Here is a 277,302-nt window from a genome sequence, read left to right as displayed (position 1 = left end):
AAGCCCTTCTTGTTGTGCTTGACATCCCTAGCCAGCTTTAATCCCACACGGGCCTTGGCCTTCCCCGTCGCAGCCCTGCACACTCTGGCAACGTCCCTGTATTCCTCCCAAGTGGCCTGCCCCTGCTTCCACCTCCTGTACACCCCCTGCTTACCGTGGAGTTTTGTCAGGACGTCCTTGTCCGTCCGTGCAGGTCTCCTGCCCCTTTTGCTCGACTTCTTGCTCAGAGGGATGCCCCGTTCTTGAGCCTGGAGGAAGTGATGCTTGAATACTGACCAGCTCTCCTGGACCCCTCTTCCTTCTAGAGCCCTAACCCATGGCATGCTTCCAGGAAGGTCCCTGAAGAGGCCAACGTTGCCTCTCTTTGAGGCAAGTCTGTCCTCTAGAAGTCTTTGTGGATAGGAAGGAAATTACACACCCGCTATCGTCCCCAGGCCTTGGGACAGGAAGAAAGGAAGAACAGGCCCTTGGAAGAGAAATTAGCAGAAATCTGTGTACCCAGAGGGCTAAAAGGGCCAGAAGCCCAAAACTTACCTCCATGGGATATTTGGAGTATTCCAAAAGAGCCCATAGGCTTAACAGGGGCAGACATTCTTGCTGGGAGACCTCTAACTGCACTGGGAACCTGTATGCCCACCAAGACCAGCCTATTGGATGGAGGGGAGCGGTTGGCTCAGTATGTACTAGCTGTGCAAGAAAGATTTGAAACCTTTAGCAAACAAGCCTGATGGTACCAACCCACTCCACCAACACTATGGGGGCATGATATATTGCCTGGAGAGGAGGTTTTGATTAGAGTGTTTTCACAAAAGTCTGAATTAGAACCAAAGCAGGAGGGACCATACACTGCTTCAAGATGTTTGTTCTTTGCTGTTAAGGTTTCAGGGAAGAAAACAGGATACACCATTGGCACGTCAAGCGGGTTGTGAGCAACCATCCACCAGAGAAGTAAGCCATCGCATGGGATGGCTGGGCCTACTGCTTACGTGCTCATGATGTTTTTTGCCTCAACCCATTACAGAGAATCCACACATTTTTACTTATGACCCTCGCAGTAATGAGGCCACGGCTTTTGTCCTAACGACATGCAATGCTTCCGTATTTATTATATACCCTATCCTTGCGCTGGGATGGAATCACAATGGAACTATGCTGGACCCAACAGAACACGGAGCGCGGGCCCTAAATAATGGAGACAAATGGCAAACGGCCGATGTTAGCGCGTGTGTCGTGCGAGAGCAACGGGGATTTATCTGTGAGAGTAATACTATCAAGGCCCAGGACAGTTGTCTTGATGCTGAACAAAATGTCTGTCATTTTGAAATACATCCTGATGAAACTCCTGAAACTGCCCGTGTGTATCTCACACAACAAGGATGTGTCTGCATGGGAACCCGCTGTGATTTTATATCTGTAGGCAATGTTAATATAAGTGCAAGTAATCACTGGAATATTTGTCTCTGTAACTTTACTGAAATCCTGGGATGTGACTTGAACTAGGTCACGTAGCCATGAACCAATCAGAGGGAAAGAGTCCACCGACTCCGGAAAGAAGATTGGAAGAGACTTTCACTGGCAGGCGGGGAAATGAGACTGTAAGAAGTACAACTCCTTGGAAACCTAGGGTCCAAGTGATTCCAGCGCACTGAAGCCCAGCACTGCAGTCCTGCTTCTTGCCCTGCTTCCTCCTCGCAGCATCCTCAACTCCACCATCTCGTGGTCACTGTAGGCAAGACTGCCCCCAAGCTTCCCCTCTCCAACCAGTCCTTCCCTGGAGCCATCCATGACAGCATTCCAGGCATGCGCGCTATCCCACCATGTCTCTGTAATTGCAATGAGATCAGAGCCCTGCAACTGCACACAGGTCTTTCACTCTTCCTCTTTATTCCCCAGGCTGCGTACACTGGTGTACAGGCACTTGAGAGAGGTACTGGAGCACGCCGGTTTCTCAGGAGGGGGTGCAAGAGGATCTGTGGGATCACAGCTAACCTCACCGCTGCTCAGTCAGTTGCTTGCTTGCTTTCATGCTGCAGCTTGGGACTTGGGGGAAGTCACACTTGGGACTTGGGCACCTGGGAGCAAGTACAACCGTCCCGCTCTGAAGCGGGGCCCCAGGCATAACCAGGGGACGCCTTCTGCAACGGGATTTGGATCCCTCCCCCTCCTCAGACGCACTCATGACTAGCAGCGGGCCAGAGGATGGGGCAGGGGACCCAAGGCGAGTGTGACTGCCAGCACTACAACAGCACTCTGCTCAGGGCTTTTCCTCGCCCTTCGGGAGGAAGCTCTGCTCTCAACCCCAGCACGCCTGAAGGCTCAACACTGCTCAGGGCTGGAGGTGCCCCACGTTAGGGACGGAGCCAAGGCCTTGAAGAACAGCACTCATTGCAGCGTGTGCTCTTCCGAGAGCGTTGCAGGGTGTGCAGGGAGGCCCAGCATGCGCGCCCTGGATAGTGGCAATGGCAAGAAGCATTGCTGGGGAGGTGAATTTTGGGAAGGTCAGGGGGCGGGGGGGCAGGGGGTGGGGTGGTTCTTCTAATGAAGAACTCGGCAGCTGGTCTGGGAAAGGCACGTGTGCCAGGCTGCCTCTAGGGACAGCACAACGTGCCTTTGGGAAGGAATTCAGGATCTCGAGTGCAGTGGCCCTACCCGCTTCTCCCACTTCCGTTTCAGATGGGGGCTTCGGCTCAGCAGCTGTTGCCCAGCAATGGTTTCCCGGCTCTTGGCATCCTCGTGCCGTCCACGAATAGAGAGAACAGCTCCAGCGCAGGGAGCATTTGGGAGTCAGACTTGCAACGCTTGGACCCTTCCTTGCCTTCCCACTGCACCCAGTGGGTCACAGAGCTCTGCCAGGGCAGGGCAGCTGCACCACTCCTCTTGCCCTGGCTCCTGAAAAAGCATTCCAGACTCTCAAGAAAGGCTGCAGATTGGCTACAGGTTTGCATCCCTCGCCCTGAGCAGCAGCCTTGTCCTTGTCCCTCTATTTGATGGATAACTTCACTTTCCCGGACAGCATCATGAACAAGCTGTGAAGCTCACAGGAGTTTGCGTTCTGCTTGCAAGGAGAGGCAAAGAAAAGCAGCAAGAGCAGAATACAACAGGGCTCCTTTCCCCAACCAACTCCATAGCACAGCCCGAGCCACCCCCAAAGACACAGTGTGTGTGTGTGTGGGGGGGAGGGCAGCCTGACCCCCAAGCTCTCCCCTGTGCCCTGCTCCTGCCAGGAACAGCAGTCCTGTGCTGGAAAGGTAGCTATGGAGCCACGGCAGGAGGGATCAGCTGCCTAAGAGCAGACAGAGAGCTGGAGCTATTTAACAAGTCTGCCAAGGAGTCCCTGGAGGGCCACGAAGCAGGAGAGAGATGCAAGTCCCAGTTGTCCCCACAGTGGGCTTAGAGACACACACCACAGCGGAACCCTTCCTTCCCTTGCCCTGCCCCACCGCGCACTGTTGCCCAGCATGCTTGCAGAGGGGCTTGCAGGGGTCACTCCAACAGAGCCACCAGAGCCAGGACCGATGCAAACTCAGGCATGCTTGGTAGCAGAGGAAACGGCACCCTGACCTTCCCCTAGTTCAGGGCTGGTCCTGGAGCCTACAGAAAGGAAACCAAGGGGGAGGCTGTGGCCACAGCACCTGAACTAGCTCCCACTCTTGGCAGGGTGAGGGTGGCATCTCATGTCCTCCTCCCTCCCTCCCTCCCCCACCCCACCTACCAGGCCCCCCTCCACCTTGTGAGCTGTGTGCTTGGGGCTTGGCCTCACCCCCACCTCCTAGGCCCATGCCTAGGCGACAGTGCCCAGGAGACCCAGGAAGGTTTCTTCTAGGCTACTGTCACTCACACCTTCTGGAGTCCACAGCATATGCTGGAGCCCGGTCCCTGTTTGCGCGGGTCAATTACAGCCTTGCACCATGACTACAGGCCCCTCCACCAGGACCACCAGGGCACAGCAGGAGGCTCTTCCAGCTCCTTTTCATCTCATTCCTTCACAGCCTAAGGCCTTATTGAGCACCTCCCAGCCCTGCCGCGCACTTTTCTTTGCCCTGCCCAGCACACTGTACACATACAACCCACGTATTGCAAGACAGGGAACACAAGTACTTCACGCGGTCTCCCAAGGAGCTTGGCTGTGCCCTGGCCAGGCTGGCTGGTGTCTGCCATTTGTGGCCCTCGTTGGGCACAAAGGTGGAAGGGAGAACAAGTTCAGGAGAGGCGTCCACCAGGGATAACTTCTCTTTGCAAACTCACACAACAAGCGAGCCAACGTGAAACGTGGCTGGGTGCCTGGGAGGGCTAGTGTTGGCCCTTTGGCTCAGTTCAGGGCGCAGCAGGTGCACTTCACCCGTGAGAACTGATGGGCCACTGACCTGATCAGCCTCCTCTCCTGAGAGGTGTCTCATCTCCAGCACAGCTTCACTAAAGCAGGAGTTGTCTGGGGCAGGCAAGCCACGATCCCTGCCCAAGCACGAGCACGGACTTGCCCACTCTGCTCACACGGCTAGCTTCTCCATCTGCCAGCAGGCACTGCCCATCGCTATAGCCCAAGGGATATCACAAGTGAAAGCTGAAGAAACCCCCTCCCCCACCCCCCAAAAAATCCCCAATGCACGGGAATCCTAACACAATGACACAGGGAAAGAATGAGAAGCTACAGATCAAGAAAAAGCAGGCGGAGCATCAAGACGAACCTCTCTGGCATCAAAGCCCCAAACGCTCAGCACAGTCAGTTCTGCAGCCTGAGACAAACCTCACATCAGTCCTGACCAGCACGGGGAGGAATTGGCATACAGGCTTGGGGAGGCTTACACCTCACCTGGCAGCCTACAGGGCTCTGCAGTTGCTTGCAGCAGGCAAAAACATTCCTCTCACTGACAGGCATGGCAATAGCCCCACGAGAACCAGTGACGTGTCCAGGGAGCAAAGGGCTCTACCTGAAGGCGTCTCACAAAGCAGTTTTGTTGGTGGGTTTTCCTTCTCTTGGGGTCCATGAGAGAAGGCTGCACCTCTCCCACCCACACACTGCTTGCTCCATTTACACAAAGCCCCTGTCCCACCCAGACCAGCAGGCTTGTTTCCCCCCGGGAGACGTGCTTCACAGGGGTCATGGTTTTATTTCAGCTCCAGGAAAGCAAGGCTGATTCAGAAGGCTGACTTCTGTTCTCCCCTCCCCACCCACCCCACCCCACCACCCCCCTTCAGGGAAGCTGGAGAGGAGCCTGAGAAACCCAGCCCCAGAGCTCAGCTGAGGGCCATGAAGGGCAGGGACACAGGGGCCTCCACCAGTAACTCTGAGCAGAGGCAGGGACCAAGGTCCAACAACATGCATGTCAAGCAGCTACTGGCATGCACGAGCAGTTCAGACAGACCCAAGCGTTAGCCATGCCAGCTCCTCTGGAGGGCAGCTTGCGCAGCCCCTTCCTTCAGCATGGCCACAGTGAAGGCCCTTGGGAGAGCTGTCAGAGGGATCGCCCACCATGCACAGCACCAAGAGCTCCCAGGTGCCTAGGGGAGCATCACGAGGGCAAGAGGCAGCAGGAGCAGGGCAGGCCACGGCAGAGCCCGTGCCGCTTTGCCAGGCTCGGCGGGAGTCGCGTTCGTCCTCCAAGCAGGAGACGCTCTCCTCTTCCAAGCATAGTATTTTGCCACAAGCACGTTGGGGTTTCCCTGGGCAGGGTCAAACCACATCTGGATGCAGCGCCCACTGCCCCGGTGCTCGGTGGTGTATTTGTAGGAGTTGGACCAGATCTTCTCACACAGGTCTGCTGGGCGGGGGAAGACTCGGGAGAAGGGCCTGCACACGGAGCCCCAAGGACAGCGGTTTGTTCCTGCAGACAGACAGCCCCAGAGAGACCCTCCTGAGGGAGCACGCTGCAGTTCCTTCCTTCCTTCCTTCTTCCCTTCCACCCAGAGGAGCGGGCCACCAGGGGACAGCCCACCCACAGCCCACCGCGGCATTCCAGCTGGTGGAGGGTGGCTGGGCCACCACCTAGCCTGCAGCCCCCAAGCCAGCTGCGAGCAACCCAGCGTCTTGGCTTGGGCCACTGGGCAGGCAGCACTCACCCCTCCAGGGCCATTTTGTTGGCCAGCATGAGGCAAGGCTTGCTCCATGGAGCCCACTAACCTGTGGCCCAGTTCCAGCCCTTGTGCCAGTTCTCTTTGCAGGTGACATAGTCTTTGCAGTCCTCCCACCACTCCTCACAGTCCTCTCTGCAGAGCGGCACGTGCAGAATCCTCTCCCGACGCCAGCTGCTGTCAGCCTCCCAGAGGAGACAACCACACCCATTGGTGGTGGCCCTCCACACCTAAGCCACCTGCCACACCCCAGAGGTCCATCTCAATCCCCTTCCAGCTCTTTCCCCTGGCCTCCAGGGCTGACCCCCCTCCTCCTCCTCCTCCACCCCCACCCCCAAGGAGTTCCAGTCCCAGCAGACATACCTGCAACAAGAGCCACCTGTGTGCCTAAGCAGAGGCTAGCAAAAGCCTGTGGAAGTCTACCTTCCAGGTGGAAAGGCTCAGCATGCCTGGAGAGCACCCATGCCAGCCCACAGCCAGGTGGGCCACAGCATAGCAGCCAGGGCACCAGCTGAGAACACAGCATGGCAGCAGCACAGGGCCCCTTGCCTTCCTCCGGGCCAGGGCAGAGCCCTACCTTGTCAATCCAGGGCCCCAGGTTGGGTGAGCACTCATACAAGCACGTGTCCTGGATGAAGTGGCGCTTGCACTTGGGTGGCATCACCCCACAATGGTTCCAGTTGAAGTTGTAGAGGTAGGACTGGTCCTTGTGTGCTTCCGAGCTGGTGTTGGCTGTGCAGCAGGCATTGTCCTTCCAGGGGGAACACTGCAACGGAGCAGGAGACAGGCCCATCAGGAAGGCCAGGCAGCAGCTCCAGACAGTCACAGGCTCCCTCCACTGCCTCCAGCAAGAGCCCGTGAGCAGCAACAGCACGGGCCCTTCAGACTGCGGGGTTTAGGGCTGCAGCAAGGCGGAGTTTGAGGGAGAGCAGGAGGGGCACCAGGAAGGCCAGATGCTAGCCTGCATCACACACCCCCAGTCAGTACCAGGGAGCTGCAACAAGAGCTCCCTCCTGCTGGGCCCTGGCTTGCTGTTAGCCCTGTCCCCACCCAGGCCAGGGGAAGAGAGCTCTCAAGGAGCAAGAGGGAGCTCTAACACAGAGAGGGAGCAGAAGAGACAGCCTTGTCTTGCCCCCATTTCTCTCACTGGGATCTCAGGTAGCCCAGCTTTGGGCAAAGGGGGCTTCCTTGCTGCAGGGGTGCAGGGTGGAAATTGAGCTAGCACCGGAAATCCTCCCCCCACCACCACCCCCCCCACCCCCCCCCCGGGGCAGGAGTGACCCACAGCCCATCTGCAGTAGCCTTTTGCTGGAAGAAAGGGGCAAATCGGGCAGCCTCCTACACAGCACAGGCCACCTTCCCCAGGCAAGAGGTGGCTAAGCCCAGAGCTCCACACCAGCCTCTCTGGTGCGGGAAGGTGGGCAGAGGGGACCTAGACAATGCCACCTGGCATCTCCTAGAGTGCAGGGGTGATGGCTGGGCAGGAACAATCACGAGCACAGCAGCACCCTACCTGGCCATGCAGCAGCCCCTCTGGGCCAGGCTTGGTTTTGTGGTGTTTGGCATCCATGCAGCTATTCAGCAGCGGGTCCTTGGTGGCAGTTGCTACAGAGGCGGCCAGCAGCACCAGCAGCACCTGCCCCGCTGCCATCTCCACAGGGCCAGGAGAAGAGCAAAGCTGCACAGGCAAGGCCACAGCCGAGGACAGGCTTCAGCAAGAGCAGCAGGAGCAGAGGGGCTGAGCAGGCAAGGCAGCCAGCAGCATACCAGCAGGTTGCTAGTGCCTCACAGCCCCCAGGACACACAGAGCACTGCTCCAGGGAAAGGCTGCCAGGCCAGCCAGGTGTTACCCCTGGACAACCTGGCACCATCTCCTCAGTCACTGCTGGGGCTGCTTGCTAGTCAGCCTCCGAGATCCCACAAGGCCCCGTGATCAGCGAGACTGGGCTGCGTTAGAGCCATCCAAGTTGCACTCCTGCCGGCATTAAGCCACCCCACTGCTTACGGGCAGAGCTCTCAGATCCCCAGCTCCATGCAAGCTGGGCATCACTCCCTGGGGAGGGTCTTTAGCTGGGGGTTCAGAAGAGGCCCTGAGAAGCACTAGCACACTGAGCCCTTGCCTGCACCACCAGCTGCAAGAGGCCCACCTTGTTTTCAGTGAGGGCTCAAAAGAAAGAGGCCTTTGCTCCACTGCCTCAGCATCTCAGAGCCATTGCAGGGCCAGAACTACGGCCTTCCAAGGAGGAGGGACTAGAGCAACAAGAGACCACTTCACGTTCAAGTGTCTCAGCCTCTCCTTCCTACCCAGAGGCCCATAGGTCTTTCATGCTCCTCCAGGAAGAGGAGGCTACTCCCTCCCTGTCCTTGGCAAGGCAGGGTAAGGCTCCAGAACCACCACTTGTAAGACATGTTTTGGGAAGCACAGGAAGCAGACAAACTGCCTGCAGCATTAAAAGCAGTGGGAAGGCACAGAGGACAACAGAGCAAGCATTAAACTGAAGAAACATGTGCAGAAACCCCCCAGGGCAAGGAAGCTTACTAATCCCCCTCATAACTAGACAGACAGAAGCAAGCAACTTACCAAGAGCCCCCAAGAGCTCTGAGAGACCTTAGAAGCACTCAGGAGAGGAGCTTCCTGGGGTCAGTTTAATAGGAGAGCCTTCCCATGCAGGTGCTGGCACTTGGAAGTCCTTGGGTGAGATGCTTAACGAGGTTTACCTCCTGGCAGCACTGCTCCTCAGCTGAGGAGCAGTGGTTTAGCGACAAGCAGCTGTGCCCGCCCAGCTCCTCTGGCAAGCCACCCCCTCTGGCCTGGGGAGACAATCCAGTAGTTTCTTTGGAAAGACACGGCCCTGATCAGCCTTGGCCATTCGTAGCAAGCCCTCTTTCCTCCACTCTCCACCTGAAAGCGACGTCTGATCACAAGAGCCGTGTGGGGAGCCCCTAGCCCATTGCAGCTGACAGGCAGAACCTTCCCTCTGAAACCACACAGGTTCTGCAATCCCAGCCCTGGTTTTTGGTGATGAACCCACTTGCCTGAGGAGCTCATCTTTCTAGGTGGCACTCATGAACGCTTTCAGCTCCACAAGACCCTGTCTTCGTGATTTCCACCGTCTCATTACCTGGTGCGTGAAGATCGGCCTCGAGATGGTCGCTCTGAAGCAGCCGGGAGCTGTTTCCGTTTCTCATGCTTCTCGCTCTCGCGTTGGAAGCAACAGTGAGCAATTATTCCCCACTCATCTTCTCTGGGCCTTTGTCACCCCTATCGCATCTCCCCTCAGCTGCCTCTTTCCCATGCTGGAGAGTCTCGGTCTGCTCGTGTCTTGTGGCACGTTGTTTGCCTTCCGCGAAGGAGACTCAACTGCAGCAGTATCCCAGACCCATAACGCCCTTCTTGCCCTGTCGTCTACTCCTTTCCAAGGAATTTCTAATATCTGGCTTGTGTGTGGACACTGCTGGTCACTGCAACGATGCTGTCATGAAACTGCCGGAACTCGGGAGGCTTGTTCCTGGGAGATAATTGTTAGCCACAAGCCCAGCATTTCCTATCGAAAGTGTTCCGTTCTTTTTTTTCCCCTCCTCCACTGCATCACTTCATGCAAGTTGTCTGTGGGGTTTGGGATTGAGCGTGTCCTGGGGACCTCCCACCCCCAGGTGAGCTGTGGTGAGCCGGCTGCCCTGGGGCGGACGACAGGGACGTTTCTCGCTGTCCCGGCACATCCCGTCAGGGACACCTAACCTCGTGCTCCGGGTGCTCCTTCCCGGGGGGAAGACTCAACCCAGTGACTGTGGGGCAGTGACTTTGGGGTGTGCCGAACCCCCCTGCCCGATGATGTCCCACCCGGCTTCAAAACGCTGTGAGCATCATGACACTCAAAGTCTTGCTTGCGGGCAGAAAGGACACACCTCATATAGAAAGCCAAGAAGTTATTGTCAGTGCAACTGAGATCTTAACAGTCCAACAAAGCAATCCCGAGTAGTCCAGATCTAATTATTACTGCAAAAAGAAAGAAAACAGAAAGAAACGAACAAATAGTTCTCCACAGCAAAAAAAGGTCTCAATCATAACAACAACAACAACAACAATAATAATGCAGTTAAAATTGTTATGCGTACACTTCCTCGTTTCTTCCCCTTCTGCTGGGGTTTTACGCATGCCTTCACTGCTGCTCTGGGTCCTCCTGTTGGGGCTGAAATTCAGTGTGGTGGGGGGTGGGATGTTACAGCAAACTTGCTGAGGAGGCCTTCTGTCTCTTCATCCAAGTCACTGATGAAGAAGTTAAATAATCCTGGACCCAGTACTGACCCCTGGCGGACACCGCTAGCTACAGCCTCCAACTAGACCCTGTGCCACTGATGACAACCCGCTGAGCTCGGCCATCCAGCCAGTTCTCAGTCCACCTCACCGTCCACTCCGCCAGCCCGCACTTCCTGAGCTTGCCTATGAGCGGAGACAGTGTGAAAAGCCTTGCTGAAGTCGAGGGAGACAACAGCCGCTGCTGGCCACTTGTCCCATCAGGGAAGGCTATCAGGTTGGTCAAGCATAGTTTTCCCCGTGGGGAATCCATGCTGGCTGCTCCCGATCACCGTCTTGTCCTCCACATGCTTAGAGATGGCCTCCAGGACGAGCTGTTCCATCAGCTTTCCCGGGATGGAGGTGAGGCTGACTGGCTCCTCCTTCTTGCCCTTTCTGAGGACTGGGCTGACGTTTGCTTTCTCCCCGGCCTCCGGCACCCCTCCTGATTGCCATGACCTTCCAAAGACGATGGAGAGTGGCCCAGCAATGACGTCCGCCAGCTCCCTCAGCACTCGTGGGTGCATCTCAGCAGGGCCCATGGTTTTGTGGGTGTCAAGTTTGCCTAAGTCATCTCTAACCCGATCCTCCTCCACCAAGGGAAAGTCTTCCTTTGTCCACCCTTTCTCCCTGGGCTCCTGGGTCCGGCATTGCCTTGGGCTGCCCTTAGCACTGAAGACTGAAGCACAGAAGGCATGCAGTATCTCCGCCTTCGCTGGGCCCTCTGTCGCCAGGCAGGCTCCCTGCCCCAGTCAGGAGCAGGCCCACTTTTCCCCTAGTCTTCCTTTTGTTAATGATGTCTTAGAAGAAGCCCTTCTTGTTGTGCTTGACATCCCTAGCCAGCTTTAATCCCACACGGGCCTTGGCCTTCCCCGTCGCAGCCCTGCACACTCTGGCAACGTCCCTGTATTCCTCCCAAGTGGCCTGCCCCTGCTTCCACCTCCTGTACACCCCCTGCTTACCGTGGAGTTTTGTCAGGACGTCCTTGTCCGTCCGTGCAGGTCTCCTGCCCCTTTTGCTCGACTTCTTGCTCGGAGGGATGCCCCGTTCTTGAGCCTGGAGGAAGTGATGCTTGAATACTGACCAGCTCTCCTGGACCCCTCTTCCTTCTAGAGCCCTAACCCATGGCATGCTTCCAGGAAGGTCCCTGAAGAGGCCAACGTTGCCTCTCTTTGAGGCAAGTCTGTCCTCTAGAAGTCTTTGTGGATAGGAAGGAAATTACACACCCGCTATCGTCCCCAGGCCTTGGGACAGGAAGAAAGGAAGAACAGGCCCTTGGAAGAGAAATTAGCAGAAATCTGTGTACCCAGAGGGCTAAAAGGGCCAGAAGCCCGAAACTTACCTCCATGGGATATTTGGAGTATTCCAAAAGAGCCCATAGGCTTAACAGGGGCAGACATTCTTGCTGGGAGACCTCTAACTGCACTGGGAACCTGTATGCCCACCAAGACCAGCCTATTGGATGGAGGGGAGCGGTTGGCTCAGTATGTACTAGCTGTGCAAGAAAGATTTGAAACCTTTAGCAAACAAGCCTGATGGTACCAACCCACTCCACCAACACTATGGGGGCATGATATATTGCCTGGAGAGGAGGTTTTGATTAGAGTGTTTTCACAAAAGTCTGAATTAGAACCAAAGCAGGAGGGACCATACACTGCTTCAAGATGTTTGTTCTTTGCTGTTAAGGTTTCAGGGAAGAAAACAGGATACACCATTGGCACGTCAAGCGGGTTGTGAGCAACCATCCACCAGAGAAGTAAGCCATCGCATGGGATGGCTGGGCCTACTGCTTACGTGCTCATGATGTTTTTTGCCTCAACCCATTACAGAGAATCCACACATTTTTACTTATGACCCTCGCAGTAATGAGGCCACGGCTTTTGTCCTAACGACATGCAATGCTTCCGTATTTATTATATACCCTATCCTTGCGCTGGGATGGAATCACAATGGAACTATGCTGGACCCAACAGAACACGGAGCGCGGGCCCTAAATAATGGAGACAAATGGCAAACGGCCGATGTTAGCGCGTGTGTCGTGCGAGAGCAACGGGGATTTATCTGTGAGAGTAATACTATCAAGGCCCAGGACAGTTGTCTTGATGCTGAACAAAATGTCTGTCATTTTGAAATACATCCTGATGAAACTCCTGAAACTGCCCGTGTGTATCTCACACAACAAGGATGTGTCTGCATGGGAACCCGCTGTGATTTTATATCTGTAGGTAATGTTAATATAAGTGCAAGTAATCACTGGAATATTTGTCTCTGTAACTTTACTGAAATCCTGGGATGTGACTTGAACTAGGTCACGTAGCCATGAACCAATCAGAGGGAAAGAGTCCACCGACTCCGGAAAGAAGATTGGAAGAGACTTTCACTGGCAGGCGGGGAAATGAGACTGTAAGAAGTACAACTCCTTGGAAACCTAGGGTCCAAGTGATTCCAGCGCACTGAAGCCCAGCACTGCAGTCCTGCTTCTTGCCCTGCTTCCTCCTCGCAGCATCCTCAACTCCACCATCTCGTGGTCACTGTAGGCAAGACTGCCCCCAAGCTTCCCCTCTCCAACCAGTCCTTCCCTGGAGCCATCCATGACAGCATTCCAGGCATGCGCGCTATCCCACCATGTCTCTGTAATTGCAATGAGATCAGAGCCCTGCAACTGCACACAGGTCTTTCACTCTTCCTCTTTATTCCCCAGGCTGCGTACACTGGTGTACAGGCACTTGAGAGAGGTATTGGAGCACGCCGGTTTCTCAGGAGGGGGTGCAAGAGGATCTGTGGGATCACAGCTAACCTCACCGCTGCTCAGTCAGTTGCTTGCTTGCTTTCATGCTGCAGCTTGGGACTTGGGGGAAGTCACACTTGGGACTTGGGCACCTGGGAGCAAGTACAACCGTCCCGCTCTGAAGCGGGGCCCCAGGCATAACCAGGGGACGCCTTCTGCAACGGGATTTGGATCCCTCCCCCTCCTCAGACGTACTCATGACTAGCAGCGGGCCAGAGGATGGGGCAGGGGACCCAAGGCGAGTGTGACTGCCAGCACTACAACAGCACTCTGCTCAGGGCTTTTCCTCGCCCTTCGGGAGGAAGCTCTGCTCTCAACCCCAGCACGCCTGAAGGCTCAACACTGCTCAGGGCTGGAGGTGCCCCACGTTAGGGACGGAGCCAAGGCCTTGAAGAACAGCACTCATTGCAGCGTGTGCTCTTCCGAGAGCGTTGCAGGGTGTGCAGGGAGGCCCAGCATGCGCGCCCTGGATAGTGGCAATGGCAAGAAGCATTGCTGGGGAGGTGAATTTTGGGAAGGTCAGGGGGCGGGGGGTGGGAGGGTGGGGGGTGGTTCTTCTAATGAAGAACTCGGCAGCTGGTCTGGGAAAGGCACGTGTGCCAGGCTGCCTCTAGGGACAGCACAACGTGCCTTTGGGAAGGAATTCAGGATCTCGAGTGCAGTGGCCCTACCCGCTTCTCCCACTTCCGTTTCAGATGGGGGCTTCGGCTCAGCAGCTGTTGCCCAGCAATGGTTTCCCGGCTCTTGGCATCCTCGTGCCGTCCACGAATAGAGAGAACAGCTCCAGCGCAGGGAGCATTTGGGAGTCAGACTTGCAACGCTTGGACCCTTCCTTGCCTTCCCACTGCACCCAGTGGGTCACAGAGCTCTGCCAGGGCAGGGCAGCTGCACCACTCCTCTTGCCCTGGCTCCTGAAAAAGCATTCCAGACTCTCAAGAAAGGCTGCAGATTGGCTACAGGTTTGCATCCCTCGCCCTGAGCAGCAGCCTTGTCCTTGTCCCTCTATTTGATGGATAACTTCACTTTCCCGGACAGCATCATGAACAAGCTGTGAAGCTCACAGGAGTTTGCGTTCTGCTTGCAAGGAGAGGCAAAGAAAAGCAGCAAGAGCAGAATACAACAGGGCTCCTTTCCCCAACCAACTCCATAGCACAGCCCGAGCCACCCCCAAAGACACAGTGTGTGTGTGTGAGGGGGGGGGGAGGGCAGCCTGACCCCCAAGCTCTCCCCTGTGCCCTGCTCCTGCCAGGAACAGCAGTCCTGTGCTGGAAAGGTAGCTATGGAGCCACGGCAGGAGGGATCAGCTGCCTAAGAGCAGACAGAGAGCTGGAGCTATTTAACAAGTCTGCCAAGGAGTCCCTGGAGGGCCACGAAGCAGGAGAGAGATGCAAGTCCCAGTTGTCCCCACAGTGGGCTTAGAGACACACACCACAGCGGAACCCTTCCTTCCCTTGCCCTGCCCCACCGCGCACTGTTGCCCAGCATGCTTGCAGAGGGGCTTGCAGGGGTCACTCCAACAGAGCCACCAGAGCCAGGACCGATGCAAACTCAGGCATGCTTGGTAGCAGAGGAAACGGCACCCTGACCTTCCCCTAGTTCAGGGCTGGTCCTGGAGCCTACAGAAAGGAAACCAAGGGGGAGGCTGTGGCCACAGCACCTGAACTAGCTCCCATTCTTGGCAGGGTGAGGGTGGCATCTCATGTCCTCCTCCCTCCCTCCCCCACCCCACCTACCAGGCCCCCCTCCACCTTGTGAGCTGTGTGCTTGGGGCTTGGCCTCACCCCCACCTCCTAGGCCCATGCCTAGGCGACAGTGCCCAGGAGACCCAGGAAGGTTTCTTCTAGGCTACTGTCACTCACACCTTCTGGAGTCCACAGCATATGCTGGAGCCCGGTCCCTGTTTGCGCGGGTCAATTACAGCCTTGCACCATGACTACAGGCCCCTCCACCAGGACCACCAGGGCACAGCAGGAGGCTCTTCCAGCTCCTTTTCATCTCATTCCTTCACAGCCTAAGGCCTTATTGAGCACCTCCCAGCCCTGCCGCGCACTTTTCTTTGCCCTGCCCAGCACACTGTACACATACAACCCACGTATTGCAAGACAGGGAACACAAGTACTTCACGCGGTCTCCCAAGGAGCTTGGCTGTGCCCTGGCCAGGCTGGCTGGTGTCTGCCATTTGTGGCCCTCGTTGGGCACAAAGGTGGAAGGGAGAACAAGTTCAGGAGAGGCGTCCACCAGGGATAACTTCTCTTTGCAAACTCACACAACAAGTGAGCCAACGTGAAACGTGGCTGGGTGCCTGGGAGGGCTAGTGTTGGCCCTTTGGCTCAGTTCAGGGCGCAGCAGGTGCACTTCACCCGTGAGAACTGATGGGCCACTGACCTGATCAGCCTCCTCTCCTGAGAGGTGTCTCATCTCCAGCACAGCTTCACTAAAGCAGGAGTTGTCTGGGGCAGGCAAGCCACGATCCCTGCCCAAGCACGAGCACGGACTTGCCCACTCTGCTCACACGGCTAGCTTCTCCATCTGTCAGCAGGCACTGCCCATCGCTATAGCCCAAGGGATATCACAAGTGAAAGCTGAAGAAACCCCCTCCCCCACCCCCCAAAAAATCCCCAATGCACGGGAATCCTAACACAATGACACAGGGAAAGAATGAGAAGCTACAGATCAAGAAAAAGCAGGCGGAGCATCAAGACGAACCTCTCTGGCATCAAAGCCCCAAACGCTCAGCACAGTCAGTTCTGCAGCCTGAGACAAACCTCACATCAGTCCTGACCAGCACGGGGAGGAATTGGCATACAGGCTTGGGGAGGCTTACACCTCACCTGGCAGCCTACAGGGCTCTGCAGTTGCTTGCAGCAGGCAAAAACATTCCTCTCACTGACAGGCATGGCAATAGCCCCACGAGAACCAGTGACGTGTCCAGGGAGCAAAGGGCTCTACCTGAAGGCGTCTCACAAAGCAGTTTTGTTGGTGGGTTTTCCTTCTCTTGGGGTCCATGAGAGAAGGCTGCACCTCTCCCACCCACACACTGCTTGCTCCATTTACACAAAGCCCCTGTCCCACCCAGACCAGCAGGCTTGTTTCCCCCCGGGAGACGTGCTTCACAGGGGTCATGGTTTTATTTCAGCTCCAGGAAAGCAAGGCTGATTCAGAAGGCTGACTTCTGTTCTCCCCTCCCCACCCACCCCACCCCACCACCCCCCTTCAGGGAAGCTGGAGAGGAGCCTGAGAAACCCAGCCCCAGAGCTCAGCTGAGGGCCATGAAGGGCAGGGACACAGGGGCCTCCACCAGTAACTCTGAGCAGAGGCAGGGACCAAGGTCCAACAACATGCACGTCAAGCAGTTACTGGCATGCACGAGCAGTTCAGACAGACCCAAGCGTTAGCCATGCCAGCTCCTCTGGAGGGCAGCTTGCGCAGCCCCTTCCTTCAGCATGGCCACAGTGAAGGCCCTTGGGAGAGCTGTCAGAGGGATCGCCCACCATGCACAGCACCAAGAGCTCCCAGGTGCCTAGGGGAGCATCACGAGGGCAAGAGGCAGCAGGAGCAGGGCAGGCCACGGCAGAGCCCGTGCCGCTTTGCCAGGCTCGGCGGGAGTCGCGTTCGTCCTCCAAGCAGGAGACGCTCTCCTCTTCCAAGCATAGTATTTTGCCACAAGCACGTTGGGGTTTCCCTGGGCAGGGTCAAACCACATCTGGATGCAGCGCCCACTGCCCCGGCGCTCGGTGGTGTATTTGTAGGAGTTGGACCAGATCTTCTCACACAGGTCTGCTGGGCGGGGGAAGACTCGGGAGAAGGGCCTGCACACGGAGCCCCAAGGACAGCGGTTTGTTCCTGCAGACAGACAGCCCCAGAGAGACCCTCCTGAGGGAGCACGCTGCAGTTCCTTCCTTCCTTCCTTCTTCCCTTCCACCCAGAGGAGCGGGCCACCAGGGGACAGCCCACCCACAGCCCACTGCGGCATTCCAGCTGGTGGAGGGTGGCTGGGCCACCACCTAGCCTGCAGCCCCCAAGCCAGCTGCGAGCAACCCAGCGTCTTGGCTTGGGCCACTGGGCAGGCAGCACTCACCCCTCCAGGGCCATTTTGTTGGCCAGCATGAGGCAAGGCTTGCTCCATGGAGCCCACTAACCTGTGGCCCAGTTCCAGCCCTTGTGCCAGTTCTCTTTGCAGGTGACATAGTCTTTGCAGTCCTCCCACCACTCCTCACAGTCCTCTCTGCAGAGCGGCACGTGCAGAATCCTCTCCCGACGCCAGCTGCTGTCAGCCTCCCAGAGGAGACAACCACACCCATTGGTGGTGGCCCTCCACACCTAAGCCACCTGCCACACCCCAGAGGTCCATCTCAATCCCCTTCCAGCTCTTTCCCCTGGCCTCCAGGGCTGACCCCCCTCCTCCTCCTCCTCCACCCCCACCCCCAAGGAGTTCCAGTCCCAGCAGACATACCTGCAACAAGAGCCACCTGTGTGCCTAAGCAGAGGCTAGCAAAAGCCTGTGGAAGTCTACCTTCCAGGTGGAAAGGCTCAGCATGCCTGGAGAGCACCCATGCCAGCCCACAGCCAGGTGGGCCACAGCATAGCAGCCAGGGCACCAGCTGAGAACACAGCATGGCAGCAGCACAGGGCCCCTTGCCTTCCTCCGGGCCAGGGCAGAGCCCTACCTTGTCAATCCAGGGCCCCAGGTTGGGTGAGCACTCATACAAGCACGTGTCCTGGATGAAGTGGCGCTTGCACTTGGGTGGCATCACCCCACAATGGTTCCAGTTGAAGTTGTAGAGGTAGGACTGGTCCTTGTGCACTTCCGAGCTGGTGTTGGCTGTGCAGCAGGCATTGTCCTTCCAGGGGGAACACTGCAACGGAGCAGGAGACAGGCCCATCAGGAAGGCCAGGCAGCAGCTCCAGACAGTCACAGGCTCCCTCCACTGCCTCCAGCAAGAGCCCGTGAGCAGCGACAGCACGGGCCCTTCAGACTGCGGGGTTTAGGGCTGCAGCAAGGCGGAGTTTGAGGGAGAGCAGGAGGGGCACCAGGAAGGCCAGATGCTAGCCTGCATCACACACCCCCAGTCAGTACCAGGGAGCTGCAACAAGAGCTCCCTCCTGCTGGGCCCTGGCTTGCTGTTAGCCCTGTCCCCACCCAGGCCAGGGGAAGAGAGCTCTCAAGGAGCAAGAGGGAGCTCTAACACAGAGAGGGAGCAGAAGAGACAGCCTTGTCTTGCCCCCATTTCTCTCACTGGGATCTCAGGTAGCCCAGCTTTGGGCAAAGGGGGCTTCCTTGCTGCAGGGGTGCAGGGTGGAAATTGAGCTAGCACCGGAAATCCTCCCCCCACCACCCCCCCCCCACCCCCCCCCGGGGCAGGAGTGACCCACAGCCCATCTGCAGTAGCCTTTTGCTGGAAGAAAGGGGCAAATCGGGCAGCCTCCTACACAGCACAGGCCACCTTCCCCAGGCAAGAGGTGGCTAAGCCCAGAGCTCCACACCAGCCTCTCTGGTGCGGGAAGGTGGGCAGAGGGGACCTAGACAATGCCACCTGGCATCTCCTAGAGTGCAGGGGTGATGGCTGGGCAGGAACAATCACGAGCACAGCAGCACCCTACCTGGCCATGCAGCAGCCCCTCTGGGCCAGGCTTGGTTTTGTGGTGTTTGGCATCCATGCAGCTATTCAGCAGCGGGTCCTTGGTGGCAGTTGCTACAGAGGCGGCCAGCAGCACCAGCAGCACCTGCCCCGCTGCCATCTCCACAGGGCCAGGAGAAGAGCAAAGCTGCACAGGCAAGGCCACAGCCGAGGACAGGCTTCAGCAAGAGCAGCAGGAGCAGAGGGGCTGAGCAGGCAAGGCAGCCAGCAGCATACCAGCAGGTTGCTAGTGCCTCACAGCCCCCAGGACACACAGAGCACTGCTCCAGGGAAAGGCTGCCAGGCCAGCCAGGTGTTACCCCTGGACAACCTGGCACCATCTCCTCAGTCACTGCTGGGGCTGCTTGCTAGTCAGCCTCCGAGATCCCACAAGGCCCCGTGATCAGCGAGACTGGGCTGCGTTAGAGCCGTCCAAGTTGCACTCCTGCCGGCATTAAGCCACCCCACTGCTTACGGGCAGAGCTCTCAGATCCCCAGCTCCATGCAAGCTGGGCATCACTCCCTGGGGAGGGTCTTTAGCTGGGGGTTCAGAAGAGGCCCTGAGAAGCACTAGCACACTGAGCCCTTGCCTGCACCACCAGCTGCAAGAGGCCCACCTTGTTTTCAGTGAGGGCTCAAAAGAAAGAGGCCTTTGCTCCACTGCCTCAGCATCTCAGAGCCATTGCAGGGCCAGAACTACGGCCTTCCAAGGAGGAGGGACTAGAGCAACAAGAGACCACTTCACGTTCAAGTGTCTCAGCCTCTCCTTCCTACCCAGAGGCCCATAGGTCTTTCATGCTCCTCCAGGAAGAGGAGGCTACTCCCTCCCTGTCCTTGGCAAGGCAGGGTAAGGCTCCAGAACCACCACTTGTAAGACATGTTTTGGGAAGCACAGGAAGCAGACAAACTGCCTGCAGCATTAAAAGCAGTGGGAAGGCACAGAGGACAACAGAGCAAGCATTAAACTGAAGAAACATGTGCAGAAACCCCCCAGGGCAAGGAAGCTTACTAATCCCCCTCATAACTAGACAGACAGAAGCAAGCAACTTACCAAGAGCCCCCAAGAGCTCTGAGAGACCTTAGAAGCACTCAGGAGAGGAGCTTCCTGGGGTCAGTTTAATAGGAGAGCCTTCCCATGCAGGTGCTGGCACTTGGAAGTCCTTGGGTGAGATGCTTAACGAGGTTTACCTCCTGGCAGCACTGCTCCTCAGCTGAGGAGCAGTGGTTTAGCGACAAGCAGCTGTGCCCGCCCAGCTCCTCTGGCAAGCCACCCCCTCTGGCCTGGGGAGACAATCTAGTAGTTTCTTTGGAAAGACACGGCCCTGATCAGCCTTGGCCATTCGTAGCAAGCCCTCTTTCCTCCACTCTCCACCTGAAAGCGACGTCTGATCACAAGAGCCGTGTGGGGAGCCCCTAGCCCATTGCAGCTGACAGGCAGAACCTTCCCTCTGAAACCACACAGGTTCTGCAATCCCAGCCCTGGTTTTTGGTGATGAACCCACTTGCCTGAGGAGCTCATCTTTCTAGGTGGCACTCATGAACGCTTTCAGCTCCACAAGACCCTGTCTTCGTGATTTCCACCGTCTCATTACCTGGTGCGTGAAGATCGGCCTCGAGATGGTCGCTCTGAAGCAGCCGGGAGCTGTTTCCGTTTCTCATGCTTCTCGCTCTCGCGTTGGAAGCAACAGTGAGCAATTATTCCCCACTCATCTTCTCTGGGCCTTTGTCACCCCTATCGCATCTCCCCTCAGCTGCCTCTTTCCCATGCTGGAGAGTCTCGGTCTGCTCGTGTCTTGTGGCACGTTGTTTGCCTTCCGCGAAGGAGACTCAACTGCAGCAGTATCCCAGACCCATGACGCCCTTCTTGCCCTGTCGTCTACTCCTTTCCAAGGAATTTCTAATATCTGGCTTGTGTGTGGACACTGCTGGTCACTGCAACGATGCTGTCATGAAACTGCCGGAACTCGGGAGGCTTGTTCCTGGGAGATAATTGTTAGCCACAAGCCCAGCATTTCCTATCGAAAGTGTTCCGTTCTTTTTTTTCCCCTCCTCCACTGCATCACTTCATGCAAGTTGTCTGTGGGGTTTGGGATTGAGCGTGTCCTGGGGACCTCCCACCCCCAGGTGAGCTGTGGTGAGCCGGCTGCCCTGGGGCGGACGACAGGGACGTTTCTCGCTGTCCCGGCACATCCCGTCAGGGACACCTAACCTCGTGCTCCGGGTGCTCCTTCCCGGGGGGAAGACTCAGCCCAGCGACTGTGGGGCAGTGACTTTGGGGTGTGCCGAACCCCCCTGCCCGATGATGTCCCACCCGGCTTCAAAACGCTGTGAGCATCATGACACTCAAAGTCTTGCTTGCGGGCAGAAAGGACACACCTCATATAGAAAGCCAAGAAGTTATTGTCAGTGCAACTGAGATCTTAACAGTCCAACAAAGCAATCCCGAGTAGTCCAGATCTAATTATTACTGCAAAAAGAAAGAAAACAGAAAGAAACGAACAAATAGTTCTCCACAGCAAAAAAAGGTCTCAATCATAACAACAACAACAACAATAATAATGCAGTTAAAATTGTTATGCGTACACTTCCTCGTTTCTTCCCCTTCTGCTGGGGTTTTACGCATGCCTTCACTGCTGCTCTGGGTCCTCCTGTTGGGGCTGAAATTCAGTGTGGTGGGGGGTGGGATGTTACAGCAAACTTGCTGAGGAGGCCTTCTGTCGCTTCATCCAAGTCACTGATGAAGAAGTTAAATAATCCTGGACCCAGTACTGACCCCTGGGGGACACCGCTAGCTACAGCCTCCAACGAGACCCTGTGCCACTGATCACAACCCTCTGAGCTCGGCCATCCAGCCAGTTCTCAGTCCACCTCACCGCCCACTCCGCCAGCCCGCACTTCCTGAGCTTGCCTATGAGGATGGGATGGGAGACAGTGTGAAAAGCCTTGCTGAAGTCGAGGGAGACAACAGCCGCTGCTGGCCACTTGTCCCATCAGGGAAGGCTATCATGTTGGTCAAGCATAGTTTTCCCCGTGGGGAATCCATGCTGGCTGCTCCCGATCACCGTCTTGTCCTCCACATGCTTAGAGATGGCCTCCAGGACGAGCTGTTCCATCAGCTTTCCCGGGATGGAGGTGAGGCTGACTGGCTCCTCCTTCTTGCCCTTTCTGAGGACTGGGCTGACGTTTGCTTTCTCCCCGGCCTCCGGCACCCCTCCTGATTGCCATGACCTTCCAAAGACGATGGAGAGTGGCCCAGCAATGACGTCCGCCAGCTCCCTCAGCACTCGTGGGTGCATCTCAGCAGGGCCCATGGTTTTGTGGGTGTCAAGTTTGCCTAAGTCATCTCTAACCCGATCCTCCTCCACCAAGGGAAAGTCTTCCTTTGTCCACCCTTTCTCCCTGGGCTCCTGGGTCCGGCATTGCCTTGGGCTGCCCTTAGCACTGAAGACTGAAGCACAGAAGGCATGCAGTATCTCCGCCTTCGCTGGGCCCTCTGTCGCCAGGCAGGCTCCCTGCCCCAGTCAGGAGCAGGCCCACTTTTCCCCTAGTCTTCCTTTTGTTAATGATGTCTTAGAAGAAGCCCTTCTTGTTGTGCTTGACATCCCTAGCCAGCTTTAATCCCACACGGGCCTTGGCCTTCCCCGTCGCAGCCCTGCACACTCTGGCAACGTCCCTGTATTCCTCCCAAGTGGCCTGCCCCTGCTTCCACCTCCTGTACACCCCCTGCTTACCGTGGAGTTTTGTCAGGACGTCCTTGTCCGTCCGTGCAGGTCTCCTGCCCCTTTTGCTCGACTTCTTGCTCGGAGGGATGCCCCGTTCTTGAGCCTGGAGGAAGTGATGCTTGAATACTGACCAGCTCTCCTGGACCCCTCTTCCTTCTAGAGCCCTAACCCATGGCATGCTTCCAGGAAGGTCCCTGAAGAGGCCAACGTTGCCTCTCTTTGAGGCAAGTCTGTCCTCTAGAAGTCTTTGTGGATAGGAAGGAAATTACACACCCGCTATCGTCCCCAGGCCTTGGGACAGGAAGAAAGGAAGAACAGGCCCTTGGAAGAGAAATTAGCAGAAATCTGTGTACCCAGAGGGCTAAAAGGGCCAGAAGCCCAAAACTTACCTCCATGGGATATTTGGAGTATTCCAAAAGAGCCCATAGGCTTAACAGGGGCAGACATTCTTGCTGGGAGACCTCTAACTGCACTGGGAACCTGTATGCCCACCAAGACCAGCCTATTGGATGGAGGGGAGCGGTTGGCTCAGTATGTACTAGCTGTGCAAGAAAGATTTGAAACCTTTAGCAAACAAGCCTGATGGTACCAACCCACTCCACCAACACTATGGGGGCATGATATATTGCCTGGAGAGGAGGTTTTGATTAGAGTGTTTTCACAAAAGTCTGAATTAGAACCAAAGCAGGAGGGACCATACACTGCTTCAAGATGTTTGTTCTTTGCTGTTAAGGTTTCAGGGAAGAAAACAGGATACACCATTGGCACGTCAAGCGGGTTGTGAGCAACCATCCACCAGAGAAGTAAGCCATCGCATGGGATGGCTGGGCCTACTGCTTACGTGCTCATGATGTTTTTTGCCTCAACCCATTACAGAGAATCCACACATTTTTACTTATGACCCTCGCAGTAATGAGGCCACGGCTTTTGTCCTAACGACATGCAATGCTTCCGTATTTATTATATACCCTATCCTTGCGCTGGGATGGAATCACAATGGAACTATGCTGGACCCAACAGAACACGGAGCGCGGGCCCTAAATAATGGAGACAAATGGCAAACGGCCGATGTTAGCGCGTGTGTCGTGCGAGAGCAACGGGGATTTATCTGTGAGAGTAATACTATCAAGGCCCAGGACAGTTGTCTTGATGCTGAACAAAATGTCTGTCATTTTGAAATACATCCTGATGAAACTCCTGAAACTGCCCGTGTGTATCTCACACAACAAGGATGTGTCTGCATGGGAACCCGCTGTGATTTTATATCTGTAGGTAATGTTAATATAAGTGCAAGTAATCACTGGAATATTTGTCTCTGTAACTTTACTGAAATCCTGGGATGTGACTTGAACTAGGTCACGTAGCCATGAACCAATCAGAGGGAAAGAGTCCACCGACTCCGGAAAGAAGATTGGAAGAGACTTTCACTGGCAGGCGGGGAAATGAGACTGTAAGAAGTACAACTCCTTGGAAACCTAGGGTCCAAGTGATTCCAGCGCACTGAAGCCCAGCACTGCAGTCCTGCTTCTTGCCCTGCTTCCTCCTCGCAGCATCCTCAACTCCACCATCTCGTGGTCACTGTAGGCAAGACTGCCCCCAAGCTTCCCCTCTCCAACCAGTCCTTCCCTGGAGCCATCCATGACAGCATTCCAGGCACGCGCGCTATCCCACCATGTCTCTGTAATTGCAATGAGATCAGAGCCCTGCAACTGCACACAGGTCTTTCACTCTTCCTCTTTATTCCCCAGGCTGCGTACACTGGTGTACAGGCACTTGAGAGAGGTACTGGAGCACGCCGGTTTCTCAGGAGGGGGTGCAAGAGGATCTGTGGGATCACAGCTAACCTCACCGCTGCTCAGTCAGTTGCTTGCTTGCTTTCATGCTGCAGCTTGGGACTTGGGGGAAGTCACACTTGGGACTTGGGCACCTGGGAGCAAGTACAACCGTCCCGCTCTGAAGCGGGGCCCCAGGCATAACCAGGGGACGCCTTCTGCAACGGGATTTGGATCCCTCCCCCTCCTCAGACGTACTCATGACTAGCAGCGGGCCAGAGGATGGGGCAGGGGACCCAAGGCGAGTGTGACTGCCAGCACTACAACAGCACTCTGCTCAGGGCTTTTCCTCGCCCTTCGGGAGGAAGCTCTGCTCTCAACCCCAGCACGCCTGAAGGCTCAACACTGCTCAGGGCTGGAGGTGCCCCACGTTAGGGACGGAGCCAAGGCCTTGAAGAACAGCACTCATTGCAGTGTGTGCTCTTCCGAGAGCGTTGCAGGGTGTGCAGGGAGGCCCAGCATGCGCGCCCTGGATAGTGGCAATGGCAAGAAGCATTGCTGGGGAGGTGAATTTTGGGAAGGTCAGGGGGCGGGGGGTGGGAGGGTGGGGGGTGGTTCTTCTAATGAAGAACTCGGCAGCTGGTCTGGGAAAGGCACGTGTGCCAGGCTGCCTCTAGGGACAGCACAACGTGCCTTTGGGAAGGAATTCAGGATCTCGAGTGCAGTGGCCCTACCCGCTTCTCCCACTTCCGTTTCAGATGGGGGCTTAGGCTCAGCAGCTGTTGCCCAGCAATGGTTTCCCGGCTCTTGGCATCCTCGTGCCGTCCACGAATAGAGAGAACAGCTCCAGCGCAGGGAGCATTTGGGAGTCAGACTTGCAACGCTTGGACCCTTCCTTGCCTTCCCACTGCACCCAGTGGGTCACAGAGCTCTGCCAGGGCAGGGCAGCTGCACCACTCCTCTTGCCCTGGCTCCTGAAAAAGCATTCCAGACTCTCAAGAAAGGCTGCAGATTGGCTACAGGTTTGCATCCCTCGCCCTGAGCAGCAGCCTTGTCCTTGTCCCTCTATTTGATGGATAACTTCACTTTCCCGGACAGCATCATGAACAAGCTGTGAAGCTCACAGGAGTTTGCGTTCTGCTTGCAAGGAGAGGCAAAGAAAAGCAGCAAGAGCAGAATACAACAGGGCTCCTTTCCCCAACCAACTCCATAGCACAGCCCGAGCCACCCCCAAAGACACAGTGTGTGTGTGTGAGGGGGGGGGGAGGGCAGCCTGACCCCCAAGCTCTCCCCTGTGCCCTGCTCCTGCCAGGAACAGCAGTCCTGTGCTGGAAAGGTAGCTATGGAGCCACGGCAGGAGGGATCAGCTGCCTAAGAGCAGACAGAGAGCTGGAGCTATTTAACAAGTCTGCCAAGGAGTCCCTGGAGGGCCACGAAGCAGGAGAGAGATGCAAGTCCCAGTTGTCCCCACAGTGGGCTTAGAGACACACACCACAGCTGAACCCTTCCTTCCCTTGCCCTGCCCCACCGCGCACTGTTGCCCAGCATGCTTGCAGAGGGGCTTGCAGGGGTCACTCCAACAGAGCCACCAGAGCCAGGACCGATGCAAACTCAGGCATGCTTGGTAGCAGAGGAAACGGCACCCTGACCTTCCCCTAGTTCAGGGCTGGTCCTGGAGCCTACAGAAAGGAAACCAAGGGGGAGGCTGTGGCCACAGCACCTGAACTAGCTCCCACTCTTGGCAGGGTGAGGGTGGCATCTCATGTCCTCCTCCCTCCCTCCCTCCCCCACCCCACCTACCAGGCCCCCCTCCACCTTGTGAGCTGTGTGCTTGGGGCTTGGCCTCACCCCCACCTCCTAGGCCCATGCCTAGGCGACAGTGCCCAGGAGACCCAGGAAGGTTTCTTCTAGGCTACTGTCACTCACACCTTCTGGAGTCCACAGCATATGCTGGAGCCCGGTCCCTGTTTGCGCGGGTCAATTACAGCCTTGCACCATGACTACAGGCCCCTCCACCAGGACCACCAGGGCACAGCAGGAGGCTCTTCCAGCTCCTTTTCATCTCATTCCTTCACAGCCTAAGGCCTTATTGAGCACCTCCCAGCCCTGCCGCGCACTTTTCTTTGCCCTGCCCAGCACACTGTACACATACAACCCACGTATTGCAAGACAGGGAACACAAGTACTTCACGCGGTCTCCCAAGGAGCTTGGCTGTGCCCTGGCCAGGCTGGCTGGTGTCTGCCATTTGTGGCCCTCGTTGGGCACAAAGGTGGAAGGGAGAACAAGTTCAGGAGAGGCGTCCACCAGGGATAACTTCTCTTTGCAAACTCACACAACAAGCGAGCCAACGTGAAACGTGGCTGGGTGCCTGGGAGGGCTAGTGTTGGCCCTTTGGCTCAGTTCAGGGCGCAGCAGGTGCACTTCACCCGTGAGAACTGATGGGCCACTGACCTGATCAGCCTCCTCTCCTGAGAGGTGTCTCATCTCCAGCACAGCTTCACTAAAGCAGGAGTTGTCTGGGGCAGGCAAGCCACGATCCCTGCCCAAGCACGAGCACGGACTTGCCCACTCTGCTCACACGGCTAGCTTCTCCATCTGTCAGCAGGCACTGCCCATCGCTATAGCCCAAGGGATATCACAAGTGAAAGCTGAAGAAACCCCCTCCCCCACCCCCCAAAAAATCCCCAATGCACGGGAATCCTAACACAATGACACAGGGAAAGAATGAGAAGCTACAGATCAAGAAAAAGCAGGCGGAGCATCAAGACGAACCTCTCTGGCATCAAAGCCCCAAACGCTCAGCACAGTCAGTTCTGCAGCCTGAGACAAACCTCACATCAGTCCTGACCAGCACGGGGAGGAATTGGCATACAGGCTTGGGGAGGCTTACACCTCACCTGGCAGCCTACAGGGCTCTGCAGTTGCTTGCAGCAGGCAAAAACATTCCTCTCACTGACAGGCATGGCAATAGCCCCACGAGAACCAGTGACGTGTCCAGGGAGCAAAGGGCTCTACCTGAAGGCGTCTCACAAAGCAGTTTTGTTGGTGGGTTTTCCTTCTCTTGGGGTCCATGAGAGAAGGCTGCACCTCTCCCACCCACACACTGCTTGCTCCATTTACACAAAGCCCCTGTCCCACCCAGACCAGCAGGCTTGTTTCCCCCGGGAGACGTGCTTCACAGGGGTCATGGTTTTATTTCAGCTCCAGGAAAGCAAGGCTGATTCAGAAGGCTGACTTCTGTTCTCCCCTCCCCACCCACCCCACCCCACCACCCCCCTTCAGGGAAGCTGGAGAGGAGCCTGAGAAACCCAGCCCCAGAGCTCAGCTGAGGGCCATGAAGGGCAGGGACACAGGGGCCTCCACCAGTAACTCTGAGCAGAGGCAGGGACCAAGGTCCAACAACATGCACGTCAAGCAGTTACTGGCATGCACGAGCAGTTCAGACAGACCCAAGCGTTAGCCATGCCAGCTCCTCTGGAGGGCAGCTTGCGCAGCCCCTTCCTTCAGCATGGCCACAGTGAAGGCCCTTGGGAGAGCTGTCAGAGGGATCGCCCACCATGCACAGCACCAAGAGCTCCCCGGTGCCTAGGGGAGCATCACGAGGGCAAGAGGCAGCAGGAGCAGGGCAGGCCACGGCAGAGCCCGTGCCGCTTTGCCAGGCTCGGCGGGAGTCACGTTCGTCCTCCAAGCAGGAGACGCTCTCCTCTTCCAAGCATAGTATTTTGCCACAAGCACGTTGGGGTTTCCCTGGGCAGGGTCAAACCACATCTGGATGCAGCGCCCACTGCCCCGGCGCTCGGTGGTGTATTTGTAGGAGTTGGACCAGATCTTCTCACACAGGTCTGCTGGGCGGGGGAAGACTCGGGAGAAGGGCCTGCACACGGAGCCCCAAGGACAGCGGTTTGTTCCTGCAGACAGACAGCCCCAGAGAGACCCTCCTGAGGGAGCACGCTGCAGTTCCTTCCTTCCTTCCTTCTTCCCTTCCACCCAGAGGAGCGGGCCACCAGGGGACAGCCCACCCACAGCCCACCGCGGCATTCCAGCTGGTGGAGGGTGGCTGGGCCACCACCTAGCCTGCAGCCCCCAAGCCAGCTGCGAGCAACCCAGCGTCTTGGCTTGGGCCACTGGGCAGGCAGCACTCACCCCTCCAGGGCCATTTTGTTGGCCAGCATGAGGCAAGGCTTGCTCCATGGAGCCCACTAACCTGTGGCCCAGTTCCAGCCCTTGTGCCAGTTCTCTTTGCAGGTGACATAGTCTTTGCAGTCCTCCCACCACTCCTCACAGTCCTCTCTGCAGAGCGGCACGTGCAGAATCCTCTCCCGACGCCAGCTGCTGTCAGCCTCCCAGAGGAGACAACCACACCCATTGGTGGTGGCCCTCCACACCTAAGCCACCTGCCACACCCCAGAGGTCCATCTCAATCCCCTTCCAGCCCTTTCCCCTGGCCTCCAGGGCTGACCCCCCTCCTCCTCCCCCAAGGAGTTCCAGTCCCAGCAGACATACCTGCAACAAGAGCCACCTGTGTGCCTAAGCAGAGGCTAGCAAAAGCCTGTGGAAGTCTACCTTCCAGGTGGAAAGGCTCAGCATGCCTGGAGAGCACCCATGCCAGCCCACAGCCAGGTGGGCCACAGCATAGCAGCCAGGGCACCAGCTGAGAACGCAGCATGGCAGCAGCACAGGGCCCCTTGCCTTCCTCCGGGCCAGGGCAGAGCCCTACCTTGTCAATCCAGGGCCCCAGGTTGGGTGAGCACTCATACAAGCACGTGTCCTGGATGAAGTGGTGCTTGCACTTGGGTGGCATCACCCCACAATGGTTCCAGTTGAAGTTGTAGAGGTAGGACTGGTCCTTGTGCGCTTCCGAGCTGGTGTTGGCTGTGCAGCAGGCATTGTCCTTCCAGGGGGAACACTGCAACGGAGCAGGAGACAGGCCCATCAGGAAGGCCAGGCAGCAGCTCCAGACAGTCACAGGCTCCCTCCACTGCCTCCAGCAAGAGCCCGTGAGCAGCCACAGCATGGGCCCTTCAGACTGCGGGGTTTAGGGCTGCAGCAAGGCGGAGTTTGAGGGAGAGCAGGAGGGGCACCAGGAAGGCCAGATGCTAGCCTGCATCACACACCCCCAGTCAGTACCAGGGAGCTGCAACAAGAGCTCCCTCCTGCTGGGCCCTGGCTTGCTGTTAGCCCTGTCCCCACCCAGGCCAGGGGAAGAGAGCTCTCAAGGAGCAAGAGGGAGCTCTAACACAGAGAGGGAGCAGAAGAGACAGCCTTGTCTTGCCCCCATTTCTCTCACTGGGATCTCAGGTAGCCCAGCTTTGGGCAAAGGGGGCTTCCTTGCTGCAGGGGTGCAGGGTGGAAATTGAGCTAGCACCGGAAATCCTCCCCCCACCACCACCCCCCCCACCCCACCCGGGGCAGGAGTGACCCACAGCCCATCTGCAGTAGCCTTTTGCTGGAAGAAAGGGGCAAATCAGGCAGCCTCCTACACAGCACAGGCCACCTTCCCCAGGCAAGAGGTGGCTAAGCCCAGAGCTCCACACCAGCCTCTCTGGTGCGGGAAGGTGGGCAGAGGGGACCTAGACAATGCCACCTGGCATCTCCTAGAGTGCAGGGGTGATGGCTGGGCAGGAACAATCACGAGCACAGCAGCACCCTACCTGGCCATGCAGCAGCCCCTCTGGGCCAGGCTTGGTTTTGTGGTGTTTGGCATCCATGCAGCTATTCAGCAGCGGGTCCTTGGTGGCAGTCGCTACAGAGGCGGCCAGCAGCACAAGCAGCACCTGCCCCGCTGCCATCTCCACAGGGCCAGGAGAAGAGCAAGGCTGCACAGGCAAGGCCACAGCCGAGGACAGGCTTCAGCAAGAGCAGCAGGAGCAGAGGGGCTGAGCAGGCAAGGCAGCCAGCAGCATACCAGCAGGTTGCTAGTGCCTCACAGCCCCCAGGACACACAGAGCACTGCTCCAGGGAAAGGCTGCCAGGCCAGCCAGGTGTTACCCCTGGACAACCTGGCACCATCTCCTCAGTCACTGCTGGGGCTGCTTGCTAGTCAGCCTCCGAGATCCCACAAGGCCCCGTGATCAGCGAGACTGGGCTGCGTTAGAGCCGTCCAAGTTGCACTCCTGCCGGCATTAAGCCACCCCACTGCTTACGGGCAGAGCTCTCAGATCCCCAGCTCCACACAAGCTGGGCATCACTCCCTGGGGAGGGTCTTTAGCTGGGGGTTCAGAAGAGGCCCTGAGAAGCACTAGCACACTGAGCCCTTGCCTGCACCACCAGCTGCAAGAGGCCCACCTTGTTTTCAGTGAGGGCTCAAAAGAAAGAGGCCTTTGCTCCACTGCCTCAGCATCTCAGAGCCATTGCAGGGCCAGAACTACGGCCTTCCAAGGAGGAGGGACTAGAGCAACAAGAGACCACTTCACGTTCAAGTGTCTCAGCCTCTCCTTCCTACCCAGAGGCCCATAGGTCTTTCATGCTCCTCCAGGAAGAGGAGGCTACTCCCTCCCTGTCCTTGGCAAGGCAGGGTAAGGCTCCAGAACCACCACTTGTAAGACATGTTTTGGGAAGCACAGGAAGCAGACAAACTGCCTGCAGCATTAAAAGCAGTGGGAAGGCACAGAGGACAACAGAGCAAGCATTAAACTGAAGAAACATGCGCAGAAACCCCCCAGGGCAAGGAAGCTTACTAATCCCCCTCATAACTAGACAGACAGAAGCAAGCAACTTACCAAGAGCCCCCAAGAGCTCTGAGAGACCTTAGAAGCACTCAGGAGAGGAGCTTCCTGGGGTCAGTTTAATAGGAGAGCCTTCCCATGCAGGTGCTGGCACTTGGAAGTCCTTGGGTGAGATGCTTAACGAGGTTTACCTCCTGGCAGCACTGCTCCTCAGCTGAGGAGCAGTGGTTTAGCGACAAGCAGCTGTGCCCGCCCAGCTCCTCTGGCAAGCCACCCGCTCTGGCCTGGGGAGACAATCTAGTAGTTTCTTTGGAAAGACACGGCCCTGATCAGCCTTGGCCATTCGTAGCAAGCCCTCTTTCCTCCACTCTCCACCTGAAAGCGACGTCTGATCACAAGAGCCGTGTGGGGAGCCCCTAGCCCATTGCAGCTGACAGGCAGAACCTTCCCTCTGAAACCACACAGGTTCTGCAATCCCAGCCCTGGTTTTTGGTGATGAACCCACTTGCCTGAGGAGCTCATCTTTCTAGGTGGCACTCATGAACGCTTTCAGCTCCACAAGACCCTGTCTTCGTGATTTCCACCGTCTCATTACCTGGTGCGTGAAGATCGGCCTCGAGATGGTCGCTCTGAAGCAGCCGGGAGCTGTTTCCGTTTCTCATGCTTCTCGCTCTCGCGTTGGAAGCAACAGTGAGCAATTATTCCCCACTCATCTTCTCTGGGCCTTTGTCACCCCTATCGCATCTCCCCTCAGCTGCCTCTTTCCCATGCTGGAGAGTCTCGGTCTGCTCGTGTCTTGTGGCACGTTGTTTGCCTTCCGCGAAGGAGACTCAACTGCAGCAGTATCCCAGACCCATGACGCCCTTCTTGCCCTGTCGTCTACTCCTTTCCAAGGAATTTCTAATATCTGGCTTGTGTGTGGACACTGCTGGTCACTGCAACGATGCTGTCATGAAACTGTCGGAACTCGGGAGGCTTGTTCCTGGGAGATAATTGTTAGCCACAAGCCCAGCATTTCCTATGAAATGGGGGGTAGGATGTTACAGCAAATCATCAACAACTGGAGTCCTTCATAGAGAGGAATATGATAGTGATGCTGATGGTTTCTTCTTGCTCTTTCCGGGATCCAGATGGGGTCATTTTTCTCTTTGCTCGCGTGTTTTCACACCTCATTCTTTCTCGAGTAGTCTGCAAGTCCACGATACATGCATATCACATCCAGACGGGTTTTGAATATCTCCAGCGAAGGAGACTCCACCACCTCTCTGGGCAACCTGTTCCAATGCTCTGTCACCCTCACAGTGAAGAAGTTTTTTCTCAGGTTCAGGTGGAACTTCCTGTGGTTCAGTTTCTGCCCATTGCCTCTTGTCCCGTTGCTGGGCACCACGGAGAAGAGGCTGGCCTCATCCTCTTGACACTCCCCCTTCAGATACTTGTACACGTTGATGAGATCCCCTCTCAATCTTCTCTTCTCCAGGCTGAACAGGCCCAGCTCTTGCAGTCTTTCTTCAGAGGAGAGATGCTCCAGCCCTCTAATCATCTTGGTAGCCCTCCGCTGGACTCTCTCCAGGAGTGCCATGTCTCTCTTGTGCTGGGGAGCCCAGAACTGGACACAGTACTCCAGGGGAGGCCTCCCCAGGGCTGAGGAGAGGGGCAGGATCACCTCCCTCCACCTGCTGGCAACACTCTGCCTAATGCACCCCAGGAGACCATTGGCCTTCTTGGCCACAAGGGCACACTGCTGCCTCATGTTTAACTTGTTGTCCACCAGCACTCCCAGGTCCTTCTCGGCAGAGCTACTTTCCAGTAGGTCAACCCCCAGCCTGTCCTGGTGCATGGGATTATTCCTGCCTAGGTGCAGGACCTTGCACTTGCCTTTGTTGAACTTCATGAGGTTCCTCTCCGCCCACCTCTCCAGCCTGTCCAGGTCCCTCGGAATGGCAGCACAGTCTTCTGGTGTGTTAGCCTCTCCTCCCAGTTTAGTATCATCAGCCAACTTGCTGAGGGTGCACTCTGTCCCTTCCTCCAGGTCATGGATGAATACCTTGAACAAGACTGGACCCAGGACTGACCCCTGCGGGACACCACTAGCCACAGGCCTCCAACTTGACTCTGCGCCATTCACCACAACCCTCTGAGCTCGGCCATCCAGCCAGTTCTCAATCCACCTCACCGTCCGCTCATCTAGCCCACACTTCCTGAGCTTACCTCGGAGGATGGGATGGGAGACAGTGTCAAAAGCCTTGCTGAAGTCCAGAAAGACAACATCCACTGCTCTCCCCTCATCTACCCAGCCAGTCATTCCATCAGAGAAGGCTATCAGATTGGTCAAGCATGATTTCCCTTTGGTGAATCCATGCTGACTACTCCTGATCACCTTCTTGTCCTCCAGATGCTTAGTGATGACCTCCAGGAGGAGCTGTTCCATCACCTTTCTAGGGATGGAGGTGAGGCTGACAGGCCTGTAGTTTCCTGGCTCCTCCTTCTTACCCTTTTTGAAGAGTGGTGTGACATTGGCTTTCTTCCAGTCCTCAGGCACCTCTCCTGATCTCCAGGACCTTTCAAAGAGGATGGAGAGTGGCCTAGCGATAACATCCCCCAACATCTAATCTTTTGTTCTTTTCTGCAAAAATTACATGATACACTTTAAGATAGAGTACAAAGCAGGAGATTTCCTCGATGCAGATAAAAGGAAAGGGATAAAGCAAAGATATATTTTATCTTGGGCAGATGCTATCGCTTCAGAGTTTTCCCTTAAAATACTTAATTGTTCCATCCATCAATATTCTTGTTTAAAAAATTGAGGAGGATTTTGAAGGTGGTTGTTAAGACTGAAATCAGTGATTACATGACGAAACTTTTGGATTGCTCTTGGCTTCCTGCTCTGGTGACAGCACTAAAGAGTTTTCTGGGCCCCTGTCTTCCCCTCCTCTGCCCAGCAGGGTAGCTCAGCAGCTTGCCCAGCTCAGGGCACATTGCTGGCCTTTACCGAAAAGGAGCAAGAGGCACCATGGTGCGGACCAGTCCAGCTGGATAGATCAGATGAGAAGGAGACACCTTTGCCACTCAAAAGGATGCTGGGCACACAGGGACCTTGGAGTGAGCAGGTAACAATGGAGAGATGGGCAGATACCACTAGGAGGACCGCAAGGGCTCGTTTGGCTTCTTGTTGCTCTGCAGAGACACCCCCAGGACCCAGCCTGTGGAGCAGACCCAGCAGATTTGTGAGCTATTTATATATAAATATACCCCTATGCTTGACACCTGAGGACTGTGAACAGAAGCTGGTTTTGTATGTTGCTGCTCTCTGCTGATGGAAATATAGGAAGCCCAATATGTGTGTTGAATCTTTAACAAAACCTCTTTATTTATTTTCCTAGGGAACACATGCACATGTTCTACCTGCTTGAAGCTCAGCAAGAGAAATTGCTTCTGTTTGATGAAGCACTTTAATATCCCTGAATGGAAGAGGCTATACATATAGAAGTTACGTGTTAACCAAGAAAGAACTTGAGCATATTCATATAATGAGCAAAGTAAGTAAGGACTGAAAGGAAAAAATGGAAAATGATAAACAGTGAGATATGTGCATGAAGACAAATAGATCCACAGAGAGAGTGATCTTTGTTAAAAATTGAAGTCCCCTTCTCACAATGAAATATCTCAATAACCTCAGGGTGTTTCCATAAAGGGTATAAGACTTTCTCAGATCTGTGGTAAGGACAGAATCTCACTGGGAACTATGAAACAAGACCCATACTGACCTCTGAATAAACAGACTCTCTTGCGCACCCTGGTCTTGAGGATCACCTTCTGCAGCCCCCCAAGGATGCCCTGACCAAGGCTCTCGGCACCTGTGGGTCCCACCTGTGTGTCACAGCAGTCTGTGACCTACTGGCCGCTGCCTTCTTTCTATCTCTTCAGTGTGGGAACAGCGTTCCTCACTCTATCCACATTTTCCTTGTCAAGCTGTACATGCTGGTTGCACCCATACTATATGTACCTCATCATTTATGGGATGAAAACCACTCAGTTCTGGGAGAAACTTCTGAAAATACTCAACATTAAGGTGAGTGTTTCCCTGAAGATTCTCCTTGAACAACGTCCTCTCTGATAGGGACTCCATGCATTGACTCAGCTTTTGAGCTAAACTCTGTTGGGTGAGAGCCATTGCGCTGCAGCACTGCATGCAGACACGATCAGTTTGGTTTCAATATATGCCTACATCTTAAGGCTGGAAAGGGCCATTATATATGTATTCTGAGCATTTTTACCCTTACCATTGAATTTTATATAATACCTCTTCAGTGCATAGTGACTCCCATGCTTTGCTGTTTTCCTTTTGTGCTTCTGTGTCCTGTGCAGGGAAGCGCTACATTTTCTGTGCTCAGAAAATGGCTGAAATCAAATGAATCAAGAAAAACTCTGTCCCCAACCCAGGGAAGGGAGCACAGCTCATAAAGAAGAGTGAGTGGAGGGAAACCCAGATTTCTGCTACACTGCAGGTAGGATGCAGACTTGCTGCTCAACTTCAATACTAGAAGAAGTGCCATGTATTTGGATTTGCAGCATGATGCTGATCTGGATAGAGACTGATAGTGAATGATGGGGGGGTATCCTAATGCCTTGGCCCAACATTTGCTCTGTGCATCATATAAAACTCCCCTACAGGGAATGTGCTCACTGTGAAGGAATATTTGCTAACACTGAAGTGAGATTAAATTGGGCCAGTGAGTTTTTTTTGTCCCTCAAGACTCCCTCAAGGTCAGTACAAAGCAAATGACTTGTCATTTTGTGTCTCTGAGTATCTCAGACTGTTGGGCTACCTCACTCCATGTTTGTCAGTGTCTACAGGACACATGTTTTAGGGAGGTTACATAAGCCTGGACAATTTCTGCAGTCCATTCCCCTCATACTGTCCCAGCTTCCACTACTGTTGTATCTATTACTGGTACTAGCAGTCATCCCTGACTATTCCCTAGAATATCTGTTTATGGACCTGTTGCCTCTTAATTTGTCTAATCCTCTTTTAAACTCCCTGATACTGTCCTCCTTCATAACCTATTGTGACAGTAAGCTCCAGAAGCTCACTATGTTCTCTATAAAATAACTTTTCTCTGTTTCTCTGTTTTAAATTCATTTCCTACTGGTTTCGAGTGCCCTGGAGTTCTGGTATTGGTGGGTGACTGCTGTGCATTCAGCTTATCTGCTGCCTTCATGAGTAGAGCTACCTGCTTGAGCTGACCTTGCTTGAGCAGGGGAGTTGGACCAGATGATCTCCAGAAGTCTCTTCCTACCCTAACTGTTCTGTAATTCTTGTGAAACTTGGTCATGCCCCTCCCACCACCTTCTCCAAACCAGAGATTCCCAGCCTTTCTAGTATCTCCTCCACAGGCAGCTGCCCCTCCTTGATCACTTTAGTTCTAACTCCATGTTTTCTATTTCTGCCACGTCCTTCTTCAGATGTGGGCACCAGCCCTGCACCCACTACTCCAGAGGCTGGCACAACAAGGTTTTATATACTGGTCTCATAGGTCCTCTGACAATGCCAGGTTGGTAGCAGTCTTTCACTGGCGACATATGCAGAAAAAGTGATCTTTTGCCAGACAAACTGGTGTGTCTCCTGCCGCAAAGCAGTCACAACAAGGGGAGAACTGTGCCGTTTGTACAGCGCTGTACAGAGATGGGAATCTATATTTGTTGCATATATTTCATTTGATAAACGCTGTGTCAAAATTTTAGCAGAGACATCAGTTAAGTTCATCAGTAGAACAAACTAAGTAAGTATTGAAAATACCTAGTTGTGGCACAGGCTGGTAGTCCAATTCCCCTGATGCATCATCCATCCCATGCTGAGTTTGTGTTATTGTGGGAACACTATCACCAGTAGCCAGGGTAGTATTAATGCAAAGCTACTTTATGAATGATTGTAATATACTGCAGTTTTGAGAATGTGCAAAAATGGAGATACATGAAGACTTCTTGGACATCCTTCCACCGGTGCAAGAACATTATTTGTACAGATATGTAATTTTCAGTTACTGATTCAGACTTTTTCCTCTCTGCCATGTACAGTCTGAAGACATCTGAGTTCAACTGATGTCTACGTGTTGATAGAAAAGATCCAGAGGTGTTTACAGCTCATATAGCCGAGCATGTTTAGAAGAGTTTCATTCTGGGTGTCTAGTTGAGGAAAACTGTTCCAGGTCTCTGATTGCTTCTGATGCCCTCCCTGAACTTTCCTCATTTCATGTACCCTTTTTGAGACGAAGGAAGCAGAACTGCACAAGATCAGGGTGAACATTAGGTTTATACAGCCATATAAGGCTATTCTCTGTTGTTTATTATTGTCCTAACCATTATTTGCATTCAGTTTGTTTGTTTGTTTTTTCTCTAAATGCTTCCGAGCACTTTAACCCCACTAAGAGACAGAGGGCTGGAGCCTTGTGTTACTAACAGGCACAGCATGAGGAAAAGGAGCCGTGGAGGATTGCAACAGAGCTTTTGCACCAGCACCTCCGCCAGCAGGTAACGTCATTGGCAGGATATCATTTATCAAAGGTCAATAAAGCATTTCCCAGGTTTCACTCTGATGTTGGGTGTTTAGGACCCATTTGGCTCAAAGGAAGCAGCATTTGCAGGGTTTTTTTTCTTTCTACTCCTTTCCATCTTCCCCTGCATTAACGTTTCTTTCACATCTGCAGAGGCTGTGTGGCCAGTGAGGACAGTGAGCGGGGACTGTGTGGTTTGTGTCCCCTACCCAGTAGGGAGTTGAAGGCACAGTAAATCCCTTAGTTCCTATTCCCTTTGGCTTGTCTGCAGCTCTTCACAGCAACACTTCACTTCCCAGGGACACTCTCATTCTGCCTGTGGATTGCTCATAAAATGCTCATTCTCAGCAGGAAAATATTATAAATAGCTCTGTGTGGGCAGCAGAGGGAGGGAGCACCTAGGCCTTGTTTCTTCACCTCTTTCAGAAGCTTTCATCCTTGACAGGACTAAACTTTTCAATGCAGTGAGAAGGAAAGACTAATATGATCTTTAACTCCCCATGATCACAGCACCACGAAGATGTGGGAGCAAAATGAAGCTGAAATGCAGGTATTGTTTGTAAGTTTCCATTCAGATTTCTACCTTGATATTTGCTTCTTCCTGTTGCTCCTTGCTCATTTTTCCACAGGTCATAGATTTTACGGCTGGAAGGGACCAGTGAGGTCACTTGGTCTTTATTCTACAATTCAAGAATAAAGCAGACCAACCAAAGAAAGGTTAGAGGTGTGCCTCAAGAATGAAGCATGACCTGGAAAACTTAAAGGAGCTTGGACTGTGTAGCTTAGAGAACAAAAGAGCAAAGATAACTGTCTTTTAGTATGTAAAGCAGAGCCATGGAGAAGACAATAAATTCTTCTTTGTGACCTCTGTGGGCACTGCCAGGAAGGATGGGTTTAGCCTGCAGGGAAGGAGAGTCACCGTGAGAGAGGGGTGAAGGCAGTGAAACACTGGATTAGATTGCCTAGGGAGAGGGCCAGTTTGCCATCACTGGCACTTTTAAAACCAGACTGAGCAGGTGTCTGTCAGGAATGGCATGGCATAGGCAGATCCTGCCTTCGGACAGGCAATGGACTAGTGAACTGTCCTTCTGTGGCTCATTGACGATTTCTGGCGGTTCATCAGAAATGGGAGAGTGGTCTCCTGAGGGCCCTTTCGGGCATATTTCCTATCAATTCTATGATGACCCAGGTGATCACATTTTACTAGCATTAAATCAGGGAGCTCACTTTGAAATGAAATTTCCTCCAGTTGCGCTTTGAAGACTTCACAGAATCACAGAATCACAGAATGGTTTAGGTTGGAAGGGACCTCTGGAGATCATCTAGTCCAACCTCTAGAGCACATTGCCCAGGATTGCGTCCAGACGGGTTTTGAATATCTCCAGCGAAGGAGACTCCACTACCTCGCTGGGCAACCTGTTCCAATGCTCTGTCACCCTCACAGTCAAGAAGTTTTTTCTCAGGTTCAGGTGGAACTTCCTGTGGTTCAGTTTCTGCCCATTGCCTCTTGTCCCGTTGCTGGGCACCACGGAGAAGAGGCTGGCCTCATCCTCCCTGACACTCCCCCTTCAGATACTTGTACACGTTGATGAGATCCCCTCTCAGTCTTCTCTTCTCCAGGCTCTACAGGCCCAGCTCTTGCAGTCTTTCTTCATAGGAGAGGTGCTCCAGCCCTCTAATCATCTTGGTAGCCCTCCACTGGACTCTCTCCAGGAGTGCCATGTCTCTCTTGTGCTGGGGAGCCCAGAACTGGACACAGTACTCCAGGGGAGGCCTCCCCAGGGCTGAGGAGAGGGGCAGGATCACCTCCCTCCACCTGCCCGCGACACTCTGCCTAATGCACCCCAGGAGACCATTGGCCTTCTTGGCCACAAGGGCACACTGCTGCCTCATGTTTAACTTGTTGTCCACCAGCACTCCCAGGTCCTTCTCTTTAGAGCTGCTTTCCAGCGGGTCAACCCCCAGTCTGTACTGCTGCAGGGGATTATTTCAGGCAGAAGAGAATCCGTAGTTTCTAAGGTTGGTTGTTCCCACTGGATAATGTTAAATTACTGCTAAAAAGTGCTCCTAGCTTTAATTTAGCTGCCAAACCCTTTCGCTTTCAAGAGATAAAACTTCTTCTGCCTTCTCTGCCATATCAAAGGGCGTTCTGTTTTCAGAAATCTCTTTCTCTTGAAGGTACTGGTAGGCAGTAATCAACTTGCTTCCTAACCACAATGGCAAATCGATTATATTTTAATTCAGTTTTACCAGCTTAGCATAAAATCAGAACTTAATGCCTGGTATGACTTTTTCAGATTTATGCTGCTATGACTTGTTATGCTTTATTGCTGTTTAAAAGATGTTTGGATTAGAAATCTTGTGTACCTGCCAGGTACTCACAAAATTTTCCATGGATAAAATAAACATGCAGAATTTATGGTGTCTCAGTTTGTATTTACGAAAACAATATATTTCTCCTTTCAGCTGTTTCTCCAAGAATCTGCTCTAAACCATGGGCAATCAACATAGAGACTTGGAGGACATTCCCTGGCTGCGTTTAGCTGGGTGAGAAGTGTGTGATCAACAGCTCTCAGAGCTTCAGTTTCTCAGTCATTCGAGGCTCCTTGAAGCCAAGGTATCAAAGTGTATGTCATGTGGGAAGAGGGAGGAGAGGACGGACGACAACTGGCATGAAACTATATCTCATTCCGCAGTGGGACTGGGAAGCCATCCGGACACAATCTAAAAAATTGACAGCACTTCTAAATTCAGTGTTTAAAGAGAACTTCTTATTTCTGGAGTGAAAAACCGTGTCAGTGATGCAAGAGTCTCCTGACTCTGTTAAGTGAAATGCGAAATTCGCAGGGGAAATTAACATTAAATATCTTTGCTTCACCTAGTATATTTGATTACTTGGTATTAATCTGTGGGACAATTACAAACTTTTCTCCCTCTTCCTAAAATAATAATGTTGATAATAACAGTAATATTGCATATTGACATTTACAATAGTAATAGGTAAATGAAGAAATCAGGCTCCTGGGCTATATGGTATTTATTCTTGTCATAGCAGAGTACAATGATTATATCTTTTTGCACTATGTTTCTGTACCATTATGCTTTCAAGTACATAATGATTTGTACTGCAGCACTTTGAAATTGCCAGTGCATGTAACATAAATCTATTTGCTTAGATTTTGCTGATTTATGATTTTGGGTTGTTTCTAGGTTACATATTTTTCTTTGGTTCACTGATTACAGGTTTATCTTGCCTTTTTGTGCTCTAGTTCGTCATGTTGTGTTGCAGTAGGACCAACTCCTCTCAGCTGACATTCATCCTGATGGGCATCCCGGGGCTGGAGGCTGCCCACGTCTGGCTCTCCATCCCTTTCACTTGCATTTACATTGCGGCACTGGCAGGGAGCTGCACAATCCTCTTTGTCATCAGGACTGATCCGAGCCTCCACGAGCCCATGTACCAATTCCTCTCCATGCTGGCCACCACAGACTTGGGGTTGTCTCTGTCTACAATGCCAACCGTGATGGGCATTTGCTGGTTTAATGCCAGAGAAATTGGTTTTGCTGCTTGTTTTGCTCAATTCTTTTTTATTCGTTCATTCTCTTTCATGGAGTCCTCGGTGCTTCTGGCCATGGCCTTTGATCGCTATGTGGCCATCTGCTACCCACTGAGATGCTCCTCCAGCCTCACCGGCACCAGGCTAGCCAAGATCGGGCTGGCTGCCCTGTGCAGATGTCTCTTAGGAGTGCTCCCGTCACTCTTCCTGCTGAGAAGGTTGCCCTTCTGCCGGTCCCATGTGCTCTCCCACTCCTACTGCCTGCACCAGGACTTGATCAAGCTGGTATGTGCAGACATCACGTTCAGCAGTCTGTATAGTTTAGCAGTGGTCATTCTTGTGGTAGTATTAGATCCATTGCTCATTGTTTTGTCATATATTATGATTTGTAAGACAGTCATGAGCATTGCATCCCCAAGTGAGCGTCTCCAGCTTTTAAACAACTGCTTGTCCCATGTCCTGGCAGTCCTAGTACTGTACATCCCCATGGTTGGCTTGTCCATGGTGCACCGTTTTGGCAAACGTGCTTCCCCTCTCGTTCACACCCTCATGGCCACCATCCACCTGCTGGTCCCCCCTGTGCTGAACCCCATCATCTACAGCATTAAAATGAAACAGATCCACAGGGGCGTCCTCAGGCTCCTCCTGCCAAGGAGCGTGTTCTCCTCGTGGCATCATGGGACTTGAGAGATGTCCTTGACAGAGGTCACTGCTCTGGGAGGCATCAACTTAATATAATGATCCAGATTTCAGTTCATCATTTGGAAAATGCATTTGCTTTCCCTCATACAGGGCACACACTCAATGCAGTTATTAACTGTTATTCCCATACATGCATTAATAATTATTCATCAGAAATCCCAGTGCATGAAGTGAGTCAGACCTGTGACTGAGTCGCTCCCTTTGCTTGTGATGAGCAGTGTCCATCCCAGGTCCATCCCTGTGACAGCCACGGGCTTTTGCAGATTCAAAGATTGTAAGCAACCATTAGAGCATTTTATAGCCCATAATTTCCTGTAGTTAATCCTGTCCTGTGACTCCTTTAAATGCTTTTCATTCTAAGTACCTGAATAATGCTAACTGTTCCATTTAAAGACTGTACAACCAGTCATAAGCCAATATTAGCGTTAGTGCAATAGTCATGCATGAGTACTTGGTATTTGTCTTATTTGTTTACTGCATTAGAAATTTGATTTTTCCGGATGATTTTGATAATAGGCTTTACACGAAAATTGAAATTTAAGTCATTGTACATCTTAACAAATTCTCTACCCACTCCACTTTCCAGCTCATTCTGCTCGTGAAATTCATATTTTGTAATATATCCTCTAGTTTGCCAGATGTCACTCAGTGTGTGGCTCCTTTTCATGACGACCCGTGGTGTTTCATGTTCTTGTTCTCCTCTCATTTCTTTCTCCTGTCCTGTCCTTTGATTCAAAGCTCTCAGTAGCAGGGATGGTGTTTTCATTCTACACCTTAAATATCATATTAAATTCTCTGACCAGTACTTCAACCTATGGCGAAAGTACAAATAATAATGCCACTAATAATAATTGCTTCTGTTCCGGGGCAGAGACGATTTTCCAAAAAAAAAGTGCTAAATGACAAAGAAAAAAATCAAACTTTCAATCATAGAGTTTTCAGATATATAGATATCAGTATTGGACTTCTGTGCCACTTTGATGGTGTGCCTCTAATTTTTTATATATGGATCAGTCATGTGGCTATCCATAGATAAGGAATTAAAGGATTATTTAATGGCTGTGATTCAAAGATAGGGCTGTTAGTTGGGAAAATCCAGTTCTTAATTCTTTAGCCAGGTGAGAAGCCTGCGAAGAGAGGCGAGTGCTAGCAAGCAAAGGAACCGGATACACCAAGAGGAAAGGTTTCTATTTATACAAATTGACGTGTCCTGAATTAATGGCATAGACTTCGGGTTAAAAAAAAGCTTGTAGTGGGCTTGGGCTGGTTGGTAGAAATCTCTTTGGAGAGACAAGTGATGGGAAAAACAGGAAGGAAAAAGTTGAGGAGCACGAAAAATAAGTGAAGACAACATTGAGAATATTGTGGAGCATACTGACAGTAGTCATTGAGGGCCAGCCGTTATGTGTACTTTCTGAGTACGTTTCAGAGAAATTGATTCAATGCCTTTTTTCTCAGAGTTAGTTTGTTCATTCACTCTCCTTCATGGAGTCCTCGGTGCTTCTGGCGGTGGTGGTCCCAGGAAGGAAAGACAGACAAAAGATGTGGAAGGAGAAGGGATATTGTTCAAAAAACAGCAACCTGATAGAATATTTTGTTCTTTTGTTTGTTTCACAGCAGGGATTCAAGTGCTTCTTCCATTGATAAGTGTATTTCTGGTAATACATTGCATGCCAAAATGATCTGTACTTATGGGCTTCTGTTTGCATAAATAAAAATAAGAAGGAAGGGCTTGTAAAACTGTTGAATCACTCAGTAAAGAGTCTATATTTATATGCTATCATATGATACATATGATTTATCATCATATACATTTCATAGCTGCGGAGGACACACTTTGTCGGTTGGGTGCAGCCAACTATAAAACACTGCTGATATCTCTAAGATTCAGTGCTGGTAGTCAGGGAACATTTCCTATCAATAATGCGTATCTGTGGAGATTCAAAAGACTGATTCTTCCAAGTTTAGGAGAACCCTGCACCCTGCACGGCTGCAGGGAATGCGGGCGAAGGCCGGGGTTTGCAGGGCACGTGGCACGGAGTTTTGCAGCCGGACAGTTGCCACGGGATGTCCTCCACCAGAGCCAGCCAATGGGCCCAGCCAGAAACGGAGGAAGCAGAATTAAATGCAGAAGCATTTTTGAGCAATTTTGCCTATTTCTGTTCCTTTAATCCAGAATTAGATAAGGTTTTTCTTTCTGACTCAGAGGACCGCAGCTTTTAAAGACGGCTGAGACTATGGGTCTGATGTCATCCATTACTTTGACTCTAAAGTTTCTCCCAAACGTTCTGAACTCCACATAAATAATTTCAGTGGTGTGGAGAGCTTTCAGAAAGAGTCGAGTACTGGGTGAAATGCTTTTAGAGACAGAGAGTTCACCACCCTCTGCAGTCACTTGTTCCAGTGGTTAATTATAGTCTCAGTTAAAGACTACACTTTGTTTTACCTTAAACCTGTTGTTCTTTTCTTCCAACACACAGTGTTAAGCTTTTCCTGCTGCATTAACCAGCCCCCTTTCTTTCAGAAATCCCTGACACATATGCAGACTTTAAATAATGATCAAGCTCATTGCTTTGAGCTAGGGGTGAAAGGACCTAATTTAAACCCCTGTGCAGTGCACGTGGCGGTTCCTCTTGGCCTGTTTGCAGCAATGGTTGGTCTCTAAATACAGGAGAAAGTAACTGTGCTAGTCTGCTGGGTCAGTCAGTGGGTGCTAATGCAGAGGATCCCATCTGAAGGAAGCGGGACGCGAAGTTGCTAGAGCCATTTAATGTGCAAGATAGATTAAATGCTAGATTCTCCAAGGAATATCAAGCTGAATCCTCCAGCAGTTTTTTAGGCTCAAGTATCTTTTGAAGGGAAGCCCCATGATGCTGCAGTTTCTAAACCTGTTTCTGTCTTTCACTGAAATCTTTAATGAAGTTTTGGTTGAATGACGCTCATGCTAAATTTTTTTGGCTCTGCTCAAAGTTTTCGTTCATTTCAAAGAAAAATAAATGTTTTGAGGAGCCACCTTGCGCTTTCCTGAGAAACATAAATAATGCTTCATGTTCCAACAGCAGTAATAATAATTATAAAAAGCTCACACATATGTGGATAAAAAGTATAACTCCCATGTTCTTAAAAGGTAAAATGTTCATGAGCTAGATTATTTCAGATATGAGGTTTATGGTATTAACCACAAAACTGCACTGAAAGCTTGTGAGTTCAGAGGTAAGGAATTTATAACTGTATTTTTCACTAGAATGTGCATTTTTTCCTTCAGTTTTTGAACCACAATCAGTTTTCCACCTTAACCGAATAAAATGTCTTCCAAAACTGACAGTTTCCATCTATGCATGTTCACCCTGGCAGGTGAACCTCCCATGGTTGGAAGCTGCCCACAGCTGGCTCTCCCATCGCTGCACCTCTCGACCCTGGCAAACGGCACGGTCCTATCTGTCATTGGGAGCGGGCCAACCCCCACGAGCCCATGTGCCACGACCTCTCTGCTGTCACTGTCACTGGTTTGGGGTTGTCTCTGTCTACAGTGCCAGCCGTTATGTGTACTTTCTGAGTAAGTTTCAGAGAAATTGATTCCATGCCTTTTTTCTCAGAGTTAGTTTGTTCATTCACTCTCCTTCATGGAGTCCTCGGTGCTTCTGGCAGTGGCCTTTGATCACTACCTGGCCATGTCCCAATAGGCAACATTAAAATGTCATCTTACAAGTAAACAGATACCAGGCCTTGCATGCAAAAAATTAACAAAATTAACTTGCTCCGTTTAATGCACAAAGGTTTGAAGCAGAATGACAACCTGTGTTTTAAACCATATTCCTGAGTTTGTGAAGCTCAAGCAGCTTGACTCTGTCCTAGAGCTCATGCCTGGTGCTGGCTCTGCCTTTGTGGACCTGGGCGGTTTGCTCTATTTCTCCATTCTGCCTCTCCCGTGGGGTTGGGGATTTGGAGCCACGTAAAGCACCTTCTGGCCACCGGGAAAAGCCTGGCTCATCCCTGTGTGTTGCTGTTCATTTTGGAGGGAATTGCAGGTTTAAGGCTGCCTTGATTTTTTTGTGCAATCCCTAAATCCGTGATTAAATTTCATTGCTCCTGTGTCTGATCCATGGGAAAAGCCAAAGAAGTAGCAGGCTGACAGAAGCTCACCAGAGAGTTCACTCGCTCACTCAGCCAGGCGTAAATAGCAGATTTGTGTTTTTCCTTTCCTCGAGGAAAAACTCCCTGGTGGCTTTGAAACCCTGATGGGATTCTGAGGATCTCCCATTTTCCCAGCCTGGACTCTTTCATACAAACCGGAGGTGGAGACTCCTGTTCCTCGTTGGGCCGTGAGCGCAGCAGACGAGGTCAGAGCACTGGTCTTCTGCAGTGTGGGGTGCTCCAGCTCACACGACGTTGCAGAGCTCCACTCGAGAGGGAGAGATGCCTGACTGCTATACCTTGCTCACTTGTTAAAATCGCACTGAAATGGCAGGACAACACCTTGAATGAAGTAAAGATTTTTCATGATGTTTTATTGCAACACTATTCAGACAAGCAAAATTATAAGATGCAAAGCACTACTGCCTGCTGGAAATGCTTTTAGTGTCCCATGTGCCCCGATTGCAACCCCCAGGTCTTATGATTCAGCCATAATGCCCTTCTCCTACCCATTTTTGGGAATAGTTATAACTCGTTATGTTAGGGTTTTTTTTAGCCATTTTAGAAAACACATGCACCAAGAAGAGCCTTTAGGCTGATTGCCTGTATTTTTCAGCACAGAATTTTAAAGCAGAATGAGGTCCCTGCATCTCAGGATGCAGCTGAAAACTGATTTCAAACCTCATCTTCTTAAGGTGCTGTTTACACTTCTGCTCAGTTCACCATTCCTATTTTACAGAGGGCCATGTATCCTAAGCTGGAAGGAATCTGTGAAACGAAAGACACACACACACCCTCGCTCCCTAGCAGCTGTACCAGGCAAACTGCAGAACATCCAAGGGCAGAGTTAGCAGAGGTAGCATTCGCTGTAGCTATACAAATATAATTATAAATATCTAGCAACTGTGACTATGTAGCTACAGATATGCTAGACAAAAATGGCTTGTGGCAAGAGGTGCTATCTTTTAATAAATGAACTTAGTCAGATAAACCATAAAACAGCTTTTGAACTCACAAGCTGAGAGGTAGCAATCTTCAAAGCTAAATATAGCTCGAGAAGAACAGCCCTGAGATTTATGGCACATCTCACATCTCAATTTAATTCATCCTTTCAGCATCCAGTGGAATTATGAATTTACACTCTCAGGCTTGTTTTCATGGTGTTTTTGTCAGTTGCCTTGAAGATCAGCCCAGAGAGGTCAGAGGTGGAGTGAATTCTCCTGTGCTCCACCACATCTGCATGGGTTCGCTCAGGACCATAGGACTGTTTAGTCCTACCTTACTCATTTCCTTGAGAGCGCTTGGAAAGGGCTCAAATGATAACCCAGTTTCAAAGCCAGGGAAGCCACAAACCAGTCTGTAGCTCGGCGTGACCAGATTAGGGCAGGTAGGGCTGGCTGGAGGGGCTCCTCCTGGAGACACAGGACACCAACCTGTGTTTGGGCAGACGAGTGCCCATCCCTGGGAGCTGGTGGCAGCAGCTGGGCTGTTTGTCCATGCACTGCAGCCAGCACACCCATGTGACTGGCTCGGGAGGATGTAGCTGCCCTGCGGTCCCCAGCCACGTCCCAGGGTCTGGCCAATGAGCCCTCCTAGGGTGCCACACCGCACCATCCCCACCGCGGCTGGCATCGGTACCCTGGCTGTGCTCCCTGTGGGTCCCATGCAGTAAGGCTTTCTCTGTTCACCTTTGGCGGTGTGAGGAGCCTGTGGTGGAGACCAGCACTGGGCTCATAGCTTTGGGGGACTGGTGCACATTGCCAGTGCATGGGGATACTATATCTTTAATAATAATTATTCCAAAGCCAGGAGCAGTAGGAAAGATCTTCAGTGCAGCAGCTACCTAAACCAGAAACCTCCCACGCTCTGAGCCTAGCTCCAAGCGAGCGGCACAGGCAGCAGGACACGATCACACAGCCCTTTGGTGTCCGCACCTCCTGCGTGGCCTGGCTCCCTCTCCACCCTGGGTTCATCGGCTTTTCAGGCACTGGCACGGTCATGGTGTCGTGCACAGAAGCACTGCAGGGGACCTTCCTGCCTCCCAGTCACTGGGACAACAGCTAGAGCTGGGGCGTTTCCATTTATGTCAAATGCAAAGCGGTTACTTGCTGAAAGAGCAGTTGCAGAAACATTCTCCCCCTGAACAGCTCCTGCCTGGTCTCCTCTCCTCAGTCCAACGCGCACAGAAGAGGAGCATGCCCACCTGTCCTCACTCTGCCCTGAATATAGTGAAGGAAGGCAGGGATGGTCAGGGGCTGGGGAAGTCTCCTGTGCTACAAGATGCAACCACTACCGCTAGGATCACCTGTAGCAGGAAGTTCTCCACACATTGTCCTCTCAGTGCAGGCTCAAACAGACAAGCAGACATTGGAGATGACTGTGGTCAGACTGGTGCTGCACACAGTGCAGAGCTGTTAGCACACCATGGCACGGGCAAGTGTCAAACCAGCGGAGCAAGAGGTGAAGAGAGGTGATAAGGACAATCGCTCCTGTGGAACACCCTCCACGTCCTTCCCAGGTCACCCAGAGGAGCTCCCAGGGCCATGCTGGGGTTCCTCTAGCAGAGGAGCTGCGGGGACCAGCACTCTCTTGGCTGATGTGGATCCAGCCTCCTGCACAGGACACCTGCCCTGAGTGTTGCCCAGAAAAGTCACCAGCATCTCTTCCAGCTAAGCTTATTCCCCTTGTCCTGCTCGCTTCTCTCCCGGACATGCACAGTGGTGACAGTCCTCCTGGATGGGGGCACAACCCCATAATCCCAGGCTGGTTTCAACTGAATTGAATTGAAACCCAGGTGGGTTTAAATCTCAGCCCCCAGGAAAGCAGCCCCGACACTCAGGGCTGTTACCTGCACACCCAGGAATCTGGGAGGGGACCTTGGCTTTTATGAGGAAGACATGTGAGCGTATAATCATGTACATTATTCTGTTGAAATGAGACCAGGAGCTGGCTGGCCTTGCTGCAGGGCTCTGGTTCAGCTGGAACATGTTTGTACACCTACCTGACAGTCTTTGTCTTAGATTCATCCATTTCTGCCTTTTGCAGTCAGTGAGATTAAAAAAAAAGGAAAAAAAATTAAACATAGAACTTTAAACAGGGTGAAATCATTCTAAATTGAAATAATACACAGGAGTTTTTCACTGCTTATGCTCTATTAAAGGTGATTTGCTGTTTAAAGCAATAAATATTAGCTGAGATTCCCAGCAGACTAGGTCACTACAGGGACTGCAGGGCTTTATTATAAATCCTCTCTCAGGGGTGCATACACCTCCCATGCAAAATACATTTAAGGGATTTTTGGCATTATCTAGAGAGCATGGCAAGCAGAAGGCTTTGATTCTGTCGCACTGGCCACAGCAGAGGCTCTGTGATTCAGGTAAGAAAGCATCTTTGTCTAAACATCCGTCTCTCCAGTGTTTGCTTACAAATCAGTGTTCTGGTCCTTCAGATTCTTCACTTAGTTCTTAGTCATTGATGGGAAGCTAAACAAGATGTTGCTCTTGAAACTTTTTCCAGTTTCTCTATGACTTACAGTGTTTGCACCATACTCTGGTCATCTGAGCGTGGTGGAACCTGAGGTGGCATATATAGCCTGTCCTCCTTTTTTAGGATTTAGCACCTGATATTTTTCAGTGAAACTGGTGTGAATCTGCAGAAATTCTATTCAAGGCAATGGCCTTATTTCAATTTCACTGTAATGTACTGATCTCATCTCAGGTATTACTACAGAAAGTAGTTTTACCACTTTGCTGCCATTCAGCTACTATGGGGCGGGAGGGAGGAAATACCAGAAGAACCGGAAGAAGGCAGAAAAAAAAACTTTTTAATTGGAAAAAAAAAAAAAAGAGGTCCAGAAACTACAGAGAGGGAAGAGTCCTCTAGGCCACATGCAAACTTTCAGTAAGCGGAGTATCTGAACTGTAATAGCAGCCAGCACCGTTGCTCCAAGAAAGCAGAAGAGCGGAGCCGGTGCAGACAGAGCCCATGGTAGCAAACAATCTAGTGCGAGGGCTAAGTGCTGGCCATCACAGCCGATAAATTTTTAGGCCTGTCCGTGGCACGGTCTTGGCCTGGACCAGCAAACTGCTGCAGGCAGCCCCCAGGTGGAGCTGGGCTGAGCCCGCACCAGGGCGGACCCGCATTTGGCGCTGGTTACCTTCTTCTGGGGTCTTGTACAATTTAACGGTGTGGTCGAGGCTGGGCTGTGCCAGTCAGCCCAGGGCTAGACCGTAGGCCCTCATACTGCTTATTTTGATTATATAGCTTGTCATACATTAGCTAAATAACCTCCCAGCTTCTAGCAATCTGTGGTTTAGGAACTTCCCGAGATATCCATATTCCTAAGTTTAAATTTTTGGCTAAAGTTTAGTCGCAGTCCATGGAAAACTATGCATAAACAAATGATCAAATAGTACTCTTAGGTAAATAAAGGAGAAGCAGAAACTTTTATGGACTTGTCAAATACAAGTCATATTAAACAGATCATTTCCCTTCTATGGAAAGGTAACAAAGTTGTACATAGGGGGAAAAGAAACCTGTCTTAATACTTGCTGTGAATTCTTGACAATATTTTCATAAACAAGTCAGAGAACATTACTAAGCTTGAACTGTTATAGGAAAGATTCAAAACCAGCTTCTTATGTACTGCACTACTGGAATGACAGATCAAGTGGGAGTCGGAAAGGAGCATCCTGGGTCTGATACTAGTGATACTCTGGAACAGAGTAAAGAAAATACTTATTAAACTGACAGCTTCTTTGAAAGCACGGAGAAAAGCAAAATTAGTGCCAGAGTAATTTTGACAAATTGGAGAACGATCTGAAAAAAAATAAATAGAATGAAATTTACGTTCAGACTGCGAAACAACCAGGTGAACAGCAGGAAAGACTGGTGAGATGACGATGACATGTATAAACTGAGCATAAGTCACCAGCATGTTGTTACAGAGAAGAAGGTGGACATCACTGGGGAGTGCACCCATAGCAATATTACCTTGTGATATTTGCAATTATTCTTTTACTCTGTCCAGGTTTGGTAAAGTCTCACCTGGGGTTTATCACTGCTATGGAAGATATAATCTCATCACTGGTTTAGAAGGAAGATTGATCTGGCCTCCTGAGCCTTTTCATTTTTGCCTCTTCGTGGATTCCAAGTTACAGCTGAACCCAAAGCATCCAGAGTTCAATTTCACTTTTGGTGAAAACTGTACAATTAGACGAAAAACACAGAAGCTCACTGTATTCATCTTGTGAGTACTACCATAAATGCCAGGTGTTTTATGAATGCTCACCTATGTATCTATCTCTATGGAAAGGGTGGGTATCGTGCCTTCAACAGAAAAGCATTCAAACTGACAGTAAATGAGACAATCGAACCTGGCAGGAAACTGCATTTTTAGTTCCATGGGAAATTCCAAAAAAGAAAAAAAAATCACTCTTGCTGTAGGAAAGAGGGACTCCAAACTGAACTGAGGGATATATCTCCAAAAGAAGATTGTTAGCTGTGACTCAGGGTGATCTCAGCTCCTGAAGAAGAGGCTGTAAGTGGGAATAAAAACTATTTGGAAGAACTGAGGCAACAGCATAAGCTGGAGCAGGGGACATTCCTATTAGATATAATGAAAAAGAAATCCACATGCAGGTGGTCAAACACTGGCAGGGGGGCTCAGAAACATTGTTTTATCTCTGGTTTGGAGATATTCGAAAATCAGCTGGATACAGGCCTGAGCAACCTGCAGTAACTTTGAGGTTGGCCTTGCTCTGAGGCGGCAGTTGGACCGGAAACCTCCAGAGGTCCCTTCTCGCCTAAATTACTCCATGATTCTCCATGTTACTCCATGATTCTATATGATAATGTTTTAATGAATTTAGGGCAATGGTTTTCAGCCTTTTCAGTCTATGGCTCCCTAAATATTTTTCCAGATCATCACTGAAATTAGAAATTTCAGATAATTAGATAGACTTCATAGTTATACTTGGTAACTTCTCTGTAGCCCTTGGACCACAAGGCTTCCATCACCGGTTGAAAAACTCTGGTTTAGGACTTCCTTTTCCCTGTCATTGACTGTTCCAGTGCTATTTTATCACGGGGACATTAACTTCAAAATTAATAGGAATACGCATGGATACTATATCTACAACCAACGATTCAGTTCTCACTTCTCCTGTCTTTCTTCTGACCGGGTTGCCTGGTCTGGAGCATATCCACGTGTGGATTTCTATCCCAATTTGTTCCATGTATCTCACAGCCTTTGTGGGAAACTGCATAATTCTCTTCATTATCAGAACAGAGCAGACACTCCATGAGCCCATGTACTATTTTCTCTCCATGCTGGCGCTCTCCGATCTGGGTCTTTCTTCCACCACCTTGCCAACAATGCTGAGTGTGTTCTGGTTCAATTACCGAGCCATCCACTTTGATGTGTGCCTCGTCCAGATGTACTTCATCCACACCTTCTCCATTGTCGAATCTGCCGTGCTCTTGGCCATGGCTTTTGACCGCTTTGTCGCCATCCGTGAGCCTCTGAGGTATGCATCCATCCTGACAAACTCAGTGGTCACCAAGATCGGTATGGGGCTGACCATCCGGGCAGTACTTTTGGTGTTCCCAGCTTCCTTTCTCCTGAAGAGGCTGCAATATCATGCAGTAAACATTCTTTCCTACTCTTTTTGTCTACACCAGGATATCATCAGGGTGGCCCTGTCAGACAGGAGAGTCAGTAGCATTTATGGCTTATTGGTTGTTCTTTCCTCAATGGCCCTGGACTCACTGTTACTTGTTCTGTCTTACATTATGATCCTTAAAACTGTCCTGAGTATCACATCCAAGGAGCAGCGTTCTAAGGCCTTGAACACCTGCATTTCCCATATCTGCGCTGTCCTAATTTTCTACATCCCCATGATTGGTCTGTCCATGATTCACAGGTTTGCAAAAAATGCTTCTCCCATTGCTCATATCCTCATGGCCAACATTTACTTGCTGGTCCCACCACTGATGAACCCCATTGTGTACAGTGTGAAAACCAAACAGATACGTAGGCAGATCATCAGAAAGCTGCACAAGAAGCCAGATGTGACTACATAGCCGTGGTGTCAGCTGTATTGGCACTGAAGGGTCTGACTGTGACCACACAGGTTGTGGTGAACTCACAACAGCTCAAAAAGGAGGTGAGAATTAGGTTAAATGTTTAAAGGTAAGCTCATCACCTGGTGTTGACTTGAGTAACCCTGCTAAGGGTTTGAAAGGTGTGCCATTTTAATGATCAGATGTGACTTCTTGTATTGCACACAGTAAGATGTTATTAATTAAAAGAAATGCATGTGACCCTGAATGATCTAGCTGCATAAATATTTTAAGCAAATGTTACTTGTTGTATTGATTTTTCTTATGACAATGTGTAATGGAAAACCTTGTTCCGTCTGCTTTCCCTGAGAAATAAATAAATGAATAAATACGTCAATAAAGTTTAAAACATAAAGGACAGAGTACTGGATACATTGAGCTGGAAATAGTAGCAATTTGCAGCAGTTATTTGGAGAACACAGTAATCACAAAGCCAGAAAGGAATAAGCAATAAGAACAGTTATTCTCAGTAGGTAAAACAGAGTTAAAGATGAAATAGAGTAAAAGGAAACGTAGGCTATCAAGTAATAAGCATTTTTTAAGAACCAGGTCTGTGGTTCTGCAGGGGAGCTGGTGAGGGGATTCCTTGAGGTTGAATTCCCTCTGAATAAATCATCTCAAACTGACTGGATAGGCTGTGAGACACACTATTGGGATGGGCTGGCCGTAGTCCTACCCATGGTTTCACGAGCAAGAGCAAAAGCAAAAGTGTATGTATGTGCTACGAGTCCAGTGTTTCCAGGGCATGCCAAACCAGCTGTCCATGCACAGGATGGACTGTCAGCCCATAAACGGATAAAACTGGGGGTCTTCCTGCCTTATTAATTTATCCATTATTAATCCATGAATTTATTGTGTACTATTTCCATGTAAGCAAATGGACAAGATTTGGAGCATGGACAAATTAATACTGCTGCCTAGGACACCATGATTTTATACCCATCATAATATCTTATGAGCTAATGAAGTTTTTGCTCTGGATACCTTTCTGAGGAAAGGCTCTGCATCTACCATACTTCTGGTCTGTATTATGAGAATATTGAACCCATGTCCACAAGTCCTGGAAGGATGAGTTGATGCACAGCTTTATGGGATAGAGAAATTAATAAGGACAAGACATACATGGTCAAGGACCAATCCTTGAAGAGGATTAGTGGCCCAAACTTTATGCAGTAGCTCTTCAGTAGCGCCGGGACCAAAGCCACGGGCAGGCAGAAGGAAGTGAAGAAGGGCTCACCAAGAATAGAGCAGAGATGAGGAAAATGTGTTGTCCAGATCAGGAGTCTGGGGAAAAAGAAGCAGGGGCCCAGAGTTGTGAGGGAGAGGAAGAACAGGAGAAACAACTAAGCTGCTGCTTCTGGATCCCTTACTGCCTTGTGGAGCACCTTGAGTTTTACACCTTCAAGGGGAAGGAGGAACTCCTCTGGCTCTGGCTGCCTCGGTGAACTTTCCTTTATTTGGCCATGCTGAACACTGAAGGCAGACATGGATTAACACACAGGGGTCTCTGGGCAATTTATGAAGGTTCAACCTTCCAGACCAAAATGGTGTGCAGCCCCCTCCCTGCAGAGCATCTGAAATGTCTCTGTAACATCTGGACTGCCCAGGGAGGCTTGCCAGGGATAGTCCAGGGGTGAGCTTCCCACCTTCCTCTCCCAGCTGCTCCTGCTGCTTCTCCTGGGCCCTGTGACCTGTTGCTTCACTTTCCCCTTTCTGCCTGCCCCAGTCCCAGTCTTCAACACCTCCAGCAAACTGCAGAGCTGTCCCCGTTCCTCAGACACCCTCCACCACCTGCAGACACAGGGCTGGGCCAAATGACTCTCAGTAGCTTTCATACCTTCTCTTGCCCCTCTTGCACCCTTCCTGACACAAGACTTCCTATGGCTTTTCTGGATCTGGAAGTGGAAAGAGAATGGGATGAAAGCAAGAAGCAAGCATGACTGGCTGGGAGAAGAGGAGGCGGGAGGTCTTAAACATCTGCCCCTCCTGCCATGCTCTAATACTCTGATCTGATGACCCAGGTGGATGGGGGCTAAGATCCTGTCTTTGCCTCTCACAACGTCAAGTATCCCAGCTCCTTGCCCTGCCCTTATTTCTCCCCTTCCCTTAACTCCTCCGCATGGGGGGCCAGGGAATTTTCTCAGAGCTCTGCAAAGACTTTCAGCCTGGTCACTGGGGCAATGGCTCTCTCTTAAAAGGGTACTGGAGAGAAGAGCACAGAAAATACGTGGTTTGTCTCTGCCTCTTTCATGGAGTCATTTCTGATGACTTTGGCTAAATCACTGTAATTCTCTGCCCCAGCTCCCACCCCACATATTGCAGGAATTTGCACTGTTCTGTTTGCCCCCTCTGGTTGGACAATGTCTGGCCTCAGCAATACTGCAATCAAATTGGAAACCAACAGGGAGCACAAAATGAGACCTGCTGAGCAGAAAAGAAAATGTCCTTTCTGGCACAAGCCTGCACACAGTCAGGTGTGAGCAATCCCTTGTGCCAGGACAACATGTGTATAAGTTTCTGAAGGGAGGATGTAAAGAGCATGGGGCCAGACTGTCCTCAGTGGTGCCCACTGAGGATGAGAGGCCACGGACACAAACTGAAACACAGGAAGGTCTGGCTGAACATGAGGAAAAACTTCTTTGCTGTGAGGGTGACTGAGCCTTGGAAGTGGTTGCCCAGAGAGGCTGTGGAGTCTCCATCCTTGGAGATATTCCAAAAGGCACCTGGACAATGGTCCTGGGCAATGTGCTCTAGATGACTCTGATTGAGCAGGGGTGTTGGACTAAATGATCTCCAGAGGTCCCTTCCAACCTCTACCATTTTATGATTCTGTGAACATCGGGGTCTTCTATGTCCTTGGGTTCAGGGCTTAGTTTGGGACAGGTAATGGGCATGTCCTGCTGCAAAGCCACCATACTGGCTCTGGCAAAGGAGCAGTGGTGTTGGTGTGAGGTCATCATGCGAGTGGAAATGAGCTTCCAGCTCTTTTAAAACTCACATGCCAATCACCTGGAGCTGCAGATTTCAGACATGTCCTGTAGTTACAGTTTTAGTATCTTTTGAGATGGATGGAGAGAGAGTATTTGATAAATATGAGAAGCATAAAGCTTTAGCATCTGGCTTTTTCCTCAATCAGAAAGATTTACGGAATGCTTGTACCTTGACTGACAGTTTCAATTAGTCAGAGACTAATTTCTTAATTTTTTTTTCAGTTATTTCTTTAAAAACTCTTTCTTAAAGTCCCTCATTCTCTTGGTCATGAATTTTTCTGTTTTGTTTTGTGTCCTGTATGAATTTCCAACAGTTTCTATATTATTGTTTATGTTAATCCCGATCAACTTTACCTTTCTTCGAGTTTTTGTACTGTCTATGGCTGATTCACCTTCCTGCATAAATCATAGAAAGAAAAGCTTCTATGTCTGTGTCAGTCTGTCATTTTCCACATAAGCTCTTAATTTGCTGGTTGTTTTCTACCAAGTCTGACAGAGTAGGATTAATCATAGAGACCACAGGAACCTGTTGATTTCATGAAAAGAGTCAGGGGTCCAGAGAAGGGGGATCCTGCCCTTACTTATCATCAGGAATTACCTGGGATGCAGAGCAATGGAAAGACAGCCCTCATGGCTCCAGTTGCTCAGGAAACAACACCCCAACCCACATGGCCTTGACATGGCTCTTGGGAAGACACATGTTAGTGTCGTGAATAATTTACTCTATTTATTATTATTTAGATGTGTTTTTTTGTTTTTTGTTCCTGAAAAAGTCCTCATTTGGGGCCAGATTTCCAACTGTTAGCAAAAAGTCAATGGCATAAAGGGAGCAGTACTAATTTTTGGTAGTAGGAAGGGCCAGTAAAGTTGAAAGGATTGATAAGTTTGTCTAGCTTGCACTGAAGAGGTCAGAGAAACCTGACCAGTAATTCCCGCACTTAGTCCAAAACCAAGCGTTTTCCCCAGCTTACACTTGGGAGAAAGTTTACGATATTATCTGAAAACTTTGAGATACAAGATATAGAAATACACACCCAACAGGGAGCTGAACATGGTAGAGTCCTCATGGAAAATGTACATTTCATATACATACAGGTCAAACTCAAACCCATCAAAAAAGCTCTGATGGTAATGTGATAACATAAGTTTGCATCAGCCAAAATTCAGGTCCGTGGTTCCCTACTAATTCCTCATTTTTTTCTTAGTGATGTGATTTGCTTTGAGGAAACATCCAATGGGATATTTGATCAGTAATGATATCAAGCAGAGTTCAAAAGGAGGAGGAAACCACATTATTTCACATGCATACATCCTGCTTCTGCGGTGCTGGAAATGTCTATGTACTTTCCTCTTAAGGGAATGACATTCCTGTCAACTCAATTGCCCAGTTTTAAAGAATATTCGGGACACTTTTTCTCGAATTAGTTTGTTTTTCACTGTGTAGACAATGGGGTTTAGCATGGGTGGTAGGAGCAAATAGAGGTTTGCCAAGAGGATATGAACGTGGTGGGGGATGTTGTGGCCAAACCGATGATTGAAAAACGAGAAAAATGCTGGTGTGTAGAACATGAATATAACACAGGCATGAGAGCTGCAGGTGCCAACTGCTTTGAGCTGGGCATCCTTGGATGAAAGCCTGAAGACAGCCCTGAGGATGAGGACGTATGACACCCCAATGAGCACGATGTCCACTCCTGGTGACAGAAGGGTGGTGGCAAAGCCATACCAGATGTTAACAGAGATGTCGGCACAAGCCAGCCGGGCGATGCCCATGTGCTCGCAGTAGGTGTGTGGCATGACGTGTCCACAGTACGGCAGCCTCCGAAGGAGGAATATTGTTGGGAACATCATACAAAAGCTCCTGGCTACGGCAGCCAGCCCAATCTTTGCTATCACTGAGTGTGTGAACACTGTGGCGTATCGCAGTGGGTTGCAGATGGCAACGTACCGGTCAAATGCCATGGCCAGCAGGATGGTTGACTCTGCAATGAAGCTTAAGTGTGCAAAGAACATCTGGGTAAGGCAGGCGTGGAAAGATATCTCCTTGGAAAGGGACCAGAATATGCTCAGGGCTTTGGGCACCGTGGAGGAGGATAATACAAGATCTGCCACAGCTAACATGGCCAGGAAAAGGTACATTGGCTCATGGAGGCTTCGCTCCATCACAATGACAAATAAGAGGATGAAGTTACCAAAGACCGCAGCAATATACATTAGGCAGAATGGGACGGAAAGCCAGATGTGCAGGTCCTCTAGGCCTGGGATGCCGATCAGAAGGAAGGAAGAAGGCTGCAAGCTGGTGTGATTGACAGCTGCCATCATGGGATGAGATCTGAATTATTTTGAGCTATCTTCCCTGCGAGCAAAAAATAGAAGGGGGGAGGGGTCACAGTTCATCATAAATCACAGAAATATACCTGGGAGGCCTGAGAGCACTTTCCTTCTGTGGATCTTGATGTGATTTAGAGAAATCACTCCCCTGCCCAAGCTGGGGAAGTGTGCTTGAGACCTTGGCTCCACATCAAGTGATAAGTGAAATTAAAAACTCAATTTTATAGATTCAGAAAGGAAATCCAGAGAAGGGATTTACCAAAGCTCACAAGTCAGTACCAGAGCCTGGGAAAGGAACCCATCCCCTCTAGCTCTAACTGCAGTCATTGATTACACTTTTGTTTTGTAGTGCCCAAAAGCATACGAGGCAGGTGATGAGTTGGGACTGATGGGCTCTGATTTTATACAACATGCTAATTTTTTCAGTACCTACCTCACCTCTCTCCACCCTCTGCTTACTTGTTCATTCCCATCACATTTTGCTGGTCAGCAGATTATGATCCCTGCAAGGCAGAGACTGCTCACGCAGCATCCCGTGCAACAAAGCTGTTTACTGATGGCAGCAGTACATCTCTATGAAAGGATAATCCAGGAGTCTGTGCAAAACAAAACAGAGCAGAAGATCAGCACCCACAGAGCATGTGATCTCAGGGAATGACTGTATGCAGGGGAGACTGAATAGCTGCTGAATTTTAAGGCAAGTTCAGAAGCAAAAGTCTAAGGCAGAGTAAGGCTGTTGGGACATAGGTAAGCTTGCACAATTTTGGCACAGAGTTTACACAAGGGAATTCAGGATTCTCACCATTTTCCCATGTCAGAAATCAAGGATTGCCCCCTGCATGAAAACCTGGGTGGCCACTGGCACTGCAGCTGGGTGAAACACAGCTCCCTAAACCGGGGCAGCGTTGCCTAGAGCAGTGTCCCCTGCACTGCATCACACCTGCCTGGGCTGGCCCTCAGCTGGCCACACCTGCAGCCCAGTGTGCAACAAACAAGGCCAAATCCTCTCGTGACCCAGTGTGCATGGGATTTGCATACGTGGAGTCCTCTGTATGCACGCCAGTGGCCAGAGAAAGGAGCTGTTGCACTTTTTCTATCTGATGCTACCTTAGGACTCTCCTCACCCCAACCCAGAAGGCGATCTGCAGTATTTCCAAAAAAATGACAAAGCTGACAGTGAGGGCAGCATCAAGCAAATCATGAAGGGGAACCATGAACTCTCTACAGACAATGGACAAACAGGGCTATATCCCAGGCTCTCCTACCCTAGTTGGTAATCGCCTGTCTGGTGACCTTAACACAAGCCTTTGCCGATATTCTTCTGCTTCTTTGAATGCACATCCCAGTCCCCTTACTGGGAGGTATGTATGAGAGGAGGCTGGAGACCATCAGGCAGGCTATCAGTTTTTCAGAGCCAGGCTGTGATTTTCTGCATGCCAAGCTGATTCAGGTTGAGCCTGGAGAGCAATACTGCAGGCAGCCCCTGCAGGTGGATCACCTTTCTGGTCTGAATGACCATGGAGCCAAAGTAGCAGCACTGACATGACAAACATTGCCTGGACACACGCATTTCTCCATCTCAGAGCCTAAAGCTGCAGCATGGAGTGGGCCAGGGGAATTTCTCCTGGCTGCAGAATTTTACCTTCTTACTCAAATCAGGTAAACTTGCTAAATAACAGCTAATGCAAGCTACTCACCAGCTCCCATGACAGCCACGAATGAGGGAGATCTGCCTCTGAACCAGACAAGTCACCTTCAGAGAGAGGCGGGTAGGTGGCGATATTTATACAGTCCTCATGAGTCCCAAGGGGGCTCACACGCAACCAGGAGCTGCAGAGCTCTGGTCTGCGCTGAGTGGACAGAAGTGGTAAAAAGTATACAAAATTAAAGTGTTTTTTATTGGAACTCCTTTAATGTGACCTTCCATGGTTTCCTCAGGTTATGGCACGGGGGAGAGTGCACAGAGTCATCAGAGCGCTGTATCATCACCTTCTTCATGGAGGGATGAAGATGACATGGGATGGCTTAAGACACATGGATGAGTGATGCTGATCTCTTCCAGTTAATGCTACAGGGATGATAAAGGATCTGCCATGATCATTATCTCTAGCTTCCCTTGCCTCCCTGCAAATGCTGCTGCTTCTAGCATCACTGTGATTAATACAGTAATTGTGTCTGCTCTCTGCAACTTGCTTTCATTGCCATTCTCGGTCTCAATATTCAGAATTGACTTGTACTCTATGAGGACTCTCTTTGGAGACATAAAAAGAAAATCCAATATTAACAGAGAGTGGGAATGGAGAATAGGTGGGTGAGCAGGAAGAGTTTGTGTGGAAATGGAAGCTAATAAAAGTACGAGGAAAGTCAAACTTGGGTGCCTTAAATTAAGCACTAAATCTAGATTTATTTGCTGAAATAAAAGCACATAGATTGCCTTTAGCTAGATATTTTCTTCTACCTTTCTTTGAATCAGGAAAATTGTGACTTAACAGCTTAAGAATCCATATTTTCAAATTAGATTTTCAAGCTCTCAAAACTGGGATATTTGCAAAGCTTCATTGTCATCAGCTGTCAGCATGTGCATGCCTTATGGCTATCCAGCCCCAGCGCAGACACTGTAATAGATAACTCCCGGCTCAGACTGACTCTAGTGTAAAAATTCATGGTTTTAATTAAATAAGGTCCCCAATCCTCAGTTACCCACTTGATATATATGGTGGTATAGACAGACTGGCACTCTGCAAGCAAGAGCTCCTCCTCTCCCGGTTGGAGCTGGCCCATATGCACTGCAGGTTTCCTCTGTGTGGTACCTCTGGGTTTCTGCATCGAAACGAAGGACTGAGCAGAGGCAAGGCAAGATATGCAGATATAAGAAGGGGGGCATGGAGCCTTCCCCAAACCTGTGCAGCATGAGGAGTCTTCACAGGAGTGCATAAAGCAACAGCACATGCCACGTGTTGAGATGTGAAGACACTTCTGGGGAGGGAATGCTCAGCATAGTCTTGGAATGGAGAAACGGAAAGAGAAGAATAAATGCAGCATTCAGTGGAAGTGGAAAGGAGCGCAGAGCAGTAGTTAATTTATGCCTGTATCCATGTGGACCGGCATAAGTCTTCAGGGCTTACATCCAGACATGCCTTGGGAAATATTAGTTGACTCAGGGTGGTCAGACATTTACCGCAGTAGCTCATCCAGCCCTTTATACAGAAAACACCCCCTTTAAAATTTGTTTGTCCTTAATGGCTAGTCCACACAGACTACTTGCCCTCACTGTGACATCTCTTTCCTTGTGTTCGCACACAGATGAATCCCATGCAAAAAGATCCCGTGCTGCAACTGGGGAATGTTTTAGCTCTGTGCCAAATTGCTTTCCAGCGCGTGAAAATCAATTTCACTTTGGTAAAACTGGCATTATGCATGGCCCGCTCCTAACGTGGGTATCCCTCTCTGCAGGTGAGTCAGTGGTATATAGGTCTTGCAGACTGTCAGGGTGGGGGACTGATTTCATCTCATTTCTCTCTCCCCTGCTACCCACAGTGGCCCAGTCCCAGAGCAGTCCCAAACACAGCAGTTTTCAGCATTGCCCAGCAGCTTCCAGGGGCTCTTCTTTCCTGTCCCATGCTGGTGGCGACCTACAGCTCAGGCCTGAAAAGGGGTTTGAAGTTTCTCAGCTTTTGTGTTCTCAACCTCAAACTCTCAAAATCAAGGCACAGGCGCTGTTTGCAAGCAGCACCTGTATTCACAGCTGTGTGTGTGCAGGACTCTGCGCACAGGCATCCTTTACCTGACAGTGAAATGTCTTCACTAAGGCACTCAGGCAAGGACCCTCCTTATTTCTAGACTTTCTCATTGCTTCAGAAAAAGGAGGAAAGTGGGAAAGGGGATAAGAAGAGAAGAACCAACCTTTCAGTGAAGGTCACACAGAAACTGTGGGGTAGACTGTGACAGGGCAAGCTGTGGGGCAGCGTGTCTCATTTCCCCACTCATAGAAAGGGAGATGATAACCCCACCATGCCAAGCTTATATGACGGGCTGCGTGCGACAAGCGGTTCTGCTCCCAACCACGAGCTAATGGAAACGGGTCTTGGACACTATACGAACGTGGACAGCAACCTCCCAGCCCACCCCACAGGCCAGCAGGGTCATGGTACCCAGAGCCTGGGCTGCACCCAGCAGAGGGGGGCAATGAGCCGCACACAGCCCCACCGCAGAAACCACGGGGGTAATTCATCATGAATTATCAGACTTTCCCCTGGGGAAATGGGAGTACGAGCTTGCAGCAGGCTCCGCGGGCAGGGCTGGCGTCAGACACAAGGTGAGCCAGGGAGATGCGGGTGCCGAGCTGGGAGGTGGGTCCTGGCTTCACGCATCCTCCGTGCTGCAAGAAACGCTGATAGTGAGACGGCGGTTGGCTTGCAGCCGAGCTGCCGCCTCTGGGCTCCCAGGTCATAATGGAGAACTCGTTCCAGGGCAGAGGAGAACTCAGCTCCATCTGCAGCAGATGCGAGAAAGGCTGCAAGGAGCTAGACCAAGGTCTGTCTAACCCAACAGCCGTGCCTCTAGCAGATGCCTAAGGAAGAAATTAAGAGCAAGGCTCCTCCTGTATGCTCATGCGAGGAGTGAGGGCACAGGGGCCTCCTCAGCCAGAGATGCTATTCTGGTATCAAAGGATTTTTCTCCTGTGAATTTGTCCTGCTGCTTTTTGAGCCTGTGGAAGCCTTTCCCATCTGCAACATGCTGCAGAGAGCTCTTCCTAGTGGAAGAGGGACTGAGGACAGCTCTGAGGCTGAGAACAGCAGGTCCCACCCGTGAGTGAGGCTCTACCAAGCAGTTCACGGGGGCAAATGTCATCTGGTCAAAGCTCTCACCACAATAAATCAAAACTTTAATACACAGAGGGGGCGTTTTCTGTATATTCTGTTAATACTTGTGGAACTGCTCCTTTCTCAGGTCTTTACCTGGGGCTTGTCGTTTCATTACACACAGGCCTGTCTTCACGGGTTATATGGATGTGTGCCAGGGGGTCTGAGCCTGGAAAAGCTGAAAGAATCCACTAGACTATATTTTAAGTATTCATCACTTCCCAGTGACAGTGTTTCCTGAGAACAGGCTGAATTTACCTGCCACAGGACTGTGTGCACAATCTATGAGAAACATTGGCTGAAAACAGTTCTTTGTTTTGTAAATGGTTTAAAATGCCCTTCCAGGTGGAGCCAGTTTATATAGTGCCTGCACCTCTGGGTCAGCTGGAAGAGAATAGCTGCTCTTCCATCAGTGCTGCCCCATTAGCTCAAGTGGCAAGAAATCCATTTTACTGGTCTAAACAAGCCTGTCAGAGGAAGGCATCGTGCTGCAGTGCCTTATGGAAACCCAGCACACCAATTAGTCATGCTGATCCAGGAAAGAAATAGCCATGCCAAGAAATCTAGTGCTGCAGCCCAACCCAGGCAAAATGCACAAAGTGAAACAAATAAAAACCTAATGGGGAAAGCCTCTGGGTTTTAAAGAAAAGGTAATACTTTTGCTTACTCTTTGAGAGTCCATTCTTTTATATAAAGCATTCCCCTTGTAGAGGGAAATGACTTCTGTAGACCTGGAGGACTGCTATGACCAGCCAGCTACTTGGGACAGGCCAGTCCAGCGTGTTTGTAGAGGTGCTAGACCCAGCAGACCTTGGCAGACCTGACCCCTCTGCACATACTCACCCTCATCCTCCACCTTATACACAAGGGCAAAAGCGTGAATAGCTGGTGACCAGCTTGGCCTCCCAAGGGGCCAGGAGATCTGCCCTGTGGGTCATGTGTGACCCAGCTCAGTCCAGAGAATTGCACACCTTGTAGTCCAGTATTGCTGGTGCTGACCAGCCATGCTGCAGGGCAAGTTCCATCATGGACAAGGATTTTAAAGCATCATATTCATGTGTAAGCATGCGGCGTTTCTCCAGTTACGCAAGATTGAAAGTTCACCTGCAGGTAGTACCTGCTGACAATTAAAGGAAGGCATACCCAGGGCACTTTAAGATTCAGGAATTTCTCCTTTTCAGTCTCTCTTCTGCTATTCGAGTTTGTAGGTCCAGTCAGTAGCAAGACCAAGCATGCATTCCCACTGGGCACACCCACACAGACACACACACTCATTGCACATGTGGCTGGCTGAAAGGACTGTCGCAGAGAGCTGTGTCTTTCCTGGTACCACATAAACACCAGCAGCAGCCACGCAGACATGAATGACACAGCCCAGGCATGTTCTTCTGCTCCAGTGGATCAGGACAGGACACACACCCTCACTCTCTGGGTCTGCAGCTACTCTTGGATCCATGGGTCCATCCAACCCTGGACCAGACCATAGGTCTGTCCAGACTCCATGACCATATCCTAGCCCATTTACCCAGTCTCCAGCTCCACTCTTGCATCTTTACAGATTCTGGTCTCCTCCTGCTCACCAGTTAGTCCAGCTTGAAGTTTGCCAGCAAATCCCACACATATCCCCACACTCACAGAGATTAGAGAGTAAGGTCACTCAGGGAATAGCTAGAAATGGAGTTTAATAGGAAGCCAGGACAGCCAGCAGTGATCAGGCACAGGCGTGGCCAGACAAGCATACTGACCAGCAACTTGTTTATACTTGTCTGGCCCCTTTTACCCTCCCCCTTCCATTTTCCCATGCTTGTTCCTCCCCAATCCACCTTGATCCCTCCTTTTGCCTGCCTTTGGTCCTTCTCCTAAACATCTCATAATACATTTCACACCTTCACACAACCCCTTAAAACGTCCCATATAAGGTTTTATGCAATCCCACAAGCCCCCTCAAATATCCCATAAGTTGGCTCTTTCCCATGTGACCCGCGATAATCTTCTCTCCTTCTTGGCAGCTACAGAGATCTGGCTGAACCTCGTCTCTCCCGGTTCCTTCAGTGGCCCCTCAACCAGTGACCTGATAGTTGTGGTCTTTGGTATCGTCTCTGTTACCTCCTTACTTTAGGGTCTGTGTATCTAGACGTAGTTTGTTACTTTTCCTATCTCTTATCTCTGTTTATATGCCGAAGAGCTGGCAACCAGACATCCTTACAAAGCATATGTTCTTACATTGCAGGTAGCTACATGGTCTTTACCTTCTGTTTATATTTTACCTTACATATATCCTTACTTTCCACATCTCCACACACCAAAAAAAATATCTGATATGTTCCCCTCTCCTGGCTGGTCTTCTCAGGGGCTGAACCTTGCTGTAAGACTGTTAGCCATGACCATCATGTTGGCTTTACCGGCAAATGGCAGACCTAGAGTTGCAGACCTCTCTTTGACAGAACATCCTCAGTATCCGTCTCCGGATCACTTTGGTTTTCACACTGTAAACGATGGGGTTCAAGATGGGTGGGGCAAGGAAATGGAGGTTGGCTGTGAAAGTGTAGACCTGGGGGGACACGTGTTTCCCAAACCGGTGTATCATGGACAGGCAGATCATGGGGATAAAGAATACTAGGACAGCACAGACATGGGAGATGCAGGTGTTGAGGGCTTTGAGACGCTCCCTCCAAGTTGCAATGTTCAGGACAGTCTTAAGGATCAGAATATAGGACAGGAGGACAAAAAGCAAGTCCAACCCCAGTGTGGAGAGTAACACGAACAGTCCATAGGCACTGTTAATCCTCGTGTCTGAGCCTGTGTGTTTGATGACGTCTGGGTGCAAACAGTAGGGATGGGAGAGCTTGCTGGCCCTGGTGAAACACAACCGGGTCAGCAGGAGTGGGAGTGGGAACTGGACAAGGACAGTCCTCATAATGATTGCCACACATATCTTGATGGTCACTGAGTTGGTGAGGATGGAGGAATACTGTAGGGGGTGGCAGATGGCCACGTAGCGATCAAAGGCCATAGCCAGAATGACAGCAGATTCAATATCTGTAAAGGTGTGAATGAAGAACATCTGGACAAGGCAGATGCCAAAACTGATCTCTCTGGCCTCCAGCCACAGTATCATCAGCATGCTTGGGAATGTGGACGTGGACAAGCCCAGGTCAGCCACAGCCAGCATAGCAAGGAGTAGATACATGGGTGCATGCAAAGTCTGCTCTACCTTAATGATGGAAAGGACGGTGCAGTTCCCCAGCAGTGCCAGGAGGTACGTAGAGCAGAGAAGTAGAGCAGACCATGTCTGAGCAGTTCCCCATGCTGGAAAGCCACCCAAAAAGAATGATGGTGTCATGGTCTGACTGCTGTTGGTCCCGGGTGGGGTGAAACAAGGATGCTCCATCTCATCTCCGAATATCTGCCCTGAAAAGAAAGCCAGCAGGGTCACAAACCACATAGAGGCAGTGAGAAGCAGAGATAGTTTGGCAGTCCTCCAGTCTGAAGTCTTGGCTCAGAGGCATTGCCATGACCAACTCTGCGCCACAGCAGAACTTACCAGGAGCTATACTGGAACAATCTGAGCATATCTGCTTCTCCTCTACATTCCTACGCTACTGAAACCATGCACAGAAGGAGAGAATGACCAGCAATCAAGTAAGGAAATTTTGGGTGGGGTTGGCATGAGAAGGATCTGGGGTGATGCAAACAGAAGTGACCTTGTAATCAATAAAACAGAACTGACGTGAGGTCGCCCTGAAGGTATGCACGTAAATAAAGGAAGCACCAGTGGGGCAGCATTATGGGGAAATCTCTCATACCCTTTCGGGAAATTAGCACAAATGAGTGCCTCTCTGAAGTGCCTGAACAGTAATGCGTGCAGCATGGGGAACAAACAAGAGGAACTGGAAGTATGAGTGCGATTAAAGGGCTATGATCTCACTGGGATCACTGAGACACGGTCCATCATCCTTGAAAGATCGTGGCAATCAGGGAAAGCTCCTGAGGACTAGAAGAAAACAAATGTCACTCCAGTCTTCAAAAAGGGCAACAAAGAGGATCCGGGAAACTACAGGCTGGTCAGCCTCACCTCAGTCCCTGGGAAGGTGATGGAGCAAATAATCCTGGATGCCATTTCCAGACACACGAAGGACAAGAAGGCTACTGGGACGAGCTGGCAGGGATTTCCGGAAGGGATATCATGCTTACTCAGCGTGATAGCCCTCTACAATGAGAGTGCTAGCTGGGTGGATGAGGGGAGAGCGCTGAATGTTGTTTATCTCAACTCTAGTCCGCCTTAGGTTTCTAACACATTCCAGCGAGCTCACTCCCCTGCTCTGCTGATAAAGATGTCCCGTGGAAAGCAATACAGAAGTAGGCTGTGGGAATGAAAGAGTGTATAAAAGAGTTTTTAGGAAACTTCTCTAGAAACGCCTGGCTCTGACAGGTAAGGTTCCTGGGCAGATCTATTATGGAGGATTATGGCACCTTATCTGGAGTATCCACATGCAAATATACAAAAGTATTTAAAATAACTTAAATAAATGTAAAAAACATTGCATTTAAGAATACTGAAATCTATCTAACTGTTTAGATAGTTGCAGAAATATTACCATCCTCTGCTGAAATCCATAAAGTTTCTATTCCATAGCATGTCTCTTTGCCCTTCCCTTTCTCAATTTCCAGATTTATGACCCGGCCCCACACCCATGGGTAAGGGCACTGACAGAATAAGTTCTATGGAGTGACCCCTGCTTGCATGAAACTGGAGACCTTAATGTACAGGAGTTTTCTCTAGTCCTTAACAGATGTTTATTAAAGAACTTGCCCCACATTACATGGAGGGGAAGGAGGAACAGTTAAGGAGGAAAGCTATCTTCAGATACAAATGTCTCAAGGGAAATAGTAGGGGTGAACCCTGAAGGTTGCTTGTCTAAGCAACGACTCACTGTAATCTTAAGAATTGATGGAGTCCAGAAAATGACAAATTCAAGCAAATTTGCCCCAGCGTTTCACCGAGACCAAGTGTCCTCCTGAAGCTGTGAGCGGAAAAGGGACTGCACCCTGCTCTGCTGTAAACAGTGATTTTTCTGAACAGGGGCAGGGCTGCCTAGTCCCTTTCACAGGCAGTGAAACATGAAAGCTTGGGGTCTTTGGGAGCTCTCCCCTCTCAGTGCTAGCCCTCTGGAAAGGGGACAGAGCACAGCTCTTTGGAGCAGAGCACATCTCAGGGTGCTGAAGCTGGCACAAGCTGCTCTATAGGAGGGTGATGGGGTGTCTGCGGATGCAAGCATCAGAAAATCTGTCCATATCTGCACCGAGTCGGGGACCCAGGGAGGTTCAGACCTTCTCCTGTCCAGAGGAGCTGCTGCAGCACAATGCAACCTTTAACAACAGAGCAAAGAGCCCACTAACCTGGTTCGCTCAAGACCAGCCTGAGCTTCCCTCCCAGAGCCTCTGCTGACGCAGCAGCCTGTTCCTGAACGTCAGGGCTCACAGCAGGGGAGAATTTATAAAACCCCTGAAGCGATCCCCTCTGTGGGGAGGTCTGGCCTGGGAGCAGGCAGGCTGTTTCTCAGAGCTCAGAGCAGATGCATTAACCCCCAAAGCACCAGGCCCACCCTGGCATACAGTGCAGCTGAAGGATTTTTGAGCTCTGGCATCACTGCCTGCACTCTGCGCTGCATCATCAGTCCTTGCTGATGATGGCAGGGGATATGCCTTGGAGCCCAGCTCCAGAGATGTCTTTCTTCTGGACTCCCCCTCCCTGGAGATTCAGGCCAGTTTTTCTGCCAGGTGCAGTTTAGGTAGAGGAGCTCCTGCTTTGTGGCAGGATGATGGATAGATGAATTCTGAGGGTTGTCTCCAGCCCCACTGTAATTCTGTGGAAGTGGAACAAGGCCCTCCACCCAGTCTAATCCCTTAGATCCAGGACCCTGGCCAGGAGAAGATGCTGTTCACCATGATTTAAATCAGTGCAAAGGGAGTGCAAGGCATGAAGCACAGTGCGGTCAGGACAGGAGCTCTGCAGGCCATTTGAAAGAGGCCTTATGTCTTTGCTACCTCTGCCTCCTGCATCTTGGTCTACTGTGCCAAAGAGTAGCTGTCCTGGAACAGAGCAGAGGTATCTGGCCTTGCACCATGCCCCCAAAAGTGGCCTTAAGTAGATGCCAAAAGTAGTATGTGAGAAGAGGTTAAGTGTGCTTAATATTTCCCTAAGCACTTTCCCAGCCTCCAGTAGTTTGTGGTCTAGCGGACTTCTGAGCCAGAATTGGTCCATATGCATTTAATAGCCCTGAAGGGATTTTTTGTTCCATTAAAACTTCATTTGAATTTGAATTTTGGCACCTGCAATCTGCAATGGCAAGAAGCTCCGCAGCTTCAAGATATGTTTTGTGAAGAGCCACCACCATATGCTTGTTCTGAACACATCAGGTGCGTCTTCGGAGGGCTCCTAATTTGTGTATTGGAAGAGACAGTGTGCATTTGATCTGTGCTGAACCCCTTAATGTCATTCAAAGCTGGCTTGTGGTGACATAGCCAAAAAAAGTGTCCATGTGTTGACAGCTGCCTTCCTAATCACAGTTTTGCATGCCATCTTTAACATGATGCCATAGGTCCTGATTCTCAGGAACGGGCTGAGATGCCCCTCCAGGAATACTGCCATCAAGTTCCTTGGTCCCTGGAGGGCCTACATCTTCAGGGTCCACACCTGCATCTTTGCCCTCTTTCACCTGCCAGCTTTCTTCTTCTCCATCCACTGCTCCAGGACCAACGTTCATCACCGCATCCACGTCCTGCTGGCCAGTGTGTAACCACCTGGAGCCACTGACCATGAACCCCACTGGGCACGGGGTGAAGGCTGAGGAGATGCAGGTGTGGGTGTTGGCTTGTGCTGTGACCCACAGAGCAGCCAAGCATCTGGCGCTGTGGCTCACCTCTGATCTCCCTACAACCCCTCCCAGACCACCCCACTCCCCTACGGCTGCTCCTCCACCACTCTGAGCTTCTGCTTTACCTCACCGTAGCTTTTAGCCCACTATTTTGGGGTAGGAGTAGTGAAACTAAAACGTGATTCAAGGGAGCACTGCACAACAGTCCTCTGGGGCCAGGGGACGAGCACATCGTCTGCGTGATGCCGCAAATTCTGCTGGACCAGAAGAGATGCTCTGGGCCATCCACCTCCATCTCCATCAGCTCTTCGAGGCTTTTCCCCACACAAACCTCTCGCTGTATTCTTATTATCTGACCGCAGAAAACCTTGCAATGTTGCATTTATACTTCAGTTCAGAAAGTCAGCAACATGTCAACAAGGTCAGCAAGCATGGTCAGCAAGCATGATTTACATCTCCTCTAAGCCCTCAAAAAGGTTCTTGTGAGAGGCAGAAGGTTCATGGGGTGTTGCTCAATCTTGGAATAGATTTTACTGCCAGGCTTAGTGCACTGATAGATGAAGCATTTTGAAAACAACATAATAATAAAATAAATGCCCTGGGATGAGTTCATATCACTAAGGGAAGTGAAGAGAACAAAATGCATTAATGGACATTGTTGGTGAGGGGGAGAAATGGAATATTTATTATTAAATATTACATCTCAAGAGCCTCAGGGTAGATGGAAACGGTCAGATTTCACTATCAAAAGCTATATTTATTATTGTATTTTTTGAGGTCTGTCTTCCCCCACCTGTGAAACACTAATGAAGAAATATGGTGCTCAAGGATATGGCGAATGTATTTTTATCGCAAGGAGGACCTCATTAGGGAAATGTTAAAGATCTAAGCCATTTGCTCTTGTGCAGTCATTTTGATGGAGGTTTATGATAGCAGCCATCGCAACCCTCCCTGCTGACTGCAGGGGCACAGACGGAGCTGGAGCTGGGAGCTAGAGCAGCTCTGCCGCCGAACGCAGGCTCTGAGCTCTCCGAGATGGGGCACCTTTCTTGGCTGTGCTGCAGAGACCGTGACACCGATGTCTCTGCATTTCCCTCCCCTGGCCAAGGAGTGGTGTTCGGTGCCTTTTTTTCACAGCCAACTGAGATATCCCATCCTGGAGACGTGGGTGTAAATTCACACATCTACACGGAAGGAGTGTAATTAATATGGGCTGTTAAGAGGGAAGTTTGCTAGGAGTTAGCCCAGGCATGAATTCATTGCACGCAAACGCTGACTACCAGTGCGGTCGCTCTCCACGCACAGTGAGAGAAAGGGGAGCAGCTTGCAGCCCTTTCCCTCTGCTCTCAGCCAGCAAAAGCAGAGCCCGCTCGCTGCACACTGTTAACCCAGGTGGCAGCTTTCTGCAGGGGGCAGATCTCACCCCAGCGCTCAGACCTTGCTCCCGGTCCCTGGTTGTCAGCCCAGGCACCCAGGGGTGATGTAGGAGCCTTCCCAGCCAAGACCAGCTCCAAAGGGATCTGCCGTAGCTGCACCCAGTCATGTAATAATAAAGTATCAGCCCCCACAAATGCTTGTGCTGATGGCTAATTCCCACTGAAAAGAGCTGAATGCAAATGTCCCTTGGTGCTAATACATGGTCAGGGCAAAGGAAGAAACAGGGACAGAGGTGAGAAAAGGAGAAACTAGGAAATTCACCTGCAAGGATAAGCACGTCCTTCCTTGCTCCTCTCCTTTCACTCAAAGGGCTGTGGAAAGGGACTTGGTCCCAGCCTATCTCCCAGAAAAACCCGAAAGCGTAGCGGCTGGATGGAGACCAGGGCAGTCCTTCCTTCCGGGAAGCAGCTGCTGGGAGGCAGAGAGGGGCTTTTCTAGCAGCCGTTTATTAAACCAGGGATGGGAAGAGCAGGTTTCGTTAGAGCAGGGCAGCTCAGGGCTGCACCGGCAGCAGAGCAGAGCCAGGCGTCTGCCGGGACAGGGCTCAGCCAAGGGCCCTGCACACCTGCACCATGCTGGACTCAAAGTTCCACTTTTCACCGCTAAGGTCAGCCCAGGAGCAAACTTCACCTCCAATCCGGACGGTCTGTGGGGAAAGGGAGCAGCAAGGCCTTTGCAGCAACTGATGATTAAACAGGGATTGGCACCAAACTCGGCCCCCGACTGGCACGTCGGCACTGGAGCTGGGGAAGGGATTTGGGCGTCTGAATCCCAGCACCTCCTCTGTAGACCCCAGGCCCCCCCACCCCACATGTCTCCACATCTGCTTGTGCCCTGGTGTGGTGCCTCAGTTTCCCCTCTCGCCCGGTCTCCCCGGTGCCTGGGGGGGGGGGGGTCTGCCCGCGCGCTCCCCTTGGCTCTCGGGTCCGGCTGCCGCCGCGGCTGCCTGACCCACCGGCCGTGGGGATGCTCCGGCTGCAGGGATGCTCCGGCTGCGGGGATGCTCCGGCCGTGGGGATGCTCCGGCCGTGGGGATGCTCCAGCCGTGGGGATGCTCTGGCTGCGGGGATGCTCCGGCCGCGGGGATGCTCCGGCCGCAGCCGGGCACTTGGCTGGCTGGGCTCAGCCTCGGCTGCCGCTGGGCTTTTCGCTGACACTAGAGGGAGCCCCCACTGTGGCAGGAGGGCCGCGGGGAGGGTTTGCAGCTCCAAAATTGCCCCAGCTTCCCCAGAGAAACGCAGCAGTCCTCTCCAGGTTTGCACGGGGCGCTGGGCTCGTCCTGGCACTGCTGCCGTGCCGGGCTGGAGCACCTGCGAGCGCAAACGCAGACCTGGCTGGAGTAGCTGCAAATGCAAAGGTAGTGCCACATACACAACTAACGGCTTTGCAGGCGGCAGGTTGTGCGGAAAAACAGGAACAAGCCAGGCCTGCCCCAGGGATGCTTGCAGCCTCGGCCAGGCTTTTCTTTTTTTCACCACCGCTGTTTTTCTTAAATCCATGCCTCAGTTTCACTGCCTGTAAAAACAGGGCTTGCTTCAAAATGCTGCATGCATGAACCAGTGCAGGGCATTACCCTCGAGCACGGCTCCCCGCAGTGACCCCCCGGCGTGACGCTGACGGAGGCTGCCGCGTTCACAGTCCCCCAGGGCTGCAAGGTGCCACCAGCACGACGAACGCGGGTGCAGAGGGCCGGCTGCGCCGCCGGGCATCGCGGGCTGCAGCGCAGCCCCCAGCAGCCCCGCGCCGGCTCAGGCCGTTCCCGATAGCCCCGGGGATTTCAAGGGGAGGAGAGACTTTCCCAGACCTCAGCCTGCAGCTAAACAAATGCAAATGGCATTTGCAAGACGTGCAAACATGTTGCATGAAAACATGCATTTTCAACATGAAGAAAAAGCAGTCTGGAAGACTCTTCCCAAGGCAGGGAAAGTGCCTAAAAATCCCGACTGTAAAACACCGGCTCGCAGGATGGCAGGAGCTCCTTGGTGATTTCCATGGCTCGTGATACAGGGGGGCTCAGGATGGACACTTTAATGCTTCTGTATGTGAAAGTTCTCCCTCTGCGAATGACCCTAACCTCTACTTACACCCAAAGTTCCCAAATCCCAGTGAAAGAGGCCAGCTTTAAGGCAAATGCAAAGGCACAGAGCTTGCAAAGAGCGGGGCAGACTCGCAGCCTGCCTGCAGAAACCTAACCATCAGCGTGTCTGGTGCGGTCGGAAGAGCATCACGCTGACACAAAACAGGCCTGACATCAATTTCCAGCCTGCATGCGAACCACAGCCTGCTCTAGGAGGCCTGTATCTTGCTGTATTGCCAGTGTAGGAGAAGGGCATAGGACTGCAAAGGTCAGACAGCCTGGGCTCCCTTTCTCCAGCCTGCCCTGAGGGTTTGGTGGCACCTGGAGTGAGCAGCCGCCCTTCTTGGTGCCTCAGTTTCCCACTGTCCAGCCCCGACCACCGGTCCATCTTCTGCTAGGGCCCCACTGCCAAGCAGCTCTGCACGCCTGCCAGCGCGGGGGAAAGCAGGGAGCACCCTGATTTTCTGTGGGAGGTAGAGCAAGGCTTTGTGCTTTGTCCTTCTGTGCAAAAAAGGCAAAGGTGGCAAAAGCAGCTCACAACCTTCCCCCCCCCCCCCCCCCCCGGCATTGTAAGAGAATAAGAGGGCAGAAAAAGAGGTGGCTGGTATCAGGACTCCCCTTGGGGATGCGAATCGCCTCGGCATGCCACAGCCTTTGCACCCCGAAAACCCCCTGCCGCAGGGGCAAGGAGCCAGCAATCGCCCGGGGTCGCACTCTGCCTCCAGGCTCTGCTAAGGGAAAAAAGAAGAAAAAAAAAACCCCACGCTAGGTATTTTTCAGCTGATTACCGCGCTGTCTCAGCAGAATTGTTTTCTGCTGTGTCACAAGTCTGACTCAGCAGAAAGCAGGAACTCCTCCGCGTCCGAGGGCTGCCCTTATCGCTGCCCAGTCGGGCGCCTGTTTGCACCGTCTGGATTATCACCGCGCCGCAGCCCCGGCGCTGGCAGCCCGGCGCTGGCAGCCCGGCGCTGGGAGCGGCTGGCATGACTCAGCAGAGACCGGCCCGACTGCAAACTCATGACACACTCGATTTACGACTGGGGACCTGCCACAGCGGTATGGCAGGAACAGCTGAAGTATCCTGCTGCAGAAAGCAGGCTTGAGTCCTCAGCATATTAAAGGGACCCATCTGACTCCGCCAGGCAAGAGATGCTGATTTTGAGGTTGCTTTTCCAACCGATGCCTGAGGAGGTCCCAGGAAAAAGTGGCCTCTGGAGAGTGGCAGGGTCCACGGGTCATTCCTGATGTTGGAGGAAGGGGATCCGCCGGGTGCTGTGGGGAGGTGGGCTTCATCAGTATTGAGCTTCAGGCCCTGCTTTGCCCCAAAGTCTGGGGACCGCAGCGATGCTGGGACGAGCCCCCAAGCCCCAGGGCCTCTGCAGGTGCAAGTAACGGAGGATGCACCGGGAACCCCCCGAAACGCAGAGTATCTGAGCGTCAGGCAGGTCAGCCGGGCCGCTCTGCCCCGTGAGCCCCGGGAGTCGCCGGGAGAGGTGCGCTTTGCAGGCAGCTCTCAGCCGGCTGCTCAGGGGGCTGCGGAGACAGGGGGTTGGCCCAGGTGCCGTGCCATCAGATCCACTCGTACCGCTTGCATAAGCAGTTGATCCAGGGCTAGAATCAACTCCTCTTTTCTCCCTTCCAAAAACCAAGTCCCAACATGCAAACAGGTCGGTGAGGACATCCTGCAGGAGGAGTGAAGGTGGTTGGCAGGTAGGACCAGTTGAGGACAGCCAGTCCATCACTTGCCCTGGCAGAAGCCAGCATTAACTGCTTCAAAGGCATCAGGGGAACATACAGAAAGTGCATTTTTGGCCCGGCTGGGCCTGTGCCACACATAGGAGCAAGCAAGTCCCTGCGTGAGCTCGGCAATGCCCCTTGCAGACCCTACACATGTATCTCTGCCCCTCCCGGCTCCGGGGGTGGACTGGAAGGTGCTGCCCAGCTCGGTTACAACCCAGCATCTTCCAGGAGGTACTGGTTCCTCTGCTCTCCCTGCAGCAAGGCCCATCCCAGTTTGTCCAAGGAGTCCCTGGATCCCTTAGTGATGTAAGTAAGGAAAAATGGGGAGGGGGGAGGAGAGCAGCCTTACTGGCGAGACACGTGCATGGGACAAGGCAGGTGGCGGATGCACAACCAAACGCCATGAGCAGCATTGCAAAGGAGGACACAGCTGTGTCTCCACGTGGCCTGTTATTGAGACCGGGACCCATGTTTGCCCTTGGAGCACTGCAAGCACTCAGGGACTTTTAGACCGGGAGGTTTCATGGCTCCCATCTAAGGCCTGGAAGGTGCTTGGTGAGTAGTGTTCCTCCTCCCGGCCTGTCCCACGGGCGTGCAAGCTCAGATCCCTCTGCTCTGTGGGCTGACCCTGAGCCACCAGTGCCCTTTCTGCTCTCCTGAACTTATGCCTGCAAGTTTCAGCCCCTGCATCCACCTCCTTTGCAAAAAGGAGGCCAACAGACGTTCCCTGCTGACCTGCCGACAGTTGGATGAAACACGAGGCTGCGGGCACCAGGATGGCCTCCTAGCTCCATGCACTGTCTGTGCCTGGCTGTACAGAGGGGATATACTGCAAACTGCTAAGGGACAAGAACCATAGTTCAGCTGGGTTACCAGCCAGAAACAGGAGTGTGCTTGCACTGAAGGGTTTTAGTATCTGAGCACAGGGACACAAGACCACAGAAAGGACTGTGTCAGGTTCCCAAACCAGGGCACTAATCTTCAGTCCAGGACTCATGGCATTGTGTTATTTTGCAGTATAATAATCATTTACTTTTTCTGCATGGGCAGAAGACCCCTAAGGGAATCTTTTCTGTAGGTCTAATTTTCCAAGCTTTTCGGTCCTTTGTGGTCACTTCTTGCTCCGGCAGTGCAGAAAGGCCCCAAAGTACATATCTTTAAGGATGCCCACACTACTAGAGAAGCAGAAAGGAGTGCTAGGGTAACTGAGAATCAATTCCTGTCCTCCTGATCAGCCATGCTTTGTACTCACTTTGTACTGGTATAAAGCTGCCTTTGGGCTGTGATGGAAAAGATCCTGGAAAATCTGTCCAGTAACACTTCTCACCTGCCCAAATAGGAAAAAAGATAATGATAGGTAAACTCCGTTTCCCCCATAGATACCATAGCTGCACACTGGAATGACTCCAGCTGAGGATGCAAGCTGATGGATGGATGCATGCACATACGTGATGTCTGCCTGCATGCAACACAGCAGAGCCAAACCCGAGCAGTGTGTCAGTGCTAATGTTGCAGCTAATATTGCTAATATTTCTGCTAAATCCAGAGGGGTGGGAAACAGGCTGTGACACCTCGAAGGTGGCCAGGCGCTGGCTCTTATCTCTGGTTGCAGCGAGGGTGGCGAGAGGTCTATCTGGAGCCGGGCTGGGAGGGTGTGGGCAGCCAGGAGCTGCTGGTGGGTGATAGAGGGCAGTTCAGAGGAGGAGCCGAGCGTGGCCGTGGCTGCGGGGTGTGAACCGCGGCTCCCTCGAGCTGATAGTTCATTGTCACGCTCCGGGCACCGGCGATGCTCCAGCCGCGGGATGCTGCACTCGCTGGACTGCGGCAAAGCGAGGCAGAGCCCTGCCCTGGGAGAGACGGGCACTGTCCTGCCAGCTGCAGCCAAGCTTCGTGGGGGGAAAGCAGCGTGGTCCGACGACAAAACGTGCACTGTGCCGTAGGGAGACTCTTCACGCACCTTGCCACAGCAGGAAAAACCCAGCCCTTAGTCTTGCTGTTCTTCCCCGCCGCCTCCGACCCTTACACTGCGACCCCCAGGCCAACCGTCCCCTTCAGTGTCCCCTCCAGCCCCCGAGCCGAAGCAGGTTTGCTTTACTGGGTGAAAACCCCAGCAAGGCTGAGGGGTAAGAACAAGCCATCAACAGGGCTATCGGCAGGAATAGTCATAAGACTATCATGGAGACACCTCATCGTGAATTTAAAAAACTACTTTTGCCTGTGTCTGTAATGGTTTTGCCTGAAGTTCTTCTGTTCTGGGATAACTCAGAAGCAGCTTAATTAAAGTATTAGCTCTTCCTAAGAGTATCCTGGCTTTCATGCCTGACCTTGTGCCTCTTATCCCACCACCTCACTCAGCTCTGAACCCTCATAGCCTATGGCACTGAACTGGATTTAGGGCTGAGTATGGCCTGGGGGATCCTTTTGGAGGGACACGGGTAGGGATATAAGAACAGGGTCAGTGCTCTGGACTTCCATGCGGTTCTGCTGGAAACAGCCCCCCAACTGCAGATTCATCTGAGATCAGCAAGCTTCAGATCCAGGAGGAATTTCCTATGATATTAAAGCAATACAGTAAAAGGCTGTAAGCCTGCTAACATTCCAAGGCCCATGCCTGTATGATAGGTAAGTCATTATGTAGCATGAAATTCAGGCCTTGAGCGTCTCACAGTGGAGCAGCTGAGTTGCCTGAGCTTGCACAGCAAGGAGTGCTCCACACCTCTCGAAATCAGGCCTGAAAGCTGCAAAGGGCTAAACATGGATACCTGAAGTTACAGATCCAAATTAGAGGATGAGTGGCTCTCTCTGACTCCTGAATGGATATCACTGGACACCTTGCACAAACATGAGGTGGGCAGATGGGACCTGTGCTTTTCTGTCTTTTCATCCATTGCTGCTGCCAGCAGTTTATTAACACTCTGAGATGCAGAAATTTCATGTTCCTGACCTCTGCAGCTGGAAAGGAAAAAGACAGCTAATAAGATGTATGAAGTCACAGCATGAATAATGTCCACAGCACCTCAGGAGCAACAGTCTGGGCACAGCTCAACTTTCTCACAGACAACGGCCAGTGCCAGGGGACAGGTTACGCCGTTTGCTGGGAGAATCCAGGCTCACTTACATGGGAAGAAAGCAGGCACTGTTTTTTTTCAGTGAGCCCTTTTTTCCCCTTGTTTAGCCACATGCAAAGTCTGTGTCTGCATTTGGCTATGACTAGAGGCTGAATTTGGTGCAGAGCAGTATTTATTTAACCTGCAGCTACGTTTTCCCTTAGTTTATTGTCATGATACAGCAGCATTTTGAAATGCCTTGAGTTGAAAGCAGAGTGCCTGGGGCAATGGGCCAAAGCTAAATTAGATAATTCTCCTTGCATTAATAACCTAAAGCTCTCTGCTTACTTGCCGTAATGCTAATCTAGTCTTCTCTGTGGTGCTCCCATATCTCTTCTATTTGTGATCTTTGCCCTTTCAGTACCCTCCCAAGGAAAGAAATTGTGCCTGCAGAAATTCTCCTTGGCTTCCATGTTAAAAGCTACTAGCCAAACAGAAGCCCCAACAAGTGCAAAATTGTGTAAATTGTGGTGATTCAGCCCAGCCTGTTTCTGCTCTGCACGTTCCTGAATTGGTCACTGACCTTGTCCCAAGTGGGTCCTCAGCAGGAGCTCTGCTGGTTTCCTTAAGGTCTGCAGTCGTCTCGTAAGGCTCTGTGCTGATCCCTAATTGGGGGTTCATCTGGACAGTAGTCTGCAGCCCAACTTTTTGCTCCAAGTAATGTTTCCTGGAGCAACTCTTTTCATAGTATCTATAGATAAGCATTGCAGTAGGTGTAAATTAGCTCTGGCATTCAAGTTAAAACGAGGCAACAGTGCTAAACAGGACACAGTCAAAGAGACCCCTGGGTAGAAGTGGGCAGCAGCTCATATATGACTTCACACCACAGGATGGCTGTAAAGGTCGTTGCCGTTGTGGACTCTCCTCATCCAGAGGCATATGCAAGGCTCCGATATGACCCTAACCTGATTAGCTGGCTGATTCACCTGCCATTATTCCTTTCCTTTGAGTGCCTTTAAATCCAGGATTTAAAGAGTTTAAAGAATTACTGTGTGTAACACACAAGCCATTAAAATGAGTCTATACAGGCGAGCAGCACCAAATGAGCTTGCCTCACTGAAATAGCTGGGATGACTTCAGACTCTCTTTCTCCTCTGCCTTCTCCCTTTCCCTTCCCTTGGCTGTCCCTGACCATCACTCAACCCATCCTGCCAAGAAGTGGCTCTGCTCCTGCAGCTGCAGACTGAAAACAGGCCCTGAATGGCTCCGAGCACAGGGTCAGATCCCAAGGAGTCTCAGGACAAGCAGGATCTCTGTCTGCTTTTCTGTGGAGTCTGGAAAATCAGCCTTTATTAACTGCAGATTCCTATTAATAGCAGTAGTAGAGTTAATGCTTTTCTCCAAGCCTCTGTGTCTGTTGTTGTGCTGCTCAGCCCAGCTTTGCATTCCTCTGTGCTGTCACTCCTCCCTGAGTTTTTTCATGCTGCTGATTCAAATGCAGCAGAAAAGCATCATTATCTTTTCTCTTTTAAAAAGTTCGGCTTTGCAGAGCTGAAAATAAAGGTCCCTGACACAGATGAGGCAATGCATTCTTAATAATAGACTCAAATGTAGCTTGGATGTCATCTTCAGTGTGGGTCTGCCAGCAAATATAGGACGAGAGAAGTAATAAATGAAAAAGCCATATTAGGTCATTTATTGTTATCTCCCAGCTGGGCACACAGCTGTTCTTGTCAGCTCTTTGCTCAATGGTGTAGGCTGGCTGACTCGCATGATGTGAGTATCTGTGTGTGAATTTAGGATTGCACATATTTGATTTTAGTCTTTTAGTCCTGTCTTATTAAATAATTCGGACTTCTGAAGTCTTCAGGTCTCCTTAAGGACTGAGGCTGTGTGACTCTATGTTTGTCCTTTAGGTGAGAAGCTAAGGCAAGCACTGGCCACCTGCATGATACATTTATCTCCACTGAGCAGCCTCCTCTCCACACTGTGTTATCACACCACTTTGGTGAGTGAACTTTCTGCTGAAAGGGGCCTGTGGGCCTTGCCTAGGATTCAGAAATTTAAAAATAAAATGATAATAATTCCTCCTAGGACCCTGCAGCAAGGAGCTGAAATGTGACTGCATCAATGAACCACCCCAACCGGACATTTCTGTGAGGCAGGATCACAACACTGCTGAGCATGGCTCCATTGAGATCAATGGACCAGTACTGATTTGTGACTGGAATGGGCCACAGGTCTGGATGAAACCTCCTAAACTGCCTACAGACAAATCCAAATGCCAAGGTCTTGTCTGGATGCCATACACCTCATGCATCCGGGCTTTGCATTTCTGTACGTGGGAGCAGAATTTCACCTGAAATTAACATGTACTTCAGGTCAGGAAAACACCAATGTGCTTCAATGGGAAAGTGAGATTCAGAGTCAACACAAATGCCTTTGGTCAATCCCTGAACCTGTGGAAGTGGGTGTCGCTGGTCTGACTGTAATATGGCTGGTCCTGTTATCCTTGTCTTTAATCTTCCAGAAGAGAGACGGCCACGTCTGCCTTGTTCATACTGTTTAAACGTTAAAAAAGCAGGGGAGCCTGCCCCAAGGACAAGAATGTCCCATCCACAGCCCGCCTTGGCACTAGCATCCCATATAGCTCTCCCCCAAAACCCTGGTGCACAGGGAAGCTCTGCCTGAGCATCCTGGGGTGGACAAGGTGTAGGTTTTCTGCTTTGTTAAAACAAAGCAAAGTCAAACATCCTTGGACCTGTGGCATCCAGTTCAGGTGTTGATGGACTGGATTAACGGGCTGATGTTTTCCACACTTTCACCTGAAGAAATGAGCCTGCTTAGATAGAAGAGCAGGGGTATGTGTGTGGGTCTATGTGCCTAGAACTGCAGAGCTCCTGTCCAAGGCAATAGCACCCAGCATCCCTGGGAACCTGCTCCTGTGCAGAGGGGCCTGTGAATCACTGAAGTTCATGCATCTCGTCACCTGCCACCTGAGAGAAATCTGCCTGGAGTTCAGAGAACCTGCCCATCTTACAGAGGACGCAAAGGCTTGGGGGGATGCATGCATGAAGCCATTGCAAAACACCTTGCATGAGGGTAAATGCCTTCTGCAGGCATCAGGGCATGGGGTAGCATGAGTGCCGGGTGAGCACTCATACTCAAGGAGGGAAGGAGAGGGAGATAACGGGGTATTGTGTTCTGACCGTGCCTGTTAAGCTTACTGCAGGACTTTTTCCCTGAAGACCACACCTCAGTGCATACTGACCATACAGCGGGCAGGCCAATCTCCCACCGTACAGACCCCCCACGCTGGCCCCAGCCAATGACCCCACAGCACAGGACAGGGAGGAGCAGCCGGCAGCAGATAAAAGCCTCTGGGGGTCTGTGGTGCAGCTACAGGGTCTGTGTCCGCCTGCAGCTCTGAGCAAAGCCGCCCCGCCACCATGGTGCACTGGACAGCCGAGGAGAAGCAGCTCATCGCCAGCGTCTGGAACAAGGTCAACGTGGAGGAATGCGGTGCCGAGGCCTTGGCCAGGTAGGTCGATCTCCTGGTTCCCGGCTCTGCAGCCACCTTGCATGGAGAAACGGTGCAGTTGCAGGCAGGGAGCGTTAACGGTGTCCGTGTTTCTGCTTGTGTCCTCCCCCCATCCCTCTCTCCCCAGGCTGCTGATTGTCTACCCCTGGACCCAGAGGTTCTTTGATTCCTTCGGCAACCTCTCCAGCCCCACCGCCATCATTGGCAACCCCAAGGTCCGTGCCCATGGCAGGAAAGTGCTCACCTCCTTCGGGGAGGCTGTGAAGAACCTGGAAAATCTCAAGACGACCTACTCCAAGCTGTCCGAGCTGCACTGCGACAAGCTGCACGTGGACCCCGAGAACTTCAGGGTGAGCAATGCTCAGGACTTCTCCTCCTCTCCCTCCTCCCTCCACCCCTCAGAACAGCTCAGTGCCTGGAGCATTTTAAAGGAGCATAAATAGCATTGATTTCAGGAAACACAACAGAAAGGGACTGGCTTGGGTGGGAAATGTATTTTTAAGAGGGAGACGGGGAGAGTTTGGGAGTTTGATAGTGCCAGGGAAAAGGATCCAGGCTGTGACAGATTTGGGGACAAGGATAGGGAGGTGCTCTGAAAGCCTGCAGTCTGGTGCAGGCATGGCTTGAAAAAAACAGGAAAGGACTGGAAAGAACAGAGCTGGGCTGGAGATGGAGAGGAGGGTGGGGAGGGCCTGCGGACCATTTCCACTCTGTCCCATGTCACCTCCTGACCCCAGGGGTGGGAAGGACTTCAGCTTCCCTTTTTATAAGGCTGGCCAGCCATGTGAGGAGAGAAAAAAGCAAGTGTGGGGTCAGCAGGGACCAGGCACCAATGGGAGCAGAGGCCCTAGGGATGCAGACTGGGATTAGAGACAGGGAGGACAGATTGCACGAGGGGACCACAGCCAGCAGATGAGGGAGGGGGACAGGAGAGGGATCAAAGCGAAGGAGATGGAGGTGCAGGGGAGTGAGAAGCCACAGTGAGTGAAGACAGGGAGCAGTTCAGGAAGCGGTTGAGGGAGCTGGATGTGCTGTGGCTGGAAGCCTCTGTTTCAGCCTCTGTTTAAGCCGTATTTTGGGGAGGTAACAGGGAGGCCTTGCACTGACCTCATCCTCTGCTCAAGAAGCCCTGGGGTTTCATAGTGGACAAAAGAAAAAAAAAGTCAGAAAAGTGTGAAAATAAAGACTGGAGCCTGGAAAAAGCAGGTGTGAGAAGAGGACAGAGCAGGTAGATACCAGTGCATGTGGTCAGGAGACAATTCTTTTCCTGCGCAGAGAATTCAGCTAAAAAAGCTCCTCTGGGTCCCACCTTCAGGATCCAGGTGCCTCTCTGTCCTTGCCAAAACAACTGGGCTTTTTCTTCAGCCCCTGGTCACTGGGTCCTGAGCGTGGTGAAGGGAAGTGCTCAGCATGGTGCTGACCTGATTTTTCTTCCTTCCCCTCTCCAGCTCCTGGGAGACATCCTCATCATCGTGCTGGCCGCACACTTCTCCAAGGACTTCACCCCGGCCTGTCAGGCCACTTGGCAGAAGCTGGTTGGCGTGGTGGCCCACGCTCTGGCCTACAAGTACCATTAGACCCTCTGGTGGGACACGTGGCTCTAACAGACAATAAAAAACATTGGCTCAACTTCTTAATGATCTCCTCCTTCTCTGTGGCTGCTTTGGGGGCTAGGGGAGGACAGGCCCGGGGGCACTGAGGGGGAAAGAAGCAATTCAGGGCTGGTGGAACCATGCTCTGGGAATGCATCCAGGCTTGTCACAATGTAGAGGCTACTTTCAGTGGCTATTTGGGCACTCTTCTGAAGGTTTCTGCCTTCTCTCTAAAGCTCTTTCTTATCCTCCCAGAGCCTCTGAGACCTCAGCACACAACTAGTGTGTGCTGCCCCACACATAAGCACACATGTCTGTAAAGGGGATCCAGTGGGACATCTGGGGATGTTAACTTTTAAATCAGAGATGGACACTTTTGTAAAGAGCACGTTCCACTTCAGCTAGTGCTTCTAAGCCTGCTGAAACTGCTGGGGAAGGATTTCTGGCCCATCCTGAGCAGAAGGCCAGGCTGTGGGCAAGCAAGGGCCCCCTGGCCCTAGAACATCTCAACCTGTGACGCATGTGAGGGTTTAAATTCATACAGATTCACTGAAGCCAGCTGAGGCTGACAGAAATTTGACCCCTCATGTTTTAGTACTGCTGTCAAGAAGTCAACAAAAAACATTTTTTGAAGCTGCAGTAAAAACATTCTTCACATTACAGTCATCTTGGTCAGAATAGGACAGCTAAAGGAAATGTGCATGATCGGGGTGGGGGGGGGCTGAGGGCATTTTTTACAAAGAACTGATCAGAACATCTTTTACAGATTAGATTGATGGTGCAATGGGTTTTTCACTGGAATGAAAGGATTCTGCATAAGTGCATCACTTTCAGGACTAACTTAAAAAGCATCGAGGACAGGTATGCCTGAACATTTCAGAATGATGAAATCCATGTTCTGTATGATTTAGGAATAAATTTTCTGCCTTCCTCCAAGTAGAGCAGGGATTTGCACTTATAATCCCGCTATCCTACATGAACAGCCAGCCTGACAGGCTGAGGATCCAGCCCTGCTGGCCATGCCTAGAACATCCTGTACTGGAAAAAAAGAGAAAAAAGAAAGAAAAAAAGGAAAAGGAAAAGGAAGAGGAAAAGGAAAAGGAAAAGGAAAAGGAAATGAAAATGAAAATGAAAAAGGAAAAGGAAAAGGAAAAGGAAAAGAAAAAGAAAAAGGAAAAGAAAATGAAAAAGGAAAAGGAAAAGGAAAAGGAAAAGAAAAAGGAAAAGAAAATGAAAAAGGAAAAGGAAGAGGAAAAGGAAAAGGAAAAGGAAAAGGAAAAGGAAAAGGAAAAGGAAAAGGAAAAGGAAGGAAAAAGAAAAAGAAAAAGGAAAAGGAAAAGAAAAAGAAAAAGAAAAAAAAAGAAAAAGAAAAAGAAAAAGAAAAAGAAAAAGAAAAAGAAAAAGAAAAAGAAAAAGAAAAAGAAAAAGAAAAAAAAGAAAAAGAAAAGGAAAAAGAAAAGAAAAAGGAAACAGGTCCAGATTTCCTACAACCCATCAATCTCATTTTGATTAGCAAGTGGGCATTTCAGCATAATTCTAGGAGTAAGACTGTTCTAAATGTCTTAGGTTTGTTCAAGTTAGCACAAAGGGCATTTCAAAACCTTAGCAGTTGCCACCGCAAAAGAAAAGGCCTCCTCTTCTGTTTGTCACCTGCTCGAGGCACAGGTGGGTATAACTAACAAAATGCCTATAGATGCATTAGACTGGGTGCAGGCCAACCCCATATAGGTTGTCTATTTGCCTGTGCCTTTGTACCTTGAATCTCAGCCTTGCAAATATTTTCTCGCAGAGTTACCATGAGCCTCGGCAGCATGTTTCAGTCTCAGGATCTGTGAATGTCAGACTCACTGCGATCCTCCTCTTCCATCCTGTGCCATGGAGACATCCCACTAGTGGTCATTGCCCTCAGCATGCCCAAAACTGTGATGGGAAACAACTAGGGTCAAAGCTTATGCTGCATGTTTCAGCTGAGGATTACAGGGACTGGAAAGGCTTTCCCTGCTTCACCATTAGCTAGGTGTATGCTGGTCTATTGGTCTCTTCATTTGGGATCAGAAATAATTTTTCGTATGAGTGAGGTTTGGCAGGGATGCTAATGGATTCCTCTTCCTTTGGGACCTCAGTCCACTGCTGGTCTCAGGTAGGACTCTCTCGCTCAGGCACTTTCCCCTTGTGAGGGGTTTCGGGCATTGGCAGTCCTCATGTGTGTCCTGCTCCATGACCATGGCACTCTTCTGTCTAGTCTTCAGACAACCGAGGAGCTTCACTTTAATCTCACCTGCTGTGCTCAAATACTGGCCTATGTCGACTGCGTCAAACAGGAGGTCCAGACAGCTCCCAATGGTCCCATCTGGCTTTGAAGTTCTGGGAAAATGATTTCTGTGGAGGCTGAAGGTTAACTGTATGCCTCCGATTCCTCCCAAACAAGAGTACTTGCTAAAAGAGACTCATTGACCTTATTCTGCAATTAAAGGTGCAGGCAAGGGGTAGGATGTGGTGTTGGTGTTGCAGATCCAGAAAAGGGGTTTTCACGTTCCCGGCTTTCCAAGCAAGCATCGCTCCTCTCTTGCGTGAAGCCAGAGCAGTCATGAACACCAGCAGCCCCAAAGAGAGGGGATAGGGGTGAGTCCTGGACATCAGGCTGGATGAACACAGCGGAGGTCTGCTGTCAAAATGACGCTACCTCATCCTAGCAGTGTTTTCATCAGCAGCTCTGAAAGCTCTTTGCGGAGGGAAGGACTTCAGTGGTACATCTGTCCTTTGTAGCCAGGGAATGGAGGCATCAGCAGGGGAAGTGGCTCTCCCAAAGTCACTCCACCAAAGCTGGGATCATAAGTGCATTCCCAAGCCAGCTCACTGTGCAGACCATGTCCCCTCTGGGAGCAGAGCCCAGGCATGGGGCAAAGGCAGTGCTAGCGTTTCATTGCAATGGTCACTGGGGCACACATGACCTTTTGGAGCCCAGAGTCCTTTCTAAGTGGGTCCAGCCCTCCACAGTCTGGCTGGGGGGCTGATGAGCAAGGCAGAACTGGCTGCTGCAGGACGGTTTTATGACCTCTGTACGTGCACATTTGCATTTTGCTGTCTGCTGCATCCACCCTGGGGGAATGAGTGAGCTCCTGCTCAAGGTTAAGAGACCGCAAGATGTTGTCAGAGAGTTGAATGATGCCACCCAGGGCTCTTCAGCTGAGGAACGAAGAACACAGCAAATAAAGCAGGAGCAAGGACACCAGCAAAACAGCCTGGCTTAACAGAGAGGAAATTGCGTGTTCTGGAGGAGAGGGAAGAGAGGCTGGCGTGGATCCAGAGAAGCAGAGGCTGGGTATATCTGCCACTCCTGCTGATAAGGGCTCTGGTAAAGCTTGGCGCGGGACACTGCCTGCTGCAATCAGAGTGACCAGTAAATTCTGCTTGTTTCATTTAAAGGTCATCACTTTAATTGCCATTCACTGCCAGCTGGATGATTTCCCTATAAAAAGGGGAAGGTTCCTGTCCCTGGCAATGGGAATGGCCCAGTGTGGGGCCACAAAGTCAAGGTAGGACCTTGAGGTCTGTCCCACCCATACGATGAGGAGATAGACAACTGCAAGGATGCTCAAGACAAGAGTCCTGAGGGTAGCAAAATCCACTCCATGTGGACAGCAGACAACAGGGCCCTTATTCCTCCTTCTGGAGCTTGGCTGGGGACATGGATACTGCCAGGTGTTGCTGTGGGTGTGCTGGGAGGAGAGGTGATCTCCCTTTGGCTTTGTGAACTGGACAGAAACTACAGAAATTAACTCAGTTTGGCACAGCATGACAAACACTTCCCTCTCATCCTGTGAGAGGCTTCCTTAAAACATCTTTGTGTCCAGGTGGTCTCACTTAGATTCAAAGTCAAGGAAGATTGTGTCTGGCTTACACTCCTCATATCAGCAGGGCCAGGAGTGATGCAGTGCCTTGAGGACCCATAATTTGGAGTTGTACCTTCAAGATGGGTTCCCTTTCTCTGACCACAAGGAATAGAGATGGGCTCTAGCAGAGCTTAGAGTCAGAACAGCATGGACTACAACTCTGAAGCTTTATGTTAGGACAGACAAGAAAGGAAGCTCTTATGTTTAAAGTACAGGGCCTAGATTTGGGGATGCTCATTCAGTTCTTCTTCCCCAGCAAGCCTCTGCTCCTTAGAGCTGAGTTTAATGATCTTTAGAGCTGTTCAGGATGAATTCCTATGGAGTTCAGGGTACCTATACACTATCAAGGGTCTAAAAACAAGGCCGAGGTGAAGTCTGCAATCTATGACCACCACTGCTTGTCCCTTTGGGTCTGCACTGCGTATGCATTCCCCGTCCGCAATACTGGAAATCAATAGCCATGGAAGAGTCGTGCCGGCAGCTCCACCTGCATTCAGGGCTGCGACTGTAAGCGCATGGATGTGAGATGCTGCTTGTCCACTCAAAGGCAGAAGGGGGGAAAGGGCCTCTTTTCCCCTTGGACAGCATCCAAAATTGCTATCTTTCCTTGTACAGCCCAGCTCCCACCCCAGCCCCAACCAATGGCCACGTCAACTGAGATTAGGACAAGCTGTTCTTAGTATATAAAAATCCCTGGGGCAGGCTTCAGCTCTACTTCCTTGTCATTGTTCAGGGAAGCCCCAAGCAAACCCGCTTGCTCGACAAAATGGTGCACTGGACAGCTGAAGAGAAGCAACTCATTACCAGCATCTGGGGCAAGGTCAATGTGGCCGACTGTGGTGCTGAGGCCCTGGCCAGGTAAGTCTGGCTCTGAGGCATCTGCTCAGTGGCCACCCTGGATGCAGAAAATGCTGCAGTTGCAGCAGGGAGTATTAACAATGCCTATGTGTCTGCTTGTGTCCCCCCATCCCTCTCTCCCCAGGCTACTGATTGTCTACCCCTGGACCCAGAGGTTCTTCTCCTCCTTCGGCAACCTCTCCAGCCCCACCGCCATCCTCGGCAACCCCATGGTGCGCGCCCATGGCAAGAAAGTGCTCACCTCCTTCGGAGAAGCCGTGAAGAACCTGGACAACATCAAGAAATCTTTTGCTCAGCTGAGCAAACTCCACTGCGACAAGCTGCACGTGGACCCCGAGAACTTCAGGGTGAGCAATGCTCAGATGCCAGTCTTAACTGAATAAAGATTTCTGTTCTCTGGAGAGGGCTCTGGGGGCTTCTGGTGAGCATCACAGTCACTAGAGATCCAGGAATAAAAATCTCAGAGGGTGCCTGAGCCTGGAAATCAGCTGTGATCAGGGAGAAGGGGAGGAGGAGTGAATAGGTGTATTCAAAGAGAACCAGCAGGAGTTATGGATTTGAGATCTGTGAGGCAAGGGACCCATGCAGGTGAGATGAGTGCGAGTGAAACGCCGAGTAGCATATGTGCAACCTGCAGAGCAAGTGGGGGGGGAAGCAATGTTGGCTTGGAGCAGCTAGAGACCAGAAGGGAAGAAGCGGAGGCAGGATTTGAAGCAAAGAGCTGATCTTGGGTATGGGGGAACGGTTAAATCAAGGGAGAAAATAAACACTGCCATTTCTGCAGAAGGGAGGGATCTGAGCCAAGGAAAAGAGTGGGGAGGTGGGGGAACGAAAGGAGAGGACAACCCCAACTGAAGCAGAGAGAGGACACTGGCACAGAACAGAAAAGGAGGGTGTTTGGGGAGGACGATCCAGCACATTCAGGCACCCTGGTGAGTGCCAGAGACTCAAATTGTGCAGGAAATTTGGTGCTCTGCCCTGGGTGGTGATAAATCCGTTCCTTGCTTTGCAACTAATCCTCCAAAATCTCAAGTTGGGCTGTGATCCCAGGCGGGCAGTGATGTTGGTCTGTTGGTGTGCCCCCGTGCAGACCAGAGCAGTGTGACTCAGGGCAAAAGGTGGTGTTGGACTAATGGCTTTCTCCTCCCTTCATCCCTGCAGCTCCTGGGTGACATCCTCATTATTGTCCTGGCTGCCCACTTTGGCAAGGAGTTCACCCCCGCCTGCCAGTCCGCCTGGCAGAAGATGGTCCGTGTTGTGGCCCATGCGCTGGCCCATGAGTACCACTGAGCCACCTGGCCCCTGCACGAAATGGGGTGATCCTCCCACTTCTGGGTGCAGCTCTGCGCCAAGAAATGTCCTTCAGGTCTCCTGGGCCCGAATTGCCAAATAAACACCAACTGCTTCACTCTCAAACAGGTGTCCGCCTCTGTGTGGGAATGGGGTTGCAGGGAAGACCCAGCAGTGCTAGGGCAACAGGGATGCCTAGATGTAAGGGATAATGTAAGCCGTCTCTGGCTTGTATGCATTCATGCAAGGGAGACCTGTCTAAGTGGGAAAATCTAGGGGAACATTCAAGGCCATAACAAATAAACACACAAAAAATGCAAATTAAAATACTCTGGTGGTTTATTGGGGGACCAGGCAACATCACTTTGTTTAATATTTTAAGCCTTTTGCAGATTAAGTGAAGCAGTTCTTTCCCTACGAATGCGCAGTGGGACAAGTGTCAGTGAGATTAGGTCCATTGTTTGTAACTTCTTTTAGGGAAGGAAAAAGGTTCTTTTGCTCTTTGTCTAAACTGTTATCATTCTCACATTATTAAAGGCAGAATGTAATAGACACAAGTATCTTTTAAGGCCAAGGATGCTAATTTCAGGTACATGAAGGACAGAATATCTACTTTCCCTGGCCCCTACATGCAACCTTTCACAGCAGAGCTAGGTTCACTTAACAGTCCCCATGCCATGCAAGAGGCCAGGACGTTCCCCAGTGTCCTGCCTCCTTTCAAACCAGTCGTAAGACTTGCGACACCCTCTACCACCCAGAGAGCTGCCCTGGGGACACGCTCAGGGTGTCCGTGTGGTGGGTTCCTCTCCCCTGCGCACTCATGCCCTGTTATGGGGGAGAAAGCGGAGGGAATGGGTTCTAAAGCAGGTTTTCAGTAAACTCTGCAGCTTCCTCCATGGAGAACTGGGGATGCCAGCGCTGCTGGAGCAGCGAGACCCCCCCCGTGCACACCTGGCCTGAGGGTCCTTTGCTGCACCCCTGTCACAGAGAGAGCAGATAAACGAGAACCGGTGCCACCGTCAGAAACAGCTGCAGCCTGGGGCCACTTTGTGCCACCACACAAATGCGTTACACTCTGGCCTTCCCGATGCTGTTGGACCCCAGACACCTAATATTACTTTATGCTGTCTTGCTCTGCCCCTACAAGGCCTCGCTGGGATACAGCTGCCCCAAAGACTCCATCCCACCCCACCACCTCCAACCAGCTCCGCTCCCTGGCAGGAGACCCAGCTCCCTGCCCCACCTCTTACTCTTGTTCCTCCTTCATCTGCCAAGTCACCAGGACAGGCACTGTCTCCTGCCATATATAGTCCCTGGTATAGCCGGTCTTCCCCACCTCCCTTGGAGCCTCTGCAAGCTGAGATCATCCAGGTAATGAGTGTGCCCCTTGCTATAATGCTTCCCTTCCAGTATGCTCTTCTTGCCTCTTGCTGAGGCAGGAGCTCTCTCTAACTGCAGTAGACATTACCTACATTTTTCTTAGTGCTACCTTGCAGTTAGCAAACTGTCAAATAATAAAAGAGAAAGAGGCAAACCCAAGGCTGACAGGCTCTAAAAGAAGAAGAAGAGGGAGAAACCACTTGCACATATTGGTACTTTCAGAGGAACAGATCCAACACCACCAGGTCCTGGTCTTTTGCCTCACAGTAATGCAGTCCGCCATGGCTTTGAACCATCTGAGGGGCACCACTGTAGCCCAAGCCTTGCACGCACCTTCCTCCAAGGGCTTTTGTGAGGCTTGGCGCCACGCTCAGCCTTTGCATGGAGGTAAATGCCCCAGAGATGGCAATGGGGGGCAGCGGGGAGAGCGGCCCGCAAGCCCGCAGTGGCAGCGGCTGCTCTGGGCACTTTGCCCCGGGCCCCACCCTGACGCCACGTCCCCTCCCTTGGGGTGCCAGGGTGGCTGGGCCCCCAGGCGTAGCCAATGGAGGGGTGCGCGGGGAAGAGGAGGGGCCCAGCAGAGCATATAAAAGTGGGGACGGGGAGAGCCGCTGGCCACAGGGCAATCCCCTTGGGAGCGAGAGCCGAGACTTCCTCCGTACCTCCCTGCAGCTACACGCTACCTTCCATCCGACACCATGGTGCAGTGGTCAGCCGAGGAGAAGCAGCTCATCAGTGGCCTCTGGGGCAAGGTCAATGTGGCCGACTGTGGTGCTGAGGCCCTGGCCAGGTAGGTTGGGCTCCTGGGCACCAGGACGGAGATGAGCCCATCCTTGGAGATGTAGTTAACTACATCTGTCTCTGCTTGTGTCCCCCCATCCCTCTCTCCCCAGGCTGCTGATCGTCTACCCCTGGACCCAGAGGTTCTTCGCCTCCTTCGGCAACCTCTCCAGCCCCACCGCCATCCTCGGCAACCCCATGGTGCGCGCCCATGGCAAGAAAGTGCTCACCTCCTTCGGGGATGCCGTGAAGAACCTGGACAACATCAAGAACACCTTCGCCCAGCTGTCCGAGCTGCACTGCGACAAGCTGCACGTGGACCCCGAGAACTTCAGGGTGAGTGACGGTCCCAGCCGGGGACCCCCTGCCTGCCCTGGCGTCAGCCTCTGCCCACGAGCGTCTCCCCGTGCTTTCGGCCGCGCTGCGGTGCCCACGTGTGGGGGTTTGCACTGCTCGGGGGGTGCAGACGTGGCGTTCCAGGCAGGAGAGGGGTTCCCTGGAGGCTGGAGGACAAGGTGAGGGGCAGGAGAGGAGGGAAGGGGCCGTGCTGCAGCGTGGGAAAGCACCAAGGGCTGAGTGGTTGCGGTTACGGACGAGCCATCTGGAGGGTGAAAGCAAGGATGGAAAGGAGAAGGAAAGGCGATGAGGAGGTGGTTTAAGCACGGAAAGGGAGGGGGAGAGAAAAGTGAAAGCAGTTGTTGGAGCAGGAAGAGGTTTGAGACAAGGGAAAGCAAAGAAGCAAGAGCGAAACCTGGCACGAAGGAGAGCAGCGAGCATCAAGCGGCAGCAGCTAGATGCCAAAAGCAAAAGGGGAGCAGGACTTATAGGGAGAGGAAACTTGGGCTCCCACATCTCTGCACCTGAGAATTTCCTAATGGGAAAATAACCCCGGCATCGGCTGTCGAGGGTTTCCCCCAGGTCAGCAGGAGCTCTGCTGCTAATGCCGGGGTGCTTCGTGCTGCACCGTGCGCCAGTTTCCTGCCACTCGGCACAGGTACCCCGCTGCATCTTCTGCTTGGGAGAAACCCTCAAACAAAGCCAGAAGGAAGAAAGGAAAAAAATTAATCAACAACATCTCTAGAGAATTTTGGGTTACTCTTCCCATAGTAGCACCAGAAGGAGGAAAGCTGGCTTGGGGTCAAAGGGGGAGCTGCAAAGGAGGTTTAGACTCGGTGGCCCAGACTAGACAGGGGCTGGTGCTTTTTGAACTGCAGTGCATTTAAAGTGCGGCTTGCTCTTCAGACAGAACAAAAGGATTAATCACTTTTTAAAAGCTGAATCTTTAGAGAGCAAGTTTAAGGAACATCTTAAAAAGGATCACAGGATCCAGGAAGATTTTTAAGCCTACAGAATGCCTGAAGGTTTCCCCAGGGCTGGTGCGAGTGCTTGCCAGGGGATCTGAAGGCTCCCAAGCACTGCTAACCTGGGGGGGGGTTTCTGTCCCTCCAGCTCCTGGGTGACATCCTGATCATCGTCCTGGCTGCCCACTTCACCAAGGAGTTCACTCCCGAGTGCCAGGCTGCCTGGCAGAAGCTGGTCCGCGTGGTGGCCCACGCTCTGGCCCGCAAGTACCACTAAAGCGTTGGCAGGAAAACCTTGGGAAGCGTTTTCCAGCCACGTTTCCGTGCACCGGCTGAAATGCTGTTCTGGAGCCGACAGCTTGTAACAACCAAATAAAATTCATCCCGTGAAGTCTCCACTGCGTGTCTGTGTTTCTGGATGGGGCGGAGGGGTTGGAGGGCCTGGGGCATCCGCGGGGTGAGCTCCAGGAGCGCGGACATCTCCCTCCCAGGGAACAACCAGCTCCTTTTGTTCTCGCTTGTCTTTTAAGGGATTATGTGAGGTTTGCCTGTGCTCTGAGATCGTGCCCATGCACCAGGAGCTTTGGGCAGATAGCCCTGCTGCCTCTACACACATACCCCTTCCCCCAGGAAAGTTTGCATTATGGAACTAGCCTGTGTTTTACTGTAAAATACGGGTATTCTTTGGCAGTCATGGGGGGCTCAGAGGATTCATATTTTTTGAGGAAGATAAACAAAGTGAAGACTTTAATCCACCCCAGCTCATTTCTGGCATAAAGCCCATAAGAAATGAGCTGACTCATACTGGCCTAGCTGGGTGGGGGCAGGCTATAGATAAACATTTTGCATGTTGCTATCAAGACCTGTCCAGACCTTGTTTATGCACTTCTTCTTCACCCATCACCACCCATTCCGCCACTTTTTAGGGGCCCAATCTTGCTAATAGTGGTGAATACTAATAATTTTCTGGATGTATCAATGGATGCTCTGTGTGCGCAAAGTTGTTTGGGTGTCTGCAGAGCAAGACTGCTTAGAGGAGTTTGTTCTTGGCGTGGGAGGCACCTTGGTTGTGCCTGAACCGAGCATGATTCAGTAAAAGCAATTGTTAGCTGAAAGGACGTGCTTGCATTTAAAGGGAAAAAAGGAGGGCATAGCTATACATCCCAATATCTCGGCCACCCTGTCTATGCTCTGTGCTAGCCCTACTTCATCTGCATTCATCAGCGTCCCCCCTCCCGCCCCACTGAAAGGTGTCGGATGCCCCCTGCAACCCTTAAATCCTCCTTCTTGCACCCACGGCTCTGGGGAAGGGGGACTTTGTTTCTGGTGTCAAGGCAGACATGGAGAACATAAGAATATAATTTATGAACTGCTATTATTACTACTATTATTATTATTATTATTATTATCATCATCATCATCATCATCATTAAGTGCTTTCCTCGCTACAGAGTGGCTGGGCAGGCACGGAGTACACTGTTTTTTCCAGGTGTTTGGGGCCACAAAAATTAGCCAGATTCTTCCATGAAATTGTTCATAGATTTCAGGCAGAAATGACTAAATTCGTTGAACAAATAGGTCTCCCCCAGACACATCAGGATTTGTCTGGCAAACACGGCATCTGGGGCCAGAAATGAACCAACCGGACCTGTCATGTTGGACTTTACAGGTGAGCAAATGGGGAAAGGATGAGCTGCTCCCCCTTCCCTGCTATTGGGGCTCCACTTTGGGTACCCCCCCCAGGAGCAGGGGTTTCCATCCACCAGGACCTGGTGGCCACCGCAGCATGGGGTGATGCCCCATGGACGCTGCTGGCACCAGTGGTTTCTCTCCTGCTCCTCAGCCCAGCTGGGGGATGATACCCCTGCTCCTATCTCCAACAAGCAGATCCACCTGGATGCATCAGGTGCCCCTGGATGCATCTTCACCCGATGCTCGTTTTGCCTGCTGTGCAATAGCAGCCTGGCCCACAGCAGCACCCCACTGCGGGCAGCCAGCAGCCCCATGGACAGCTAAAAGCAACGTCTTAAGGAGCTGGAGCTGGCACACTCCGGTCGGGTCCTGGTGCGGCCGATAAGATGGTGCGTGGTGTCTGCCCTCCCCAGCGCGGCGCTGCCACTTCCAGCGAGGCTGCATTTTTCCTTGCTCTTTTGCTTCTCCCCCCCTGCCCATGCACACAGCAAGGCAGGGTTCGTCTCGATTTATTGTCATGCTCTAGCACACCAGCCCACATGCACTAAATTTTCTTGGCAAAAGACAGATGTTAGCTACTCTAATGAAGATTTTTCAGTCCTCCCTCTATGAAAAAAAAAAAGTTCTACAACTTAAGGGGAAAAGAAATATTATTAGACTGAAAAATCTAGCTCAATGTTTTCCTTCTTTCAATTGATTTTCCTCCCCTTTCTGTATTTTCAGCAAAAGGCCAAGCAGTCTCTTAGCAGGACATGGTCCACAGAGGAAGGCAAGCCCAGCTCTATGGACAGGAGCTTGGCCAGCTCTTTAGCCTGCTGTGACATGGCCATGCAAACACACTCCTCTTACACTGCCACTGGTCATCCTACCTGCTGGGACAAGAAGACCTGCACCTCTTACTTACCCCAATCCAAATCCCAGGAAAACGAGCAGGAAGCCAGCTGTTTACCCTAGTTGTGCTGGGATCAGGCTCATACGCCCTGTGTTTTCTGCAAAGACTCTGGTTCTCGGGGTTTTATTTAAAAAACGAAACAGGAGAGCCCTGCCTGCAGGGACATTGCTGCTGGGGGGGGTGCATCGCCCCCAGTGTGCTCAGGGGTTGCACAGGAGGAGCAGTTCACCTGGGGTGCAAATGCCTCCTCCTGCCAAAAGAGGCTGGACACAGCCTGGCTGAACTTGGAGGAAGTGTAAAATGCACCAGCCTTGTCGGGGGAAAGCAGCCTGGGCTCCACCAGGGAAAGGACAGCTCTGAACTGACTTTTTGCTGCTTTTTGTGCCCCCAGCAGGTCCTGCAGTGGCAAAGCTTGTGCTAAAAGGCTGTTTTACCTGCCCTTTTTGGAAGCAGGTTAAAGCACAACTGGGCTGAGAAGGGTGATCCTGTTTCACATTTGCAGCTTGGTCCCGTTGGTCGTGATCTTGTTGGTCGTGCTGTAGCTGGGGGGAAAACATCTGGGGGCGTTTCCACCTATTCCGAAAGGAAAACACCGTGGTGAATTTCTGTTAGAGGAAGAGGAAGAATGATTAATGCAGAACTTAGCCACAAAGCCTAAGCACCCTTTATGCTCCCTGAGCGATCACAACATTCCTCATGCTTCCTGGTGGTGCAAGGTGACTGCGGTCCTGAAGCACATTTGTGTGTAGCAGAGTGGTTTGCTTGTGGCTGCCCACCAGGTTGCTTTGCCACTGGCTACAATTTCATGGGGGAATTCATCATTTTGCTAATAGAGGTTAAGGCAGGGCAGAGTCCACCACTTGGAAGAGTCAAGGCACAAGGCTCCATGCTCTGCTGAATCCCATGCATGTGGTTTAAATTGCAGTTGGCTACTGCACAGTGACTTGTGCAGCCCTCTCTTTGCAAAGCGGTCTACCTTCGGTAGCTGGAAAGGAGACCTGCCTGCACAGCAAGGAAGGGATAAAGCTCTTGAACTCAGGATAACCAGAGGCCTCTTCTCAGCCTGCCACACCCTGGCCATCCCCTCTATGCTCTCCCGCCACGTGGACCCCCACGCTGGCCCCAGCCAATGACCCCACAGCACAGGACAGGGAGGAGCAGCCGGCAGCAGATAAAAGCCTCTGGGGGTCTGTGGTGCGGCTACAGGGTCTGTGTCCTCCTGCAGCTCTGAGCAAAGCCGCCCCGCCACCATGGTGCACTGGACAGCCGAGGAGAAGCAGCTCATCGCCAGCGTCTGGAACAAGGTCAACGTGGAGGAATGCGGTGCCGAGGCCTTGGCCAGGTAGGTCGATCTCCTGGTTCCCGGCTCTGCAGCCACCTTGCATGGAGAAACGGTGCAGTTGCAGGCAGGGAGCATTAACGGTGTCTGTGTTTCTGCTTGTGTCCTCCCCCCATCCCTCTCTCCCCAGGCTGCTGATTGTCTACCCCTGGACCCAGAGGTTCTTCTCCTCCTTCGGCAACCTCTCCAGCCCCACCGCCATCCTCGGCAACCCCAAGGTCCGTGCCCATGGCAGGAAAGTGCTCACCTCCTTCGGGGAGGCTGTGAAGAACCTGGACAACATTAAGACGACCTATTCCAAGCTGTCCGAGCTGCACTGTGAGAAGCTGCACGTGGACCCCGAGAACTTCAGGGTGAGCAATGCTGGTATCCTCACCCCTTCCCTGCAAAGTGTTGGGATCACCAGGTTTTGCTTTGAACCTGGAGGGCCTGTCCACAGCAAAGCTGTCCAGGGGTACTTCCTGTGGTCTGGTGAAGGCAGAGCCCCTGTGTAACACCCAAAAGAGACAACAGCTGTGGCAGGACTGTTTGCAGGAGAGCGAATGACTTTCACAGGGCCCCTCTAGTAGCAGCAATACAGCTCTGGGGAGGAGAAGGTATCGGGAGGTTCTTGGTTTGGAGACAGAAAAAGCAAATTCAGAGAAGGTGCAGGAGGGAAGCCAAGCAGATCATTTAAGAAAATTATAGGTCCTACAGCAAGATGAGCAGCTAACCTGCTCCAAAACAAGAGATCAGATCTCTCTCTTGTCCCATATGGGACATATGGGACAAGATATATGGGACCTGTTTGACTGGGAAATTCCTTCTTTCCCTAACACTTAAGAAAAATTTTTTTGGACAATTTTTTCATTTACCTCCAAAGAAAAAAAAACATATGAAGCATTTTGCAGAGGGGCTTAGGCCAAATCGCTTTAGGATCCCAAGAGTGGGGGAAAATAGTTCACTTTTTTCAAAGGGCTTTTTGTTTTTGTTTTTGTTTTTTTAAGAGCAAAGCACAGACTGCTTTCTCAAAATCCAGAGCTTTCTATGGAAAGACTGAGGATTTTGTCTTAGTAGTCCCAGGGACTGAGGAGTGAGTCCATTCCTGTAGACAGACTGCAGCACATGGGCAGGAGGGCTGGGAAGGGACGGGAAGGTGTGTAGCATGCAAGAGCCCTTTCAGGAGGGGAATACAGCCTCAGGGGGAAGTCCGGAGAAGGAAAACGCAGCCCTGCAGGTTAGAGGGTGGTGTTTGGGGATGGACAAGAGAGGATGGCAGGAGGAGCCACGCACAGGCTGCAAGGGAGAAGGGCAGAGCAGAAAGGAAATAGGTTTGCAGCAGGAAAATCTGGGAGACAAACCTTGCACAAAGGAAAAAGCTGTTCAGAACCAAAGAGAAATGGCAAAAACGGGTGGGAGTTGGTGGAGTCATGTGAAGCCAGGGAGCGAGCAAAGCCCTCCTTGCGGGAAGCCAGCAGGCAATGCCTCCCAGCCCCACCACTGCCATCAGCCCGTGCAGCACTGCCCCAGGGGTGCCTGGTCCCTGCTCCTTCGTCTACAGAGGCACAATGGTCCACGCAGCACTAACTCTGCCTGTGCTTCCTTCTTTCTCCTCCAGCTCCTCGGAGACATCCTAATCATCGTCCTGGCTTCCCACTTTGCCAGGGATTTCACCCCTGCTTGCCAGTTTGCCTGGCAAAAACTGGTCGGTGTCGTGGCTCACGCTCTGGCCCGCAAGTACCACTGAGCTTCCCGGGACCAGCTGGGTGATGAAGAGTCCCTGCTCCACCACATGCGCCTCCGGGCACGGGGAAATGCTCTTTGGATGCTGACAGGCTGCAACTGTCAAATAAATGTCTCCTGAGGCCATATCTGCAGAGTGTTCCTGTCTCTGTGTGCTGGGGAGCGGCGGGGGGCAAGGGGAGGACGTGCTTTGATGCAATGGCATGCATGCATGGGTGGACTGCTCGTTGTTGAGGGTTGTTGCAGATGGAGTTTCCTCAACTCCGGAGTGCACTCTCACGTGTGCACCATGTGAGTGCACAGGCACAGGTCTGGGAAGAGAAAACTCATGCAGCGCATCTGCAGCAGAGAGCAACATGCTGGTAAAGGGCCCTGATGCCCAAGAGCGTTTCAGAGTGGGTGCTAGGAGTAATTAGGCATTACAATTAGGCATCCGCAGCTGTTCTCCCAGCTCTACATTCACGGGAAATAAGGTGAAGCCCACACTTTCCAAAGCACGCACTTCCCAGTCAACCCATCGCTCTCTGCCTTCCTATCGCCATTCAGCACCTGCTCTCCCTTTTGGCCCTTCGGAAACTGGCACCTGCCTTACTCTCTTCTACGTTTGCAGGAGATGCACTGTCTCTTTTTAGAGCAATTGGTGCATTTGAGAAAGGGGAAAACCTTTGCACTCTTTTTCCGGGGAGGTCCAGAAGCTTTTCACCTTTTCCAGCTATGTCAGCTGTCCTAAGAAAAGGGGCTGCTTTCCCAAGGGTGATTGATCATACTAAGCCACACAGCAGACATTAATCTCCAGGGACCCTCACTCCCCCCAAAGTATCCCCCCTTTCCAGGCTGAGGGTATTCGCTTGCCAGCTTCACTCCGCGGACAAAACCTCTTACATTAGTTGGTATATGGGCTTTGGTCTGTCTGCCCTCCTTCCACCATCTGATGGGCCTTCACGGCGCATGGAGCTAGCTGTGGGTTGCAACAGGCCAGGCTTGGATGTTCATTCACTGGGACAAGGGTGACAAGTTCCATTTCATTAGTTATCTTATTAAACAAAATAGGGGAAAAAACCCATAAAAATGACCAAGACCTGAAAACAACAGAAGAATTAGTGAGCTAGCTTCTGGGTCCCAGCAGCCACAGCATCTAGCGCACTAACTGATGTGCATCAGGCCAGTGCAGACAGGCAGGACTGGGCTTACAGCACAAGCTAAAGCCTGAGATCCTTAACTCCAGTTAAGGAGTTCTCATGCTTTTTGGGTCAGCAAGGCCTCGCTTCCAGCTCCATGGTGCAGCAAAACAGCAAGCATCCCACGTGCAGTCCAGTGTGCGCTGAGCAGGTTGATGGGGCTGGACCAGCATCTGTCAACACCACGTGACTCCTGACAACTGGACTGGCTGAGCCATGAGTGCCATTACCTAGTCTGTTTGTCTCACTCTTGCACCTTGTCTTAAACCAAGACTGGAAACTCCTTGAATTAGGGAGCTGACTTAACCAGTGGTTTTTGCAGCACACGGCACAGCAGAGCCCTGGTTTGTGATAGAGGTTCCTGGACTTCCCGGGGAGGATACGGCGGGCTTTGGCTGTGATTTTCCAAAGGCATGTCCTCACCTCCCATGGACTCAGCAGGCTTTCGCTCCACAGCCAATGTGCAGTTTTTTATGCAGAGAATAGAGTGGTTCCTGGAAGTACTCTTCAGCAAGCAACAGCACAGCCTGTATGCTGCCCTGGTCTGACCCCAGAGCTGACCCTGCTTTGAGCACATTGTCAGATAGAGACCTCCTGAGCTCCCCTCCCACCTGAATTAACCTGCACTTCCTGACTTTGAGTTTTCAGGACACTCGCTTGCCTTTCCTCACACACAGCTTATTTTGAAGGGCTCTGTAAACAAATCAGTCTGAGGATGCCTTTATAAATTTGCTTTGTTTTGATACCATAAATGTCAGGATTTAAGGGAGGTGAGAGGAGGATACAGATGTTGCCCATCACAGTGTGGAAGACAAGGGGTGCCTCTTTCCCAGATCTGTGCAGGATGGACAAGCCAAGTGCTGGGAGGTAGAGACCAGGACCAAGATAGACAGGGGGAGCACATGTGTTCGAAGCTTTGAGGCATTCTTTTTTGGAGACAGTGATGAGAAAAATCAGGAGGATCGTGATGTGGGACAAGAACAGGAAATCTGAACATATGGAGAAGAAAACAATGGCTAGGGCGTAGATACTGTTGAATCCCTGCAACTACCTCTGCAAGTCAGCCAGATCACAATCTGATAGCGCCAGCAGAGATGGCACTGGGGACTGCATTGCAATAGAGCAGCCAGAGGAGACAGAGGACTGGGGTAATGATCAAGACTGTGCTCCTCAGCAGGCATGCCAGCCCTATCCTGGCTGCTCCCATGCTTATTAGCATGGTCCATGTGCGCTCCCAGCATGGTGGAGAGACACAGCCCAAAGACAGTCAGATCCAGCATGGAAAGGATGTGATATGCGGGCTGGTGGAGACTTTGGTCTGCTTATATAGCACACACAACAACATAAGTTTGTTCCAGTGCTGGCAGTGCCATAACTGGGATTGAAGTCCAGGAGAAAGCTGCTTCCCACCTGGGTAAGCTGGTCAGCAGGAAGGCTTGACCATGAGGTTAATCATCTGAACTCCCCCATGATATGCTCTTGTGAGGTGCTCGTGTTGCTTATGGGATGCAAGTTGCGCAGCTCCGATTTGGAGCAAATGTTATTTTAAAATGATGAAGAAACTCTGAATCGCTATGAGTTACACCACGGAGCCTTGAAATGAGGGGAACCTCTCTTCATCCTTAATAGCAGGCTGGTGGATTGTTCTCCTCTTTCACACTAGCTATCTCCAAACCCGAGACAATACCGAAAACCTTTGGCAAATGAGCACACTGTGCTTCTGTGGAGAGACATTCAGGAAATTTCCCTTGACAGCACAAATAATAAGTGAATGGATTACCTGAGAGAGGAGGAGAGGATTATCCTCTGTAAAAATTGGTTGGAAAAAATAGTACTAAATTATATAAGTCAGGAAAGAGTCTGTTTGTTGTGAAGAATGGTAGGTTAATGACACGTCAGTCACGTGCATGTTTTGATGGATGACTGCAATTGTCAAGTTTTCTTGCCAATAATGAAGAGCAGAACCTGAACAGAGGGAGGCTGTGAGATCAGCCGCTGGGAGCTGTGGGCGCTCTCTCTGTCCTTCCTTGACGATCAGGACACATCACCAGTCTTCACAGAGCCTGCTCTCCTGCAGATATACTGCAAAGGCCGTGGGCTGATGGAGAGCTGTGAAAATGGAGTCACCCAGGTTTGCAAAATATTCTGAAATGGTCAGGCGGAAGATAAAACTTATACTGCTCATAGCAGATATTGTATGCAGTTTTTAGACGTGTTAAGAAAAAATAATTAGTCAAACACCAGTGATAGGGTAATTAATGGAGTCTATACTATGAAAAATATTAGGGGTATGAGTTTTATGCTTATCAGAGAAGAATACTTGTTTTCTCTACCCTGAAATGCTCCTGTTAACAGTTGTAGCACAGTGCCAGTCTATTGGGAATGAAACTTTAAAGACTCCTACTGAAAGATCTAATGGATTAATAGAACCTCAGAGCCTTTGCAGGAATTATTACTCAATTTTTAATGTCAATCGAAGGAGCACGCTAGCTAAAAGACTCTCAAATATAATTTCCTGATATCTGTTCTGATTCCCACAGTCACTAGAATTACAGAAGCAGAAAAAACATTTCTCTTCACTTCTCAAGACAGCAAAGCCAAAATAGTCCTTAACTGACTCTGTGCTGCCCTTGCTAGGGTTATAAATATATAGTGCAAGGCGTGATCATGTGTCTCTGCAGGGAAATCTTCCCTGTCAGAAATGTCAGCATAACAGAGCATTTCTAAAGGCAGGTCTTGCAGCTAGTGAGATTTGAATATATTCATAGCAACATGCAGACGTGCCTATGACATGTTTGTTGTGTTTTTGCTCACAGCTTGAAATGAGGATAAGCTGTAATGTACTTACTTTGATTTTGTAAAATATGCTTTATTGATTTTGAGATGTAAATAGTGGCATTGCTTCCTCCAAGATACAGCGTGGAGATACCCAGGCTAGCTAACAGCGCTGTGCTTCTGCAGCAGCCGTTTCCGGCACATTTGTTACTTACACTGCCCTGTAGGCTGCAGAGATGCTTGGACAGAAAATAGGTCTGTCAGCAAAACAAGGGGGATCTGTGCATGAATAGTTTCATTTTTCCCCCTGTGTAAATAACTGCTTGGTTGAAATGTGCTTATCGGATGACATTTCCAAAGGATGCCTCTTGCAAGATAACTGCCCATTCGTATGTACAAAACCCTTATCACCAAGGACAGCCAGACCTTAGCACCTCCCCAGCTCGCTTGCACATGTCCGAGCAGGTTTGCACGTGCTCTGCCCGGCAGAGGGGCAGCCCCCTTGCTAAAGGGGCTTCTTGCACCAGGGCTTTGATGAGTCAGTGCTCAGAAAGCCTCTGCTGGCCCCCCTTCACCTCCCGCAGTGAGCCCACCCGTGTCTGTGCCTCATGCACCCAGGTCCCCCCCCAGTCCCCTCTCCACAACCCCACTGTCCTCAGCAGGTGCAGAGACCTGGATTTTAGAGCTGTGTTTTAGGAAAGGATTGCAAGGACTGGCTGGGGACAGGGCCTCGATTTTTTTCCGGTGTCACTAGCAAAATCTGATGTCATGGCAACTGCAACACTGCTGCAAAAGCTTTGAGAAATATCGTTTGGGTATTAAGAGATTTGTGATCCCTCTTGGTAACCTTTATTCACTATGCAGTAACAAATGGAAAGAGATCCCATTTAAGGTAACTAGGCAAAAATAAGAACTGAGTGTGAATGTCTCCTGCAAATCTCACGTTCCCCAGGATGATATCTCTGAAGGAGATGCAAGCACATGCCTGTGGCCACAGCAGCACTTCTGTGGCCAATGGCTGTGGGGGGTCCTCTGGGTTGCATCTGGGGAATGGACGTGGGACAAGTCCCTGAGATGTGCCCAGGGTGGCTCCAAAACAATCCTGTCACTGCTGCAGCAGTGCTCAAGCTGCACAGACTACCACCCTACTAAATACTGGAAAGCATCTGCTTAGATCCAGGAGACTTTTCCACAGGTGCAAATTTCTAAAGGTGTACCTGCTGGTGCCAAGGTGGTGGCAGATGGAGATGCAATAGAGGTGCCATTGCACCCCTGGAGTGTGCAATCAGTTTGCCTCAGCCCCTTGAAAAGGTCCCAGGTGACCCTAATTGGTGCTGAGATTCCACATGGACATTATAAAAACAGACAGTTTCCTCCACATGTGAAACACAAGGGTGTTGCTCTGTCCTGCTGCTTTGTCTGCTGGAGGACTTCAGCAGCGCAGAGGTGAGGACATCTGAAGGGGCAGCACCTTTCTGTAGGTAAGCCTCGGCTCATCTTGGTGTTTTAATTTTGAAAGTGTCATTTTCCATTCCGATTTTATAAGGATAGTTCTGGTTTGCAATCAGCTTGCTTACCTATTAATGTGTATTCCTGCAGCTGTTTCGTGCTCTCCATCACCTAGCCACTCAGGTAGCTATCACCAGCACACCCCTTGTGTGTTTATCTATCTTTCCACATACATTTTGATCAACTATTTGCATCTCTTTCCAACACAGTCTGTTGTCTGCTCCTGACATGTTCCCTGGCCACCTCGCAGAGACACTGCAGGAATGCAGTGTAAGATATCCACTGAAAGAAGGGCTGGGCATCTCTATAGAGAACAACAGCTGGTGCTATAACAACATATTTCAGACAGGATTTAAAGCTCTGAAGTCAGTCTCTAAGAGCTGTGCTTCTTCATGGGTTCTTTCACAAAATATTCCCCGTCTGCTGATGGGATGGTGTCTTGCCCCCATCTCTGGAGCTGAGCACGCCTAGAGATGACAATGCAGCAGGCAAACTCTGGCCTCACTTGCGGCGAGCCTGGCAGATGGTGCTGCAAAGCACAACCAAGCAAGGATATCTGAAGCCTCGGTGTTCAGCCTCAGCATGAGCCGACCATCCACTGGAGCCAGAAGAAAACGCACTCTTCCCCTACAGTGCCATAACATGCCGTACTATGTAAATTCACCATGTCACCGTGTGCAGATGCATTGCTCATGTGTTGCACCAAGGACAAAAATAAAAAGCTGAGAGGATAAGAGAAGCAGAAGAGGAATATTCCTTCCTCAGGCTTCACCGCAGAGGAAAGACATGCCGCGTCGGGGCAGTATGCATACGTGTGTGGCATGGCCCCATGGTAGTGTGGGCCACCGCGAAGAGACGTGGGCAGGACCAGCCCTCCCTCCTCCCCATCCCAAGCCCAGTGTGGTAGCTGGAAAAGTGACGCTAGTCTTTTCCCAGTTTAATGGACAGTCACTCCATTCAGAACAGCTGACGATGCACAGAGTGAACAACATACATAAAACTTTATTTTTGCAGGACGTCCAAAGCACATTTAGAGATGATGAAGCTGAGGTATGAGTTCAAGACTGTACACCCAGATTCAGGTACCTAAACCTATTCATGCTTACGATAATCAGAGCACTGTGGAAAGCTGTCTGCTAATTTAGCTTACCAAGCTAATTATTTAGCTGGCTAAGTAGGGACCAGAGGCACAGATGTCTGAAGCTTTGTCTGAGGTGTGGGGCAGTTGGAAATAGACTAATTCCATTTTTCATGACACGTTAATGAGTTCAGCCACATGCCCCCACATTAAGCAATGCCACGTCTCCTGTTTGCATAGGCAGATGGAGCATGAAATCCTGGAATGCTGAGGGCTGGAGAAGTTTGACTTGTTCCATATGAACGACTGTAGCCCTGAAAAGAACAACAGATGAGCCCAACAAATGCTTGCTGCTTCTTGAGCAGTACATTCCATGTGTGTGTTTTACACCTTTTTTTTAATCTGCAACCCCCAGAGACGCAGACCATGTGTACAAAACGTAATCCCTTTGACAATCGCGTTGCTTTTATTAGTTGTATTTCACATACCCTTCTTTCTCCCTGAGGCATCTGTGGGCCATTGCTGTGGGCCATTGCTTAGAAGCCCTTTGTGAATGGTTCAGTAGACGAAATGAGAGCTGGGTTTGTGTACATATTGCTTAATTTTACCCATAATTATTAGCTGTAATAACATCACTGCTAAGAGTTATGGTTGCTATATATACTGCTAACACGCACGTCTACTGAAATACCTGTCACTTATCCTAGTTTGATATGCTATCAATAAAAACTGTAGCAATGGCAACAACAATTAGAATAATAAATAGCCCCTAAACTAAATGATAATGTTCTAAATTTGCTGATGTCTTATGAAAGTTAGTGTGAAAGTTATGAATCTCAGTAATTGCTTCTTTTTCCATAATTCCTGGGAGCCCTTGTTCTTGAGCACATCTCCATTGTGCCAGGCACTGCACAAACACAGGAAAAGAGTGCAGGCTCTTCCCCTTCATCTTCGGTATAAGGATAGGTTGAGGAATAGCAAGTGGGAGCAGGTGGAGGACAAGCAAGAGTGTAAATGACAGCAATCAAGCCATGGTCAAAAGTTAGCAGCTAGGTAGAAGGAAGCAGAGGTGGTTTGCGGGGAGCTCCAACCAAGGCATCCTGCGTGGAACGAAAGATGAAAATCTGAAAATCTGACAAGCGAGCCAATGGAGCTGCCTAGGCAGGCTGGTGCCTGTGAGCAAGGACAGAAAACATGCTGGAGGTCTAGTCTGGGAAAGGAAACAAGAAGCTGTCATCTGCTGCAGTAGCTCAAGGGTCAGTGGAGGACTGCTCAGAGGACGTGGAGCTGATTCAGGTGGTGAACAGGACAACGGTCCCACCAGCAGCGTCCTGCATGGAGATGGGTCAGGGGGGAGGCTGTGTGCATCCGAGCCTGAGAGTGGAGATGTGAAGAGGGCTGGAGGACAGTTTTATCTAGGGGATGGCAGGGGAAGGCTGTAGGCAGTTTGCGAACTTGATGTGCCTGGATGTAAAGAGCTGGAGAAAGACTCAGATAGACGTAGAGACCAGCACCTGAGTGACAGGACAGGGCAGCGATGTTGCTTATAGTGACTGAGAGAAGAGACTCCAGCAATGTCTTGGGAGGATGTAGCCCTCGTTCAATAAATAATGCTACTATATGTTTTACAGGTGAGGAACCAAGAGGAAATGAAACAGGGACAAGAACTAAATCCAGAGCTCCAAAGTTCTAGTCTCTGATCCAGTATCTTCAGGGAGGAGAAAAGAAATGAGATCTTTACCGTGAGTCCCCGGATTGCATTCTGCCAGTAATTTGCTTTCATTTCCTTGTGAAATCTTATCCTGTGTTACCTCGGAATATTAATGAAAAAGGAGGCTTTCAGCTCAAGCAGGGCTTGAGTCTGGAGCGAGCATGACCCCAGGAAACAGCAGTGATGCTCTGGCCTTCCTGCTGGTAGGCATTCCTGGGCTGGCTGATCTCCACCACTGGCTTTTCATCCCTTTCTCTCTGATGTGTCTCATTGCAACGGTGGGAAACTGCACCATCCCGCTGGTTGTAAGAACATATCGAAGGCTACATGAGCCCATGTACTATTTCCTTTCTATGCTGGCCACCACAGATCTGTGTCTGACCCCGTCCACCCTGCTCACAGTGCCACGTGTGTTCTGGGTGAATGCCATGGAGATCAGCTTCCCAGTCTGCCTCACTCAGATGTTCTGCATCCATGCCTTCTCCTTCATGGAGTCCTCGGTGCTTCTGGCCATGGCCTTTGATCGCTACATGGCCATCTGCTACCCACTGAGATATTCCTCCATCTTTACTCCTACAAAGATTGCAAAGGTGGGACTGGGGGTTGTCTGCTGATGCACTCTGACACTCTTCCCATTAATCTGCCTTCTTACACGGATGTCATTCTGCAGGTCCCATGTGCTTTCTCACTCCTATTGCCTGCATCAGGATACGATACGGCTATACGGCTGGCATGCACAGACACCACACTGAACAGCCTGTACGGCTTACCTCTGGTGCTGCTGATAGTGATCCTCGACCCAGTGCTTATCATCGTGTCCTACATCACGATCGTTAAGACTGTGCTGGGCATTGCCTCCAGGGAGGAACAGGCCAAAGCCCTGAACGCTTGTGTATCTCACTTCTGTGCTGTCCTGATTTTGTACGTCCCCATGGTCGGCCTGTCCATTATACACTGGTATGGGAAGAATGCTGCACCCATTAGCCATGTCCTCATGGCCAACATATACCTTTTCATCCCACCTGTGTTGAACCCCATCATCTACAGTATGAAAATCAAGCACATTCGCAAAGGTGTCGTCAGGCTCCTGTGTCAAAGGCTGGCCTGGCCTGGCTGTGGCCAGCAGCCCTGGAGTCATTAAGAAGTGGGAAGATTGTCAAAATGAAGAGCGTAGAAATACCTACAAAATGTGACAGCTCAAACACAAACAGGAGGTTAAGAGAGCTGAAAATCAATGGGAACAGCGCCTTGCAGAGGGTGCTCAAACCGATGGTTACAGGTTCGTTAAATTTGTCAAAAGCAGCAATCCAGCTAGGAAACTAGTGGACTACTTGGTGACCAAGGGTGAGCGCCTTACTCAGAGGTGACAAGACTATGGCAGAGTCTCACTGAATTCTTTGCATCAGATTTTACCACTGAAGGTGTTGGGTAAACTCTTACACTGAACACAGTGCTCATAGCAGGTGGAGTGGAGGATCTTGATCAATCTGAAGTAAATACAGAGGATTACACCAAATAAATGTCAGAGAAGACCCCAAGGGATATCTCCTAGCATTCATTTTATTTAGCATTTTCATTACTAGCCTGGACAATGGAGTGCGCAGTGAATTCCCAAAGCTTGCAGATGACACTAGGTTAACCACTGGGCTAATAGTAAGTCTTGTGTATTTTGCTAAGACGGTTACAACTTTAACTGCAATAAATAAAGTCCTAGCTCCACGTATAAAGTGTGCTCTTTTCTACCTTTAACATGCTTTTAAGCGTACCACAGCCCAAACTTACAGAAACACCATGCAACTTGGTATCATTTGAATCTGATAAGTTGTTGTAACTAGAAATATTATCTGGGTCACAAGTCTTACAGAAGTGTGTTTCAAAGCATGGAGTTTGGGCACTGTTGACTGAAGAAAATCTAGCTGCCTTGTGGCAGGTATATGTAATCGACTTGTTTGTTTTGCTTTAACCAAAAAGAGGCTACAAAATAGGAATTCTTGCAGTGAACAATAGCAGAACTGAGAAGGCTTCCGGGTGGCTGTTGATACTTCTCTGGACTGCCAAGAGAGACAGGAAAGCCCTGCGAAAGCTTATCTGGCCGAGTACCCTGTCCTGTCAGCCTCCAAAGGAGGCTTTGTCTTGTTTAGGTCACATCAGTAAAAGCTCAGCAGGCAACCTGTAAAGCACTGACAACCTTTCAGTTCTCAGTCTGACTTGGAATACATAAAGTACCTTTTGTTATTTTTCTGATTTCCCTTAGGTGCCCATTTACACATCAACAAATACCAGTGTTTCTTGGTTACTTTCAATAATGACAGCTTTATGAAGGGGAAAAAAGAAGGCAGGAGATTTCTTGGCCCTTCTCAGCCCTGCCTGGGATGATGGATACTCACATCCTCACGGCCCCTGGGAGGAAGGATCAGGCCTTTGGTGTACAGCCCTGTCCACAGAGGCTACCACTGCCACCAACATTTTTGTTTTGTTTTAAATACATAGCCCTGCTTCGCCTCTCTGCTTTATAACCTTATGCCAGAGCAATCCTGTTCAAATCAGTGGAAATCAAAGCAGAGGGAGGTATGGGGAGCAGGCAGGATATTCCATTGTGAAACCCATCCCAGCTATCTGCTTTAGGGTGATCTGAGTCACTCTCCAGGCTCTGTATTGATTAGGTCTCCTCTGTATACTAGGAACTTAAGCACCCAGTGCACACGCAGACACCTTCTTTTAGATGTCGTAGGTGGGAGGTGGTTCTCCCATTGCTTTAACGTAGACAGAATGGTGGAGCTGGACCTGTGCAGTGCAGTGGCTGAGCTGGGCCCATTCACACCAGCTGATGATGCGATCCCTTGCTGTGTATAATTCTGCTCCCTCTACAACCAGAAGGTATCCGGAGCCCAGTGTGACTGCAGTAACATTGCATAGGCTCTATTGGCTCTATTTCATCGGCTGCAGTGGAGTATGCATTGATCCATTGGGTGGTTTGTAGTGGAGTCTGCATTGATCCATTGGGTGGTTTGCTAAGGCAGGCTGATGAACCTTCCCAGCAGCCATGGGTTACTTCAACAGCTCTGAATGGGATGGATACTGTCCCAGGGAGCACCAGGGTGAAGGGAAACATGATCTTTCAGCTCCAGCAGCACAAATCACAGCTGTTGGACATGTCTTATTCCTGCTGAAAATATCACCTGGCTGGTATGAGAGGATTTGGATGTACGCTTGGGTTCCTAGATAATTGGCAGCTCTATATCTGTCTGAGCAAGTCTGGCTGCTTGTGTAAAAATCTTGGACAAACAGATATTACACACATGTAGATCAATGCACTATTGCATGCAGAGATGGCTGAGCAAATCTAGGAAGCATCAGATTTTTCTGTGCAGATGCTTCAGGATACGTGCAGACACAGGCCCAGGCAATCGTAAGCAGAAAGATCAACACCCTCATTCGGGAGGTCAGGACCTCTGGGCCCAGCTGACTCGGTGTCATCGCACAGGCAGGAACCCCTTACCCAGGGACCTCCATTGCTATGTTCTATTTGCCTGAAGAGAAGGGACATTAGTTTAGGAACCTCAGGTAGTCATATCTCCCGCTTTATTGACTGGGAATGGGGTAAACATATAGAAGGCTGCAGATACTGCAGTGCTCCTTTATTCAACAGAGAGAGTGGTGGGAGCTAGAAACAGGATATGCCTTCCCTGCAGCATGAAAAGAGTTTAAAAATTCAGGATTCTCAATAGGCAAATGGACAACAGGATGGACTAGACAGCATCCAAACTATTCACTAGCAGTTTTGCCATGTGCAAAACCTCTTGGATCTTCTGTTTATTATATCAGTGCCATTTTGGAGTAAGTAGTTTGCATATAACTCTGCGGATCTGTTTAGCTTTTACACTGTAAATAATGGGGTTTAACACAGGGGGTACAAGAAGGTAGATATTGGCCATGAGGGTATGAATCTGAGGAGGTGTGTGTTTTCCAAACCTGTACACCATGGATAAGCCAATCATTGGGATGTAATAAATCAGGACAGCACAGATATGAGAGACACAGGTGTTCAGGGCCTTCAGGCGCTCTTCCTTGGATGCAATACTCAGCACGGTCCTAATGATCATGACATAAGACAGGACAATAGATAGAGAGTCTAGCCCAAATGTGGCCTGCAGGACAAATAAGCCATACAGGCTGTTCACCTTAGTATCTGCACATGGCAGCTGGATTAAGTTGGGGTGCAAACAGAAGGAGTGCGCCAGCACATGGGATCTGCAGAATGGCAGCCTCATCAGAAGTATTGGCAAGGGGATCAAGAGGCTAACACTCCTCACCATCAGCCCCAGCCCAATGAGGCCTACCCGTGGGTTGGTCAGGACAGATGCATATTGCAGGGGGTTGTAGATGGCCATGAAGCGATCGAAGGCCATGGCCCATAGCACCCCTGAGTCCATGATGGAGAAGCAGTGAATGAAGAACATCTGAGCGAGGCAGGCATGGAACCCAATCTCCCGTGAATCAAAAAGCAGCACGCTCAGCACTGTGGGGAGTGTAGACAGACACACACCAAGGTCTGCGGCAGCCAGCATGGACAGGAAGAGGTACATGGGCTTGTGGAGGCTGTGGTCTGCCTTGATGATAAAGAGGACCGTGCTGTTTCCTAGGATGGAAATAACATACATGGAGCAGAAGGGGATAGCAACCCACATGTTCCCACCTTCCATTCCCGGGATTCCTGTTAGAAGGAATATAGAAGGATTAAGGTAGCTGATGTTGCTCATTTTCCTAATGCAACATCTTTGTCCTATCAAAGTTCAAATATTGGATCCAACACATCCTACACAAGAATTTGCAGAGGTCATCAAACAGCAATCATGCCAAAAACCAAAACTTTTTCATTCTTTCATCACAATGAGAGCATCCAGACTTCTGAGTTTGCTATAAGACAGTGAGAGGACATTTTACCTTTGCGAGCCGTTCTTAGTAGGGAGTGATGCAACTCCCAAGAGACAGGAAGCTTATAGAGATGGATGGATGCAGCACCTATGTGAAGGCTGAGTTACGGACATCTCTGTGCCAGGGCAGTGTGAGATGAAAACCAGATCGACAGCTGGAGTACTGTATTGAATATGTTGCGAGAGAGGTCAAAAAGACTTCAGAAGTGATACACTAGATGAGGGCTGACAACAGACTTGTATCTCATACAGACAGCATACGGTGGGCTTGGAAGTCAAGGGGCAAGATCACCAACCCTTATTCTGGCTTTTCCTTGTCCTTCTGCAAAATAACAAGCGGAGGAGCACGATGTAGATCTCTAGATCTGTATGTTTAAAGTGCCACACAACTTCCTCACTCTGAGATCTGCGTGTGGTTTCCAGTCCTTGATAAATTAGATCCCTACATCACTTTTCTGTGGGTGTCCCAGAACAGCTGTTCTCTGCCAGCTATAAACTTTCTCCTTATTTTCTGTCTTTCTCGCTCTCTTTTTTTATTTTTTTTGATTATTTACACATCTACTTTCTTTCTTTCTGTGAATGAATATATGGATGTGATGATTTTTTCCCTTCCCTAAAAATAATTCTGGCAGCAAAGACTTGATATAAGTGCCTTTCAACCAAGTGCTGTCTGCATCTTCCAGAGCTGTGCACACCTGAGAACCAGGTAGCGCTGCAGCGTTTTGCAGGATCCAGCCAACAAGCCTTCTTCAACATGCTGCTAAGAAGCAGCACTGTGAACATGTGCTACCCTGAGACCAAAACACTTAGGACTTGCGAATTCTCATATGCACAAGTGCTAGTGCTATTTTCCAGTAAAAAGCACACAACAACCAAATTACTCTGTCAGAGAGAGGAGAGCTCCGGCAGTTAACAAGCCTTTAATGCTGTGGTGTGCGGGAAACACCTTCCTATGCTGAGAAAACAAGATTTCAGTGCTACTTACCCACCTGGCCAAGCTGCTAAACCCAGTTTCCCACAGTCAAGAACTGCTTTTCATATTCACCTCACCTGGCTGCAGGTGTCTGCTGTGTAGATGTCTGCATCTCAGCTGGTTGTCTGGGCTCTCACCAGTCACCGGATGGAAAAAGGCACTGCCGGAATGCAATTCGTCTCACCCCAAGGTAAATGCATACCATAGTCAGATGAGAGGTGCTTACTGCCCTCAGCTGACAAGAAACGGATCTGAGCGTAACTAGCTCTTCTTTATACATGCATTCTCCAGTTAAAACTAATTATTACCTTAACACCAATACTACAGTAACAACTAACAAAGTTATCTGAAATTATCTAACAGCTCACATGTGAAAAGCAGCGCAACATAAGGAGATAACTTTTGCCTTAAATATGGGGCAGTATCCTAGTATGATCAGCCTGAGCATCTTGCCTCCAGGCTGCCAGAGAATGTATATTTATATCGCCGCTCTAAAAAATCTCACTGGATTCACAGACTCATTAGGGATTTCTGCTTCTTTTTTCGGCTGCTCCACTATCTAAAAGGAGATGATGTAAATGTGCTATTAACAGTGATTTCCAGGGTCAAGTCAGAGGCTACCATAGAACTGAATTAGGTTAGCCCTGGGAGTTAAATAGGATTATAATCCAAGTGAAAATAAAGCAGGACTTTAATGTGGTGTTGGTCTGCGGCTTCCACAAGGAGACATCAGATTCAGAAAAACTTTCCTGGGAGCCCTTCTGCAGGGGCTGAGAAGGAGAACCGTGAACCTAGCAAAGCAATGGGGGTAAGACCTCCCTCTCTTGGCAGCTGTGACCTCAGACACCATCATCAGGTCACGCTCCTGCAAGCACAGGGCTGCCCACCTAAACAATCAGATTTCGTCTTTTTCAGCAGTGGGACCATTTGGTGCCTTTGGATTTCAAAGCACCACATCAAAGCTTTATCCCCCTTTAAAAGCGTGTTTGTGTCCCCCATTTGGGTACAGGCCATCTCACCTTCCCCACCACTTTCTAGAGCTCATGAGCAGCACTAGCACTGACTGGAGGGCACTCCTGTCCCCCTTCCACCCCAGTGACCACACCATCCATCCTGGGCAAAGGTTCAGGTTTCACAGCCAGCTTTATTTATTTATGGAGAAAGGAATCCTGGAGTAGGAACCTGAACTGTTGATGCCGAGTATCTGATATTATGTGACAGCAATGGCTTGTACGCACACCTGGCAGGTTGCAAGAAGCCATACTGAGTCAGCCAACTACCTTCGCATGTATCTGATCAATGATACACAGGTGTCATTTCTCACTGAGAAAATGCTTCTCAAAAAACCTCTCCCATTGCCACTGGAGGATGCAGGATGATGCTGGACTGGATGGACATAGATCTGAGCTGGGGGCCACCCTCCTGTCCTGAATGAAAACGAGAACCACCATGTTTTTTGCAGGGGCTACAGAAAAATGGGAGTTCTGCCTCACCAGAGCAGTCACAGCTGAACATCAGTCCTCAAGAAATGGTCCAGTCCTGCTTTATGAAGTGAGCGCTCTGAGACTGGTTAGTATTTGAACTGCAGTTGTATCTCTGCTCCTTTGTCTTCCCCTCCCTCTTGTCTGTGTCCAGGGAACTGTCTGAGAGCTACTTGTGTTATGAACTAACTTCACGTCAAATGTGCAGTAGGGAGTTTCTCACAGTGGGGCTCCAACTCCTGACAAGGTTCTGGGAAACACCACTTCTTTTTTGCCTGAAGAAAAAGAATGAACCGAGTTGAAATTAAAGTAATCAGCTGAAATGGGCCAACAATACTGCCTTTATCTCTGCAGCCTAATATCTACGTAGCTTCAGCAGAAGTGTATTTTCTCTTCCTGGAGCTCCTCTTCTTACTTCCCTCCTGGTATTCACTTCACGGAGTGATAGCAGAGTCTGGAGCCCCCTCATGGGCAGTCACGATAGCCAGAGCTGCTACTGAAGATAAAGAGCTCAGAGAAATGCCAGGCAAGGTGAGAGATCTCCTCTGGATCCACTGTGTTGAGTGCTGTTGAGTTTGCACTAAAAATACAGCAAAGCTCCATAATGCGTTTGCATTTTGTAGCTTGAATTTGGGTCACCATCTGACCTTGATATCATTCTGCTTCCTACATTTTTCAGCTATAAAGCAGTGGTTTTGTAACATATATTCACTTGTTTATTGGGATAGTCGACTTGCATTAGTATAGAGCAATTCTGTTAGTAACGCTCTACCTGTCATGGGTCATTCCAAGTAATTACACCAATGAGGAATTCTGGTATTTTTAAAAGGGTTTATATTTATATGGGACTTTTGGAATACGCTAGCATAGGATTATTTTGGTTTTTACTTTCTTTAAAAAAAGAGCATGCTACCTAAAATTAAATTTTATTAATTTCCTTCTACAAGGGCAATCACCATTCCTGGCTAAGCACCTTCCCATTGCACAGTCTGGGGAACACTGTTCCTATAATGAGAGTTACTGCAGGAAGCTCTGTTGAAAATACTCAGACTAAGAGCTAGATTGAAACTCTTTTAATCATGAGGAGATTCTTTTTTTTTTTCTTTGGTAGTGAAAGAATTTGAACAGTGAGAGGTCTGGGGGAAGTGAACTCTCCATCTCCCAGTGGTGTAAAAGCCAGACTGAATGGCTTTCTGCCAAGTTCCACCGCATAATGAATGAAATCCCCTGAACTGTACTAACAGAAGAGATAATCTAGCGATTCTTACAAGAGTGCACTGTTTAAACTCCAGGCATTGAGGAAGGGTTTCTCCTGAATAAAGGGTCATAGCTTTAACCCTTGTTAAAGTTACCGGGGTCATCAGTAAATTCTGTGCATGACTTGAGGCACATAGGGTCAGATTGCCTTCTGCTGCAAGAGGAGGACCACTCTGTTGCGGATCTGTTTGGTTCTCACCCCATACACAAGGGGGTTTAACGTGGGGGGCACCAGCAGGTAGAGATTGGCCACCATTATATGGACGTGGTGAGGGACGCTCTGGCCAAACCGGTGGGTGAGGAAGGTGAAGAGGGCAGGGATGTAAAGTGCCAAGATGACACCGACATGGGCTGCACAAGTGCTGAAGGCCTTGAGCCTTGCCTCTGTGGAGGGCAGCCTCATTACTGTTTGAAGGATCGTGGCGTAGGACACAACGATCAGGGTCACGTCAAACCCGGCCACCACAAAAGCCACAAAGAGGCCGTAAATGACATTGACTCGGGTCTGCCCACATGCCAGCTTCACCACGGCCATGTGCTCGCAGTAGGAGTGGGAGATGATGGGCTGCTGGCAGAAGGACATCCTGCGGAGCAGGAAGCAGAAGGGACTCACCAGGATGACCCCGCGCGCCAGCACCAGGCTCCCGAGGGTCACCACTACTGGCCCGGAGAGGATGCTGGCGTGCCGGAGCGGGTAGCAGATGGCAACGCAGCGATCCAAGGCCATGGCCATGAGCACGCCCGACTCCACTGAGGAGAAGGTGTGGATGAAGAACAACTGAGCAAGGCAGGAGAGGAAGCCAATCTGCCCGGAGCCCATCCAGAAGACGCTGAGCATTTTGGGGAGAGAGGATGTGGAGAGGACGAGGTCGGTGAAGGCCAGCATGGCCAGGAAGAAGTACATGGGCTCGTGCAGGCTTGGCTCGGTCTTTATAAAGACGAGAAGGCTGATGTTCCCCAGCACAGCAACGGCATACATAACGGCGAAGGGGAAGGCAATCCAGAACTGCTCCTGCTCCAGCCCAGGGATGCCAACCAGGAGGAAAGCAGGAGGGTGGGAGAGGCTGGTAGAGTTCAGAGACAACATGGAATGCTTTTTGTCTCCTGCCTCCACTAAGAGATCTTACACCCTGTAAAAAAGTATTAAGCATCCTAGAATTGATATTGTCAGTGGTAAACACAGAACGCATTGAGGTAAAGTCCAGGTTCTCAAAACCCCCATATAGAGAGACAACCCTATAACAGCTGCTTACATTAGTTCAGGAGAGCACTTTTTAAGCAAGTGTCCTGCCAATTTCCAGTTGAAGTGCTTTATTTCATATCACAGGTTGTCTTGGAGCCTGCAGACTGGGTTCCTCTGGGATGAAACAAAATTGGATGATTCCTCTAGGAGCACACCTGATGCTCTCCACTCTGCAAAGGATGTCCAGCTCAGGATACCAGACTAGACCCACTCCAAAGTAAACCTTCTTGAAATGTGTAGAGTGGGCGCATGAGGTTATGAGCACCAGCCGTATAGCTCTACAGAAGCTGTCTTTTTGCACTGCGGTGCTTACTCATGTAAACAGCAGCAAGGAATGTTTGCCATGCTCGAGAAACACCAGATTTCAGTGGAAAACACTGAGCCAGTGCCACGGTCTTTTGGCAATCCCCCCTACAGATGCACCCCTCTAGTGATGTCCAGTCTCCCCCCCTTCAAAAAGGCAGGAGCTCACTCAATTTGCACGTTACTCAGCTAATACCTTTTCCCTAAGAACTGGGAAAAAAAGGTTCCTTGTTAAAAAAAAAAAAAAAAAAGAAATCTGCAACACAGATCAAGCCAATACTCTTGACCTTGCAAGACCCTTCAGAAGTCTTCCTGGGACCAAGCCACTTGCGCCAGAGAGCTGCAGAGGGAATGGGAGGTCTAGGAGTGGAGGAGACAGTAGCAACTTCCCATAATGAAGGTGGGCTCTTCCCTGAGGATCTGGTGCTAGCTGAGCTGACTGCAGGATCTGGCCCCGCTCCCTCTGCTGCTGGGAGTGGGATTTCCCGGCTGATCACCCCAGCACTGCCACCAGTCCCTGCTAGAGCTGGGGCATAAGGGCTGGTCTTCAAACCTTACAACTACTCATGGCTCAGGGACCACCTGCCGTCTAGGAGAAAATTCCTGTTTTTTATGCAGCTGTAAATATCATAGGAATGGGAATTCCTGATATTTTCCTTTCTTCGTTCCACCTTCTTCCTCCTAGCTGCAGTTGGTGCTGCTTTACCTAGTACTTCATTCTTCTGTGGAGAGCACCAGGAACATGAACGTAATTCCCAGGCCAAAACAGTATGAGAGACAGGACATTTGTCTGTAAGCTTTGCTGACCTGGGGCTATTGCAGCACTTGTCACTGCTGCCCAGGAGGAGCGCTGACATAAAAGACTGTGTTGCAGAACAACAAATCGCTGCCCTAACCCCAAATACTCACCTGTCTCCTGCAGGTTTCCAGGCAGGGACTCTGCACTGCGGAGACCAGGAGATATTTATGTATCTGCCAGATAAACCCCAGCAGGGAGCTCTGCCTTTCTCCTGCTACTTAATACATAATTAGAGAAACAGAGAGAAATAAATGCTTTTTAACCCCTTCACTGCTGATGACCGCATAGCTACATTTTGCCCAGTGTGATTTCTATTTTCTTGTAGTGTATTTATTTGGAGGAGATGCCAGAGCAATGAGGTTGTTCAAGATTAAATCACAGAATTGGGCTTTTAAATTAATACTACAGCAGCATGATTTATGAAATACTTCCCAAACCACAGCAATATATCCTTTCTCTGTTACTTTTCATTTGTAACCCTAATAACACTTTGAGAGGGAAATCACTGCCATCATCCCCATTATATGGGCGAAGAAACTGAAGTGTAAAGAGGTCATATAACTAGAAGCAGATCTGAGAGCCAGCCATGGGTTTGTCGAATTGCTTTCACAGCTATGCAGCACACTGCACCTCTTTTTGCAGCTTCTGTAGTGTTCAATACAGAATCTCTGTCAAACCCTTGGCAATGCCATTTTCAATTAAAAAGCAAGTCTCGCAAATCAAAAAAAAAAAAAAATTCAATTTTTGGGCAACCTTATCAACTTCCAAGAGAGCCGACAGAGAAACTCTGAGACCATGGAAATTTCTACCACTCAGGTTAAGAAAGGTGGTGCAATGTCAGAAGTTGTTATCCACCAGAAGATCCCCAACTTTCTGGACACAGGTCCCAGCATTCAGCCTTTCCCACATCCCACCAGGCTCTCTGAGGCAGCAGCACAAACTGCCTTTACTGCAGCTTCCCTGTCCCCGCAGGGCAAGGCTCCACGCCTAAAGTTAGGAAAACAAGATGCAGAGCAGGAACTCTATGCAGCCTTTACTGCTGTCCAGGGGAAATTCATCATGCCTCCCTACTCTGAGGCTCTATTAGCTGTCTCCTTGAAAAATAGATGGCTAGGAAATAAAATACAGCATTTTCAGGACAGTGCATTCATTTTCCTTTATTATTTTTTTCTCTGAGCACAAAAGGAAATGAAATAAGGAACATATGGAGAATGAGCAGGAACCGTTTCTGAATGCCCCAGCCATCTGAGAAGAATTTAGGTCCATAGCCTCTCTCTAGAAAATTCATTCATACTTGCCCAAATCATATTAGACAGGTACGGACTGTTTTCATTTTTATGAAAATTTGTTACCCTTCTAAGCTGTAATAAAACAGGATATGACAAGAATGACAGGTGACAAAATTACCTTTAGGTCGCAGATGGCAACTACTTGTAACTTGCTTAGATGGAAGTATTTATTTTGAAATAAAACATGCTTCAGTTTGGTAGGAAAGGTTATAAAAAGACCTGTTTCATGGAAACTGAAGCTGCAGACTACAATATGTAGACTACAGACTACAAAAAGGATGCACATTTTACAATAAACGTTAGCTTGCAATGGGAAGAAAATGCACTAGACTGCACTGTGTTTTCTGTCTCTTGAAGGCTCCAAAGACAGCATGTGTCTTTGGTAAGATTCCTGTTTTAGCACATCTAGACATCACGGACAAGATGCAAGATGCCCTGGGTGCAACCCTTTCACCTGCGTTAGCCAGAAGGACAGATGGGCATAAAGTTTTCTCTTGAATTTAATGTTCTCCAAATACAATCCCACAGACTTCCTTTGGCGCCAGTTCTGCCCCTGAGTGATCTGGAGTAGTGGTGATGGATGCATGAGGTACCGCAGTGCTAAACAAACGCTGTGTGTAAAACCCCATAGGCAACAGTATGATAAAGCTTTTAAAGGATGAGAAGGGCTTCTAGTTCCCTTGCCCTGCTGCTGCTCAAGGTGGGACCCATAAGCCACTTCTGCATGCTCATATCTTGCAGCAAGAGGAGGGAGAGCACCTTGAATCCAAGAAAGAGGGTCTCTGCCCTTTTTGGGGGGTGGAGGGGTTATTCTTTGCTTTCATTCTTCTCTATGAAAATTGTTGTTCACTGCCAGCTTTCCATGTATTTGCCTTTCTTTGTTTTTCTAGAATATTTAATTCCTTTCTCCCAGCTCAGCTTGCTTTTATTAGGCTAATACATACAGCGGCCACAGGGGTACATGTCAAGCAGAGGAATGTTGCCCAGAGAGGTTGTGCAGTCTCCATCCTTGGAGGGGTCTAGGATCAGATTGGATGAAGCCGTGGGCAAGTGTGAATTTTTTGCATATAAATGCAGATCCTTGCCACAATGTGCCCTTGGGGCCAAGAAGGCCAACAGCTTCCTGGGCTGCATCCGGAAGAGCATGGCCAGTAGGTCGAGGGAGGTGATCCTTCCCCTCTACTCGGCCCTGGGGAGACCTCACCTGGAGTACTGTGTCCAGTGCTGGGCTCCCCAGTACAAGAGAGACATGGAGCTCCTGGAGCGAGTCCAGCGAAGGGCCACAAAGATGACTAAGGGATTGCAGCATCTCCCACATGATGAGAAGCTGAGAGAGCTGGGCCTGTTCAGCCTGGAGAAGAGAAGGCTTATACACATATCAATGTGTATAAATATCTGATGGGGGGAGTGTAAAGAAGATGGAGTCAGACTTTCTGTGGTGCCCAGTGACAAGACGCAATGGGCACAAACTGAAATCCAGGGAGGTCCATCTGAACATAAGGAAAAACTTTTTCACTGTGAGGACAGTCAAACACTGGAACACGTTGCCCAGAGAGGTTGTGGAGTCTCCATCCTTGGAGCTATCCAAAACTTGATTGGATATGGTCCTAGGCAATCTGCTCTAAGTGACCGTCCTTTGAGCAGGACATTGGACTAGACAACTTCCAGAGGTCCCTCACAACAAAGAGAAGAGCTCTCAGGTCACTGATCGATGCACCACTGAAGGAACCACTCATAGATGGCCAGATCTTTGTAACTGCTGAGACAGGGGAAGCAAGTTTAGTATGGGTCTCATGGGGCTAGTGGGAATGCACCAAACGTATTATAGACCATTTAGGGCAAGGGTCAAAGGTGGGGAAAGGAGGGATCAAAGTGGATCAGGGAGGAACAAGTCGGGGAAAATGGAAAGAGCAGCCGGAGAGGCTGGGACTCTGGGGGACAGATACTGGAGAGACCCATTTGTGCTGTGCATGCGTGGTGTGGGATCTGCCAGCCAGCTCCAAGACGGATTAGTTGGCAAAGAAGAATGGGATCAGGCCGCGTGCATTGCCCATGTTTACATGCATGCGGTTTGTGTTTCCGTGGTGCCTGCAAAAGCCGCCTTCTCCTTGCGTTGCTCCATTGACTTGTCTCTATGGGGGTGTGGGGGTGTGGGGGTGGGGGTGTGTATTTGTGTGTATTGGGGTACCCACTCAGCCTGTGCAGCCAGACCCGGGGCAGGGAAACGCAGCAGCAGTAGCAGGCTGGGTAGCAGAATTTCCTTGAGTCCCAAACTCCCCCAGATTCGACAACATTTAGCAGAGCGCATGCACAAATAAAGACAATCTTATTCCCAGGGGATGTGTGATCTGTGAGGCCCACAGCAAGACTTAGTTTCTCCCCACAGGCATGCAACAAAACAGAGAGAGCAAGGAAAATAAAACAAGTGAGAAAGAGGGTCATGGGAATGAGCATTTTTTCGCATGTGTACGCTTCTGTGCAGAGACATGGCTGTGATATATGTTGGAGATCTGTGATAAATAAACTGTATGACCATGCAGTAAAATGTAAGAGAACAAGACAGAAAAATATATGATATTGAGGAAGTGATGGTACTACCAAGAGATCACTGTGCTAGATATAGGCAAGCTAGTTCTGTAGAGATCAGATCCATTCAAGATCAGTGGCAGACCCTTTTGTTTTTTATGTTTGTCACAGATCACTGCCTGACCACTAACCTTTCTATGACCCTCCTACCATAGAGGAGTGCATTAAACTCCAATTACTGCAGAGCTAGACACGGGAAATTCTCTTTTCTGGGGCATGCACAGAGCACTGCAAGGCCCAGAGGTTTCAGACCTTAAGCCTTTATTGTCTAGAAAAGCTCTTTTTGCACATTTCAGAAGTCTGCTCAGCTTTCTCAGAGCCTTGTACAGCTGAATGCAAAGGAAGCAGGATACATTGCTTTACAGGTGGAGGGACGTGAAAAACCACTCAGAGAGGAAATATCTTTGCAGCATTTGCAAGAGATTTCCCCCTCTCCCCCCCGATGCCTGCAGAATACATAGTGGCTAATGGAATAAAAAAAATTGTAATCAGAGCTAGTTTGACAATGTTTTTGGAAGAGAGCAACATTGCAGGTCACATCGCAGCTGCTCTGTGAAAGGCATGTGCGGCCACAGGAGCGTACTCACATGAGCAGTGGTGAAGAACAGACTGCTGCCAGGGCCCGGATTTGGCAATGCGTCTCCTTCGGTAAATACAAGAAAGGCTGATGAATCCCCAGGAAGGTCTCCAGGTAGTCTAAAATCAGTTTGTTTTCCTGCAAGTATTTTGGTCCATTTAATGCTAAATGAAACTTCTCCCTACAGATCTTAAACTGTCAAACATACATCCACTTTCCAGGTGTGAATGAGCACAGATTTACATGCTCTATGATCTTTACCCTGCTCTTTTCTCCTCCCTGGCACTTCTTCTGTTGTGCGCTGATGGGCATCCTGGGCTGCCTCAAAGGCTTCTTCCCTACGTGTCATGGGCAGCGCAGTGTCCCTGTCCAGGACAGCTGTGGCCATTGTCTCCAGGACAGTTGTGGCTATTGTCTCCAACATGCTGATCTGCATCTGCAAAGCATCAGGGATGGAAGAGAGGAGAAGGAAAAGGTCACTGGAGCTTCCCAGGCTGTTCACATCCTTCTTTGAATAGGATAAATGGGAGCAAAGACCCTCCCCCCGCCTCCAGGCTGGTTATTTGGTCCCTGGTGAGACAAGTGAAAGGGGCAGTGCGTCCTGGCACAAAAGAGCCCACTCAAGGAACTTTCTGCAGACACATGTGCTTTCCCTGGGATGCCCCATGTCACATATTTCTTGGGGAAAATGCAGTCTCCACGTTTTTCACGTGCTGAGACATGCAAAGCAGCAGCCCCTCACCCCACTGTAACTGGGACCTGAGGGTTGGAGCGATGCCCCCTGAGAAGAGCCTAAGGAATGGGTCTTGTTCAGTTTAGGGAAGAAAAGGCTTTAGCAGGACCCAACAGCAGCAACATAGCCCCTGCATACAAGGAGAGGGAGCCAGGCTCTTCACAACAGTGTGTGTCAGGAAGATGAGAGACAACAAGCATAAGTTAAAACAAGACACGTTCAGACCGGATAGGAGGAGAAATTTTTCCCCACAAAGACAGTCCAGCATTGGAGCAAATTGCCTAGAGAGTGCAGTCTCCATCCTTGGAGGTTTTCAACACCTGACTGGATAAGACCTTGAGCAATCTAGTTTGACCCCAGAGCTACCCCTGCTTTGAGCAGGAGGTTGGACTAGAGACCTCTTGAAGTCCTTCCAACCGGAATTACTCTATAATTCTGTGATCATCATCTGCTGATCGAGACATGAGTTTTCATGAGCACCTGGACCTCCTATCCTCAACCTTCTTAAAAGCACCTGGCATTGCTGTAGTCGCCTTGAAGGGGCCTGATCTGCGAGGCCTTGTCCATTAGTGATTCACCTTCTGTTACTCCCTCGTGCGCTGAAAGCCAGTTTGTCCAGAGTAGAGATGGCACTTCTCTGGCACCTCTCACCGGGGGAATTCCTAGGGTTATCGCAATGTAAGTAAGTGGGAACAACAAACACATCCCTGCCCATGGCAAAGCAGCCACCTCAAGGATGAAGACCACAGTTTTTGATAGCCAACAGCAAGGTCAGAGCTTAAACTGAGAAGAAAAAAAAAATTACTTGTTTCTTTCTATTTATGAAGAAGCAGATTTATTATTTAAAAAAAAAGACAAAGAATATAAACATTTTCAGTGGATTGGGGGGGAAAAAAAACTGAGAGTGTACACTCTGTAAATCTGTTTGTTTCATTTTAAGATTCTATTATACAACATTTCTTCCCAGAATCCCTAACCTTCTTCTAAAACATAAAGTGGTGACACTGAAAAAAATTAGATTCAGGGCTTTTTTTTTCCTTTTTTATTCTACAGAAAGATGTTGTTGGAAAGCTACTTTCTAGTATGAACCTGTGGATTTGGTGAAGGCCAATCAAAATAAACACGTTTTACTTTCAGACCTTCTCTATCAGACCTATGGCTTTTTGGTTTTCATTGTGTTACAAGGGTTTTTTTAGCAGTGTCCTCCTGGTAGAAGAGTTATGAGAATAAAGAGGGCAAAGGCTGTGAGGAATTCTAATTTCCTGTAGGATACCTAGGAAGTATAAAAAAAAACTTGAAAGAGAAAGATCTTGAAATTGATTCATAACTCTTTAGGAAGTCCATGCGTATCTGAAATGAAGGATGTGAAGGGTATCACATTTACAACTCATTTATTTTCTTCTAGAAAGATTGATTTTTTTTGAATGTAATTATTAATTGAAATTATTTTCACTTTTATTGACAATAACTCTGGGTCTGAAGTTTGTCCAGAGTGTCTGCAAAAAGAGGCTGAGCTGTCCTGACTGAACACCCAGTACATCAAAACAAGACCAGAGGAGTGGAGAACTCCTTTTTCTGAAGTGAATTTTTGCACCTATAATATCATTTGTTGTAACTATTTAACTCAAAGATTGCTGCTATAGCCAAAGTTTCTGACGAAAAACTCTATTTTGTTAAGACATTTTTGGAAAATGAATGTGCCACAGGCACAAACAGAATGAATTAACTAAATCATTCAGTAGAATACGACTTAAAAAAAAAGAAAAAACAACTGTAGTATTAACTCAGCTTTTCCACTGCTATGGGAGAGATGGGAACTAAGACATGCAATGAGGAGAGTCTAGATATTTTTTATTAGTTTGCTGAGCCATTTTTCCCTCCTACAAAGCTGTCTACCTGGTCAGGGTTGGGTTTGGGTCGTCCTACGAGATTCACTCTGAGTTTGGTGGGGGTAAACACTTTTGGAAGGAGTTTACAATTGCTATTTATTTTTTGCCTAGTGGTAGAGCCTAGGAGTCTCTTGGCCGTGTACTAGGTGCTGTACAAACAGAGGACAGTCCCTCCTCCAGAGACTCTGAGTGAAAAACGAGATGAGATGGTGTGAGGATACAAGAGACAATAGCCAAGCACAGGTCACTGAGCAGTTCTGATTTTGTATATGTGAATTAAATTCAGGATCCTCCTCTGTATCTGTTTGGTCCTCACCCCATAGATGATGGGGTTGAGCACAGCAGGCACCAGGATGTAGACGTTCCCCATGGCAACACGAACCAGCGGAGCCAGGCCTCTCCCAAACCTGTGCACCACGGACAGCCCGATCAGGGGCACATAGAAGGCCAGGACCACGCAGATATGGGCAACACAGGTGCTGAACGCCTTGAGCCTCTCCTTCCACGATGCCAGGCGCAAGACGGCCCTGAGGATCAGGACGTAGGAGATGCAGATGAGGAGGCCGTCCAGCCCCATGACCAGCAGGATGGCGGTGAGACCATAGACCAGGCTGGGGGTGGTGTTGGCGCAGGCCAGGTTCATCACGTCCTGGTGCAGGCAGAAGGAGTGTGACAGGACCCGTGAGCTGCAGAAGGGAAGGGGCAGGAGGAGCAAAGGTAGGGGCAGGAAGAAGAGGACTGCCCTGGCCATGGCTGCCAGGCCTATTTTCACCGTCAGGGCATTGGTGAGGATGGCGGCATGTCTCAGCGGGTGGCAGATGGCCACGTACCGGTCCACAGCCATGGCCAGGAGGACGGTGGACTCGATGGCCGACAGGGTGTGGATGAGGAACATCTGGAGGAGGCAGGCGCCAAAGCTGATCTCCCTGGTGTTGAACCAGTAGAAGGAGAGGACGCGTGGCACTGTGGACGTGGACAAGGCCAGGTCAATGGCCGCCAGCATGCAGAGGAAGAAGTACATGGGAGCGTGCAGGCTCGGCTCCGTCTTCACGATGAACAGCACCGCACAGTTGCCTGCGATGGCCACAATGTATATGGAGCACAGGGGGATCGCCATCCAGAAGTGGGCAGCCTCCAGCCCAGGAATGCTGGCCAGAATGAAGGAGGAAGGGCTGAGATCGGAGCTGTTGGGGAAGGGCATGGCACGTGGGGCAACGTGCAGGCACGCTAGTCCATCCCACTTCCTCCACTGCAAGGGCAAGAGAAAAAACACCATTATAAATCATTTCCCATGACTGCGAATCCCGTGGGGCTGTGCCTGGGAGATGCAATGGTGTTTTACCATTGCCATAGCTATACAGAGGCAAGGTTTATGCAAAGAGCTCCTCTCTTACTTCTTTAGCCCATTATGGCTATATAGGACAACATGTACATCCATAAAATTGTGGCCTTTAATTCTGACCAGGGAATGCATGAATTATTTTTAACAGAAAATATTATAATATCAAAAATTTTAATGATAAATCCAAGAATTTCAGTTTTACATGAATATTTCCTGACCTGCTGCACCATCCTGGCAGAAATGTACTTTGTGAAACTACTTGTTTTGCCTCCCTGGTTCACTGCTCCGAAGTACTGTGCACACACACATGCGCGCACACACACACACACACATTTATTTGTCTGAGACACGCATATTTATTTGTTTGCACGCACAGAATGTTTTTTCATCTCTTCTTCCTGAAAACACACATTGAAATATCACAATACCTGTAGAGAAGAAATTTATGATCATTAGTCGTTTTTGATCCCCAAAAAGTTTATTATATAGCTGTAAACTTTCTGGTAGTCCTGTGATCCAAGGAGAACGGCAGATAAGATACCTGAAAGGGCTTGCTTTAGGTGCCCTGCTTCTGTTCTCAGGGATCAGATTTTTGAATGCATTTCAGTATCTGGAGGTTGTGCAGCTACCCGATAGCGTTACCCCCTGCACCAAACTGCACTGCTTCTGCTCGCAGCCTGGGTGTCAGTGACCGGTGCCACGGTGGGACGAGCTCAGCTCTGCAGAGGGAGGCAAAGATGGGGCCAGCAGGAGCCAGGGGTTTCTCCGAGGTGTGGAGAACCAGCGGCCGGAGAGATACTAGCACTAAGGCCAGGGGCTATAGGGCCCTGGCTGGCCTGGGCACCTCTGGGGGGCTGTGGAAAAGGCGCAGACCTGCCAGACTCACAGCCCCTGCGTACGAGGATGAAGGAGGGAGGCGGCAGTGAGATGCACCGGGCACCCAGCAGTGATTTCAGTCTCCTCAGCCACATCCTGCCTCTGTTTTGGATAAACCCACTGTCTCTCCTGCCTTGTATTTGCAGTGCATGTTCAAGCGCATAAGCCTGATTTGCGACATTGCTCAGTTTTCTGATGATGATTTTCGTGCCATGTAAAACAATGATGCGAAATGTTTTTATGGCAAGCTTTGCACAGCACTAATACAAACCGTTTTAAAGGTAATATTTGATTGCAAAGGACTTCTCTTTCTACTGCCTGCCCGTGGTGAAGCCCTTTCTCTAAAACAGTTGTTGCATTTTTTTTCTTGATGTTGACTTTTTTTCCATCTTGAATCTATAAAAAGGCTCACATTCTTATAACAACAGCTTTTAGCCTTTTATACACAATTTATAGACAGTGTAAATAGACTGTTAATATCAAGTTGAAATTTTCAGTAAACCACTTTGGTTAAAATGCAAATTGAATGAACAAAGTGCTTCCGTTATTGTCAGCAACTATCTGAGCCAACTTACCTGCCAGACACTGAAATGTAATCATATTATGAATCTCTGGAAATAAATCTGCCATCCTATTCATTTCTTACGAGAGAATGTGACTGGGAGACATACATACACACATAAGTGAATTATCCCTAGATGTTTCAGTTCATCTTTAGTTCGTTGGTGTTGGAAAACACACCAACGTTTTCAGATGTTAATAACAACTCTGGATTGCTAGTGTGATGAAGACCAGGTCCTGCAAGGAGCTTGCTCTCTGAAGAGATAAAAACCGGATCCTCATCTTTAAAAATACTAGCAAATGCAGATTATTTTCCTAGGTTGCTCCTTCCACCAGAAAGCCCCAGTAATCACATTTAGCAAGATGTGACCACTTGCAGACGATAAAACTGTCCTCACCAGAGAAGCACTGGCAGCAACCACTGAAGCTGATTGCAGTGTAAACGCTGATAAATACTGACCAGACTTCTCCCATGGAGCCAAAATGGGTCTGAGGCTCCAGTTTCCCAGGATGAAGCAGGCAGTGCAGTAATATTCAGCATCTGAATGGTCCTTTCCACTTCTCCTATCAGCAATGTGGCAATGAGAGGGGAATATAGGATGCTCCTCAAAAGCCCTTTTAGCTATTTCCTTATTTTTCAACCTCCGGTGATTTCTGGCTTTCTAAAAAGAAACATGCATAAGAGGTCGTTCTAATGAGATCTATTTTAGTAATCACCTGGGACCAGCTCTCTGCAGAGGTAAATGCGCACGGCTCCACTGATTCCCGCTGGGTGATACCTGTGTACAGTGTCCCAAGAGGAACTACAGATTTGCACACCTCTTGTGGGTTTCACCTGTTGACTTCAAGGAAATATTCTACTTGCTAAATATATGCCCTGCAAGGACTGCAGAGGCCCCTTCACATTGCAAGCAGACCCAAAATGGTTGGGAAGAAAATGAGATCGTGGATAAGCTACACTGTCTGAACTGTCCTCCCCACGGTGCAGCAAGCATGCCTAGCCAAAGGAAGGGACGTTCCTCCCGGTGCAACAGCCCTAGGCAAGAGTGGCCAGCTAAATAAGGGTTACCAGACTGGTTCACACTTGCTTTGGATGGCAGCAGGTACCAGCTGGCCCTGCAGACAGCGACTGTGATAGTCACATATGGGACAATCAGGCCTCTTTCAGCACCCTGATAGATTTGTGTAAAACCTGACGCATAAGATTTCTCACCTCTTCTGCTTTTTAGTTATCACTAACAATTGCAACCCCCTGTTTTCCGAGAAATACCCAGTTCGTTTTAGATCCTGCTATGTTATTTTGGACTTCAGCTGACTCCTTCATGCAGAGCTTGGATCTCCTTCTGCTCTGGAAAAGTACGGTTTGCAAATCCAGCTTTCTGCATTTAGGTGCTTGGGCCTTGACCTCCCTCCCAGACCTCTGATACTGTGTCTTGGAGCTTTTCCACCTCTGGGACAGCATCTCCCAAGGATTTTGGAAGTCCATATGCTCAGATTTCAAAAGCCGATACTTCTGTGGAATGCACTGGTAGTCTAAATGCAGTGGACAATGCTGTTGATACTTTTCTTCTCCTGTTACTGGAGCTGACCCAGATTTTTCATCTAAACATTTTTCCTTAAAATCCTAGTGACACACATCAGCTAAACAACTTCACGAATATGTAAGCATTTTTCCATATCATCTCACCAGTAAAAAATGTAAATCAAACCAAAATGCTACCTCAAAGTGAAAAGAGAAAATAAAAGGTAAAAATATAAGAAATCATTCCAAATCAAACCATTAAAATTAAAATTTCATCTTAATTTAAGGTTTGATCAAATGGTTTTCTCCTATATTTTTTGGCATCCTGGATGGAGATCATGGGAATTAACAGAAAGCGGCGGTGTTTATCCAAGTGAACAACTTGCTACAGGAACCGGATGTGGGCCCAAACTAGAATCCTGTTGTAAATCCACTTTATTAGCATTTTACAGAGACGTACTCATTTAAACTAGCTGCCTGGTAATGGAAAACTCAACGTGGGGCTGCACTGAGGCAGGCAGGCTGGATTCCCTTCATGTTCAGGGTGCCCTCATTTCCCCCCCACCCCACCCCGTATGGTAACTGATACTGTTGTAGGGAATGTGTCAGCTTCCAGCACTGCCCAGAAATTAACCCATCCCAAATCCTAGAGTTAGTAGTAGGGTTGGCTTTTTCAATGGATCTCAACTCAGGACCTCACAGCCTATCAAAAGGGACCTCCATCATGGGTCTAGCATGGTCTAATCTGGCCTTGTGGTTCTCCAGAGTCAAACCAGAAGATGTTCAAATTGTAGGCAAAAATAGATGAAGGTCTGCAAGAACCAGCCCAGCCAGGAAATACAACACGGCTCCCTATGGCTTACACTGGACGTGTACTAAGTTTTCCACAACTACCACAGCAAGATCAAACGAGAGGACAGTGGAGTGGGGGAGATCCAGAAGTGCAGGTTTCAAGCCTGGGGATCCTCATACTCTGTGCCTGATATATTTTAAGGTAAACAGGCTGTGCCGTGCAAGCTACCTATGTTTCCCACTGCTCTTCCTGTGCCTCCTAGGAAATAAATCCACTGACAAATACTGTAAGTGATGGCATGGTACAAAAAGCGGTCAGAGCATCACAGAATAAGCATTAGCCGGTTTAAGTGACTCATCTGTCTTGTTTTTCTCTTATGCAAACGTTAAACTGCAATTATCTTTTCTCTATTCCCTCAGGCATCCGAAATTAGATTTTTGAACATATGTTCCTAAAAGATGGTACCTTTTATAGAAGTTCCCAAATATGCTTGGACATCTGCTTAGTTCTCTTTGGCTACACAGGTTTGGGAGTGGATGGGGAGACAGAAGCGCTGCTGAACTGGGTAATGGAGGCTGGCCAACTGCACCATAAGCCTCACTTCTCTGTAGTCTCCTGGTATGGTATTAAATTGTCTATACACCTCTTCCCTGGCTGCCCCCACCACCCGAACGCACATTCACTTGAGGCGCAGGCTCTTTGTGCTTTTGTTCTGTCTCAAAATGGTTATAGCTAAGAAGTCCAGGGAGAAACCAGCTGGAAATTTTCAGACTGGGAGCAATGCTGTGCAGGGTCCTGCTGGCCACACTTCTCCCCAGCAAAGCTCTTCTCTAGGCTTTTCTGCTGAAAACTGTCTTTCTTGTTTGTTCCCTTATGTTAGCCTTTTCTCTGATAAAAGCTAGCTACCAGCACTGGAGTGGACTGTAAATATTTTGAGCAGAGTGCTCCCATTAAAGTATGTACATTCAGTAATTTTTGCTGCTGTCTGGGCCTGCACTCTGAGCCCTACTGTGCCTGCCACTGAGGCAGCGATTTTGGTAGTGTTTTGCTGAATAGTAGTTTACTCTGTGCAATGACCCCCTGGGATCTGCAGCAAAATAAGTAGCACTACCCAAAACAAATAGTTTTGGCCTGAGAATCCTTCCCTTGGGAATCTTCTCTACTACCTTTCAATTTTTTTTATGGAGATGTTCCCTCATTATTCTTTTCTCTCTTTGTTCTAGGTATGGTGATGAATAGAGCAGAACAGAAAAAGACACTAATCCAGGCTTAGTCTGAAACTCTCCAAAGGAAGTGCTAAGTGCTAAGTTCTGGTATGAAATTGCATACCTACTTATACCTCTCTGTTCTTTCACCCTTCCAAGGTGAATACTGACCATTTCTTCATATTCTACGCCCTGTTTGAGGCCGGCCAAACTATGGTACACAAGCAACAAAAATATGGATCCATCAGTTGGTGGCATGGAAGCTTCTGGGCAATTTTATTCTCTCCCTGAAAGCAAGACAAGAGCATCATGGAACCCTGCTGCATGCCTGGATGAGACCCATCCTACAGCAGAGCAATAAGATGATGGGAGATCACTTCCCACCTGTGAACTGCTCCTCCTTGTTCTCTGAGGGGTACATCGGTGCCTTGCGGATCTCAGTCAGAAGACTTTAGTATGTGGCCATAGTGTCAGGAGGTTTAGCCGTTACTATTGCACCTTTGAAACCCTCCTTTATCAACACCAAGAATGCCAACCACACCAGAGCCCCAGGCACCATCCGAATAAAGAAAACCTAATATATACAATCCTGTGCTCATATACAGCAAATCCTGAAGATTTTATGCAACACTAGCCTAATATCCCTGTGTCATATGCCCAGGAAAAAAAAGGCTTCATCATATCTTTTGACCTTTTACAACGAATAGGCCTTTTATTGAGGATATTGTGTTCTGATACACACATACATTAAATTCAGTGCAAAACAATGGCTGGAACATTAGACGTGGGAAGATGGAAAGGCTCAATGAAGTCAACAAAAGATGCAAAAGCAGCACTGTTTTCATCACTGTAGGTGTATAGGGCAATTTAGAAACACAGATGAGGATGAAAGCTGCATCTTTGGGGGGAGGGTTGGCAGTGCTGATGGCCTATTTAAAGGGATCTCATCTTCAGAAAATGCACTGTGCCCAGGCCCTGGAAATGAGGCTCCTGTGGGATGTTCTCAGTCGAGCAACTAATGACTGGGATATTCAGAGTGATTCCAAACTCCTGGGCAAACCCTGCCTGGTAACAGTTTGTCATCTGGGCTAGCTATGCTGTGACATGAAATGAGGAAGCAGTGACCTTGTGCTAGGGGGTCTGAGTGAAGGTTAAACACTGTTATCTGGCTACCACAATTTGCATAGCATGCATTGCAGAGGCTGTTTGATCCACCTCATTGTGTGACCTGAGTTAGCAGACCATTTTCCTGTAACTGTCTCCCTACAATTGGGTCCTTCTGTCTGTATATGCCACTGGCAGCAATGCCTGGAGTGTTCATAGGCTGCTGGAAGGAATTGAGTGTCATGGTGGGACAAAAACTGGAAGACCATAACTCTAGGTTGAGATGCAGCTTCCAAGTGGATTTGCAGTTCTTTCATCCTAACTAACAACAGTCGTCCCAGCAGATGGAGTGCCAAGAAACCAGTCCCCTAGCACTTTCTACCAGAACTGGTGGAGGAAGCTACCAGCTGGGCTAGCTCTTCCTCTGCAGTGCTCTGAGCAAAGCCCCCCGGATATGGCTGGATTTTATGCTGTAGATAATGGGGTTGAGAGCAGGGGGAATTATAAGGTAGGTATAGGCCACCAGGGTGTTAACCAAGGGAGGGACGTTCTTTCCAAAGCGATGGATCATGGACAGTCCAATCATTGGGATGAAGAATATTAGGACAGCACAGATATGGGAGACACATGTATTCATAGTCTTGAGACACTCCTCCTTGGTTGCAAGGCTGATAGCAGTTTTAATGATTAGGACGTAGGACAGTACAATGAAGATGAAGTCCATTCCCACCGTTGATAAGAGAATAATCATACCGTAGAAGACATTGACTTTTATATCTGCACATGCTAGGTTCATGACATCAGGATGGAAGCAAAATGAATGAGAAAGCTCAGTTTTCTTGCAATAGGTTAATCTCCTGAGCAAGAAGGGTACTGGAAGGAGGGAAAGCACACTTCTCAATATAATTGCCAGCCCTATTTTTATAATAGTTGTCTTGGTCAATATTGATGAGTATCTCAGGGGATGGGAGATAGCAATGAACCGGTCAAATGCCATTGCCAGGAGCACAGAGGATTCGGTCAGGGACAGTATGTGGATAAAGTACATCTGAGTGAGGCAAGCATCAAACCCAATCCTTCGGATATTAAACCAAAAAATGCCCATAGTCGTAGGCAGTGTACATAAAGCCAAGCCCAGGTCAGTGACTGCCAACATAGAGAGGAGGTAATACATCGGTTCATGAAGACTTTGAGTCTTCTTGATGATGAAGAGGATCATACAGTTCCCCAAGAGAGCAACAAAGTACAGTGCACAGAAAGGGATGGAGATCCAATGGTGAAGGGCTTCCAGCCCTGGGATGCCCATCATGAGGAAAGCTGACGGCTGATAGAAAGAGCCATTGAATTCCCACGTGGTATGTGAGTCATGCTCCATCCCAGCTCAGATCTCACATGACCTATACCTAAAAACAAATCAACAACAGAAACCCCACATAGTTGGACTCTTGACTGAATATAGAACTGGGTAATGTCAAGACCCACATCCTTCCGCCTCCCCGCCAACCTGAGCAGATGCCTCTGTGCTATTCAGGACAGTGTCCTAATTATCATGGAGTCACATATGACTACACCCTGACTGCCCATTAAACCACAGAAGGAAGGGGAAAATATCCTCAAGCTCTTGAAAGGAAAATTTTAAGCATCCTGGTGAGTGCTACTATTTTACTGTTTTCCCCAAATGCCACAGGCTGTATCGCTGTGTTGAGTAAGCAAATGCTTTTACTATGGCCATCCTAACCAAGACTAAGCTGCTAAGCAGATGGCTTCTTCTTCTTGTTAACCAAAGGCTGAAGGACCTGAAATTAAACTCTGACTTCTCACTATAGACGTTAACATGGAAAATAAATGACAAAATATAACAGAGAATCAGGCATTTAGACTGCTGATCACAACCTGGGCGGAGCTGGTGGTGAATGTGGCCACAGAGGAAGCTAGGGCTGAAGGCGCCGTGAGATAGCCACATTCAGGATCTGGAGGGAGGCTGGAAAGGTGAGCGGCAACGCTGGGCTCCAGGCTGCAGGAGAGCAGGCTGGCTCGATTAGGGAATTGCTGGGCAAGGTAGCCCAGGAGCAGCAGGGGATACCCCTGGAAGGACGGGGTGCCCAAGAGCATGGGCTGGCTTTTAAAGAAACCTAGGAACAAACTATCCCGTTGTGTAAAAAGACAGGGAATTTCGGTAGGAGGACTTTTGGTTAACCAAGGACCTTCTTGAAGAGCTAAAAGGCAAAAAGCTCACAAAAGAGAAGCAGAAACAAGACAAGGCAACAGAGAGAAGAATGTAAAAGTATTGCTTGGGCCCTTAGGGATGAAATCAGATGGGCCAAAGCCCAGCTGCAGCAAGGGCTAGTGGGGATATTAGGTGTAATAAGATGGGATCCTACAGGTATGCTAGGAGCAAAAGGAAGTTCAGGGGAAATGCGAGTGCAAATGTGGGGGAGATGACCCAACAAGGTACGATATGAGGAAGGCTCAAGTACTTGGTGCCTTCCTGGCCTCAGCCTTCATGGGCAAAGCCTCTCCCAGCCCGGCAGGTCCTGGTGGCTGGGAAAGCAGAGGGAGAGCCAGTAGCAGGGAGCCATGGGTTGGGATTGCTCAAACCTGAAGATATTCACATGGATGGGACTGGAGAATATTCACCCGTGGGTGCTGGAGAGGCTAGCTGGGGTGATTACGAGGCTGTTGTCTGTCATCTACCGGAGGATGATCTATCATCATGGTGACTGGGGGAAGTCACTGATGCCTGGGAAAAAGCCCATGTTGTGTTCATCTTTGAGAAAGGTAAGCGTCAGGCTCTGCAACCTCTTTCCCTCCGCATCTCATAGGGGTTTAGCTGCCTGCATTCGAGGTCAAATACTGGCACAGTACAGCTGTGCAACCACAGAGCAGACTTGTGACTGAGAAGCCCCATCATGGCCTCCTTCCTTTGCTCAGGAGCTGCATTTAAACTCTCCTTTGCTCTCAGGCTTTTTCTGAGCTATGCCGCAGATTTGCCTATGCCTAGTCTTGTACCTTGCTCATCCCGATCCCAGACCTGTGGATGTGAACTCCCAGCCTGGCTTCAGACCTAGTCCACGCATGGCAGTCGGGACTGTGGTTTGCCCGGGTGGCTGTCAGCAGAGCTGCTCAGGTCCCCTTGTCCTGCTCCATGTGAACGCTGCCCTGCTTGCCGTGCTGCCACCCTCAGCTTCTGCTCCCCAACCCCGGTGGGCAGCCACCCTGCTCCCTGACCCAGTGAAAGTCCAGGGGATTCCAGGCTGGAGAGCTTCACCACACCCTCTGGAAACACCACAGAATGCATCCTCTTTGGTCTATCTTTAAATACATAGAGGACAAGAGGGCAATCAGGAACAGCCAGCACAGGTTTAGCAAAGGCAGACCATGCCTGATGGCTGCCTTCTGTGATTAAATGACTGGCTGCGTGGATGGGGAGAAAGCCATGGATGTGCAAAACAAGAACTAATTAAAGAAAAACACCCTGACATTTCAGTCTTAGTGGACGTTCTGTAGGGTACAAAACAAGCAGGTCAAAAGTCTGAAGAAGCAAGAAGGGTTTACTCTAACGCTGTTCATTTTTTGTATAAACACAGTTATCCTGCGTGATGTATTTATTACACCCCTAACAGAATTTCATTCCATTAGACTCTCAGCCTGCATGTGAATATGGTGATAAAACTCAAGCTTAGAAGGGACAAACATCTTCCTTCTCCAGGGTAAAAAGCAACATGAATCGGATAGGAACAGGGGAAGAATCCCAGAATCTTTACCACTAGACAGGGACCTTTTATCTTCAGGGCAAAGCTGCATGTTAGCATCTGGAGTCCTTTGCCCGCACGTAGTCCCCGGGGTGTCAGTTGCTGATGGGCAAGTTGCAGCCCCCCTGCAGGAGGGCCTCATCAGTGCATGAGACAGCAGGCGAGAGGATGCAGCCGCTTACCAGGTGGCGTCTAGCACTTTCCCCATAGGCATCAGGCAAGGTCAGTGTTGGCAAAAGGAAGCTGTCCAGATGCACTTTTGGTCCTAATCTGGCCATTTTGCACTCCCCTAAGGTAAGAATTATTCCCTTTCTGTCAATGAGACATTATCTAATTAGTGAGAATTAATCAATACCAAAGAAAGCATAGAAATACAGATTATTGCCTTGTGCAATTCAGTTTCGTCTGCAGGCTGGGTACCTAAAAACCTGAAGTGCGTGCGTGTGTGTATGTCTGTCTAACAGGCTCCCTTACTGCAAAATCTGGCAGATATCTAGGAATCTCAAAGATATTAAGATTTGATGGGTTTCCAGAAACACGGAGGTGGATAAGGAAGAGAGATTCTGTCAGTGCAGGTTCAGAAAGAAGGGATCGACTACGAACTCGCTGGGATTCGACACAGAATGGGTCTATTGGGGTGCTCCTCCTGCAAGGAAACGTTCACTCCAAGCTCAGGCCTCGTCAGACAGCAACAACTCCTACCACGCTACGTGAAGTCATAAGAAAAGGGCTTTATTAGCTCTGCTCCCCTCAGAGCTACTCTGGTTTGCTATGCATTCATAGCTGTTGCAGAAAGGGATCCCACTCCAAGACTTTTGGTATGTATAGTTCCTGGTTATAGTTCCCAGTGGACTACTGAGGGACAGCAATCATACTTCTCACACTGCAGCCAAGCCCTGATCAGGAAACAAGCCTCCAGTTGCAGGTAGATATGAATTTAAAGATTAATAGCAGGAGCTGAACAGTCGTTGCTGCTGGCCTAAAAAGGCAACCTACTGCAGAAAGAAAGCCCAACTGCTTATTGTCCAAGGAGTTTCTATGCTAGAAGAGGTACTCTAGATAGCCCAGGCAGACAAAAATGCAGATGTCTCAAAGGGGACATGGCCAGGCTGTGCTTCCCTTCCTCCCTTTCCAGCCCTCAAAGGCTATGCTCTGGTTTCTTTTCTTTCTACAGCTTTGATTTTCATGCAGTAGCCTTAGCAAAGTGCTGGTGCTTTAAGGGAATCTACTGAGCACAGGCAAATGTAGGGGCCTGAGAGATGAGGTGGGGGAGGATGAGACAAAAACATCAGTTTTTTCCCAAGAGGAGACTGTTGTTTTCACAGCTGCTTTGCTGTCAACTCTAGCAGGGATGAGCCATGTAGCTAAAGAAGAAGGATTAGAAACGTGACTCTGGGAAGACAGCACCTACAAAGCTTGGTTTCTGTTGACTTTAAAGGCAGGAATAAGAATATGCCATTCTCCCGGCTGAGCTGGGCTCCCCGATAGTGGAAGAGTAGCTGATTCCTCTTTGGGCTTGCACATCAAATGGCAGCGATTCATGGCATTACAACGGCAAAACCTTCCCCTGGAGGCATTCGCCGGTTTACCCCGTGCCTATGGGGCCGGGGTGGCGATATGCAGGACACACTGCAGAGCTCGCGCTTGCAAAGCTGCAATCACAGCTCCCCGCTTTATCAAGCAAATCAAACCCAGCTGGTGCCATGGTGTGGCATGGACCTCCCCAGCAGTGCCTCAGAGATGCATCTCTCTGCTTACGTCGGTACCCAGGCCCCCTAAACCACAGTCACCGGATGATTAGTTACGCAGTGAGCGCAGTGCCCTTGTGATGAAGACGCTGCTAATTATCTAGGGTACTTACCAAGATCAGCAGCCTGGGCTGGGTGTTTTACAACCTGCGTGTGCGTTGCAAGGCAGCACAATCCGGTTACAATGCACAGGAAGAACTTACATCCGCATCCCCGTGTTGGGAGAGTGGCATTTATAACTCACCCTGAAGACTGACCCTGTTGCGGTCACACAACCAATCGGGAGCCTCAGCGGAGCCCAAGCTCTCCATGCGTAAACAGTATGAAATGTATGAGTGAAAATAGTATGTGAAGTAAATGATCTTTTCCATTTATGATGCTCTCCCAGCAGGCATGATTTTCTCTTGATGGTTTATTGGGCGACATGTTTATAGTTCCCTGTGATTTATGGCTAGCAATGCTGCAGCATGCTGGCAATACACATAATTTTTATTGTGAGAATGGATCTGTGATGCAAGTAATAATAAATTTTGCAAGAAGAGTGCTTGCAGCATCTCTCCAAGGGAATAGCAGAGGTGATAGGGTGTTAGCTATCCCCTCCACAAATAGTGATATGTAAAGTGTTTAATTAAAATCATTTTATATTGCACAATAAAAACAAACTAAATATTACAAAGCCAAACACAGACACATTAGCAGATATCCTCTCAGAGGGCCCAGAAGCCTGTTGTATCTGGATGTCTCATGATAATAAATTTATCTTTACCACCTCAGCTGTTGAGATGGAAATTGCTTATCAACCCCTATTTCTGTGGCTGTAAGCCAAGACACAGAGGAGCTAAAGGGTATGCCCCGTCTCATATGAGGAGTCTGTAGTAAATATAGTCATCGGAGCTAAGTGATACTACTAAAATGGTAAATCAGATAGTGCTGGGTCACTGCCCGCAATTTATCCCGTTAAATTGTCTTCTCCCTGGCATGGTGCTGCACTAACCAACAAGGGCTTCAGCAATTCCCAGGCAGGAGTTCAGGAGTCTGCGTGGGCAGTTTGCACATGGCCACATCATTTCAGAGGCTAAAGGGTTTGCCAGCTTGATCTCAGACCACCTGATGCTGGCTGACCTCAATGCCAAAGAACCGGCCTGGGCGCATTTAACTTACAAGCGCAGATGTGAGATGGCTGTCTACTCCTGGCTGGTTTTTACACCTCAAGGCCAGGCTTGTGGCTGAATACACTGTGACTTAGTGACACTTATCCTGCTGGTACTGGCATAAGTTTGTAATCTCTAGGTATATCACAGGGGAAAAAAAAACAAAAAACAAAAAAAAAAGGCAAGGAAGAAGAACTATTGACGCTAACCAGCTTCCTAGACTAAGCATGTTCGGAGGTGTGGAGTAGCTCTCAGAAGAGGAGATTAATATACTAAGACTCTTCAGCCTTGAAGAGAGACAATAAAACAATATCAGAAAGGGCTATAATACAGTAAAAAAGGGGGAGAAGATGGGATAATCATTCAGTTATTCATCTTTTCTCACTTTATATGAACAAGGTGGATGACAACACCCCATGAAAATATCAGTTGGTAGATTTAAAGAAATAAAAAAGTACTTTTTCAAAGAGCTCATAATTAAATTGTGGAACTCATTGCCACTGGATGTCGTGGGGGCCAAAAGTATAATTAGATTCAAAAAGGTATTAGACAAATTCATGGATGAGAAGTTCATCGATTTCTATTAAACATGATGGCCAGGATGCAGCCTCCTATTCAGGAAGCCTCTAAACTGAGTGCTAGAAGCTGGGAGATGTGCCAGGGGAAGGATTAATTGTAAATAACTTTCCTAAATGCCCATTACTGGCTGCTGTTCAAGGCAGGACGGCAGGTCAGAGGGACCTTTAGCTTCCTCTGGCTGAGAAGTTCTCGTGGTCTTCAGAGTAAACAAGCTTTAACGGGAAAACTAACAACCTCAGGTTGGAAATTGAAAGTTGCATCACAGCTGGCTGCAGTGAGAGCAAAACTCAAGCAGGTTGTGTTGGGGTCAGAGCAGCTGAGATGCCCAGTGCAGAGGGAAAGCAGGGACGCAGCCTCAGAGGCAGCAGGGAGATGAGGGAGAAGCCTGCAGCAATGTAAAAGGTTGCTGCAGAGAGATGGGAATAACCAGTTCCCCATGTCTGTGGGGCTGAGACAAAGTGTCACGGGCTGAAATGGCAGGAAGAAAGATTGAGGTTAGACAAGGGGCAGATACTGAATGAGCAGAGTGGGTTGACATGGGTGTGGAGTCTCCATCACAGAAGGATTTTCTGAACATCTCTCAGTAGTGGTTTCAGCTGAGTCAGTCCTGTCTCAGGGCAAAGGCACAGGCCCCGCCTCCCCTTTCAAAGCCTCTTCCAGACCTATTTTTCTATAGTTCTCAAGAAAGGCATGACCAGGAATCTCTCTGAACTCACCTAGTCTGCGGAAATGAGACGTTACTTCTCTTCCTGTTCTACTCATAGCCTAGCGGTATGTATGTGTTCATCTTCCATGCACCCTGGCACCTTTAGTTTCTTCCCTTCAGGACTCTGCCATCATGTTACTCTACACTTTGGGCAGTTTCCAGCAGTGTTAGTTGGGTCTCCTGCACCAGGAGGTTGCCAACAAATTATGCTGAGCGAGCATGTCTGTCCATGCGTGTGTGCACAAAGATCCAGTCTGCGGAGTGAAGCATCACCCTTAGGAACTGCTAGAGAGAAAATTTCCCCTTATTATCTGTCCTCCATGTGCCGAATTGATTAACTCTTTCTGTCGTAAATGTAGTGCTTGAGGGTCCTCTCGAGACCAGCATGCTGGGCCGCTTGGCAGTATACACTGGTGCAGCGAGAGAGCCTGCGTGGTGTCTGCTGGGACAGGGACAACCTCGGAGATGAAAATGACTGCCCAGGGTTGTCTAGCAGACCCATGTCTGAACATGAAAAAGAGCTCAAGCTTCTGGCAGGCAGTATAAAATGGCTAACACTAGTCTTGCTTGAATCACTGCAGACTTTAAGTCACTCCATAGCATGCCTATTATATAGTGTAAGATCGATTCATTTTGCGCCAGATGCCCTTGAAATCTTATGACTCGCGCTGATTCCTGTCTCAAGAATCACACACATGCACCGAGCTCCCTGCAGTGATGTTTTCACTGTGTTCCCACTAAGTTATTCTTGCCAGTTTCCTGCTTACTCCTGTTTCCCAGAAGCATAGGTACTGCATGCATCTGAAGAGGGATGTGAGAATCTGTCCATCTATTTTCCCATTTAAACAAAACTGTTTTCCCAGAACCACAGTTCAGGGGGAGCACAGACCCTACTTGGCACACATCAGTCTATTTGGTGGAAATGTTTATAATTTGAGCCTAAGCCAGTTCTAATCATATTTACAGAACAGGCCAGAGTTCAGTGTGTGACTACTGATAGGAGTGTGAGAAGGGATGGTGAGGAGGGAAGGAAAAGGTGGGGGCGTGGTCCTCCCATACAAAAGCCTTTAGAAGACCCTGTTCAAAAAATTCTTATCACATTCGGGAAGCCACTCAATGGAGATATGCAAGTAAAGAATAAGGAAATGTTTTAGTAAGATCCAGGAGAACAGCACCATTGCCACCTGAAATCACCACACGAGACCTTGGTACCAGCCTGTCTTTATTCCTTTCTCCTGGTGAAGGATTCTTCAGGGGTGGGTCAGGGACTGAGAGGGAGCCACGTTCATGCACAGCTCTGAACTGAAAGGTGAAACTGCAATGCTCAAACCCAGAGCAAAGCCTGCTGCTCTGATTTCCCTTCCGTCCAGCCCAGCAGCCTCCCAGAGGGTTGCCCCAGACTTTGCAGGTCCAAGGAAGGAGAGAAAGGAAGGCAGGGAGCGTTGCTCATCTTTCCCTATTCAGGAAAATTTTCAAAATACAAAGGCTATGGGCTTATATGCAGTTTTCTTTGGCCACAGCCGCTGTGTTCAGCTGGACAAAAACAGCCCAGCTTCCCGAAAGGTGAGATTGCAGCACAAGAGAGATGCCTTCTACTTATTGGCAGACTGTCCCTCCAGCTTGCTACCAAAGGAGCTGCCACTCACATTGAGCATCACCAGCTCCAAACAGTACAATATTTTTGAAACTCAGATCCCTGTGACGATCAAAAAATAGCACTGAGGAAAAGAGCTCAGCGAGACCTGGACAAAGACCAGCTGCTTTAATGAAATAACCTCTGAAGGACTGCATAACCCAAGAGCTGGGGCAGCTTTACTGCTTGGGTATCTCACTTGGCCCTTAGTGTTAGGGGGAATCCACGCCCCTGCAGAGCTCTGAGGGTAAGGTTGTAGCACCTGCAGACTACCAAGGGCAGGAGAGGTCAGTTAAACATCTGAGATCCAGCAGCTGCTTGCAGTTAGCTGTCATTGCTGGTCCCCACTACGTATGAGTTGGGAGTTGTAGTGGAGTTGGTGGGGCTGAGTTTACATTCCTGACTTGAGAAGGTGGATGGTGTGGTTAGATGCTGGGAAAGTGAGCCATGAGATTAAGCTTTGGTTTGTGGTGGGAGGGAAGTGCTGTGGAAGAAGGGGGAAGGGAGGCTTTGGGGCAGGCTCTGGTCTGGGGTTGCAGTACGTACACGACAGACTTAAGAGAAATGGGGCAGGGCTCAGGTGGAGGGCAGCTGTACGCGTGCGTGGAAGAGAGGAGGATCGGCAGGTTCATTGGGTCAGGATCTGGACCTGGAGATGTTTTTTGCTGCAGGCACCTCATCTGCATGGTCCTCTGTGATTATCACTGCTTCAACCCTGGAAGAGCCTTATTGGTGTGCCTGGTGTTAACAGTGGGTTTGCAGTCACTATGTTTGAGATGTTTAAGCTAGCTGCAAGACTTTTTGCACAGAGTGAAAGGCAGGATCAAGAGAAGGTCAAGCCCTGTTCTGGTTCCATTTATTTATTCTTGTGCAGCGCTTCCAGGCATTGCTAGCTTCCAAAGTGCAGAACTCCTTTCTGGCTCTGGTCCCATGCTGAATGCCTTGTCAGAAAAGCACTGTTCAGTAGCTTGTGGTTAAAACCCTCCCAAACTCTACCAGGTTCTGTAATACAGCTGGCTTTCTGTATTTAGTATTCATGATCTTGATCTCAGTGTAAGATCAGCTGATGTCTGTGCAACAGACTTCAGCAGTGGTGATCCCACTTACACCACCAAAGGCTTTGCACATACATTTTTTCATGTGAGTGACTGTTAGGTTTCTATGGATTTACACCCAGATCTGGGAAGTAGAGAAAGACATGGCTGTGTCTCTGAAATCCAAAGCTATGTATAAAGAAAATCCTCATTTGGTGGTTGCTAATAAAAGTTGGACATCTGCTGGAGCACCAGCAGCATTTCTGGGTTCATGATCCATCCCAAAGCTGAACTGCTTTAGCTATATCAGCTTAGGAACAAAAGGGTGACCTCGACACAAAGCTTGGATAAAATTATAAAAGCGTACAGTTCCTTTCCAGCACGGTCTTCTACAGGGAACAGAACAGCTAAACCTGTACAAAGCACTTTTAAACCCATACAGCTGTAATTCTTTCGGAGGCCAAACCACCTGGCCTGTTTCAGTAGAAAAATAGTGTTTTTAATTGAAATCATCACAGAAGGCCTGGGTAAAGCGAAGTGGTGTCAACCAATTTCCTGTGCTGCCATTAGTGACACACAGGAGATCCTCTGTCACTGGCATGCCATCCTGCAGAAATGAATGAGCTCTTGTGTGGGCAAACATTGACATATTTAACGGCTGACTAGGTACATCAGGTAAATAATACAATGAGAAGATTCAGAAAATTCAGAAAGGACAGAGAGTCCTGTCGCAAAGGCAGCAAACTCACTGCGTTTAGCATGCAGGGTGGAAAATCAAACAATCCAAGATAAATCTGCAAACATCGCAAAGCCCTCTATCTCATTGTCCTATATTAAGTGGAGCTGGTAGAAAGAGGCGATTCAGAGGCAACAGAGAGGTGAATATAGGTCAGCATGACCTGCCTATAATTTGCTAAAACACAAGCTTAAAGCAGCATCATGTACAACATGTCCTAAACCTCTGTGAGCAGACCAGCATTGTCTGAAGGCTGTCAATAACACCTGGGATGCGATATATTTACTCTGATTGGGAAGAAACTTCAAGGCAAAGCTGAGAAGCTCGCTGTCATGGGCGTTGCCTGTGTGTGATCTCAGTGGGACCAGTGTCTGCTCCTGAAGCTCAGAGGTGTGTGCCTTGAATGTCAGACAGACATCCTTCCCTCTTGATGGGCATGGAAGAGGTGAAGACAGGAACAGTCCGTGAAGCCCCGGCCAGTGGGAGCTTCCATCCATTTCCTCATGAGCATGGTTTCTGCCTCCACCCAACGCACAGCTCATCCATGAACAGCCAGCAGGAGAGGCGACTTGAGAAGTTGCAGAGACCACTACATTGCCGAAAAAAGCACGTGGAAAAGACCCACTGTCACTTAGGGTAGCACAATTCAAAGAAACAGGGGAGAACATCAATGTGGGAAGAAAAGTTTGTTCCACTTACTGGAGTCACCTTGATTAGGAGACCAGTTTTCCTCATCCCCTGTTTCACCAGCAGAAAGGAAAATGCCATAATGTGTGAGCTGCTCATCTCTTACTGGAGGTGACAAAGGGAGCCTAAGGTACCTGGGTTCCTATGGGAGAACCTTGACTGAATGCCTAAAACTGGATGAAATGAATCCGAGGTGCTTGTTGGGGCCGGGAAGAGGCATGGTCTGCCCTGCGGGAGGCTTTTCTTTTTAGAAGGAAAAAAAAGTATGGTGCAAATTAACCCAAAGGGTTTTCAGATTGCCAGCTCCAGCTGAATCAAGGCGGTCAGATCGTGGTACATAACGTTCTGCAGGAATTGCTCATTTGCCTTTATTTCATTTCTCAAGGGTTAAAGAGAGTGAAATTCCAAATATCATTTTGAAAAGACTGAAAAGACTTGGGTTTTTGATCTTAGTGACATATTTTGCATTCTGTAGGTTGAAATAGGTTCATTCTAATAAAGTCAAATATATCAATTCACCTGTATACGTCTGCTATGATGTCTCTATGTTTCAGGTCTTTCTGCTGTGGGTTTGCAAAACAGCAGCAGCAGGGCCTGCTGGTCCATGCTAAAACATATATGTGCAAAAGCTACATAACTGTAACTACCCATTTCCAACCTTTCTTATTGTCTCCCAGTATTTGTGCTAAAAGGGAAGATTATAACTGGTGAGATGGGTTAACATAGCCTTTTAAGAAGCACAGCAGCTGCCATATTTATAACATGATTTTAAGAAGAAATCACACTCTCTGTCTCTGTAACATCAGCAAAGAAATAAGAACGGAGCTATGAGGAGAAGCACTAACAACATTACATTGCTATTCTGCAATTACTTCTTCAAATTAAATCACTGCAACATCATCAAACTGGTCAAAATTCAATCTAGCAATTCAGCACATGCATCATATGACTCTGCTTTTAAACGGAAATGAGAGAAGAATCAATCAGATTTGATAACTGAAATCTGAATAACTCCAGTGTTGAGTGAAGTCAGAATTTTGTTGCTGCTCAAGCATATACAGTTTTTTTGTTTATTTATTTCACAGACAAGTTGTGTGTCTGAAAGGGTTTCTCTAAGAGATGTGGTGGAAGTCATGCTTTTACAGTTCTGTGCTATCCGTTCTGTGCTAATTCTAGGAATCATAGAGAATTTGGTCACAAAGGACTTGAAGAGGTCATCTGGTCCATCTCTCACACTGAGGCGGGACTGAAGGTTTCTAAAGCGGGACTGGATAAAGTCCCTCACCCTGCAAGCCCCTGACACAAAGGCAGAGCGGCAGATCACAGGACTCACAGTGTGTAACCGAGGTGCTGAGGGGAGGAGGATGCGAGAGTCGTCTCCTGGTGACAGTGGGCTCCCAGGCTGAACCAACACGATCCAATGGGTCAGCCTCAGCAGACCCTATGTCTCATTTTCTCCCACAGCTGGAGATTAGGATTCCTCAGCAGATCCTGAAACCAGCCCAGCATAGCCCACCACCTGACTGATGAAACTGAGCTTCTTGAGAGAGACCTGTGGGTCAAGACCTGAGGGTTCATTCAAGCATGATCTACACAGCTGTTAAACACCTCCAGTGGGTCAGACAGAGGAGGAAGGACTTTGAAGGTCTCTAGAAGAGTCACTTCTGTTTATGCTGGTTAAGATCTAGCACAGATGGACTTTAAAATGATGGGTTATCTACTAGGATGTCGTTTTGGGGGTGGGATTTAAAATGGGGTTTCCTCGCTTGAGCCCACAGGAAGCTGAACTCACCTTAGAGCAGATGTGTTCTACTGGCTTCACTGACTACCCTGACTAGATTACCTCTGACCGTTAAGGGAGCTTAGACCCCTGGCCCACGTGTGGTCCTAAATATGGGTCTCTGAAAACAGTGCTGAATCTAGGGAAATTCGGACTTTGTCAAGAGAAGCATGATTTCTGGGGTTATTCCTCAGTACTTGGAAAAGCCATGTTCCCTTTTATGGTGTCTAAGTTTAAAACATCTAATTTATTTTGAAAGCATTGGCCTCGGCTGTGATCTATTTCATTCTCAAGGCTGAGATTGATGTATGAAATCTGCTTGCAGGGAGCGAAATGCTTTTCTCTCTGACAATGTGCAAACATATGGATGTGGAGGAGTAAACAGAGGGTTTTGTGAGTTTAAACTAGGTCAGAACATGAGACGTCCAATTCCAATGAAAAAACAAACGTTTTCCCAATGAACGTGTAACCCTTCTCAGGAATGTTCCATTCATGTGGATTTACTCCAAAGTTCGTTGAAACTTAACAGGGCCTCATAATTCTGAAATCCCAAGACGCACAAACAAGAGTTGGATGGCTGCTACCAAAAATAATTTTTAAAATCCCCCGATATCTTGACAGCATGTATCAGAGTAGTCCAAATCTGAGCGAGTGTCAGAGCTTGTCTCTGGATTAACAGTAAAGTCAGAACCAGCATTTTCTGTCTTATAGAGCGGATGAAGTCTTACTAGTAAGCAAGCTGTGCTGCCACACAGAGATTTTCTCTTTTCCTGGAAGAAAACTTCTGTGAAATCGCTTGATACAAAAAAATAGGTGACCCTGTTCCAAGCATTGTGCATAGTTAGCTATTTCACTTGAAAAAGTTGTACATTTGATTAAAATGTGAGATTGGTACAAAACACAAATGTTGACTAGAGTAAGAAGCAAGTGAGGCAGTTTCTGGACATGGTTCTGGACATCTCTATATATCTTCAGAGCTACTGTACTGACCAGGACACACATACTGGTGTGAAGCAGAAGTTGACACACTTTTATTGGCAAGAGGGAAACTGGCAAGGCAAATATAATATGTAGGTACAGGGCTGAGCAAATGCAGATAATAGAAAGGGAATGACAGGTGGAAAGCACTTGCAGAAAAATTAGAATGCACATTATTACTTTTGGCGCCATCAATGGAAAATCAAACACAGAAGAACAAACAGTAAATGTAAGGAAGCCTGATGGTCCTGTCAATTATTAAATGAAGCTGGCAAATTGCTGTGACTCACAGATAGCTGGAGAATAGCTGGGTTTGGGGGGAGCTGCACAAACTGCTAATGTCTGCAAGCCTCAGGGTGGCACATTTCATTTTCAAACCTAAACTAACAGGCAGCAAAGTACCTGATCAAGTCACTCAGCAAAGGCAGTGAGCTGTTTTTAGGATGAATTCAAACTAACACTACTACACATCTGGTGACTCAGCCTCACACAGACGCTCTGGGAGTGAAAAGCTGCAAGCTGCTCAGGAATGGAAGACCATCACCAGGAGAGCTGGGGAAGCCCCATTTAGTGCAGGATGGACAAACTGTCATATTACATCCACGCCTGGAAGGAGGCACGGGCTCTTTGGAGTTTGTAAGTTAGAGCCCCAGTGTCAACCAACACCACTTACCTGAAATGAATGAAATCAGTTTATCCGAGCTGTGGTTTTTGCCTTTGGGGCAAGAGGTTCAAAACAAACAACAAGATCTGCCAGCAACTGTGTTAACCTCAAAGCAGCTCAGGGAACTGCTCTGTGTCACCCACAGGCGATTAGAGCAATTAGAGAAAACTATTCCCCACAGTACGCAAAATCTGACTCACTGGATTTAGCAAAGTGTTCAAGCAAGAGTTAAGCTATTTCTTCATGCATTCACACAACAACATGCATGTGATGCACACGCAGTGTGATACGGGTAAGAGCTCAGGTCTGCCTTGTTAGGTCCCCAGCTTCTACCATCTCACTGGCAGATCAAAGCAGCTTGGCAATTTCAGCAAGAGAATGCAAATGTCCTGCTACATCTCACAGTTTTGTCCAGATGGTACCAGTCAGCCCTTTGGGAACATTGACTGCGATGGCTTGCTCATCTGCAAACACCTGAACACTGGCCAGCAGAGCAGTGGTCAACCTGGACCGTTTTGCAATATCACGGTCTGTCTGTTACTCATCTGATTCAGCTGCATGCTGGGCTGAAATTGCTTACTCTAGTGCATCCAAGAGAAGTTATATGTGAGCGTGGTATAACGGGACACAACAGAGTGAAATAAGGGAATGTAAACCTTAGGCTGAAGCCCACAGCCACCTTCCAGGAGGTAAGAGGGAGCAGACCGCTCTGTTTGTTGCTAATTCTCCTACTAACAGTAGTACAAGCAGACATTGGAATTAAGCCTGGGCAAAAACACTGCAAATGCTTTCAACAGAGAACAGAGAGGGACAGGGATTTATAAAGGACTAAAAAACTTGATATGAAGCTGGAGCAAGCCACCATTCAGTGGAGAAATGCTGATTTCTAACAGCTGTGCTTCTGGCTCTGTGTAGACACGCACAAATTGCCTGCATTCAGACATCTGCTTTTCAGATACATCAGGGAAATGTCAGACTGGACTAATGACCCTGGAAAAAACACAGGGAGAATTCTAGCAGCTTCCTAGCCATGGGGCCCGCAGTCTGTATGCTAAATGTTTCCAACTCAGGACGCTCATACATTCCCTGTAACCAGCTTTCTTTTCGCACTGAGCACGTATTTGCTCTTGCAGACACCAGTATCTTCTTACTGTCCGACTGACATGAAACTTTGCACGAGCAATCGTCCAGGAGGTTTGGGGAGTAACTCTGCAGCCTGTTTGCCACTAGCAATAGGCTCGTCCGTGGCTCCAGTTTAGGACCTGGACTTCTGTATAGAGGTGGAAGAACTGGAGAAAGCCCAGGGCAGAGGAACAGCCTATGAGGAAAACTGAAGGCATTGATTTGGGGGCAGAAAGGAAAGGAGTGAAATGCTCCATATGTCCCCATGGGCAGGTCAAGGTTGCAGGGAATTTGGCTTGCAAGGAGGGAGAATTATTTTACACAATGAAAAAGAAATATTCTAGCCGTGTGAGTAGATAAGCAGCAGAGTAGGTTGTACGGGGCAGAGTGGAGGCTCCACTAATTACAGCCTGATGCTCTAAAAGGGGAAGCTCAGCTAACCTAAGCGTGAAGCCGGACACCTGTATATGACATGCATTCCCAAGGAAATGTGGCAGCATAGCTGGGGGTGTAAAAATAGTGCTCTGCAAGGCGGGAGGTGTTTGAATTGCATTGAATAGCTCTTGCACCCGGGTTTAATGCAGAACCATGCCTCTACGACAAACGGCCTATGCTCATTTGAATTATACCTGGCGGTATAATTCCTGGAAGAGATTTTCACAATGTTTCCAGAGAGTTATGGGCAGAGGAGATGATATCACAAGACAGTAAAAACCAAATACTCCCTTTGCAGACTCCCCCAGTGAGTTTGGACTCTATTTTTTTTTCACTCTTTGTGCCACAGGCCATTAGTTCCTGCCTGCTTTTGACAACTGTAAAGATGAAAATCACTTTATTCATACAATGAAAGCTGAGGAGTCTCATATAATTGCACATCTCTGGGAACTGAGGGTTTAATATAATCGACCGACGTAGGGATATTTGTAATTAAAAGCACAAGCCTGGCAATGTTGTTTGCATTTCTTTGGAGACTAAAACTGCTATTAACAGTGAATCCCTTGACTAAAATCTGCTCTCAGCAGTCTTCTCTCCTCATGCCTGAAGGGAGTCCAGCTTCATGACCTGCCCCCACCAGCTCTGCTCTCTTGCAGACTTTCTAAGAAGCAGGACATCCCAGAAAGCACGTGGAGGTGAAATAACATGAATTGCCACAATCCAGCCCTCCCTGGGGAGAAAAATGAGCTATATTGCCAGAGGGGTAATAGGTTTGTCCTGGGAAGTGAAGTAACATTAATAATTTTCTCCCAGAAAACATTCCCCATGAGCAACCAATTTGGAGAGGAAAGGAAGGAGAAGACTGGCTTCGGTGTGTTGCCTCTGCAGGACTAGACCTGCTGCTGGGCCTATCTGCAACGCAGCAGGGTGAGAATCCGCCTGCGGATCTGCCTGGTTTTCCAGCTGTAGACAAGCGGGTTCAGGACGGGAGGCACCAGGAGATAGACATCAGCCAAGAGCGTGTGAGTGAAGGGGGGCAGGTGCTTCCCAAACCTATGGATGATGGACAAGCCAATGAGAGGGATGTAGAAGACGAGGACGGCACAGAGGTGGGAGATGCAGGTGCTAAAGGCTTTGACTCGGGCTTCATGGGAGATGGTGCTCGTGATGGCCCTGATGATCATTAAGTAAGACAGGAGGATGGTCAGGGAGTCGAGGCCCTTGGTCAGTATCACGGCAGTCAGTCCGTACAAACTGTTGATCCTGACATCTCCACAAGCCAGTCTCAGCACGTCCTGGTGCAGGCAGAAGGAGTGTGACAGGAGCGTGGACCTGCAGAAAGGGAGCTTCTTAATAAGGACAGCAACTGGGAGCACCACACAGACACCCCGCATGAAGATCACTCCTCCTGCCTTGACGATCAGGGGGCTTGTCAAGAGAGAGGCATATTGCAAAGGGTAGCAAATAGCGATAAAGCGGTCAAAGGCCATGGCAACCAGAACCCCGGACTCAATGGCGGAGAAGCAGTGGATGAAGTACATCTGGGTAATGCATGCATCAAAATGGAGGGAGGTAGACTCAAACCAGAATATGGCCAGCATGGAGGGTAGCGTGGAGACAGACAAGCCCAGGTCTGCCACGGCCAGCATGGAGAGGAGATAGTACATTGGCGTATGGAGACTGCGGTCTGTCTTTATGGTCCAGAGCAAGATGCAGTTCCCCAAGAGCATGAGGAGGTACAGGGAGCTGAGAGAGAATGCCATCCAGTAGTTACTCATTGGCAGACCAGGAATCCCCGTGAGGATGAAGGTCAGGGGACTGAAACCAGTCTTATTGGAAGTGGACATGCCATGCACTGAGGGTCTGGTGGTCTGGCAGTCATAGAGCTTCCTGGAATAACAACGGTGTTATGAAGCTCTGCCCACACACTGGCCGGATCTGGACTGGAGAGCCAGGTTCTTGAAACGCCTGTGCAGCTGCCATCTGTGCCTCATCCATCACACTGAACCGAGGGACGGCATTAGCACATCAGACGCAGACCTCTGCATCTCAGGCGTCTGTCCAGGCTGTGTGCAGCTCTGGGTAACGAAGGAAAGAGCAGAACAGCATATGGTGGGTCTTTCCTATTCATAGTCCCCAGCATCTCAACATCTGGGGTTGCAGGACGCCTTTGTGCCCAGCCCGTTGGAGAGCCGGCCGAGAGCTTCTCAGCAGTGCAGGCAAGGCTCAGCCTCGCTACGCCAGGGTGAGGGGCTGAGGCTAGGGTCCTCCTGCCTGTGGAAGGAGGAAAGGTGAGAGCTGGGACAGACCTGGGAGGTGAATCCTAGGGAAGGGGCTTGCTGCTCCCACAGCCACAATGGGAGCAGGAGCAGAAGGGGCATTCGGGCAGGACGCTGGGGAGCTGCATCCCAGGCACCATCCAGGCGCCTACTCCTGCTGCCATGGCGTGCAGCCAGCTGCGGTGCCCGGCGCTGGTAGAGGCAAAGGTGGTTGCTCTGCACAAGCTGGAGCAAGCAGTCAGAAGAAGGAAGGAAAGGGGGATGGAAAGCGAGAGAGACACAGACAGGGAAAGGTCAATGTTGTGCGAAATCGAGTGCAGCCAGAACAGAGAGAGAACATCTCACTCTGCAACAGGATGCAGCACCATTACACTGTCTCTGTACTGATTTTTTTTCCTTTTTGTTTAAGCTCGGTAAAAATGTAAAATGTTTCAGGAGCTTTATCAGCTAAACCTGTAGGCCAATTGACTAAACTAGCCCTGATGGAAGGAAAATGGATTTGTGTTTTTCAGCTGCCAAAAGGGTTAAATGGAAAGGAAGAAATTCAAGGCCTAACTATCACTGAAAACCTGAAGTAGTGCCTGAGGCCATTAGGAAACCCAACAACAAATGCTACGTCTTCATTTAACCTTTCTGGAAATAGCCTGCTTCATGGGCAGCTTCACTGGCTACCACGGGAGATCAGCTGCTATGCACTGTAGGCAGGAGGCAGAGAGAAGCAGGGGGGAATTTCCAAAGTAATTTCCATTTTTCCAAGGAGATATACCAAGCAGGCTTGTCAGCAAAGGCTGTTAAATTTCGTGCATCCTAAAAGCACAATCTGAACAGCCAGCGGTCAAAGCGGCACATCCTCTGCTCTTGCCATGGCAGATCAGGGAAAACGTGCATGCCTCTTCTCAGGAATCAAATATGTTTTGCATCACTGAAGAGCACAAAGATTTGCTCTTACGTGTATACACACACACTCTTAGACCTTATCTACTGCCAAAAAAAAAAACCCCTCAAGATTTCACATGAGCAAGGCACCATTCTGGGAGAGCAGCTGGGTCTCCTCACGCCTGTAAATTGCCCTGTTCATGATGGGGTGCTGCTCTCTCACAGCGCCACAGGGTAGATAAGGACCTGAGGGACCAAAGTTAAGGAGCTAGAGACCCCTCTTTGCTCCTGGGGGGGAGCAAATTCATTGTACAAGCAAACTTACACATCCTATTCACATAGCACTTGAGAGAATGAAGGAAGTTTATAATCATTGATCAAGATCAGTGTTTAGGGAGGCTTTTCAGGTCAAGCCCATCTGTATAGATAGGATCAAAATTAAGATTTAGTAAAGCAACTTTCTGTCTGAGCACTTTTCTAATATGCTGGTTCTTTGCTTCTACCAGAGATTCCTGAAATTTCTCACTTTGATTCAGGTCCTCAAATAAATTGACTTTCTTGGGGAAGAATATGTATATCCTGCTATCTTCCAGCCAGCCCCTCCAGTACTTACCCCAGACACAGCAGAGGACATGGGTAGGGACCCAGCGACAGCCCTGGCTGAGCAACCTGCTGCAGACGCACTGGGCAGACGGTCTGCCTGCAAAGCCACATTTAAGCAGCCAGCCCAAACCCCGTGGGCTTCCCCCCGGCAGCAGGGAGTCACAGCTGCAGTCTTCGCTCTTCAGGGCTGCGAGCGCTGCGGGACCACCTGGCAAGCACGATGGACCGATCTGCCCAGAAAGGGGGGAGGGAAGGACACGGGGTCCCGATGCTGACTCCTGGCACAGACCAGAACTGGGGTCCTGATCACTGGGAAGAAAAAAAAATATCGGGCTTTGTACAGGAAAAGGAAGTGTTAACAAGGGATGTTGAAAGCAGAATTGTAGCACTTTCAGGCCTGTGCAGGCAGGAGCAGATTTCCAGATGTTTTGGCTACTCTAAATACTTTCTAAAGCATTCTTCCTTGGACAATATCATTGCCTCACTCCTGCCTGATGTTTGGAAGCTCCTTACTGATAAATCAAGAGGCTGAAATCTGCAGCATGGGTGTCCTGAAGCTATAAACTGTGCTGTCCCGAGCAGACCTTGCCAAGACGCTGTGTTACCACCAATAAGCTATCTCTTGACAGAAGAAGATGGATTTCTACCCGAGCAGCCTGGTTTCTCTGCAGGGTAACTCCTGCTGCAGCAAAGACCAACAATGGCTTTCAGCTGAGCAGCCTCGGCAGTGTGGAAGGACATACTGTGTCATTTTCCAGGTGAAATTCTGCCCCTTCTCAAATGTGTTTGAAAAATAAATAAATCATGGCCATGGTAACTGTTGAGTCAGACCTCCTGTAGCGCAGAAGCCAAGCACAAGCTGGCTCAATAATTCCTGCACAGAGATGATAATTTAAAACTAAACAAGGACATACTGCTTAGAAAGTTATGGCATAAATATCACTTCAGCTTCTGTGTTTTTCTAACAATTAACTGCAGAGGTAAATTCAGGTGACAGGTAGGTGTGCATTTCCACTAGCCTCCAGTGCTAGCTGGTGGTCGCAGCTCTGCTTTGTTCGGTAAGTAGGAGCTCCCAGAGGCTGGGTGACCTGATGGACATCTGCATCAGCACTGGTTAGCTCTGGTCATGCCTAACCTCTGTGGCCCAGCTGGGGCTTGAATGCCAAATACGGGTCAGGGTCCCAAGCCTCCACGTGGGGCAAAGGCACAGGTTCAACTGAGGATATCAAAGCAGAGGGAGGCCAAACTCAAGGGAAGGTCAGGGCTGGGCTTTAGCTTTGCCTTCCCCTTCTCCGTGCCGGCAGTGGACATGGGTCTGGGGTCGCCCACCTCTCCTCCCCAGAGCAGAGGCATCCTGTGGGATCCCCGCAGCCCCCCAGAGGTGCACGACACTCCCCGGCCCCAGTGATGCTCCTCAGGGGTAGCAAAGACTGGGGTGTGAGGCTGGTCTGCTGGTGACAGCATGGGACAGGAGTAAGGGATTTTAGTGAAACGGGAGCCAGAGTGCTAGGAAAGGAAGAGGAATTAATCCCCCTTTTTGCCACAGGTGGGCACACAGCTATCTACCAGCGTGTAGAGGAACTTCTATGCTGCTCCTCTGACGAACTCACAGAAGGCCCTGGCTCACTTGGCCCCAAGTAATTTGTTTTCCACTGAGCACAGCAAAAATCGTAGGGACAGGTGGGCCGGGTGCACGTGTGCATGTGTGTGCATGGGCACATATTTGTGTGCATGTGGTGGGTGTGTGAGCATGCACGTGCTGGTGGGCGTGTGGGTGCATGTGGGGGGGGGTGTGCATGGATGTGGAGGGCGTGTGAGCATGCACGTGCTGGTGGGCGTGTGGGTGCGTGCGGGAGAGTGTGTGCATGGATGTGGAGGGTGTGTGAGCATGCACGTGCTGGTGGGTGTGTGGGTGCATGTGGGGGTGTGTGTGCATGGATGTGGAGGGTGTGTGAGCATGCACGTGCTGGTGGGCGTGTGGGTGCATGTGGAGGTGTGTGTGCATGGATGTGGTGGGTGTGTGAGCATGCACGTGCTGGTGGGCGTGTGGGTGCGTGCGGGAGAGTGTGTGTGCATGGATGTGGAGGGTGTGTGAGCATGCACGTGCTGGTGGGTGCATGGGCGCGTGTGGAGGTGTGTGTGCATGGATGTGGAGGGTGTGTGAGCATGCACGTGCTGGTGGGTGCATGGGCGCGTGTGGGGGTGTGTGTGCATGGATGTGGTGGGTGTGTGAGCATGCACGTGCTGGTGGGCGTGTGGGTGCATGTGGGGGGGTTGTGTGCATGGATGTGGAGGGTGTGTGAGCATGCACGTGCTGGTGGGTGCATGGGCGCGTGTGGGGGTGTGTGTGCATGGATGTGGTGGGTGTGTGAGCATGCACGTGCTGGTGGGCGTGTGGGTGCATGTTGGGGGGTTGTGTGCATGGATGTGGAGGGTGTGTGAGCATGCACGTGCTGGTGGGTGTGTGGGTGCGTGTGGGGGTGTGTGTGCATGGATGTGGTGGGTGTGTGAGCATGCACGTGCTGGTGGGTGTGTGGGTGCGTGTGGGAGAGTGTGTGCATGGATGTGGAGGGTGTGTGAGCATGCACGTGCTTGTGGGTGCATGGGCGCGTGTGGAGGTGTGTGTGCATGGATGTGGAGGGTGTGTGAGCATGCACGTGCTGGTGGGTGTGTGGGTGCGTGTGGGAGAGTGTGTGCATGGATGTGGAGGGTGTGTGAGCATGCATGTGCTGGTGGGTGTGTGGGTGCATGTGGGGGTGTGTGTGCATGGATGTGGAGAGTGGGTGAGCATGCACGTGCTGGTGGGTGCATGGGCGCGTGTGGAGGTGTGTGTGCATGGATGTGGAGGGTGTGTGAGCATGCACGTGCTGGTGGGTGCATGGGCGCGTGTGGGGGTGTGTGTGCATGGATGTGGTGGGTGTGTGAGCATGCACGTGCTTGTGGGTGCATGGGCGCGTGTGGAGGTGTGTGTGCATGGATGTGGAGGGTGTGTGAGCATGCACGTGCTGGTGGGTGTGTGGGTGCATGTGGGGGTGTGTGTGCATGGATGTGGAGGGTGTGTGAGCATGCACGTGCTGGTGGGTGCATGGGCGCGTGTGGGGGTGTGTGTGCATGGATGTGGAGAGTGGGTGAGCATGCACGTGTGCATATGCAGTGGGTGCATGTGTGGGGCTGTGTTCACGGATGTGGCTGTGTTCTCATGCACGCATACCTGTGGGTGTGAGGGTTCATGCATGTGTGACTGTATATAGGTGTTTGTAAGTATGCATGTATGCATGTGTGCATGTGTGTGTTTGTGTGTGTGTGTGTGTGTGTGTAAACACCAAAATCAAATTTGCAATTGTCTCTAGACAAAGGAGATTAGATCTCTCGGTGTGCCCGTGGGTGTGAAGAGAAAAGAGGAGCAAAAGTAGACCGTGTTTTTCATAAAAAGGTGAAAAATAGGTAAAAGCAAGAAGCTAGGCTGGAGAAGAAGATGTCTGTGTGCGTAAACTGGGGCAGAGGACACGGCATAACTGGTGTGATTGGGAGCTGGTTAAATAAGACATCAGCAACTATATTGAGTATACCAGGAGTGGACTTTACTAAGGCCTGGGAGTACAAAAGAGGAGAATGACATCAGTGAAGAAAAATGAATAAGGCAGCAGTTCAGCGTTAGGACCTCAGGCCACTGAGCACACCCATGACGTGCTTCTGGTGCTGAGAGGTGCATTACAGGGTGGAGGAGCAGAGCAGGGTTTCTTTGTGAATGCATCCATTAAATGACCACAGCTTTTTTGTGGGCTGTGTGCATGCCTGAGTTTCCTTCTGCAACAGGAAAGGGTGCTTGGGCAGGTTTAAGTAAAGATGGAAAGTTGGTCTAGGGATGTTGTGCTCATGGTCCTGTCCAGAAAGAAGACCAAGGCTAGGGAAGGTCAGTGCTAGAAAAGGGGCTTGTAAAGAGGCTGTTCAGACATCACATTAGTACCAACACGGAAAAATGAAGAGGAAACCTAAACAGCACATGCTGGGAGCACAGCAACAGAGAGTGTTTGGGCAAGTGTCAAAGCCTAAATGGGGACAGACAGTACCTCGGGTTGGTTGCTGGAAATGAACCTAAGATAGCACACCTCAAAACAGTTTCCGTCTGCAGAATGCTTTTTGGATGGACATCTGCTTTCCCAAGGGCTGTTTGTCTTTCGTGGGGTGCACCTGCCCTGCAGCATGGGAATATCCTTACGTATCCCTTACCCGCTGCAAATGGCAGCATCCCAGCACATCTCATGGGGGCCGCAGAGGGTGATGTGACCCTCCCCACAGTGTTTTTATCACTCGTTTCCTCTCCCTGCGTACTGAGGCTGAGCCCGGCTGAGCCAATGGACCCCAAGCATCTCCATAGTCCCTGGGAGAGCAACGCCATGCCCCTGGCTGAGGGCTGCTGGCAGGGCACGCGTCCGCTGCAGAAGGTGTTCAAGTATCATCAGTGCTGGAGGCAGCGGCTGTTTGGTTAGAGGACTGCACTTTGCATGGCAAACGGGCTCAGCAGCTCATACTCTCTGGATCTCGGCTTCACCCTCTGAACCCAGGACACCCGGGCACTTCCCTGCACCAGGCACAGGCTGCTACAGCAGTTTGGCTGCTGGGAAGTTCTCGCCAGCACACGCAGCGTTAACAGCAACGCCGAGAGAAGCGGAGATTTCCAGCTGCTGCCGCCAGCCGCGCGGGGCTGTGCAATTCTGCGCTATAAACGCGGGGTGGGCGCGCACGGCACGGCGGCTGCAGCAGGGTTAACGCACATGCATCCTTCCCGGGGCCTTTTGCACCGTCTGCAGCTGCCTGAATAAGGTGAGTTCGCCAGAGGCCTTTCTAGAGAGTGTGAACAACGCCTGCTTGGGTGTGCCTTGGCCAAAAACAACCCCCTTAGTCCTAGTTCAACCGAAATAGACATCATTTGGCATTTTCCTTTTTTTTTTTTCCTAATTAGTCCCTCCCTCCTCCTTTTTGGCAAGCTAGGAAATCTCAATTCAACTTCCCTCTCCTGTAAAAGGTCTGGTTTCATTTTCAACATTTACCTCTCTCTTTTTTTTTCTTTTCACTCTTCTTTTCTCTTTTAGTTCTTCTCATTATGACAGCAAATGACATTTAAAGTTAAACTCCCGGCAGCTGTGTTTCAGCTGTGTCCCAGTGGAGCGTTCTCGCAGGTCAGAGGCAGCTCTCTGTTCTGAAAATGCCACAGAGACCTCCCACTGGTTCAAAATCCCTCCTTTCCTGTTCCCGCTTCCCGTGCACAGTGACCCTAAGCAATGCGTTTGAGCCCTTTCCCAAATCCTCAGGTCCTCCAGGATATACTGCTGTCACACTAAGAGGCTGTCTCAGCAGCATCTTACCGTTCCCATTTCCAAAGAGACAGCCAGTAACGGGGTCCTTTCCCCAGCCAAGATAACAAATGTGTGGTCCAAGGGAAGAGAAAGGCTTGTAATAGCGGAGGAATGACAAATTCTGGAGTAAGTCTGGGCTCCCTTTACATCCTCAGCTTGCACGGGTTTTACGTCTGCAATGCTCCTTTGCAATGCTCCTTTGCAATGCTCCGAACCGGGCTGAGAGAGCTAATTGATTGAAAATAAAGCATTTGACCATATTTTAAATATGAGGCAGAGGGAAGCGCCCCTAGGTGAGGGTCCACCAGCCTGTTGGGGCAGGCGCCGGCAGCATCTCCGGCCTCAGCACAGAGCGGACGCACGGCTCTGCCCCGGGGGCGACAGAAAGGAGGCGGCAGGAGGAGGGTGGCATGGGGGGTTTGGCAGGTCAGGGAGATTCAGATGCACCTCAGCACTGATCAGCTCGCGGGAGCCTGTGCCACTGCCTAGAGTTGGTGCAGGCGTGCTGCCGGCCTGGGTTGACGTTCGCAGGGAAGCGCCAGCGCTGCAGACCCCACGCTGCCCTCTGGCCAGCAGGCTGCAAAGGTGCAGCCTGAGCCCCTGCGGCTCCCCGGGAGCTGGCGGGCGGCCGGCTTTCCTCTTCGGCAGGACTGCTGCACACCGCCTGCGTTACTGCACCCTGCGTGGCTGGCGAGCACCTCTGGGCAGAGGACAATGAGCCCAAGCAGAGCTCGCTGCCGCTGGGGCACGTTAGGGAGGCTCTGCATCCCCACGCAGCCCCGCGTGGCGCGCAGAGGGGGGACACTCCAAGCTGGCGAGACTGCTCGGACAGTTACCCAAGCCTCACTGGGATACACACGTCCCCAAAAAAGACCCCACCTATCCCACTGTTAACAGCCATTCAATGTGTAGATGCTTCTGGGCTGTTTCCAGTTTTTTTCTCAGCCCCTAACACCTGGGTCAGGAATATTTGAAAGGAAATGCTGAGATGCGTCTGCTGGCCCCTAGCAAGGAGGCTTTGCTTTCTTGGCCGTAGCATACCCGCATACCCGTGGAGGGCATTAGACAGGGCTTTGCAAACCAAATCACGCTGAATGGATGCATCTCCTGGGTGGCTCAAACCCCATGTTCATAAGGGGCCAGGCACTGGAGTGCAAAGTGCTCCTCAAGCCGGGAAATAGGAGAGAAGTTACTGAAAAGAGCTGGGAGGGGGGAGGCCTTTGTACGGCTTTTGCTGAATCTTTTGCATTCCCACCAGCACCTCTGAAATTAGTGCCTAAGAAAGGGTGGCTGGGTCGCTTTGCAAATGTGGCATTGAGGTCACATCAGGAGAAATGGGTCAGGCATCGGGTGCTATTAGACATGCAATACTTCTGAACAAAGGTACTCACCTGGGTGGCTGAGTTAGGAACTGCCAGGAGCAGTCCTTTTGACCCTCTCCTTAAATAAATAATAATAAAAGGAGTCCTTTATAGTAAGGAGTGGTAGTTTTTCTCTTGTCTTCTTTGAAGAAATAGAGGCATGCAAAAATGGGAATGAAGGCAGCTTTTGGGGCACTAGCTATAGGGAGAAAAAAAAAATTGGCAAAAAAAGGGCAGAAAACCACTTCTGCCCTGCTCTGTGAAACTTTTGCATTCTGGAAAGTGAAGAAACCTGGACTAGAAATGTTATGAACCTACCCCACTTAACAAAGTGCCTGAGCCTGCAATAAGAGTTGCCTTGGAAAGCCAAGATGTTCCTCCAGAGCTGAACCTGCTGGTTGTAGGGCAGGAGCGTGGCTTGGACAGTGCGTCTGCAGGCCATCACGCTCCTCCTCACTGTTCACATCTGCTTTCTGCAGTGCTGCCTCCCTTCATAGGAGACGATGCAGCTGGAGACGCAGCAGGTCACAGGTCCCGGTGCCAACATCAGCATCTTTCCCCCTCTCACCTTTCTCCTGACAGGCGTCCCGGGGCTTGAACACAGCCCCCACTGGCTGGCAGCACCCGTGTGCGCTCTGTACCTCTTGTCTGCTCTGGGGAACGGCACAGTCCTCTTTATCATACTGACCGAGCCGAGCCTCCACACCCCCATGTATCTACTCCTGCTCATGCTGGCTGTGGCAGACCTGGGCCTGTCCACCTCCGTCCTGCCAACAATGCTTGGGGTATTCCTGTCCGGCTCCGGAGAGGTCAGCTCCAATGCCTGCTTCTCTCAACTCTTCTTCATTCATGCTTTCTCCATCATAGAGTCCTCCGTGCTTCTGGCAATGGCCTTTGACCGCTTCGTGGCCATTTGCTACCCTCTGAGATACAACTCCATCCTAACCAATGCCAGGGTGCTCCAGATCAGCCTTGTGATTGCAATCCGGGCCATTGCTCTGCATGCCCCCCTCCCCTTCCTCCTCCAAAGACTGCCGTACCGCCAGACCAACATCCTATCCCACTCCTACTGTCTCCACCCCGATGTGATGAAACTGGCCCACGCTGGCTCCAGAGAGAGCACATACACTCTCTTCATCGTGCTCAGCACCATGGGCCTTGACCCGGTGCTCATTGTCTTGTCCTATGCCTGGATTCTGAGGAGCGTTCTGGGCCTCGTCTTGAGGGAAGAACATGTCCAGGCGCTGAGCACGTGTCTCTCGCACATCTCCGTGGTACTGATCTTCTACATCCCCATGCTGGCTTTGTCCCTCATCAACCATCTGGGCCTTCCTGTCCCTGCCATCGCTCACAGCCTCCTTTCCTTCCTCCACTTCCTCGTCCCGCCAGTCCTCAACCCCATGCTGTACTGCGTGAGAATGAAGGAGATAAGGGGACGGGTTGCCAGACGGTTCCTGCAGGCACAGGGCACCTGGGGGAGACACTGCAGGAGGAACCAGCCCAGCACAAAATTCACCACGCAAGAGACAGTGGGCAGCGGGGCAGGGGTGCATGGGCTGCTCTGACCTCTGACAGAGCACGAATGGGGGCACTGTGTTGCACAAGCCCCCTGGGCCCGTCTGTAGATGTTCAGCTTGGTGCATTCAGCAAAGGGATTAACTCTACCATTAGCAAAAATCACTTCAAGCAAACAAAGCATCTGACTGTCCACATTTGCAATGCCCTCCCATGGTCCAGCTTAGCTCCTTTCTCCTCTCCTGTGAGCAATCCGGACCAGAAGGAGGTTGAGATCTTCTTTTCAGGGCAGCTGCCCTGGTTGACTCAGGTGCCCACTCTGACATATGTCGCAGCTTGGTGTGCAGCAGAGCACAAGGCACAACCCCTTCGCAGGATGCGAGTGTGACCCACAGGTACACGGACCTGCAGGAGCCCCTGTTGCACCATGTGCCGCGTGCACATGGTGAGCACGTCCACTCATTTACAGTGGGCTTCACCAACTCCATGGGTCACTCCTCCGTGAATGCTTCCCATACCACATCAGGTGACATTTGCAGGGAGGAAGGTTGAAGTGCGTGAGAAAATAAAGGTGTGTTTTAACTGCAGTTGCTGCAAATCCTACTCTAGCTCCCGATGTGCTCCTGCAAATAAACAGCAGCAAACACCAAAGGAAAGTCACCTGGTTCCAGCGTGTCTCATCTGTGTGGATTCGTTGACCTCTAATCAACCACGGTTTGTTAGCTGTTCCCTCAATAAAGGAAAACAAATAGAAAATTTCACTTTCCCTAGCTCCTGGTTGTTACGAAACTTTTAGAAACAGAAGGTCTTAAAACGTCTGTCCTCCGGCCAAACTTGTCTGAATTTGGCCAATGCTTCAAAAGTCATGGGAAGCAAGGAAGGACGAGTAGACAGACACATCCATAATCACATAAATGCAGCCACTTAGAGAAACTGCTTATCACTCTTGTGCTGACATGGAAAGGAGCAGTCATTTGTAATATCCCCAAATGAATATTTAGGGTTTGAATATTAGATTTGTCACAAACTGGTAAACGTTGGAGTTGCTCAGTGGTCCAGCAGCCTGCACGTTCCCTGCAGCCAGTTCATGATTTCGTCAAATAACTGTGGTAACTGATAGCTCCCTTCAATCACTTTTTCCCTCTCAGTGTTGACAATTAGACATATTCAGATTTTTCTTTCAGTCACCTTTTATCTGCCTTAACTGCAGAGCAAATCAGATATGAGGGCTCCTAAATGGTCAGAATAAAGAAAGCACATAAAAGAATCACAAAGCGTTAGTTTTCTCTTAAGCTCCAAACGAACAATTTCTCAGTTTCTAGGCCAGCTGCATGACTTTAAGCATCCAGTTCATAATTTCTTACTTTTAGGACCAATGAAACTACACATCCCCTTCTTTTGACTAGTTCATTAAGGAATACCAGCTGACTACATCTGCCAGTTAACAAAATGTCAAAGGAGTGACAAGCAGACCTAGATCCCAGCTTCACAAGCTATCAAGCAGACACCCTTGGAATAGTCATCTCCTTAACAGTCTTTCATTAAGTACCCCAAACCTCATAATTTCTTCTGGCCCTCTCTGCCACCTGAAAGCCAAACACTGCTGGAATACCTTTGCTCTGCTGGTGGAGCTTAGTCCATCTGACCAATGTTTGCCCTGTGACAGTAAGTGCCCAGCACACACATCTCACGGGTAGCTCCTGCAAGGCCATCGAGAGCAGGATGGGCACTGCTGGTGTACCTGCTACAGCGGGAGCAGGAGGGTGAGCTCAGATCTCCTCGAGAAACTCTGAAGTGAGTAACTGCTCGACTGTCATTGCAGTAAGATGCAGGACATTTCATGCCTTCTTGGCCTAGACTGACAGACAGTATTGCTGTGTGTTGGATAAACAGATGCACCATTGCACTTTAGAGGTGACTATTTACAGTTCCACAGAAAACAACATTTTAAGAGGTTTTAAGAGATCCCATAATCCTCATCTTCATGGTATCGTGTATGTGACTGCTAACGTTGCAACAACCCATGGAAGTAGTTGGGACAGGCAGAGACATGTGCTTTGTAGCAGTAAAATTTTTTTTACATCTTCCTTACCACTGTCTTATGGCTAATTTATAGCAGGTGGAGCCAGACTGGAACCCTGGACAACATCCAAGGAAGAGAAAATTGTGCTCACATCTCATCTCAGACTCCACAGCTCAGAGCCAAGTCTCACATGTACAAAGCGGACACAAACTAGAAGTGTCTGACCTAGTATCCTGAGCTGAGACCTCCTTTATATCAAACAAGCCTGCTCCTTCCTTCCCAGCGAGAAGGGTTTGAATCAAGAAGTGTCTGTGCACAGGCAAGGCTTCTGCACCAGGCAGGAGGAGAGCCTGGATGGGAGCAAGCATGCTCTTTCTCCACTTTGCAATACCTCCTTGCAGGACTATCTGCTGAAGCCTCAGCCCAGATTTTTCCCTCGTGAAGCAGTTAAGCAAGGATGGAAAGTGCTTGCTTGAGCATGCAGAGGGGCCAGCGCCTCCCAGGGAGGTCACAGCATGGCCAGAAACAGGTCAGCCGCTGTCAGTCTCTTCACTGCTTTAGCACAGAGCTCACCATTTTACAGGTCTGAACACCAAGCACAGCAGTGGTGAGATTCAGCTCCATCATAAAACGAGACATCACCCAATGCTTTCACCTGCCCACCACTTGTGCTGCAGCAGGGCCCAGAAGCCCCACAGGGCTCCTTCCCCACTGTGGTAGTGCTGTACTTTTCTATGTCCCAGGATTATCAAAGTACCACCCCAGGGATGCTAGACTACAGCGTGAAGCACAGACACATGCCTCCAAACATGAAATGGTCCGTAATGTTCCCCCATAAACTTCTGTTCCAGTGCGCACCTCAAAATTCCTCAGTGCATTGCAATCTGCATTGTATTGCATATAGAAATAAATCAGAGAGGAATGAACACAGTTGCAAGGAGACAAACCCTTCCCGACATGGTCTGGATCTCTTTGCACCTTTCATAGAGGAACGTGCAAGGACACTGAGACAGCTGCATGTGTAGAGAAACACGGTCTGCCTCAGAGGCCAGTCTCACACATCTTCTCTAAGAAATGTTTGCCTTCTCAAAGGAGAGCATGGACAGTCGTGCCTGCAGATGGGCTCAGAGGTCCCTTCGCAGGACACTGCTGCTTGGCAGTGCAACGCGATGGACTGATCACGTCCATTTCACTGCAGATCCAGCGCTCTTCTCTCTGAAGCTGCTCCTCGACCCTGCTCTAAGGAAACGGCTCTAAGAAAACCTCCCTCTCTGGTCATATTTCTCCCATACCACAAACTTTAAACAGCCACAGTCCCAAAGACAAGGCAGATAAAAGCCCAAGAGCAGGAAGTAAATGGAACAGAAATCTTAGGCATGGAGGCAGGATACCCAGCTTGTGCTGCACAGCCCTGAGGAGTGCAGAGGTTTCTGAACTGGCTCCTGCAAGACCAACTGGTTCATAGCAGGACAGAGGCATGCCAGCAGCCAGGCTAGTAAGCCCAGCAAGGACACGCTCACAGCAGCGTGCTGCGCAGTGTGTGTTCACCAGCGCACGTCTCTGCTGCTGCAGGGATGTCTGCCTGGTACACCACTGCTGGCTATGACATGGTACAGGCATGACCCTACAGCCAAGGGTAAAGGTGGGGAGCACAATAGATGTTTTTTGTTCCTTTGTACGCTTGGTGCATGGGCAGGATCTGAATATCACAGCCCCAGGCCCAGCTGGAGTCAAGATAAGAGGTAATCTTACAAGCCAAGGCAAAACAATAGCCAAATCCACTGCCAAAGCGTGCTTACCTGGTCAAAGCGAGTGCCAAGCCCAGTGATGGATCCTGTTCCCCTGGGGCTGCGACTAAGAGGCTGAACTGTGATTTAGAGTGCTGCTTCGGTTCCCAAGGTACCGGCTGATCCCTGCAGAGCTGCACTATAAATCCTTTCCTGGTATGGCACTGGCAATTGCTTTCTCCAAGAAGGTTGCTCTGCTTGTTCCCTGTGCTGTGCGGACAGCTCTTCCTGCATATGGATGGAGAGCACAGGTAAACAAACAGGCAATTGTACCTGATTTCTAGCTGCATTTCAACCTCCGATTGTCATGGTGCAGTCACCTGAAGTGGTGCGATCAGTAGGATGGGTTATTTCCCCGCAGTGTTTAATGAATGTTATGTGTACCTTCTACCATTCGCTTTCCCCGTCTTTGGCACACCGGGCATAGCCACAGAAAGGCAGAGAAAGGCACTTAAGTACGTTACTGAAGCTAAGTCATTCCCTGGTGAAAAATGAATTGGGGCAGAAGAACAGAGGATCAGCATTTAGGACAACGAGACATATCCTAAAATTGTGCACTGCGGGGTCTTGCGGACAATAACTGTTGCCTGGAGAGACAGGTGAGCAGAGGCAGGGTGCTGTGTTATGCATTATTTGGGTTGGTCAGAGCTATGAGAACACACTATTTGACGATAGATAGAGTTTGGTGTCAACAAGTGCAAGGTCTGAGCTGTGGAAAGAAAACTTCATGCACGTTTGTACTCAGTAATAAGGGACTCTCCAGTCTAGTAGACAGCGGTGTGCCAAGAAGCATAGGTGGGAAAGCGAATACAGGAAAATTTGAATGAGAAAAATGTGAATTTTTAGCAGCCAGAGAAATTACATGAGGGACAGAAAGAGTACATGCTTTCTCAGCAAGGAGATGTTGCTGGGGCACAAATGGGGGAGTGCAGCCCAGCCAGGAGCAAACTCGGGTGGGAGATGTCATAATTTTTAAACATCTGCATGAAGAGGTCTGGAAACGACTGTACTCCGAGTAACAGGGCAAAAAGGGATGGTTCTGATTTGGAGCGCAGCTACTGGATGAACAGGGCTGGGTGACAGCAGGGGACTCTCTGTAACCTGTGAGACCCAGGAGTGAGTCTCAGCTTGCAGATTTCAGTGCACGTCCTGGCCGCATCTTAACCCCAGGCTAAAATGAGACCAAGGGCACTGTGTTCCCTCCCCACCTCGGTCCCACACCCAGCCTTGAGATGAAGTCTCTGGACAATGGCAAATACCCCACACTCTTAAGAAGTCATTCCTACTACTTTTTTTAAACATTATTTAAATCTTATTTGTCTTCACCCTAAGGATGAGGTTTTGTTTTATCTGTGGCTGCCTACTCAGCCATCACTTTCTGCCTGTGTAATATGTGCAGGCTGCAGATGAGTCATCACTTGACCTATTCTTAGATAAAATAGTCAGTTATTTAAGTTTTTCAACATAAACTATGTTTTCCAGCCCCAAAATTGTTTTGACTCCCTCTAAGTGTCCTCCAACTTCCTACTGATTTCTAGGAAGTACAACCACATGGGTCTTAACAGTGGTGAATTTCCAGTTTCTCAGGGCCAAAGCTGTGCGTTTACTGTAGCCTCTCCCTACCTGCACAAACTTCTGTCCTCCCTGTTTACCCTTCCACAAAAGTTTGTGCCATCTGTGGATTCTGTCAGCAGTGATGTTATAATTTTCTTCCAACATGCTAACGGAAATGTTAGAACGGATCAGATTAAATCCCTGCAAAACCCCACTGGAAGCATCCCTACCTGACAATAATTCTTCCATCCATGTTCAACTCTTGAGACCTCACGTGTTGAAGAGTTCCATGGGATAATCTCATGCTGCACAAGCAATAGTTTCTCTCATCGCTTTCACCTGAAAACGTAGAAGCAATGCTCTAGTGCTGTACCAGCCCGATGCAATAACTGTGAAATGGACCGATCATTGGCTAACCTTCCCGAGAACACTATCATGGGGGCAGGAAGGGTTCAGACATCTATACGGGTAGTGAAAACAGTATCAAAGTGACCTGGGATGGAGAAGAATCACGCAGTAATCTGCAAAGCAGCGAGCTTCAGCAGCTCTGTTCTGGCTGGACCATGAGCCTGATCCCAGTGCTCCTGTCTCTCCTCTGCTGCCAGCCCCACTCTGGACATCACAGCCCCTCAGTTAGGCCATTTCTTCCATGCTGGTCTCTTTGGGACAGGCTGCCACCTTGTGACTGCTGTGTCCCACCTCAGAGGCCCCAGCAGCTCCGGGGGCTGCGCTGCTGTGCCCTAGGGCTGCGATGTTGATCCCCATGGACTCGCCCCCACCAAGGCTAAGATGTGCTTGCAGGACACCGGTGATCTAAACTGCTGCGGGGCCCCACATGCAACTGGGGTCATTGTTGCCAACGTTTAATTAGAAGAAAGAGGCAAGACCAGCCAAATAGTTTGAAATAAAGTTTTAGGGTTTTATTTTTACAATATTGCTCACGGCCTTTCAAGACATTGCAGGACAAACACACATACAGGAGGGTAAAGAACAGGAGAGGAAGGTGAGAAAAGAGCCTGTTCCTGGTGCTGACTCTGCCTTGCTGCCTCCTTGCTCAGGGGGCTCTGGCTGCTCAGAGGCCTGGCGGACCCATACCAGCTGCTGCACTCTAGGACTTTGGCTGGCCTGGTTAAAAGAGGGTGGTGGAAGACGTGGTCTCAGCCAGGAAATTGGCGGTGGTGCTTTCTCTGGGTGAGTGAAGATGCTAAGGGACCAGGGACACCACAGCATCCTGGAAGGTGTCAGAACAGCAGATGTGTTGGGACATCTCTGTTTTCGGTCCACTGTTACCCAGCCCCGAGATTCTTCCCCAGATACTATTTTTCAGATTTCTCCCTACAAAAAGACTGGCTTTGCTACCTCACTTAGTGACTCTCTCAACCTCAAGACTTTGGTTGCTTGCGCCTAAAATAAGTTACGCATGGGAGCTGCCATAGGAAGTGGTCATTTCTCAGTACACAGTAACCCTGAGTAAGGAAAAAATGAAATGGGCAGGGGAGTGTTTGCCTAGTCTGAGTTAGATACAGAGGGTTTTAGCATTACAGGAGGCTGGGAAAGCTGAGAGGGGATTTGAAAAGCAGCTGGTGACTTAGATCAAAGTGACTCATGTTCCTGATTCCCTGAAATAACTGACCAAGTTTAGCCAATGTGTCCCCCTGCAAAGAAACCTGGAATCTTCTCCAGTCACTCCTTTTCTCCTAACTAATCAGTATGTTTTACCTGCAGATTAGCAACCAGTGATGCAGGATAAGGAAAAGCCTGCTTGGCCATGCCCACTAATGGCAGCTCCAAGCCTTTGCTGTTCCTACTGACTGGCTTCCCTGGCCTAGAATATCTTCACCCTTGGATTGCTGCTTCTATAAGCCTGATGTATTTCGTTGCTATTTGCGGTAACGGCACTGTCTTGGCCATCATACAAGCAGAACTGAGCCTGCACAAGCCCATGTACCTGTTTTTCGCCATGCTGGCTGTGACAGACCTGTGTCTGGCCGCCACCAGCCTGCCGACCATGCTCCGCCTGTTCTGGCTCGGCTTCCGAGCAGTCAGCTTCGGTGCTTGTGCCACTCAGATGTTCTTCATCCACTCTCTGTCCTGCGTGGAGTCTGGCATCCTGCTTGCCATGGCTTTCGACCGCTTTGTTGCCATCTCCAACCCGCTCAGATACTCCCTGATCCTGACTGGTTCCAGGATAGCCAAGACAGGGTTGTTGATGCTTTTCAGGGGTGTCCTCTTTGTGCTCCCAACCCCACTCCTCCTCCGACGGCTGCGGTACTGCAGGGCGAATGCTCTCTCCCACTCATTCTGCGTGCACCAGGACATGATGAAGCTCGCCTGCTCAGACAGGAGAGTCAACATCATTTATGGCCTCTTTGCAGTCCTGTCCACGTTTGGCATCGACGCACTGCTCATCCTTCTATCCTATCTCGTCATCATGAAGACAGTCTTGAACATCGCCTCTGGGGAGGAGCGCCTCCGGGCTCTCGACACCTGCGTTTCCCACCTCTGTGCTGTTCTGATTTTCTACATCCCCCTCATAGGACTGACCATTATCCACCGGTTTGGGGAGCATGCCTCCCCGATGGTGCACATCCTTATGGGCTTCACCTATGTCCTCATCCCCCCCATGCTGAATCCCATTGTGTACAGCATCAAAATAACCCAGATCCGGCAAAGGATCCTGAAGAGACTGCACAGCAGCACAGCAATGTGCCCATGTTGACCACAGCCAAGGAAGAGCGGAAAGAAGAGGCCCTTCTTCTGGCCAAGGGGTGGGTGCAATTTGTGTTGTGATTTAATGAGCCATGAACACTGGCAGCCAGCTTCTAGCCATCCCCACTAGCCCTGTGACCCTGCTACCTTGTGCACCATCTCCTCCAGAGATGTACTAGCAGAAAAATGTACAAGGGACATGCACAGGTACATACCAGGCTCAGATTCCCATGGGCTTAGGACAAATGTTTTACTGGGTGAATCTCCAGGGTGAGGAGTTGTGGTGTAGTTGTGTTATAAAGTATTGTTCAGTGGGGATTTTCCTCTGGGCTGACGGCCTCGGTCTCTCTATTTGCACTTTCAGTTCTGGATATCAGTACAAACATATATGGTATGGGCACCTTCATCTAAAAATAAAACAACACAAAAGCCATCTCCCATGTGACTCTGACTTTTTGTTTCTGTCCTCGCCATCATGCACAGCATTCGTTGTTTGCTCCCGATTATTAAGCAGAAAGGTTCATAACAAAACAAGACAAACTGAATAGGAACAGTTTATCTTAAATTTCAGCTCCACTGTGAGATGCAGGTGCAGTTGCTGACTGCACCTAGTGAAAGGTTCCTTCTGTGAGGAATGTGACACCTCTACCAAAGCCTGAGATGTAGCCATATGCACTGCTCTCACTTCCTGTGCAGCCCCCCACACCCTGGTGAAGTCCCCTTTTGTGGGAGGATTAGGTTTTTGCTCCAGGAATGACTGTTCAGCTGGGCTGGGGATGGATTTGGGCCCTGGCTGAGGTTGGTAAGAGTGCATACTCAAGAGGGTGCAGTGGTGTCATGTATGTTGGTGAAGCCCTCGCTCTCTGGGTTCCACAGGGCCCCAACAGCTTTCTCTAAGTCTGGACAGTGCAACTGGCCACAGATGCCTGACTGGGCAACTTACCTCCAGCTGGAGACTTTGAGGCAGCTGTGGACGCCTCAAGATGCAGTGAGCAGGTGGTAGCTACTGCATCACTGACGTCTGAGCCTGTTTGCCCCTGAGATAGACACGTGGTTAATCCCTGGGAGCTGGAGCAGGGATAAAAGCCACGTATTCAGGAATGGCTTGACTCAGCAGCAGTCCCAGCCAGACTGCTTGGTGTTATCATCTCTCCTTTGGCTCCCTGGGAATCACCGCAGGCAGCGAGGAGAGTTGAAACAGAGCTACACGAAAGCAATCAGCCAAGCATCTCAGGTGGATGAAAGTAATTGATGGAAATGCACGACACTGCTTCGTAGACACTGCTGCATGGTCCCCTCAATGACCCCTGCCTGCAGCCAGGACGAACTCTGCAACGCCTTCTAATCCTCCAGGGTGACAGTCACTGCTCCCTTCCAGCAGAATTAGGTATGTTAGCAGATTCCTCTATCTTTATGTATTTAAAAAGCAAAGTGAAGGCTAGTAACCACAGATCATGTTAACACGCCAGCAGAGAGCGGTTGGTCTACACCCTAGCAGAATGCTCCACTGGGCAAGCGCAAGCATCCAGAACTGCCCAGCTCTGTTAATCCCTCCATGACTTGTGGACCTGGTCAAGCCATGCCACACGGTGCCCATGGATAAGTGGGCTTGGTGTCCTGACACTCCAGGGTCTGTGTGCTGCAAGGAGGACATGCCTTTGGCTCAAGTGAGAAAAGTCCCAGCTGCACACCAGTGGGTAGAACCCATTCCTTTTAGAGTTTGGTCCATCCATAGACTCTGTTCTCAGGTTTGACTGTAGACTCTTGGCTCCTACCTGCCCTGCTCTGTGGCTGTGGGTCAAGCAATGTATGGTACTACTAAATTAAAACAAAGCTGCTTCACCTCTCACAGCTGAGTGCCAAGATGACCTATAAACTACATCACTATATATAGACTGAGCTCTCAAATATGTTTTTGTGTGTATTGTGCATACTGAAGTTCTTTCCTGAAAGATCAAATATTTGAAGTTCTCTATCCACAAATGCACAGCTGAATTATAGGAGATAGAAAGCATTGCATATAGTGTCCTAGAGAGCCATATCCTACTACGCTTCAGTGAGCAGACTGCGTAGCACTTGGCAGATGGTCTTTTGTTTCTCACCTGATATCATGGACAGTGAAGACAGCCAAACATCCGCTGCGCCAAAGACTGCTATTGGCAGGGAGCCGCTAATCTTTTTTCTGCTGGAAAGAGTTCATGCAGTCTCTGAGAAATGCCTTTTTTATCAACCTTGCACAAAATTTGAGGCCACTGTTAGATCCAAAAATAGGTCTCCTACAGAAGATCAGAGAGCAAAAAGAATATTTCCAGTTTTGTGCTAAATGTTATGCTATGCCTTTTTATTGTAATAAAGGTGTCACAGACAAAACTTTCAATGCATTATGGGTGTGCTAATCCAAGCACTGGTTTCAGCTCTGTGAGCTATAAGACCTAATAGGGTACAAGTATTCCTGTTTTTCATCTTCATCAAGACTATGCCTTTGGCCTTGAGTTCGTCTTGTTTGAATTAGAGAGAACAAAACCCTCCAAATAAATGGTGTGGAACTAACAAGCCTTCACACAATTCCTCATCCAGTATTCTTTAAAAAAATCACCGGGGATGGTGAATCCGGCACAGCCTTAATGGGACTGTTACAAATTTTGTATTTATAATTGAAGCATCGTCTTGTACCTAATTTAAATTTGCCTAGCTTCAAGCTTCCACCACTGCATCTTATTATATCTTGGTAGCTAGGCTGAAAAGCACTGAGCTAAAATCTTGTCTCTTGAGTAAGGACTTCTAGTTTGCAAATTTTCAGACCTTCAAATTCACTTTGATATACCCAGTAGACTGAGCTCCTTAGATTTTTCACGATAAGGCATCCTTTTCGGGATTTTAATCATTCTCACAGCTTTCCTCTAAGACCTCCTCAATGAGTCAGAGGAAAGAAATGTATGGGAAAGACAAAATATGGCGAGAATACTAGTAGCTTCACTTTCTAATATCTTTTTCTGAAAAGCATATTGGAGAAACATGCCGAAAGCATTATTTGTATACTTATACAACCACTGCACGGCTGGAGGAGGAAGACTCCTGTTTGGATTTACACCCTATTAAGTGCCTTGCTGGCATAGACTGGTTCTGATTTGTTATATAAACCTAGAGGAAATCTACCGGAATCAATGAATCTGGAAAGATATTCTTCAGGTCAGCTTCTAGTCCCCAGAGAGCCAGAACCTTGACCTTTATCTGGACAGGTGATCAAGAGGATATGGTAGAACTGGGTACCACAAGTTTAGACAAGATTTAGAAAAAAAAAAAAAAAACCTGTTGGTAGTGCATAGCTATGCTGAAAAAGTAATAATAAAAATTCACCCATCCAGGAGGTACTGAAACACATGGGTAGATAAGGTTAAGGCTGGATGAATATGTGGAATAAACACCTTTCTTTCACTGTGCATTTGTGATGAACGTGTGTATAGCAGAGGAACTATTTTTGGAAAGGTTTTGCAGACTTTCCTGCTTTTCCACATAACCCCCCGAGTTCAGCAGGGAGCCCTCTCCCTGAGGGTTTTCTTTGTTTGTTTTATTTTATTATGAGATTTTTAGCAAACTCCTCAGACAGTCACTAGCACCAGGTATTTCAGAAACAAAGGGATCTCAGGCCAGGGTTCATTCCAGATCTCTTATTGACAGCATAAGCCCAAGATTTTTGTTTTGCCTACTTCCTTTTCCTTGAGCCCTCTGGAGTGCCTTCATTCAAACTGGCAGTGGGATAACACAAATAAATATCATCTCATCTCTTGTGATCCTTTTCAGGAAGGACAGTTTGAAGGGGTTCAGCTCCATCCCGTGTGCCATGTTCGTGCTCAATGACACGGAGATGAAGCCCACAGTATTCCTGCTCACAGGCATCCCTGGCCAGGAGGGCATGAACCTCTGGATCTCCATCCTGTTCTTCTCCATGTATGTTATTTCCATGCTGGGAAATTCTGTCATCTTGTTTATTATAAAAACAGATCTGAGCCTCCATGAGCCCATGTACATCTTTCTTTCCATGCTGGCTTTCACAGACATCTGCTTATCCATCTCCACCATGCCTACCATCCTGGGTATATTCTGGTTTAACACCAGAGAGATTAGCATCAATGCTTGCTTTGTCCAGCTGTTCTTCATCCACTCGCTTTCTTTCATTGAATCCTCTGTGCTTTTGTCAATGGCCTTTGACCGCTATATCGCCATCTGTAACCCGCTGCAGTATGCATCTGTCTTAACCACCCCTAGAATAGTAAGAATGGGACTAGCGTTCATGGTACGAGGTGTGGGTCTAATATTTCCACTCCCCTTCCTCCTTAAAAGGTTTCGGTATTGCCGGGACAATGTCCTTTTCCATTCCTACTGCCTGCACCAGGAAGTCATGAAGCTGGCCTGTTCCGACATCACAGTCAACAGCATCTACGGCTTATTTGTCATCATCTGTACCGTGGGTGTGGACTCACTTCTCATCTTGTTATCGTATGTGATGATCCTCAGAGCCGTGCTCAGCATTGCCTCCCAGGAGGAGCGTTTCAAGGCCCTCAACACCTGTGTGTCCCATGTCTGTGCTGTTTTGCTGTTCTACACGCCCATGATCGGCTTGTCTGTGATACACCGGTTCGGGGGGATCTCTTCTCCCCTGGTGCAAATTCTCATGGGTTATGTCTACCTGTTGGTCCCACCCCTGATGAACCCCATCGTCTACAGTGTGAAAACCAAGAAGATACGAGCCCACATTGCCAGGGCGTTCTTCAGGTGACAAGGTCAGGTCATATCCCTACTCTGCCCCACCTCTGTTCATGATGCAACTGGAAATTACCAGCTGTTTTAAATCCAAGATAGTACAGCTTGTAAGGGTAACTTTGCCTGGGCCAAGTCCGGTATCAACACACATCTGTACATGCAATAAAGAGAAAAGCTGAGGAATTTTTATTTTCCTTTCTCCACGCACTCATGCACATGCTGTAGTGACAGCAGGAATAGTCTTCTTAAGCCTTGTTTGGTACTGGCTGAGCAAAAGACCTGCACCGGGGGTGCTCAGTGGCTGAGTATCTAGCTGTTTTCACACACCTTCCCCACCTTCTGCACCTGGTGCCTGGGGGTGAGGTCTGTGACAGGCATGCTGGAAGCACAAAACATGTGCTTGTCTGCTGGGTTGGTGCAGGCATGATTGCCCATTGTCAGGGGGTCTTCCTGCAAAACTGCCACCCTACATCAGAGACAGAGGAGGGGGCTTTGGGGGCAGGAGGTGGGTGCTGACATTTAGGAGTCCCAGCAGGATGCTGAGACGCTGCACCTGTCTTTGCACCACTTATACCACCCCACAGTTACAGACCGTGGGATCCTCCTCCCATCCTTGGAGGATCAGGCTCAACTTTGAGCTAGGAACCAGGCTATGTATGCTCTGCCTCGGCCAGGTATTGGATGACTGCTTGAGAAAAGCTGCCAACCAGCTGGATTGAGAGTAGCTCCAAGCTGGTCTGAACCTCCTGCAGCTACCAAGGTCTGGCCAGGATGACCAGAGGCTGCTTCCACCTCTCTAAGTTCCCCTCCTCCTCCTAGTGGCTGCCTCATGAGGCTGGGGTTAAATTCCCTGTCCAGTTAGCCCACCTTTGGCAAGTCAATCACTTGTTTAAAGCCAGTAGAGGCTGGCTATCTAACTGCGGTTGCCGTGCTTCCATGTCAGCCCTCTCCTCAGCTCAGGTAGCTGCAGTCCCCGCTGCTGTGCCTGCCCAGAGCTTGTGCTCTTTTGTCAGGTCCAAGTGGTAAAAGTCCAGGCCAAACCTTAGTCCAAATGGGATTGACACCCAGGTGGCTCCTGCGTTTGCAGTGCCCTGGGTCTTGGTCCTGCAGCCATGCCAGTAGCATGTCCAAGACACCCCAGCAGCACTGAGTGCAATGCTGTCCCAGCAATCAGCTGCACAGGCTTCGCTGCTGGGGTAGTGGAATGCAGGATCGGGGCTCGGGAGGGAGAAGGATGCGTGCAATGCTCTCCACCGCAGGCATTGACAGATGTGTACCCACGCTCGTCACTGAGATGGATATTCAGTGCACAACAAACAAGCTACAAATGTAGGAGGGAGACCTTGAAAGGGTGAAAGAGGGTGATCTGCATGCTTCATTCCCTCTAATGCTGGGATATGCTTGATGTGAGGTGGCCAGGAGGTTTTATGGGAAGACTCCAGCATTGACATGTCACAGTACAAGTCCTGGAGGCAGATACCTTTGCATTTCCCCCAGGTTCTCTCCTAGGGAACAGAAGGCCCTCCAAGGCCTCTCCAGCCTCAGAGGTCCACTCACTTTCTGGCTTTCCAGGCATGTGCTCTGACAATCAGCCTAGCTGGTGGGCCTGTCCACCCTTCTCACAGCACTACCCTAACCTGCAGATACAGAGAGCTAGGGGATAGGAGGGGAGAAGACCAAGACTCTGTAGCCCAGCAATGGGAGTAATCTTCGATCCAAGACTGTTTATGCATTTTGAGGAGCGACTGTTTAATGCATCTTGTTTCACTGACGCATGAGGGTGGAAATCAGACCTCCGCCTGCCCAGGAGGCTATGGAAACCCAGCCTCCCATTACTAGGAGGCACTCTAACCCCTTTTCCATGGTTTCCTAGGTTTAACATACTCGAGAGACAGTGAGAGCAGCACATACCACATGCTGGACCCAGTATTGACCCCTGGAGGACACCACTAGTGACTGGCCTCCAGTTAGGCTTGGTGCTGCCGATTACAGCTCTTTGAGCCCAGCAGTTCAGCTAATTTTCACTCCTCTGTCTCAAGGAGCCTTTCCAAGAGGTGAATATTTTGGTGTGCTGGGTGGCTGGCATGATGAGGAGATTGAGAGTTGTGTCACAATGCAGAGGTGTGCATGCAGGAGGACAGGTTCAAATGAAGATACACGGACAAAATTATCAGGAGCAGGTGAGTTATTCCAGCACACTGCTCTGCCCCAAGTGACAGGTAAGGGTGTCCTATAACACAGGGTGTCCTGTGGCTTACCCGGTCTCTGCAGCCCAGATACCTTTCTCTTCCTACTGTTCTGTCTGTGAGGTGCGGGTCTATCAGCAACTTGGGAAGCTGTTGTTTTTTCCAGAATTTCCTCCATCACCTATATTGTTCCCCCAGAGGGATAGCGAAGCATGGTGAAGTGGCTCAATGCACATGCTGAAATGCTGGGTGCAGAGCATAGTGCTCTGCCCGCCGAAGAGCTGAGCAGCCCTTCGCTCCACAGTGCTGGGCTCCTGCAGACAGGTCTGGAGGTTGAGCCTCATTTCCATTGTTCATTTCCAAATGTTCAGCCTCATCCTCAGGACTAGCGCCCACCAAGGGCTGTACCCACAGTGTACCAGGTGCTGAACAGGTGCAAAAGAAGTGCTTACAGTTGAAATCATCTGTTCTCCCATGGTGCTCCCAGCATATTCCCCTCACGTGCACCCTGAATTTATTGCTTGTCAAGCAGGACCTTCAGTAGGACTGTGGGATGAAGAAAGCTATTCCGAGACAGTGTGTTGTGAACATATTTTTCAGTTTGAGGTTTCCCTGTTTGTGGCAGAACTTATCTTGTGTACCAGCTGTAGAGCACAGGGATGGGAGACATCTGAATTGACAAGCTATACTTTGAAGAGAAAAATGCAGAATTTAAACTAAGCAAGAATATGCTCACTTTGGACTTGGCAAGGCAGTTTTTTACCCTTACCTTCAAAATGCCCTGGAAACTAAAAATGCAAACCTTAACCCTTTCCTGAGACTTCTATTCTATATAAGATAACATGATTACTTGTGATGGGACAAAGGCATTTACCACCACCTCCTTCCTCCACAAACACTACTTGTTTATGTCTGTGACAGACCAGATCAGGAACCCTTTAGGAGTACAGATGTTTCTAGTCGTGGCAACTGTTCAGGGTCTAGCATGATGGGGTATGAGTCTGTGAATACTATCGCAAGGGGTAATAGTGCAAGTGGTTCAAGGGGAATTTGAAATATAACAGCCTTTTTCCTTTACTACTAGAGTCAGTGCAAATATTTCCACTGGTTTCAGTGAGGTAGGACTGAGTCTGAGCCAGACGGGGTCTGAATCCAGGAAATCGAAGCAGGATGCACTGTTCTTTCTCTGTGCTTCACTCTTGCCTCTAAATGCTTGTTGCTAGTGACAATAGCATATTTGATGGGCATTGTTCTTACATTTACAGCTTGGGAGCTCAAGCAAATCTGTATGGCACTCATGTCAACGTTCAAGAACACCAGATCAGTCCTAGAATTTTCCCCCGACAAGCTTCCAGGGCTGCAAATTTCTCACCTCTAGGTTGCTCTCCTTTTCTGCTCCATATATTTCACTGTAATTCTTGCCAACGGCATCATCCTTTATGCAGCAAAACAGAACTGAATCCCACGTTCTCTTTCTTGGCCATGTTGTCCACCACTAACATCAGTCTATCTCTGTCCTCAGTACACATTGTGCTGGGTATATTCTGGTTTAACTGCAGGGAAATCAATGCAATGTTTTACTCGTCTCTTTTTCATTCACTCACCATTGCTCATGGAGTTGTCTGTGCTCCTGTCAATGGCCTTTGGTAGCTTTGTGGCAAACCATGACCTCCTGCAATACAGGTGAATTTTAGCCACTTGCAGGATGACCATGATGGGGCTGTTGTTCATGCCCTCAATGTCTCAGGAGGGAAAGTGCCTGCAAGTTTTGGACTGAATACTTAGAAGACTGCCCTGGAAAAGCATAAGTAAGAGGGAAAACTGCAAAAACTGGGAAGTGGAGTTTTATTTTTAAGATTAACCAACAATAGCTTCAGCCCCTTATTGTGGTCCCACCCCAGCATGCATTGGTATAGCAGGGAGCCCTTCTGGGGGGCTCTTCCCTTATGCTGAGTCGTAAACCCAGCTTGGCGGGACACGAGGGGAAAGGTGAATATGAAGGACACTCTGCCCATGGTGGGCAGGGTGGACTGGCAGACAAGTGCTCCAGGCTGAGGGAGGCACTATGAGACCACGGGAGAGCACTGGAGGGGCGGCGGGGTGAGGGTTGGCTGAATGGTGGGATCTCACTGATGAGGGAGAAGCTGGGAGCCGGTGCACTGCGTGAAGGGGGTGATGGGGCAATGACATCTTCGGAGAGCTCAGAGGTGTGACTGAGAGCACAGCCTGCATGCACACAAAAATGTATGTGTGAGAGTAGATTTGTGATCTTCAGTCTAAAGAAGGTTTCTAGGGGGAAGTCTGGATGAATCGCCACCTCATCATTGTGGAGCAAAGACACAGAGCAGAAAAGCAGAAAGGAGAATTCTGCCAAACCCAGGCATTGCTCAGATGGGTCACAGGGATTTGTACATCTACTCTGACAGCAGGTCACCGCTAGCATCTACAAGGCGAGGTCTCAGTAAAGACAGTTTTTTTCAAAAATGGCCGGGTTGGAATTTGTTCTGAAACCTACGTTGCTGTCCCTGCTGCTATCTCAGTGCTCTGAGCAGTCACTGCTTTATACTTTCAACAATCCTGTACGTCAGGTCTCCAGCCATTTTGCATTTAAGCCAGTTCTGCAGCTCCAGTTTGCCTAAGCAACAGTCACCGCTTTCAACCCTCAGATTCCTCCTCTCCCTTCACAGCTGCATAGTTTGAAGCACAAGGAGATGGTGGCTCTTACTTTTCTCCCTCAAATAGACTTGCAGATTATTCTTACAGCAAATTTCTTGTTTCCTAAGCAAGGTGCTTCACCAGTATCCTGCAACAGTGACATGAACGGATTTAAATACATGTAGTTTAAATACAGTGCTAAAACATGGATCTTTCGCAGTTCTCTCCAATTCTTTGTTACATCTGTGTTACTATTCGGTAGCCACCCAGAAATCAACCTCTTTGGGAGCTCTTATGCCTTGTTGTCAAGCGTTACTGTAACCTCTCTTTCGTTTTTAAATGGGATTTCATGAGAGAATGAGCCTGCTCCTTCCTAGTCTTGCCCATGTCCATGACATTGCACCTGTGAGCCTGCAGGGAGCAACAACACAGTGAACAGTGTGGTACCTGTGTACCACCTTCACCATACCTTGGAGGCCAGCAGGAGTGAGGAAACCCATCGCCCCCCCAGGGTACAAGAAGAGATCTCCTCCTCCAGGCCAAGCTGGTGAAAGGATGGTCTGGAAGTACGCAGGGCATGTTCCCATGATCCCTTTAACAGACGTGTGGGGCAGTAAACTCTAGCAAGAAAATAGGAACAGTTGGGACAACAATATCTTCTTACCAGCAAAGCTGTTTGAATAATGGGTGTCTAACAAAAGCTTAGTGTTCTTCCAGTGGTCTTTGCCTGTGAAATCTCAGGAGTATCCGCTGCCGAATCTGCTTGGTTTTCACGCTGTACACAATGGGGTTCATCACTGGGGGCACCAGCACATAGACATCAGCCATAAGGACATGCACAAGGGGAGAGGCATGTTTCCCAAACCGGTGGATCATGGAAATGCCGATCATGGGAATGTAGAAGATCAGGACAGCACAGATGTGGGAGACACAGGTGTTCAGGGCCTTGAGGCGTTCATCTCGGGATGCGATGCCCAGCACCGTGCCAATGATCAGAATGTAGGAGAGGACAATGAGCACAGAGTCCAGGCCCATGGTGGAGACAACAACAAATAGCCCAAGGATGCTGTTGATCCTTCTGTCAGAGCAGGACAGCTTCATGACATCCTGGTGCAGGCAGAAGGAGTGGGAGAGGATGTTGGGAAGGCAGAACTGCAGCCGACGGAGGAGAATGGGAGTAGGCATTACCATAAAAACACTCCTTGCAGCAAATGCCAGCCCAATCCTGAGGACAGTCGAGTCCGTCAGGATGGAGGTGTACCTGAGGGGCTGCTGGATGGCCACAAAGCGATCGAAGGCCATGGCCAGCAGCACGGCTGACTCCATGAGGGAGAACGTGTGGATGAAGTACAGCTGGGCAATGCAGGCATTGACATTCACCTCCCGGGATTTGAGGAGGAAGATGCTCAGCATCGTGGGCATAGTGGACACTGAGAGGCCCAGGTCAGAGAGGGCCAACATACTCAGGAAATAGTACATGGGCTGGTGGAGGCTCGGGTCTGCGTGGACAATGAGGAGGATGGTGCAGTTCCCCATCACTGCTACCACATACATGGTACACAGTGGGATGGTGAGCCAGGACTGGACTTTTTCCAGCCCAGGGATGCCCGTCAGAAGGAATACGGCTGGGCTGTCCACAGTGAGGTTGGAAAGCATCACGATACAGTGCTGGTGCTATCAGCTCTGTGCCCTAGGGCTAAAAGCAGTGTTGTTATTTGAAAGCAGCATGGATGACAAAAGATCCTGTCTGTGCCTAAGCAAAAAGCCCTCCTGAGGTGTCAAAGGAGCTCAAGAGGAGTGGACATACGAGTATCCATTGATAGCCTGGAGAGGACTCGAGAATGTCCTTGCACATGCCAAATCTTGCAAACTGCATTTTCATCTTCACTGCTGGCTCACAACCTGGCTGAGACTCCCCTTCAAAGTTCCCATCCTGGCCTTACCAAGAGCCGTGCTGGGCTGTACCAGCAGGCAATGGACTCTGCCTGCACCTGCTGCACAGTCACAGAAACTGGCACTTGGACTTCAACGAAGGCCATGAGCACACTTGCAGTGTCAGTCCCCAGAGATGAGGACAGGCTAGGACACTTTCTATGATGCATGGGATTACAGCATGGCTAGCGGCCAGCCGTGGATTTCAGAGATGGCTCAGGAAAACTTGGTCTAAAGGAAAAGAGACTTGGAGATTCTGAAATAAGAGACTGGAAAGGTAAACAGAGGGACTTTTTTTTCAGTATTGTCTTTGGGGAAGAACTGCCTGCTGCGTTGCCTGCCCTGCCCAGGTACCTTGGTGCCTGGGTTCCCAGAGACTCCGCTGAGGATGGAAACGTGACAGCATTGATCGAGTCTGGCTGCAACTAACCTGTATTCAAAGATCATGTAGGGCCTTCTGGAGATGGAGTAGCAAGCATGAGTACTGGGAGCTTGCACCAAATCCATACCAGCACCTTATCACTAAACTAACACCAGATTTAGCCTAGACAAACAAGTCAAGTGTCGGGCCTTCTGATCGTAACTCATAACCCCTTCATGGTCAGCCCATGGACGCACTTTATGAGAGAGGGGGATCGTTAAATAGACAAGAGCAGGAAACTCATCTCCTTTACCCCTCATCTTCATCTACTTGCCTTCAGCTTTTACCACCACTATTTTCTCCTCTTGATTCCCCCTCCACCACAATACACTCAAACTCATCCTGAGGGACCTTCCTTTCCCAGATCTCCTGTTTGAGGAGGCAAAGAAGAGAGGCAGAGAAATGTAAGTTGGGAAGTAGGCTTCAGAGTGCAGATACATGGCAAGACTCTCTTCTTATACTCCTCAATTTCACAGTCAAATCTGGAGGCAAACCAGTCAAGGCAATAGCATTGCTCCAGACCTGTCCAGATACTGAGATGGGAAACTGAGCCACTGTTTAATATCAGGATGTGCTCCCAGCTGAGACCATCCCAAAGGCTGGCAGCATGGGAAGAGGAGGAGGAGAGAGCAGTCCTGCAGTCCTGCAGTCCTGCAAAGCATTGCTGCAAGGAAGAGGCTTTCAGGCAGCCCAAGGCAGAGAAGCCTGTCTGAGAAAAAGAATGATGAGACCTATCTGGGAAGCTCTTCCCTGTGTCCTCAGAAGCGGTGGCTCCTGAGGGCAGATGGGAGACCCTGCAAACACATTGCTGGGCATCACCAGCCAGGGGAGGGGTGACAGAAAGGGGGAAGGGAGTCTCAGTCCATGGAGAGGGAGAGACACTTGAGGTGAGGCAGATTTGTGTTTCATCCTAAAGCAGAACCAAACTAAACTTGACTGAAAGCAGCCCGGAGCCACTGCTCTCACCAATGAGCCCAAACAGGAGCTGACCATGTCTAGGTTAGCCCCCTATGGCAGATCTGGCTCCCTGGGTCTGTAGTGACACAGCTCTCCACAGCCGTGAGAGACCCTGGCATCTTGCCTCCATGGAAACCAGTGGGCATGAGGTCATGGTCCAGTCCTCCCCATCCCCAATCAAGATGCACACTCACCACAGCCATGCGTGAGGAAGGCTCAGACCTGAGCCTCTCTGCCTGCTGGGTTTCCATGCCCAGCTCAGGTGCCTCCCAGACTCACTCCACCCACCTCTGTGCCTATGTAGGATCTTGGCAACACTCTCCTGGGGTCCCCAGCCAGTGGGGAAAAGTGTCTGCCACCAAACACTTCTGCATTTTAACCCTGTGAGTGCTCAAAAGCAGGCATGCCTCCATTGGCAGTGGATGCCAGTGCATGCTGGAGCAGAGTCTGTCCCCCACATCTGCGTTGCTCCTCCAGTGCAGTGAGGCTCCAACTCCATGCCCTGACTTCAGTGCGAGCCCATCCAAGCCCCGCAATGGCACCTTCTCCAGGGTGATGACCACACACTTGCCCTCCGCAGGCCTCGCTCCCCACAATTCCCCTCTTGAAAACCTCTGACTGGAAATGTTGGTGGCACCAGAGAATTCTTCTAGGATGGAGATGGAGCTTCTTGGACAGCCTGTGCACTGCTCATTGCCGCTTAGGGAAGAAACCCTTGGGGCATTGTAGATCAGTCCCTGGAAAGGTCAGCCCAGAACGCACAATGGCACACAACAGGAGGAACTGTTAAGAAAGGAGGAAAGAGCAAAATCATTTTGCCAACGTATGAATCTGGCATTTGAAATGCTATATGCGTTTTTGTTTATCTCAGCTCAAAAAGAGATGTAGTAGAAATAAGAAAGATAGAAAATGATCCGAGTCATGGAACATTTTCCATACACAGAGTGAATAGATGAGAATTCACTGTCTTGGAAAAGGAATAGCTCAGGAGAGAAATAAATTCACAAGAAACTGTGGAACTCATTGCTGCTGAATGCTGCAAGTGCCAGGAGCATAAACAGGTTAAAAAAAAAAAAGCATTAGAAAAGCTTACTATGAGTGGAGCTGTCGGTGGCTATTAAATAAGATGGCCTGGATACCATCTGCCATTCAGAAGGTCCCTAAATGGGTTACAGGTTTGTTGGTTTTATTGGTATCTTAATGTAAGCAGTTGTCGGGAAACTGTCTCTATGCTGGTTGGCCAGAGCCAAAATTTTGGACTGGAAAAAAACACCAAAGCACTAGATGTTCTATGTGCTGTTCAGGCTCATTTTCTGCACAGCTTTATCTCACTTAATACTGAGTTATGATGTCTCATATCGTAGCCTAGCCAGCAGGCTGTCCTATTTTTTGAATGAAGATTTCTTTCAAGTGTGATTCATGTACTGCAGATGCAGGACATAGTGAACCAGAACACTTCAGCCCTTCTAAAGCTGAAGTGATCCCGAGATGGCCAAATAAAAGAAAAATCAGGAAAATTAAACAGGTGATAAGGGTTTTTGGATAAAATTTATGGTGCCTATTACCAGGCTTCATCTGCCATGCCTTGAAGCCAGTGTCACTCCAGTCTTCCAAAAGGGCAAGAAGGGGGAGCCAGGAAACTACAGGCCTGTCAGCCTCACCTCCATCCCTGGAAAGGTGATGGAACAGCTCCTCCTGAAGGTCATCTCTAAGCTTGTGGAGGACAAGAAGGTGATCAAGAGTAGTCAACATGGATTCACCAAAGGGAAATCATGCTTGCCCAATCTGATAGTCTTCTCTGCTGGAATGACTGGCTGGGTAGAGGAGGGGAGAGGAGTGGATGTTGTCTCCTTCGACTTCAGCAAGGCTTTTGACACTGTCTTCTACAACATTCTCATAGGCAAGCTGAGGAAGTATGGCTTAGCTGAGCAAGCAGTGAGATAGATTGAGAACGGACTGTACAGCAGAGCTCACAGAATCACAGAATCACAGAATGGTTTAGGTTGGAAGGGACCTCTGGAGATCATCTAGTCCAAGCCCCCTGCTCAAGCAGGGTCCTCTAGAGCATATTTCTCAGGATCACATCCAGACGGGTTTTGAATATCTCCAGCGAAGGAGGCTCCACTACCTCTCAGAGAGTTATGACCTGTGGTACAGCATCTAGTTGGAGGCCTGTAGCTAGCAGTGTCCCCCAGGGGTCAGTCCTGGGTCCAGGATTGTTTAACTTATTCATTAATGACTTGGTTGAAGGGATAGAGTGCTTCCTCAGCAAGTTTGCTGATGATCCCAAACTGGGGGGAGTGGCTGACACACCAGAAGGCTGTGCTGCCATTTAGAAGGACCTGGACAGGCTGGAGAGGTGGGCAGAGAGAAACCTCCTGAAGTTCAACCAAGGCAAGTGCAGGGTCCTGCATCTAGGCAGGAATAATCCCCTGCACCAGGACAGCCTGGCAACAGACCTACTGGAAAGCAGCTCTGCAAAGAAGGACCTGGTGAACAACAAGTGAAGCATGAGCCAGCAATGTGCCCTTGTGGCCAAGAAGGCTAATGGTCTCCTGGGGTGCATTAGGCAGAGTGTTGCCAGCAGGTGGAGGGAGGTGATCCTGCCCCTCTCCTCAGCCCTGGTGAGGCCTCCCCTGGAGTACTGGGTCCAGTTCTGGGCTCCCCAGTACAAGAGAGACATGGCCCTACTGGAGAGAGTCCAGCGGAGGGCTACAAAGAGGATGAGGGGACTGGAGCATCTCTCCTCTGAGGAAAGGCTGAGGGAGCTGGGCCTGTTTAGCCTGGAGAAGAGAAGGCTGAGGGGGGATGTGATCAATGTGTACAAGTATCTGAAGGGGGGGTGTCGAGAGGATGGGGCCAGACTCTTCTCCGTGGTGCCCAGGACAAGAGGCAACGGGCACAAACTAAAACACAGGAAGGTCCATCTGAACCTGAGGAAAAATGTTTTTGCTGTGAGGGTGACTGAGTACTGGCACAGGTTGCCCAGAGTGGTTGTGGAGTCTCCTTTGCTGGAGATATTCAAAACCCGTCTGGACGTGATCCTGGGCAATATGGTCTAGAGGATCCTGGTGGAGCAGGGGGATTGTACTAGATGATCTCCAGAGGTCCCTTCCAACCTTCAGCATTCTGTGATTCTGTGTAAATGTGATTTTCTGGTGGCAGGAGAGTGGATCCAAAAGCAGCACTGCAGCAGGAGATTAGCATGAATTAGGGGTCAAGTTGATCCTGGTGTCATTGAATCACCCACTAGGTGCAGGCAAATCTAGCTTCCCAAATTCTCTCGAAAATCTAACCCACATCACTGTCAGAAACAGGCTCTTAAAGCACTACAGTATCTTGCCTACAATCCTGCTCAGATCATACATCTCAACAGACAGAATCAAGAGCTAACTACTAAATTGGGAAGGGCATGAAATTTTTCAATAAAAAGCAAACAGCAAATCTCAATGAAATTTTATGCAGAAATAGAAATATGGCCAAATGTGATGATTTTGATGACAACCTCTTGCTTTAGGAACTTATCAATTCACATAATCTGTAGGTCATGCCCCCAGGTAGACTTCTCCTATAATATAAAAACTCCTGTTAAAATCCCATGAAATATTTAGGTCTAGGTGTGCTGATCAGCACAGCACAGCTGGATCATCTGGTCCGTGTGCTGCATCCTCCAAAGATGGGCCAGACTTCCCACTCTGCCAAACCCAGAGTGGAGCAAGTAACTCAGGACGCAGTAGGCACTTTGCCCTTGCATCTATAGACAGCGCGTCCATAGTGCAGCTGGGATAATGGGGCCTGTTCAGGAGGGACGTGCCTGGAGAAGCTTCATGAGAGGCCCACATCATTCTGGGGTCTGCCTGATAAGAAGCCGCAGCTGAACGTGGAGCGGCAGCAGATGACACCTGGACTTTAGAGCCTCTTGCGAGAAAACGCAATGAGCACCCGGTCACGAATCTGCTTGGTTTTGACACCATACACTATAGGATTCATCATGGGAGGTAAGAGAACGTACAAATTGGCCATCAGGATGTGTATGTGAGGGGCAACGTGGTGACTGAACCTGTGTATTATTGATGAGAGAACCACAGGGGTGTAAAAGACCAGGATGGCGCAGATGTGGGAGAAGCAGGTGCCGAGTGCCTTCAGTCTCTCCTCCCTGGACGCCAGGCTCAGCACAGTTCTCAGGATCATGAGGTAGGAGTGCCCAATGGACAGTAAATCCAACCCTACGATAAAGACAGCCACAAAGATGCCATAGATGTTACTGAACCTGGTGTCAGCACAGGCCAGCTTCACCACTGCCATATGTTCACAGTAGCAATGGGAGATGATGTGGGAGCGGCAGTACGGCAGGCGGTGGAGGAGGAGGGGCAGGGGCAACATGAGTCCGGATGCCCTGGCCAGACCCAACAGCCCAATCTTGACCGTCAGGGAGTTGGTCAGGATGGAGCTGTATCGTAGGGGGTTACACACAGCAATGTACCTGTCAAAAGCCATGGCCAGCAGCACTGCCGACTCCATGATGGAGAAAGAGTGAAGGAAAAACATCTGCACAAGACAGGCACGGAAGGTGATCTCCTGGGCATTGAACCAGAAGATGCTCAGCATCTTGGGCATGGTGGTCAGGGACAGCACCAAGTCAGTGACAGCCAGCATGGAAAGGAAATAAAACATCGGCTTGTGGAGAGAGGGCTCTGTCTTTGTCACATACAAGAGGATGCTGTTCCCAAGAAGGGCTACGGCAAACACTGTGCTGAACGGGATGGAAATCCAGTGGTGCATAGCTTCCAGCCCAGGGATGCCAGTCAGGAAAAACACAGGTGGGGTGGTGTTGCTGGAAGCAGGGAAGTTGCCGTGGAGAGGCATCCTTTGCAAGCTTCACCTTAAAGTCTTTCTTTTCAATGAAACCTAATAGAAAGATTCATTAGACTTTGCAGAACATACATAGGCTGTGCCACTTTCACTGCAAATCCCTTCGAATGTGTGAAGTCGAGTTGTTGCACTGCTTCTTATTAAATCATGATAAGGACAGTCTGTGGAGTATATCAAAAACAAAGGGAAGTGCTATAAAATATGAAGTGTGACCACCATTGTTGAGGTGTGAATTTCCGCAGTGCTTTCTAATTTAGAAGAGAAAATATGATATGTTCTAACAGCAGTGATGTGAACTCTCCAAACATCAGACACAACTGGGCTATACAGCTGGAACTAAGATGCAACGTACCATCAGAAGGGAATTTCCCAGAGGTGCCAGAAATGTTCCTTTAGTTCCACTTCTCTAATTAGAAGGTGGACATGGTTCTAGAAAAGATGCACTTGTTCAACCCCGTGTTTCTGAGGCTGCCCCAGGAGTCACTGACTGGATTCTCTAGCATGGCTAAGGCAGAAAGTGAGACGATACGATGAGAAAAGTGCCTTCTGTCCTTAAAGGCTGTGCATGTGTTCTTGTGGATTGATGTCCACCTCTCTGCGTTTGGCTCTCACAGCCTGCTCGGCATCCCGTGTCCTTCCCCTCAGGAGACCTAACAGTTGTAACTGTTACCGCTTTGAAGCCCAGAGCTTTGAACTGGCTTAGAGCTCATGCCCATGCCCACTGCTGTGGCAACTGAGCATGTGTGCGAAGCAATAAACTAGGCAGCCCATTTCTGGCTGCAGCTCTGTTTATTTTTAATGAGCTCCACCTGGAGGTTTCATTTCTGAGCCTCATCGAGCCACAGTGTTTTGAGTATCAGCTGAGCCTGTAACTTTGCGTGTGCTGCCCAAGATTTTCCCCTGGTGCAGAGGGGGAGCCATGATGTGCCTTCCTGGTGTCTCTGCAAGGAGTTGGAGGAAAGGGCTGGATCTTCTTCAGGCCACCAGTGTTACCAGGGCTTCCTAAGGACTTCTTCCCTAAGGATAGGTGTGAGGGTTGCTTGTGAGGGTCCAAATGTAAAATAAGAGAAATAGAAGGGATCACCAAGTAGGGCACACCAACAGTTCCTGCTGCTCCTGAAGGGGTCTGAGAGCCTTGATGCTGCCCCAGGATGCTCCACTATAGACCTGGGAGGATGAGGGGCAGCAGCAGGCCCCACAGGCATTGGATCTGCCATCCAGCTCCCTCCATGGACAGAAAGGCAAGGGAGTCCTGCAGCTGGGGGGACCTCAGGTGGTGGAGAACAGGTGTGAAGAGGGAAGAGGGAGGGTGCAGCCAGAAGCACAAAAGGAAGCTCTGGAGAAACTGGGAGAGGGTCAGCGTGCCGGTGCGCTGAATGCACCCAGGCACTGACATCTCCCCTTGCTGCAGAAGGGGCATGAGTCAGGGGACCTCATGGAGCATCCTGTGACTACACCCATGGCCACCCCTCCTTGGGGGAGCTTCCAGGCAATGTCACTCCGTTGGTGGTGGAGACGGGAGGGTGCCGGCAGCAGTGGCCTGAAAAGGAGCTCTCTGGAGCCAGGCGACTTCCCAGGGCAGGAAAGGAACATGGGTTCAAAATGCCTCTCATTTCCTGGAGCAAATAGGGAAGGATGCAGCAGGTGGGGTCCAAGCAGCATGAGGACCACGCAGCCCTGACAGCCTCATCCCAGCATGTCTCTGACACTGGTCTTCCAGGACCCCTGCAGCACACCTTGGGGGCATTCTGCCAGCTGCATATAGAGGTGCAGCCGCAGCTGGAGACCGGTTACCAGCGTAGCTGGGCTTCTGGTTTGACTCAGCACGAGTTTTCTTATGTCCTAGAAAGATAAGCTGCCTGCGAGCTCCTACCTACAGCCAGCAACCAGCAGGAAAGGCTGAAGGTTGGTGCTTTTCTCCTACCTTGAGCTTAGAAGCTTCTGGGGGAAGAAGGAGAACTAACAAGATCCTGGCAAAAATCGGGCCACTTCTTTAGCTGTCTAAGTGCAGATCCTTTTATGTCAGTCTGCATATACTCTACAGACCCTTGAGACTGACATGCAAGAACCCAACACGCGTTCCCAGATTAAACTACAAATAAAACCATATATCAGAGGAATTCAAGCTTGGTTTTTTCATCACACTGCGGATCAGGACTTGGTTCATACTCTCTCTTTCCTCTGCTCTCGCTCGCTCTGTTCCCTGCCCCAAACAGCGCAGCAATGCTCATGCCAACTGATTCCCGGAGAGGACTCACCAGATTTCCGAACAAGCTGTGAGTATGTGGCAGACCTCAGTCCCTCCAGCCTGCTGAGCAGACTCCAAAGGCTGACCTGCAGCTGCAGAGTTTATAGCTCAGTTGTCTCCAGGGGAAAGATTTCACAAACTGGCAGGGAATCGCCATGTAATTGTCACCCTCCCATGTTCAGCTGCAGAAGACCAGCATTAACTCTTGCCTTTCGGAGCTGGAGAAAAATACTAACGGTCCCTTGTGGCAGAACATGGAGGTAGGACGGTGATTTACGTTCCCTCTGAGCTGTTTCCCTTCACCAATGAATGACTGATCCCTAATGCAGATGACTTTTCCCGTCTCCTTTTACAAAACCCAAGCAATTCATTACTGCCACCAACTCTGGGAGGCCCATCCAACCATCCCCGGTGCCCGGTACTCCTCAGAATTTCTTCTCTAGCTCTACGAGAGGTCTCATCCTGGCTGGGTGGGCCACCTTCTGCCTCGCTAAGTGCTGTACAGTCACAGCACTGCAACCGAGGTGCAGAGACACCGGCTATGGGAAAGGCTACAATAATTGCAAAGTGGTGTGCAGTGGCCAAGATGCTTTGCTGTTTCTTCTCTGCATTGGCCACAGTGAGCCTCCCCCCCATCCAAGTCTCCTCATTCCTGATTGTACTGTGAACACGACGAGAAGCCTCACAGGGGAAATGAAATCACCTTTCAGATCAGGTGGTTCAAATCAGGTACCTTAGCTTGCAATGAATGGGAGTCTATCCATTGCACTATATGATGGGATCACCTACGGAGCACCAGGCTGCCTGGCAGGCCCACCTCTGGCTTACAGGACCACGTGCTGGGGGGAGTCCTGGTGTGAGAGTGCAGCTGGAAGGGTTTTCTGAAGAGGTTCCTTTGAATGCGTGTTGCCCCCCTCCACGCGCTCCCCAACCACAGGGCCCTGTGGTCTGGCCTCTAGCCCCTTGCGGTGAGGTGTCCCCAGTGCAGCTAGCCTGTTGATCAGATCACACTTTGGAGTAGGAGAGAAGCTGCTGCTCAGCTGCGCAGGCCATGAGGCATGGCCCCATGCACCATTTGTGAGACCAGGTAGGGCAGAACAGAGAGATGGATCCCATCACCCCCAACATCACTGTTCTGTGCTCCTGGAAGGGTCACAGAGATCACAAATCCAGGCAAGCCCCTTGTGCCAGAACAGAAGCAGGTAAAAAGGGGCTGGATGTCCAAACTCACCAGTGAACCGTGTGTTGAGAAACATGAACGTAGAGAGCTTAGCTGGTGGAAGTATGATGCTGAAAGCATAGCAGGCCCGTGTGGAGGCCTACCAGGAGCAGCACATAAAAGTAGGGTGGACAAAGAAGGAGACCAAGGAAGTGAAGAGCTTCTGTCACAGACAAAACAGTCCCAACTCAGGGAATTTCACTTAATTAAATTTATTGACAGTTAACAAACTTTTAATTATTGATTCGAGTATTCAACTTCTCCCATAATATAAAAACTCTTGTTAAAAGCCCATGAAATATTTGGGTGTTCATCTCCATGGCTTTTAACCACCCTAATTTCCTGGTTCAATAAAAATACAATAATATTTTGTTGCCATGGAGGAAGTGGGATGGACTAGCGTGCCTGCACGTTGCCCCACGTGCCATGCCCTTCCCCAACAGCTCCGATCTCAGCCCTTCCTCCTTCATTCTGGCCAGCATTCCTGGGCTGGAGGCTGCCCACTTCTGGATGGCGATCCCCCTGTGCTCCATATACATTGTGGCCATCGCAGGCAACTGTGCGGTGCTGTTCATCGTGAAGACGGAGCCGAGCCTGCACGCTCCCATGTACTTCTTCCTCTGCATGCTGGCGGCCATTGACCTGGCCTTGTCCACGTCCACAGTGCCACGCGTCCTCTCCTTCTACTGGTTCAACACCAGGGAGATCAGCTTTGGCGCCTGCCTCCTCCAGATGTTCCTCATCCACACCCTGTCGGCCATCGAGTCCACCGTCCTCCTGGCCATGGCTGTGGACCGGTACGTGGCCATCTGCCACCCGCTGAGACATGCCGCCATCCTCACCAATGCCCTGACGGTGAAAATAGGCCTGGCAGCCATGGCCAGGGCAGTCCTCTTCTTCCTGCCCCTACCTTTGCTCCTCCTGCCCCTTCCCTTCTGCAGCTCACGGGTCCTGTCACACTCCTTCTGCCTGCACCAGGACGTGATGAACCTGGCCTGCGCCAACACCACCCCCAGCCTGGTCTATGGTCTCACCGCCATCCTGCTGGTCATGGGGCTGGACGGCCTCCTCATCTGCATCTCCTACGTCCTGATCCTCAGGGCCGTCTTGCGCCTGGCATCGTGGAAGGAGAGGCTCAAGGCGTTCAGCACCTGTGTTGCCCATATCTGCGTGGTCCTGGCCTTCTATGTGCCCCTGATCGGGCTGTCCGTGGTGCACAGGTTTGGGAGAGGCCTGGCTCCGCTGGTTCGTGTTGCCATGGGGAACGTCTACATCCTGGTGCCTGCTGTGCTCAACCCCATCATCTATGGGGTGAGGACCAAACAGATACATGCCTAGGAGGACCCTGAGTTTAATTGAGATTTCAATTGCAATGTTAGAATTGCTCATTGAAATTCACCCACGTACTGACTTTTCTTCACTTGGATTGGTAGCTTTGGGGACAGGGATTGTGTTCCTATCATGTTGTCTTAGCCCTTGGCAGGCTCTCAAGTCACTATCGCAAAACAAATAACAATAATTTATGACTGGAAATCAGAGAGCAAATATACTTTGGGAAGAAATGCTAGTATTGTATTAAAAGGCCACACGTGTTAGACAGTTGGGTAGCTTTATGGACACCATCAGAATCCTTCAAGAGTTACCATGTAGCTGTGGACTTGCTCGTTTCTATGCAGTGCATCTCAGGTAGTCGCAGGGATGGACAGATGGTGCAAAACACTTTCATCTAATATTAATTTTTTTCAGTGTGTCTACTTTTTTGCAGTTGTTCACTGATTACAATTTAGAAAGTGATTTTGGAAGGAATTTTTCTAGAAGGGTGCACAAATTCTAGATAAATATCACTGAATGCTCATGGAAAGCCTATTTGTGGAAGCAGAAATTTGCAGCAGAAATCTGATGTTGACCTGTGTTTCCTGAATTAGGAACCAGTTAGCTCAGAATCCACTCAGCAAAAAGCAAAACAGTATTTTTAAATATCAACTCAGGATATTTGTGGGGAGAAGTTCAGAAATTCAGGAAATCCATCTTCTGATAGCATAGAGAGAAGCAGAAAACATCTGTGAAATGATCCTCTTCCTCCTTAAGCATTCTCATAGCTTGTCCTTTGCTCACGGCATTGACCTCCCATGTTATTCAGCATCGTGACACAGGCCCCGGGCCCTGTCTTGCATTCTTCGTAGGTATTTCTGCATGGCTGCTATTGCCATTTGCAAATAAGGCAGCACTGTGTGTGCCTCTTCCCACGGTTAGGAGGGGACATCCCTTTTACAGCTGGGGACCTGAAACTTGGTGTCACACAAAGAGAGGCTGGCCTCAAGTGGTCCTCATGCACAGATCTGCCAGTTGTTCCCCAGCACGTATGCGGTTTGGCCTTAGTGCCTGCCTCAGCCAGCACTGAGAGCTTTGCCAAACGCTAAGCCCAAGGCTGCTCTTCTTCCCCATTACACCCAGCCCTCCAGTCCGTCGCTCCAGGCTCCAGCCACAGCTCAGCAGGGTGTTTGGGATTTTTGTGCATGAGGGCTCTCAGTGCAGCTGGGAAGGGGAGGCTGCAGCTACAGACATACTAGTAAAATCTGCCAGGCTTTGCTCCTGTGCCACATAAATTTGTTAGATACTGTGAACAGCAGTCTCCTTTTTAAGAGCCCAGATTTGTTTGTATGTAAACTGTGTAGCAGAACACGTTTCTTTTCCTGAGTCTTGGTAGAAATAAGGGAAGCAGATGCACTAATTCAACAGAAATATCATGGGTTTCATTGGCTTTGGTTCTCTATTTGCAGCACTGATCTAGCACATGAATAAATAACTCAGGCAATAGAAATCATAGTATCAGAAGCATCACCACCAAAAAGACAGCTAAAAAAGCCAGAAGATACGCAACTAAGTGCATGAATGAGAATCCCTGTGGCCCCAAACCTCAGATCATAACCTTTCCTATGCTTGAGCAGAAGTAGCAAAGAAGCTCTTCAGGAACAAAAAGCTCAAAAGTCCACAGCAGCCCAGAGATGGCCTGTGAGTGTTGATCAGCTCAAACAGAGGCAGAGTTTCCTCAGAAATCACAGAGGGTCCAAAGAACCACCATGATCTCCCCAGCAGGGGAGTGGGGAGAAGGGTGTAGCTCTTTGGATAATGTCTTCTTGTGCAGAATGTTTTCTGCTTTGCTTCCAGCACTATTCAGGTGTCATGAGCTGAATGGACATCCCCCAGTTAAACAGCTTCATCAAGCTTTCCCGCCTCTGCTTGACCTTCACCCCATAGCCAATGGGGTTCAGCATGGTGGGTAAGGACCAGGTAGAGGTTGGCCCTGGTGATGTGGACATGGCAGGTGAAGTTGTGCCTCCCTCCACTCCCAAGAAAGCAGGATGTTGGAAATGGCAATGGCACAGATATGGGTTGTGCAGGTGCCGAAGGCTTTGGTGCTTGCCTCCTTGGAGAAAAGGCCCTCCATGGGCTGGAAGATCAGGGCAGAGGAGATAGCGATGCAGAGGATTTTGAAGTCCCCTATCAGCAGGACAACCAGCAGCCCAAGGACAGCATTAACCAGGATGCTGACATAAACCAGCTTCACCACGGACATGTGGTCACAGTGCGTGTGAGGGATGATATTGGTGCAGCAGCCACCAGGCACGGAAGGGGAAAGGAAGCCCAGCACCACTCCCCTGAGGAAGTTGCCAAGGCCAACAGCAGTGACGAGAGGGCTGGTGGGGACAGTGGTGCAACTCCAGGCGTAACAGACAGCCAGGTACCTACCGGTCCAGGGCCATGAGCATGAGGACACCAGACTCTGTGCCGGTGACTGTGTGGACGAAGAGCATCTGGACTAGGCAGGCATCAAAGTCAATCTCCTTCAGCCTCAGCCAGAAGCTGCACAAGGCCTTGGGCAGGCCAAGATGCTCATCACTGTCTGTGCTGGAGAGTGCGCAGGGGAAAGAGCACACGGACTTGTGCAGAGTCTCCTCTGCTTGAATGAGATGCAGCAGACCGCAGTTGCCCATAATGGCAGTGAGGTCCATGGAGCAGAACAGGAGTTCATCCATACGTGAGACCCCGTCAGCCTCAAGCCCTGCCAGAGGAAAGACTGGGCAGCTCAATGGGAAGGAGGCAATCTCTGCAGAGATCCCATAGCAACAGACCTAGAGCTGCTGGCACAAGAAGGGTCAGAACAGGGTCCACCATCTCTCCCCGCAGAGAGGATCAGTGCATTGAACCTCTCTGCTCTTTCCTACTGGCTGTCACCACAAAGACTTCAGGATCTTCCTTGGCCCCTCTTTCCTCCACCCACTTTGGTTGAACTGTCCAGCAGGGTCAATAGCTCTGTGGTGAGGATCTGCAGACCAACAGACAGCACAGCCTCTTACAACTCATTTCTTCAGCACACGAGAAAAGAAGAAATGCAGCCAGTGGAGCTCAGGCAGGAACGTTACTTACATTCGGTTCACCATTGGCACAATGACGTCAAAGCTGAATACTCTGAAAATTTTCCAGCTCTGCATTGGCTGACCTCCAGATTTAGCACCCTTTTCAGTCTGCCAAGTAGGCTTCATTCCTGTCTGTAGGAAATAATCATTTAAAACATAACCATTTTTAGCACATGTGTACTATTATCTCACAATCATGGGGTCATTGACTTGAAAAGTTTCAGGAGAAGAGATAGGAGGCATTTAAAGTGGAGTGTCTACTTGCTGCACAGTTCTGTGTCCTAGCTTAGGTTTTGTGGCCCCCTCGTGCGGCTGGGATGTGCATGTCCCAGAACAGTGTTTCAGGAGCTGTGTGGTTGCTGAAAGGACCATTTTCACTTAACCATTTCTAACAACACAAGACTCTCCATCTTCTTTATCTCTGCTCCAGGATTCACACTCACAGCCTTGTTGACAGAGTTGTCAGTGATGAAATGGTTGAGGCAGCTCTGAGGACTGGGCCCAAGTCCAGTTTTTGCTGATCAGCACAGCACAGCTGGATCATCTGGTCCGTGTGCTGCATCCTCCAAAGATGGGCCAGACTTCCCACTCTGCCAAACCCAGAGTGGAGCAAGTAACTCAGGACGCAGTAGGCACTTTGCCCTTGCATCTATAGACAGCGCGTCCATAGTGCAGCAGGGATAATGGGGCCTGTTCAGGAGGGACGTGCCTGGAGAAGCTTCATGAGAGGCCCACATCATTCTGGGGTCTGCCTGATAAGAAGCTGCAGCTGAACGTGGAGCGGCAGCAGATGACACCTGGACTTTAGAGCCTCTTGCGAGAAAACGCAATGAGCACCCGGTCACGAATCTGCTTGGTTTTGACACCATATAGGTGTTTCTTCGCATATCAAAGAAAAAAAAAAAGGCAAACAAACACTCAGCAAAACACATTTGCTCCCCCTTCCCCAGGTTCAAATTCAGTGGAACACCTCTCTCTCCACCCTTGCTAGTCTCATCTCCCCATGTTTTTGCAATAAGTTTCGCTCAGTTTCTCCTGAGCTCTTCAATGAGGCGGCGTATGCTGCAAGAGGCTGGGTCAGGGCATGAGGGTTTCTATCTGCTGCTCCTTACTTCTTACTCATTTTCCTCAGCTGCTCTGCGTTTCATACCCAGAGCTTTGCCCTCGTGTGGGTCACCTGTGGAAGGGATGGGATGCAAGGAAAACAAATACAGCCCAGTAGGGTAAAAAGCTTTTAACCGCCCTGAACTTAAAATATTTCATTGATTTAAACTTTGCATCAGAATTTGGGGGGAAGAGGGCAGTCTGCTTGTCTGTAGCTAAAATGCCAGCAGATGCCATGAGGCTCCATGAACTTATCTTCTGGGTTTCTCCTCTTCTCCTCATCTTCCAGTCTCTGCAGATTTCTACTAGTTTTGGTTACTCTCTTTTGAAGGGCCAATAGGCCAAGGGGAGCACACCCACATGTCATTGCTGTTTATATCACATTTGTACCTGCCAGATGGAACCAGAAAAAAATTATCTATAGGTCTCACCCCAGATGTGCGCCTTAGCTGAACGGCTTCCTGCCCTCCTACTCTGGCATTCCTTTCCCTAAATTCCCTAATGATCATCTGTGGTTCCTAGATGACCTTCACCCTCAGGGATTTCCAGGACAGAGAATAACTAAGTTAGGTCCAGTGAATTACCACTAATTTACAAAGCATTCACTAAAACTCATGAATGCTTCAAGATCCTCAAATGAAAGATGGGATTTATATGCAGTCCTATGAATCTATGCTGCTATTTCTTGCCCCGTAAGGTGTGCAACGATGCTGGCTTCAAACTCAGTGAGAGCTTTATATAGACAGGATTAAGCCTTCCAGAGGATACGTATGCCACTGCATGCTTACCAGGAGAACTGGCAGCCATGCCCGGTGGGGAATTTGTCCACGCAAAAAGAAATCTCCCCTCTTTGTGGACCCACTCTCTCAAAGACCTGTTTGACACCCTGCTATTTTTAATGCTGAGATAGGATGAGACAGGCATAACCCAAGCAGCGGGAAGAGGAGCGCATTTGTTTACAAACCATTGCTATACATGGCTATTCCCTAGGCCAGGCAGCAGTTTCTTCTCTATGATGATTATAAACTCTGAAGTCCCAGCTGTGAGTGATTAGGGTGAACAGGTTGCTTAAGACGTATAAATGTTTCCATGCAAGTCTTTTTCACAGATTGAGGAGCTGTGTAGTTGTGTGAGAGAGAAACAGTGTATGAAGGTGATGTAGATACAGCCAGGGTCACATCCAAAGCATCCAGGTGAGCTGGGTGGATATTTTTTTCATTTAACTTGGGGCTATGGCAGTACTTTTAAATGTAGCGGCTAGCTTTGAGCCAAGTTCAAATCTTGGTCAAATTGAGGTGACTATAAAAAGATCTATCCAGAAAGTAACTGTGCAGATCTGCCAATACATCTAAGTGGACTTTGTCTCTTACTAGGTTAATGATCTACTTCATTACTTCCAGATATCCTACCTTAAGTGGATATTGTAGTGGAGAACTGCCAGTTTATACAACTGCAACCTCAATTTGCCTCCTTGCATGAGTTAATTACAACAGTGCTAATTGTTTGGTTGCAAGCTGTTCCTTGGTTAAATCAACTTCAGATAAGCTGTAGACACCTAAGTGTAACATCCGGCAATCCACTCATCTGTGAAGATTTGTAATTGCCTAATCATAGCTTTAGTCCTGCCCTTTTCTGCAGTGCAAACCTGAAGAGGATAGCAAATGCTGCAAGGAAGGTAATAACCTGTTCTTCTCCCTTACAGAAAGGACAGAAGCTATGAGCTCTGAGTGAAATGTAGTCTTGACACTAGGAAAAGACTTTGGAATAGGTGCTTTGGGGAAGAGTATAGAGTTTCTGCAATGGGAGAGCAGGCTGTGCATGTATCTACCAGAGACATCTTTTGATCTTATACTCGGGAAGGGATATGGCCTAGATGATTATTCTAGGTCTCTTAAAACTCACAGTTCAATAGATCTTTGTTAATGTGCATTGTTCATGTGACCGGTCTCCAAAGTCTGTATTGGAATAAATCTCACCAGCAATCTTGCACTGTGTGAATTCTTGGAGATGGTAGTATGGCCTTCTGGGCGTAAATCCGTGCAGGCCAAGTGACAGCTATATGGGTCTCCCTAGTGCAGATTTTGGGGAGCAATGTAGTAAGCTTTGGGGTAAGAGGGCACCACCATACACAGATCTCTCACCCCTGGCTTTCCTAAAGCCAGAAATAAATGAGCAGGGCCTCTCTCGCAGGATTCCAGTGTCAGTGTGGTGCACAGGCCGTAGCAAAAAGGACTTAGGCATCATAGCTATGTCCCTTGGGCACCATGCTGCATCTTAGAAGCTCATGGGAAGTCTTTGCCACATATTTTGGTATGAGCAGGATCACACTCCCTGACTTCCCTCCTGGCTAAAAGCAGATAAGCATCCGAGTATTTGTGCTAGCTGATTCATGACAGACTACATTGATCAGGAGCGCCGGGTGGCTCTTAGCGGGAGCAGATCCGAATGTGATGGCAAAAGGTGTTGTCTGTTTGTTCTTTATGAGCTCAGGCTGTGTGGCTGATAGATTTACCATGTCTAAGAACCGTGAATAATTCTAAGTGCATGAAATCTGGTAAATCTAATGATCATTGCTTAGAAGCAAATGAGCAGAGCTGACAAAAAACAATGAGGAAAGAGTTAAAAACTCAACCTCAAGTACCAGTGCCTTACAAAGTCAGGGAAGCGTTCCCCAGCATGCTCACAATCAAACATTTCAACTCCTTTTGCACTGTGTTCCCTACCGAGCACCTCTCATTCTGTGAGGGTATTTTATCCTGTTTCACAATTTTTAAAAAACAACAGTAAGTTTGCAACAAAAGCTAATGGGGTACAGCAAGTTAAGCAAGGGGGCCTGATAATATGCTCCATTTCTAGAAGATCTGCTGGATGTTGACTACCACAGCTGAGCAAAACTCCTATCTTTACAAGTTAGTGAACTTCTTAATTGCACAAAATAAAACCATTGTGCCAATGAAGTGATGAAAATGCTCAGAAGCGTATGAATGGGTCTGAGAGTGCTGCTCCACTTGAGCAGCAGCAAGTCTAAAATGCTACTCCCATCCTCATCGATGTTGCATACGTAACTCAAAAATAGCCAAGATCACAGCAATCTTCCTGACACAGCATTTCTATGTAGCTGAAGTTGAAGAGATGAAGAAACAGTACTCTGAGTACAATATTCTGGGCAGTGCCATGGCACTAGAGGCACGTCCTGGCGTGTGTGTTCAGGGTCCTGGGGCGCTACGTTAGGTGTCTATGGTTGCAAGGCATGGGAAGAGGAGGAAGTATGAAATGCAGAGGAAATAAGATGTAACATGGATGAAACCAAAGTGCAGTGGGGATGGTTTCTTTGCGTGATCCAAATGGAGTCAGTCAGAGCAACTGAGCTAAAGGCAACTGTTTACGTCCGTGGTGCTTCATGTGTTTGTGTGCATCCAAGAAAACAATCCCTGCAAAGGGAACAGGACTGCAATCATACGTAAAAAGAGCAAACTAAGGCATCGCATCCCAGGAAAAACTGAGTCCGATGCCTGTTGAACAGCAGTTTTTAATAACCTTGATATCTTTATTATATGAGATGAGCTACAAGTAACAGTGCCCAGAACAGTACGCTAAGTTTGTAGATTAATTATTACTGATAGAGAGGAGGGAGTAAGTGTGTGTTTTTTCCCGGCACAGGATTGCAGGATCTCAAATGTGCTTGCCCTTTCCAGATAAATGATTCTGGCACGAGACACAGTTCCTGCTGGATGGCTTGTACCAGCTGTGGTTCTGCCTCCCAGAATTTATAGCCAAGGTAGCTTACTACGTTGCAGAGTCCCCCCTCTGCAATGAACTGCAACATTATCTTGACAGCATTCTCATAATTTTGGCTTTCAGTATTTGGCCCTACCTTGCAAATAGCAATCACTAGCAACAGATGCTGAAATGCCTCTTGATTTGGGTCATGTGGAGGACTTAAAACAGTTTGGAGGAGAGATTAAACTCTTTGCGGGTCTAGGAAGTCAAATGCGTGGAAAGCCAAGGAGATGAAGTCTAGCCTTTTGCTATGTTGGGGAAAATAGAAGGTATAGGTACCTGAGAGACTTGCATCTAATTCCCACACTGCCAGCTGGCTAATTTAACCCTTCTATGCCTCTGTTTTCCCTGTAAAACAGAGATGATTCACAGCACTTCCCTCTTTTAGCAAGGGTTTGAGGGTAAGGAGTAAAAAGCACTGTGTGGAGGTTAGTGCTGGAAAGGGACCAGGGCTGCAGCCTCATTCCAGTTTGCAACAGATTGCCCTCTTTCTTTCTGGGGTGACATTGGTTTTCCTTCCTAACGCAGGAGATGGACCCTACAGGTGGGATCTCCATTCAGGTAGGGCCTACATCAAGGTTGTTTGGACTCAGCTCCAACAGAGACAGCCCCAGCTGACAGTGCCAACCTGAAGAAGAGTGTGTAGCTGGGGAATGCACTCATTCAATGTGCTCCTTACACAGGCACCAGGTCTCAAAGCAAAATTGCTCTGGGGAGCAAATGTTGATGGTGAAAATAAATACCTGCTGCAATTTCCCAGGGTGGGACTCACATGGGGCATGCCAGCCCCAAAACAGGATGTGGTTTACAAACTAAAGAAATGTGTGGGTGATTAGAGTCCTGCTGAGCTGCCACCCCCAACATATTCTGGATCTTCCCCTTAGGGGCAACTAAATGGACTCAAACTCTGTTTCTAAATCCCAAATTATGGGCTGGACAGGTGGGGACTAAAGCCAGGGGCCAGCCCAGAATGGGAGGAGAGGCCAGACAACTTCCAGATGTTCAGGCGAAGACCTTGTGTGTTTGGATCCTGTGGATGATGGGGCTGAGTGAACGTGGATAAGGGGCAGGATGATACGATTGCAGGTCTGTATGCTTGAGAAAACAGGCAGGCGTTTTCTGCATGTGGCTGGTCCATGGCAGTGCCTTGCTGCAGTTCATTCCTCTCTCCTGTTTATGCCAGCTGTTCTTGTGCTTTCGCTTCCAGCTTCTGCAGTGGTGCACCATGCCATACCTGAATCGCTCCAGCCCTCTGTCCTTCATCCTGGCAGGCATCCCAGGTCTGGAGGTGGCTCACTTCTGGATTGCCTTCCCATTCTGCACCATGTACTTCATGGCAGTGCTGGGGAACATCACAGTCCTCCTGGTGATTAGGATGGACCCCAACCTGCACCTGCCTATGTTTTACTTCCTCTCCATGCTGGCTGCCATTGACCTGGTGCTCACCACTTCCATGATGCCCAAGCTCCTGAGCATCTTCTGGTTTCAATCCCATGAGATTGTCTTTGAGGGCTGTGTGGTCCAGATGTTCTTCATCCATGGCTTCTCTGCAGTGGAGTCAGGGATACTGCTTGCCATGGCTTTTGACCGTTACTTGGCCATCTGCAAGCCCTTGCACTACTCTGCCATCCTGAGCTGCCCCACTATCACCAAGCTGGTCTCGGCTGCTGTGGTGCGTGGCCTTAGCCTCATGACCCCTCTGACATGTATGGTGAGCAGCCTGTCCTACTGTGGCCCCCGTGTCATTGCCCACTCCTACTGCGAGCACATGTCAGTGGTGAAACTGGCCTGTGGGGACACTTGGGCCAATAACATCTATGGGATCACAGCTGCCACCATCATGGTGGGCTTAGACTCCATACTCATCACCATCTCCTACATGCTGATCCTGAGGGCAGTCATGGGCCTCCCCTCCAAAGAGGCTCGCCTGAAATCGTTTGGTACCTGTGGCTCCCACATCTGTGTCATCTTGCTCTTCTACACACCAGGACTCTTCTCCTTCTACACACAGCGCTGGGGCCAGAGCATCCCCACTTATCTCCATATCCTTACGGCAGACCTCTACCTACTGGTGCCTCCCATGCTCAACCCGCTTATCTATGGCATAAGGACCAAGCCGATCCGGGAGCGGGTGCTCACCCTGGTCTGGGGGAAAGGGATCCAGCCTGTGTCTTGACCTCAGCCTGTTGCTAATGCCAGACAGGAAGGGTTCAGACCGGAGAACAATAGAGGATTTATGGTAGAAAGACCCTCTAAAAAAGCTGTCTCCTGGAAAAGCAGGGTGCTCTTTATACTGAATTGGCTAAACCCTGAAAGCCGGAGTCACCACAAGGAGTTTCGCTGGTGCAACTAGTTATTTTTAGAAAGTGAGTTCAACATTCCTGTTTGGAATGAAAAGATAAATTGTGGCTAACTCTATCCACATCTTTGGTCTTCCACAGATTTGTCACCTCATGACTCTCCTCTTCATCATAGCTCTTCATAAAAGACTGTTACAACCTTGGAAATTAAAGTCTGCTCATGGGATTCATCCTTCCACCCATACCTTTTCCACCTACCCTGTAGCTCTCCGTATATTCACTTACTAGTTTAAAGTAACTGCCTGAGCTTGGTGTCTGGCTGTGAGGGGTGTGTGTTTGTGCATGTGTGTATTGTGTGCGTACACGTGCACACACACTCATCCTGATGTTGGTCCTAAACAGTTTTTCTTTTTCCTCCCCATCCTGACTTGCAACTCTATTTACACATTCGTAGCAATAACAGGAGCACAACTCATTTGAAAACAAGGTCGATAAGTCACACTGAAACCCTGCAGTGCTGCATAAGGTTTTGTTCCTTTCTTATCAGAAACATCCAAACGGCATCATCTCTGGAATGTTATTCTACAAAATTATTGTCAAATATTTTAATAGAACTCCTTTACTTTCTATGTTGTTTTGTCTCTACCCTAAACATTTAGGCATGAGATTTTGGCAAGTGCCAGCATTCCTTACGTGTTTACTTGCCCTTGAACTCCTCTGAGATCCTAGTCCCTTGATCATGGCACTTTAGCAAACCGCTCTCTTCTTTTGAGGTCATGTAATTCTGCATGCACATGCTGCGCTGCTGTGAGCATAATGCATTACTCCTTCCCCTGCACATGACATTTACGTGGGGGGGTTTGTGTTAGGGAGGGCGGGAATGGTTTCCAATGGGATACTTAGTGGAACTGCAAAGAGATTTTTAACTATGATGAAAACTCATCTCCTAAAATCGCCTGCTGACTTACCAGTCTAGTTGTCCTTAGGCCTTCACCCACAGAAAACAGGGCATGGAAAACCTCCTTTGGTATTTTTGCATTTCACCTGGAAATGGTAACTGTAAGAGGCAAATTCAGATCCAGCAGGGGAGTCTGAAAGGTCTGCTGGAGACCCATTAATCCCCACAGGGCTGAACAGAAGTTTAACCCACAAGCCTTGAAGGTTCAACAGCCAAGGACAAGCCTCAAAGGGGCATAATTCATACCAGGGACAGGGAAACACCGGTGGAATCAGTGTAATAACATGACTCACCTTCCATGGAAATGCCCTTTCCACAGCATACGAGGGCTACTGAATTACCCTCTTCCCTTGGGTAATAATTATCACTTCAGCAGGCTTTTGCCTGTCTCTCTCTACTTAGCGATGTGATGGACTACATACATAGAAATCCACCGTGGGCAACCAGCCATGCTTTGGATCCTGGCAGGTTGGGAGAGCTGCTGGCCAACGAAAACCTGAAGGTATTTCTGCCCAGGTAGTCTTTTTAGTGAAGTTTTAGAAGCCTATTGTAGAATACTTCCCTGGTGAGAACACTTCCAGCTCTGCAGAGGGAAGGGCTTGAGAGGCTTTTTTTTGAGGCTCAGAGGGAAATTTGGCATCCTGCACGTATCCTGCACAGACCTAGACAGGAAAAGGGAGTGTTACAAAGACCTGTGGTGACCAGCCGGACCTGGAGCTGGTGGGCGTAAACTCAATTCTTGAAGTGTCTCCTGACCTACTCTAGCCTGCTGCCTTTGGGTGCCTTCTGGCTTACATACGCCCATAGGTTACATCACACCTCGCCTCAGCATTAGTACAATCCACTCAGTGCCTAGCAATTAAAATAACACACAGATCCTCCCACCTGACTTGGAGGCCAGAATCTTCCAACCCAAGTCTCTTAGTCCTGGTCCAAGTTGAGGTTGCAAAGTTCCAGTGGTAGGTGCATTGCTTGATGCCTGTCAGATGACAGATTTATCCTCCAATTAAAGGGTCTTCCTCCACTGTCCTTGCCTGATGGTGTCCATGTAGCATGCGTTGCTCCCAGTACACATCTCCCACTGTGGATATCGCCCAACCTTTTCCTTCCCTGCGGCCAGCCAACTAGGCTGGCTGCAGCTCCTACCATCCCCTTCAATGAACGACAGTGCTGCTGAGAGCAGCAATCACCTTCATCAGCTCCCCCAGGAGTCCGACCCTCTCCTGGTGACAGGTTCTACCTCTGCAGTTGCATCTCTGCCAAGATCACCACCCAGTCTGTGTTCCCAGCTCCACAAGCATGTGACAGTGTGACCCCAAGTTTGGAAAGAGCAGTTTACAGCTTCTCATCCACTCTTCCAGCCCAGTTGCAGTGGACCTGGCCTGTTCCCATAGTCCATCCCTACCATCCAGAGGAAGGAGTGTCCCCTTCCCAGGATCTATGGCTTCAGTAATTGCAGTTGTCCTTTGAGCACTGGATCCCCTTGCCATTGTAGATTCACAGCTCCATGCAGGGAACAGACCCTGCTAGGTTAGCTGCTTTCCCAGTCACCAGACAACCAGAGCTCCTATCTCTGCTCTTCCATCAGGCTTGGTAAAGGGGGCTTGGAGCATCCTGGCTGCAGCTGGATGCATCTAGAGCATGCAGGAGATGCACAGACACAAAGGGAAGAGTGCTGCATAGAGACACAGAGTGCTGCCTCAAGGAGGACATGAGGGCCCCTGTCCACAAAACAAAGCAAAAATCTGCCAGGACTAACCTCCTCTGCACCTTCTCCTATTCCAGGTGCACGGCTTCGGAGACCTGCCTGCACAAAGACCCTAATGCCATTGTCCAACATCTGACAGTCCTACTCCCTCCCCTGCCCAGAGCCTGGGTCATCTCTGAGCAAGGCGGTTTGGGTATAAGGACAGGTTTGGATGTGGCAGCACAGTGCTCCACTAGCTGAGATGCAGAGGAATAAATCTACCTACATATCTCCCGGCACCGAAACTTGCTAGGGGGGCCAGCAGAGCCTACCACCATATGGTAATTACACAGATGCAACACGGGTTCTCCTGATCTTCCTTCTTAAAACATATGACCTACAGGTGCGCAGTTTAAGATGTCCAAAGCCTTGTTCACAGGGTGGGAATAGATCTTCAGCAGAGTACGTACAGTAGCTGAGGGTAGGATGCACAAAGCAGCTTTCCACTTGAAAATATCAGGTCTGGATCCTGCCTCAGGAATGGGCTTTCCCAGTGGCCCTATGCCATCGAATGAGTTCATAGTAGAAGGGAATACAAGAGCATTTGCATAATTTCACCGTTTTCAGGATGGTGCAAGGTGTGAGTACACATCCAGCCCATTCACTATGCAATGCCATCCCTCTTTGCTCAGGGGGTTTTCAGTGGCAAACCCTGGCTTTGCAGCAGAAGTAAACTTAGACAAAATAAATTTAAATTAGGTCAGAGTGGCCTATCATCAGCCTGAAGACCAGAATGAGTCTCCCACCTGATTTCTACCTGGCTGCACTCTTTCTGCTGTTGCCTTGGAGGATGCAAAGCGCGACCATGGTGCAGGACATCCCTCCCCTGGCTCACAGCTCCTCATGCAACAGAGGCAGCCAGGCACCCTGTTGCACAGTTGTGCAGACCATGGAAGAAGACTCAGACCTCATTCGGTCATGATGCCAGGCTCAAGGAATTGCATTTGGAAGGCTGCATGGCCAAAGGATGACAGAGAGCTCAGGCTGCTGCAGAGGTTATAAGCATATTAGGGGATTGGCAGCACTATCTTCCCGGTCAAACAAACTGTAAATTAGAAAGCTATTCAGGAAAAGAGCTAGTCAGCCGCACTCATGTTTGTGTGTGCGTGTGTGTGTGGACTCATTTCTCTCTAGCCATGGGATAGACACACTAGGGATTCCACTAGGCAGAATTATAAATGCTTCCACCACTAGAACCTGCCAGCTCAGAGGGGCAGGCAGGATAACTGATGGAAGCAGGAGCAGCCAGCATCACTCCTGCAGGGGCTGGGTAAGTCGGGTACACATGCTGATTTATCTGAAAAAATCTGCAGCAGCAAACCAGGCAGGTTATCCATCAATGCAGGGTTTTAAACAGAAGCAGTACAACAACAGTATATGCTGCTGCAGTATTATTATTTTATAAATTAAAAAGAAAAAACAAAACAAAACAAAATAAATAAGAAAAGAGTTTAGAAAAGGCCCCATGAGCATCTCCAATCCCATATTTCTTGACCACCCTCTTAAAAAAAAAAAAAAGGTAGCTTGGGTTTTGAACAAATCTTAAGCAACCTTGGCTTTTTGCAAAAGAAAAACCTCAGACCACATTGTGCTTCATCATCTCAGGGAATTTGCTTTACAAGGGAATAAGTTTGGGGCTAAACTTTGTCCACAGACATATAGCTTTTATTCTATTCTAATCTATTTGCTTGCTCTCAGGAATAGGGATGTGGGTATGTGGGAGAGACTGTGTGTGTTTGATTTCGAAAGTGTTTCTGCAGTCACTTAATGGACCACCTTCAGAAGTCTTACAGAATAGATGTTAAGGAAATCTGGTCCAATCTAGCACCCTTGCCCATTGCAAGGTCACTAAGCCTACTGGACTTTTGTCCAGCTTGCTCTTCTGCCCTAATGGAGAGTCCACCTCCCAGGGCACTGCAGTTTTGTTTTCATCAGTGCATCACTATCTTCACCACTGGGAAATCTTTCTTAAAGCCTAGAATGAATTTCTCTCTCTTTTTCTGGTCTTTAAGCCCCTGACTTGTCCTTTCCACGGTGGACGTATTTTTTTCTTTCTGCTTCACAGTAGTCTTCAACATGCTTCAAGACTCATCACTACCCATTCCCCAGTCCAGCTGGTCTCCTCAGCTCGCCAACTCGACTTCACCCTTATTTCTGTTCTCTGAATTCCCTCAAGTTTGTCATTACTTGATGACTGCAAAGTGCCCAGGAGAACAGCAAGCCATTGGAGTGGTGCTTGGGCAATGCTGTCTCTCTGCCGCAAGGTGTCACATCTGTGTCCATGCAGCCCACAACCGAGCAGGTCCTTCCAGCTGCCACATTGCACTTCAAGCTGCTGACCCCCAGCCCAGACCTTCACCCTGTCCTTCATTTTTGTCCTACATGCTTGTGTTGCCAGTGATGGTCAATCTGAAACAATTCTGAGAGTATGATTTTCTCAGAAACTTTCCTGTAATTTGCTATCATTGTGTTTTGTAAATGACAAGAAAGGAAGCAATCAGATTTGCCTGGGAATCTCTACCCTTGACAAAGCAATGCTTTATGGCCATGTCACAGTGGCTGCAAGGTCCAGCAGGTAAAAATCAATCAATCAGAGGGGTTTCCTCCCTGGGAAACGGAAACTGTAGTATCTCTCTTTCCCAGGTGGGACAGGTGAAAGTGGTGTGAGCAAGTGGACCTCAAAAGCATGCACTATTGAAACCGAATGTACAGATGGAACTCTTCCAAGATTGGTCTTGGCAGCGGTGTGGGGAAGTTGTTGTGCATCTGCCATGGCCCTTTTGTGGGACCTCTTCTGTGTGACTCTTATGAGGCATGGCCATGAAAGGTGCTTGACAGGAGCATATAGAGAGGAAAACTGCTAGTGTGACTGGGCATGGAGCTCTGATCTCATGAAGGGGCAAAAGAGCATAGACTGTTTCACTTAGCAAATACCAGGCTGAAAGTAAGGGTTTGCTGCTGTATAGACACATTGGGAGGGAAAACTGTAATCAGATTGAACTTCGGAGGTGATAGAAACTGGATAGGAATACACAGAGTGGAAAGTGGAGGTCATTTCCCAGCCATCGGAGCAGGCGGGAAGATCGGAGCTCTCTTCTAGCAAGTGCAAGGAAAAAAAACAGTCCTAGGGCGATGCCTGATCAGGTTTTATGGGGAATATAGGCTGTCACACTTAGAATAGCAGACTCAGCTCTGTGATTGAGACTTTCCCAGCCCTGCCTTTCTAGATGTAGAGAAAGACAGATAGGAGGTGAGGGTGGGAAATTAAATAAACAGGTGCTGATGGAGGAGTTAAATACTCTCCTGCAGGTCTGGAATAAAGCTTCCATTATCCGAGGTTTTCCTACTTCCCTCTTTCATGGTGGTGTATGGAGGATGAACAGGGATCTGACTGACTCTTCACTGCCTGTTCTGATATAGGAACTATAGGGCATTAGATGAAACTAGCAAGTGTCAGGCCCAGAACAAAGGGAAGTGGTTATTTCATGAAAGGTGTCATTAATTTGTGGAACTCCTTGCGGATGCTACAGTTTCACACAGAAGAGGACAGATGGTTTTCTGAAGGAGAAAGTCTTTAGATGAGGTTAATAAAAACAGAACAACTACATCCAGTTCAGGAAGTCCTTGAGCTTCAAATTGTTGGAAGCTGGATGGCTGGTTAGGGGGAGTATCATAATATGTTTGATCAGTTGTCATATTCCTCCTGCTTTTGATGTTAGGCATAAAATAATGAGGCCAGAGGGACCTTTGGTGTGATCCAGCATATGTCTGTCCTAATATCCCTGTGTCACGTTCACTGCAGGCAATGCTGCCGCAGCTGAGCAAGGAAATCACCATGCCCCACTCCCATCCCATCAACATCTCGCTGTCTGAGCTGCACCTGACGGGCATCCCAGGGCTGCAGCACCTGCACCACTGGATCTCCATCCCCTTCTGCATCATGTACATCATCACGCTGGTTGGGAACAGCACCCTCCTGTGCGTGATAAAGGCTGAGTCCAGCTTGCACGTGCCCATGTTCCTCTTTCTGTCCATGCTGGCTGTCATCGATCTGGTGATGTCCACCTCCATCACCCCCAACATGCTGGGCATCTTCTGGTTTCGCTCCACTGCCATCAGCCTGGATGCTTGCCTCACCCAGATGTACTTTGTTCACGCTTTCTCTGTGATGGAGTCGGGGGTGCTGGTGGCTATGGCCTTTGACCGCTATGTTGCCATATGCAATCCACTGCGGTATTTGTCCATCCTGACCAGCCCTGTGGTGGCTGCCATTGGCTTTGCTGCCTGGCTCAGAGCTGTGGTTTTCATGAGCCCCCTCACCTTCCACATTCGCCACCTGCCTTTCTGTGGTCCAGCAGTCGTGGCCCATTCGTACTGTGAGCACATGGCAGTGCTCAAACTGGCCTGTGGTGACACTGCCTTCTGCAACACCTACAGCCTCTCCATCTCCACCTATGTGGGTGGCTTCGACTCGCTGCTCATTGCCCTCTCATACGTGCTCATCCTCCGAGCTGTGCTCAGCCTCTCCTTCTCAGAGGCCCGCAAAAAGGCCTTCAGCACCTGCGGCTCACACCTTTGCGTCATGGCCCTCTTCTACATCCCTGGGCTGCTTTCCATGTACATGGAGAGGTACTGCCAGGAGCTCCCACCCCATGTCCAGGTCCTGCTGGCTGATCTCTACCTCCTCATCCCTCCAGCATTCAACCCTCTGATCTATGGCATCAAGACAAAGCAGATTCGTGATGGAGCACTCAGAGTGATCTCCCGCAGAAGACTTTGACCTGCAGTGGGAGGGACTGGGCCTGGCCTTCAGGGCACATTTCTGAGACTCACAAAGACAACGTCCTGACTCTAGAATGATGAAAATGTCTGCTTGACCTTGCTGCGATTCTCAACATGCATTCAGAGCTGCAGGTGGCCCAGGAAATGTTGGCACTCACTGAATTCAGCATCGAGGACTTCAGGCAGCTGTTGCCCTGCTGGGCCCCAGCACAAGGCAGTGACATTGGCACAGCACCTCTAGGTGGTCTAGCTCCCTCAGATCTCCCAACATAAATAAGAAGTGTGGCCACTACCTAGACCTTTTCTAGCAAAATGACCTACTGCAGTTGAACCTTTGCAAATAGCTGGGTTTTCCTAACCTGCTTGCTTGTGCACAGTGCAGCTGTGCCTAGAGAGGAAAGGGACATAGGATCATAGGATTATAGGATAATTCAGGCTGGAAGAGACCTTGGGAGGTCTCTAGTCCAACCTCCAGCTCAAAGCAGGGTCAGCTATGTGGTCAGACCAGATCGCTCAGTGCTTTATCCAATCTGAAGGGCTCAAAAAAGGACCTCTGGAGATCATCTAGTCCAACCTCCCTGCTCAAGCAGGGTCCTCTAGAGCATATTTCCCAGGATCACATCCAGACGGGTTTTGAATATCTCCAGCGAAGGAGACCTCTGAGATGGGCAGAGCGTCTCCCAGGTCACCTTACGGGCTGAGGGGGGCTACTACTCGGGGGGGGACTCATTACGGGATGTCCGGAAGAGCAGTTTGGGGTTGTGGAAGGCTCATTCCGGGATGCATAGGGGAGGAACCAAAAGTGGGGAAAGGGAGGGATCAAAGTGGACTGGGGAGAAACAACCATGGGAAAACAGGGATAAGGGGATAAAAGGGGCCAATCATGTGTGAACATGGTGCTGGTTTGTATGCTTGTCTGGCCATGCCCTGAGTCTGACCAGTACAGTCTGTCCTGTCTTCTCATTAAACCCAATTTCTAAATACTTTCCCAGAGGCTCTCTGTTCTGTGTGCACACATGGTTTGCTGCTGAGTGCCACCCACTGCACTGGGACCACATATCACAGGGGCTGGTGAACCTGGGATGTCAGCACTGGAGAGACCAGAGTGCGTGCACACAGTGTGGCGTGCATGGCAATGCAAGATCATTTCGACACATCCAGCTGGACCAGCCCACGAACAGGGTAGGAGGCTTGGGAGCCCAGTATTGGAGCGGCCGTAAGTCTGGGTTGAGGCCTGGAGACACCAGAGGGTCTGAGGGTTGGCTACTGACGTGACCAGGGGGTCCAACTTGGCTCCTAGAGAGACTGTGGGGTCTGAGGCTCGGCTGCTGGTAAGGTTGTAGGTCTCCAGCTGCTGGAGAGACATGGTTGCTTGTGAGTGTGTGTGTCTGTGCGTGATGCAACTGGGAGACCATGGGATCCAGAGCCAGCTGCTGGGTAGACTGAGTGTCTAAGGCCAGCTACAGGAAGGATCCATATATGTGTATATCTGTGTATGTAATTTCCACTAAAGACTTTCATCCTCATCAGCCAAAGAGGGGAACAGGATGAGGTCATTGGTGCTGTCTGTGTTTTGAGAGTGCTGTGTTTTCGGCCCGTGTTGATCTGAGTGGCTGGCCGGTCTCCATCTGCAAGCTCTCTGGGGCAGAGTCTGTTTGCACTGTGGGACCAGGTCAGCAGCCACGAATCTCCTCAGTGCAAGGGCAATAAGCGCACTGATATGCATGACACAGTAGGTCTCCAAGTGTATGAGAAGCACAGGGGATCTTCCTTGGGAAGAAATTCTTGCCTTGGACCTACCAAGACTTCCTGATCTGCTGTAGAGACGTATCAACAACTCAAGTGCACTCTAAAACAACCTAAACATAAAAGAGTCTTGCTTAAAGGCATACTCCCTATCTGCTATGCCCCTCCTCTGTCACCTAACCTGGCAGCCTAGAGACATTCCCTCCATGCAAAAGGAGATGGTGCCATTTCATGTATCTGGAAAGGAGACCTGAAAACCATCCAATTCCCTGAGCTTTCTGCAGGGTGGAGGAGCGGGTGCATTTGTGTCTGGCTAGGCTTGTTCGGGTGTGGAGAAGATATGGGTCCCTGGGGGGAGGAGAGCGCAGGAAGAAAGGATGCGTGAGAGCGTGGCACGCGCTGCTTGTAGTCCAGGTGGAGCTAAATGATGGATGGCAGAAAGGCCCTGTCCTGAGCACGATTTCAGCTGCAGCTTGTAGGGGCTGCTTTGAGGTAGAAGCTCTGGCACATTGAAGCTTTCTAAATTTCAGGGCTAAGGCATTCATCCTGCCTCGGGTCTGTGCCTCCCAGTCTGTGCTTTGGGCAGGGCAGTGCTGGACCCCCTCCCAGGCTCTCTAAGGGAGCTGGCTGGTTGGAAGGGAGTTCCTGGGACAGTGCAGCTTACTGGGGGCCTCTCAACAAAATGGAGATACAATGGAGGCTGTCTCCCCATCTCACGCACTGAACTTTCACACATGTTCCTCCTGGACAATGACATTTGCAGAGTCTGGGACAGGACACAGGGACTGGGATCAAAGTGCTTTCAGGACAAGGACTGCACCTGCACAACACAACACCAGCTTTAGGAAACACCTCCCCTTTCTGACAAAACCCCCGCTGCTCTAGGAGCAGCATTCCCCACACCTCATAAATGACTATTTATTCATTTCGTTCTCCCATCCCACAAATTTCTCATTGCTGAAACCCTGCGCTGAGCAGATCCTGCACTGTTCTCTCCTACCCCTACTTTTGGGTAAGCAAGAAGCACTGAGATTGCAGGCAAAAGAGAAAGGGCAATGCAAAAGTGGATTTCAGCTGGACAGAGCATAGATGTTTGCTCTCTCGACCTGCCCTCTCAGTATCATGTTTACATGGCCCTATGCAGATCAGTCATGCGCAGCAAAATAAGTGTATCTATCTGCTTGCCTTATACAAAGAAGGATGACTTTATATGACTGATAAGAGAAGAAAGACTCCGACATTACGGCATTACAAGGGAGAGCTAATGAAAAAGGCTGAAGCCGCCTTGAAAATTTCCATCTCCTCACACAACAGACAACACAATCGCTCTGTCCTCCATCTGTTGTCTCTCTAGGGATTCCCAGAAGACAGATTAAATACTCCAGCATTGCTGCACTTAGTGATACACAGAGATGCACTGCTGCAGCCTTCCAGGTGGCAGGTAAGATAGACAGCTGTGCTTAACTTTCACAGCTGACTGGGATCAGAAGTTTTTACTTAGGCTATAAAGCTCTTCTGTGCTGTTTTCCTCTCTCCCAGTTGAAGTCCTGGCTGGTGATTAGGGCTCCTCAGTCCTGCCTCGATGCTGATAATAACATCGAAACAATTTCCTGCTCGTGCCAGGGTTGTGGAGCAGGTTGTGGAGAACAGCTTCTGAAAGCAGAAATATTCTTCACTTCAGTGTAGGCACCTGGGGACTTACCTCTGGATTCAGATGCTTACTTTAGGTACCTGCAGGTAGGTGCCCGGTGTGCTTGTGTGCATGAGTGGTAAGTGTCTAAGCAATGACTACACTCAGTGGGGATCTAGCTCACATGGTCAGCAGATCTGGCAGAGCAGCTCAGCGAATGCTAGGGCAGACCCCTACATCTGGGGAGCTGAGGTCCTTGCTATGCTCCACTAGCAATGCTCTCTGTCTCTCCTCTGGCTGCAGTAGGAGCTTGGAGCCTTAGGGTGTAATTTCACTGTCCCTTACGTGGATGTCTGGAGCCATTTGAGGTGCCTGGGGTCTACAGGGGACCTGCAGCCTGCTGGAGAGGGAGTAGGGGCTGAGAGAGATACACCGGGTGTCTCCAATGTCTCTAGGTACCTGTGTTTAGACAGCTGAGGCATACCCTGAGTTCAGGTGGAGACACCCTCATGTAGACACTCAGAGGTAGGTGAGTTAAATGGGAGCTTGTGGCATCACAGGGTTCACAACTCTGTTTCGCAAGAGAGGCTGGTCTGCAAAGCTGGTCCCTGCCAGTGTGGGGTCTGCTCTGGAACACGAATCAGTGAAAGCCACCAGTCAGCCTTACTGCCCTGCACAAATCTGGAGTCGCATCTGATTCCTACTGCTGCTGGTTACCAGGATGTAGAATGCAATAATTAAAAAAGAGTTTTCATTTTGTTTCAGCCTCTGAAATGTCCTGATTCAGTCTTTTAGGCCAGAAGATGAGCGTTTCTACTGTGATTGGCCCTTCGATCCAGCAGCTCCCACAGGAACCCCACACTCAGGGTAAACGGAGGCATCTTACAAAAGTCCACTCTCTATTTCAAAACCTCAGGTGCTGTATTTCCTTAGTTAGTTGTCTCCCCCTATCTACTTTAGTACTATTCTGAATTTGTCTAGCTTCTGTTTCTAATTAGTATGATGCTGGCCATGTCTAATGTTAATTTTTAGCCAAATGATCCTGGGGCTGGGCTGCACAGAGGTGAATTTTACTCTGCCTTGTCACTAGCAGGAGTATTTTCAGTCATGGGCCACCCCACAGCTTGCTGAAAAGTTATGGATGGGTTGGGATTGATTCAAGCCATTCCTCTTAACAGAGGGGTCTGGTGCTGTCAGCACTTGCCTGGTCTTTACAGCTTTGTGGGGAGAAGCAATAGCAATGTTTAGTTCTAAATGAATGTGTAGCTCCTACCCATGATGCTCAGACTGGCCTCCTCCTTGTCTCTCCAGGATTTTTCTCTGGCTTTTTTTGCATTACCTTCAAGCTTTTCCTGCCAGAATAAGATCCCAGAAATGAATCTTTCCATCTTACTACTGCCTAGTTTCACAGACTTTTCTCATGGGTGAATGACAGAACGAAGACAGAGTAGCAAAAGGCACTTTCATGGTCCCATCAATGTCCCAGACCATGTTCTGAGACCACCTTTTGTCTTACAAATCTGGAGGAACTTTCTATGTTGAGCCTATGTCTTTCATGGCAAGGAAGCCAAGATAGCTGAGGCAAAAGCTTTGTCTGTGGAAAGTTTGATTCCAAAGCACCGGCCATTTACCCTCCTTTTACAGCTGATCTCAAGATGTTAAGTGAGTAGTGGCAAGTAACTGATGAAGAAACAAGCCTTTCACAAGTAGTGTGCTGTCGAAGTATGTCAGTCATCCCAGGTGGCACAACTGGAAACATGAATTTCCTCTTTGCCTTATAGTAACTTGCAAGCCATGAAAGCACCATTTATTCATCACTTCTGATCCATTCCCCCCTCCCAGCCATGTTATGCTGCAGAGGTCTCATATCACGCATCATGATAACAACATGGGTTCTTGCTTTGGCTTGTTGGTGGCTTCAGTGTCCCCACCTTATCATTCTTGCTTCTGAACATCTCAAGGCTTCCAAACTGGTATATTTTTTCTTTTTCCTTGGACAAAAGCAAGATTGTCCTGCATGGCTTCAGATCCCTTCCGTTGCCCCAACAGCAGCTCTTCCTCTTTCACCCTTATGGGTGTCCCTGGCCTGGAAGCTTTCCACATCTGGCTGGGCATCCTTTTCTGCTCAGGGTATATCATTGCCTTGGTAGGAAATGGTGTGGTTTTGCTGGTCATTGGGCTGGATGACTCCCTGCGTAACCCAATGCATTGCTTCCTGGGCATGCTAGCAGTTATTGATTTAGTGATGGTGACATCCACTGTCCCAAAGATGCTGAGCGTATTCTGGCTGAACTCTACTGAGACTGGTTACCTGGCCTGTTTTGTTCAGATGTTCCTTGTTCACTCCACAACATCGGAGGAGTCAGGAGTGCTCCTGGCCATGGCCTTTGACCGCTACGTTGCAATCTGTCACCCTCTCAAGTACAAAGCTGTCTTGAATTGCCGGACAATGGCCCAGATAGGCCTGGTCATTGTGGGGAGAGCTCTGCTCTTCATGGCTCCCTTGATGGGAATGGTGACAAATCTGTCTTATTGCCATTCCTGTGTGGTTCCCCATTCGTACTGCGAGCACATGGCTGTGGCAAAGCTGGCATGTGCAGACCCCAGGCCCAGCAGCCTTTACAGCGTGGCTGGATCCTCTCTTATAGTAGGGACAGACATGGCTTTCATTGCTGTGTCTTATGGAATGATCCTTAAAGCTGTCCTGGGGAAGAAATCACACTGGAAGGCTTTCCGCACCTGTGGGTGTCACATCTGTGTGATGCTGCTATATTACATCCCTGGAGTGGTCTCCATATATGCTCAGGCGTTTGGCAGCAGTCTATCTGTGTGGGCACAGGTTCTCCTGGCCGATCTCTACCTGATCCTCCCCACCATGCTGAACCCTGTCGTTTACAGCATGAGAACCAAGCAGATCCGTCAGGCAGTGCTGAAAATGCTGTTTTCCAGGAAGGTTCATGCCTGACAGAATAATCAACAGTTTTCCAAGCCTATTCATCGATAGGAAGACACCAGTTTCATTCCCACTCAATGCTCTCTGTGAACAGAGCCCTGGGAGGGGAGGTCATTAGCTTTAATGACCACATGAGACCTTACTCTGTGACAAGAGGTATTTGAGACAGGACAAATATCAGGGTCACATTTCCCTTTCTTCTTTCTAGCTGATACAGCTGCCCTGGTTGAGTTTTGAGTTATTCTCAATGCCATGAATGTTCCTGTGATAATTTAAAGCAGCAATTTAGGGGTCCATATATTTTCATGTCAATACACAGATTCTATTTTGAATGGGGAATACTTTTCTGTTTTTATTCCCAGTTAGGCTAACAGGGCTAGCAATAGAAGACTGTCACATTGCAGATCCTCTAGCCGCACAGAGGCCTCTTGCACGAAAAGCTGAGCCTCCCTGAGCACAGACCAGCTTTTCCAGGTTTGTGGATGGTAAGTGAGCATTTGATAAGTAATTTGATCACTGAATAAAGCCTACCAGTGAGTCATTCAAAGCAGAGAAGTGGTGCCTCACCAGCTATTTTGCAGAGTACTGGAAACAGCTGAGCAGAGATAGGTCCACGATCTGGAGGAACAGCCATAAACAGATGGTAATGTGGAGAAAACATCCTGAACTCTTTAAAGGACTCTGTCAATCTGACAGGTTGCCCAAGCTGGCTGAGGAAACCAGAGCAGGGAGGTGCATGATCCAGGTCTCTGTATCATGTAGTAGTGAAAGTAAACACTGATTGGGGAATATTTACTAATCCTGTGTCTTGTTGTAATGGTCACATAGCATGTCTTAGAGGCCTGAAAGACAGCATGCCATAGGTCTGAGCGTCCTGAGCGGGAATAACTCTTGCTGCCAGTAGATCAGCTGCTTCCCAGACTTCTCTGAGCCAGCCAGCTGCTTCTAACCAGGATTCACTGACCCAGTCTGGATGTCACAGCATTCCGAGAGAGGTGGCGTTCCTGGATGCAAGAATCTTCCTGTCCCGGAAATCAGGATTCATCCGGAAAGGACTCGGACATGTCAGATCCTCCAGCAAGGACACTTTTTAATTGGAAAGTGCAGGCATGAGGAACAATTCTGGGGCTCTACAGCTCTGGGTCAGCATATGAAAAGTCCATCTCTGGCCGTGGGTGATGACGTACTCTGCAATCAGTATTTTAAACTGACAGCAGCCAGGACCCTACTTGGGTCTGAGGGCTGAGGAGGAGCAGAGGGATGAAGGTCGGGGACTGGCTCCATTAATGCAAGGATTCAGAAGAAAAGTGTGTAGAGTTGCACGGCATGTTTTGTCTGACAGAAAGGAGGTGGGACAGCTCTTATCCTTCATGGACACATGGTCACCACCATCTCCCTTACAGCCCTGGGAAAGAAGACTGGCGGATGTGGCATAATTCCTCTGACTATATCGGATATCAACTTTAGGCTGGGGTGAATACTGCCCTAAAAGTACTGTTTCTATCCACAGATATATAGGAAATCTGGAAGACTAGCTCCAGATATAGAGAGATACCATGTCTACAAATGTCACTTGTATTGGTTCAGATGAATTCCACCCAAAATGTTTTGTTTAGTCCTTGAAATTTTACATTATTTTTAAAATGAACCTCAGGGAAATGCATTCAAATTCAAAACCAGTCCAGAAGTGTCATTCCCCACATGTCAGAAATATTTTTTCCTGTCTTTGTGGTGTTTTTCTGGTGCACTCTTTCCTGGCAGCTTGAAAAAACAGTTGTCAAAATGCTTCTGCTATCCTGAATTCATATTTTTCAGTGCACCAGTCTGAAACTTTTCACTTGGCTCTCAAAAGGTGCTGCCTGTAGCTCGGGGTGGGGGGAGGTAGCACAGCTCACAACATGGCAAGGCCGTAGGAAGAGTCAGAAGAGACCTCCAGCTACTCATCAAGTAGTAATGGAGATGAAATTGGACTTGCATTTGCTCCAGACGGAAACGTGAAGAAGGTCTTTCTTCTGGAGACAACTTGCTCACTCTATTCCTTTCTCACTTGGTCGTCTCCTAGCATCTGCCGTTTGAGAAAGACATTAGATGAGCAAGAACTGACTTGGGGCTGAACCCAGCCCCTTTGCTGAGATTATTGTAGGTGGTGTCTGGAGAAGGCTCATTGTCGTGGGAATCGCTGTGTGGGAGGAATCTCCCCGCGGGGCTGTCTGGGTGTGACTTATGCCCAAACCTGCAGCCTGGCCCTCGCACAGGGAGGCATTTCTTCTCGGTGTGAACATCCCCAAGGGTGGCTATGAGCCGAGTGAGATGGGTGGCCGTGCAGGAGGACTGACATCAGCTGGGCTTCTGTCAGCTGCAAGATACAGCAAGCTGCTCCCGGTGCCCAAGGGCTGGAGGCTGATCTGTGCTTAGCATTTGCTGTGTATATGCAAGCGGTTTGAGTCAGTTAGGAAAAAGCTCTTGCTGGGAACCCTCTTTAAAAGGTCAGTTGTATGAAGCTTATGTAGTAAAAATTTCTTATTAAAAGAAACTGCATTCCAAAGGCTGTAGAATTCTGGTTTTTTAGAAGTATTTTTAAAGTAAAAACAGGCCTTGAGTTAAAAACAAGTAAACAACTAAATATCAAATTTCTTAACCAAACACAGAAGTTGTTAAATGGTAAAGACTCAATTTGTTTCCATTTGTACAAACCAATAAATAATTATGCATTTTCTGTAAAACAGGTTACACTTTCAATCATAGGTAATATTCTTAAATGCTTGTGTGCAGCAGTAAGTATACAAATAACAAGCAGAGGCACCTGGGAATTCTCACGAACAAGAAGAACATGATGAAACAGGCAGGATTGTTTCACATTACGTGAAGCGTACTCAGGACTGGGTGAAGATGGTGGAAGCGACAGGCAGCCCCTGGACAGAAGATCACGACTCAGTTCCAGACTATTAACATCTCGGATATGAAGGGTCCGGAAGGACTGAAGTGTTCTCCGACAAAAATCAGAAAGGAGGGCAGCTTGACTTCACAGCTGGGAATTGGGGACAAAAAGTTATTTCGGAAAGGCTCCTTGCACCTGCAGTGCAGTTTGTGGAGAAGTGAGCACCGTGGTTGCACAGGGGAGCAGCTACGTGGTCCCAGGTCAGGATGCTCAGATAGTCTGAGGGATGATTACTCCAGCACTGAGGCTTCACCCATGACCTGAACGGGTGTCCTGAATGCTGTGCTGGCAGCTGGGCTGGGCAGGGCTCACTTTTGTGCCCTTTCCTGCAGTAAAGTTTTCGTTTGTTTGTTTTCCACAGGAAAATATAAAAAGATGTTTGAAGCATGCCGTGTGCTCGCCCGGCAGTCCCCGCAGCAGCCTGAGATGAACCACCCCACAGGGTCTGTGGGGCAAGGGACAAGGTGAGAGCACCATGGGGCAGAGCTCCCTTTGCAAGGCGTAATGCAGCGGGCAGTAGTAAAACGCCACCGGAGAGCACAAGGCTGCCTTTCTAGAAGAGAGGGTTGGGTCCTCATCCAATGGTAATTAACAGTGTGAGAGACTTCACTGTGATGGATAAAGAGGAATTAAACTACAGAGAAAAAAATGTCCGTGTGAGCCTAGGAACTGACAGTGGTGATCTAAATGCATTCATTTCAGTCCGTAATACCCATGGCTGATGTTTCATCAAGTTCCTGTTGCCCAAAGCTAATTAAACTTAAAGGCAGAGGGAATTTAGGCAGGAAAACTGCGGAGAAAGTTGAGAGACGTTTTGAATGAGTGCACTTAATAGCCAAACCTTCACCCCGGCATGCTTGCAGGAAAGGACAGCTGTGGTTAGGAAAGTGAACGGAGCACTTAATACTGCAGTTAAAACACCATGGACAAAAGTGAAATAGGGGAGCCAGTTAGGGTCTGATATGAATTAGAAGCCATTAAGTGTAGAGAAAAGCAGATAGAAGAGGGCGAAGGCATCTGCATCCCTACATAAAGGAGAAAGGGCCATGCCTGCTTGAGAGAAAGGCAATCAGAGAACTTTCTTTTTTAAAGTAATTCAATTGATTAGCAGCTAAGAGGTATGTTAAACAGCTTCTATTAAGAATAAAAAACAAATACATCAGCAGGTCTGTGTAATTTGCACAAGGGAAAAGTGTCTAAGAGTTGGCCAAGGAGGTCTTTAGCTTGTCCTGCCAGAATTTATTAGTGCTGGCATGCTGTAGTGGCTGGGGACAGGCTTCCTCAGGCCATTACTGTAGCGAGAAAGCAAGATGATGGGATTAACTACAGATTGGTCAGCCTGACGTCAATGCCCAGCAGAATACTGAAGAGGTTAATAGGAGTTTTGGTCAATAAAGAATTAAAGGATGGGAATCAAATTAAATTAATGGCAATCAACATGGCTTTGCAGGAAATCGCTCCTGGCAAACAAACCTGATCTCATTTTCTGATGAGATACCGAGTGTGGTGAATTTGTGTGTGTATGTGTACCGCACACGGAGTTTTGCAAGCAATGTGCCTCTACCACCCTACTTTCAGGTGACGAGCTGATGCCATGCAACATCCATGAACTGCTAACGGTGGATAAGAACTGGGTAATTAAGAGACTGTAGAATGAAGCTGTCAGTGAACAACTATCACAAAATGTTTGTGTTCCTGCGGGGTCTCCAAAAGGGCTCTCTCTAGACTAGAAGCTATTCTGTACTACTTTCAACAGTTATCCCCAAATTGGTGCAAATTCACTGTAGGCTCATCTGTGTATGAGCCAGGAAAAGCTGCATCTCAAATAACAGTGGGGAGCGGCGTGCAGGACAGCATAGGGGGTTTGGCAGACTTCATCATCTAAACAAACTGTCTGCAATAAGCTGAATATCAGGGCAAGGAGAGTAGGTCAGGTGTTCAGAGCAGGGCGCTGTATCCTGGCAAACAGAGACTCTGGAAAGCGACTCAAAGCACACTCACAGGGCAGTACTGGGACCCAAACAGCTAGTGAAATTTTGCATGCATAAGAGGGAAATTGGGGAAACTGCATTTTCCTTTTTAAAAAAAAAAAAAAGTGGAAATCTTGGAAATGTCTTTTTGAGAGTTTTTTTTTTTTTGCACAAAGAGATAGTGGCATAGACTACTGCAAATGAGAAATCTGCAGTGCTCAAGGTCTTCAGTTTATTAGGAATAATTCTTTGATCATGGGAAGTATGTACCTTCATGCAGTGGAAATACTGTGCTGTAAAGGGCTCTCTGGCCAAGTGTAGGAAGGTAGAGTAGGACGCTGTGACTGGAAGGAGTAGCCAGGCAGTGTCAAATAGGAAGGAAAGCATACAGTTATAGCCATGCGAATGATCAGCGCTTGAGACAAAATGCCAAGGGATGCAGCTTCTCCCACAAATCTGATCCCTGCAATGGCAGCTAGAAGCCATGATGGAACAACACCCCATGGCTCCAGCCATCAGACAGATGTCTGCTGCAAATGTTAGCGACAAAACACAGTGGCTGGAAGGGGAAGCAGAAGGTGGCCCCACCTGCATTATAAGAGGGACAGGACTTGCCAGTGATCTGTCCTCCGGAAAGAGCTGACCACAGCACCAGTTTAAAAGCCTCACTGCAGATAAAGAGTTCTGAATGTTTTGCCCCACATAAATGCAATAGAACTGTGGGATGTGTGAAAATTGCAAGGTGCAAACAGTTTTATGACCAACCAGGTGATAACAAAACCCCAACCCTTCTGTCAGTGTGTTTCAGGGAACTGAAGTCCAGAACAGAGAGCTGGCTTGATTTACAGGTGCTATGTCAGCCCCCAACCAATCCAACACCAGCTCTTTGCCTTTTCTCCTGATGGGCATCCCTGGCCTGGAAAGTCTCCACATCTGGATTTCCATCCCATTCTGCTTTATGTACATCATGACCTTGCTGGGCAATAGCACAATCCTTCTCACTGTAAGGCTGGAGGAAAGCCTCCATGAGCCTATGTACTATTTCATGTCCATGTTGGCTGCCATCGACCTCGTCTTCTCGACTGCTGTGGTGCCCAAAATGCTATGTGTATTCTGGCTGGATGCAAGAGAAATTGCTTTTGAGGGCTGCTTCATCCAGATGTTTTTCATCCACACATTCACAGCGGTGGAGTCGGGGGTGCTCCTGGCCATGTCCTTTGATCGGTACATAGCCATCTGCAATCCCCTAAGATACACCACCATCCTGACGAGTTCAAGGACCATGCAGGTAGGACTGCTGTCTCTGGCCAGGGGGGTTGCTGTCATGATCCCTTTGATGTGCCTGCTCACCAGCTTACCCTACTGCAAAACCAGAGTCATCCCTCACTCCTACTGTGAGCACATGGCCATGGTGGAGCTGGCCTGTGCCGACCCATCTGTCAGCAATCTCTACAGCATCATCGTGGCAACACTCTTGGTGGGGTCAGACTCCATCTTCATCACCTTCTCCTATGGTATGATCCTTAGGTCTGTGTTAAGGCTGCCGTCCAGGGAGGCACGCCTCAAGGCCTTCAGCACCTGCGGGTCCCATGTTTTCATCATCCTACTGTTTTACATAGGCGGTCTCCTCTCCATGTACCTGCAGATGTTTTCTCTCGGCTTGGCTCCTCACACCCAAGTCCTGGTGGCTGATTTCTATTTGACAGTCCCTCCCATGCTCAACCCACTTATTTACGGCATGAAGACAAAGCAGATCCAGGAACGGATCATTAAACTCCTAGAGCAGCTGGCAGGACTCCGTATCTCACCTGCTGATAATGACAGGGCAGATACTGAGAAAGGGAAGTTCTCCTAGAAGGCAGTTCATCCTGTTCTAGCATAGATGTGGAGTTAGATGAGATGAATTATCCCCAAGAAACATCCATCTCTCTCCAGTGACTGGAAAGGGAACCTGCACTAGGTGCTTGGATTTGAGATGGCAAAGGTTTATTGAGATGAAGCCAATGAGCTGGTCCTGATGGGTGCAGGACAACTGTCTCTTTGTCCAAAGCATTCATATTTTATGAAATATCGCTTTTTCCCCCCAAGCACCTCTACTTTCAAACACTTTTCTCTGAAGAAAAACAAAGCGTTTGGATCACCTGCACTGTGGGCTTAGCCGTCTGTGAATTCTAATTCAACCTCAAAAGCATCCAGGTACAGGAGGGTTAATACTGCTTCCAAAGAGGACTAAGGTTATTGGGCCTGATCTGCAGAGGGATTTTAGTTTCTAACTCCTTTGATTTCCTTGGGGGCTAGGCACCAGCATCCTTGTGAGGATCTGGATATGGGAACAAGGTTTCAAAGGTATTCACCTCTTAAGATTTTCACACTCGAAATCGGTGGTATATAGACACCTATCTGCTGCCTACTGGAAAATCTTCCAGGGTAACTCTATGCTATGTATTTCAGTGCGTAAAGCCTCAGTGGGACATTCAGCAACCCTGGTCGCACTGGAAGACTGCAGGGCTGCAAGGCCTCTAAGTCATTGTCGTTTCTGAAAACTTCACCCTTTGTGAACTCTTATTCCCAGGAAGGCATCTTGAAACGTGTGTATGTCAGCTTGTTTAATTTATTCATGCCTTTAAATCAACTGTAAATAAATTCCAGGGCAAGCCCCTTGGCTCACGTGTGCTGTGTGAATGTGGCAGAGGGCAGAGGCAATAGTGGGGGCAAACAGAGAGTCGGGACCCCGCAGAGAGGCAGGATCCCTTCTGAGAAATGCACCACTCAGGTCATCTCCTCAGGGACCATCTCCCTAGAGACACAGGACTAGTAAGAGTTATGGGCAGCCTTTTTGCAAATGGGATGGTGCCTGGATGGGGATGAAGGCATGCAGAGGCTCTCGACGGCTGCTCATGGCAGCCCGCCCTGCATCCCCTGGAGTTTGTAGCTCTGGTGTCAGGCCCAAGAGACCACAGAGGTAGGTCTCAAGCTGAGCTCGGAGGACACATTGTGGAGCAGTAAATACCACCCAGCCTCTGATCTGCCAGAGAGCAGCTTTTTGGCCCCCACTGTCCAAAGCCAAGATGACCCATGGATCATGGGATGTACCAGCCGGGGAAGACAGCTCAGTCCTCTCAGCAACATCAGTGCTCTCCTCCCACCGTGTCCCTGCCAACACAGTGCAGCCCAGTGCCTCCTCAGCTGGTTTCTTCTACCAGCTGTTCCGTGCCTTCTGCATCACCAGTGCAAGCAGCAATGGGAGGAGGCAAGGGCAGGGAAAAGAGAAAGTAAACATTTTGGTGCAAAAATGTGAATACTTAAAAAGAAATTTGCTTTTTTAGAACCCGTGGAATATGTCTCCCTCATGTCTCTGTGCACTTTACTTCTCAGGCAGGTGGTTTTCGCCAGTCCTCAGTGGGCAGGGCCTTGTCTGCTGCAGCAGCGGGATGCTGCCAGCCCTAGTTTGCCGGGGTCTGCACTTGCCACCTCGCGGCAGTGACAGGAGGGGGGCCCGCAGCAGTGCAGGGCTGGACTTTTGTGGGACCTCATGCTTGCTGCTCCTGCTGAGCTCATCTACCCACTGGCCCAAGGGGTCAGACCCAAAACTGCAGCCCTGCCACAGGCAATGCATTGTCACAGAGAAACCTCAGGAAGAGGAAGCAGTGATATTTCAAAGATATTTAGAGAGGGAGCAGCTGACAGAGGCACCGAACAGATGTATCAGCTGGTGCAGCAATCTCTGCACTCTGCTTTGAGATCTTCTAGGAACTTCTGGGTCATGGAACGATTTCTGGGAACCCTTCCAGGAACCTGAGGGTGCCTGCTGCTGCCAGGAAATGATAGCTACAGAAAGTTGTGACTCCTAGCAAGCTCTAGCAGCCTCCAAGGAGCTCCATCAGCTGTTCTTGAGCAAAGGGAGCTTGGAGCTTTTGTTCCAGCTGCCCCCCTGATTAGGGAGGGTCAAGCACCATTTTAGCAGGTGCTCAGGAGAGGCCTCTATAAGAGCTGGGCCAAGAATAGAGCAAACAGAGGTAGCAGTTTGTACAGGAGGGGGTCAGCAACTTTGTTTGTAGCAGCATAGGCTTTCTCTGCAACGGTGATGATATATGCTGCAGGTCACGATCCCCAATACCTGCTGGAGCAACTTTCCCTGTAACCTCAGAGGCCTTGACACAAATGGAGCTTCAGAAGAAGGATGAAGATCTTGGGCTGCAGGGAGTCCTTAGGGCATCTTGCTGGGGCAGGGGAGATGGTCTTCTACCTGCAGGTGCTATGTGGTTTTGGAAGATCTGTGATGTAGTAAGTAAGCTCTGTAAGTAAAAGAGCTGTGGGAACAAGTCAGAAGACTGCACAGCATCAGAGATGATGAAAAAGAGATTTACTGGATCTTCTCTGAGACCCTGCAGCTTCAAGAGCCTTAACCTCCTTAGTATACTGAAGGAGGGCAGGTGGTATCTGTGCCTATCGTGTTGGGAAGTGGAGATTCCCCATGATGGTGAAGGCTGGAAGCCTGTGACTTCTGGCACCAGGAGGAAGGCTCCATCTGATGACTTCTAGCTATGGAAAAGGTTCAGTGCCCAGGTAGTAGATGAGGGGGCTGAGAGCGCTGTCAAAAACAGTCATCTCTGTCAGCTGAGTCTGAGCCATGCAGGAGCACAAGAAGGAAGCAGCAAGTGTTAGTAGTGGGAGATCTCTTGCTGCGGGGGATGGAGGTCCCATCTGCTGACCTGATGTGCCATCTAGGAAAGTTTGCTGCTTGCTGGGGGCTGAGTCTGAGAGGTTGTGGAGAGATTGCTAGGCTTGTCTGGTCCTCAGCCTATTAGCCCCTGCTGCTCTTCCACATGGGTACCAATGACACCACCGAGGGAGACCTGGGAAGTATCAAGTGTGATTCCATGGCTCTGGGGGGCCCAAGTGATGTTCTCCTTGCTCTTGCTGATGAAAGGGAAGAGCCTGAGAAGGAGTGGAGAGATCCTGCGATAAAAAATTGTTTGCACAGTGGTGTTGGCAACAAGGTTTTAGTTTTTATGACCCTTGAGGATGGAGGACTGCTAGGAAGAGATGGGATACACTTGATGAAGTGGGACAAAAGCATCTTTACCAGGTAGCTGGCCAACCTGGGAAGAAGAAATTTAAACTAGGATTGATGGGGGAGGGAGAGGATGACCAGCAGGCAAGTGATGAAGTGGTGGACAGGCTTGGCAAGCAAAGGGTCTGAGGTGCTATGAACACAAGAGACCTTGTAATCAACAAAATAGCATTGAAGTGTGGTCACCCCAGTGCACGCACATAAATAAGGAAGTGCCTGCAGGACAGCATTAAGGAGAAAGCTATCATGCCCCTTCTGGGAAATTAGTGCAATTCGGTGCCTGTCTTTAGTGCCTGTACATTAAAGCATGCAGCATGGGGAACAAGCAGGAGGAATTAAAGTCTGTGTGAAGTTACAGGGCTACGATCTCATTGGTATCATGGAGATGTGGTAGGATAGCTCACATGACTGGAGTGCTGTGATGGATAAATACAGGCTATTTAGAAAGCACAGGCCGGGAAGGTGAGGAGGAGGAGCTGCCCTTTATGTGAGGAAGCAGCAGGAATGTATGGATGGGGATGGGTGAGGGTCATCTGAGAGCTGATGGGTTAGCAGGCAGACCCATGTGGCTGATGTGGCTGTGGGTATCTGCTACACATCACCTCATCAGGAAAAAGTAGCTGAGGTCTTTTTCAGACAACTGGAAGAAACCTCACATTTGCAGCCCCCAGTCCTCCCGGGGCACTTGAACCAATCTGATACCTGCTGGAGGGACAACCCAGCAGGGCACAAGCAATGCAGGAGGATTTTAGAGTGCATTGATGATAATTTCCAGACAGGTGAATGAGGAGCCAGCAAGGGGAGACACTGCTGGATGTGATTCTTATAAATAAGGAAGAACTGGTTGGGGGCGGCCTTGGCTGCAGTGATCATAAGATGATGTTCAGGACCCTGAGAGAAGGGAGCATGGCAAAAAAGTAGGAACACAGCCCTGGACTTCAGGAGAGAAGACTCTGGTCTGCTCAAAACAATCCCATGGCATATGGCTCTGCTAAGAGGAGGGATCCAAGAGAGAGAGTTGATATTCAGGGAATACCTCCTCCAGTGGTCCATCCCAACAAATGCAAAATCAAGCACAGGCAGCAGGAGGCCAGCATATATGAGCAAGGAGCTCTGGACTAAAAAAAAGGTGGGGGGCATACAAGAGGTGGAAGCAGGGACAGCTGACCCAGGAAGAAAAGAGAGACACTGTCTAAGCTTGCAGAGATGGGTTTAGGAAAGCCAAAGCCCACCTGGAGTTGAATATGGCAAGGAATATGAAAGGCAGCAAGACATTTTTCTGTAGGTACATCAGCAGCAAAGGGAAGATGAGGGGAAAATGGGGGTCTGCCCCTAAATGGGCCAGGAGCCCTGATGACAAAGGACATGGAAAAAGCAGAAGTCTCAGACGTCTTGCTTCAGTCTCTTCTGGAAAGACTGGCCTTGAGCAATCCCAAGCCCCTGAGACCAGAGGAAAAGTCTGGAGCAAGGAAGACTTACCCTTGGTGGAGGAGGATTAGGTTAGGGACCATTTAAACTGGACAGGTCCATGCAAGGACCCTTGCCTGCCCTGTGCAAAACTCCCTTTCCCCAAGCCTGGCAGCTGTCCAAAGGACCGGCTGCTCCCTGGGAGCTGAGGAGGACAAGGCAGCCAGGGGGGTAGGTGCCTTGCCGACTAGGCTCTCTCCCACCCTCCCCAGGTAGGGAGCAGGCAGGCCCAGAGATGGTGGCCAGGTTCAACCAAGAATCCAGGCTATCAGGGAAGTATGTGATAAGGCAGGTCCAAGGTCAAGCTGGGAAGTCAATCTGCAGGCCAGGACCAGGTCCAGTGATGGCTGGGCAGGTCCATGGTGAAAAGGCAGGTTTGAGTTCAAGTTGGTCAGTCAGATAGTGGGTCAGGGTCCAGACTGGCAGGGCCCATGGCTGGGCAGGGATGTGGCAGAACTGGAGACTGACACTGCTACAGCATCCCAGGGCAGGGACTGACAGCCCTGGCCTAGGCTGAAATAGGGTGCTGGGCCATGGACGGGGTAGAGAGAAGGCCCAGGTGAGGCTGGTCAGGGCCTATAAGGACTGGTAGTGCCCTCAGGGCCCTGGCAGCATCTCCAGGAAGATGGCGCCCACCCCGACCATGCCCTCGCTTCTCTGTCACTGTTTCCCCTCCCTGCTTGGGCAGCATCTCCTCAAGCTTCTGCAAATCTCCTCTCTGACCAGGCTCTTCTTCTCCTAGCAGTTACCACGGCCCAACATGAGGCTGCCTCAGCAACACCACACTCCCAGCAGTTGAGGATCTCTGCGTCCCACACACCAGCCTGCCAAATGTGCCTTCATCATCATTGCCCCTTGCAAAGCACATGGTTGCCTGGCTCAGCCCTGAAGCCCTGCACCCCGCATGTCGGGGCTATTGCATTTCTCCTTCTGCGGGCAGCTTGCAGGCATGCACATTGGCCAGGCCCCAAGCAATGACAGACTGAATCTCCCCTTTGTTTGCAGCCCAGCTTCAGGCCACCCCGCTGCAAAGGACCTGCTTTTGGCAGCCCTGAGCTGCAGTTTGGCTGCTGGGCGCTGAACTTCGCAGGAGGGACTGCTGGGCTTCTGGGCTGGGTGAGACAGAGCAGTCACTTGCCCAGCATCAGCCCCTGCAAATGTCCTGGCACAGATGCTATGCCCTGCACCAGGGAAGAGTGATTGAGCAGCAGCACCTCTGGACAGGAGAAACCTTTAATGCGCTCAGTCAGCGGGGGATCTTGGCAGGGCAGAGGGTTCCTGCTGCCTTTGGAAAGCCTCCTGAGGAGCTGCAGATTTTGTGTCTGTGGCTGCCTCTCTGCTCCTCCGGGAAGACTGCCCAAGGCTAAATCTCATTTCTGCCCGATATGTTTGAGGGTAACCCATTAGCAGGTTTTACACATCAGCATGATGTTGCCGTTGTAGCTGTAGCTAGGACAGGCACCAAGAGCTATGGAGGAGCTGGACAGACAACTTGTGCTTATGCCTTGGCATGTCTTCACTTCTGTTGTCCTCCTCAGGATGGCTGTACTTCAGAATAAGAGTGTTGATTGCACTTGCTACTATCATTCCTTCCTTTTGATGCCTAGAAAAAGCAAATGGCATGGACAGAGTAGATACACTCCCTTATAGCCCTTAAGTGGACTGAGACCGGGAGACATGAGTCTACCCTAACGTCACAGCAAGCTTGTTGGATACCTGCATCACCTAATTCCCCTGTGCCTCCCCACTTACTTGTCTACCTCTGTGACTTCAGTAAGGATTCAAGCTGGGATTGACAGTCAAGGAGATGTGGGTGTTAAATCCCTTGGAAATCCCAGACCCATGAACATCTGGTAAGGCGATAAGGGTCAGTACAAGTGCACAACCCCAGATCCAGTGGATACAAAGTCTGCATCCCAAAATCTTCCGATTTAACCAAGGAAGCATTTTTCCTTTTACCTTTCACTCCCCAAAGTGCTGTGTTCACACTCAGGGCTGTACCAGCCTGAGCAGCTCAGGCAGAGATGTGTCCATGAGGGCACGAGCAGGGGCTGTGTGTTGACCTGCTTCATGTTGGCTTTGGTTCCCTGTAGCTCTCCTTCTCAGTAGCAGGGTTCATGGAGGCAAAGCCCATGCAGCAACACCCCTCCTACCACGGCACCTGACATGGGCCGCTCGGCGGGAAACCTCTCCCACCAGCACCTCCTCTTCTGGGCCCACCTCCATGCCAAGTGACCTCCATGCCATAGCTTCCAAGTGACCAGAGACCCACCTTGCTGCAGGGAACCTGCATCTCCACGGAAAGGAGAGTCTCTGCACATCCCACAGCTCTTTTAACTGGGGTTGTCCGAGAGACAGGGCAGGACTCATCTCACCAGACTCACAAATCCATGGGATGTCCTGAAAAAGCCACACTGGGGCAGGCACCATCTTATGGAGAGTGGAAATAGCAGCTGCCCTTTCTGCCTGCTCAAGCTGGTGTCCAGCATGCATCCCCATCTCCAAAGAGAGCCCAGATCACCAGCTGGGTGCTCAAATGCTGCACCTGCTAATAGTGAAGGTAAGGATTTTTTGAACAGGGTTGGATAGGTTGGTCTTGCCTAAGCAAGCTTCCTAAAAGTAGTGGTTAGGGTGGTAGTCACATGGCACACATCCCCAGGTCCCAGTGTTTTCACTGAGAAAAGTCCCGCTGCCTTGGCTGTGAGCAGGGTTAGGCCCTTAGAGCAAGGACTCCACTTTCTCCCCACGGCAGCCATAAAACCAGCGACAAAATAACACCGGCCATGAAAGTCCTGACTAGTTAGGGGGCACGGTTACAGCCACGGCAGCAAACAGTGAGTTTCCCCAGAGCATCTGCCCCGGCCGGTGTCTGCTCTGGCCCGGAGCGAGCGCGGGGAAGGGCCCCGGCTGCAAACGACGCAGCATCTGCTCCTGCGGCCGGTGGTCCCAGCGCGGCGCCGGACACCGATCGCTCCCCAGTTCGCGGCTTCCCGGCGCTCGGGCCGTGCTCGCCGCTCTGCTTGTTTGCCAGCCCTGCGGCTCCCCGCGGACCCGGCGCTTTGCCCGCTGCCGATTAAGGGGAGCCCTAAGGAAAAAAGGCACTTTCCTGTGTTTACCTGCAGCCCCAGCTGCCGGGCCCTGTTAGCGCTGGCCGCGGCGTGGCCACGGAGGAATGCGTGCTGGCCGGGTAATTAGCCTCAGGGCTCCTCCGCCTATTAGCCAGTGCGGCGGCACGCCCCCCCCCCCCCCCCCCCCCGTCCTTTGGGCGATGCATCCGAAGCAAACAAGAAGTTAACGCTGTGACTGCCGAGCAGACCCCGCGTCCCCGGCGCCCGGCGAGGCTCAGGGCTCCGCACCCCGCTGCGGAGGCCGGTGGGTTTGGGCTGCGGGGGTGTCTCTGCTTCCCCCCCCCCCACCCCGCACCCACCCGGAGCCATTTGCAGCGTTGCAAAGGCCCCGGCGCCGCAGCCCTGCCACCGCTGGAAGCGAGCGAGCGCCCTGCCGCCGAGCCGGGGATGCTCGCGGCGGCGCAGGCTCCTCTAGCACCGCGGCAATAGGCAGCCCCGGAGCTCCCTGTCTGAGGGACTGGGTGTGGGGCGGCATGGAGAAGCTATAGCAGCACACGCACAGCCCTGCAGGGTCTCGATGCAAACAAATTAAACAGCCTTAGCTCATAGTGCCCCTTGCAAATTCAGCGTGGGGACGCAGGTTAAGCACGGCTCCCTGCTCCCACCCGTCCTCCTGCGGTTGGCCCCGAGTGGGCCGCGTCCCTCCACCCAGAGCCCAGGCCCCAGCCTCCGCCTGCCTCCTTCGGGGCAGCCTCAGGCCGCTTTTGAAATGAATGTGCGTTTTGGACCCCGCCGAATTAGCACTCTGCAGTGGCATCTCCTTCCACCGCTACGGCGTAAAAACCCTTCTTGGGAGCTGCAGCACTGAAAGTCTGCCCAGAAGCACTTAGAGATGGCACCAGAGCAGCTTTTCTCATCTCACTTTGGCATTTGCAGCCCCTGAAAATGTCCCAGCCTCTGGTATGGGGCTGAGCTTGGGGCGGGGGGGAGGGGGGTCTCTGATTTTTACAGACCTCTGAAAAATCTGGACTTGGCTACTACTTTTCACACAGACGGGCTGCCCGCCGGGCCTAGACGAGCCCAGCCAAACGAGTCGCTTCAAAGCCTCCATCTGGGGTGGTCATGCATGGGGAACTAATGAGGCTGGAAAGGGGTTAATTGCTCAGGGGTGCACGGAGGGGGTTAGGGTTAGGGGTGCAGGGAGGGGAGAGGGCCGAGGGCTGCAAACGGGACCCAGCACCGGACCAGGTCCTGCATGCCAGGCATCTCCCCGCAGCACGAGGCGGCCGCTCTCCACGGGGACAGGTCACCCCGTCCCAGTGCGACCAGCGCTCGGCTCCAGCTGGCAGGAACTGATGCAAAATCCCCGGTTGGAAGTGGCAACAGTTGCAAAGTCGCTAATTGGCCCATCCGCGACCTGCCACGGGGGCCAGGGCCGGGCCACCCGGCCACCAACCATTAACGAACCCTCCTGCGACCTGGTGCTGTAATTACCCATCCACCTCGTTAGCACTAATTGGATGCATACTCCCAGGAAGGGAGCTTTGCTGGAAAAAAAAAAAAAAAAACAAACTTCAATTGATTTTAACTTCTGACTTGTTGGAAAGCCAGGAAAGTGAAAGTAAGTAAGTTCAGAGGCCCCCGAAATACCTTACCAGGATGCTCCGGTGGGTGCTGTCGCCAGCGGCACAGTCCCAAGGCTCCTTGCAGAGCGAGGGGATGGGCAGAGTCTGCTGCGGCAGCTAACGGCCCTGCCCGCCTGCAGACAGCATCCCTTTGTGTGGCACCGTCCCAGAGCCAAACGCCCCGAGAACGGGGCCTCCTGGGAACTCCCCAGGGCATTTTTATCCAGAGGGCAACAGAGGGACGAGACCCAAGGACGAGCCGAGCCTGGGAGCCGCCCTGGAGCACGCTCGGGAAACGAGGGCCGTCCGGGTGCAGGCAGAGCTCGGTTCGCACGAGCAGGCGTCGTTCCTCCGAGCCGCCCCACCAGCCCCGCCGTCGCCCGCAGCAGGGCACGGAGCCCCCAGCCCTCCCGGCTGCTCCCCGCTGCTCGGGCTCCAGACCTGCACGGGGTAGCTCACACTGGGCACCAAAGGGGCCAGGGTCAAAAACACATCATGTCACGGCTGGGGAAACTGAGGCACGGGCAGATCCTGCAGCCAGCGCAGCCTCCGCGTCCCCGCTGCTTGCAGCTGGGACGTGCCCCCCCGTCACCCGCTGGACGCGGCCGTGCAGCATTGCTGCTGGCTGCAGGAGCCCAGACGCCTGGGTGGGTGGGGGGAAGGCACCCGCCAAGCGCTGCAACGGCCTGAGTCACCCGGCACCGTGCAAACCGGTGAGCTGATGCCCTGGCAGGGGAGCGGGATTTGCAGGCGAACCCGTTTGGCAAAGGACAGTGTAAGAGCTGCTGCTTCCCACCAGGCCACGGCTGGACGTAGTCCCCTACAGAGCCCTCAGCAGCCAACTCAGGGCTGCTGGGAGCAAAATGGGACCTGGGAGCCCCTCGGAGCCGCTGGGCCTGGTGCTCTACAGCCCCTTTCACGCTCAGATGCTGGACCCCATGGAGGGACAACATCACACACCCCAACGCAACCCGCAATCTGCCCCTCTTGCAGAGGGCTCTGGGCACGGGAGGACCGTGGTGGCAGGAGCAGGTGCCCTGGCCCGGGGTTACGATGGCAGCACCCGTGTCCCCAGGGAGAGGGTGCCCAAACCCCTCCGAGCTCCGGCGGGTCAGTGAGGGCCACAGTGCTGTTTCGGGCTGCAGGAGGGGTTTGTGTGGGAGCTGCTCTCTCTCCTCCCGCAATAGCAGCTCCTCTAATACGAGACATCGCACTTCCAGAGCTGCCCTCACCTTTGCAACCGCAGCAATTACTCTGTTGACTAATTAGCGACCGAAAACCACTTGGAAGAGGGAGAGCAGCCCTTGGCCACCGCTGCTGCTACTCCTGTAGCCAGACTATATGGGAAATGAAAAACAACGATAAACGCGCCTCTAAACCTTTTCCCACCCCTCTGGGCACGCCGGAAGCCGGGCTGCCCTTGGGGACGCTGCCCGATGGGGCACCTGGAGGAGGGACCATGCGTGGAGCGCGGGAGGCACCTGGTGGCCACAGAGCAGCACTGCCACCTGCCCCTGGCACCCCTCCTTTCTGCCACCTCCCTGCCATCCCCCTGCCTGCCACCCGGAGCTGCACACGCCGTGCACGGCCAGTGCAGAAACCCCTTTTGAACCTGAGCTTTTGAACACCCTCATGGTATTTTTGAGGTGATAAAGATGTGGTCTCTTGCTCTCAGCCAAAATAATCCCACACACACACACACACACACACACACACAGAGCTGGTCGCTCTGGGAGGCTGCTGGGACCACCGGGACCAAGGGACTCACCTCCCTGCCCAGCTTGGAGAGGCCCTTGCGTGCGCCCAGAGGCCACGGGCCTTTTCCCCAGGTGCAGGAGGATACAATGGCTGGTGGGGGTCGACGGCCACCAGCTGGACCCTCCTCCGTGTCCCCAGAGTATTTCAGCATGACAAACTGCACCCTGAAATGGGGGTGCCAGAGGCTGGTGGTAGGAAGGAGCAGAGTTGGGTTTGGTCCCCCCTGAACCCTTGTCCATCCACGGGTGCCTGGGGACCCTGGTCTGGAAAGTGTCGTGGCCAAGGACAGATGGGCAGGCGGTGGCAGAGCGCATCACGGACCTGGCACGCGTCCCTTGGCTGGGAGGGTTGGGCTACGCCGCAAGGACAGGTCACCCTGGCCGGGTGGCCTCTGTAGCACCCCCAGCCCAACGGGGCAGCAGGGACCAGCCCTGCAGGTCTCTTGAGGTTGGAGGCAACCAGCAGAGCAGAGTCCTGGCAACCCCACGGCCACTTTCCAGCACCCTCCCCCAAGAAGGGATTCCTGCCCCATCCCAGCCTCCTCTCCCCACCGCTCCCAACCGCATCTGAGTCGCTCCCAACCCCATTTCTTATCCAGCCACAAGCTGCCTCCTCCTTCCTCTCCTTCTGCAATGGGGACTGAGTGCTTCAGGGATCCCCCTCTTTCTGGAGCGCAGCCCAGCAAGGTGGAGGGGACACCGTCCATGCATCCCTTGCCCACAGAGACCTCTTCCCACTGCAGAAAAGCACCTGCCTCACTGGAAAGCATAATGCAGGAGAATCCCGATCCTCCCCAGACTATCTTGGCATGGGCAGAGCAGTGCATCCTGCCTTCCCAGGAGCCTCTGAGCCACATGTGCACAGGCAGCCCCATAAACATTCATCAGGCACCAGGCATGGGAGGCTTTGGGCTAGAGACTTTACAAATGGAAAGGGTTTACGGAGAAACCGCCTGCCCTGATAACACCTGCAAACATGTGACTGTTCCTCCTCATGCCCTTTCCCAGTTCTCCTGCTTCTTTGGGGGGGGCCACACCTGTATCCATACATTTAACATGCCCCGAGCTGTTCTCCAGCCCTGAGTGGCCTGAATCCATGCTATTGAACTCTGAGCCTTCAAAACAGGATGGTTGCATGTAACCTGCCCTGGGAGCAGTCTCTGGCCCTTTGTAACTCTTGATCTGTGCCTGGGACCTGGCTGGCGGGTGCTCCCTCTGCAAGCACAGATAGCCAGTGACGCAGGGGCTACTCGTCCAGGAGCCTGCCTTGGTGCTGTTTAACAGATGTGGCTCATGAGTCTTCATGGGTCTGCCCAGGATCAGCCCAGCAAGGCCCTCAGCGTGACTGGGGCTTTGGATGCTCCCCCAACACAGTGACAATTGCATTGCAGTGGACTCCAGCACCAGAGACAAACCTTTCAAAGCTGCTTCATAGTGTACTTTTCCTACCTATGCTGCTGCCAAGGCTCTTACCGATCCTGTGTGATACAGCTTGCAGGGTTAAATGCAAACAGGATGCAATATGAAAAAAGAGGCAGCAGGAAACAGTCTCAGCTGCCATGGAAACATGGAGCGAGCACATAGGATTCAGGTTTCAAGTGCAAATCAAGAGCCGTTCCCTAAAGGTAGCAGAGTAATGCATACGTCAAACAGCAAGGAATCGTGGCTTGGCAGCTGAATGGCAAAGGTGCACAGCAGCAGCACCCTGCCCACCGCCGCAGCCCTTGGCCGGGGAGCACCGGGGCTCCAGGGTGTCGTGGCACTGCTTGTGGGAACCTTCCACTTGTGGGGAGGGTCTTCCATCTCTGCCCAGCATCTACACAAGAAAACTAACTGTTAGTGCCCAAATCAGAAAAGGCTTTGAGGAAAGCCTAAAAGGCGGCATCCCTGTGGTACCACCCCGTTTGCACAGCGTTACGTGCGAGAGTGCAAGAGCCAGGCCTCAGAAAACAGTCCAATGAAAGGTGTGAAGCTTGGACAGAGGCGTTCGTTGTGCAAAGGCTCTCAGCTGAGTTATGCTGGGCTGTCAGCCCCATTTGCAGCCCAGAATCTGCAGACGATGGGAGGAGCGTGACTACAACACCCCACAGCAACAAGCGCCCCTCTGAATTCAGGCTTTGCCCTGCCCTGCCGGGAGCAGGGGAGCACAGCCGAGGAGGGGACACAGCGGCTCTTCACTCCTCTCCTGGAGGACCCTGCCTCTCCCAGCGCCCTCGGGAGCGCAGCTTGCAGCTACTTCATTGACACCAACTTGTGTCACTAAGGTGTGCTTCACCTTGAGCAAGAGAGCTCATCCCCTCCGTGAACAAAGCTGAAGGGGAAGCCTCACGCAAAAGGTTTCAGGAGATGGAGCCATGGCCACCCACCCCTTCTGAGCAGCCTCCCAGCTCTGCTTTGTTCTCAGCCCATGGATGAAGGGATTGCTGGGGAGAGTAGGCACATGATGCAGAGAAGGACGTGCATGGTGCACGCTGTACTACCCATACACAGAAGGGGAGAGGACAGGAGCAACAGCTCGAGGCCGTAGCCAAGTCCGTATAACTGGTGCAGAAGGCCTTTTTCAGGCGACTCGCTGAAGCTTGGAGACGTTAGGATGTTCCTGAAGCAGGAGCTGGATGATGGTGCTTCTGACAACCTTCCCTGATGCCTTGTTCCTGGAAAGCTCGCCATGAGCTAGGCTCAGCAAGACCATGCATTTGCAGCTGAAATTTTGAACATCGGACTGACAGAAACACACCTGGGAGGACAGAACAATCACAGCACTGACAACAGGCACACTTCTTGGCATGGTCAGGAGGGAAAGCTGGCCTGGGGAGGGCCTGCTCATGTTCCCCAAACAACATAGGGACATGCCAATGGCCACATACCTGTCCAATACCATAAGCAACATCTTGCTGGACTCACTGGTAACTGGATGTAGAAGAGCACCTGAGTCAGGCACCCAAACAGGGAGATGCTGCTGAAGTCCAACAAGAAGCTGAAGAGCAGTTTGGGGGGTGGGGAGGATGGTACCGATATACAGAAGGTGAAGAAGGGAGAAAAACAGGTCCATGGCATCCTTCTTCCACCTGAACTTCGCCAGGTGCTGGTGGACTGCTCCAGGAGGATCCAGAGAGAGGGAACATCCCCCTTTGGTTCTTTCATTTTGATCCCTTCCTCCCAGGGGGCTGTGAGACATTAGCACTGAGACCAGGAAAATTTACAGACCTTGGGATTTGCGTAGGCCTTTCCTATGTGGACTCTCTGGTGTCTGATGTGTATGCACTCGTGCTGCAGCCCCACCCACACACCCTCCTTTCCTCTCTTCTGCCAGCCCGTTTTCACGAAACCTGCTGGGATTTCATGCATTTGGGATTGCTCTTTTCTGCTCTGTTGGAACTGGCCAACAGGTTCCACAGTTATGAGAGGGAGCCTGGTGGGTAGGCAAATAGCACAATCGCAAAAGCATTGCTTTCTTCATAAAAGAAGCAGAACAACAAATATGGGGCCTGATCCACCCTGCAGTGACAGTCTAATGGTCTAACACTGCGCATCCATGGACCGTGTTTTCAGCCGGGATGGAGCAATGCTGGCGAGGTCAGTGATGTGAGATGAACGTTCGAGAAGAATCATGTCGGCTGTGTCCGTTCCCACTACGCTGGATGATCACAGAGCTCTGCAGAGTCAGTCCACAGCCAGGATCTCTTCACGCACATGATCAAGTAGATCAAGGAAGCAGCGTTTATTAATCTCTTGAAATCTTGAGTGGAGTACTAACAAGCCTGCCTGCCCCAGAGGAAACAGCAAAAGCAGGAAAAGAAATTGCTAATGTCTTGTTCTTTTATTTTGCTGGGCCCTTGGCAGACCTGGCAGAGCCCCCCTGGTCCTGCTCTGGATGAGCAGAGGCCACACACAGGTGGGAAGGCATCCTGCGGCCCCGGGGAATCCCTGTCCTGGGGAGAGGGTTCGAGTAGGCAGGGTGGCTGCTGCAGGGAAGGGTTTCTCTCTTCAGGGGTCCCAGATGCCCCTTCCCTTTTGTTCGTGTTTTGGTCAAGGCTGGCTGAGGGACTGCATTAGTCCAGCTTGGGAATCCACCTCCCGGTGCCTCCAAAGGAGGTCAAGGGCAGTCCTGCAGCCACTGGAAATGAGGCGAAATAGCCCAGCAGTACAGAGCTCCCTCCAGGCAGCCCACGCTGTGGGATTGCCTCCTGCCCCATCCCTCAGCGCTCCCCAAGAGCTGTTATCCGCACGCGTGCCGGAGGAGAGCCTGCGATGGAGGTCTGCCAATGTGCTGACGCGGAGCCTGGTGCTCTGCAGCCTAATGCTATTTGCATTTGTTCCTCCTGTATTTCTCCCTATCCCAGAGAAGTCACAACTGTTTTGTGTCTTCCTCTCAGTCGTCTCTGTACTAAATGTCACCAGTTCCTTCAGCCTTTCATGTGGTTTTGGGCCATGTTTTCTAGACCTCTGATCATTTTCCTCACTTCCCTAGCCTTCGTTGTTCAGTGGGGATCCCGCACTGCTGGTCTTTCCTTGAGATCCCAGATGGCCGCTTCTTGCACTGTCAAAGACAGATTCAGTTCATAACAGTTGTGGTTGGGTGAGAATGCGTCACTGTGCTCAACCAACATCTTACAGTGTTACGTCTACGTAGTCACCGTACGTTGACCCACGTAGGACCCACATGTCCTAACGCTGGCGTCTATTTAACGAGACATATTAGCCACATCAGCATGTCACGTTGGGTGACACTGATGACTTTCTGGTCTTTTAATCTTTTGCAGCTTGATCCTGATGCCACTTCCTTGCCTGGGTGGGTGACCCAGTTATTCAGGACTAGCAAAACACCAGCACTTCTTGGTTTCCACAGTTTGTGCCAGGTGCTTCTCAGCCAATTCAAACATGAAGAGGAATAGGATGGTCTCCAGCAGATGCTCTCGGACACTTTGCCCCTAAAGGGTCTACAAGTGCTTCTTAATCTCCATGTGATGTTGGGGCACTGGTCAGCTTCTCTCCGAACACAGAACTTGATCAAACAACTCCATTTGCTCTGCAGCCTTGACAGTAATTTTACCACTTCTGGCACTTAGTGAGTGTACAGTTTCAGATAATATATTCTTAATATATTTGGGGGAGCATAATCAGACTTCACCCTGCAGTCAGGACTGCAGGCTTCCTACAGACTTTGGCTTCTTCTAGCAATTTGATTAATGTCATAATTAGCATTCATACTGACTGCCGCCTCTCTATCCTCTTTCCATTTTTATTACACATTAGATTTCTGGGGATCCTTATAAATCCCCTGGTGATCAGCATTTGCTTTTTCCCCAAGTTGTGCTATCCTGTGACTCATCCAGTAAATGATTGCTGGCCTTGAAGAGAAGAATAATGAGAGCTGATTCAAAATGGGGTAAGACACATCACGGGTTGGCCCAAAGGAGGTGATGTCAGACCAGCTGTCTTTTACAACTGCTGGCAATGGAAACAGGCTGGCCTGGACTCTGGTAAAGGGGCAGGTTTGGAGGAGGGAGGGCAATGCACAGGGAGGAGCAGGGAGCCAGGAGAAGGGGAGATGGTATAGGGCAGCACTGACGGGAAAATATCCAGCCCCAGGGACATTACAGTCCTGGGGCTCAGGACCAGTCTTGTTTAATGTCGTCATTTAGAGTCTCATCACAGACTGCCAGGGCCAATGAGACATCCAAATTGTCAACAAAATCTTTAGTAGAACTGGAGGAAGGAGTAATTACTGGAAGTCCTTACTATAAACAGCCTTGAGGCCTCCTTATTAATAATGTTGCCTTGAGCACCGCAAGTGACTCATGAGCCGCTTCATCCCTCGGATGCACCCCATTCATGCCTCATAGCTCAAGGTTTCTAACCAAGGCCTCGCACAGCTCTCCGCAAACACCTTGGAGAAATCCAGCTATGTTACAGCCCACCCACTTCAGTAGATGAACATCCAGTCCTGCAGGAAAAAATAGCAGGTTGCCTCGCCAGAAAACTACCTTCTGTGAAACTGAGCTGAATGTCACGAATTATATTTTTAGTCTCTGGCTGTGTGTTGGCAGATGCCTCAATTAACTGTTCCTTTCCCATTTCCAGGGCACTCTAGGTGCTCTGGGATCTGGCCGCAGGTGAGCAGAGGTCCCGGCTGGTGGGGATTTGGAGTGCAGCAATGAAAATGGGTTTGGGCCTGCCTTTCTTCCTAAATCCGGGAGCCACCCCTGCATGTCCTGGTGCTGCAGCACTGAGCACAGGCAGCATCAGAGAGAATCACCAGTTTAAAGCAATTACAAAGAAAACTTTGGGTGCATCAGGGAGCCCTTTGGTTTGTTCCTCTCAGCCGTTTGATGTCAGACACTCAGTTAAATTTTAGCACGTGCTGCCTTGCAAGCTTTTTTATTGCAGGTGTCAAACTTTCCATTCCACCCATGCTATCATATGGGACCGAGAGGAGCTCCAACTTCCTTCCAAGCGCAGAACAGAAAGGCATGCGAGCACTTCTGCCTCCCCCCGCTAATACTCACAGTTTACCCATCCGGCTGCCCCTGGCTACAAGGTTTCTATCGATCCTTAAAGAAGTCTTTCTCATTACCCATCATTTCTCCAGTTTTCCTGCCTGCACTTTCGGCTTGCACATCCATCACATCTCCTCTTCCATGTGCTTTCTCCTTCTTTACCCTTTCTGCATCTGTTTTTTAGCAGGGATGGCCTTTTGTCCCAGTGCACTTCATGGTGCAAGGGTTGTGGCATTTGGGGGGGAATCCCTTTGGCCATGCTCAAACAGCTCCCACTTTGCACTGCCACCTTCCATTTCAGACGTAGGCTCCCAGCCAGCTCTGGAAAACTTGGCCGCTTCTTCCTGTGCTGCCTCAGTCCATCCTCTGAGCTGCCCTGTCCATGGAAGACAGCCCTGGACTCTGCTGTCTCCCTGCAGGTCAACATAGGGGCGATGCTCAGCTGTCTGCAGCAGGGACCCTCGCTGCAGGGCTGGCCATTTGCAGATGGGCTCTGCAGTCCCTGGCACACTCACTCTGTCCTGCCCTGGTGGAGAAGGGTTCAGGCCCTGCCTGCCCTTCTCTCCAATGTCCCATAAAGATGATGCATGTGCCCATGGAGGGCTTCCCCATTACAGACTCCCTCCCTGCTCCTCTCCCAAGGAAAGTCCCAGTAATGTTCCTGTCCCGTCGGGCATCTTGGTGAGTACATACTGAGGATGTATATGTTGGTTTGTTGGGTCAAGGCTGACGGGAAGCTGCGTATTGCCACAGACACTTGGAGCACAAGAGAGAATACATTTCCCTGCTGAGCTCAAGAGACCAAAGATGCCTGAGTCACATCTTAAGAACCGGCCTCCTCCGGGACGCCAGCTATCACAGACTTCCCCCCATGTGACGTGCTGGCAGCCATGATAAATAGCTTTGTTTCCAGAGCCAGGGATGTAGCTGCTGGTTCCTGGTCCCGACCTGGGGATGCCTCGTTCCTGCTGCACCTTGGTCCTGGTGAGTGCATTTCCACGCAGGAGGAATCCTTCTGCCATGCCCCCCACATGACCCTGCAACACGAACCACACACTATGAGGAGAAATTCCCTCATTCGTACCACTGCTTTAGCTGTGTTGAACCTGAGCTCACCTACCAGAGAAACGTGGGAGCCCTTTCCTAAGAGAGGACTCCAGCAGAGTTTGGTTTAGTATGGCTAGAAGGGAGCCAGGAGAGGACCAGATTGCTTGGTGGCTGGACACCTAGGAAGGAGATGAGCAATGTAAAATAAAGGCTGCTGTCAGTGCCAGGACAGTAAGATAGCAACTGAATAGATTTATTAGGCTGAAGGGAGACCAATTCTCGCTACTGGAGCAATGAGATGCAGGAAGAACTGAGCAGAAGGGGCAAACAGCCAAATTACTCTCAAGAAGGCACTCAGAGTGCTGCTTCTGAAGATCATATGCCATGATGCTTGTGGCAGCCGGGACTGGATGTGGTGACCCACGAGCTTCCCTTCCTACTGAAAGGATCCTCAGGCTCTTACGCTGCCATCCTACAGGGGACCGGAGCAGGGAAATTCCCTGGCACTCCCTATTTTATCCTGTTCTCAGAAAGAAGAGAAAGGCCTTATCCAGTGCTGGGGCAGGACTGGTGCTCAGCTCAGAGTAGGAAAATAGGGATTTACATTTATATAAAGGAAATAACAGTCTGGAAAAGATCTGCTAAAGACAAAAACACAAAAGCTGAGATGCTTCAGTCAATCCTGAGTCAATTTACTCTCCACCCACAAAAAGGGAGTTCTGCTGATAATTGTGTTTAGCTACTCTTTGTCAACACTCACAAAGATTTTCATCCTTCCAGAACAAGGAGGAACACAAATCTCTGCACTCACGGCCTCACAGCAAAGGCTCCCCTGCTCCAGCCCCTTTCATGGGGAGGAAATGCTCCTGAGCAATAGCAACAGCCTCATTCACCAGCCCTGACGCAGGTGACTTTGCAGGCTCTGAGCTCCCCATTAGACAGGTAAAGGTAAGAGGCAGGGCAGAGGTGGAGAGAGGAGGGCGAGTGCTCTGCCGTCTGCCCTCCCCCAGGGCTCCCTGGGCAACGTGGTGCATTTATCGCTGGTAACTTCTCAAGCGCCGCAGGACAGACAGGACTGGCTGCACCAGGGCCCAGGTTCCAGCTTTGCAGCACAACAGATAATCCTGCTGTAAACTGAGCGAGATTCCCGGAGCATCCTAGCTCTAGCAAGGGCAAAAACATGCTGTGAATATTTTCTTTTGTTCTATTGTAGCAGTGATGTGTCCTGCGCCTGCTTCCTCACCCTGAACAAAACACATGCCTGATTCGTGACCTCTGAAGGCAAGGCGGTAGGAGCACCAATAATGCTAAATCTTAAAACTGATACTAAACCCTCTGTGAGAAACTTGAGAAAACTTGATGGGGCAGAAACCAGGGCATTTATCAACCCTAGACCATGGTAGTGGTGAAAGAGAAGAGGAAAATAGGATGGTCGCAGTAGGCTGAGCACCAGCTATGAATGCACGAGTGGAAAAAGAGGGGAGTCTGCATCTGGGACTGTCAGAAGCTAACGCTATCTGTAGATCAATACACCTGCAGGAGGGACTGTTGTTCGGGTCCTGTCCGGGAGGATCAGTCTCTTTCAGTGCACCATCAAACTGCACAGGCACTGAGTACTGTAGCTTGCCTGCATGTGCATGGATTTAAGGACAACATAAACGCAGCTCACTGTGCTTATGTGCATATCGAAACCTGCTCTTTGCCTCGCAAGAATAGTACCTGCTTTATTTCTTCCTCAAAAACGTGCTCTGAGCATCACCCAGATGGACACACCAGGTGGTTTAGTGCAAGGGTGAGGCAGAGGAGACTTGGCTCAGCCTTTGGCTGGGTTTATGACTTGAAGCAGACACTTTATTCCTCCACCCTCTATTTCCCTCCTCCCAGTCCCTCCTGGTTAGTACATAAACTTGCTGGCAGGCTAGAACTATTTAAAGAGGACCTAGCACAGTAACTCCTGGAAGCTGGAGCGTGTAGGTACTTCTTTAATACAAATAATCAGAATTTTGACTCATTTTCAACGCTTGTGCAGCCTGTCAGATACCAAAGGAACTGAACAGAAAGTACAGGCAGTGGACTCCTTTGCACTTGCATATTACTGCTGCAAGTTTCATAGTCTCCACAGTATTGCTATAAAGCTCTGAGCTGCAGGATCAGGTAACGTTAAGATGGGAAAACGGGTTGAGCTGTCCCATGTCCCTGCTCTGGTGTCTCTACAAACGCACGTGTCCTTGTCCTCTTTGCTCCCGAATACAGCAAGGATGTGCTTTGTTCCAAGATCTCCTATATATACGCATTTTTTTCCATGTGAGCCACTGCAGTCCTGCCCACGGATATCATGACACGGTTAGCACTACGCTTGCTATGTGAGCAGGGTCCCCTGTCAGTGATCAGGCTTTCTCCCATTCTCATGGCTCTTAGTTTCAGAATTTCCATGGGCCTGTCCAGCGTAACAAGAATTTCACTGTAGGGAGAAGAGATCTGTTTCTGCAGAGGGAGAAATCGTGCTTTCTTCTTTCAGGCCCAGGAAAGCTGAGGCCTTGCAGCAGGTTGGCACTCCAGGATGGCAGGCTGGAACCAGACGGATTTGGCCAGCACATCCCAGGCTGAATTCCTCCTAGTTGGCTTCCCTGGGGTCCAAGAGTCCAGATTCCTCCTCTTCATCCCTTTTTTCTGCCTGTACCTTCTGATTATTGCAGCAAACTCCATCGCCATCTATGCTGTGAGGGTGGCGGAAAGCCTCCATTGCCCCATGTACCTGCTGATTGCTCTGCTGCTGACTGTCAATCTCTGCAGCTCCAGCACATTTGTGCCCAGGATGCTGCTGGGTTTCCTCTTTGATCTCAGCCACATCTCACTGGCGGACTGCCTAGCACAGATGTTCTTCCTGTACTTCTTCATCATGTTGGATTGCAACATCCTCCTCCTCATGGCTTTGGACAGGTATGTGGCCATCTGCAACCCACTGCGCTATACAGACATAATGACCAGAAAATACCTGGCCAAGTTATCCCTGGCTGCAGTGGTGAGGAGCATCTCTTTTGCCAGCCCAGTGGTGATCCTGGCATCCAAGGTGCATTTTTGCCACTCCAGTGTCATTGAGCATTTTGTCTGCGAGCACATGGCCTTGGTGAGCCTGTCCTGTGGGGACATCTCCAGGAACAAGATCGTAGGTCTAGCCATGAGAACCATCACAGTCATCTTTGACTTGGGCTTCCTCCTGACATCCTATTGCAGGATAATCCATACAGCTCTGAAAATTGCTCCCGGGAACATCCGGCACAAAGCCTTCCACACGTGTGCCACTCACCTCATGGTCATCCTGACAACTTACCTCTCCAGCCTCTCCTCCTCGATAGTATACCGCATGGGGAAGTCCATCTCTGGGGATGTGCACAACCTGATCAGCATGACATACCTGTTACTGCCATGTGCTACCAATCCTATCATCTATGGTATGAGGACCAAAGAGATCAGGGAGCACCTGCTAAAACTGCTGAAGAAGAGAGAATTGGTTTCAATCCCCTTAAAGCGGGTAGCTACCAGCAAGCAGAGATAACGTCTCCCAGTGCAGACGCTCAACATCCCGCTCATTCATCACCATGGTAATGGAGCTCTGAATACCCTCTCCTCACAAAGACAGTTCAATGACTTATGACAAGAGTTAATTGCCATGGCAAGTCTAAGAAAAAGCAAATCATTAAAAAGGACTGTATGTGCCCCAACCAGCAATTTCCAACTTCTCTGAACCAGGCAAGCACTGTCAAGCCTCAGAATTTCCCCTCCACGCTCAGAATGCCTCCTACAAGTGTCTAATAGTCGTCGCTATTATTATGGCACATATATTCACGATGAAGGATTTAATGTACCTACTCTCCAGGGCTGCTAAAGCCTGACGACCCTGCACAGACCATGGGGACACCAGGATACGCTGCATAAGTTAGTGGCCAAAGATAAGCTGCCTGAAGTCAGCCTGATTTGAGATGTAGCACAGAGTTTGGGAACAGCTGGCTTCGGATGCTGTGTCCTGTAGCTTTTCTCTGTCCCAAAACTCAGCACTAGCTAACAGTTCATGTTGCAGCTAAGATACCCTGCTTCCTCGGAGTTGTCCCCACTGGAGATCTTGCCACTCAACCCAAGCATGTGAAAGATCAGCTAGGCTGACCTCCCTTGCTCATGAAGGGGCCTCTGGACCAAGTGTTAACTGGAGAAGGGAATATATCGTGCTGGTACGTATCCTCCTGGTTAGTAGGAGATGTAACCATTTGATTTGTGAACATCCAGAGCCAGGATGCTCCCTGCACAGGAGTGGGAAGATTCCAAGCGATGCATGGAGTCTGAACGCATGGTGTCTGCACACGCGTGTCTCCCAGTTCCTGGCAGTCACCACTTTACGGACTTCTCGAATCCATAGGTGCACCAGACTATCTTACCCCTATCCCCTCAGAATTGCTTCATTCTCTTTCTTCAGTGCCCACCAGATGAGAAGTGCTGCAGAAATAACATGTTATGATGGCAATTCCTTGCAGCAAAGAACAAAATGCATGGTACTGCTAATGCAGAGTTCTTCTCACTCACATAAAGTATCTGAAGCTTGAATTGATGCTAAATGCACAAGTATTGAGTGTGGTTCCTAGCCAAAAGGACATACTTTTGCTGAACGCAGCTGGCCTGCAGGGAGCTATTCTAGATGTCTCCTCCTGTCCTGGATCAGACCCACTTTCTCTAAGCGTGGGCTACCCTTGCTTTTCAGAAGAGAAACCACAGACAGAAAGATTCACACATGTTCTAGTAAATCTAAAAGCCAGTCCCAGTGCATCTCTAGGTACCCATCGAATATCGGACAGGAGAAACCATTTCTCTCCCTTCCTCCAAATCATCTCTAAAGGCAACCATTCAAAAGCAATCACACCAGCAAATCATGTCTCCAGTAGCTGGGAAGAAGGGAGAAGGCTACAGGGATGAGGAGCACAGATGGAAGTACTTGTGCCTTGGAGGGTGCACAGGGTGGTCAGATGAACACTGAGGGGAATAAGGAGAACACTGGGTTGTTCAGTCCAGCCAAGTGGTATTTCTATTTAAGTATTAACAATTGGAATTCTGAAAAGTTTCCTAATGTATAAAAGCATCCAGCTGTTCTTGCAGTCTTGCTGAGTTTCCCAGTTAACTCATGATGTGGCACCAAGTTACAACTTCTCAGTCAGGTCAATAACTTGGCACTGTTATTCGCGCCAAGTACCTTACTCCAGGACTCTCAGCCTTGCAGAGAAAATGCCTCAGGCTGAAGAGCAGCAGTAGGATCACTCAGTGATGCAGAGAGCTTTCTGCATGTCATTACAAAAGCCTTTGAATTCTCAGGATGCACTTTTTTTTCCCTTTTGAAATGGATGTTTTGATATTTTTAGTCTAACAAAATAAAAAAATCAGTGCTACAAAAACTAGCCTACAGTCACAACGTAACACATGGCTGAAAACATCCATCTGGCTGTAGGACATCTGCCCAATTTGGACAACCTACAACATAACGCAGTGCGTAAATTAGCGCCAACTTCCTATAATAACAGTGAGCAACATGTCCTTATTGCATGGGACACAAACCACAGACGAGTAGCATAAGTGGAAAACTGCTGCCAGCACATGGCAAGACCGGTTGCTCTGTGACTGGGATGTTCTGAGATCAGCCCCTAGTGACCTTGCTAAAGACAAAAGTCTCGGGCATCTCAGCTCTGATGAAGGCGATCTCCCTGCCTGCTGTAGCAATGCATGCAAGGAGAGTTTCTGAGATTCAGCCTGCCACTCAAGGAACAGCTAATGGGGCTGCAGTAACCTCAGGATCTCAGTGCTCAGTTTTGCAATCAAGAGCACGTTCTCAGTAAACAGCCCAGGCTGTACAGCAACAGCTCTTCAACCTAAATAGCCAGAAAGAGAGAGCTTCTCTCCAACTCAGCCATTTCAGTGTAATCTCTCTGCAAAGCTACCCCTTGTTTTGCAATCACAGTCTCTTGGCAGACTGCTTTTAACACAGGCAAACATCCCCTGGTCTCTGCACAGCTGTGCTGCCCTGGGCTGCTCCACCAGGACGAGAGCAAAGCCAGACAAGGACCCCTCCAGCACCACGTTCATCCTGTGGGATTCCTCGAGCTCCGGGAATCTCAGGCTCTGCTCTTTCTCCTCTGCCATGGGGCTCTGTGGGTCAGTGCTGTTCTGCCCCACACGTCATCCAGCTTCCTGCTCCCATGCCAGCACCACCTTATCCACCTGCCTGGTGTTCAGGTGGGAGCCCTCCACCTTGCTGGTGATGGCACTGGACACGAATGGGGCAATCTGCCAGACCCTACGCGCTTCAAGGTCATCACATCCACACACCCGCGAGCTGGGTTAACCTCAGTAATCCTGATCTGTGGCTTGTCCCACAGCCTCCAAACCCTCTCAGACCAACGCTCTCTAGCATTTGGCCTGTGAGCACACAGCCCCGACACACCTGGCCTGCAGCAGCACGTCCCAGAGCAGCAGCACGTCCCAGAGCAGCAGCACGTCCCAGAGCAGCAGCAGGGGCACCATAGGTATAGTGCTGGGGGCTTTCCTCATCGTACTGGATGCCACATACCATCCCGGTCTCATTCACCAGCATCAGACACATGGCCCTGGAGGTCTCCAGCAGCCTGCACAGCAAAGCTGTCCACACCTGCAGCTGGCATCCAGCTGCTGGCAATTCTCATGGCCTGGCAGGCTCATAGGAGACGCACAACTTGCTGCAGGCCAGCTACCCCTTCCTCCTACCCACCCCCATCATTTATGGCACAAGGACCAAGGAGATCAGGTTGTACATCTTGAGGTCCCTGTGGGGACAGCAAGTACATCTCACCTGAAGGCCCGTGGGCTCCTTGAAAACACACCTCTGCTCACCATGGCCAGGGGAGCCTAGCAGCACCCTAGGATGACAGGGAGGGATAACTGGTGCTGCAGGAACTGCTCCTCTGGAGACACCAGGAATGTTCAGCTCCCTGCAACTTTGCTGAGGGTCAGAAGTACTTGGTATCTTACTCCAACTGGACAAGCCCAGAAGACGGAAGCACAAGTAATTTGAGGCCTTGAAAAACAACAACAATCAAGAGAAGTGGAAAGGAGCGTGACTGAGTAGCAGGACCTCAAGGAAAGCAATAACCAGCCTCAGGGCCAGAAAAACACTGCTCCGATGAAGAAGTGAATAAACTGCTTCTTGACTAGCAGAGGGAGGACAACTAGTCAGGGATTTAAACAACAACAGCCAGGAAGATTTAGCTCAGACATTAGCAAAAGCTTTCTAGCAGTAAGATGGCCCTAGAGTACAGTGCTTGGGGACCGGGCATCACTGGAGGATTTCAGATCAGGTGAGATTCCCATTCACCTGAAATGGCTCAGGGCGGGGATAGACTACTTGGCCTCTCCAGGTTCCTTCCAGACCTATTTTCTGCAAGTCTTGGATGCAAAAGGGGCAGGTGCCAGGTGTTCCCTCTGCTGACTTTCCACTGCAGCTCCCCTTGGGTGAGCACTGATAAGGGCAGTGGTGCCCTGACCCCCTCCCAGAGCCCCCAGCAATGTGCTCTCCTTCCCTGAACTCAGACCAGCAGTCTGACCTTGGGATGTCCTAGAATTTGGGGGAGTAGGGGGGCAGGAGTGGATTTTTTAACATCTCTTGGAGATGTTAAAGCAATTCAGATAGACATAAAAGCTATTATTTCATTTACAGGGCAGTCAGGATTCGTTCACAAAGAGCCCAGAAACAACCCAAAGAAAGGATGCTGTGTCCACATGATTGCCGTGTCTCACACACACTCAACTATCTCACTTGGTCTCATAAAAGCTGTTATTCCCCACCAAACCCTCCCTCATTTTACTGCTACTAGGCACCTAAACCTGGGTTGCAATTAATAATTAAATTAAACAATAAAATTAATAAGCTAAACACCTGCATGGTAGTGCTACACTGCGGATGGGGGCTGTACAGAAAGTAAAAGAGAATAGGAGCTAACTGAGCTGCAAAATGAATATTAAACAAAAATAGCCACAGAGCAGTATTTTATGCTTGTTACTGAGTTTGACTTAAATGCTGGTGGAAAAAATCTAGGCAATGCAAGAACTCCAGGGAATTAGCATCTTCCCTCTAGCATAAATCCCTCATTTTTTTATGGAGCACAGATGAGCTCTGTGCAGAGATGGGAGAAATCTGTAGGTACGTTTCTGTATTTGCCATCTGATATTTCTTAACAGTGTCTATAAAAAGTACAGAGAATACTTTCTACAGCAAGAGCCCAATACATTAAAAAAATGTAACTTTAAAAATAGGAAAATATGTAGGAAAGAATCTTAAGAGGAAATACAAGTTGCTGGTTTCCTTGCTGCATTGCGGCTGCAGAGTTAAGAATCTCAGTTAGGCTTTATTGCCATAAATTAAGAAGCATCAGCTCAAAGGCACACAGAGGCAAAAAGAAAATTGGGGGGGGGGGGGGGGGTCAGAGTTCCTGGAGCTGGAAGTGGCGCAGTCTTCCCAGGCTGAGCCCTAAACAACCTGTGTGATGGAATTAAACCTGAGGCGAAGAACAAGCCAGGAAAGGCTGCAGTCACTCCTGCCACAGGACCAGAATCCAAAATGATCTTGACAAAGGGGACAGATTGCCTGAAATCAATAGCATGACATTCAGTGAAAATCAGTGGAAAGTCCCACACTTCACAGGGCAAAACCAGAGCACAGTTTCTCAAGCAGGAAATTCCCTGGTAGGCAGCAGGGGGGTGAGGAAGGAGTTGGGCTTAGAGCGGGTCAAAGCCCTGATGAGCCAGTAATGCAGTGCCAGCATGAAGACTAAACTTGTTCTGGAGCCTAATAAAAGCAGCACCATGCATAAGACACAGCTATTACTACTCAGCTCTGTTTGACACCGGTGAGGTATCAGCCAAGCACTGCACCAGGCTTTGGGCATTGTGATCTCCAACAGACAAAGAAATTGGAAAGAATCCACAGGAACAAGATCAATAAGTAGAGAGTGACACAGAAGACGTGGAAGAGACTGGGTTTGTTTCCTTGAGCAAACAGGGAGCTGGAAGGGGGAATGCACCCCTCTTTGTCAGGAGGTAGAAGATCGCTCTAAAGGGAGCGGGATATATTTCTCTCCATGACTACCAAACGAAGGACAAGCAGCTTAGTTTGCAGCACAGATAATTGGGGGAATTGGCGGAAACGCTGAGTGACAGTAATGAAACGCTAGAAGCAAGGAAGTCACGGAGCAGCCTTTACTGGAGGTTGTGGAGAGCAGGTTAAACGCACCGCTCTCCGAGAGCTGGCTCGGCTGCTGAGCCCGTGCTCCTCCAGCCGTACCGCGCTGTGATTTGACAGACAGCGAGTCGCGTCTGCATTAAGGACCGCACGGACCCCCATGAGTGTGTCGCTGCTGATGACAGCTGCCTGTCCATGTTGTGGAAGTGGCGTGACATATGCATAAGTAGCCAGACATTTACACACAGTTGCTGTCACCAAGCAGAGCACACAGCACGCACGTACCAGGCATGGCCTTCTGCACGCTCAGCTGCACGCTCAGCTTTCTGAATAACAGATGACACCATAAAATCCCATTCAGAAGGCCTGAATCAAACCAAAAAGCAGCGGGACGAAAGCACACACCTGAACAGGGCATCTGAAGGAAGAAAAGTGTGAATCAATACAGTATGAATAAAACAGACTCCTTTTGACTTCAGGCCGTCTACTAGACACTGAGAATCTGGATCAGCCTACCAGTGAAAGTAGGAAGCACAAAAATAATCAAAAGACAGTTTTAAGATAGCACACGCCACGTTTAGGGAGAACGTAATGTGCCAGGTTTCCCTGGGATTGCAGAGGATGGGGACCCAGTTTCCCCAGACAACCTTGCCAGTGTTAAGTTCTGCATCTTAAAGCCTCCGGCAGATCATCTCTCTGTGCTAAACACCAGGGAATAGATGCTAGCACAGAACCCCTCAGAAGCTGTGGTAGGGGGTTAGGCAAGATTACTGCTCTAAATGCATGTTGAAAACTGGAAGAATTAATTCAATAGGCACACTTTTCTATCGCTAAGATAATTTACCCAGGAATAATTTAAAAGTTACAGCACAGAAGAGATCCCGTGTTAGAAGCAGAAGAGAAAAACAAAGAGGCTCAGTTACAGGCCTTGGGGAGAAAAACCCGGGAAAGTCTCTGCTGCCAGTCTGGTATAAGTAGTCAGACTTAAGAATACGAATGCTAGAGTCTTTCTTCAGTAGAAGGCTGGAGAAAGCGCAAAAATAACTAGGGCTGGGCAGCGAGGACAGCAACCTGGGACAGATGTGACCCATGTTCACTGCTCTGGCACAGACTCTTATGCGCGACCATGGATAAGTCACAAAGCGCTGTGGGCTTAAGTCTCAAAATCAGCTTAAACCAACCTCAGATTTCACTGTTACTGAGGAACGATCCGTTCCCTAGCGTCTCCTACCCACCTCTCTCCATCTGTTGGCACAAGCAGTCGTGAGGCTGCACAATCCACGGCAATAAAAGCAATTCCTTCTCCAACTGACAAGCAGCACAGCCGGACAATAGTTAACGCCAGCACAGGGGATGCACTGCAAACAGCAGCTGAGGGACTGGCCTTTGAGATCAGCATAACCCAACTGCAAAGCTGTACCCTCTTGAATTTTAATTGTTGAAGGGCCAGCAACATAGTTTCTGGCTGTTTCACCAGGAAGTTTCACATAGGCCCAGCCTTTGTTGCACACATGCTCATAGGCAGCCCCCAGCCCCCCCCCCAACCCAACAATGCAGAGAAGCACCAGTGCTGCCCTTGCTCTCGGGAGTCAACACCAAGCACAGCAGCTGGAGCCACTTCCACCCCCCAGCACATTAGAGGTGCTGCCGCTCGCCTTTGGACCTACAGCCGCACACTTACTGATATTATCTTGGAGGTAGCAGATGTTATGAGTTACACTCAGCCAGAACTGAAGGGGTTCAAGCCTACGCCTCCCATGAATGTGCCCCACACCAGCAGGAATTGGGCAGGATAGGATAACTCCCTCCTTCCTGAGTTGAGGTTGGACCACTGCTGAAGACCACAGGAACGTCAGATTCACAGTGGCCTGAGAAAGAGCATGCCCAGCTTTGGGGCCACTGTTTGGGATTCAACTGGGAACAGGGAGACCTGCTTGCACACTGAAAGGTTGTTAGATAAAGTCAAAGCTAGGAGCACAGCCCAGGCTACTTCTCACAGGCAGCTGCTCTCCTCACTGGGCCAGTCCTTCAAACTGCCTTTCGGTCTGATTCCCACGGATTTTAATCTTTTGGCTGCTGTCTCATTACAAGCAAGAGGCACATACCTCTTCCAGGTTTCTTTGTAGACCCTGACAGTCGCTCCAAAGCAACCCTTCAGGCCAAGGCAGGCATTGATCCCTGCCTCCCAGTCCCAGGGAAAGTCCTTTAAACACTAGATTTGTAGATGGTATCTCTCTTTTCACTTGGGGTCTAACAGGACTAAAGGGCAGCAAGCACTGGCCATCTGGAAAAAGAGCCTGACTGTGGTGTGTGCAAGGCTCAAGGGACAGTCTCAGACCACCTCTTTGTTCAGGATCTCCCAACGACCCCTCCAGGCAGCCCATGCTGTTACTACAAACTCCTTTAGCACCCTTCGCTCTCCCACTGCTCCAGAAACCACAAGCAATCAAGTAGTCACCAGTTTAGGGCTGCAGCATCTAACTCCTAAGCTCTATCCCTCTGCAGCTCAGAGATTTCCTAGAGAGCAGCAGCACCTTGCTGTCAAGTGCGGAGATGTTAAAGATGGAAAGAGAGTAAGTATCACTTTAGCTGAACCCCAGCAGAGGTAACAGAAAACTGATTTCAGAAAAAGAATGGAGCCCACTTAGCCAATAACAGTCTGTTTCCCCAACTAGCAATAGCAGTTGGGGGATTAAGGAAATAGAGACAAAAAAAACTTTGCTTGATCATCAAGAAGATAATAGCTTGTGTAGCAACGCTACAGAAAGCGGGAGACAGTCCAAAGGCCAGGTGAGCAGTAGCCAAGGCAGAGGTTGAAGCTAAACTGTGTATGGGAGAGAAATGGTGTCTCCCAAGCTCCTTTTTCCTAAAAGGAAGCACAAGCATTCAGTGCAACTCTTCGCCAGTCCAGCACCTCTAACAGCCTTTCCTCTCTAGCAGGAAGCGTTAGCCCTCTTTTCTTACCCCAAGAGACCAGATCCAGGTAGGAGGACTGATTTCAATAGCGCTCGTTTAGGAGTGCCTCAGAGAGAGGCAGCAGCAAAAGCAAACTGCAAGAACAGCAAGAGTCTAGACAGCAGGAACCACCGAAGGAGCTACCTGTTTCTACAGGGACGCATTAGTGGTGCGTTATCCAGTTGCACCTAACCCCCAAAACACTCTCCTTGTGGTGCTTGAGGAACAAAGGCTCATTTGACTGGGATTGACAGCTAACTGCCGACCTGGCTACAGAGTACATGCCCAGCTTTGAGCGGCACTGCTCTTGACTGCAACAGATTCACACTGATCCAAATGGCTGCCGCAACCAGACAGTCCTATCTGCACTCTGCACTTGACAGTAAAGAGTCACCATCAGATGGCCAGGAGCAGCAGCAGGGGAGAAAGGAGCCCTTCCCAATGAAGTTTTCCAGCAAAAAGTGAGAACAGAGGCAAAAGCATCTTTTCAAACTTTACTAAGCCCATCCATGGCTGTCTGAAACTGCAGCTCCGTGGCAGCTTTGCCTCTAGCCCATACCTTTCCACATTCCTGTGGATAGCCCAACACCATATTTCAATTCTACCTAAACTCTCTCTGCTCCAACCAGCAGTTGAGGTTTGGATGTTCTGCAAGAGGAATTCTGTTTCTCCATCACTCCTGCTCCAGCACTTGTGACTTCTGAACTTTCCAAAACTCCCTTGAAAGAGGATTTGTGCAGGCGAAAGGCCGTGTTCCCTCAGCTTCTTTTCAGTGAAATTTGGGAGTCACAGCTGCCAAGAATGGTGACTAAGCCCAACAGTCTTCCTTTGGAAGCAAAGAGAGACACTTCCCAAGTTATTTTCAGTGGTGCCTTTTAAGAACTTGAAGAAAGAGGGTAAGTATTGGACTAAAACACAAGACATACGGGTTCCAGCCTCAGCTCCAGTACAGTCACAGATTTGCTCTGTGATCTCAGCCTTCTTCCTTTGCACGTTACTGAAACACAGACATGATGCTTCATGTCTCAACCCCTTCCTCATATCCACCTTAAATCTCAATCTTCACAATGACACAAAAACAGATGTCCTACTGAGTCAAGCATGGCTGCCCAGCAAATACAGCGTTCTGCTTATATGCCTCATTTTACATGCATCATGCCTTCAGACCCAGCTCTTTGCAAGGAAGTGCACTAAATGCTGGGCTCACAAACAAGGCCCCATCCTCCATCTGCTACAATTCACCTCATCAATAAAACATTCCCAAGACACTGTTCACTCCTTTGACGTTCTGCATTTTATTGAGTTTGGCTGGATTAAAGGGTTACTTGTATGTTACATGAATTCAATAAATATTCAAGAACTGGGTGATGAAGCCCCATCACATTAGTGCGGAGAGTTAAGTACTGGAGAAGTAAAAACATATTTTTAAAAGATCAAATAACTAGCTGGGATGGATAAATGCAGGTCTTGAAAGAAGAGGGCGTGTGCATTCAGAAGGCTTTTTGGCCACGGACAGCAAGGAAACGCATTACCAGCAAACTGACTGATAAGTTAGATTGGTTTTTAATACAGAATAAAACACATTGCAGCATTCTGCCATTTACTGGTCGGAGATGAAAGGGGATATTTACCAAGTGCAATGTTCTGCCCTGTCAGGCTGAACAGAGGAAATGAAGTCTCCAGGCGGCAATACACGTACCACCAGCCTGCACCTTTGAAAAAACTTTCTGGAAGGGGAAGGGAGAGGGGGACAAAGAGAGGAAGAAACGGCAGAAGGGCCTCACTGGCATATCTACACACACTCCATCTTTAAGCCTAATGTAAATTGCTCCTTTGTCATGACAGGCAGTGCATCAGGCATACAACACGCCCAGCCCTATGACATCTTACTGAGATTTTTATCACAGCAAAGGAAACCGTATCAGTCAGGTCCACTTCTCTCTCTAAAGACAGGACTGTAAGTCTTTACTAAAATGAGAAGGATTGTCTGAAATCTCCAGGGCAGATCTTTAAGGTAAGTGGCACTAATACTTTATTAAGACTTTCCTTGCCTGTTCAGGAAAGGTCCTACCTATAATACAAGACCGTGCAAGAGCACCTAAGTTTCCAGGAAGCCCAGCTACAAAAGGAATATACAAACTTCTTATGCACCCTATCCATACCTGTGTACCAACCCCAATTCATGGATGGGGACGCTACAATACACTACTGTGATCATCCCTCCTGCCATAGTTCCAGCATGCCCCTACATCCTGAAGTTAAACTAGACATATCTATCTTTGAAAGAATCAAGTCAGGTGGAGCAACTTTGCTGGCGCTGCAGGGCTGATCTGTTAGGAGCCACACATCAGACACTCATCTCGGTTCTCCAAGGAGCACACCATGGCTGCTTTATTCCGCTCCTTCTCTTCCTCTTCTTTGGATGCCTTCTCTCGCTCTCTGAGTTTCTCTTTGTTCAAGGTGAACTGGATGGGGTTAGCAGCTGGTTTTGTCCTTAGATAGTACATGCCAGTCTTCAGACCCTGCAGAGCAAAAGCATGAGTCAAAGAGCAGCAATCAGCTGGAGTTCAGGCAAACACCACAGCCAAATTCCGGACCGCTGAGCCTGACCTCCCTTAAGCCCATACCTCTACCTGCCTTACAGTGATGCCCAGTAGTCAGGATTAGTGGGAGCAACAGCAGAAGCATCCTCAGTGTTATTGTTCAAGAAGAGATATTTGACTAGTAACACTGATTCTTGGAAGCAAACAGCCGTTTACCCTTCCAAGAATCAGTGAGACCAGCTTTTCACGAAAACACTTATCAAGCCCCATTTGCTATCTGTTCTGAACAAGTTTTTCACCCTGTCCCTCCCAGATACCTGTTTCCACCCAAAGAAGTGCATGCTGGTGAGTTTGCCGTAGTTGGGTTCCGCAATGTGGATGTTGAGAGACTGGCTCTGATCAATGAAAGCTCCTCTGTCTGCTGCCATCTTGAGGATAGTTTTCTGAGAGATCTCCCACACCGTCTTATAGAGTTGCTTCAAATCATCAGGAATCTCAGGTATATTCTGAAAGGAATAGGAAGAGTTTCCCAGTGCAATGTAACCAGTGACGGCCCACATGTTCACACTATAAAGAACAGACTTCATCGGCAGCTGGAACTTTAGCAATCCTGATTAGAACTGAAGCTTATTGCAGCTAAACTCTGCCACTGAACCCAAACATCCTGTATCTGAAAGTATCGAAGCATAAAGAAACCTTACTTGCTGAAATACGATGGCATATTCTAGGGAATTTGATAGGAGAAGGTGCTTTCAAACAGGCCGTTAATGTAAGACCACGCTACTATTCAAGCCAAAATAAAAGGCAATTCAGCACCTAGCACCCCCCTCATCTGTGACAAGCAGGATGCATTTCGTTAGCATGCATCACTACAAGTACAACACAGTTACAGAAGCATTTCGAACTCCACAGCAGAAATGATTCAGCCCACACAGACTCTTCCCTGTACATCTTCTGGGCTTGCATATTATACACTCAGCTCGTGTCTCAAGCCTGCTTCCTGCTATGAAATTTCCCCTTTATATTCTCTAGGGGAGTCAAGAGTCTAAACATCTGGAGAAGCTGCATAGAGTAGAACAGCCCGCTTTGGTGTTTGTTCTAGCAATAACAGTAGAGAATTCCAATGGAAATGTACTTTTCTATTATATGGGCAGGTTCCATAAGGAACAAATTACCAATGAGATCAGACATCTCCTGTATTTTTCACGGCAGTGCTCCACTTCACTTTACAGCTTTTCCTCCCCAGGCTAGCTGAGTCACTCATAAAGCAGACCTCAGGGCACTGTAGGGCAGATAAGCTCCAGGCTGTCTAGCCAACACTGCTCAGGCTAGTAGGAATGCCTGCGCTGCTCTCCCTGGTTTCTCTAACATACCTGGATAGAGCCATTGTGGGCAATGATTTGGTTTTTCATCTCCTCATTCCACAGGCCCCTCTCTGTGAGATCTTTCAACAAGTGCGGATTCACAACCTGCAAGGAACAAAGGCCAAGAATGAAAGCACTGCATATTCTCCTAAGTTACATGCCCTGCCTTACGGCACAGATGCGCTGTCCTGGAGGGGGCAAAACCACACTAGTGTGTGCAGGTTTTTAAGCAGTTCAGCAGCACAGCGTACAGAACTGCAAACTGTACAACTCTTCAGTTAGTGCTGAGGTGTGCATGCAGATGGCCAGCCCACACCCAAGGCTAAATTAACAGGGTAACAACATGAGAGGCTGTTGGCTATTGCAGACAACGGAAGGGGGAAGTGTTTGGCCACCCAACCTGGGACTAAACTAGTAAAACAGCAACAGGAGAAATTACCGGATATTACAGCTAGTGAACGAGGAGTATATAGAACTCCCTTGGATAAGGAAGGTCAGAAGACGTGAAACAGGGTGCTGGCTTACTAGGGTCACTGACCACAGCCAAAATTACTAAATAAGGGTGTTAAAAACACAATAAACCGGAGCCAAAGCAGAAAGAGTAAAATAGGTGCAGGCTGTTTATCTGAGAGGACAAAAAGCAAACCACATGATTGGGGCTCTTTGGGGGTACCTGTCAAGCAGCCCTGCACCTGATCTACACAAAGGAACAGGACAATAGGCTTGTTGTTCTGACTACATCACGTGCATCTGACTTGGTTCTGCAGCCAGGAAGAAATGGAGTACTTTAACTAACATCGATGAAGAGACACCCCAGAAGGAATATAGGACAGACCAGACCTCTCTAACAGTTAGATTATCCCCTCATCTCATCTAGACCTCTTTCCCAACTCAAGCCTCCAGAACTCAAATTGCTTCATATTCTCTCCTACACGACAGGCCCCTCTCTATCTGTAAGTCTTTTACATGGCATCTTCATAAATTTAATCAGTGCTTTGAACACAGCTCTTTCCGCAGGATTTTGCAAAGCAGCACTGTGGCCTCCATTCTTCTTCCAGCAGTTTGCACACTCCTTCATAAATTTCACTAATTGTCATTAATTTAGTGAGTGTTCCTGCAGGCAATATTGAGCTCTCTTGAAGGACATTTCCAGAGAAAAGCAGCACTTCTTTCTACCCTTTTGCATATTCCGGGACAGACAACACATAGTACAAATATTCTGGTTCAATGTTTTCCTTGGCGCTTTTTGCCTTTGACATAAACATTAACTGAATTGAGGAAACAGTGAAAAACAATCATCAAAAGTATAAATACAGAAAAGCTCTTTGCCACACCTGCCTCAAGCGCTTACCTGAAACTCTCCTGAGAGGACTCTGCGTGTGTAGATGTTACTGGTGTAGGGCTCAATGGATTCATTATTGCCCAGGATCTGAGCAGTAGAAGCAGTTGGCATCGGAGAAAGGAGAAGGCTGTTTCTGACACCATATCTAGCAATGATAGCCAAGAGAAAGCTTCAATCAACCGAGATAAGACAGAGAAGACCCAAGAAAAGCACAGTTTATAACCTGTTTGCAAAGAGCTAAGCAGACCAGTATAAGCAACTCCTTCTCACAGAAATAAAGCATGTCTATCACCATATTTTTCCAGACTCAGTTCACATGCTCATAAATCTAACCTCCAACTTTTTCTCAGGGCGACCTGAAAAAACTTCAGATTACCTACCGTAAGAGGAAAGCTCCACTCAGCTTTCAATGGGGGTTAACATGGAAGCAAAATTCGGTCTTTGCAATTTTCACCTTTAACTAGAGGCTTTCCAAAATTATTTAATCATGAGAAAGGGCACATGGGGATTGGGGGGGGGGGGGGGGGGGACGCGGAGGGGGAAATCTCTGAGCACTCGCAGGCAAAAAACACAATAAGCAGCCCATAAAGAGCCTGAGACCACTCCATATGCTAGACAGTAAATAGATTCACTAAATCTGAAAGTTAAACTCATACAAAACTGAGTCAATTCATTAGACACTTTGTACTTTAACGACTCCTGTCTTCAGGAGGCTCAAAGTTCAGCTTTGCTCCATGAGCTGGGGAAAGTTCCTGAGCCCAGCTGACTCCGCCTCACTCATCACTACATTTGTGTAAGCGGAACATAAACCATTCTCTGCTGCTACGTACAAGATGAAACAGAGTTCAGCTGAATCAGCCTATGGGGTGGGCTCTGTTATCTGCAGGAACATAAACCAAAGAAAGCCATCCACAGAACACACACTTTCCAAGAAAAATCTACTGAAAATGAAAAGACAGGGCTGTTTTTATGCTTGCTCTGTATTTTTTTTCCGTCAGTCAGAAAACACGCCATCACAAAAAATGTAATTTGCATCTAATACAAACTGTGTAAGACTACTCACTTGGCAATCTTCTCCTTTAACGCTTTCCAGTCCCAAAGATCAGATGGGGTGACGTTCCACATGTCATACTGAAGAATCTGAGGAACACAAGTGTAGCCCAATTTAGATTGGGCACTCTTTTCTCCTTATGTTATGAACTGACCTATTATTACTATCCATTACAGTTCGGCCACAACTAAGCTCCTGTATCACAAGCTTACAAACACTCCAACTTCTAATTACACACAAGGTTCAGCCTGTGGTGGCTGACCCCTTTATTGTCTTTATTTTTCCTTTGCATCTCAATTTAACTTATGCATTTCCTATTGCATTTGGAAGTCAAATGATGGAACAGTGCACCCTTTGCACTGTTGCAATATTACTAGCTTGTGGCATTTCAGTCTCATTTTCTTCCAGCATGAAAGATCAGGCACAGTAACATTAATTGCTTTAATAGCTTTGGTCCTGGCATACGACAGTTCTGGGTACTTACTCCTTTGCTGACAGGAGAACCCTCATATGTTTCATACGGTCCTTGCTCCTTGGCAAGTTCACAGCTGGCTTCCAAAGCACCATAATAAATGGTCTCAAAAATTTGCTGGTTCAAGTGCTGGGCCTCAGGACTTTCAAAGGGGTACCTCATCAAGATGAAAGCATCTGCCAGGCCTTGCACACCAATGCCAATGGGACGATGGCGTCTGTTGGAGCGTTCAGCCTGCATGGTGTTCAAGCAGAGAGAATAATTAACTTTAGTAGAACCACACAGAATCTTAGAATAAGTTATGTGGAAAGGACCTCTGGAAGGAAACACCACCCCTACACTGTCTTTCGTATGTATTGACCATTCACTCTGCTGCAATAACCCAGCTTCCAACTCAGCCCAGTTCCCCATGGTTTGCTGTTTGGTAGGGCAGGAATTGGAAGACCTAGATCAAATCTGTTAGGAGCCAATACTGATTTTAAATGTTCGATTCGACACACAAAGGAAGCCACAATTTAGAAACAAACACTACACACTTCCTGAAAACCAGACCCCTGAAGACGTTTTAACTCAGGCGTTCTAATTGTGTGTACTTCAAAAAATCTGATCCTTGCCAGGCTTGGCTTCATTCTTTGAGTATTTGCTTATTTCCTCCTTCAATGGCAGTCTCAGCATTCAGCTCTGCTGCTCGTCTTCCTCTCTTCTCGCAATGAGACAAACTGCTCCCCTTCTTCAACTGCTATCCCCTCTCTCCACTTTCCTCCTAGAAAGCTGTCTATGCATCCTCCCAAAAAGGCATAAAACCAGCACCTCAAGACTGAGTTACACCTTCTTGGGATCTTTCCAGGATCTGCCTGTCAATTTTTCTCGTGCTGTTCTGTGCCTTATGGAAATCCACACACCCGAGAAAAAACTGCAACTGCAGAACCACCTCAAGGGGAGGCTCCCTTTATGATTGCTTCACTAAGGAACTGTTCTGCGTTGGAGCTGAAGAAGTCACTAACAACAGACAACATCTGCAGACAGCTGGCTAATAAAACTCCCAGCTATTTGCCAACATAGTTTTACAAAACCCCTCTGTGATTCCCTCCGCTGAAGACTGAGCCCAGAACCCTACAGAAAATTGCTACAGAACAGCAGCTATCACCATACTCTTGGCACCCTTTCAGCCCCATACCAGCTCAGCACAGTACTCACCTCTGGCACAGGGTAGTAGTTGATATCAATGATTTTGTTCAGGTTTCGGACTATAACTTTAGTGACTTCAGCCAGCTTCTTGAAATCATATGTGTGCTCTGAAGTGACGTACATATTCAGGGCTATGGAAGCCAAATTACAAACTGCAACCTGGGGGCAGGGGCAGAAGAACAAGCATATCAGCCAACACTCCACACAAAACGCACACAATCCCAGTCCCTGAGCCTGTTCTCTATGCAAACTGTATGGAAATAAAGACTGGAAGACACAGAACCCAGCAAGCTGCAAGGCTGGAAAAATATTATTCTCATTTCTATGCACTCCTATGAGTTGTGCAAAGGATAACAACAGTTCAGTGAAGTGTAGTAGACATCAAGGCACAAGTATCACCACAAGAAAGCCGTTCCCTGGCCCGTTCAATCCTGCTGCCCTTAAACCATCCTTCCAGAAACTGAACTCAGCCATTTCTTGTATTGCCAGAATCAGCAGCTATCTCAGTATGAGGCCCAGACTACACTAGGACCTTTTCTTGATTGTTTCTTAACGATATTTCCAACCCCAGGAGAATCAAAACAAGTCAGCCAAGATTTCTTGTGCAGTCCAGGCAGGCACAATGGCACTCCAGCTCCTCTAGACTACTCAGAATTTTATGAATATGCCAAAGAGCATGAGTTAAATGAACCACTGGCAGCTGACAGAGTTGAAACCGACTGTCACAACAGTCTCGGGAGCATTACTACATAAGAAATACCCCATGCTGTATTAGCGCTAATTCATTTCTATGTCCTTGTTTCACCCTTGTTAGTGATGCTGCAGTACAAACACGGCTTCTTTTGTAGATCAGCTACGTTAGGGAAGTACGTAGGGAACTTGGGGGGAACTGTTATTGAAATGCAAGTTTGAGAGTAAAAGAGGCATGGGTTTCACTAAAGCACTAGCTTAAGAGGTGTTTACATGGGCTACCAGCAAGCTAAGCAGCTTACTTCTCCGCAAAGTTCACCTCTCCATCGAGCTGCTCAGGATTCACTTTGATGAATATCTGGGTTTATACCAAATCTTCCATGGGAGTTGGGGGGAAAGGGGAAACCCACATATACCGACTCAATGCAATAGCTGTAAGCACTCAAGTTAAAACATCTCCAGAATGTTCTCAGCTATCTGTTCACTTCCCCAGAAACAGGGCAGACATACCCTAGAGAGCTGTGACAGGCACAATCACAGCTTTCCTAAACGCTGCAGGTTCCCATTCTCCACCTACCTCATCGTTGCTGGTATACTCCACTATTTCCGTACACAGGTTGCTGCATTTGATAGTCCCCAAGTTCTGCTGATTGCTCTTCCGGTTGCAGGAGTCTTTGTACAGCATGTAAGGGGTGCCAGTCTCTGTCTGAGATTCGATGATAGCATACCAGAGCTGCTGGGCCTTCACCACTCTGCGGACTCGGCCTTGCTTCTCATAACTGCAACAAGGCACATGTTGCTTATTAACTCTCCGCCTCTCCAAAAATAACAGTGAAAAAAAATCATTCTTAACACAACACAAGGTTCCCAGGAGGGGCAGGACCTCATTTGCTTCTGATCTGTGTGAGCTCTGAATTAGTCAGGATAGCCTAGAAGCAGGATACCAAGACTGCCCTTGCTTACAGTAGAAAGCTTTCACCAGGCTCTCACTACATCCTGCCCAATTAGTTCAAAACAAAGTCACCTATCACTCTAAGCAGAGATCATTTCAGAGCTTCCCTTTAACAAGGGAAATAATCATTTGTATGTAGTCCTACTGTGAGCAGCTCACAGTTTGAAGCAAACGGTAACTAGCTATTCCCTGTCTTTGTCCTTTTATCAATCCAATAATGGAACTTGGTGACCACTTCTGAGCCAACACCACATAGCTGTACTTTGGCTCCCAGATACCACAACAAGGACAGTTCCATGAATGAATGGCCGCTACTTAATAATCTGTCCGCTTTACTTACCTTTCATATAGCTTCTCAAACTCCTCTCCCCAAACCTCATCCAGACCAGGACACTCATTTGGACACATCAAGGACCAATCCTGTAAGAAGAAAAAGTATTCAGAGAAAACTTTTAAACACCCTATTGTTAATAGCATTCAACTTCATCAGCAGAACATATCAATTAAACGTGTAGGATCAACATGAGCACATCCTGCTATATAAACAAAAACGCATTACATTTCCCATCCTGAAAAACTAGGAACTAACCCTGTGAATAGACTAAGGGAAGGTATTTCTCAGGCTAGTCAAATTTATTTAAAAAAGAATTACGAATATTTGTGATCAAACTGAATTTTTAATCCTGAAATGACTGATTCTCACGATATAACCAATACTAAAGCAAATACAATCAGCCACATGAAGGTCAATTTACTGAGAGGAGCCTGATGCTTTTTTAAGGAAGCTCCAGAGTAAAAATTTAGTATAGCATTATTGATATCGAAAGTCACGGGCTGTAAGATTAAGCAAGCACAGAGGCAAAGTATCCTACGGGCGTTCTCTAGCTCTATTCTCCTCCTGCACACTCTAGTTCTCCATCTGGGTACAGCAGCTCTTTTAGGAAGTTCCTTTGTCGCTAGGAAGACAGCTCTGCAACGCTTTTCGAATTCCATCCCAGGGCTGATCAGCTATTTCTCCATTAACAGACCTACTCTGCACCAATAAAGCTTCTTACCTGGTTGGTTTCAACTCGCTTCATGAAGAGATCAGGGATCCAGAGGGCAAAGAAAAGGTCTCTGGCTCGCTGCTCTTCTTTCCCAGTATTCTTCTTTAAGTCAAGAAATTCAAAAATGTCCAAATGCCATGGCTCAAGGTAGATGGCGAAGGCCCCAGGTCTCTGATGCATAAAATATAGTCAGCGTCAAAACCGACTGCCCTCAAGAAAACATTACCCTGCTGCTGAGTGCACACACTATCCTAAACTATCTGGGACCTAATTTTATAGCTGTGTAAAGGCAATTTCAGAGTGCTGCGCGCTCTCACTTATTGGAACTAAACTGCCATGCTGCTAACTCCAAATTCTCGGGCGGCTCCTCTCGGTGAGGAGGCCCCACAGTATTGAAAGATCTACTTCCTTTGTCAACAGGAGCTTCGTAAATCTTTGATTTACCTATCAAGTCATGCCTCCATTGACTTCTGGACTATTTGAGCACAGAGAATACATATCAAGACACTTTTTACACGGTCTTACACCTTAATTCAATGTGGGGCACTCAAGGAGTGACCGATACAAGAAGCTGGTCTTACACATCTATATTCTGCAGCAGATACATACCAAAAGATCTAACTGCCTGATAAAATTCAAAGTGAAAGGGGAACACCAGAATATCAACAAGAAAAGGTAAAAAGTACTGTTTTAATTATACGCTCCCTGTAACCACTCCACCTGCTCACTGATGCTCCTAGGTCAGTTTTCCACATCAGTGGAAGAGATTGCACATCAGAGGTTCCACTCCCCACCCCACTTTTGCGAAAAGTGGGTACCTTGTTACCGCCTTGGTCCACGTAGCGGGCAGTGTTGTTGTAGACTCTCAGCATTGGAACAAGTCCATTGGAATTCCCATTTGTCTGCAGAGGCACAGGAAAAAACCCCTAGTACTGAAAAATAACCGCCTGAAGAGATGGGCCTGCATTTTCCATATGCCTTTTGTCAGCCAGCATAATTCCCATACTGAAAGCTGGCAGGTGACCACCTCATTCACTTCTTTGGTAGCATGTCGAGCACTTCGTGTGTGCGTGCGTGCGTTTTTTTTTAAAAGTACAGAGACACAGGTAGCAGCTAGTGCCCAAGAGTTAAATAAGATGCCTCATCTTAACTACTTTCCTCTACTTTTTTTAATCTGAGGCTTTCAGAGGTCACATATGTTGTGATCAAAAAAAAAAACCAAAAACAGAACCAAAAAAACAAACCTGATCATCTTAAGCAGTTAGATATATGGAGGGGGAAGGAAAAAAAAAAGTTTAATACATTAGTCTATAAGCACACTCCTAGGCTGCTGATCAACAGATCAGAACCTAGAATTGTCTGATCAAGCAATGGAGTGAGATCTGATCCTTTTTCGAAGGACTTCATTAGGAAGCCAAAATACCAAGGGAAAAGAGCCTTTTCGTCTTAGGTCGTACTGAAAAGGGAAGGATTACTGAGCTAGACCACCTGCTATGTTAAACTGACTCGGTAGAAAAAACATTGATTTGGCAACTGCAGTACAGATATTTACCAAAACCAGAAGGTTAATCTCTGCCGGGTACACCCTGTGCACACTTACCCCAGCAATATAGCTGCCTGTGGCTCGGATACAGCTCACAGCAAGGCCAATCCCACCAGCAGACTTTGAGATCAGTGCACACTGCTTGAGAGTGTCATAGATTCCTTCAATGCTGTCATCTTTCATGCATAGCAGGAAACAACTAATGGAAACAAATAGCTTTAGCATATAAAGATTAAAATGTAAATCAAACAAGGTTTTACTAGGGCTGCAGAAAAACAAGCGTAAACACTGAATCTTTAACATGCTCTGCAAAGCAAATAAATAAAACAAAAACCATAGTTTGTCAATTGGAATAAAGAATAGTTTTGGACAACACCATGGGTCATACTTGTATTACTGACATCTTTGTTACCAAAGCATTTGCAAAACCAGATCTACTCCAAATCATTTGTGCTTGCTACTTTTAACATATTTAACAAAACAATTAACCAGAATTCATTTTGAAATCTGTAGAACATTTTGTATATAAGTAACTTGTAAACAAAAGTTAAGAATGTAAGCATTTCCCTTAGTTTTAGAAGCTTATAGACATCTGGGTTTTTTCCCTCCCCAAAGACTACATTAGATATTAAGTTGCAGTTTTGAGAACTGCTTGCTGTTAAATTTATGACACGCCCACAAAAACGCAGCTGCGACAGAGCATCTCATCTGAAAAGACCCAATTTCCAAAACTTAATCTTTGCCCAGTTATGCATTAGGCAAACTTGAAAGCCAAAGGTACCTGGAAAGCTGAGGCCGGTTGGTGCCTGCGTTGAACAGCGTGGGTGAGGCATGGGTAAACCACCTTTCAGACAGAAGATTGTAAGTTTCAATGGCAGCATCAATGTCGTTTTTGTGGATTCCCACTGATACCCTCATCAACATATGTTGGGGACGTTCAGCAACTACACACGAAAAGCAAGAGCAATAGGGGAGAAGAATATCAGTGTGACATTTACATTAGTTCAGAGAGATGCAGAGGTGAAGCAGTAAGTTACAAACGGCATTTATGGGCCACGTTAGAGCCACTGTTTTGAAAGAATTACAGAATAATTCAGGTTGGACTAGAAACTTGTCAAGGTTCTTTCCAATCTCCGGCTGAAAAAAGGGTCAGCTAAGAGAACCAGACCAGCTTGCTCACGGCTTTATCCAGTTAGATCTTGAAAACCCCCAAGAATGAGGGCTGCATAACCTTTCAGGTAACCTGTTCCAATGCTTGATCGTTCTCACAGGCAACCTGTTCCAATGCCTGACTGCTCGCATGGGGGAAAAAAAAACTTGTATTAAAAGTTAAAATCCAACCCAATATCCAATCCAGCATCCAAGTGCTCTCTAGGTTTATTAAACTAGAATTAATCTCTCACAGTTCCAGTGTCCTAGGAATTTCAGGCTAAGGGCCTGCAATAGCACAGGAGCCATTTCAACTTAAAACTTTTTAAAAAGTGCCTAATGCTATGGAACAAGTTACCTGCGCCTTCTACATCCTAGATAACAGGCAGCATTCAAACCACTAGGTCCTTGTCTTAGACAGGTGAAGAACAGTTGTCTGTTTCACACTCCCATTATTTGGTACAGCCAAGGAAACCTGCCACAGTGCTGCACTTAGCGACCAAGTGTGTTTCACGGAAGCATGCTACAACCACAAAAAAATGCTAGTTTGTTAGGTAAGAAGAGATTTGTATATGCCCAGAGAAGATCTCTGACAAACATGTCGCTTGCTTGCTATTTTTTCAACCAGTATTTTCACTATTTTTTCAACCAGTATTTTCACTATTTTTTCACTAGAATGTCTTCCTGAAGGCTATGAGGTAGCCTATCTGCCTCCTCACCCCATTCTGAGCCAAGGCCTTGACTTTTAAACAGTACATTACACTGATACAGACAATTCTTACCTTTTGAGTTGATTTTCAGCAAGTAGGAGCGCTCCAGAGTCTTTAAAAAGAGAGAGTGTGTTTTAATAGTCATTCAGATTTCTTATTACAAAAAACTACAAGCATCTTCCTGCTCCTTATCCCAGGCTTCAAGAGAGGCACCAACCCTGCACTCCAGTCTTCTCAATGCATAGGATATTAGGTGACTAACAACTAAAAACAGAAGACCGCTACAAGAGCCAAACCCTGAGGATTCTGTGCTTTGGAGTATGGATTGGTAGTGGAGTATGCAGTGACGAGGTTCAAGACTACCTCTCACCCCACAGCAAATTAAGGCTGGAAGACAATGGAGTTCTCGCTCTCCACAACCCCACCCCTTCTTAATAGTATAATCAATTATATTATAATGCTTTCTGGGTAATCTATATCACAGTCCTGCTGTGCTGGGTGTTGAACACACACAGTGACAAATATGGTAATTCTTCAATTAAAGGAGATGCTTTTTCAGCTTGTGCCTAATGAATTACTGACAAAACAAAAGGAGGAATTTAAAAGGAACAGGCGTGGAGCAAAGTTTAGTGGTCAAGAGAACTACTAACAGCAGTAACTACAGCAGGAGATGTCAGGAACTGCATATGTATTTGCACACGTGCGTGCACATATACACACACATACACCCCCTTCGAGGTACCTTCTTTCCATCCTTGCCTGTGCTGTTTCAGCAGCTGCTCTGCTCTTTACATCCCCTCGTTTTTTCCTGACAGCTTACTTCCCCCAAACCAGAAGGCACCATATCACGTGCTTTATGACTGAAGAGTCTCCCTTACACACTTCTAGGCAAAGATCACTAGTTCTGTCAGAGACTCAGCAAGGCCAAGAACGTATCTGAAGTACCCACTCCTATGGAAAAGCTGAACGCTCTCTGGCTACCTCTCCAGAGGGCCCACTGAGTCATGCCTCAAAACAATGCAGTGAAGAACAGCATGTTAAGAGAGGACCAGGAGGAGCAGATGGTGGGGCATAGCAGACTGGACTGCTTGTGGGGGAGATTGTTCCAGCAGCATGGAAGACGACACAAACGCGTGGGATGACACACTGAAAACAACTGTCACACAAAACAACAGGGAGAAACAAAAATGCCTTTTTTGGATTATTAAGAATTAGATTATTTCCTTGAGGAATGACAGCTTCCAACAACATTCAGTACTACCTGTTGCAAAGGTGTTAGAGCTCAACAGCTGAAATCTTACACTAGCCAAGGGGCAAAACAGTTGCAGCCCCTTGAAAGAACACTGTCAGTAATCCCATCAGATAATTAGCTTCCATGCTACATCGATAGTTGTTTTTCTCCTGACAAGGAGAGACACCACTAGACATAAGGACTTTGGAGTCATTCCAAATGGAAGCTCTGGGTTTTGATGATCGAAGGGTTCTTGCTGTTCTCCCCCACATACACATCCTCTCACCTTGTATTCTCCTTCAGTAGTTTCAGTTTACGCCACGCACTTCCATCCTCAATCCCTAACTAAATTTAACTGAACTGTAGGTAGCCTGTGCATGACAGCAGAAGAGAGAACTAAGCATACAGGCCTGTGCTACACTAGCTGCACAGAGATCCTTTTTGGCTCTTGCTCTCTGCATGGGGTTACAGAAACAGGGTTAGGAAGACTCCCGTGAGGTCATTCTGTCCCTCTCTCTGCCCCAAGGCAGCTTTGGGCCTGCCTGATAAAAATCCACATAGGATCACCTGGGTTCATCATGCCATAAGGAACAACAGGAATATAGCCCACTACTTCTTGTCTACACACTCAAGAGTTTTCAAAAGCTTTTGTGGCTGACAGAATAAAGAAACAAACAGAAAAAAAAAATCACATCAAGATGTGCAGCAAAGCCAAGAAGAAAGCACATGGTTCACGCGCCCTGGCAACTGCTTTAGGCAGGTACTCATTTTTACAATCCCACTAATGTCCCAACTACCCCAGTGCTCTCCTTGCCAAATCTGGATGATTCTGCAAGGATTATCATCCCCCTCAACAGGCTCAGCTCTAAAACAACATCAAAACAGCAGTCTTCATATCATGAGAAATGTGCTTTTTACCTTAAAACCAAAATAGTTGTAGGAGAAGTCTCTATCATAGATAATGGCAGAATTCAGGCGCTGAGAGGAAAGAACATGGATTTATATTTACGTTCAGATTATTTGTGGCTCATATTTTCAGTATAACAATGCTATCATTGTTCTGCATTTCTAGCCTCACAAATCCAGCGAAACAGATATTTCACGCAGGAGGGAATAAAGCATGGAAAAGCACTTAGTCTGAAACAACAAATGCACAGTTTTAACGAACTTTTTCAAATACAATGCACAGTCATTGGCTACATTTTGCTGAAGTCTCTAACTAGATACTAAGAAATAGAAGATAGAATCAAAATGTGAATGTGCCTTCTCAGTAAGAGCACAGGACTTGCACAACTTGAAATTAGACACCAAACCTCCTCTCTCCCTTCTGTGCACACAGAAGAGGTTGCTACAACAAAAGGCACTTTTTTGCAGAGATCATGACAATGAGGACATCTAAGAAAACAGATCTTGCTACAGGAATATCTTGCTGCAGGAATATCCTTAAACGAAGGAAATTCCAACACCTTTTCTCCTACTCTCCAGAACAGAGCAGTTATCTTCACTGGTTTTCTGTACTGGCCTTTTGGGGCTAAAACAGACATTGCTTCCATAGAAATAAGAAAAATAAACTGTCTAAACTAGTTCACTGAATCTTCAGAACTTTAGAACTGGATAAATGTTACATACATCTTTGTTGGCCAAAACTATCTCTAGAGTTTCTTTGGAGATCATTGGCGAGTGCTTCCCATTATGAGGGTTTATGTAGTTGTAGAGATCATCCATCACATCTACAGCAGAAACGTGTTTAAAAAGAGAGACAAAGCAAGTCACCCACAGACATACGTTCACATAATTTGTCATTAATTTTCAAGGATTTAACCAACAGGACTACTCAGCCTCCAAAATAACCCCCTCCAGCTCTACATGCACACAACCTCTCACCTTCATAACACAGTCCAACTTATTTTCTACCTGCTCAGTGCTATTATTTTCTACTGACCTTGAAAAAGCACTTTGCTTAGAATATTTTTTAATAGAATTCATCATTCGGTGACAGCTAGAGAATTTCTGTCTAGCCAACAAAGTTCAGCAGGCAATTCCACTTTAGAGGCAATAAGCTTTTCAAATTGATTCTCTTTTCACAGGTTTAGAGATTTTGTTTTTAAAGTGTGAAAAGAAAGTGGGTGCATCCTAATTTCAATCAATTACATTCTTCAGTCTCTTTTATACAGATATTTTTCGCAAAACAATTTGATTTTCCTTGCGACATGCATAAAACTGATGTTTTTCATTCCCTTGGCATTTTTAGTTGGCCTAGGTATTTAATTTCTGCTAATAAAGAGCTTTACGTATTTATATCCTCCAGAACTCCTACTCCCTTTCTGACTAACTGCTCTCCACACGCCCCCAGACAGACTTACCACTGAATACTTTCTTAGTTTCTTTGTGCAAATTGGACACTGCAATTCTCGCTGCCAGGATAGCATAGTCAGGGTGTTTGGTAGTCAGAGTCGCAGCCGTTTCAGCAGCCAGCGTATCCAGTTCCACTGTTGTGACACCACTGTATAGCCCCTGAATTACCTTCATGGTGATCTGGGCCTGAAACAGCAAAATTCTGCAGATTAGCAATCTTTTGTTTAAAAAAAGAAAAAAAATTTTCAACCATTTAAAAGAAATAAAACATGCTTCGCTATAAGGGGTACCTTTCATTCTGTCTGAACAGCAAAGCAAACTAAAATACAAAATCCTCTTGATAAAGTACTGATTCCTAAAGTTTTTAAACCAAGAGATAGTAGGGCCAGAAAGACAGCAGGGAAAGAGTGAAGAAAATACAAACTGTCAACACAGAATCACCAAGAACTTTCTGAACATAGACACTTTCCTAAAGGCTCGCATAAAGTAGCAGCAAAGTGCATGGAATAAAAGTCACATTAAAACTTTACTTGCCTGGAAGTTTTAAAACTCCAAATGAGTTTAAAACTTGACTTTGTAAATGCCTGATGAGACTTGGAATCTGTTATACTTTAAATTTTATGATGACAAGAGCAAAAAACTCCACCCTGGACAAGTCAAAAAGGATTTTGCTTCATGGCTTAACCTCATCTTCATCTATCCATTGGGACCTTTCCTGGGAAGAGACTTCTGCATCTGCTGCTTCGAGAATCTTCTCTGCTTTTCTCTCAAGCATTTAGTGCTGATCACTACAATCAGCATTTAGTGCTGATCACTACTGTAGTGATCAATATCACTACAATAGTGATATTCTACACTGAAGAACAGAGGTCTGACCTAACACGGTAACCGCCACATACGTTTGAAGTGCCTACAGCCTTACGAAACCAGCACGTGTAATTTTCAAACTTTACTCTCTGTAAGGAAGCATTCAGATTAAGAATTTTTGTTATTTCCTTGTAAATCATCTGTCATGAGAAGTTCTGAATCCAAAAGGAGAAATCCAAGTCCAGGAAGAGATATCCCACACACTCCCGCAGAATAAATAAAAATACATTGCTTCACGTAAAATTAGCTTTGCTATTAAGATGAGGGTACAAAGAGTCAGGAAGCCTAGGGACTTTATTTCTGTCCTCATCATCAACTCCCTCTGTCATTCAGATCAAGTCAATATACTCTCTATTTCAGCATTACTTTTTTGGTACAGAATCAATGTCAGATATTTTACAGATGTAATTGAAGACAAGAAAACAAATCACAAGATCTTGGAGATGTGAAGAGCCTAAGTTGACAACTCCAAATGAACAGACTAGCTTTGCACATCGGCGTAAAAATCTCACAGATGTCAATGGATCCACGAGGCTGTGGAAGGAGAAGCTCGTAGAGGTGGGATTACTAAGCACCCAAAATCATAGACAGCTCGGAAAAGTAAAGTAGGGATATAATGGCAGGGGAGTTCCGTCACAGATAAAGGGCACCTTTCCATTTTATTAAGAGAGGACCAAGATTTATTTTCCATACAGCATTGTTTAGCTTTGCAAATTGAAACAGAAAGCAATCAACTAAAATATGCGAGCTGGAGCAACAAACAACTCAAAGTACAAGAAGCATAATCACCTCCCTCAAACCCAGTCTCAGACTTTGTACTTGTGAGGCAAGAAAAACCCCAAAACACAAACAGCTAGAAGAAACACATTATGGAAAAATAGAGTAGTCAATGTATTTGCCAACAGTTCCTGCACAGGCTGCCGTGCTTAGCTTTCCCTTTGCTAAAAGGAAGGCAAAAAATGGATAGCACCTGCTCAAAACTATTGGCTTTTAGCAAAGATCACCACAAGGGGTAGAGAACAGGAAAAGAGGAGAGAGGACAGACTCACTGGATCAACAAAGTCAGCATTGAGCCCATAGCATAGCTTCTGGATGCGTGACGTGATCTTGTCAAACATGACACGCTCTTGGCGTCCATCTGTTGAGGAAGAAGTTACAAACACAACAGCTCCCGTTACACCAAGAAGCAGTTAAAAACAGTATCCTTCTACCCAGGAGATCACACAATAAGGAGCCAACTCTCTTCTGCGGGAAGTCAGGGCGGGAATCACCAAGGACTACCCGTTTAGGTTTCCTGTTCAGGCTCAAGAGGAAGGGAAAAAAGGTGGCTAGCCCTCTAACCCCCTACCAGAGGTGTCACCCCACACCCTGCCCCCATGGCCTGGACAGGGATCCCCCCACCACGGGGTCACCCCACACCCTGCCCTCCACAGGGACCCCCCCCCCACCACAGGGGTCACCCCACAGCCTGCACCCCACTGCCTCCACAGGAAACCCCCCCCCACCACAGGGGTCACCCCACACCCTGCCCCCCCGCTGCCTCCACAGGGACCCCCCCCACCACAGGGGTCACCCCACACCCTCCCCCCCGATGCCTCCACAGGGACCCCCCCCACCACAGGGGTCACCCCACACCCTCCCCCCCCACTGCCTCCACAGGGACCCCCCTCACCACAGGGGTCACCCCACACCCTGCCCCCCCACTGCCTCCACAGGAAACCCCACCCCACCACAGGGGTCACCCCACACCCTGCCCCCCCGCTGCCTCGACAGGGACCCCCCCCCACCACAGGGGTCACCCCACACCCTGCCCCCCCACTGCCTCCACAGGGACCCCCCCCCACCATAGGGGTCACCCCACACCCTGCCCCCCCACTGCCTCCACAGGGACCCCCCTCACCACAGGGGTCACCCCACACCCTGCCCCCCCACTGCCTCCACAGGGACCCCCCCCCACCACAGGGGTCACCCCACACCCGACCCCCCCGCTGCCTCCACAGGGACCCCCCCCTCCACCACAGGGGTCACCCCCACGCTGCCCCCCGCGGTGCCCCCCGGGCCGCGCCATCCCCAGCCCCGCCGCCCGGCCCCCACCTCGCTTCACGACGTGCATGGCGGCGGTCGGCGTCCCGGCGCGCGGGCTTTCCAACGGCTCCTCGGCGCCAAGCGCGGACTAAACGCTTCCCGCTCCCGCCAACTGCGCTGGCCCCGCCGCGCCGCCGTAGCGCTCCGCCCCCCCCGGCTGAGGCCGCTGCCGCCGCCATCTTGGCTCCGGGCACTGCCGCCTTTTCAGCTCCTTCCCTCACCACCGGGATTTCACGCGCTGCCTCTAACCCCTTCGCGGAGGCTCATCCTTAACTACATCCCCATCCTTCCCCCTCTCCTCCCGGAAAACACCACCCTAGCAGCGGCAGCCGAGTCGTTTGCCCGCTTCCAAGATGGCGACCGACCTCCCACCCTCTCCTTCGAGAGCGGCGGCGAGACGAGAACGGGCCGTTTACGCCAGCCCGAGGGCGCGACGTACGGAGCCGCCGGAGGGACAAAATACCCCCGTTTTGCAAAAAATAATTACAACAACGAGACTACCGTTGTAGTAATAACAACAATTACGCTAATTATGCCAAAGCAAGGCCCAGGCAGAGCATTCAGTGCGGTTCTCCCAACAAGGGGCGCCTGCACAGCCCCTCTCTGCCCACAGAAGGCCCTTGCCGGTGAGGGGCCGGGGCGAGGACAACGGCACATGGACGACCGCCGCGTCCTGCAGCCGCCGTTTTCCCCCCAAAACGCGGGAAACGCCCCGATTGGCAGCGGCGCCCGCCCGGAGGGGACAACGTGGTGCCCTCGGGTGCCCCGGGCCTGCCCGGGCAGGGCGCCGCCCCGGAAAGCTCACCAGGTTTCAGGTGATGGTGGCACGACCCGTGAGGAAAGACGGGCGCTGCGGGGGACGTCGGTTGGCCCCGCGCCGACGCCGACCCCAAACGGGCGGTTACCGGCGCGGGGAGACGGACGCGGTGGCAGGGGCTGACGGCCCCCCGTGCCCTCCTCGGCAAGGGTGAGACTCGGGAACGTCTGGACCTGAGCAGGAAATGACAGTCCATTTTGGGGCCATTTTTCTGCGTTATGGGAAAAGACCCTACAGGATTAAAAAAAAAAAAAGAAGAAAAAAAACAGCATTGTGGTTTATTTGAGCCTTCTGAGTTGCGCTCGCAGCTCTTTGCCCTCAAGTTCTCCTAGGTTTTGCTTTAGGACCACTCTTTTTCACTCTTTTTTTATTTGTTTATAAATAAATATATATTTTATAATGCATATATATATTTTTATATATATATATAATCTATATAATCATATATATTACATATAATATATATTTATATTTATTTTTTTATAAATATATAGATAAATGTGTGTGTGTGTGTGTGTATGTATATTTTATATATATTATGTGGAAGGCCGGGCCTCCCGCTGGCCTGAGTCTTCCCCAGCTAGGAGACTACCTCTGGGCTAGAACAGCGCTCCAAACTAAGGCAGGTTTGTTTCAGTGCCTTAAATGCATGTGATACGAAGAGGGGGGTCTACGGCGCCGGGGATGAGGGGGCGGACGTGCAGCGGGACGCTCAGCTCCCAGCTCTCGCTGACGCGCGAGGTCGTGCCGAGGATGGAGGGAGAACGGGGAGCCTGAGCCCAAGCCCAGCGCTTGGCCTGCTCTGCGGGCACCGGGGAGGCTAGGCCAGCTGGAAACGGCGGAGGTTTGCGATGTGCTCCTCTACAGCGACGTGCTGTGTGGCGTGGTGATGCCAGCCCCTCTTCTGGACCAAGGCGTCCAAGCCGTCCCTTTCAACAGGCCTCTTTTCCAAAAAGACGAGTCAAGACCCCATCAGGCCTCGTTTCTAAAAGAGCCACTGGTGATACTGATGGTTACAGAGCTGACTGCATAAGCAGCAAAGCTGCGCAAGTCTCGAGTTCGCGTCTTCCCTCTGGATGAGGGGAGTCACCCTGGTGCTCCCCACCCCCCGAGGAGCCCTGTCCCAGCCAGGCTGTACGTGTCCTCAGGAGGGAGGCTCTCTCCACTTCTCCCGATGACCATCTCCTGCTTTCCACACCCCTGTTGGCTTCTGTTGTGTGTTCGGAGGTCATCTGCTGGACTGGGACCTGCAGAAGACGTATCCCGAAGATCTTGAGAGCGCTGCAGTGCCAGGCTGTGCCAGCGGTTCTGGTGCACGTGCAGAGCTGTGGGGCTTAAGAAACGTTACTGGCCAAAGCAGGCAAACCATGAGGGTGAGGTGGAGGCCTGGAGTCATGGACTTAGCTGCATGGAGGCGTCTTAATCCTACTAGGGACAGGGAGCCCACCCTGCTCTGTGGCCCTGGCTCTGGATGCCTCTAGGCTCTAGTGGAGGCTTTGAGCATTTTGTGGGATAACTAAGGGGATCTAGTCTGTAAGGAGAGAATACAGAGCCTCCTCCTCTTGCTTGTTTGGTGTGTCGTGGTACACCGTGCTGGGTTCTGAGAAAACTGATTTCCCAACTCTGATTGATTATTGCTCCCTCACTTGCCTTGGGACAACTGTTTGCAAGGCTGTGCCATAAGCAAGACCACCAAAATTATCCACGTTAAACATGCCTCTTTCATTCCACTCCTCTCTTGGGTGGCATTACTTTTACTCTAGCTCAGTTCCTTGACCCAGAAACATCCATAGAAACGCTGTTCATTTGAAGGTAGTCCCTGTTGTAAGCTCGAGGGCGTTGCACCGCCGCAGGACCGCAACTGTGCTCTGGCAGATGGCGTGAGGTGGAGGCAACCGCAGTCACCACGTGGCGTGTCTCTTTCTTCCTTTGGTTTTCTCCCATGATGAGCTTCCTTTTCCTCCTGAGTTAGATTCAATCGCAGTCACCTCCCCCCCCCGCCCAGAGACATGAGTTTATAGCCTTTCCGAGGGAGTCACGAGCTGAGCGGAAAAATGGGCAAGTCAAGACCCAATCCCACTCTGCAGAAGTGTTTTGTACTGAAAATAATGTTTCTGCTTAGTCCAGATTAGAAATCTGCCCCGTTCTCCGCTCTC

The 277,302-nt window shown here is 49.6% G+C and overlaps 28 protein-coding genes, 1 long non-coding RNA gene and 2 pseudogenes across 35 annotated transcripts; 16 read left to right on the top strand and 15 right to left on the bottom strand.

Moving 5' to 3' along the window:
* Window positions 1-5,247: 5,247 nt before the first annotated feature.
* Window positions 5,248-8,307, bottom strand: LOC138065845 (folate receptor gamma-like). The gene is made up of 4 exons (XM_068931267.1): window positions 7,583-8,307; window positions 6,647-6,835; window positions 6,119-6,254; window positions 5,248-5,822 (listed from the first exon to the last, which is right to left on the bottom strand). The coding sequence occupies exons 1-4, from the start codon at window positions 7,718-7,720 to the stop codon at window positions 5,500-5,502; spliced, it is 786 nt and encodes a 261-aa protein (XP_068787368.1). The 5' UTR covers window positions 7,721-8,307; the 3' UTR covers window positions 5,248-5,499.
* Window positions 8,308-16,262: 7,955 nt separating this feature from the next.
* LOC138065684 (folate receptor gamma-like) lies at window positions 16,263-20,604 on the bottom strand. Its single transcript, XM_068930944.1, has 6 exons — window positions 20,362-20,604; window positions 19,828-20,050; window positions 18,753-18,917; window positions 17,819-18,007; window positions 17,291-17,426; window positions 16,263-16,994 (listed from the first exon to the last, which is right to left on the bottom strand). The coding sequence occupies exons 3-6, from the start codon at window positions 18,888-18,890 to the stop codon at window positions 16,672-16,674; spliced, it is 786 nt and encodes a 261-aa protein (XP_068787045.1). The 5' UTR covers window positions 18,891-18,917; window positions 19,828-20,050; window positions 20,362-20,604; the 3' UTR covers window positions 16,263-16,671.
* Window positions 20,605-27,849: 7,245 nt separating this feature from the next.
* On the bottom strand, window positions 27,850-30,053 carry LOC138065844 (folate receptor gamma-like). Its single transcript, XM_068931266.1, has 4 exons — window positions 29,916-30,053; window positions 28,982-29,170; window positions 28,469-28,604; window positions 27,850-28,172 (listed from the first exon to the last, which is right to left on the bottom strand). Exons 1-4 carry the CDS (start codon window positions 30,051-30,053, stop codon window positions 27,850-27,852), a joined length of 786 nt encoding a protein of 261 aa, XP_068787367.1.
* A 10,702-nt stretch (window positions 30,054-40,755) lies between these two features.
* Window positions 40,756-41,763, top strand: LOC104149526 (olfactory receptor 51Q1). Its single transcript, XM_009683183.2, has one exon. It carries the CDS (start codon window positions 40,756-40,758, stop codon window positions 41,722-41,724), a length of 969 nt encoding a protein of 322 aa, XP_009681478.2. The 3' UTR covers window positions 41,725-41,763.
* Window positions 41,764-48,153: 6,390 nt separating this feature from the next.
* Window positions 48,154-52,956, top strand: LOC104149527 (olfactory receptor 51G2-like). The gene is made up of 2 exons (XM_009683184.2): window positions 48,154-48,173; window positions 52,014-52,956. Exons 1-2 carry the CDS (start codon window positions 48,154-48,156, stop codon window positions 52,954-52,956), a joined length of 963 nt encoding a protein of 320 aa, XP_009681479.2.
* Window positions 52,957-57,356: 4,400 nt separating this feature from the next.
* Window positions 57,357-58,307, bottom strand: LOC104149528 (olfactory receptor 52B2-like). The gene has a single exon (XM_009683185.2). It carries the CDS (start codon window positions 58,305-58,307, stop codon window positions 57,357-57,359), a length of 951 nt encoding a protein of 316 aa, XP_009681480.2.
* A 6,537-nt stretch (window positions 58,308-64,844) lies between these two features.
* Window positions 64,845-68,642, bottom strand: LOC104149529 (olfactory receptor 51L1-like). 3 transcript variants are annotated; one of them, XM_068931264.1, is made up of 2 exons: window positions 68,579-68,642; window positions 64,845-66,589 (listed from the first exon to the last, which is right to left on the bottom strand). In XM_068931264.1, exon 2 carries the CDS (start codon window positions 66,567-66,569, stop codon window positions 65,577-65,579), a length of 993 nt encoding a protein of 330 aa, XP_068787365.1. In that variant the 5' UTR covers window positions 66,570-66,589; window positions 68,579-68,642; the 3' UTR covers window positions 64,845-65,576. The 3 variants fall into 3 exon arrangements, with proteins under 3 accessions (XP_068787365.1, XP_068787366.1, XP_009681481.2); XM_068931265.1 differs by lacking the exon at window positions 68,579-68,642 and adding an exon at window positions 67,254-67,542; XM_009683186.2 differs by lacking the exon at window positions 68,579-68,642 and adding an exon at window positions 66,723-66,749 and having other exon boundaries at window positions 64,846-66,589.
* Window positions 68,643-81,488: 12,846 nt separating this feature from the next.
* On the top strand, window positions 81,489-83,561 carry LOC104141513 (hemoglobin subunit rho). Its single transcript, XM_068931112.1, has 3 exons — window positions 81,489-81,898; window positions 82,026-82,248; window positions 83,347-83,561. The coding sequence occupies exons 1-3, from the start codon at window positions 81,807-81,809 to the stop codon at window positions 83,473-83,475; spliced, it is 444 nt and encodes a 147-aa protein (XP_068787213.1). The 5' UTR covers window positions 81,489-81,806; the 3' UTR covers window positions 83,476-83,561.
* Window positions 83,562-84,128: 567 nt separating this feature from the next.
* On the top strand, window positions 84,129-89,825 carry LOC104141507 (hemoglobin subunit beta). 4 transcript variants are annotated; one of them, XM_068931111.1, is made up of 5 exons: window positions 86,626-86,812; window positions 86,917-87,026; window positions 88,117-88,241; window positions 88,366-88,588; window positions 89,403-89,651. In XM_068931111.1, exons 3-5 carry the CDS (start codon window positions 88,150-88,152, stop codon window positions 89,529-89,531), a joined length of 444 nt encoding a protein of 147 aa, XP_068787212.1. In that variant the 5' UTR covers window positions 86,626-86,812; window positions 86,917-87,026; window positions 88,117-88,149; the 3' UTR covers window positions 89,532-89,651. The 4 variants fall into 4 exon arrangements, with proteins under 4 accessions (XP_068787208.1, XP_068787209.1, XP_068787211.1 ...); XM_068931107.1 differs by lacking the exons at window positions 86,626-86,812; window positions 86,917-87,026 and adding an exon at window positions 84,129-84,351; XM_068931108.1 differs by lacking the exons at window positions 86,626-86,812; window positions 86,917-87,026 and adding an exon at window positions 84,203-85,155 and having other exon boundaries at window positions 89,403-89,825.
* Window positions 89,826-91,479: 1,654 nt separating this feature from the next.
* On the top strand, window positions 91,480-93,388 carry LOC104141505 (hemoglobin subunit beta). The gene is made up of 3 exons (XM_009670843.2): window positions 91,480-91,701; window positions 91,805-92,027; window positions 93,141-93,388. Exons 1-3 carry the CDS (start codon window positions 91,610-91,612, stop codon window positions 93,267-93,269), a joined length of 444 nt encoding a protein of 147 aa, XP_009669138.1. The 5' UTR covers window positions 91,480-91,609; the 3' UTR covers window positions 93,270-93,388.
* A 907-nt stretch (window positions 93,389-94,295) lies between these two features.
* Window positions 94,296-98,827, top strand: LOC104141514 (hemoglobin subunit epsilon). Its single transcript, XM_068931106.1, has 4 exons — window positions 94,296-94,661; window positions 95,408-96,918; window positions 97,046-97,268; window positions 98,513-98,827. Exons 2-4 carry the CDS (start codon window positions 96,827-96,829, stop codon window positions 98,639-98,641), a joined length of 444 nt encoding a protein of 147 aa, XP_068787207.1. The 5' UTR covers window positions 94,296-94,661; window positions 95,408-96,826; the 3' UTR covers window positions 98,642-98,827.
* A 6,295-nt stretch (window positions 98,828-105,122) lies between these two features.
* Window positions 105,123-112,969, bottom strand: LOC138065709 (uncharacterized). The gene is made up of 3 exons (XR_011138817.1): window positions 112,873-112,969; window positions 111,833-112,144; window positions 105,123-105,491 (listed from the first exon to the last, which is right to left on the bottom strand). It is a non-coding gene; the product is annotated as an uncharacterized lncRNA (long non-coding RNA).
* On the top strand, window positions 107,027-108,029 carry LOC104141515 (olfactory receptor 51G2-like; annotated as a pseudogene).
* On the bottom strand, window positions 110,633-111,648 carry LOC104141510 (olfactory receptor 51G2). Its single transcript, XM_009670848.2, has one exon. It carries the CDS (start codon window positions 111,646-111,648, stop codon window positions 110,710-110,712), a length of 939 nt encoding a protein of 312 aa, XP_009669143.2. The 3' UTR covers window positions 110,633-110,709.
* Window positions 112,970-115,672: 2,703 nt separating the features above from the next.
* On the bottom strand, window positions 115,673-116,671 carry LOC104141516 (olfactory receptor 52R1). The gene has a single exon (XM_009670855.2). It carries the CDS (start codon window positions 116,618-116,620, stop codon window positions 115,673-115,675), a length of 948 nt encoding a protein of 315 aa, XP_009669150.2. The 5' UTR covers window positions 116,621-116,671.
* Window positions 116,672-124,938: 8,267 nt separating this feature from the next.
* Window positions 124,939-165,246, bottom strand: LOC104141509 (olfactory receptor 51E2-like). Its single transcript, XM_009670846.2, has 2 exons — window positions 165,174-165,246; window positions 124,939-126,201 (listed from the first exon to the last, which is right to left on the bottom strand). Exon 2 carries the CDS (start codon window positions 126,151-126,153, stop codon window positions 125,197-125,199), a length of 957 nt encoding a protein of 318 aa, XP_009669141.1. The 5' UTR covers window positions 126,154-126,201; window positions 165,174-165,246; the 3' UTR covers window positions 124,939-125,196.
* On the bottom strand, window positions 131,940-138,064 carry LOC104141517 (olfactory receptor 51G2). The gene is made up of 2 exons (XM_068930943.1): window positions 137,969-138,064; window positions 131,940-133,758 (listed from the first exon to the last, which is right to left on the bottom strand). The coding sequence occupies exon 2, from the start codon at window positions 133,728-133,730 to the stop codon at window positions 132,768-132,770; it is 963 nt and encodes a 320-aa protein (XP_068787044.1). The 5' UTR covers window positions 133,731-133,758; window positions 137,969-138,064; the 3' UTR covers window positions 131,940-132,767.
* Window positions 147,172-153,316, bottom strand: LOC104141508 (olfactory receptor 51H1). Its single transcript, XM_068931263.1, has 2 exons — window positions 153,129-153,316; window positions 147,172-151,438 (listed from the first exon to the last, which is right to left on the bottom strand). Exon 2 carries the CDS (start codon window positions 151,205-151,207, stop codon window positions 150,269-150,271), a length of 939 nt encoding a protein of 312 aa, XP_068787364.1. The 5' UTR covers window positions 151,208-151,438; window positions 153,129-153,316; the 3' UTR covers window positions 147,172-150,268.
* On the top strand, window positions 160,340-161,401 carry LOC104141518 (olfactory receptor 51G2-like). Its single transcript, XM_009670857.2, has one exon. It carries the CDS (start codon window positions 160,340-160,342, stop codon window positions 161,399-161,401), a length of 1,062 nt encoding a protein of 353 aa, XP_009669152.2.
* Window positions 165,247-168,483: 3,237 nt separating the features above from the next.
* Window positions 168,484-169,434, top strand: LOC104141519 (olfactory receptor 51L1). Its single transcript, XM_009670858.2, has one exon. The coding sequence runs from the start codon at window positions 168,484-168,486 to the stop codon at window positions 169,432-169,434; it is 951 nt and encodes a 316-aa protein (XP_009669153.2).
* Window positions 169,435-173,265: 3,831 nt separating this feature from the next.
* On the top strand, window positions 173,266-174,201 carry LOC104141520 (olfactory receptor 51G2). Its single transcript, XM_009670859.2, has one exon. It carries the CDS (start codon window positions 173,266-173,268, stop codon window positions 174,199-174,201), a length of 936 nt encoding a protein of 311 aa, XP_009669154.2.
* Window positions 174,202-179,728: 5,527 nt separating this feature from the next.
* On the bottom strand, window positions 179,729-180,682 carry LOC104141521 (olfactory receptor 51L1). Its single transcript, XM_009670860.2, has one exon. The coding sequence runs from the start codon at window positions 180,680-180,682 to the stop codon at window positions 179,729-179,731; it is 954 nt and encodes a 317-aa protein (XP_009669155.2).
* A 5,563-nt stretch (window positions 180,683-186,245) lies between these two features.
* LOC104141523 (olfactory receptor 52K1-like) lies at window positions 186,246-187,118 on the bottom strand. The gene has a single exon (XM_009670861.2). The coding sequence runs from the start codon at window positions 187,116-187,118 to the stop codon at window positions 186,246-186,248; it is 873 nt and encodes a 290-aa protein (XP_009669156.2).
* A 3,935-nt stretch (window positions 187,119-191,053) lies between these two features.
* LOC104141524 (olfactory receptor 51E2-like) lies at window positions 191,054-192,013 on the top strand. Its single transcript, XM_009670862.2, has one exon. The coding sequence runs from the start codon at window positions 191,102-191,104 to the stop codon at window positions 192,011-192,013; it is 912 nt and encodes a 303-aa protein (XP_009669157.1). The 5' UTR covers window positions 191,054-191,101.
* A 1,832-nt stretch (window positions 192,014-193,845) lies between these two features.
* On the bottom strand, window positions 193,846-194,712 carry LOC104141525 (olfactory receptor 52N4-like; annotated as a pseudogene).
* Window positions 194,713-201,202: 6,490 nt separating this feature from the next.
* On the top strand, window positions 201,203-202,153 carry LOC104141526 (olfactory receptor 52K2-like). Its single transcript, XM_009670865.2, has one exon. It carries the CDS (start codon window positions 201,203-201,205, stop codon window positions 202,151-202,153), a length of 951 nt encoding a protein of 316 aa, XP_009669160.2.
* Window positions 202,154-208,922: 6,769 nt separating this feature from the next.
* Window positions 208,923-209,762, top strand: LOC104141527 (olfactory receptor 52K2-like). Its single transcript, XM_009670866.2, has one exon. It carries the CDS (start codon window positions 208,923-208,925, stop codon window positions 209,760-209,762), a length of 840 nt encoding a protein of 279 aa, XP_009669161.2.
* Window positions 209,763-213,139: 3,377 nt separating this feature from the next.
* Window positions 213,140-223,662, top strand: LOC104141529 (olfactory receptor 52K2-like). Of its 2 annotated transcripts, XR_011138904.1 has the most exons (4): window positions 213,140-213,247; window positions 213,906-214,007; window positions 216,456-216,578; window positions 216,922-217,765. XR_011138904.1 is itself a non-coding variant. In XM_009670868.2 (3 exons), exon 3 carries the CDS (start codon window positions 221,855-221,857, stop codon window positions 222,854-222,856), a length of 1,002 nt encoding a protein of 333 aa, XP_009669163.2. In that variant the 5' UTR covers window positions 213,140-213,247; window positions 219,393-219,495; window positions 221,800-221,854; the 3' UTR covers window positions 222,857-223,662. The 2 variants fall into 2 exon arrangements, 1 of the variants encoding a protein (XP_009669163.2); XM_009670868.2 differs by lacking the exons at window positions 213,906-214,007; window positions 216,456-216,578; window positions 216,922-217,765 and adding exons at window positions 219,393-219,495; window positions 221,800-223,662.
* Window positions 215,158-216,105, top strand: LOC104141528 (olfactory receptor 52I2-like). Its single transcript, XM_009670867.2, has one exon. The coding sequence runs from the start codon at window positions 215,158-215,160 to the stop codon at window positions 216,103-216,105; it is 948 nt and encodes a 315-aa protein (XP_009669162.2).
* Window positions 223,663-243,957: 20,295 nt separating the features above from the next.
* LOC104141530 (olfactory receptor 52K1-like) lies at window positions 243,958-245,236 on the top strand. The gene has a single exon (XM_009670869.2). It carries the CDS (start codon window positions 244,100-244,102, stop codon window positions 245,093-245,095), a length of 996 nt encoding a protein of 331 aa, XP_009669164.2. The 5' UTR covers window positions 243,958-244,099; the 3' UTR covers window positions 245,096-245,236.
* A 9,780-nt stretch (window positions 245,237-255,016) lies between these two features.
* Window positions 255,017-274,774, bottom strand: RRM1 (ribonucleotide reductase catalytic subunit M1). Its single transcript, XM_068930941.1, has 19 exons — window positions 274,339-274,774; window positions 273,294-273,382; window positions 271,386-271,563; window positions 270,652-270,752; window positions 269,941-270,000; window positions 267,864-267,903; window positions 266,714-266,876; window positions 265,990-266,131; window positions 265,208-265,291; window positions 264,399-264,560; window positions 263,684-263,763; window positions 262,969-263,170; window positions 261,711-261,860; window positions 260,526-260,747; window positions 260,054-260,130; window positions 259,000-259,135; window positions 257,658-257,753; window positions 256,602-256,790; window positions 255,017-256,263 (listed from the first exon to the last, which is right to left on the bottom strand). Exons 1-19 carry the CDS (start codon window positions 274,355-274,357, stop codon window positions 256,075-256,077), a joined length of 2,379 nt encoding a protein of 792 aa, XP_068787042.1. The 5' UTR covers window positions 274,358-274,774; the 3' UTR covers window positions 255,017-256,074.
* Between the last annotated feature and the right edge of the window lie 2,528 nt (window positions 274,775-277,302).

This window comes from Struthio camelus, chromosome 1 (assembly GCF_040807025.1).
Source record: "Struthio camelus isolate bStrCam1 chromosome 1, bStrCam1.hap1, whole genome shotgun sequence".
In the NCBI taxonomy this organism is placed as follows: Eukaryota; Metazoa; Chordata; class Aves; order Struthioniformes; family Struthionidae; genus Struthio; species Struthio camelus.
The sequence above is the reverse complement of the archived record's forward strand: the minus strand, read 5'-3'. Positions and strand labels throughout refer to the sequence as shown.

Bases quoted from the DNA above. Each gene is read 5' to 3' on its own strand.
- LOC138065845 (XM_068931267.1), bottom strand. From the start codon at position 7,720: ATGGCAGCGGGGCAGGTGCTGCTGGTGCTGCTGGCCGCCTCTGTAGCA. The intron at 6,836-7,582 runs GTAGGGTGCTGC...GCTCCGTTGCAG, and splicing joins AGGGGCTGCTGCATGGCCAG to TGTTCCCCCTGGAAGGACAA. The intron at 6,255-6,646 runs GTAGGGCTCTGC...CTCCTCTGGGAG, and splicing joins TGGGGCCCTGGATTGACAAG to GCTGACAGCAGCTGGCGTCG.
- LOC138065684 (XM_068930944.1), bottom strand. From the start codon at position 18,890: ATGGCAGCGGGGCAGGTGCTGCTGGTGCTGCTGGCCGCCTCTGTAGCA. The intron at 18,008-18,752 runs GTAGGGTGCTGC...GCTCCGTTGCAG, and splicing joins AGGGGCTGCTGCATGGCCAG to TGTTCCCCCTGGAAGGACAA. The intron at 17,427-17,818 runs GTAGGGCTCTGC...CTCCTCTGGGAG, and splicing joins TGGGGCCCTGGATTGACAAG to GCTGACAGCAGCTGGCGTCG.
- LOC138065844 (XM_068931266.1), bottom strand. From the start codon at position 30,053: ATGGCAGCGGGGCAGGTGCTGCTTGTGCTGCTGGCCGCCTCTGTAGCG. The intron at 29,171-29,915 runs GTAGGGTGCTGC...GCTCCGTTGCAG, and splicing joins AGGGGCTGCTGCATGGCCAG to TGTTCCCCCTGGAAGGACAA. The intron at 28,173-28,468 runs GTTAGTGGGCTC...GTCTGTCTGCAG, and splicing joins GGGCTGGAACTGGGCCACAG to GAACAAACCGCTGTCCTTGG.
- LOC104149526 (XM_009683183.2), top strand. From the start codon at position 40,756: ATGTTGTGTTGCAGTAGGACCAACTCCTCTCAGCTGACATTCATCCTG.
- LOC104149527 (XM_009683184.2), top strand. From the start codon at position 48,154: ATGCAACCACTACCGCTAGG. The intron at 48,174-52,013 runs ATCACCTGTAGC...TATATCTACAAC, and splicing joins ATGCAACCACTACCGCTAGG to CAACGATTCAGTTCTCACTT.
- LOC104149528 (XM_009683185.2), bottom strand. From the start codon at position 58,307: ATGATGGCAGCTGTCAATCACACCAGCTTGCAGCCTTCTTCCTTCCTT.
- LOC104149529 (XM_068931264.1), bottom strand. From the start codon at position 66,569: ATGGAGCATCCTTGTTTCACCCCACCCGGGACCAACAGCAGTCAGACC.
- LOC104141513 (XM_068931112.1), top strand. From the start codon at position 81,807: ATGGTGCACTGGACAGCCGAGGAGAAGCAGCTCATCGCCAGCGTCTGG. The intron at 81,899-82,025 runs GTAGGTCGATCT...CTCTCTCCCCAG, and splicing joins GGTGCCGAGGCCTTGGCCAG to GCTGCTGATTGTCTACCCCT. The intron at 82,249-83,346 runs GTGAGCAATGCT...TCCCCTCTCCAG, and splicing joins TGGACCCCGAGAACTTCAGG to CTCCTGGGAGACATCCTCAT.
- LOC104141507 (XM_068931108.1), top strand. From the start codon at position 88,150: ATGGTGCACTGGACAGCTGAAGAGAAGCAACTCATTACCAGCATCTGG. The intron at 88,242-88,365 runs GTAAGTCTGGCT...CTCTCTCCCCAG, and splicing joins GGTGCTGAGGCCCTGGCCAG to GCTACTGATTGTCTACCCCT. The intron at 88,589-89,402 runs GTGAGCAATGCT...TCATCCCTGCAG, and splicing joins TGGACCCCGAGAACTTCAGG to CTCCTGGGTGACATCCTCAT.
- LOC104141505 (XM_009670843.2), top strand. From the start codon at position 91,610: ATGGTGCAGTGGTCAGCCGAGGAGAAGCAGCTCATCAGTGGCCTCTGG. The intron at 91,702-91,804 runs GTAGGTTGGGCT...CTCTCTCCCCAG, and splicing joins GGTGCTGAGGCCCTGGCCAG to GCTGCTGATCGTCTACCCCT. The intron at 92,028-93,140 runs GTGAGTGACGGT...CTGTCCCTCCAG, and splicing joins TGGACCCCGAGAACTTCAGG to CTCCTGGGTGACATCCTGAT.
- LOC104141514 (XM_068931106.1), top strand. From the start codon at position 96,827: ATGGTGCACTGGACAGCCGAGGAGAAGCAGCTCATCGCCAGCGTCTGG. The intron at 96,919-97,045 runs GTAGGTCGATCT...CTCTCTCCCCAG, and splicing joins GGTGCCGAGGCCTTGGCCAG to GCTGCTGATTGTCTACCCCT. The intron at 97,269-98,512 runs GTGAGCAATGCT...TTTCTCCTCCAG, and splicing joins TGGACCCCGAGAACTTCAGG to CTCCTCGGAGACATCCTAAT.
- LOC104141510 (XM_009670848.2), bottom strand. From the start codon at position 111,648: ATGAGCAACATCAGCTACCTTAATCCTTCTATATTCCTTCTAACAGGA.
- LOC104141516 (XM_009670855.2), bottom strand. From the start codon at position 116,620: ATGTTGTCTCTGAACTCTACCAGCCTCTCCCACCCTCCTGCTTTCCTC.
- LOC104141509 (XM_009670846.2), bottom strand. From the start codon at position 126,153: ATGCCCTTCCCCAACAGCTCCGATCTCAGCCCTTCCTCCTTCATTCTG.
- LOC104141517 (XM_068930943.1), bottom strand. From the start codon at position 133,730: ATGGAGCATGACTCACATACCACGTGGGAATTCAATGGCTCTTTCTAT.
- LOC104141508 (XM_068931263.1), bottom strand. From the start codon at position 151,207: ATGTCCACTTCCAATAAGACTGGTTTCAGTCCCCTGACCTTCATCCTC.
- LOC104141518 (XM_009670857.2), top strand. From the start codon at position 160,340: ATGCAGCTGGAGACGCAGCAGGTCACAGGTCCCGGTGCCAACATCAGC.
- LOC104141519 (XM_009670858.2), top strand. From the start codon at position 168,484: ATGCCCACTAATGGCAGCTCCAAGCCTTTGCTGTTCCTACTGACTGGC.
- LOC104141520 (XM_009670859.2), top strand. From the start codon at position 173,266: ATGTTCGTGCTCAATGACACGGAGATGAAGCCCACAGTATTCCTGCTC.
- LOC104141521 (XM_009670860.2), bottom strand. From the start codon at position 180,682: ATGCTTTCCAACCTCACTGTGGACAGCCCAGCCGTATTCCTTCTGACG.
- LOC104141523 (XM_009670861.2), bottom strand. From the start codon at position 187,118: ATGCACCACTGGATTTCCATCCCGTTCAGCACAGTGTTTGCCGTAGCC.
- LOC104141524 (XM_009670862.2), top strand. From the start codon at position 191,102: ATGCCCTTCCCCAACAGCTCCGATCTCAGCCCTTCCTCCTTCATTCTG.
- LOC104141526 (XM_009670865.2), top strand. From the start codon at position 201,203: ATGCCATACCTGAATCGCTCCAGCCCTCTGTCCTTCATCCTGGCAGGC.
- LOC104141527 (XM_009670866.2), top strand. From the start codon at position 208,923: ATGTACATCATCACGCTGGTTGGGAACAGCACCCTCCTGTGCGTGATA.
- LOC104141528 (XM_009670867.2), top strand. From the start codon at position 215,158: ATGGCTTCAGATCCCTTCCGTTGCCCCAACAGCAGCTCTTCCTCTTTC.
- LOC104141529 (XM_009670868.2), top strand. From the start codon at position 221,855: ATGTCAGCCCCCAACCAATCCAACACCAGCTCTTTGCCTTTTCTCCTG.
- LOC104141530 (XM_009670869.2), top strand. From the start codon at position 244,100: ATGGCAGGCTGGAACCAGACGGATTTGGCCAGCACATCCCAGGCTGAA.
- RRM1 (XM_068930941.1), bottom strand. The intron at 264,561-265,207 runs GTACCCACTTTT...TTTATGCATCAG, and splicing joins TGGACCAAGGCGGTAACAAG to AGACCTGGGGCCTTCGCCAT. The intron at 263,171-263,683 runs GTAAGTAAAGCG...GCCTTGTTGCAG, and splicing joins TTTGAGAAGCTATATGAAAG to TTATGAGAAGCAAGGCCGAG.